This window comes from Diabrotica virgifera, chromosome 8, assembly GCF_917563875.1.
Source record: "Diabrotica virgifera virgifera chromosome 8, PGI_DIABVI_V3a".
Taxonomy (NCBI): Eukaryota; Metazoa; Arthropoda; class Insecta; order Coleoptera; family Chrysomelidae; genus Diabrotica; species Diabrotica virgifera.
In genome coordinates this window covers 142,963,601-143,251,958 of record NC_065450.1, presented here as the reverse complement: position 1 = coordinate 143,251,958, position 288,358 = coordinate 142,963,601, and the positions used below count along the sequence as shown (strand labels likewise).

Below are 288,358 nucleotides of genomic sequence, written 5' to 3'. Positions count from 1 at the left end.
TATTATTGGCAGATCTATCAAAATAAACAGGCTGCGCTGGCTTGGCCACTTAGAGAGAATCAATGAGGTGGAACCGTCGAAACACATTTAAGCCGATGCCGCACTGCAGGATGCTAGATGGTGGCTTGGAGGGTGGATTTTAAAGGTGGATGGTGGAGGGTCGCTGCATCCTGGACGCAGTGAATGAGTGAAATGAAGTCAGAAGTCAGTATCCAACTGACTGCTGAGGAATCGTTTGTTTCATTTTTTACGTTTCATTTGGTTTGTTTTTTAGCTTATCGTCATATTAGAGGTAAAACTCACTCACTAAACTTTTCAGAAAGTGAAGAAAAATCGACTTTAAGTCAAAAATTGTTTTTTAAATTCACCTGACTTGAATATTGGATTTTTTTTAATGCAACTGCAAAGAATAAATAAAACAGATATTTTAAGCCATGTTTCGTCACAAAGTGGGTCTGCTGGCTCCCAAATTGCCCTCCTTTTATACACAGCACTTATTACGCTTTCATCCATAGCGAGGCTACCCGGATGGATTATCAAACACGACTGATATGGGTGGATAGACGCCTGGCGGACCACCGGGTGGATAGATGGTAGTGGGAGGCCACTGCGGCTACCGTCGTTGTATTATTCGTGGTATAAGTAGCTGGATGGTCGCCAGGTGGGTATCTACCATCCACCATCCTAGCAAACTTCCTGCACTGCGGCATCGGCCTTATAGCCAGAAACCGGATGAAATGAGGAGAAGACGCAGGCCCAGAGCACGATTTAAGGACCAGGTGGAAGACAACTTGCGAGTGTTAGGGGTGCGAAATTGGAAAACCAATGCGAAGGATAGGAAGGAATGGAAGCTGATCCTGGAACAGGCCAAGAACCACCATGGTTTGTATGGGCCATTCCACGAACATACGCCTGTTTTGGATAACTTCGACAACTAATATTTCACTGTGCAAAATAAGAAGAACGAAAGTAAATGGCAAATTATATTGTTGTTTATTGGAATAATTATTAGCGCCATTTACTTTCGTACTTCTTACGTTGCACAGTAAAATATTCGTTGTCGAAGTAATCCAAAACAGGCGTATGTTCGTGGAATGGCCTATAGAGCCAATGATGATGATGATGATGATGAATGCTTTTCTCTAGTTTTTTCTTTTATGTGACGAGAAAATACGCTCCTTAGCAATTTGCCGCATCCGACTTCATCGAGACTACCCGCTCCATTAGCAAAACGCCGCTAACATTTTACATTGGATATTTTCAGATAAATGTTAAGTATTTTTATAATAATTTATTTATGTGTGTGATATACATCTACATGTTTCTAAACTAAACGAAATATTAAGCATACATACCTAGATATTTTACTGTTAAAATACCCCAGTTAATAGGGAAAAAAACATGAAAAAATGTTAAGCAGGGTTTTGAAGGTGCTCAACGGTAGATGAGAGATAACTGATGATAATTCCGTGAAGACGTACAGCTAATTTTTCTTCTTCTTTTTTTTTTAAACAGGTACAAAGAATGACAAACTCAGTTTTTTGACTATAAAACGTTTCTTGTTAATTTTAGAGAAAAATGTTTTAAATAAGTGTTGTAGATCTTAAAAAGTTCTTTAATTTGATAGTACTCATATTAATATACATAAACAATTGACCTAGATAATTGCAAACAACTCTCATTTTTGCACTAATTTTTAAATATTAATAACTCTACTTTTTACATAATGATATATAACTTAACTACTTTAAATTATGCCATTTAATGGTTTATTTAAGTGCACTAAATTTCAACCAGATTGACCAAATAGTTTATAAGTTATTCAATTTGTTTTTCCCAGAGAGCAATTGTTTATACAACTGTTGATGCTAGTTCAAATCACAATCAATTATCTGAGAGTCTACTTTTAAGATGCATTAAGAAAAAATTAACATTTTATTAAAATTTTATTAAAAAACTCGTTTGAAAAAGACCCTATTTTCTAGGTTATAAACAATTTGAATAACTTTGACAGTTTTTATGTCACACGCTTGCATGTAGGCTCACTGAAAAGCTGGTAAAAAAATACATATTAAAACAGAAAAAATAATTTTATATGACAAATAGGTATCAAGTTAGTATTTTTTTATAAATCAAATTTTGCATTGTTTATAAATATTAAGAGCTGAAAATTTAACATATTGTATATATGGAAATCTATATTTTACGATCCAGTTTATAGATTGCATATGCAGTGAAATAATAAAAACTTATGACCTGTTAAACTGATGGTACTCGTGAAACACCACCAACGAAAGTGAAGGTGGGAATTGTTCAAGCTTCGCTTCCTTTTTTGGGAAAAAACTGCAATATATTATCACCTTCCATAGCATGCACAACCTTCTTTTTTAACTGGAGTAGCTCAAAAAAATACTAAAAATTGTGCAAATTTCACCTTGCACAATTGGAAAATTGGAAAATCCCGTTAAAATCAATTGATTCAATTTTATTATAAAAGTTATTGAATTTTACAAGTATTCCTTAAAAATTCTTTAAATTATTAATTAAAGTATATTTTTTATATAAATTTAAAATAATTATAAATTAGTAAAATACATTATTTTTTTTTTATTTGAAATAATTAAAAAGTATTTAAAAGTGCTTAATAGTTTTTAAAAAACTAATTTTTGTTTTATTTTGTTTTTGTATTGTTATGAAATGCTATTTAATTTAATGAAGCTATTAATAGTTGTTTAGGTAGGCATCTAATAAGTATAAATATGTAATATGTTTGCACTATTATTTAATGATGTATGTTTAAGTTCAATAATTGGAATAAAATTCATATATTTGTTTTGATAGTAATATATATGTTTTAATAAATTCATATAATTAATTATAAAAATAAAAAAGTAAACATTGTTTATGAATTTTAATTTGATTATTCTAGTGAACGTCTATAACTTCTAAATCGCTTCTCGGCAAGATACAATTTATCCTCTACAAAGTCTGACTCGATATCGTCAAGAACCACTGCAGCGCGATTAAAACATTTTTTCTCCTCTTCTTCCACTGCACAGTTTGTACAAAGATCCGTACAGTTTATACCATATTTTTTACAGCCACATCTTGTACTTTTGCAACCCGTTGAACATTTACATGTAATTTGTTTTAATATCTCTTCAGGAATCAAACAATCTAAGGTGTAAATAGGTTCAAAACCCGTATCAGTTTCTTCCATCCATATTGGGTAGCATCCAGTTTTTTACCTAACCAGTGTTAAACGCGAAGTACATGCTGATAACCTGCACCGTCTGTTGGGGGCAAATTTTCCAATTTAAAAGATTTTTTCCCTGTATTTCTTATAAATTTTAAAAAACGTAACTAATTTAATGCCAATATGTTATTATTTTTTTTTTATATGTAACATCAATTGCAGCAGAATACAAAGCAACAATGATATCACATCCGTTTTCATGATGTCCTCCTTGTTAGCATTCTCGTCATAAAAAATATTTATCAGATCTACAATTTCTGACGATGCAGTTAATAATTTGAATTTTCCTTGATTAAAAAAAGAGGAAGTTGTATCACACTCAGTAAAAATATATAAGAACCCAACGTATTTTCTTAGATGAGAATGTTTAAAACTTTTACAACTATAATAGATAGATTTTCCTTTTGCGCCTTTTTTTTTCAAAATATATGTTATTGTCCGGATCAGAGAGTTGCGTCAATATTATGAGTATATCAGTATCATTACCAATTATTACAATGGTCTTGTTAGTTTCATATGTATGTTCGTGAAGAGCTGTCTGCACTATTAATACGTCTGCATCTTCATCTGCTACTTTAGTTCGGTACCCAGATTTGTTGAGCTCTGCACATAAAAGTTGAATCAATTGCTTCTTATTTTTACTAACTGCTAAAAATATTTTTTGTTTTATAGATAAGATCGTGTTTTCAACCAATTTAATTTCTGGGCCTGAGCTAATTATTATTGTATATTTATATACATAATATTTTTTAATTAGTAAAATATAAGTAATTCTTACGAGAAATTATTGTAAAATTAAAGCAAGTAATAGCAATTAAACTGCAAATTTTTTCAACATGTTTCAAATTGGGATTCCATTCTAAAAAATAAAACGAAGCTATTCTCACCTTCACATTTGTTGGCGGTGTTTCACGAATACCATCAGTTTAACGAGTCATGACATTTTATTTTTTTTACTGCATATGCAATCTATAAACTTTATCGTAAAATATAGACTTTCTTAAATAACTTATTCAATTTTAAGCTCTTAATGTTTATAAAAAATGGATATATAATTTATTGAAAAAAAATTCTAACTTGATTTCTAACAGTCATATAAAATCCATTTTATTATTTTAATGTGTATCTTTTCACCAGATTTTCAGTGAGCCTAGATACGAGCGTGTAACGTAAAAACTGTCAAAGTTATTCTAATTATTTATAACCTAAAAGGTAGGGTCTTCTTCAGGCGGTTTTTTTAACAATTTTGATAAAATCTTAAAACATTTTCAATACATCTTAAAATTAAAGTCTCAAATAATCGATTGCGATTTGTAAAATATCTCTAGAGTCACTGTTAGAGCAAGAACAGTTGTTTAAACAATTGCTGTCTGGGATAAACAGATTGAATAACTTATAAACTATTTGGTCGATCTGGTTGAAATTTAGCTCACTAAAATAACCCATTAATTGGCATAATTTAAAGTAGTTAAATTAAATATCGTTGTGCAAAAAATACAGTTACTAATATTTAAAAATTAGTGCAAAAATGAGAGTTTTTTACAATTATCTCGGTCAATTGTTTATGTATTGCAATATGTGTCACACCAAATTGAAGAACTTTTTAAGGTCTACAATATTTATTTGAAACATTTTTTTCTTAAATGGATAAGAAACGTTTTATAGTCAAAAAACTTAGTTTTTCATTCTTTGTAACTGTTTTAAAAAAAGGAGAAGAAAAATTAGCTGTACGTCTTCACGGAATTATCATCAATTATACCTCATCTATCGCTTAAAACCTTCAAAACCCTGCTTAACATTTTTACGTAAAATCGATGATTTTCCCTATTAACTGGTGTAAAACACAATGCTAACTTACACTACTAAGGCTATAAATATAAATATAATCGAAACAAAGAAATATGAAAAGTATATAGAAAAGTTCTCATGGCATGTAAAAATCGGGAACTAAAGATAATGCATTTTGGTTAAACCATCAAAATATTATAATAACACGTTGCAATGAAAGATCACGAGAAGGTTCAATTGGCGACTGCGAATGTTGATTGACATTCTAATTGGTGATGTTTTGAACCTGCGAAATATCTTCTGCAATACATAATCCCTTCTATCGAGTCGCTATCGAATTATTATCAATGATTTATTATTTTTGCTTCATCAGCATCACTATAATCAGATAAAGATAAACCGTCACCTATCTTGTCTAAAGTACAGTCCTAAACAGATAGTACGTTCTTTAACGGTAAAATATTGCAAAATCTCTAAATTATAAAGAACTTGAATTAACATGAAATTTGGCATACACACAACTAATAAGTCAAAGAAAAAAGTGATATTGTGATGATGTGTGCTTTTTCCCTGGGGGTGAGTCCCACCCCTTATTGGGGGTGAAAAATATATGTCCAATATAAGTTCGGAATTCGATAAACTGACTAATTCTAAGCAACTTTTATTTTATATAGTTTTTTCACCAAGTCAATACTTTTCGAGTTATTTGCGAGTGAATTTGTTCATTTTTAAACAAAATATCCACGTTTTTAGACGGTTTTTCGCAAATAACTTAAAAAGTATGTTGTCGAAAAAAAAAAACATTCTTAATAAAAATATAGCTTATAAAAAAATGAAAAAATTTTGCATGTATTAAGTCTGTAGACCCAGTACAAGCAAAGTTGTAGCTAATGAAACTAGGTTCTTATTCGTCAAATTTCAAATCGAATATTTCATCGAGAAATAACCAAAAAAAGGTTTAAAAGGTTTATTTTTGTTTTTTAAAAAAAGTTCTAACCTTAAAAGTAAGCGAGTTATGCTCAAAATATTAATGGTACCTTTTATTTTTTGGTAAAAAGAATCGCGAAAAGCACCCCCTAATAAGCATATCAAATAAAATTAGTCGTTACCGCGTCACAAGTTACTTTGCTTATTTATTCTTTATACGATCTGTAAGTCTCAGCGGTTCAAAGTGTTTATTTTTGACAAGGCTGTAGTTAAACTGGCTTGAACGAGTCACTAATCCCGAGTGTATGCAAACTTTAACAGCCATAGCATAACCGATTTTTGTCTAACAGGAAAACAAAATGTCCAAAATATTCAGAAATGCAAAACGTACATTTCATTACTTCTTGAGATTTTTGCTAATACTAATAGTTTTTAAGTTATTTTGAAAAAGAGCATTTTTTTCAAAATTACCATTTTTAAAAATTTTATTTTAAAACCACTTTCTTTCCAAAAATAAATACGTTGAATCGATAAAACTTACAAATCATATAGACACAATATATATAAAGCAACATGTGAAGCGCTAACGATTAATTATATTTAAATTGTTAATTTGGGTTTTTTATGCCAAATGAAAACGGACCAACTGTATTTTGAGCGTAACTTGCTCACATTTGATGCTAGAATATTTTTTTTATAAAAATAGACATAAAGCATTTTAAAATCTTTAAAAAAGTTGTAATGAGTTTTTTCCAAAAAGTGCTTCATTTTGTGGTTATTTCACGTTGAAATATATTTATTTGAAGTTAAGCAAATATGAACCTATTTTTCTTTAGCTATAACTCTGCTTCTACTAAGTCTAGAGACTTCATGTATACACCATTTTTTCACTTTTTTACAAGCTATACTTTTGCTAATAATGTTTTTTTCGATAAAATACGTACTTTTTGAATTATTTGCGAAAAATTGTCTAAAAACCTGTTTGTTTTGTTGAAAAATGAACATATTCACTCGCAAATAACTCGAGAAGTATCGACTTAGTGAAAGAACTGTACAGAATAAAAGTTGCTTAGAATTAGTCATTTTATCGAATTTCGGACTTATATTGAACTTATGTTTTTCAACCACGAGAAGGGGTGAAACTCACCCCCAGGGCAAAAACACACATCGGCACAATATCACTTTTTATCTTTAACATGTTGGCTATGCGTATGCCAAATTTTATGTCAATCCAAACGGTTCTCGAAAATTTACAGCAAAAACCGTCATATAATGTACTAAGAATCATATAGATTTCTCAATCGGTGTGTTCTTTCTCATATGGATCCTATGACTCCATTTTAAAATAAACACTAAGATAAAGTGAAATTAAATAAATTAACTAGTAAAAATATAATTAAGGGAACTATGTAGTTTTAAAAAGGAAGGTTACGGATCGGACTTAACAACAATACAGCAATCGATCCAAAATAAGTCTATAAGAGAACTACCCGGTGCCTCTTGCAACATAACAGACGATGCTCTGGCCACCAAGTATGAGTGGGATAACCATACAACAGTCACAGGGAATCAAGGAAATGTGAGCCCTACAACTCACCAACCCGTCTGGCAAGAGTTGTGGTTTAAGGCTATTTTTCCCAAACTAACAATGTCGAAATTTTAACAAAGAGGAAATGTAAACCAGGTGGGTAAGAGAAATTCGGAATCACACATCGGGAAACCGATCAGCCTCAAGGATTCTGGGGGAGATAAAAGCTCGGCAAGAACAAATCAGATAAAACGAAAACAAAAGGAAAGCAAACAGAATACACATAGCGACATAACATCAGATCCATGGATCAAGATGAAAAGCTGTATGAACTCGAAGTGAAATTAACTCAAATTAAATGGGACATTGTAGAGTTGTTAGAGGTAAAAAAAAGGAGCAATATGTATAGAACTATAAACAGGAAATCGCCGCTATTACAAGGGAAAGTGGCGTTTTACTAACGGGGCGTGTAGTCTCGATAAGTCGGATCCGGAAAATTGCTAAGGAGGTGAGTTTTCCCGTCACATAAAAGAAAAACAAGAGAACAACAATACCAATTGTAATCCGGAATACTAAAAGACTTTTGAACCAGAAACTACACACTTTAATAATAACTTGGCTAATTTTTAAGCCGCTTTGGTGTGTACCTACTTATGTAAAAAACATGGTCTGTGTGTAATGACATGGTAATAACAGGATGACGGGAAATCGCAGCTAGGAAATTATTTGAACACAAACAATAATCACTTCATCGAACACAATCATTTTTTTTAATTGAGAACTCTAATATAAGTGTGAGTTTAATATGTTTTATATAATATAAAGATCGTTTTAAAATATACTTTCTCTACTCTATCTCTTATTATTATGTATAAGTTTTTATTTTGTGAAAACTGTCATCATAGATAGCAGTATAGTCCTGTCGCCAGGGGGGGTACAACGGCCTCGTTAATTCAGATGGACTTACTCAAGTTTTTTTTATGTATTTTGACCCGTAGAACACGAATTTTTTGGGTAACAGTTGATCCGAATGTCGATAAGATTGTTATAGACCAAGAACTTGAGGAATCAAATAACAGCGATTTTTGGCAAAACAAAACAATATTTTGTATTTTTTGGGCCATTTTAAGTAAAAAATATTTCTACAAGTTTTTTCGTAGGATGCACAGTTTTCGAGATAAACGCGGTTGAACTTTAAAAAAATCGAAAAATTGCAATTTTTGAACCCGAATAACTTTTGATTAAAAAATAAAATAGCAAGTCTGCTTACCGCATTTGAAAGTTTAAGTCAAATTATATCGGTTTTGATTATTTGCATTGGTAAAAATTTATTTTTTTATTGTTTAACAAAGCTATAAACACGTAAGGTTTCCCGTGCTTTTACATGCGTTTTAACGCATGTAACGTAGAAATAGTCTTGATTGCACTAGTACCTATTTTACCTACTCGTTCGATTTTAAATGAGAAATCATAGAAACATCACTCACGCACTAGTTGTTTGTAGCTTTGTTTAACAATAACACAATAAATTTTTAGCAATGCAAATAATCAAAACCGACATAATTTGACTTGAACTTTCAAAGGCGCTAAGCAGAATTGCTATTTTATTTTTTAATCAAAAGTTATTCGGGTTTAAAAATTGCAGTTTTTCGATTTTTTCAAAGTTCAACCGCGTTTATCTCGAAAACTGTGCATCCTACTAAAAAACTTGTAGAAATATTTTTTGCTTAAAATGACCCAAAAAATACAAAATATTGTTTTGTTTTGCCAAAAATCGCTGTTATTTGATTCCTCAAGTTCTTGGTCTATAACAATCTTATCGACATCCGGATCAACTGTTACCCAAAAAATTCGTGTTCTACGGGTCAAAATACATAAAAAAAACTTGGGTAAGTCCATCTGAATTAACGAGGCCGTTGTACCCCCCCTGGCGACAGGACTAGTACGTGAAGGGTTTAAAGTGTGCGTGAAGTAACAATGTATTTTAAATGGGATTTTCTTTTTCGCACTGTTTTTTTTTTGGCACACTTTCATATAATAAAATATCCTTAACTGACCCCCTCTGTGGCTCAGTAGTAAGAGCGCCTACCTTTTGATCGAAAGGTCCGAATGGTCGTGAGTTCGAATCTCACTAGGATCAGAAATTTTTCGTTTATTATAAATTAATAAATGAAAATAGTTTCTGTCCTTGTGGGATCGGTACTCACCGGAGGGACCGTAGACGTACGGATACAATTAGCGTCTCTTTGCAAAGACAATGACGTCGACTTTGCAAAGTAACAAGACACTTACTCAACACACACACTAGACATGACACTAGGTACCTAAGTGCAAAAATTCACCGTACCTACAATGCCAATGGCCATTAGTTGTCGAGGCATTAGCTAAATAAAAAAAATATCCTTAACTTTTGCATTGTCATGGTGATGACATGTGAGCAATAAATTATAACAAAAGTTTTGACAGTTTTGTGGTTTAAAAGAAGTTTGAATTTTTACATGTCAAAGTTCTAAAAATCGTAGAATAGAAATATATTTCAGTGACGGAGAGTTGCAGTTTTTGTATTTGTTTATCGTATTGTTGTTCTGAAGCTATTTTCTAGTGGCATTTTTGCAATTAACCATAGTCCGGAGAAATAAGGTTTTGTCGGGACACTTGAGCAACCAGGTTGCAAATGGGTTTTTTGGGTACCATATACCTAATACATTATAAATACAAAAATGCCCGTCACAGTTTGGACGAGAAATTTAGTTATTAACAAATAAGGGTCAAAAATGGCAGTTTTTTCGTTTAAATCGCTACAGGTAAAAGTACTGTAGTTATATAAATTATTTAGAGTATTTGTATTTTGGGAGATCAGCCAAGGTTTAAAATGGCACTTCTTAAATTTTGGTCCGATTATTTTTTGCTTCGGAAATTGCAATATAAGACTAAAATTTCAAAAATAAAAAATGTGCTATAACTTTTGCGAAAACGACCTTGAGACTTTCATATTGCACAAAAAGTTGAGTCAAACATTCCGTATAATGCACAAAAATTTTTAACACGATTCGTCAATTAGTTTAAATTTTATTAAATTTGTTTATCGCAAAGAGCTTTTTTTCGCAATGTTATTGTTCAGACAATAATAATGACATAGCGATTCTGTGGAAACCACATACAAGAAGAATAGTTATGTTTTGAAAGTGTTGGAAAAAATCATTAAAAAGTTGTTTTTATCACTCCGAAAAAAGTTTAGTAAAATCGAGTCATTATTGGCTTATAAACAATTTGAATAGCTTTGTTAATATTGACTATAGAGTAAATCTACTTTAGGATTTCAAAAGCTGGTATTTTTACACGAATTTTCAGAAAAACAATTGTTGGCATAGGTTAAGTAGGCTCAAAATTAGCCACTTTTATTATTTAATTCGCAGTTACTTCTATATACATCAAATTCTCCTGTAACAGTGTTAGTTACCATACTACTCCGAAACGGCTTGGCCGATGTTTATGAAATTTTACAAGTGTATCCTATAGGCCGGAGAAAAGGTTTTAAACTATGTTTTATACCCATAAGTTAAAAGGGGGGCTGCCCCCCTGAATTTTTTTTTATTTTTTTTGACAAAAAAACCTTAATTTTATATGATGTAGAATTAAAAAATACATACAACCCTTAATTTTCACTCTTTTATCACCAAGCCCTCTTTGTTAATAGCCATATAAATATTTACATCTATAAAATTCTCCTGTAACAGTGTTAGTTGCCATGCTCCTCCGAGACCACTTGACCGAATTTTATGAAATTATATATGTATATTCGGTAGGTCTTAGAATCGGTCGTAATCTATTTTTCATATCCCTGAGTGATAAGGGGAGTTTTCCCTAACATTTTGTAATGTTAGGTGGGGATGTGTGTACATAGCGTGCTCTATAAGACTACGAGTACATACAAATTAAAAAATTATGATCAAAATCCATCAACAAGCTACGGTGATATTAATCGCAGCATATTTTTGCAGAATCAGTTTCATTTTTTGAGTGCACGGATTTTATTAATTCCCCTCCACCGACCACGAATTAATTCCGTTGGGACTCCACTTTTAAAACTTTATTAACCACTCTGCTTAGGTTCAAAGTTTACTCAAACTTTTACACATAAACTATATATCTTTAACTTCAAAATAGCTCAAAAGTTAGGTTACTTAATTGTTATAAACAAAGTAGCCGTCAATTAAATAAAAAAAGTGGCTAACTTCGACCGTAATTAACCTAGGCGAAAAGTTTTTCTTTGAAAATTCGTATAAAAATACCAGTTTTTCAAATCCTGTTGTAGTTTTAGCCTACAGTCAATAGTAACAAAGTTATTCAAATTGTTTATAAGCCAAAAATGACTCTATTTTAGTAAAATATTTTCTGAGTGATAAAAATGACTTTTCAATGATTTTTTTTAAATGCTTTGAAGATCTGACTTTCTTCTTTTATATTGTTTTCACAAAATTGCTATATCATTATTATTTTCTGAACAATTACATTGCGAAAAAAAGCTCTTTGCGATAAACAAATTGAATAAAAGTTAAACTAATTGACGAATCGTCTTAAAATTTTTTGTGCATTGTGTGGACTATTTGACTCAAGTTTTCATGCAATATGAAAGTCTTAAATTCATTTTCGCAAAAGTTATAACACATTTTTTATTTTCAAAATTTTAGTTTTATTGTGCAATATCCGAAGCAACAAATGATCGGACCAAAATTCAAAAAGTACTATTTTAAACCTTGGCTCATCTACTACAAGAAAAATATTATAAATAAGATACTTAATTACCGTATTTTTACCTGTACCTATTTAAACGAAAAAACTCCCATTTTTGACCCTTTTTTGTTAATAACTAAATTTCTCGTCCAAACTGTGACGGGCATTTTTGTATTTATAATGTATTAGGTATATAGTACCCAAAAAACCCATTTGCAACCTGGCTGCTCAAGTGTCCCGAACATGGTATATTTTTGCCTTATTTCCCTGGTGTACTAGTTTTGATGAGAAATAAGCCACAATTTTACTAAAAAAATTATTTTATTAACCTTTCGACTACCAAATCTAATGTCGTTTTTCAAAATACAAAAAATATTAATGAATTAAACAAAATTGTTGTTGCTTAGCAAAAAAAAATATTTTAAAATTTATTTAATCTGACTCATTTATATCGGCAATTCAGACATATATAAAATATATTTTAAAGTAGAAGACTTTCAAATGATATTGCCAATATTAATGAGTTGCGTTCCTGGGACGACTTTATTGAAAGATTCGCATTCGATTACATGAAATTAACCCAAACTCAAGAATATCCGTCAAAAAAAAATCAAAACATGTGATCTGTCTTTAAAAAGACAACCACATGCAATGGTGACAGTAAAATTCTCGCGCTAGAGATTCCATAGTAAATCACGAGAGAAAACCCGGAAAAAAACTCGTGATGCTATCACGACATCGTAAGTATTAGGTCTTACTTTAGCTTACTCTAAAAACTAATACCAAACTCTGACCTTAATATGTACTTATGTTATATTAAATTATAAATAATATTAATAATACATAGATACATAAATACTAAAATATAAAATATGTACTAACTCGTATGTTATTGACTTACTAATCCTGGTATTTTCTTTATATTGACTTCCTCTTTAAGTATGGATAACCACATCCTACTGCAATCTACCGAGATTGGTTTCATTTAGTATAATAATTAAAGCCACTTCTTTGATTTTTCTCTTTTTACTATCTGTTTCTTTCAGGACTATACTTGAATCTCTCCACTGAACTCTATGTTCATTATCCCATGCGTGTTGATATATTTGAGACCTATCAAATTCTCTATTTTTAATATAAGACTGATGTTCACTTATTCTAACGTTTAATGGTCTTGATGTTTCACCTAAATAAAATTGTTCGCATTCAAAAAGTATTTTATAAATACAATTCTTTGTTCTTTCTGGTTCACTGTTAGGTTTAGTTTTAGATAGAATAGATCTCAACGTGTTGGTTGTTTTGAATGTTGTTGAAATGTTGAATTTATTTCCTATTATTTTAAGTTTCTCGGATAGTCCTTTTATATATGGTATTGATATTTTCCTCGTATTATTTCCTGTGAATGCTATAGGATCCCGTTCTAAGTTGTTCTGTTCCATTCGATCCAATCTTGACTATTCCTTATTTATAAACGATAAAGGATAATTATTTTTTAATAAAACAGATGTTAACAATTGTTTTTCTTCTAAGAATGAATTTTCGTTAGAAAAATACTAAACAACAACAATTTTATTTATTTCACTAATATTTTTTGTATTTTGACAACGACACCCGATTTGGGAATCGAAACGTTAGTAAAATCATTTTTTTAGTAAAATTCTGGCTTATTTCCCATCAAAACTAGTTAATTGTTTATTGTGGATAAAATATTGTATGAAACTGTGAGTGAAATACTTTTTGCGCACTTACGCGATGTATAGCACTCACGCCGCTCGTGATATAAACATCGCGTGCGTTCGCAAAAAGCATACATCACGAACTGTTTCATAAACAACTATTCTATCTTTTCCAATAATAAAAAAACTACAGCAATCACTCATTATAGATATTTATTTTCCCAGTACCTATCCCATACGTAGACCATTTTTAAATAGACAAAATTAATTATCGTTTTTCGTTTATTATAAATTAATAAATGAAAATAGTTTCTGCCCTTGTGGGATCGGTACTCACCGGAGGGGCTGCAGACGTTCGGATACAATTAGCGTCTCTTTGCAAAGACAATGACGTCGACTTTGCAAAGTAAAAAGACGCTTACTCAACACACACACTACACATGACACTAGGTATCTAACTGCAAAAATTCACCGTACCTACCATTCCACTGGCCACTAGTTGTCGAGGCATTAGCTAAATAAAAAAAATATCCTTAACTTTCGCGTTGTCATGGTGATGACATGTGAGCAATAAATTACAACAAAATTTTGACAGTTTTGTGGTTTAAAAGAAGTTTGAATTTTTACATGTCAAAGTTCTAAAAATCGTAGAATAGAGATATATTTCAGTGACGGAGAGTTGCAGTTTTTGTATTTGTTTATCTTAGATAAAATATTGTATGAAACTGTGCGTGAAATACTTTTTGCGCATTTACGCGATGTATAGCACTCGCGCCGCTCGTGATCTAAACATCGCGTGCGTTCTCAAAAAGCACACATTACGAACTATTTCATAAATAACTATTCTATCTTTCCCAATAATAAAAAGACTACAGCAATCACTCATTATATACCCCATTCCACGAATATACGTCTGTTTTGTAAATTGCAAATTACATTGTTGTTTATTGGAGTAATTATTAGAGCAAAATACTTTCGTACTTCTTATGCTGCACACTAAAATATTCGTTGTCGCGATAATCCAAAACAGACGTATATTCGTGGAATACACCATAGATATTTATTTTCCCAGTACCTACCCCTTACGTAGACCATTTTTAAGAGGATGGGTACGTATTTTTGGCTGAAATGCTATTCAAATATGGATTTATTTTTTTCGAATCCTGAGATAATAGTCGAGGAAATGAAGCGGAAAAAATGGCAAAACCTCGCAATTTTTTCGTCCAGCATCGATTTGTACAAAAATTTGAAATTAGGCTCATTACACCCTCTAGTTCATTTTCTATATTGAGCCGTTGTACGCTTTTGGTTTTTTAAGGGTGAAAATTACCCCTAATTGTAAAAAATTATAAAATAACATTTTAAACTTTAATATTGTCAACATTTAGTTCTTATTAGTTACATAATGATTTTTTTATACTTTAAGATATACTATTATCATATTTCAACCCTTAATAACATTACAGTTTTTATAAGTAGATATTTTAATAGATCTATACAGAAAAAAAGTAGAAGTAAAGAATTACAAATACAAATACAAATAGTTTTTTAGTCATCTTCCAGTATACGAACCGGTTCTGTGGTACTATACATACATTGAAAATTATCCATAAGAGGACTATTCGAATTTTTCGAAAAAAAAAAATTGTTTTATAAACATAGCTCTCTCATTTTTGGCGATAAAAAGTTTTTTCAAAAATAACTTTATAGGATTTTAAAATAGTTATAAGACTGTGTAAACTAAACTCCCTAAGATCCCTTAATTTTTAATTAGGGTGGGTTTAAAATGCTTGAATAAGGGGGTGTTTGCTCGTAAATAGAGGTTTTAAATAGCTATATCGTGATAACTGTTCACTGTAATAAAAATCTATGCACAAAGGAATTTTAGTTATTAAAAAAGCTACAATTTAGTTGTATATCATTTTTTCGTATCTCCAGTATTTTCGGATATATTTTTAAGTAAAAGGTGAAAAATGGGAAATTGCGAAAAAATAATTTTACTTTAAACTCCAATTTTTCTAAAATTAGGCCTTTTAAATAGGTCAAACTTCTTGGGTGTATTGATAATACAAATATAAAAGGAATTACGGAAAGGTTAAGACCAATTTTTAATTAGGAGGGTAGTTAGGGGGTTGTTTTCACTGATTTTTTTCATAGAGAAAAGCAGGTACCGACTTTTTTTGATCATAGTCGCTTAATTTTCAGGCTACAAACTTTATATTATTATTTTTTGAAAGGACTAACTGTATAATATATAACTTTAAAATGTATAATATATGTCTGAATTGCCAATATAAATGAGTGAGATTAAATAAATTATTAGAAGAATCTTTTTGCTTACCAACAACTCTTTTGTTTATTTTAGTAATATTTTGTATTTTGACAACGGCACCCGATTTGGGCGTCGAAACGTTAATAAAATTATTTTTTTCATTTTAATTGTGGCTTATTTCCCATATAAATAATTAATCATTTTGACTAACTGTATACTTAAAAAAATATTATTTAAGTTTTCCTCGAAAAATGCAAAGTTTTTCCGTTATTTGGCTTTGAATATTTCAAATTATGCATTTGACTAGTGATGAGCGAGACTGGTCTTGGTCTTGCGGTCTTGGTCTTGGTCTTGCAGCAAAACCAAGACCAAGACCGCCTTTTGGTTGCAAGACCAAGACCAAGCTTGCAAGAACAAGACCAAGACCAAGACCGAACCTTGCAAGACCACGCAAGACCAAGACCAACCTGCAAGACTCTTGCACTTTTTTGAGAAAAATTGGTTTTTATTATTTAACTTTATTTTTTTTGTTTAATAATATATACTGACATTATAAGAAACCTTAAACAATATCGACTTTTTAAAATACATAATATTTTGGTTATATTTTTAAGTCGTTTTGATTAAGTCAAACGGTTTGCATTTTCTCAACTTTCAAAGCGTCCAGAAGGCAAGTTTTCAAACGGCGACAGTTCAAGAACAATTGAAATTACTTGTAAGACAAGAAAATATAATTATAGATAGGGTAATCCATTAAAAAAAATGCAATTAAAAACGGTTTTTATGTAACAGTAGTTTTCGCTTTTTTGTCTAATAAAAATACTGACACGTATTTAAATTCTTTTCGCATAATCGAGGAAAAATGTAGGTCGTTAAATTTAAAATGAATACAAAAAATATCATAATATATTTTGAAAAGGGATTCACAATGCTGTGAAAGCATTGTGGCCTGAATAAAAAATAACTGGTTGTCGATTGTAATGTGTCAAGCTTGGTATCGCAAAATCCAAAGCTTAGGTTCAGTTTCTGAATATAATGACAAAAATTCCGATACTGGCAAATTTTTAAAATTATTTTTTGGATTAATTTTTTACAATCAACGAAAGTTGGAAGTTGAATTATTTGTGAAAATCCCGGATGACAAACGTGTAAAGAATTTTACTGATTTCATAGTTGAAAACTATTTGGAAGAATCTAGGTTTTCCCCAGAAAGGGCCAGTAGTACAAATAGTATGTGCCGCACTTGAAATGCATGCGCATCATTTCAGTGTGTTTTAAATTCTAGTTTTTACTACCCACATCCGAATATTTTCAACTTTTTAAATGTCATAATGGGTATTCAATCCAAAAATATGTGAAAATAAAAAGTGCGAATAACTCGTGTTACGAGAGCAATGTAGTTTAAATAAAATTAAAGAACTGCAAGATAACAAATTACAGAATTAAGCGTTTATAACTCCCCATTAGGTTTAGTTATTATGTTATGGTATTAGGTCTATAAATAGGTATGGTAAATATGTACGTATTTACTAAAAAGTATGTTTTAGTTAGTTTATAAAAAAGTTAATTTTGTTAAATAATGATTAAATAGAGTAAAAAATATTTGATTTTTGTGTTCTCTTAAAAAAATTTAATTTATGTTCTTAAATTTGACCCTCGTAGGATAAATACTGCAGTGTTCGAGTGAAAGGAGCAGATCATTATCTGTTAACAACTATAAACCGTTTATCCCTTTTCGTAAAATCCGTGAATTGAAGGTCCCCGACCATTTGTGGCACCTTTAATAAGCTCTTTTTCTTTAACATTTTATTAAAATACAGGGGCAATAAACAATAATCCAGACTCAAGACGTGGTCTGAAGGCAGGCGGCAGGTATCGACAGCATGCAAAACACAACGTGACACAACCGAAGGCCGGCAATTGCAACAAAGGTTGTAAATGCAGGTTTTTCCTACTGATAAACATTACCATTATAAAAATATACTCTAATCTCTTTATATAGAGAGAAGTAATTAGGTCATTAGGTGAATGTATAATGTTAAAATTGGTATCCGTTTGAAACTACATTCTACATTCTGTTAAAATTTTAAAGCAAAAAATATAGTTTCATTCTTCACATCTTTATTTATTTCAATGTACATTTTATTCGAAATTGTTTGGTTCAAATTATTACTACCAAAAAAGCAAGACCAGCAAGACTCTTGCAGCAAGACCAAGACCAAGAACAAGACCGGCTAGTGCAAGACCAAGACCAAGACCAAGACTGCCTTTTAGTTGCAAGACCAAGACCAAGACCAGGCTTGCAAGAACAAGACCAAGACCAAGACTAGCCTGGTCTTGGTCTTGTTCTTGTTTTGCTCATCACTACATTTAACGAAAAAAGCTAACTTTTAACATGTTGTATCTAGATTTGTATTGGTCTTAAAGATATTACAGAAAAAGAATTTGGTTTGTGTTACTAAAATATACAATTTACGTATCTATAGTTTTTTTGAGTAAATGCAGATAGTTCGAGGTATTCTCAAAAAACCCTCTAAAAAAGTCGATTTTTTCGTCGAAGAACTGTTACTTTCAAGCGCGAATAACTCGAAAAATATTAGTTTTATGAAGAAAATGTAAAAAATGTTTTTTTCTTAGAATTAATTTATACATCGATTTACATGGTTAAAATGTAATCAAAAATTCCCGCCCCCGAGATGGGGTGGCAACCACCCCCAAGGTTTTAGCGTACAGCGGCATGATATAGAAAATGATCCTTGGAATATTCTCTACCTCCTGTGAAAATTTCAAGTAAATCCATGCTGGACGAAAAAATTGCGAGCCTAAATGCTTCATTTCCTTGACTAAGTATTTTTGAAAATTTTAAACGCATAATGAAAGATTACGTTATTGGCGAGGGCCGAAAGTCCCTGAGAACTTCTATAATGTCTATTTTAATAAGTTACAGGGGTAAAAAACTAAGAGAAAATTTAGTGTGATATTTAATTTAAAATACCTAATTTAAAATAAACTTTTTATTTATTCTAAGGGACTTTCAGCCCTCGGTAATAATATAGTCTTTCATTCTGCAGTTAAATTTTTCAAAAATATTTATTGGTTTTTTCAGTATTCGAAAAAAATGAACCCAATGTCCGTGGTAATATCCCCAAATCTGTCTTTGTCATACAAAACACTCATTCGAATAGAATATTGTCAGCGTACTGTCAGTCAGACAGTGACAATCAGTGACAATTTTAAATATTTGACATGGCATCGGGAATATTTTGAGTTGTTGATTAAATAATATTGATATATGGTATATTTGATAAATAATTGATTTAAGACGTGAACTAAATAAAAAGTTATTTATTGTGTATTATTTGTGGAAGATCCAAGCAAACAATACATCAGGATAATATATTCTGTGATCCAAGTATTTTGTTGTTAAAGATGATAAAAATTGTAAATGTTCCATAGTAACAATATATTATTAAAAAACACTTTAACACTTTTCCTCTTTTCTCGATTGAGTATTCGTTTTTGTTGTACATATAAATTATTACAATCACTGAATACATAGTTAGTGAAAAAATTATCAGTAGTAATTGCACAAGAGTTCTAAAATTCTATATTAATTTTAGAGATCGAGTGCAATTTGTTGCGATTATTTCATGAATAAAGCTGATCAAAACCAAAATTTTATTGTAATTTATTAATGTAAGTACGAATTAGTACAATTAAACCCACAGTTGTTATAAATATTTGACGGTAGAAAGTCATCACTTTTATAATTTTTAAAACATTAATTGCCATTAATGTCACTGAATATATTTTTTCATAGCAACGAAGGGCATCTGACGTAATATACTTGACGACGGGAAATTATCAAAATTATCGATTTAATTTTGATCTATGAATGAAATAATCACATTTATTAACTGAAATAATAATTTGCAATTATAAAAATAAAAGTTATCCAAGAACATTCAAAAGCCATCTCTTTAAATTAATGATGACATTTTCAAGTTGAATGACATTCTATAATAATATAGTAATGTTTACATAATATTCATACTAGTGTGAATTTTACTACACGTAATTTGCCGTGTAAAGACCGCAAAAGTAGGGATGCCCGTAAAATATTTGCGAATTATATACCGATAGCCTTAAATAGACAAAATTAATGATCCAAAAAAATTGTCCCCCTTCATTTCGGTTAACCGAAACGCTACTCTATCACCTATAATTTACAAGTATATAAATATGAAAAATATTATTCTGTAATTTATTTTAGACATCATATAGCGTTCCGTTATTTTACAGATACTACCTTCAAGGAATCGTAAGCATAGCACCAAATTTAAATACGTTTCAGTGTAATTACCAAACGAACGCTTTATATACTAGTGTCCCATTCTACTACTCCTTTATAAAGAGAGAAATGACTAAGAATCACTTAGAGGACTGCATACTTCCAGCATATCCAAAAAATGGGAAATGGTTCCTCGAAGATGGCGTAGAAAAAAGGCCTGGTGATGTTGTATTGTCCAGCACTATCTTACGATTTTCATGTAATGTGCGGTTTATATTGTCCACGGTCTCACCATATTATGACTGTGAAAGTTATTACAATCATCCCACCTGTCTCAGTAAGTACCAAAGGTTGAAAAACAGATTTCATTCAAGATGTAAAATTATAGTGTTATGTTTATACACACACCCAAACTTATATCTGATATCATCTTATATCTGATATATCTGGGATCATCTGATATTTCTTACTATTTCGGGAGAACTTAAAAAAATAAACACACGAAGTCAAACAATATTTATTTTAAAGCAAATTAATAACAAATACATAACAATTAAAACAATAAAGTATTTAACAAACAAATTGAAAGTAGTTGTTTTAAAGTCAATAGCATAAAAAATTTCAATATAAAACGAATAATGTTTAAATTGTTTTTATTTTTTTTTTTTGTATTTTGTGGTAGTCAGTGTTATCACCTCTAGTCCGTAATTATGCAAGCTTTAGTTTGTGTGGGCATGCTCCTAATCAAATTATCAACATTTTCATGTGATATGTTGCTTCATCCTTTAAGAGCAGCTTGCACTAGCCGTGCGGTGTTTTGTGGATTATCCCGGCGAGCTCTAATTTTTCTTTTAATTATATCCCACAAATACTCTATTGGGACCGTGCAAGTTCGGCAAAGCGACCCCTATTTCTACGCTCTATACTAAAATTCGCACTTTTAATTATATTGGCCAATTATATTAGTCCTGGTTACTGGATAATTGTCAAGGCCATAGTCCAAAAAAATAATAAGAAGAAAAAATAAGATTCAGGTTATGTTATGAAAACGTCAACAATTGTATGTAGTAAATAAAATTAGTTATTAAAATTCAGTACTGCAAGCAAAATAAAATTAATTAAATTTACCTTTATATAATAATTGCATATCATATCAATATTGTGGAGCAATATATAATTTTTCTGCTTCATTGACAGAAGGTATGAAATATACGTCAATTTGACAATTTCAATTGACAATATGAATTATTTAAGATAGTTGCAATATTTCTCCGCGACTCGCACAGGGTCGTTTCTCGTTTCCCCTTCCAAGTACTTGCACACCGCGAATAGGACTAAGCTCGGGTGAGCAAGCAGGCCACTCCAAACAAGAGATACCTTCTGCCACAGAATAACTAGCACACAGAAGCGAATCTTACTGTCGTTTCCATTGATTTTGTGGGGACCGAAATATTTGACCTTGTGCACCAGTTACAGAATAGAACTTGATGTTCTAAGGAATAGACCATTCCAAATAATGTGATATTTTTGACAAGTGCTTAATAATTAAATATGAAATATAAAATTTTACTATAAAATATAAATGAACTATGAAATAAAACATATATAAATATAAAATTTAACTAAAAACAACTGTCATTGTCAGTCGCAAAGGTGAGGTTGCACCAGTTACGTGACGCATGAGCATGAAATTTATGTTACCGTTTTCGGCCTGAGTTTCGCTCCTGTATGGTTAGTTATTCTGTGCTTCTGCTTTAATGATGCCTGTAGTCACTCTAATGGTATGTAGAGTAGAGTCCATCGAAAAAGGCGAAAATTTTTTTTTTGCGATGGAAAAGTAATACCTCACAAAAGTTGCCCAATCAACTGTTAAGTATTTTGGTAAAATTTTTTCGAAATTGGAAAATATCTTCTACCCCCCCCCCCCCAGACAGTTAAAAATTGTGAAAAAATGTTAACAGACGAAACAAATTTTTATTTCGAAACGAAAATGTAATAGCTCACAAAAGTTACCTAACACACTATTTAGTATTTTAGTAAAATTGCGTTGAAATAAAAAAATATTTTCTGCCCCCCACGGCAACTGAAAATTAGAAAAAATACATTAATATGCGAATTTCTTTTGTAAGGGAAATGTAATACCTTATAGAACTTAAATAAATAAATTCGGTTTAAATTGGAAAATATTTTCTGGTTTCACCAAAATTCACCAAAGGCAATTAAAAATTTTACTTAAAGGAAAGTATACTAAAACATTCTTTTTATAACAAAATAGCCTAACTTATCCGTCTCCATGACGTCACCCAAGTTTTTAATACTAAAATAAATATAAAGCAAAGTACAAAATTAGGTATATAAATATTACAAAAAAATATGGTAAAAGCATTCTATTCGAAGATGTTTTCCGATTTAGCATTAAAGTGAGGCATAGTTTTTCTGGAATCAATTCGAATTTTTATAAATCTATCCCTCGAATACGCTCCACAAACTGATAGAGAAGCTTGTGTCACAAGCTTGACACATCGTTCTATTGTTTGTGGCAGTGATACTTCTCAATCTCAATGTTAAAAGGTCCTAAGTTAGGATTCTTAATAAAATCTCGCAGATTTTCACTCGAAAATCTAGAGAATATGAATATAGGTGGTTCTGTAAGGTGATATTCTTGTTAGTTAATTAACTCAAAGTAGTCGTTTGAATCAAAATTTTTATAGGAGAAAGTTTGAAGACCCTCACGTTTTTTGATTTGGTCACTGGCAAACTTCTTTTGATGTCCAAGGGGTAGATCATTTGAATGTCGCAGACATACAAACCACTGAAGCGGTTTTTAAAGATGTTCTCCTAACAGCCGTATTACATCACCCTTAACGTCAGTATTTACGACTGTTTCGTCACATGCAATAGCTGGATTTGATACTTTCTGATATAGCAGACAGCGGATACACATATCCGAAATATTTGCACCCTGGCTCATGCACAAATGTTATGTGTTCTTCCACGATCGGTTGACCATAAAACTTGGTACTGTTTTTTACTTGAGCTAAAGTTTTGTCTTTGCGTCGGTAATTTTCTTCTTTTACCGTTGTTCTCTCTGATTATATTTGTTTTTGTTTTCCCTATTAATCGAGCTTATCACCATTTTTCTGGGACCTCTTTGATTTAATAGAAATTCGCACTCATCCAGAGGCACTTTTTGAGATTTGCTACAAAGACAATTAATCAGAGTGTCACATTTGCATGGTGCAAGATCGAAAGGTGTAGTTTTACTTTTGTTCTTAAAGCATTGAATTTTATTTTTGTAAAATTCACTGTTTTGCTTGTTCTTAAATGGTTTCATAAGTTTCATATTTATATTTGTAATGATAGGCTTTTAAAAGCTGAATAATTCTTGTATGTGAAATTATTGGAATTAGAGCCTTTTTCCATACTTACTCCAATTTAATTGCAACCTGTTCGGCAATACCAGAAAATTCTGGCTCTTTCTTGCTGAGTTTTTTATCCTCTTGCAACCACAAAACTTCATCGCTTGTTTGTATTTCGGTAAAACTTTTTCAGGTATATTTGGTGGTTGCCCAAAAATGGGGCGGTCCACAGCACATCTTGATTTTATTCCCCATGATCCTGGTTTATCTATTTTAAAAATCTTTAATTTACAAACAACAATAATAACAAAGTAACGCACCGCACCAAACATAAGCCAAAATTACACGCACGGACTCACGAAGCGGGACATTTCAAAGGGGCTGGGGAGACTGAAAAACAAATAAAACTTTAAATATCGTTTAAATTTGTAATTGACAACATTTTTAGTTTTCTTTAATTGATCTTAGATCGACTTAGCTCATATTTTATTCCAAATAATATAAATTGAAATTTCCATAAAAATCAGATATTTAATAAAATTCAAGGTCGTTGGGGGGGGGGGGGCAGAAAATTCGCTCAGAAAAAAAAAATAAAAATACTAATAGGCTGAAAAATAACACTAGCAACTTTTTCACGCTATTAGATATAACATTTCCAACTTTTATTTTTTCGATCTATTATCATGCAATAAAATTAAATTTTCTCCTGTTGCACCTCTCCAGAGCCTGATTACTGTGAGCAGTTAAAGTTGATTGGATGAAAATTAATCTGACAGTTTTCGTTCTTGCTTTTGTCTGCCTCAACCTCTAAGAACACGATTTCGTGGGTCATCTGATTTTACACAAATCCTGACTTTTTTGAAAATAGCACATTTTGTCAATTCCCAATGTTCCAGTTTTGGTGGTGAAGACACCATTAGGCAATCAATCTTGTGCTGCCTGGAAAACTCGGGAACCCATAACTGTCTCCTGCTGTATACTTCTTGGTACGAACTCTTCTTCTTAGCGTTTCAACTGAAATAGTTACACCTGTAGCTTCCAAAAGCTGCCTTTGGAGCTGCAGGTGAGAAATGGTTGGGTGTCTTCCAGCTGCTTGGACAATTAAACGATCTTGGAGAGCCGTTATTACTTTTGGCGACTTTCCCTTGCTGTATTTTTGAGCTTTCCTAATCCCTGTTACCTAGCATAGGTTTTGGACAGAACGCCCTGTATTACGCCTAGCTCTACAGCTATGTCCCTCTGAGAACATTACTTTCTCCACAAGACCAATAATCTTTCCTCGTTGTAAGTTCTATAACCCCACATTAGGCATATTTTCGTTTTTGGACGCAAAAGTTAGTTTATTTATTTTCGTTCAATTTGCAACTCAAGCAAATAATCTATACCGTACCGAGCTTTACTATCAGATTGTCTTACATATTTGTTTATTTTCAATAAAAACCTTTATTGTTCGCAACAATAACAAGTTTTTTCAACAAAAATAAAAATTATTTTGAAATACATGGTGATTCCATATAAGTTTGGGTGTGTGTATTACGGGATTGAGCCACAATCGTTGGTGTAATGAAAATTACACTTCTTAATTAATTACTGTTTGAAGTCTCGATTTCCTTTGCGGAAATCGTTCTCAAAATGAAAAGAAAATAAGTTTGAGATTTCCGGTAATATTTCATCACCTGATCTTTTAAGGTTATGTGCACTTTTTCCAAACAATTGAAATTATTATCTGGATCTTATGGAATCTAGCAAGCTGTGATTGAAATAGATTGTTTAAAATGATGTTACTGCGCTAGGGGTATCAAATTCTGACCGTCTTCGGGTTATAATTTTTGTTGTTTTTTTTTTTGTATAGGTAATCTGTGTCATAGATGAGACTGATAAAAAATTGAATTTAAAATTAAATTTCATTATCGAAGTTTTAAATTTAACAATAATCCTTAAATTAATATAATTTATTTAATTTAATTTTTGTTCATGTTGCGTTGTGTGTTGCATAAATATTGGGTATGAGATTCTTGATGCTCCGTTCTTCATTCGGCTACTATTAGTATGTTCTTGTTCTTGTTATTGACTTCTGCTATAGTATTGGTAACCAAATCCTGCTAAATTCTTCTAATAGGTTTGCTATCCATTTTTATTCGTTAAGAAGGATGAGCGCTGCTTCTTTGACTGTTCCCTTTTTCATGTCTTTTTCTTTCATAATTATTGGTGCATCTTTTCATTGTACTCTGTGCTCCTTGTCCCAGACATGTTTGCATATTCTGGGATATCTCTGATATTTTCTATTAGGTATTTAAAAAAAGGAAATATTAAATCTGAGATGATATCAAAACTGCATCGGCTACAAAAACGGAACGGCTATTATTTAAAATATAAGGAAACGAAGATTATAGAGCTTGAGATAAACCAGCACAAAACAAACTAAATGACGATAGAGTAGTGATGTTGAAAAGTAACTATTCGTTATAAAGTACTCGTTACTTACGAATACCGAAAGTAACGATTACTATACAGAGAGGCAAATCGTTACTTTTATTACTCTGATTACTTCGTTCCTTCGTACCCATCGTATTAGAGCGAGTAACGATTATTGTATCTACTTTGATTACTCTGATTACTTCGTACCAATCGTATCAGAGCGAGTAACGACTATTGTATCTACAACCAGTACACTTGATTACTTTCTATATAAAAAAAATACCAATCGTATCCCAACGAGTAACGGACGGGACCGGTATTTTACGAGTTTACGGGTGTGACGGAATACCTATACAAAATACCCACCTACTGAGAAATACGGTTCTTGATATGATCCTTCTTCTTCTTTAGGTGGCGTGTCTGTATTCAAACGTTGGCCGTCATCATGTTTACAATTTCTTGAAATCTCTCTCTATCGGCTGCTGCCCAAAATAATTCTTCTACTGTGCAGCCACACCATTGTCTAATATTACGCAGCCATGAAAGTTTCTTTCGACCAATCCATCTCTTTCCCTCCACTTTTCCTTGTATTATAAGGCGAAGCAGATGGTATTTAGGTCCTCTAATTATATGGCCGAAATATTCTGTTTTTCTCCTCTTTATGATGCTTATGAGCAGACGTTCTGAATTCAGCATTTGAAGAACATCTTCATTGAAAGTGTGCGAAACCCACGATATCTTTAGAATTCGTCGATAGCACCACAATTCGAATGCTTCTATTTTGTTTAGCATTGTGGTTTTTAACGTCCATGTCTCACAACCATACAATAGGATAGACCACACATAACATTTCAGCACCTTCTTTCGAATATTCATCGACAGGTTTCTGTTACACAAAACTGGTTTCCAGGTCATAAAAGCCTTCGATTGGTGATATTTCGATCCTAGTTATTATCTCTTCATCAGAGTCACAATTTACATTTAACCAGCTGCCAAGGTACTTGAAATAATTTACCCATTCTAACTCCTCTCCATCAAGAGAAAGCTGACTTTGATCTATATTAATCTTTCCAACTGCCATCCACTTTGTCTTTGAAATGTTGATTTTAAGGCCTGTCCGATAACTTGCTTCACTGACGAGATTTAGTAGTGTCTGAAGATCTTGTAAATTTTCAGCAAGAATGGCTGTATCGTCAGCGTATCTAATATTGTTGATTACTTCTCCGCCTAGCATTACTCCCTCTTGTCTGTCATTTAAAGCCTCCCTAAAGATTTCTTCAGAATTACCGATCGATATGATTACCGGTATTCAAATACAAAAGTAACAAAAGTAATCATAGTAATCAAAGTAACGAATATTGTGTGTAAATGATTACTTTATATAAAAGTAACGATTTATCCCTTAAACAGATCGGTGAAGGTCGTTGTTATATCGGAATACCTATACAAATTACCTACCTACTGAGAAATACGATTCTCGATATGATTACGGGTAATCAAATACAAAAGTAACAAAAGTAATCGTAGTAATCAAAGTAACGAATGCTGTAAATGATTACTTTATACAAAAGTAACGATTTGTAACGAATACTCGAAAGTAACTGTAATCAACATCACTACGATAGGGAAGGATGACACAACAACTCAGTAATATCTAATAACACAGAACTAACCATAAGTTAATTTTAAACAGTATCCACTCCAGTCAATGTGAGCAAGAACAGGTTATTACCTCCGAATTCTATTCTACTGCATGGATTTTAATGAAATTTTGGGAATAGCCTCTGCTAATCCCCTAATTCAAAGTCTACCCTATATACTATGGCGCTTATTATTTTGGAAGGCGCTTACCACCCCTTCAAAGGGGTGGAAAATTTTTTGGCAAAATCACCACGGAAGTTGCTAGAGAGAATTCTAATTCTAAGCAAAAACTGTTCTATAATTTTTTTGACAACTCAATACTTTTTTAGTTATTCGTGGTTGAAAATTGGTAATTTTCATGAAAAATTACACCTTTTCGGACGGTTTTTTGCATACGTTAAAAACTATGCATCTAACTAAAAAAACTGTATAAAACAATTTTGTAGCTGATATATAAACAAAGAGATTCGCTCCTTCATGAATCTTCTAGTTATAATGCAAAAAGAGATATGGTAGGTGAAAGGAGTTTGTTTTTTTGTGCATGCTCAAATCGGTGTACTTAACTTGAAATAACAGAGAAACGGTCGATTTTAGGTGTATAATGCCACCAATACCTTTTGTAATGGTTGAAAAACTCTTTAAAATGTTCAATATTAAATGTCGATAACATTACAACTAAGCGAGATATGCTGCAGAAAATAATTAATGACTAATCTATTTGAAGAAAAAATGAGAATTTTATTTAACCCCTCATCCACCAGAATTAAAATGCATATAGTTTTTCTTCTACAATACGTTTCATATAGTGATATCTCCACGTTAAAAGAATTAGACGGATTTAGAATGAAGGGTTTTTAAAAAAAAATAAGATCAAATTATAGAGCGCATTTTTAAATTTTCTTAAAAATCTTCCTTTTCTCCATGTAACTTGAAAATCATAAAAGAAACAGTAATGAAAAATAAAAACAAAATTTTTGTTTAAAAACCCTACATTTCTGTATGGTATGTTGTTTCGTATCTCTTATCATTTTCGAGTTACATGGAGAAAAAGAAGCTTTTTAAGAAAATTTAAAAATATAATTCGATCTTTTTTTTTTTAAAACCGTTCATTTTCAACCCGTCCAACTTTTTGAACATAAAAATAACACTATAATAAAAGGTATTGTAGAAGAAAAACGATGCATTTAAATTCTGATGGATGAGGGGTTAAATAGATTTAAATTTAAATAGGTTAAAATTTCTTAAAATTCATCAGTCACCCATTTTTTTCCAACCTATTTCGCTTAGTTTAAATGTAATTGACATCTAGTATTGCTCATTTTAAAGGTGTTTTCAAGCACTTCACAAGGTATCGGTAGCATTAGACACCTAAAGTCGACGGCTTCTCTATTATTTCAAGTTGAATACACCGATTTGAGCATCGAACAAAAAAAAACAAACTCTTTTCACCTACTATATCCCTTTTTGTGTTATAGCTAGAAGATTTTTGAAGGAACGAATATCTTTGTTGTTTTTACCTAATTTTGAAAAAATGTGAAAATTTTGAATTATCCACGTCCGTCTGTCCGTCCGTCTGTCTGTCTGTCGTCTGTGAACACAACTCCTCCATCATTACACTAGGTAGAATGACAAATGAGGTGTCAAATGAAAGCTTATAATCCAAGGATGGTACAAAGGTGGTTAATTTGACCTAGGCTATCTGTCCTTCTGTCCATACGACAGCAAATATAACTCTTCCGTCATTATACCAGGTAGAATGACAAATGAAGTGTGAAATGAAAGCTTATAATTCAAGGATGGTATTTAAGGTGATAAATTTGACCTAGGCAGTCTGTCCGTCTGTCCATCCTACCGCGAATATAACTCCTACGTCACTATACAAGGTACAATGACAAATGAGGTGTCAAATGAAAGCTCATAGTCCAAGGATGGTATTAAAGGTGAGAAATTTGACCTAGGCTGTCTGTCCGTCTGTCCGTTCGACCGCGAATATAACTCATCCGTCACTGTACCAGGTAGAATTACAAATGAGTTGTCAAATGAAAGCTTATAATACCAGGATGCTACCAAAAGTACGAAATTTGACCTAGGACTCCCGGATTTAGAAATACGACCAGAAGTACTGTTTTAAAGTGACTGGAATAGTACAACCGATATATTATTTGACGCACCTACGCAAGACTTCCGGTTTCATGACTGCCTGTCCGTCTGTCTGTGCGTCCGCTAATACAACTCCTCCGTTATTAATGCACATCGAATGACAAATGAGTTGTCGAATGAAAGCTTATAACCCAAGGATGGTATTATGGTATTAAAGACGAGAAATTTGACATTGGACTTCCGGTTTTAGAGTTGCAACAATGACTCAAAATTAGTAAAATCGTGTATCAATCGACGCAAAGTTAAACGAAGCGTTCAAATATCGACTTCCAGTTCTACTTTCAACTACTTTGGGTGAAAACCTAGGACATACGATGTCCAATTACTTGTTTTTTATAGGCTACAAAAATGTTTTATATAACCACGAATAACTCAAAAAGTATTGAGTTCTTAAAAAAATTATAGAATAGTTTTTACTTAGAATTAGGTTCTCTAGCGACTTCCGTGGTTAATTGACAAAAAAAAATTTCCACCCCCTTAAAAGGGTGGGAACCGCCCCCAAGATAAAGCGCCATAGTATATAGGGTAGACTTTATTTCTTGAGCTATTCCCGGAGCCAAATACCCTCATTGACTGCCCTAGTAGCTACTTGGGGTTAACGATAGGGAAAATCGGAAAAGAGAGAACGTAGGAAATAGTTCTAAAAGGCAAAAAACAGATGGAATGAATAGAAATCTGCTAAGAAGCAAGATACTCTAAGTAAGGGAACAAAGATCAACCTATAAAGACGTTAATAAGACCTGTTGTTACATATTGGACGGAAACAACTAAAAACAATATTGATAAACTTTCTCGATAAACAAGAAAGAAGAAGATAGCCTTCTGAAATTTAAAAGAAAAATAATACGAACAATACTGGGCCACAATGTAATAAGAGTGGGAGAAATAAGAATGAAAACAATATCCGAAATTGAAGAAGAATTATTAAAGAGAGAAAATATAGTGTTAATTTATACGTTTATAACGATTATTTCCATCTCCACTAGTTTCATCTCTTTTTGTTTCGCAATGTATTTTGTTTTCCATATTTTGTGCTATTTTTCCGGTTATTAGCACGCTCATCACTGTATATACACCTATTTAATGTAAATAAATTGAATCCTTGTGTACGTTACTCCACTAATAACTCTACGTGTTTGACGCTTTTTAAAAAAAAAATAAATTATTAAAAATAACACCATACTATTTTATTTTAATTTTAGGATTATGCCCTAAACCATCTTTACCGACTGGAACACAGATACTCTGTAAAAACTCCAAAGATCAATTTATAGACTGTACAGTTATTGCTGATGGTAGCAGCATAACGTTTACATGTCCAAACGGTTTTGTATCAGACAGAGGAACACCCACCAGTACAAGGTAAATATACTGCTGTCCAAAAAAAAATTTCTTTGAAGGCCAAAACACCTAGAAGGACAAATATTTTTTTAAATATTTATTTATGAAAGTATACATTTTACATCACAAACAAATTTGCAACGTTATTTTCATCAAAAGTTAATAATGAGTGGCTCCTTGATTTTCTATACACTAAATTACTCTATGGGGTATTAATCAAATTAAGTGGTATATATCACATTATGGAATGTAATCTTCTGTATCCAGATTCTTTTTATGGCTAACTATTCTAAATGGGAAATAAGCCACAATTTAACAAAAAAAAAATGATTTTATTATCGTTTCTTCTTTTGGCATAACATAGGTCATCTAAGTTTGCTGGAGGACGTGGCAATAGATTTATGTTTCGACCTACCATATCCAACATATATGTACCCAAACCTTTGAAGAATGTAGTATCGCCCAAATATTTTAATATGTTTGTCCTTTGTCGAGTGTGTGTTAAATTTTTTAATTTTAATGAAATATCTACGACCTTCTGGAATATCTTCCCCATTTTTTGACGAAATGCTCTGAGAGCAAAAGGACCTGGACAAGATTTAATAAACAACAAAAACACATGCACTTAGAAAATTGGAATATGCTACATATTGGAATTGTGCATATGTAGTTAATTGTTCTCACATTTAGATGTTCTTCTAAATAAAATCACGTTTTAGGTACTGCCGAAATGGAGTCTATGGGAATTCCGCACCTTCTTGTACAGACGTTAAACAAAATCCTGTGTACATTTCTACTATATTATACAAATCCAAAACAAAAATACAACAGACACCTACGACAGCAACTAGTAGTAGGATTGCCACACCAAAATCTGTAATTACATCCAGATTTCAGATTCCAGAGCCAATTCCTAGTCAAATTGATAACGATGGAAAAAAACTGATATGTGATTACACCAGAGGGATGGCATACAATGGCTCATATACAGAAGATGTTGAGCCTGGATTGTGCTCTCATTTAATTTACGACATGATTGACGTTAGTGAAAACGGAGAGTTGGATCTCAAGAAAAAAGGATCAAGTAAGTTATTACAATATGAAACTTTATCATAATAGCCAGAACAAAAATTACCTACATTGTCCTAAATTATCTCACATTGCCAATGATATCAAAACAAAATACAACATAATCGCGTTTCTTTCTATCTGTTTTGACAACTATGTGAAAACAACATTTACTGATGAAGAGATTATCATTCTCAAGCTACTAACAACAATATTGTTTATTGCAACACAACAGTATTGTTTAGCAGATGAACAACAGGGTTTTCTTATTGAAAAATCGTGTACAAATGCAATATTTGTCATGAAACAAATTACTGAAAAAATCACTAGAGTATGAGACTAGACTTTCTATGTCTGATTGACTCGAATGAAGAATTTGTCAGAGTAAGACTCAAAGATCTTCCGTATAACAGAGAAGTCCCCCTACATATCATAAAAAATATTAAAAACATCTACCAAAATAACAAAATGGAAGTCCGAATACAGAAACTATAGATATTGTCAGCGGAATAAGACAGGGGGACTCATTGAGTCCTATGCTATTTAATTCAATCATAGATGAAATAATCAAAAGCGTCAACAAAGGAAGAGAATAAAAAGTGGGAAACAAACAAGTAAAAATATTCTGTTACGCAGACGACGCAATATTAATACCTCAAGATGAAGTTAGTCTGCAGAGTTTAGTCCACAGATTTAACATAAAAGCAAAAGAATTCAATATGACAATGTCATCTCAGAAAACTAAAACAATAGTAATCAGTAATGAACCAATCAGATATAACTCAAAAGTATCAAAATAGTGCTTTTCAATGCAAAAAATTTTAGGAAACCATTCTCGTTAGAACTTTACCGCGCTGAGCAGATGGGACGTGAATTATAAATTGTAAAATTCCCTCATCTTCTTTAGTCTCAATATCCGTTATGGCTTGCAAATTTTAGAAATCTCGGAGGTGTAACCAGAGAAGGTTCCCATTGTTTTTATTCTGGTGGGATGTAGAGTAATATTTTAAGTATTATCTTATGTGCTATTGCATTGAAAACTTAGTCTTTTGCTAGCAGTTGTCGCTATGGCATCCCTGCCATTTCGTTCGTTGCAATTCGTAACTGCACGCCGGGTTTGTCCGAAACCGGTAGAGGTGCTTGCTGCACTCTCTGATTAAACTAGAATATAATGCGGCCGTAGTTTCGTGTTGTAACGAAATTGAAAATGGTTATTCAGTTTTGATTTACATGTTTACTCTGATTGGAGTATGAAGGGAACCATTCTCGTTGGAACTTTACCGCGCTGAGCAGATGGGACGTGAATTATAAATTGTAAAATTCCCTCATCTTCTTTTGTCTCAGCATCCGTTATGGCTTGCAAATTTTAGAAACCTCGGAGGTGTAATCGGAGAAGGTTCCCATTGTTTTCAGTCTGGTGGGATGTAGAGTAATATTTTAGTATTATTTTATATGCTATCACATTGAAAACTTAGTATTTTGCTAGCAGTTGCCGACACGGTATCCCTGCCATTTCGTTCGTTGCAATCCGTAACTGAACGCCGGGGTTTGTCCTTGTTGAGTCAGATAGAGCATCATATTATTTGCCTCCTGATGAGAGATTAATAAGTTTCGAAACCGGTAGGGGTGCTTGCTGCATTCTCTGATTGAACTAGAATATAATGCGGCTGTAGATTCGTGTTGTAACGAAATTGAAAATGATTATTCATTTTTGATATTTCAAAAACTTTTCAACCTCTAGTACTCTAATATCTATGTTTAATATCTGATCACCTTTCACAATTTTGGTTAGTTGTGTTACATGTCATTATCAAAAAAACAAAGTTATTAACATTAGTAAATTACTCCGAAAATACGGGTTTTTTGTAATTACCTCGGTGTAATTTTTTACGTAGTTTAATTTGGAAACTCCCAAAAATAAAAGAACCTGTTATAATCTACAACTTTATTTAAAACCATTTTTTCTCTAACATATAAGCAACATTTTATAGGCAAATATACTGTTTTCAATCTTCATGATTGTTAAAATAAACACAAAGCAAAATTAGCTGTACGACGTACGTCTTCACGGAATTTTGTATCAGCTTCCCCCAAATATCTTGTAAAATCTTCAATTAACTGCATTTTTTCAGTTTTTTTTCTCTGTTGACTGGCATATAGTTGTTATCCCACTCTGTAGCATGTACGCAGTAGGTCAGTGAGCGATAATACATTGTCGATATTTATTTGTAAATTGATAACTGGATTAATGATTTATGATATAATAATAATATGTAGTCTAATTTAAAATGAATTTGCTTCTTTCCAAAGAGAGTGTATACCTAGATGATTTCCTATGTTTTTGAAGTTATACTTCTTTACGATCGAGAGTGAAATTTTATAATGCCGGCGCATGCGCACACAGACAGTATGTAGTTCGTTGCTAATCTTTCAAGATATGTATGTATCAGCGCAGAGAGCCCAAATAAGTCATTATAAGGATATATTAGTGTTTTTAGTAAATGTAATATTTATTATAATTTTTGTGTCTTTGGATTTGTCCTCCTCGGGAATAAGATATTTTATAATAATAGTAAGTATATTTAAAGTATTTTTGTATAAGACTAAGTTTTTACTCTTGTCACATAAAACAACGTAATGTTACTCTACATCCCACCAGACTGAAAGCAATGGGAACCTTCTCTGGTTACTCCTCCGAGGCTTCTACAATTTGCAAGCCATACGGATGCTGAGACTAAGGAAGATGAGGGAATTTTACAATTTATAATTCACGTCCCATCTGCTTAGCGCGGTAAAGTTCCAACCAGAATGGTTCTCTTCGTACTCCAATCAGAGTAAACATGTAGGTAAATCAAAACATGTTTACTCTGATGGGAGTACGAAGGGAACCATTCTCGTTGGAACTTTACCGCGCTAAGCAGATGGGACGTGAATTATAAATTGTAAAATTCCCTCATCTTCCTTAGTCTCAGCATCCGTATGGCTTGCAAATTGTAGAAGCCTCGGAGGAGTAACCAGAGAAGGTTCCCATTGCTTTCAGTCTGGTGGGATGTAGAGTAACATTACGTTGTTTTATATGCCATTAGAGTGAAAACTTAGTCTTTTGCTAGCAGTTGCTGCTAGGGCATCTATGCCATTTCGTTCGTTGCAATCCGTGACTGCACGCCTTGGTTTGTTTTGGTTGGATCAGAGAGAGCAGAATATGTGCCTCCTGATGAGAGTCTAATAAGTTTCGAAACCGGTAGAGGTGCTTGCTGCACTCTCTGATTGGACTAGAATATGGTGCGGCTGTATTTTCGTTTTGCAACGAAATTAAAATGGTTATTCATTTTGGATTTTCCTACATGTTTACTCTGATTGGCGTACGAAGGGAACCATTCTCGTTGGAACTTTACCGCGCTGAGCAGACGGGACGTGAATTATAAATTGTGAAATTCCCTCATCTTCCTTAGTCTCAGCATCCGTATGGCTTGCAAATTGTAGAAGCCTCGCAGGTGTAACTAGAGAAGGTTCCCATTGCTTTCAGTCTGGTGGGATGTAGAGTAACATTACGTTGTTTTATATGCCAAGAGTGAAAACTTAGTCTTTTGCTAGAAGTTGCCGCTAGGGCATCTATGGCATTTCGTTCGTTGTAATCCGTGACTGCACGCCGGGGTTTGTTTTAGTTGGATTAGAGAGAGCAGCATATATGCCTCCTGATGAGAGACTAATAAGTTTTGAAACCGGTAGAGGTGCTTGCTGCACTCTCTGATTGGACTAGAATATGATGCAGCTGTATTTTCGTTTTGCAACTAAATTGAAAATGGTGAATCATTTTTGATTTATTTTTGTATACTTCACTTGTTCTATAAAATTTGTCAGTATGTATGAGAAATCTTGTAACCTGCGTGTGATCGGAGATCGAGAGGACCCGGGTTCAAATCCCGGACGATTCATATTCTCTTTTTTTTTAATTTTTGGTATCTTTTTAATAAAAAATTTTTAATAGTGGTAGCTAAGAAAGTTAGTTTAATATTTAAATAAAATACAAATAACCTGTTGAGTATATTAATTTCGTTGAAATCATAATAATAGAAGTATAACTTCTTACGTGCGTACAAAGTACACACACATTCTTTTTATGAACTCTTCCTATTTTTCTGGCACCTTCCAATATCTTGACACTCTCCAATTTTTGCTTGGGTCTTTACTAGACCCAAGGAAAGAAATCAAATGCAGAATTGAAGCAACTCTCAGAAAGTTTGTAAAAATAAAATAATTCTTCTGTAAGCACAATCTTAAAATTACGCGAAAGAATCAATGGCTTAAAGCATACTTATTGTATGTCCATTTTTTTCTATTATTGAGTTATGTACTGTACCCTGATGACCTCCTAAGAGTCTATCATCATGCAGAGACATTGCATTATCCTATTATATTATTTGGTGTGGTATAAATGACATTTCAAAACTGTTCGCTGTAATATGCTGCGCTACAAGAGCTTAAACATTCAAAATCGATATTCTCAAAAACTACATACACGGACATACAATAAGTTAGCGTGCTTTAAGACATTGGAATGATCAAATGCTATATTTGGTCAATGTTGTTACATAGCGCTCAGACCTGGACTCTAAAGGATGATCTAAATCATTCATTTAGAGGCGTTTGCAATATAGTTTTGCATATAAGAATGGTCCGAATACCCTGTAGAGTGATGAAGACAATCAACGAAGCTGTGTTAAATAGAGTAAAAGTGCCGTTCGTTAGTTACTGAAAATTATTAAAATAAGAACATTGTCATACCTAGGGCATGTTTTTAGAGTAGACCGATACAGAATCCTTAACTTTATCATGAGAGGTACAATGGGGGGTCAGATAGAAATTCGAAGGAAGCAGATGTCATGACTCATGGCTCACGAATATTTTCGATTGGACAAAGATATCGAATTATTCCGATTAGGTCAAGATTCGACAATGAGAAGATAGATGAATAAGAAAGAAGCAGATAAGTGAACGTGCCGTTAGGGAAGTATATTTTTTTCTTCTTCTTTTTGTGTGGACATGACTCTGTCTGTTTTTTCAATGTGCCTCCAGTAAGTAGTCATTCCATCGTTTTCGTGGTTTTCACACTGATCGTCCTCCTATTAGTAAACCGTATGTCGCATACACTACCTTGGCTGCATCCAGTAGTAGATCCTTTTAGTTGTTCCATATTTTTGAATTTTGTTCTAAAGCATTATAATAATTAAAATGTAAAATGCAACAAAAGAATAGCTTTAAAATCATATTTAATTTTTACTCATTAAAGATATAATAATTATATAAAAGAAAGTAGAAAGTAGATCTAGAAAATTAGTCTCTATTGAGTAACTCACATCTTTTTAAAACCGGATTATATCCATATCAAAGATAATAAGCAGTACATATCCACATCCACAATATAAAACAGTAATATATTATATGAGCACAAGTAAATACAATTATATAGCTCATGTTATTAGCAATTACCGAGAAATAAGCAATCTAGTAAAAGGTATTATTTATGTATAAACATAATAATATACAGAGAGAGTCTGTAATTTGGAATAAATTCAATATCTCAAATACTAATTGTTTTTTTGAAAAATGCTCAGACCAGTCGATTAGTATTTCAAACTGTCCTTTTTGACATGCAATTATAATATATACAGGGTGTCTCAATTTAGAGATATGACGTCATCGTTGATTTTCTTAAATGGCAACACTGTCATTTTGGTAGCTATTTTGATAGGGTGTGTAAAGTTATACACAACTGCAAAATATCAAATGTTGTTCCCTATCATTTACAAGAAAATAAAAAAAAAACAAAGTTATGAAAAACAAGTAATCAAATGATAATTTAATTTAATTATTCCAATTAAGCAAATACTCATAATGTTGGCCCTCAATTATTGTCAAATTGTCAATGGGCAACGTTATGAGCATTTGCTTATTTGAAATAATTAAATTCAATTATTATTTGATTACTTGTTTTTCATAAGTTTGTTATTTTTTATTATATTGTAAATGATAGGAAACAAAAATTTGAAATTTTGCAGTTGTGTATAACTTTACACACCCTATCAAAATAACTATCAAAATGACAGTGTTGTCATTTAATAAACTCAACAATGACGTCATATCTCTAAATTGGGACACCCTGTGTACATTATTATTGTATGCCAAAAATGACAATTTGAAATACTAATAGACGGGTCTGAGCATTTTTCAAAAAAACCATTAGTATTTTAATTATCGAAATTATTTCAAATTACAGACATAACTTGGTTCTTTTCTATTATCTTGTAAATGGTAGGGAATAAAAATTTGATATTTTGCAGTTGTGTACAACTTTACACACCCTATCAAAATAGCTATCAAAATGATAGTGTTGCCATTTAAGAAAATCAACGATGACGTCATATCTCCAAATTGGGACACCCTGTGTACATTATTATTGTATGTCAAAAAGGACAATTTGAAATACTAATCGACGGGTCCGAGCATTTTTCAAAAAAACAATTGGTATTTGAGATATTGAATTTATTCCCAATTACAGACTCTCTCTGTATATTATATAGTTTATGTTGTGACGCAGCTCACGTACGCATTTTTACACATGCTCCTATACGACGACACCACTCATTGATTTAGGTACCGATTAAATTATAAGACTTCCATTAAATGAAGGTGCCTAAATTTTTATTGCAATTAATATTGTTGTAAATATTTTATATTTCAATTTATTGCTTGAAAAACAGGAAGAGAAATGTCGAAATTGCAATAAACAATGAATAAAAAACAAATAAATAATTTTAATTTTTATTTATAATCTATATTTTTTTGATGAGAATAAGGGTGGTGTGATAGCTAATTTAAAAATCAATTCAAATCTCTATTCAGTAATATAAACATTAACATAATTATTATTTATACAAGATGTCCAAAAAAATAAATTGACACAAAAAGAAGAATGTGCTTAGTTTATTTATTTCAGAATACATTTTAGTGCCAACAGAAAACAGAAATAAAATGTTTAGTTCAAAAATAAACATTACTTTTTGCTTAAATTAAATATTTACGCTGTCACCCACCTGCCTCTTGACAGTTTGAACATTTAATTAAAGCGAAAAGAAATGTTTATGTTTCAAAATAAACATTTTATTTCTGTTTTATAAGAGCAGTAAAATGTATTTTGCATTAAATAAATTACGCACATTCGTTTTTTGTGTCAATTAACTTAATTTAAAAAAAATTGAACAGCCTATATATAAATAATTACCTATATTATTGTTTATATTACTAAAAAGAAATTGAATTACCTGTCAAATAAACTAGCACAGGACCCCCATTCTTATTTAAAAAATCATCGATTACGTCATCACCTCCAGACGGATGACGTTACTAGTGTCATATAATATAATATATGCCAAAAATTCATAAATTAAAATCAAAAATCGACCTGTTTCGGTAATTTCTAATAATGTCGTTTATTTAGTTAATAATGAATTTATGCGTTACTTTATGGACGTACTGTATACGAGTAATTATATCTGTAATTATAAATAAATGAAAATTAAAAATATTTAGTTTTTTTTTATTCATTGGCGTTTTTTTTTATTTTTGTTTTATTTGTTCCTTGGATTAGGGTCAAAAAACCTAATCTTAAGTATGCTCGGTTTATTGCCGTTTGGACATTTCTATTCCTGTTTTTCAAGCAATAAATTAAAATAATATACGACACTTGCAATCAAACCTTACGCACAATAATTTAATAGATGTTTTATAATTTATAGGTGCCTAAATCAATGAGGATTTTTAGCGAAATAGTGTACATCAAATAAAGACCTGTCCGGAAAAACGTTGCAAACGCCAAACTGAAATTTGTTAGATCATAACAAAAAAAAGTTTTAATTATATTACTCGCCAAATTTTGTGAATTAGGTGTTGCTTATTTATATTACTTGATTATTAATGAATCGAAATTAATGCTAATAAATAGCGTCACTAGTTTACTTAACGCATAAAGAATGTTTTTCCACTAAGATATAACTTTATAAAAATTTGTCGCTTACAACGTTTTTTCGGGCAGGTCAATGCTAACCGATTTCAGCACTCTGGTGCCGTCGGTCTTATAGGATCATCTGTAAATATTCTTCCCGTATGAAAAAATTTCTGATTCGGTATAAAATATGAAAAATGCAAATATACGCATTTTCTGAACTTGAAAATGCATATGTAAATTATTATTTTTGAGGTTATCAACTATCTAGATTGAAGTTTAAACTTCCAGTTTCATGATTATGAGAGGCTTATTTTAATTTAGACTTAGACCGTTGCTTTTTAGTTTTTTAACTTTTTAACTGGAAATGACGTCAAAACCGGAGCTCTATTTTTCAATACGCAATGATTAATAATATTACATGTAGTATTTCTGCGACTATAATGTAATACTTCCGATTACATCTTTTTAACCGGAAATGATATAAAACCGGAAGTATGTATTTATTCAATCTTTAAAATTTAAACAAATAAATTAACAACAAACCAGTAATTGGACTTCATAAATCCTAGGCTTTCACCTAAAGTGACCGAAAAAGAACTGGAAGTCGATATTTACACTATTCGTGTAAGTTTTGGTCGATTGATTTACTTTTTCACTATTTCCGCGAGTTTAAAACAGTACTTCCGGGTGCAACTCTAAAATCGGAAGTCCAACGTGAAATTTCTCACCATTAATACCATTCTTGGGTCATAATTTTTTCTTCAACACCTCATTTGTCATTTTATCTGTTTTAATAACTGAGAAGTTATATTACCTGACAGACGGAGAGACCGGCATGCAACCAAAAGTATGTATTTGTTCTCTCTTTCTAAGGCGCGTCGAAAAATATATCGCTTTTACTAATTCGGCCACTTTAAAACAGTACATCCGGTTGCAACTCTAAAACCGGAAGTCAAAGGTCAAATTTCTCACCTTTAGTACCATCCTTGAGTTAGTTATAAGGCTTTCATTCGACACCTCAGTTGTCATTTTATCTAGTATAATGACGGATGGTTTAGGTAGTCCCTGGTACAGACGGACATGGATAATTCAACGTTTTTATATTTTTTCCAAAATGGATGAACACAAAAATCTATGTTAATGATCAATTAAAAAATTTTAATTTTGTAATTTATTAGAGCCCTTTTTCGTTTAAAACAACCCAATAAATCTAAAAATATACTTTCTTGAGAAAAAAAGTGCTATTTTAAATTAATATTGTTCTGAAATTATTTCTATTTTTGAAATAGTTTTAAAAAATTGCTTAAACAATTTCTGTCCGCAAATTTCGTCCGAAACCCTTCTGATTTGTTTATAAGCGATATTTTTGTACCATTTTATCAAAAGTTGATATCAGATCATAATCATTCATTTAATAATAATAAACATTTAATAATCATTTAATAATTTAATCATAATCATTTAATAATTTAAAGGGCCTCTCAAACAAACAAAGATGGACATATGTCCATCTAGCCAAATTTTTCAGTAGAGCATTTTGAAAGGCCCTTTGAATTATTAAAATTTTCAAAACGAGTGGCCAATATGATTTTCAACTTACCACATTACCGGTGTAACGAAATTTGTTAACTGGTATGAGATAATTGTTTAATGAATACCTTTTTTTATTTTCTTCAGATTACACATAAATATAGGATACAACATAAATATTATGTTTTGCCAATTTAAAAACGAAAAGTAAATGGGCACATCAATCATTGTCGATATAAGAAATCAACTTGCATATTAAGGTCTACCCTACCTAATAAATAGGGGAGACCGGGGCTAGTTGTTACATGGGTAAGTTGTCACAATGCCGATTTTTACCTTACCTTATAATTTGTGAAGTTAACACGCTGTGCTATCTACACTCGAAAAGTCTTACTCATCACCAATTCCACTCAAAATATTGCAGAGATCGGCCAGTAAATATTTCTCTTATTTGTGTAAATGTGTTTTGAGGCTTGTCATGTAAAATGTTTAATATTCAATGATCTCGTTCTGTGAGTGAATTTGTGAAACCAAGGTAAGAAAAATGTATTCTAAAGGATACTGTCAATCTTGTAGACTACATATGTAGGCATATTTTAATATATTTATTTATTTGAATATTTTTGATTTGACATTAATGCCTGGTTGCACCAACAGATCTTAGGCTTAAGCCGAGAATATCATAAGAATTAATGTAATATATTTACAATAAAATATAATAGGAATATCATAATATAATAATAGATAATATACTTGATAATAAGGTAAGATTCCAAAATTATGGTGCAACGTGATACTTCCGGTGGCCCTATCTATAAGCAGAGCTTAGCTAAGCTGGAGCTTAAGATCTGTTGGTGCAACCAGGCATAAGTTACGGAAGCTTATGTGGGGCTAGTTGTCACAAATTACACGGGGCAAGATGTCACTCTGACAACTTGTCACGCAGCATTTAAATCTGTTGAAATGATTTTAGAACGTATTAAAATCAAGTAAGATTGGTGCAGAATACAGGGTAGATATCATTTATGGATTTTTCAAAAGTAAACGTGGATATTTGTGAAAAAGCGATTTATTACATACAGGATTAAAATTATTGTTTTACAGGTACCTTCTTGCTTACATAACGATAGTGTTGCCGTTCTGAGACTATAAACCGTGTTGCAAATAACATAATTATTGCCCAGACTCTGCTTTTGCTAGCGGCTCGGTAAAACTTAATATTACACAAATAATGTAATAAACAATTTTTACTGCTTTCGATACCTAATTTCTTCAGATGGTTAGAATATACAAGCGAAAAACACAACGAGGTATTCCACCTTTGGACATTTTCTTGAGAGCAGCAGAAGCTGTAAGAAATGAGGAATATGTTATAATATCTATAGACAAGGCAAAAACGGCGTGTTCTTTGGAGAAAATACTCCCATGAGATTTTTTGCATAATCACATTTGTGAGACTCCCCAGAATAAGATTCAAGAAGTCGCCCACGCGAAAAGTGGTCCAAATTTTTTTGAAGTTATTCTTCTTTAGGCGCGATTGAGAGTAAAATTTTTCACAATTCTGCGCGCATGCGCACACAGACAGTATGTAGTTCGTTTCTAATCTTTCAAGATAGTATCTGTATCAGCGCAAATACGTCATTAAAAGAATATATTAGTGTTTTTAGTAAATGTATTATTTATTATAATTTTTGTGTCTTTAAATTTCTCTTCTTTTGTAGTAAGATAATAAAATATGTAGGTATAACATTTTTATCACGATACCACTCAATCTATTTGTCACTGTGTTATGTAATTATATCCGAAACTTACGTGTCAATTACAGGAGACTCGGTGGTCTAGTTGTTGAGCGTTCAGTCAGAGATCGAAAGGTCCCGGGTTCTAATCCTGGACGATTCATTTTTTTTTATTTTTGGTTGTTTTAATAAAAAATTTTTGAAAGTGATAGATAAGAAAGTTAGTTTAATATTTAACTAGAATACAAATATCCTGTTAAGTGTATTTACTTCGTTGAAATTACCTATATAATAGAAGAATAACTTCTTACGTGCGTACAAAGTACACACACATTCTTTTTTAACAATTTTTTTAGGCAAATTGCAAAAATCAATATTTTTGGCCCGGACAAATTTTTTTAGATCTTTTGGAATATTCTGGATAAAAAAAGGTCTTTTATAATTTTTCTCTAAAGTTGATAGTTTTCGAGGTAAAAGTATTTTAAAATTGAAAATAACGAAAAACGGCGATTTTCAAGGCTTAATAACTCGGTTAAAAGTTATTACTATGAAAGTCAGAAAATTACTAAATCAAAAGTTTAAAGCCCCCCTACAAGATCCTGAAGAAATTTTTGTCATTATTTGATTACTAAGCTTTTATAGCTCTATATACAGTAGGAAAAATGAAAGAATACCCATGAACGAACATATAAAACACGCTGTATTTTCCTGTCACCGTGTCACACAAAAAATTGGCCATTGCAAGTACATGTAATAATTATTGTTACATGTACTTGCACTGGACAATTTTCTTTGTGACACGGTGACAGAAAAATACAGCGTGTTTTATATGTTCGTTCATGGGTATTCTTTCATTTTTCCGACTGTATAAATAATGAGCGCTATGCACGTATTAGGTGGCCGTCCATGATGAGTACGAAAGAGATGCCATTCAGGCAGTCCAATGGCGCATCTCACTCGCACTCACATTTACAGCCGCGTCAATACGATCTTACCGCTCATTATTAATAAATAAAAATAACAGCTTAGTAATAAATTAATGACACAAATTCCTTCAGAATCCTGAAGGGGGGGCTATAAATTTGATTAAGTCATTTCCTGACTTTTATAATAATAATCTTTAACCGAGTTATTATTTCTTAAAAATGGCCATTTTCGCGTTTTTCAAATTTTAAATTGCTTATAACTCGAACACGATCAGCTTTAGAGAAAAATTACAAGAGAGCTTTTCTGTCCAGAATGGTCCGAAAAATCTAAAAAAAATTGTCCGGGCCGAAAATATTGATTTTTGCAACTTGATTAAAAAAATGTTTAAAAAAAAATGGACCACAACCTTATTCTGGGGTGTCTCATGAATGTGATTATGCAAAAAATCTCATGGGAATATTTCATCCAACGAACCCGCCGTTTTGACCTTGTCTATTTAGCAAGATTTATAAAAAGAAAGCCAGAGACCATTAGGACTGTCTAAATGGGATACAAAAAATCTCGACTCACTTTCGGTGAGAGAGAAGAAATCAAACTAGAAAAATATTTGAAAAAAGCTTCTGATACGTACTTTGGTTTAACATCTATTGAAGTAAGAAATTATTCTTACTTCTTAAGTTTATAGTGCTTGTATTGAAAGTTAGATTCAATGTACAGCATGAAAACAATGCGCACATACAGACTGCACCAATGGAAACCAATTTTATGTGTGCCATAATTGTGACTCGGAGGACGATATGTAGTTCTTTCTACGTTTGTGAGTTCTTCTTTGAACAAAAACGTTTTATTTCTTATTTGATTTATTTTTGTAATACTGTGACAACATGCCCCATCTAGGGGCATGTTGTCACACAAATCCTGTCGAAGGTTAAACCATCTTAACATTTTAACTGCTTGTTCCTACAATTTTAAAAAAATATGAATGGAAAGCATACATACCAATTCATTGTTTGAAGAGAGTTTGGTTTAAAAAAAAAAATAAAGTGTGTCTGAGTTAGACAGCCAGAACCAAAAACTGTGACAACTAGCCCCGGTCTCCCCTACCTGTCATTTTCCTTTTTAAGGGTTTTACCTTCATCGTAGACACACCAAACTCTACCAACTTGAAGAAATGTTACTAAATAGCATGTCAACCAAATAATCTCATTTTTGCAAAAATCGGGCATCTCAAGTTTTGCCATACCTCTAAAGATTTTTCAACAAGAACTCGCAAAGAAAGCGAATCAGAAAATTTGTAATATTCTGGAGCTGTCTCACAACATAGACTATAATATTATTTATTTGCATTTCTGGGTTTCACAATGTTAAATGTTTGTCGTTAAAAGTTACTTTGTTGTTTGTGATTGTCGTGTTCAGAACTATTTAGTTGTAAATTGTACAGCTCATTTTAAAAATGCAGAATGATTTAAAATTTGACGATCAAAAACAGAAACCTGTTTTTACAATTGAACTATCGTACTCAAGTAAAAATAAAGGTAAGTCTCTATTTTCAGCATATTTTGTTAAGCTAGAATGTAAGGGAGACCTGTTTAAAAAAGGGGATGCCAAAGGTATTATATTGATGTTATAATGTATAATTATTTGTTTTTATATTTGTTAACAAAAGGATCTTTCAACCATGTCGTGAGTTATTATATTCCGCGTTTCTGGTAAAGGTTCCTCATTTTCTCTTTTAAATATATTTAAAAGGACGATCACTAGACTTAGGCAAATTTGCAAATAAAAAGTATAAAATATGCGCATAAATATGCAGCATGTTACACAAAAATATGCATGTTTATATAGACAATATGCATGTAATAAAAACAGAATTTACAAATTTTTTTTATATGAAAAATGTTTAAAATGTCTTCACATGTTTTATTAATTAACATGTATCTATGTACTTTACAAACCAAGCTTAGGTAATTAAATATTAAAGTAATATTTAACTATTTTAACAAACAAATGATATTACATATTTCGAATTGTGGTAACAATAAATTATCAAATGTTGTTCAAAATTTTCAATCTTTTTTTTTTCAAATTTACGATAATAGGTGGTTGTAAATTAAGTCGTTCGGAAAATATCCTAGCAAGTACTTGAACCTTTTCAGAAAAAACCTGGTAACCACTGTTTATTTCCATGGTTGCTTTAAATTTTTGGAAAATTTCGTTCCCAATATGTATTACTTTTAATGTTTTAACACAATGATTCACATCCTTTTATTCAAAATGTACTGTCTAACAATGATAATTTTGAAGATTCTAACTGGGTAATAGTATTCTGAACCAAACTATAGTTTGATTTTATAAATTGCACTGAACTGTATATTTTAGGCATTTTCAAAGCACAACTATTCACGGTTACAAAGACACGGCTTATTTTACAACAAAAGTGAAATAAAAATATAAACTGACAGATTTTGGAACTCTTGTATCAAGGAGAAAACTTGACAAAATGTATAAGCCGGTATCTTTTATTAGTTAGTACATTGCAATACCAAAAAAATTGGAATCCCTAGATATTATAAAACAAAATAAAATATTGAAATTTCCAAGCTATTTGTTACCTGAATATAAAGAGATATGTAGGTATAGTTACAACCAAAATTTCAAGTTATATGCATTTTATGCACACTTATAATATAAAAATATGCAAAATTGGAAATTTTTGCATTTTTTATGCATAATATGCAAAATATGCAATTTGCATATCTGCCTAAGTCTAACGATCACTCTATTACTCTATACTCTAATTTCTCTTTCTCCTCATTATTTTCGTGTAGACATGACTCTCTGTTTTTTCAATGTACCTCTAGTAAGTTATCGTTCCATCGTTTTCGTGGTTTTCCAATTGATTCCCTTCCTATTATTGGTGAACCGTCTCTCGCCGTCCTTAATATTTATTGTTAATCGGCTTATGTGGTAATTGCATTCTACTCTTCTATTTCTTACCTAGTTATTAATGCATCACGCATCTGCGTCGTCTATCTGTACTTCTAGCTCTGTCCCATAGTGTCTTACAATCGATTTTTCGAAAAGTTTTTATCCGTGCTATTTCTAGCATTTTTTTATTATGTCTGTGTCAAGTCGTGTTTCTGCCGCGTATGTTATTATTGGTCTGATGATTGTTTTGTAAATTCTGCCTTTTATTCCTGTTCCGATATTTTTATTTCTTCCAGAATCTTCGGTTCTCTTTGCTCTATTCACTTGGTTTTCCACTTCTGCTTTGAGCTTTCCGTAGCTAGATAGTGCGAGGCCTAGATATTTGGACTGCATCACTTAAATATATTAGCTGATCCTCCAGCTCTAATTTACATCGTATTGGATTTGCTATCATAACAGTGCATTTGGTCTTCTTTGGGGAAATTAACAAGTTACATTTTTTGACGGGTATGCTAATTGGTATAGCATACGTTGCAAATCATCTTTACTTTGGGAGATTTGAGAGATATGATTTCTCTTGAACATGCCTCATTATAAATATAGGCGTCGGTGCATGATCTTCCCGACCTAAATCCTTGTTGTTCTTCTGCTAATATTATAATTTCATTCAGTTTGTTTGTTATCTCTTCGGTTATTAATTTTAATGTTGTGTTTAATAGATTAATTTCTCTGTAATTCTATTCCGTTATTAATCTCCCTTTTTAAAGACATGTATTAGGATGCTTGATTTCCATTCTTGTGGTACTCTGTTTTGTTATATTATTTTTTGGATTAGTTTTAGTAATTGTTTCGTCAGATCTTGTTTTCCGTACTTTAGAAGGTAATTCAATATTCTGTCGTTCCCTGGTGATTTTATATTTTTTAGTTTCCTTAATGCTTTCTTCGTCGCTTCAGGCGGTGATGCTTCATTATCACCACCTTAGCAAATAGAGATGGGAAGTAGTCTTCCCATGTTTCCTTGTGAATATGGTTGGTTTTTACAATCACCTCTTTTATTTGTCCTCTAATCATTCTCCATACTTCTTTTTGTGTTCCGTAGAAGTGGTGTTCCATCTGATTTCAGAAGCTCTGCCAGTGTTTCCTTTTTATTTGTCGGACTAAATTATTCGTTTTGTTTTTGATAAGTTTATGGTGGTTGTACGCTACTTATGTTTGTTTGATTCTGTATTGTAAAAAGGTTTAGGTACTTCTTTTCTTCCTCTCTAAACCATGGGGTTTTTTTCATATGTTCGTTTTGTTGTTTCGCTACTTTCCTTTCTGCAAGTGGTGTTCCTGTTTCTGCGTTAATTATGTTATCTTTGAGATTTTGCCAGCTTCAGAATATTTTTGATTTTCGCAAACTTTTTTACATTCTTTTTTACATTGCTGGGGTATGAATAAAATAGTATAAATTTCAATTTTTGTTTTAGATATCCATTGTAGCAACAAGTGTGACTTCAAATGTTTAAAAGTGCTAATGGTATCTAGTTTTTTAACAATATTTTTTTCGCTTACGACATGGGGTATTATTAGAATATCAAACAATTATTATTACAAAGGTTTTTATAATGAGAGCAACGAATCTAAGAATGATTCGTCAGTAGGTTTGTATTTATTTTTTTACACTTTTTCAAAGCTAGGAGCTAAAATCGTTACATTTTTAATCAACTAAATATTTGACATTTTGATTTTCACTCCGGAAATCAAGGATTTTTTTAAAAACTTCTCGGAAGTTTTGAATAACCTAGATAGTTATTAACTTAAGATTTGATGTATGCCTTTTCCAAACTTGACATATTGCGACGGTCAGTTCTTTCAGGACAACAGACCCAGTACAACACAGGTTGAAATAAAATAAATATATTAACCTAAAAGGGTAGTTCCCGTGGTTGGCTGTATACCATATAGTTAAAAAACTCTAATATGAAGTAAAAACCACTTCTATGTAATTGGTATATTTATTAAAAATTCTAAAAATCCCAATAGATTGATTAAAATGTGTCCAATTCAGAACGTTTTCGGACCTATCAGTCCATCATCAGTTAATCTAAAATAGAATAAGTAATCCCACTGTTAAAATTGAAAGATGGTTGGAATTTTAAAACTTAAAAAAATGTGGTTATGATTACTTGCTAAATAGCCCCAGAACCAAACAATGGTTGAAATTATAATTCAATCTACATTATGTTGTAATCATATTGAACAGGCTAAACGCCGATGTTAAAAGATATAACCTCCGGGAACATGGTGAAACTTTGCCAAGAAACTTAATCAACCACCTTAGGTCAACGTTGACATCATCGTTGACTACCTTTGAAAATCGACTACCTTCTTGTCTACTGTCAATGTCACTCCAAACAGTTCCTTACAAACTTTTGACACTTGGTAGTCAACGTTGGTTGGCCTAAGATGGTTGATTAACTTTCTTGGTAGAGTTTCGCCATATTCTTGGAGGTTATATCTTTTAACATCGGCGTTTAGCCTGTTCAATATTACTACAACATAATGTATATTAAATTATAATTTTAACCATTGTTTGGTTCTGGGGCTATTTAGGAAGTATTTGAATAAGTAATCATAACCACATTTTTTTAGCTTTCAAAATTTCAACCATCTTTCAATTTTAATAGTGGGACTACTTATTCTACTTTAGATTCACTGATGATGGACTGATAGGTCCGAAAACGTTCTGAATTGGACACATTTTATTCAATTAGTTGGGATTTTTAAAATTTTTAATAAATATACCAATAACATAGAAATGGTTTTTACTTCATGTTAGAGTTAAATATATTAACCTTCCGCGACTAACCTTGGGTCTGTGAGACGGACCACTTAAAATTTTTACGATTATATCCAAATTGTTCGTTATGTATCTTCGCCGCCATCAGTAGCTGCCTGATTCAGGTGCCTGTTTTTGGTATTGAAGTGTCAAGTGATTATGCAATTATCGACAATTTTATATAAAATGTTTTCTCAGAGACCGATGTTGGACGTGACATATTCGATGAACAAAATATTTATATTCACGAAACAACATGCGAACAAGTGCTGATAATTTAGTAACCCAATTGCCAGAAGTAAAAGTTGAAGCTAGGTACAAAAAAACGACAGTGGAAAATTGAGCTTGTTTTTCACAAATGAGATGTTGCATAATTGTTTTTATTTTCTTTCTTCTTCTTGCAGTACCGTCTCCTATCGGAGGTTGGCTACCATCACAGCAATCTTAACTTTGTTGGCTGCAGCTCTGAACAACTGTATTGAACTGCACCTATACCACTCCCTTAAATTTCTCAACCAGGAAATCCTCCTACGTCCCACATTTCTCTTTCCCGAGATGTTTCCTTGGATTATGAGTCTTAGCAGAGAGTACTTTCCTCCTCTTATTATGTGGCCCAGATACTCCAGTTTTTTCGTTTGTATGGTTTTTATGACTTCGCATTCATTCCCCATCTTCAGCAAAATATCTTGATTTGTTACTCTTTCTGTCCATGGTATTTTCCACATTCTCCTGTAACACCACATCTCGAATGCCTCGATGTTTTTGATGTTTATCTTTATCAGTGTCCAAGCTTCCATGCCGTACAGCAGAACGGAGAAAACATAGCACCTTAACATTCTCGTTCTTAAGTTTATATTTATGTCCCGGCTGCATAGGAACTTTTTCATTTTGACAATTTTTCATTTTTGACGCTTTCTCAATTCGCCTCTTGATTTCTCTTGCCTGGTCATTAGTATCAGTGAAACAAACCCCTAATTATTTGTAGGACGTAACTCTTTCAACTGGCTGATTATTTATGGTTAAATTCACATTGGTGTATAGCTTCTTTGTTACAATCATGAATTTAGTTTTTTTGATGTTCAGTTTTAGACCACACTTATTGGTATGAGTGTTTATGTTTTCCATCAAATACTGTAAATTTGCTAGGTTATCTGTTACTATTAGCGTGTCATCAGCGTATCGTATATTGTTAATTAACTCTCCGTTAATGTTCATACCAATGTTTTGCTCTAGGAGCGCTTCCTCTTCCTCTTATTTTCTTTGGTATTTTGCTAATGTTTAAGAGGCTTAATAAATTAAAAATACGTATCAGTCTTGTTTAATTTCACTCCTTCAAGGAGTAAACACAACCCTACACTTGAAAGTGTGTCAATGGAAACATTTTCTTATGTCGGACTCTGAGACGGATGTTAGCTTTAATGTTCAGAAGACCTATGTTAGTTAGTGTAGGTTAAGGATATATTTTATATACAGTTCAAAATTAAAAATAACAAAATAAAATATGTATAATCCGATCTTCGCCCCGTTCGCATCTAAACATTCCGTATATGTATTTTTAACCTAGGAGTTTTCTATTGGTTCTTTGCAGCACGCGGTCATAGTTCAACCAATAGGCGGGAGGTTCCAAACGCATACACGGAATGCTATTCGGTGCCAAATTCATATACGGAATGTTAAATATTCGTACAGCGAAAAAGGTAAGATTTTATTAGAGTATGTTAAAAGGAGACTGATTTTAAAATACTTGTTACTGTATTATTAAATAAAAATAAAACAATTAGAGTATTTGGAATATTATTCGGTGCGAAATTCATATACGGAATGTTAAATATTCGTACACCGAAAAAGATAACTTTATTAGAGTCTGTTAAAAGGATATTGATGAGATACTTGTTATTGTATTATTAAATAAAAATAAAACAATTATAGTATGGAATGATATTTGGTGCGAAATTCATATACGGTATGTTAAATATTCGAAGAACAAAAAAAAACGGTTTTTAATAGTATATTATGCAACGAGCAGTTAATGATGGTCATTAGTCATTATGAAGTGACTATAAGGGATCGCCGCTAGGCGGCTCGTTTCGTATGGAGTACGAGCTTCAAAATGATAATTAAATGCAAGTTGTATACACGATTTTTTCTATGATCAATAACAAAAAATTATATTCAAATTTATTAATTTTATAACGCAAACAAAGTAGTTTGGCAGTCTGACAGTTGGTTTACATATTGAGAACTGTCAAAGCGTATGTATTTGACTCGCCATTGGTTACTGCGCGTGAGCCACCTTTATCGCTTATGTCATATCGCGATTCTATTGGTTAAAAATCCGTATCTTAATGATTCTCCTTTCTAATGAAGTTCATTATTATACAGATAGTGACATCATAATTGATTATTAAGTTTGTAAACGTTTACTGGAAATTTGGAAATTTGGAAATTTTTTACATAAATGTCAAAGTGATTAATTTAAAATTAAAATTAAAAACATTAATTATAAAAAATATTAGTTGGTCAAAGCTGTGGTATATACAGGGTGTTCAGTGTTCAGATATGCTCGCTAAGAGCGGTTCCAGACCCGTCGGCTGGAGAAAGAGGAGGTGGGTTTAGTCGGTAGGCGGCTCGTAATACAGAGAGGGCGGGCCGAATCCGACACACCTGGGATACCTTCCCAGACAGTCTTAAGAACATTCCCACCTCAAAAAAATATATATACAGGGTGTAACAAAAATACAGGTCATAAATTAAATCACACATTCTGGGAACAAAAATAGTTCGATTGAACCTAACTTGCCTAAGTACAAATATGCACACAAAAAAAGTTACAGCCCCTTGAAGTTACAAAATGAAAATCGATTTTTTCCGATATATCGAAAACTATTAGAGATTGTTTAATTAAAATGGACATATGGCATTCTTATGGCATTAACATCCTAAAAAGAAATTATATTGAAATTTGTGCAGCCCATAAAATTTTTATGGGGGTTTTGTTCCCTTAAACCCCCCCAAACTTTTATGTGCGTCCCAAATGAATTATTTTTGTAGTACCATTAGTTAAACACAACGTTTTTAAAACTTTTTTGCCTCTTAGTACTTTTTCGAAAAACATCATGAAAGATAGAGCCATCAAAGAAGACGAATGGATGGACAGAAAACGATGGCGGTCGAAGTGCGAGAAGCGGCAGAGGCTGTAGGAACCTCGCTTTATAGATAGAGTAATTTTTCAGTAAACCAGTTTTAATCGAGATGCTGCTTCTTTTTTAATATGTTTACATAAAAATTTTATGGGGGTTTTGTGCCTTTAAACCTTCCAAATGTTTGTGTACCTTCCAATTAAACTATTATTGCTGTACAAAACAAATTGCTGTAAAAAACACAGTGTTTTTAAAACTTTTTTTGCCTCTTTTTTAATATAAATTTCCATATTATTACCAAGTCTCTAAAATCGTATAGGTCTGGATCCCGCGTGTGAAAAAAAAGTTGATTAATAGTAAGCTGGAAATTTGGTAATAGCTTAAGGGTGTCTAGTCGGATAAACTTTGATATATGGGAACACTGGAACAGGGGCAGTTTTAATTGTGGAATAGGTTAAAAATTGGAACGGCCAGACAACGAAAACGGCATATTTATTTTGTGCGACAGAACAGACATAAACTCTCCGAACAGAGATTAAACTCTCTAGCAAAAATCAGACTGCTATTTATCACCTGTCATAATTCCTGTCATTTGACATATTCTACATGTTCCACTCATTAAAACGACCATTTGGTGATAAATAGGAGTCTGATTTTTGCATCAGAGTTTAATCTCTGTTCGGAGAGTTTAAGTCTGTTCTGTCGGACAAAATACATGTGCCGTTTTCGCGGTCTTACCGTTCCAAATTTTTAACCTGTTCCACAATTGAAACTACCCCTGTTCCAGTGTTCCGATATATCAAAGTTTGTCCGACTAGACACCCTTAAGCTATTAACAAATTTTCAGCTTGCTATTAATCAACTTTTTTTTCATACGCGGGATCCAGACCTAGTACTTAACAGTACACAAATATGTGGTGGATTTGATCAAATATTTAAAATATCTCAAAAAACTAACTTTTCGAAAAACTACTAAGAGGCAAAAAAGTTTTAAAAACATTATGTTTAACTAATTGTGCCACAATGATAATTTAATTGGAACGTACACAAAAGTTTGGGGGGGTTTAACGGAACAAAACCCCTATAAAATTTTTATGGGGTACACAAATTTCACTATAATTTTTTTTCCAAATGTTCCTATCATAAGAATGTCACATGTCCATTTTCAATAAGAAACCTCAAACAGTGTTCGATCTATTGAAAAAAAATAGATTTTTATTTTGTAACTTCAAAGGGCTGTAACTTTTTTTAGGTCCACATTTGTACTAAGATAAGTTAGGTTCAATCGAACTATTTTTGGTCCCAGAATATGTGGTTTAATTTATGACCTGTATTTTTGTTACACCCTGTATTTTTACCTTAAATATACTTACGTTATACTGAATTTAAGTTTTTTAATGTTCCGTAATATGTAATTATAAATTAATCTATTAATCTTAACGCCATCTACACGATAATTGTGAAAGTATTCGAAGTAAGAAATTAATATTTCATCAATAGAACGTGAAAATGATTGGCAAAATCTTAAAAAAATCGATTACAATTGAATTATTTTTTTGCGTTGTAAGTATTAAGCGATAACAATTAAATAATAAATTTTAAAAATGACCGGTGAAAGTTGCATTAGTAATCCGCTAGGAGCGACGCCACCGAAGCTCAGAGCGTATAGTATGAGAATAAAAAAATATTGTTAATGTATTCTATTATCTTATATCTTGTAGATCTTATTAAATATCCACAAGAAAAAAGGTTTCGCTGTAGTTGGCTGTATACCATATAATACAAAAAAACGTTATAAAAGGTATATATTTAAAATCCATAAAAAGGGCTACATCACAGAGCTAGTTTTCGATTGGTTGACCAATCATCGTCAGTGCTTTCCTAAAATGAACATAACCTGATAAAATGATGCAAAGGTTTTAAAATTTTGACTACGGTTAAAAAAAGTTTTAGGTTGTACTGATGTGACATACCATGCTAACCACGGTGCGGAACGCCTCTTCACTACAGAGCGCGTCCACCTCGGCAGAGTTCCAATTCACTCCATTGAATCTCTGCCGTTTGAGTTCTTCCCGGTTCAGTATACCAACAGGAACTAATTTGATGATTCTCCTTTCTCGTCATAAATACACTCTCGGTAGCCATCACTCCTTGGTTTTACGGAGAGGTGGTATGAAGTGGGGATACGCTGGTTTGGAAACACATTCGGTCCTCTGCTGACTAGCTGGTCAAGAACGCTGGGTGGCCAGTACATCGTTACAATATTTGGCTTACACATATATTATAGCCCCAGCAAATTGTGTGGTTAAAAAAATTGTTTGAAGGTGATGTTATTACCCTAGGGGTCTAAAATTCTGACTTTTTTTGTGGAATTTTGGGTTAATTTGTGAAATCAGTATCGTAGACATGGTTGTATAAATTAAGTTTTTGAATTTCGGTAAAATGTACAAAGAACTAGGCAATAAAATGGGCAAAGAATGTGAAATAATAAACATTTTTTATACATAGAAAATTTTTTTCGACAAAATGTCATTTTGATTACAACAAATTGTGGCTTAATCTCATAAAAAAAATAATATTTGGTTAATTAATTTATTATTTCTTTTAGGTAACAACTCATCATCCTTTGACAATCTTTATGTGTCAAGAATATATTGGTTGGCTCAGTCTCCTGCAACACAACTGGATAGGCTAGACACTCCTGTCCCCCTAATAATAATCCATCACACCGCCACAGAATCGTGTCTATCTTCAGCAGAGTGCAAGCTTCAGACTCGTCTTATTCAATCGTTCCACATAGAAAACCGTTATTGGAGTGACATCGCTTACAATTTTTTAATTGGTGGTGATGGTAAAATTTACGAAGGACGAGGATGGATTTCTGAAGGAGCGCATACGTATAATTATAATAAAAAGAGTTTGGGTATAGCCTTTATTGGAACATTTACCAATTCTGTTCCTCGCAAAGAACAGATTAATGCTTTAGGGGTTTTAATAGAGAAAGGTGTTCAGCTTGGATATGTAGCCACAGACTATAAGATTTTTGGGGCACGTCAGCTTTCTCCTACTGAGAGTCCTGGGAAATCGTTTTATGAACTTATAAAGACATGGAGTCATTGGTCGGAGAAAGTAGTGTAACGATTTACCAGTTGAAAGTTTTTATAACTATGGATTTAATGTAGTTTGTTTTTCATAAGAATGTCCCACATTGGGAAATAGACTTTTTATTTTATATATACTTATGCTTCTCTGTTTATCTTTAGTGTAAGGGGTTGTAATACCATCAAAAGTAATGATTTCTATGCATTTATATGTTATACAAATAAAAAGTTACAAAATTACCTAATTTTAGTCGAACCTGCTTATTAGAATACCGGTTATAGGAATATCCCGGTTTAAGGAATAGAGATTTGAGGTCCCGAAACGTTTTTACTAGCTACCAATGATCGGTTATTAGAATATCCCAGTTACAGGAAAACTTTTGTTTGGCATGAAGGTCATTTCAATAAGCGGGTTAGATAGTATTGCTTATAAATAGAGCTCGGATTTATAGGCAACAGAAATTAAAGAAAAAAGAAAAAGAAAAGATTTTAAAAAAGGCAGCAATCTTAACATACAAATAGATAACGTAATACACGTAAATAATTTATTATTTGGAAGAAAAAGATATAGAGGAAAAGGAAGAATTTTGTGACTTACTGGCTAAACTTCACAATATTATGAAAGCATCGTATGATCTCAAAATAGTTCTTGGAGATGCCAATGCGAAAATAGATAGAGCTTGTAGTAAGGGAGGAAAGTATGCTAAATTTGCAGTTACTAGAGCGTTATGGGGACATATATTAGGTTGTGAAGATTAGGCCCTAAAACAAAAAAAAAATAAGTTAAATTTTCCATAAAGTGGGAGACTTTCCATTTTTTAAATTAATTTTTCACCTCCAACAATCGTTTTTTCCGATTATAGCGCCATCTATGCATAATTCGAAAAAATGCAATAAAAAAGGGGCTCCTATTTAAGATTTTAAGGTAACCCCCCACCACACCTCCGTGGGAGGTCGTGTTTGGTGCCATTTGAGAGGTTTTTCAAAAATATTAAATAAGTGTATTTCTCAGTTTTTAGATCTGATGTTCATTTCGCGAAATATCGCGGGTTCGTATTTAAAATTTGAAATTTACCCCCACCACTATCCGGGGGCGGTCGTGTGTGGTATCATTCGAAAAATTTTTGAGAAATATTGAAAACGTATTTTTCAGTTTTTTGATCTGACGTTCATTTCGCGAAATATTCGCATTCTTTTGTGAAACTTTGTGACTCACCCATTTCCTTACGCCCCGCTGAAATTGTCAGATTTTTGAAATACACTCTATTTTGAATATACTTAACTTACCTAATCTTAATCTGACAATTTCGAGTTTTTCTAAGGATAGATTTTTTTCGAACCCTCCTTAACGAACTCCCCTGTATTAAGAGCCAATATATGGTAGAGGTACATTTACAAGGTACAAGGTTTCTTTCCATGTGATAATCTGACTCGCTCGAGTAACTGTAAAAATCCCCGCTTGGACTCCCCTACCAATGCATTCAACAACGGATGAAAATGGTCGCATGCTAATTTATTTTGCATAAGAAAAAACCTTTTTAATAAAAAGTATCTACTTCTAGAGAAAGAAGATACATAAGGGCTCTTGAAAATCGCCAGATGGTCAAACGGCAAAACAAATAGAAAATGTTTTATTGATGTTAAAAAAGCATAATGCAAATATTGTACGTTCATAAAAAACAGATAATACCTATAGGTAAATACACACAACGCAAAAGTCTAGTGATATTTTTATAAATAGACGTATTTTGTTTATCTGTAATCAACTTAAAAAAAGTAATACAAAATGTGTAGTTTAAATTGTTGTTTAATATGTCAAAAACCATGAATTGCAAAAGAAAACAGAAAATTGGAGCAAAAAAAAATATATTGCAAATCACCCATGTTTCACATACCACCATAAAATGTCAAAAATACGAAATATAAACTTAAAATAAAGTATGGCCACCACGTTGGTTTGTGACAGCGCTCTACATTTACTGTTCATGCTCCGAATCACATTGTTCATGTCTGCTTGAGGTAGTTGTGTCAATTGTTCTCTCAGAAGCTCTTTTAATTGAAACTCATTGTAGATATTGCCCATATGTGGAGTAATTCTTCGTTGGAGCATGTCCCATACATTCTCAATGGGATTCAAGTCCGGTGATTGTGCTGGCCACGGCAATACATCAATACCCTCGTTATCCAACCAGTTTGTTACAATATGCGCAATATGTGGACGAGCGTTATCATGCATAAAGTAAAAATTTTCTCCAACAGGAGCAGCAAACGGGCGCACAACAGGTTCAAGAATAGTGTCCAAATATTGCTGACTTCAGAGAAAGCCACGTGGGAAAATGAGGTCAGTCCTTTCGTCAATCATGATTCCGCTCATACCATTAATGTACCACCTCTGTATGCATACACTTCTTGAAGATGTCTTAATCGTTCTCCATTTCCGGGTCGTCTTCAAACTCTTGTCCGACGAGAATCTGGATGAAATCCATATCTAGACTCGTCACTAAACAAAACTGTGGCCCAGTCATTGTCAGTCCAATTCTGAAACTCTTGACACCAGGTTAATCTTGGAGCGCGATTGCCTCTAAATAGAGGTGGACATCTCAGTGGTCGCCGACTACGAAGATTGGCTTCATGGAGACGATTCCTCACAGTACTGCGGCTAATTGTTACATTATGTGCAAGCTGTAATTCATTAACCAGCTCGGGTGCAGCTATTGTTAGCTGCCTTCTGGCATTTAAAATTAAATATCGGTCTTGAGCGACGGTTGTAGAGAGACCACGTCCTATATGCTGCTCGGCTGGACTCCCAGTGTCTCTAAACCGACGCCACAAACGACTTACGACGCTTTGTGAGACACCCAGCTGGTCAGCAACTTGAGTTTGTCGCATACCAGCTTGAAGAAGGCCCACGGCTCTATTCATCTCGTCCAACGTTAAATGTTGTCGTTGCATGGTAAAAAGACAATATGTTTAACTCACCTATTAAGCAAGAATGGTATAAAGTAACTAAAATTAAAAATTAACAAAGCATAAAAATGTCGATTTTTTTGTCCCTTATAAAAAACATTCTAAAACACGTATTGCTATCAGTTTTACAATTTTTTTTTATTAAGAAGTGAGTGTCTGTATCAACAATTATAGTACAAGCAAATTTATATGGTCATGAAATTTCTGTCATTGGTATTGTCAAATTATTAAAATATCCTTAGACTTTTGCGTTGTGTGTATAAACAGAAACAGAGAAATATCTACAATAAACAAGCTGATAAGGTTACAAAGGGAAGAAGAAAAAAATGAATAAAAGTCTATCAAGCAACAATAAAAGCCATGGTTCGGCTATGGACGTGAATTAGAAATAGAGAAACGCAGTAAGCTACGAATGGAAAGTTTAAAAGTTAAAACAAAAATAGCAGAAACGCTTTACATAGAGCAAAGAAGAAAAACCAGTGCAACATTACGAAACAAAATTTTATGAAGATAAGTTGAAAGATATAGAAGAAAACTATAAAAATAATCTTATTAAAAATTTATATATCAATTCATTAAAAATAAAAAAGGGAATATAAACAGCAGCCTACTTATTACAAACATAAAGAAGGAAAAATGATATTTTTGATGATCAGCCAATATTAAGGCGATGGAAACAACATGTTGATGAATTGTTAAATGGGGAATATACAAATAATGATAATGAAGAAAGCACAGAAAATGTAAACGAAGAAAATATGGGTCACGATAATGAAGGTCTACAAACTTAACAATGAATACGCAAAGCTACAATACGGAAGAGCTAGCGACATCCCTAAATGAAGTCATCTAGGTAAAAGAAGAGATAAAACGGAAGGTCAGAATTATAGGCATGTGGCACTATTAAATGTAGTATACAGTGCGTCCATAAAGTAACGCATAAATTCATTATTTCATAAACCGTCTACTTTGGAGAAAAATACCGAAACAGATCGATTTTTATTTTTAAATTACGATTTTTTTGGCTATATATCATACTAGTGACGTCATCAATCTGGGCGCGATAAAGTAATCGATGATTTTTTTTTAATGAGAATATGGGTCATGTCATGTGATAGCTCATTTGAAAGAGTATTCAATTCTCAATTTACTTATATAAACATTAACATAAATTTTTTTTATACAAGGTGTCCAAAAACAAATTTAATTATTTAAATTTATTGACACAAAAGATGAATGTATGCAATCTATTTAATTCTAAATACATTTTACTGCTGTCAGAAAACTGCAAAAATTTTATTTGAAAAATAAACGTTGATTTTAGCTTAAACGAACTGTTCAAACTTCCAAGAGGCAGGTGGGTAGCAGCTTTAATATTGAATTTAAGCGAGGAACAATATTTATTTGTCAAATAAACATTTTTTCGTGTTTTCTGACAACAGTAAAACGTATTTTGAATTAAATAAATTACGTACATTCTTCCTTTTGTCTCAATTAATTTAATTCAAAAAAATTGCACACCCTGTATAAACATTTATGTTAATGTTTCTATAATATTAAATTGGGAATTGAATACCCTTGTAAATGAGCTATCAGATGGCCCATATTCTCATTTAAAAAAAATCATCGATTACGACATCACGCCCAGATGGATGACTTCACTAGTATGATATATATGCCAGAAAATCGAAATTTAAAAGTAAAATCGACCTATTTCCGTAGAAGACAAAAATGGATGGGTGACAAAACGGAAACAGGAGTGGAACGAACACATTAGTAGAATGGCAGAGCATACGATAGTACGAATAGCACGAGATAAGTCACCAAATGGACGAAGAAGTATTGGAAGACCAATAAAAACATGGTGCGATAACTTAAACAATTTAGGAGACTAATATTGAAGAAGAAACAGGCTTTAAAGCCTACATACAAGAATGAAGAAGAAGAAGAAGACCTATTTCTGAATTTTTCCGGTTTACGAAAGAATGAATTTATACGTTGCTTTATGAACGCACTTTATAAGATGTTAGTAACTCACATCAAAAACAGTTTAGCAAATAGCCTTAAAGACAGCATAAGAGAATAGCAGTGTAGTTTTAGAAAAGGGAGAAGTACAATAGATATATTTATTTTACGATAAATACAAGCTGAGAGTCATGAATATAATAAACCAACAATGGCACTCTTGAACAACGGATGAAGGAAACATGTATAAATTTGAACAGGTTGGTTATGGTTATGGTACATCGGGGTGGGGCCCATTTGTGAGCCCTTCAGACACTTAGACCTCCTACGGCGGGTCCATTGTATTAACCTATCTTACGGACCAGGTCCATAAGAACCTGGTCTTTGGCATTTCTGGAGCCAAGGTTGCACCGGGCTATCATGTCGGCCAGAATAAGCAGGGTTTGCAAATCTGAGCTTCTCCTGCCGATGCTACCCCGAACGTCTAATCTCACAGAAATCTTATGGCCTCACAGAAAGCCACAAGTCTCTTAAAAGGCAGCTCCCTCACCTAGCTTGGCTGCATAGATGCCGATCCCAGGATCTGCCATTTCTAATAGGCCAATGGCGGACAATCCCAGACATGTGAGGAGATTTTCTCTTCCTCATTATAAAGACGGCACAGTCCAAGCATATGAAGGTGCCGTCGGAGTCCACAGTGGCCGTTGAGCATACTGACCACAGTGACGACCAGGGAATATCTTCTACGATCTAGAAGAAGCAGTTAGGCTATGATACTTTTGGATAGCCCCACTGTATGGAGCCTTGCCTGTATAAATCTTCCACAACTTGCCCAGGAGTCCTGGAACCTACGCAAAAGAAGCTCCCTGTGTACAGTAAGGGAAAAGACCCTTACTTTATAATATAATATGTTTCCTAAAATGTATATAATTTAAACATAAGTAGGTCGTTGAAGAGGTGTTGTTTCTGTAATAACAAACAAAGCGAAGGTTGATAATGTAGCAAATTAATGTAGTTTGTTTGGGTAACCGAATAAGAATCGTTATTCACGTATAGTCTAATTTCAAAGTCCAAGATAAAGAAAGATATAAAAAGCCCTAGGAGGGGTTAAGTAGAGACTTACTATTATAGTTAGCATTGCTCGAAATGGGTGTCTGAACGACTACCCCGTGAAACAACATCTCCTTAAGCCCTAAGCTTATAGATGTTGTATCTTTAAATAAAAGTATAGTGTAGATTCAGTGTTTTTCCTAAGTTCAAGAGTTGGCCCTTTTTAGCGTCCCTTAAGTACCAACACGACACCTGAGACTACCTCGACCAGTACTGAATGGTACCCCAATCGCAGGTTCGGGTCACACAGGCAGAGTGGATGAGCCTCGTCTTGCCAGGATGTCAGCCCTTTCGTTGCCTTCCACACATGTTTTTCCCGGTACCCATACCAACCCAAACAGGTTAGTCAGTGCAATATCATCCAGTGCTTTCTTGTGCTCAAGAACAAGCTTAGAGCTGATCTTAGGCGCTTCTAAAGCCCTTACCGCTGCCTGGCTACCAGAGTAGATAGAGATGATCCTGCCTGAGCAAGCCCTGTCTGTAATCTCTTGAGCACATACCATGATCGCAAATATTTTGGAATGAACGACTGATGTATGAGAGCCGAGAGTCTGGCTAGACTCAAATCAGACTGCACCACCATACACTCTAGCACCTGTCCGCTCGTCCATTCTAGAGCCATCTGTTAACGAGATGATCCCATTTAGTCCTGTCGCCAGGGGGGGGGGGGTACAACGGCCTCCTTTATTCAGATGGACTTACCCAAGTTTTTTATGTATTTTGACCCGTAGAACAGGAATTTTTGATAAGACTGTTATAAACAAAGAACTTGAGGAATTACATAACACCAATTTTTCGCAAAACAAAACATTTTTGTGTATTTTTCGGGTCATTCTAAGCAAAACATGTTCTTACACTTTCGTAAAACGCACAGTTTTCGAGATAAACGCGTTGAACTTTCAAAAAATCGAAAAATTGCAATTTTTGAACCTGAATAACTTTTGATTAAAAAATAAAAAATCAATTCTGCTTACCGCATTTGAAAGTTCAAGTCAAATTCTATGGGTTTTGATTATTCGCATTGATAAAATTTAATTTTTTTATTGTTAAACAAAGCTATAAACACATAGTGCTTGAGTCATGTTTTCAATGCATTTCTCATTTAAAATCAAACGAGTAGGCGCGCGTATAAACAGGCAATTTCATTAAAACGCATGCATTTAGCACGGAAAACACTATTTGCTTATAGCTTTGTTTGACAATAAAAAAAATAATTTTTAGCAATGCAAATAATCAAAAACCATAGAATTTTACTTGAACTTTGCGGTAAGCAGAATTGCTATATTATATTTTAATCAAAAGTTATTCGGGCTCAAAAATTGCAATTTTTCCAATTTTTGATAGTTCAACTGCGTTTATTTCAAAAACTATGCATCCTACGAAAAAACATGTAAGAACATTTTTTGCTTAGAATAACCCAAAATTACCCAAAAAATTCGTATTCTACGGGTCAAAGTACATAAAAACACTTGGGTAAGTCTATCTGAATAAAGGAGGCCGTTGTACCCCCGCTGGCGACAGGACTAATTCCGACAGATTGAATGAAACCTGAAAACTACTGTTTTGGCTAATAATAATAACTTCACAATCAAAGTAATCAACGGCCCCCCCTCCGACACACAAGAATCTCTCAAATGTTCCTGTTCATCTTCCGGCCACGTACTCTGCCGAACGCCCAAACACAAAAAGATTCATTTACCGTCTGCTCTAATGCAAACATGCATTGACGAACTCCCGGCAGAGTACGAAAACATCCTTGAGGCTACTCCGTTAGCCTTCCGTACCCACCTATAACATATCCTCTTCCCTACCCCGAACAGGGAGAAGTTGGTTTTTTGCGGTTTTCCAACTTCATTGCACAATTATACCTGTTCGTCCCAAGAAAATAGCCGCAACTATTTTCTCCACTCGAACGCTCACTGTCCACGCTACGCTCAAAAGCCACCTCCTGACCGCCCACGAGGGACGCAGGTTCGCCTGTCGATGTACAATGGTTTCTAGGGAGACTGGTCGAGAGCAAAGCACGGACAGTACACGTAAATATCTATGGAACCAACAACAATCCATCAAAACTTTCTTCTCTGTTGACTTTTAGCCTTCTGGACACCACCGTCCGGCATAACCAAGGAAAAACACCAGGATACGACACTTGCCCCAGTGTGTTTTTCGGACTGTTTGCTTTTACTGCCACACAATACATTCACGACAAACCCTGAAGAGGACAAAATCCTAAACGGGGACGCACATTGAACGCATTTCTTCTTAGCAATTATCTAGACAAGTCAAACAATGTTGGACTGGACTAATAATAATAAATATGATTTTGTACTTAATAAGTTTGTACTGTTTACTATTTTTATAATCTCCTTTTTTTCTTGGACAACAAAATCACAATTCCAATGAATATTAATTGAGACAAGGGTGATTGTTACTTGTTATTTGTTCACATTTGTGTTTGATTTTAAGAGGTCTCTTTGTCTCTCAAAGAAAAGAAAAAATGCAGTGGCGTAACTAACGCCAATGCAACCAATGCGGTGCATTGGGGCGCAGGCCTTAGGGGGGCGCAAAAAACTGATATTCTGGAAAAATTTTAGCAAAAAAATATGTTGAAGCAAAACTACAGAGATCCGATGTTAATCTAGATGATGCAAAGAATCTCCTTCAGAAGTGTTTAAAGACTGTGAGCGAACTGCGATGAGAATTCGACGATGTCCTGGATCAAGCCAGAAAGTTAGCTGCGAAGTGGAATATTGATTCTTCAATGACCTCCAAACGTAAAAGAAAAGACTTTTTTTGACGAACTTTCTAGTGACTATGAGTCTAGTGATCCTGTGCATTGCTTTAAAGTTAAGGTATTTTTGAGAGCTGTTGATATTCTTATTTCACAGCTAGACGAAAGGTTTAAATCTATGATATGTATAACTGACACGTTCAGTTTTTTAAACCCAGATAATTTATTACATTTTTCTGACGAACAACTTATAAAGTCAGCCTCGGAGTTTTGTAAAAAATATGAATCTGATGTGACTCATGCTTTGAGCAATGAAGAAATTTGCTTTAGAAATGTAGTCAAAGACGATATCAAAAGTAATAAAATAAGCAAAATCAGCCACTTGGCTGATTATCTATTGATTAGGAATAAATTTATTGCATCAAGTGTCCCAAACGTAAGTACAGCATTAATAATGTTTCTTACATTACCAGTAACTGTTGCAAGTAGTGAAAGACCTTTTTCTAAACTAAAAATAATAAAGAACTCCTTAAGGAACTGTATGTCCAATACTAGACTGTGTGATCTTAGTGTAATTAATATTGAACATGAAAGAGCTCGGTCTTTGTAGAAAAGTTAGCAAGACTGTTCCTAGAAACAAAGAGCCGCAGGGGCTTTGTCAGGTAATAGGAATTAACGTACAGTATTGTTCCTATGAGCTGTAGCTAGGTTTGACTGTAAGAATGCATCATCCAGTAAAATTAATCAAAGTTTGAGAAACGGAACATAAACATTATAATATTGTTGCTTGCGATATCATTTATACGATATTGTATAGGGCACTGAATAAATAAAAAATGTTGAGTAAAGTAAGTAGTGTATATTTTATCGTCCTAAAAAGTACATTAATTAATTGCAAGTATATAATGTGATCCTTACTTCAGTTATATTATTGGTATTTGGAAATGTTCAGTAACTTAAGGGGCTATCCTAGTGTAAAAGTACGAAATTCATATAACATACTTCATTTTGGTTCAGTTGGTAATTCATATTGGTACAGTTCTTTTTATTATAGAAATTAAAAAAAAGTATGTGAATTTCGTACTTTTACACTAGGTTAGCCCCTTAATTTTACTTTCAATTAAATTTTTAAATAATAACTTTTTAATAATTAACTTTAAAATTACTGTTATATTTCTTTGTACAATCTTTCTCTGGAGAAATGTCGTTGTTAGTTTCGTTGGAGGTTGGGGGAGGGGGGGTGGAGAATAAGTCTGGGAAAAGGGGCGCACGAGGAATACTTGCATTGGGGCGCAGGTCAGACTAGTTACGCCACTGAAAAAATGGCGGCGTTTTTGGCAAATTCTTTTCTAATTTAAATAAAAATGAATAACTATTTTCATCTCGTTGTAATACGAACCCAAAGTCGTCTTATATTTCAGTTAGTTTAGAGAGCGCAACAAGCACTCTGACCGAACGGTTTCAAAACTCGTTAGTTTTTCATCAGAGAATGAATACGTTGCTATCTCTAAACCAAACTAAAATAATCCCGACGACCAGCCTCGAATTGAAACTACCGAATTAATTGCCTGGGTGTCATAGCGACATGTGTTAGATACAACTAAAAGTTTTCAACTTAATAAAATATAAAAAAATATTAAATTAAAAACTTTATTGGGACCATTTCCTGGTTACACCTCCGTGGCTCCTAAAAATGCAAGCAAATGGGATGATGGATTAGAAGAAGATGAGGGAATTTTATAATTTGCAATTCATATCCCATCTGTCCTGCGCAAAAAAATTTTAACGAAAATAGAACTCTACATCTGAGTATGTATCAGTTGTTTATGAATTCATTTGGTATTCCGTCGGGGCCTTCTGCTTTTTTGTTCTTTACAGTTTTGTTAGAGTACGAAGCTGGTTTGCGCCTCAATGGTACACATTTTGAATATGTAACTTAAGTAAATAAAAAAATAAAATGTTCGTTATTGGTACTGTTTATTTTGGCAAATACTATATTTCATTAAAAAATGCATAATAAAAAACCACAAATAGCATCTTTACAATAGGATATGTTAAGTACATAAAATGGAAGTAATTGTCATTTACTGCGACATTAATAGGCCTGGATCCCGCATAAGAAAAAAAAGTTGATTAAAAGCAAGCTGAAAATTTGTTAATAGCTTACCGGTGTCTAGTCGGACAAGCTTTGGTATATGGGAATACTGGAACAGGGGAAGTTTTAATGGTGAAACAGGTTAAAAATTTAGAAAGTCAGACTACGAAAACGTCAGATGTATTTTGTCGGAAAGAACTTCCAATTGATTTGTTGCCCTTTCATTATAATGTCATGCAAAAATCAGACTGGTGTTTATCACCAACTGGGCATTTTAATGAGTAGAACATGAAGAACATGTCAAATGACGGGAATCATGTTGGTTAGTAATAGCAGTCTGATTTTTGCATGAAGGTTTAATAAAGGGGTAACAAATCGGTTGGAAGTTCTGTAGGACAAAATACATCTGACGTTTTCATAGTCTGACGTTCCAAATTTTTAACCTGTTTTACAATTAAAACTTCCCTGTTCCAGTGATCCAATATATCAAAGTTTGTCCGACTAGACACCCTTAAGCTATTATCAAACTTTCCGCTTGCTATTAATTGATTTTTTTTTGGTACGGGCATCCAGACCTATAATGAAAATATTTCTTATTTCAAAGTGTAAATACAGAAAAAACATATGACATAAATTCTATATTGAACTATATATATTGTTATAAGAGATAAGGTAGGTATTTGATAACAATAATTAAGGTCAATGTTTCAAAACACTTTTTATGATGTTTATTATTATTACTAACTATACCTGCGACGGTACCGTACCGTTGAATTGGTGACACTAATGAATAACAGAACACACTGAGATATTATTTTGTTTTTTTAGTGAAAATTAAAAAGAATATTAACTAAGGATCAGGTTCATATCGACTACAGGTTTACCAACTTAAAAATATATATATTTTTAATTCAAGGATATTTGGTTTCTGGTTGGTGCAAAATTTTGATGGGTTGCTTACCAAAGTTTAAAGTTACTGTAATAATTATTGACTTCTGAGCCCTTCCCGAAGAAAGTCTTCTTCTAGTTCCATAACCGTTGTCGATCATTGGATACCATATTCGCTATTACTATTAATATTTATTGCCAGCACCTTTAAATAATGACGTAGTTTATTTTCTGCACTATTGTCATAGATTTTTATGCCATGAAGTGTTTCGTCTAATAGAACAACGTGTATATTGGATGTTTCCTTGAATAATAATATGCAAAAGTGATTTCACAACGAGACGTTGAACGAGTAGGTTGTTCTGTAGTTTATCGTGCATTTAAAAACGAAGTACAAAAACAATGCCATTAGTGAAACTTTTCTACAAATTGATGTATGTAAAATTCATTCATTATTAGTTGAGGGTTATTTCTTGTTTTTACTGTTAAAAACATAAAAGAAAAATTTAAATAGGATTGCCTTATAAGCTGCAATCTATTTTTATTTTAAAATGGATGAGTAACGGAAGTTTTAGGGTAACACATAGATGCTAAATTATAATTTCAAGCTAAAAACGCAACTGCTTTGACTACATGATTAGTGGCGTAGCAAATGCACCAACAGAAAATATGTCCCAGTTTCAAACATCAAATCAATCCTATTCAACAGTTGCGAAAGCTATTCCGCGGCCAATACTCCCTAGAAAATATGGTGCCATTGTGATGCATGCCGAAGAAAACCTGAAATTGCATGATTAGGTTAAAGTTATAGGTGATATTATAGGCCCTAAGCACGTCTCCTTTGCATCTAGGATATCAAACAATCGTATTTGTATCTATCTTTCTAGATCTAACCTTGTCGACCAGCTTATAAATTCACATCCCTTAGTACAGATGCGAAATGTTTCTTTAAATATCCGAAGACTAATTTCCCCGGATAAAAGAATAATTATATCTAACGTTCCTCCGTTCATAACACATGACTTAGTTGAAAATAGCCTTAAAAATCTTGGACTTCGCATAGCATCTCCTTTATCCTATTTTAGAGCAGGCATTCCTGGGGACGAGTATATACATGTATTAAGTTTCAGACGCCAAGTCTATGTTTACCCTACCTCCGAAAATTTTGAATTACAAACATCAGTACTTATTTCCTTCGAAGATTATGAAAACAGAATCTTCCTTTCTACAGATAAAGTACATTGTTTTATCTGTAAACAAACAGGACACATAGCCTCCAACTGCCCAAATCCTTCAACTGACAATACAATTTCAACCGAATATATTCCAGCAAGCCCTAAGTCATCTTTAGAAATTTCATGTCCCTCTACACATAATGACAAAGATCCACAAACCGAGAATATGGACTCCAACACTGACACTAGACAATCAGACCAAATCTCTATAACACAAGTTTCTCAAAAACCAAGCCACTCTGAAATAGAAACTCATAGTGAACAAGCAAGCCCTGAAATTTCTGAGAAAGAAGCTCAACCATCGTTAGACATGCCTCCCCCTGTATCAGCTTCCTCTGAAAAAGTTCACAAAGCAAAGAAAAAAAAAAGCACAAAGCTGATATTCAAACAGAATCAGTATTAACCGAAACCACCAAGAGAACAATCCAAGAAGCATACAAACAAAATCCACAATCTTTTAAGATACCCATAGACAATTTCGTTTTCTTCCTTGAAAATACTTTCGGACATCCTGATCCTTATTCGGAAGCGAATGATGTAAAAAGTCTACTTTTAAACCTACATGCTATATACCCAACCCTTTCAGATAGAACCGTGAAAAACCGATTTACCCGTTTAAGTAAAAAGATCAAAAAGCAACTAAAACTAGAAAGCTCTGAAGCCGCAAATTTAGCAGACTTAAGTTCATCATGTGAACAATCTGACGATAAGTACCTTTCCGATCGATCTCAAAGGTCGCAGCACTCACAAGTCTCCCATATTAATACATCGGATTTAGTTTAATTCAATGGAATTGTGGGTTTTACCCTCATCTAGAAAATCTTCAACTGCTTGTTTCTGATACTTCTCCAGATATCATTTGTTTGCAAGAAACCAATTTTACTAGTAACCATAACCCATACCTTAAAAATTATGCTTCCTATCACTTTATACGAACATCACATGCACGAGCTAGTGGTGGTAACTCTATATTTATTTCTACAGATATATTCCATCAAGAATTCCACTTAACAACAACTCTAGAAGCCGTCGCCGTAACTGCCTGGTGTCCAAATAAAATTGTAATTTGTAACGTATATATTCCTCCACATCACACCCTAACTGCTCTGGAAATTACAAGCCTAAGTAACCAACTTCCTGAACCTTTTATTTTAGTTGGAGATTTTAATGCACATAGAACTATGTGGGGCTCCAGTAATACTTTCGGTAGAGGTAAAATGATCGAAAATATCATAATCAATTCCAACCTTAATTTTATAAACACTGGAAGCAGAACATGCTTTCATATCCAAACGGGTACACTCTCTTCCATTGATTTGAGTGATTATCTACACATCTTACATGGAAAACACTGGAAAATCTCTATGGCAGCAACCATTTTCTCATTTTAATTTCTAACAATGATAACTTACAAAAACAAAGCAAAATTAAGTGAAAAATTTCTCACGCTAGTTGGGATCTATTTAGTTTAACTGTCAAAAAACAGACAGATCAAATGTCTTTTATGAACTCTGCTGATGAAGATCTTGATATGCTGATTGATTGCATTATAACTTCTGCTGAAAAATGTATCAGTATATATACCGATGTGGTAATACCACATCGCGGTAAGACCAAAAAATGATCTGTGTCCATCTAACTGGCAAGTACCACACGTTACCATCGAGCAGTGAATCATGTTGCACTTTCAGCACTCTTAAATTTTATCGCTTAACGTAGAGTCGCCACTAACATCATCTTTAAAAATGTATATCATATTTCTCGATGTCACCTATTCTACAAGGTTGCTAGTTTCCTGTACTAAGCAGAACGCACTGAAGATGATCTGATCTAGATCGAAAACGTTTTGCGAATCCTTTTGGATGACTTTTTAATAGTTTTTCAATAAACTTTTTATACCATTATACAAACGAAGTTTTTACTTGTTCTGTATGAAGAATATATTAGGTTTGTTCTAGCAAACAGTCAAACTAGTCAGAAATCGTAAGAAAACAGTTGAGCATATGAGAGAACATAATACAGTCACCAGTGCTATCCCTCTACTCGCGCTGGTCCGTTATTCGCTGATGGTTTCAAACCGCTTGAAACTGATGCTAAAACAAACCTAATATGTCAAATAGTTTTAAAGAACTGCCTACAAATAACTTTTAAATAAAACACCCTGTAACTCAGTAAGGAGCCATAAGGAGTGATTTGGGTTAAATATCAATATTTTGAGCGCAGAAATCTACAGTTAAAATATTTCCAATTATTAATTAAGCACCTTTTATGATATATATAACGTCGCGTCGTAAAACGTATACTTTTGTGTCATTATCATAAATGAAAACTAGTTCCCATTTGGCTTAATGATTAAATAATGGCTTTTTCCTATTAATTCATCTACAGTTAAGTAACTATTTACTTTAGGTCTATCATGAATACTATAATAGTAAACCTATATAAAATATCTAAATTATTTTAATGCGTCATAAAAATTATGAGAATACCAACAAATTAATTTGTTTATTAGTACCTAGTACATCCGAGATTGTTGTGGTAAAAATTATAGGAGGATATAATTACATAACCAAGCAGCACTATAGAATGCATAAAAAAATATTATATACTTCTTTTTTATGATCATCACGAAGAAAAAATTTCATGTATGAAATATTTGGTGGTCTGATAAGTAACCTCCTCTACCGATTAGGTCATTTTCCGTTCTAGAAAGGACTAATCAAATTCCTCTGCAGAATACAGTGGGATCTGGTCATCCATAATAAAATAGAAAATCATTAGAGACAAAATACCACCATGAACATATCAGGGATACATCATTTCTGTTTTAAAGTAACACTGTGGGCCGAAATAAAGGAGTACATATTTTAGTTGAAAATAACTTTTTTGTTTTCTGGGCGAATTAATTTTTTTTCCAGGGCTAATGGCCAAACATGTCCTCAACATGCTTGCAGATTTGGAAGAAGAAATAACGTACAGGGTGGGAGTTATAAAAAAAATTATGTAAAGGTGCATTTGAGCTCGTTGCAAATAAAAACTGTCGTAGCTAAAATTGAACTGATACGCTCTGTTGGTAGGTTAACTATTTAGAACATTTCAGTAAAAAGGAAATTTTTTCAAAATTACAGGATTCCTAAAATATAATTTTTTTTATTAAATAATGTTCAGAACACTGAACTATTAAATAATGTTGTAAAATTTTAAAAAACACCGAATTTGTAAAATATTTTTTAAAAATCCACGAGGAAGAATTTCCTATAGTTGGCTGTACACCATTACAAAAACATAAAATTCTTTATAAAAGGTATATTTTTTAAAATCCCTATACAGGGATACATCAAAGACATAACTAGTTTTCGATCGGTTGACCGATCATCATCAGTGTAATCCTAAAATGTGTACAACCAGATAAAATGATGCAAAGTATTTAAAATATTGACTAAGGTTATAAAAAGTTATAGGTTATACTCACTTAGAATCTACATGCTAACCACCAAAGTAAAAATATTTGGGTAAAAACCCTTTATAATTGATCCGTCATAGGAACATATGAAGAAGATGTGATTTATAACATGGATGCATAAAATATCCAATGTTTTACGCCCGAGGTACCAATGAGCTCAATCTGACAAATTCACATCATGGATGTATGGAAGCAAGTGATTTTGATAACGGAAATTCTGAATGGTGACATGACAGGAATGATATTTCCACAGAAAGTTATAATTTCCCTGTTGTTTTGTGATATTTATTGTAAAATTTGTTAAATTAATAACAATAAAAACAGTCGTTCCCACTGTGGTAAATAGTCTATTAAAATGGAAATAGACTTAACGTAAATGTTAGAATATTGTAATGAAAGAAGTAGGCAAACCACATTACACATAATACGGAAAACTTAATAAACGTTATCAAACCCTTTATATGTGATATCTAGGGCTTAGAAAAGCAGTTGTATGTTTATTTAAAGTTATCAGTTATATTAGAATAATTGGAACAACAACAATAATATCAACAACGGATACGATCCACACATCATAAGCAAGCTCATACATAAAAGACAGCTCAAGGTCTTACGACAGGCCGCTTTCCCTAGGGATTTGAAAACCAAACCTACTTATGCTTCCATACTTTTCCACGAAGATAAACTGTCTGGGGATATTTCAAATATTATAAAAAATCAGTAGATAACGTTCAAATTTCTTTTAAGGTATCCAACAACATAGGACAGTCTCTATCTAACACCAAAGATATTATCAACTATATGAATCGTAGTGGTGATTACAAACTACAATGTTCTGACTATGATGCCACCTACATAGGAAGAACTTGTAGATCACTTGCTTCTCGCTCTCTTGAACACATCAGAAGCGAGAATACCTCTACCTTCTCACAACATCTCAAAGAGAAAAATCATACTCTGAACATCCCAGATGATGTTTCTCTTCTACACAATATCCCACAGAGAGACTTCCTGAAGTTGGACTTATACGAGGACCTAGAAATAGTCAAAGAAAAACAAAAAATCCCAAATTGTGTCAACCGCCATGTTTCGTTCAACCGGGACTTCCATCCACTTCATCGACAACTTTTTCTTAACTTATTTTTTTAATTACAATACTACTTTTCACCCCTTTATTATTTCTATCGCTTTCATACAGTCACATTTAAAGTTGATTTGACACAATCCATAATGATTTTCTTTCCTTATTCATCTCTATCTATCAACCACTATCATCTATCCAATTATACACACACAAACCAACATCTGTTATCATCACCCACATACATACCTTTTCATCTCTAAATTTTCATCAATAATTTTTCTATGACTATCTCCACCCCATATATTCATACTGTACTAAATTTAATAGTCTCACTACTCTTTCTAGGTCCCGTTCATGTTACATTTTAATTATAATCTCATAAATTTATAACACCAACCCTCTCCCCTATGTTTAACTATATCATATACTGGTCTGTTTTGTCGAAACCTTAGAGTTCCAGGCGGTATACAGGGATCTTGAGAAATGGTCGCATGTATCTTAGCTTGTATTATATATTAGGGTGGGCCGATTTTTCGAAATTACTAAAATGGTAAAATGCAATTGAAAAAAAGTTGAAGTGTATAAAAACAAAATTTTTGATATTAAATATTAATAAAAAAAAATTATTTTGAACTGCCATATAAATGTCAAAAATGTAAATTTTTGTATTAAAAATATTAAATTTTTTGATTTTACCACATTGTTAAATAATTAAAACTAAAAGTTTTTTTACAATAAAGTTTTTGTATATTTTTAATATTTCAACTGCCACAAGGACATTATGTTAAAACTAAATTAGGCGATCATTACGTGAAGCGACGCCACTGACTTGGCTGTCCGATGTTTTCGGACCGACCGTAATGTTTTATCGATTTGAGACAAAGAGATATTCTTTCATTTGGGAATGAATCAGTTTTCGACTAACAACCACGAAATACAGTCAAATTAGTCGTCGTATCTCTTGATCTTTTACGTCGTAATATAAGTTTGTTTATTATGTTTATGTTTACCGATAAAATGGCGCGTAACACCAGAAGTGAGTTAAAGTGTCCTATATTTGGAGCGTCCAATAATATAAACGAAACAGTTTTACCAACATTTGAAGATATGAACACTTACTTCAACTATGTTGAACATGAATTAAAACCGGTTGCAACAAATCCAGAACAAACCGCAACTGAGACAAGTCAAATTGTAGCAAATAAAATTCAGGAAATTTGGAGTCGTGCTTCAATTCCAACAGTCCAGCAGTGCAGTATTATAGAGCGAATAACAAGTTATCGTCTTAAAATTAGAAATTTACTAAAATCTTATAAACAACGCAGTGGTGTTGCAAGTTATAAAAAAGAGTTAAATGATTTCAGAACACAATCCAAAGTACTATTTGATGTGGCTGCTTGTAAATGTCTAGATTTAAATAATTTTTCTTGCGATAAAGTGTTTAAAGTGCCAGCAGCCGAACGACCATTTTTAGAAGACCAAAGAACTCAAAGACGAATGGTAATTGGTGCCATAGATATAACAATGTCCAAAAAGTTACAGAACCGAGAGGAGAGAAATTTATTGCAAATTCAGAAACAATTAAATGAGAATGTTGTTCACTTACCGAAAAATCGATCTCGGCAGAAAAGAATAGCGACGGAAACACTTGCACATGAATCGATCAGTTCTGCAGAAACTTCTACTGTGCAGCAAAAATCATTAGCTTCCTATAATGTGTTACAATTACCTGTATTTGCAAGAACACTCGATCGTTTTGGTATTTCTGATCGAGCTGGTGCTGCAGTCGCTTCAGCAACACTACAAGACGTCGGTATTATAAATATGGAAGATAGTAGCAACATTATAGTTAAGAACAAAATTCGTCGTGCTAGAACAAAAAAACGTGCCCTTCTGGAAATGGACGATTCTTCACAGGTACGTGGCTTTTTTTTCGATGGTCGCAAGGATAATACGTTAAAAATGGAAGATAATCGTCGAAAGTTAATTCGAGAAGAACATATTACAATCTTAAAAATGCCTGAGTCGACTTATCTGGCGCATGTTACTCCTGATTCTGGTACTGCTGTGAATATTTTAAAAAGCATTTTAAAATATTTTGATGACTCTGACGTATCCACAGATGTCTTAAGAGTAATAGGGTGTGATGGGACGAATGTTAATGTTGGAAAGTTTAATGGTGTTATTGTGCAATTAGAAAAACATTTAAATCGCCCGTTGCAGTGGCTTATTTGCCAGCTGCACTGTAATTAATTACCTTTGGGACACCTTATGAATTTCCTTGGTGGTAGTACAACTGGACCTCGTCACTTCAACGGACCTATAGGACAAGCACTCATTGGATGTGAAAATCTACGTGTTGTTAAGTTCAGTGTAATTGAATCATATGTACAGGAGAATGTGGATGGGTCTGATTTAAGTACAGATCAAATATCTTTTTGACATGTGTGTTGCAATCTAAGAGGGAAGTATTGACAACAAACTTTCTAAACGGTGCCCAGGTAAAATAGTGCATTCCCGCTGGTTAACATTGGCTAACCGTATACTACGTTTATATGTTTCCACTGTGGTTCCATCAGATAATTTGATTACCTTAGCAACCTTTATTTTAAAAGTGTATGCTCCAGTATGGTTCCTTATAAAAACCAGACCGTCCTGAATACATGGAGCCTTTAATTTTTGGAAAATGATTCAGTTATCTAGGTATTTACCACAACCCCTAAAGGATGTAATGGATCCAGTTCTATTGCGAAATAGTTTTTTTGCACATCCAGAAAATATACTACTTGGAATGTTAGGAGATCCAAGAAAACATATTAGAGAGCTTGCTGTGCGCCGTATTTTTAAACCTCGAACAAGTAACATAAACCAGCGACTACGAACATTTGAGGTACCACCTGTGCTTAATATGAACGTTATGGATTATATCGACATCATAAATTGGAGTACAATACCCTTAACTGAACCACCATTAACAATTGGAAGTTCGAATGAAACTTTACAGGAAATTGTGGTTAATTCGGAGACATCAGCACTGTTATCGGAGCTTAAGTTATATCCGTCTCACACGCAAGCCGTTGAACGCATGATTAAACTTGTGACAGAAGCTTCAGCAAAAGTTTGTGGTGCTGATAGCAGAGATGGTTTGATCAGAACCAAACTGGAATCACACCGAATTATGCATTCTCTTAGGTAAAAAAAAAAGATTATAAATTGTAAGAACAGTTGTTTGTTTGTTTAATTTAAGCGTAAAATTTATTTGTAATGATTTAATAATTTTTTTAAATATTAATGTAAATTACGTTGTGGCAGTTAAAATATTAAAAATAAAAACATGAATAATTAACAACATTTGTTTCATTCTAACATTTTCGGATATGCAATTTGTAAAACTAGTAAAATTTTAAATTCAAAATTTTAGTGACCTTGTGGCAGTTCAAAACAGCAAAATATGAAAAAATTTATTTTTACAAAAAAAATTGTTTTCCTACTCCACATGTTTTTTGAATTGCAAAATCTGAAATTAAAATATTTTTGATTTCAAAATTTTACTGACCTTGTGGCAATTCAAAACAGCAAAATATGAAAAAATTTATTTTTACAAAAAAAATTGTTTTCCTACTCCACATGTTTATTTGGATTGCAAAATCTGAAATTAAAATATTTTTGAATTTCGTATAGAAATCGGCCTACCCTATTATATATCCCTCCCAAACAGTTCTACACCTCTGTCACCCACACAGTGATTCTTTATGGTACTTCCACATACTATAACAACTTCCAATTATTCTAATATAACTGATAACTTTAAATAAACATACAACTGCTTTTCTAAGCCCTAGATATCACATATAAAGGGTTTGATAACGTTTATTAAGTTTTCCGTATTATGTGTAATGTGGTTTGCCTACTTCTTTCATTACAATATTCTAACATTTACATCAAGTCTATTTCCATTTTAATAGACTATTTACCACAGTGGGAACGACTGTTTTTATTGTTATTAATTTAACAAATTTTACAATAAATATCACAAAACAACAGGGAAATTATAACTTCCTGTGGAAATGTCATTCCTGTCATGTCACCATTCAGAATTTCCGTTATCAAAATCACTTGCTTCCATACAGCCATGATGTGAACTTGTCAGATTGAGCTCATTGGTACCTCGGGCGTAAAACATTGGATATTTTATGCATCCATGTTATAAATCACATCTTCATATGTTCCTATGACGGATTAATTATAAAGGGTTTTTACCCAAATATTTTTACTTTGGTGGTTAGCATGTAAATTCTAAGTGAGTATAACCTATAACTTTTTATAACCTTAGTCAACATTTTAAATACTTTGCATCATTTTATCTGGTTGTACACATTTTAGGATTACACTGATGATGATCGGTCAACCGATCGAAAACTAGTTATGTCTTTGATGTAGCCCTGTGTATGGAGTTTAACAAATATACCTTTTATAAAGGATTTTATGGTATTATTTTTTACTTATTAAATTAGGAAATCTTATTCGAGTACTTTTCTAATATGATCACCAGAACGAAACCTTCTTAACACTAAATTACATTATTTCCATCGCATTTGTCTCATATTACATAGCAGTAATTTTTGTTAAATGTCTTAAGAATTTCTCAAACGCTCAAATATGTCAATTTTACTTAGTAAGTCATGACTGCTTATGTTGCCATGGAATTTGTTTGACATTTATAGTTAAATAAGTAAATTGGCCAGTTCATAATGCCACTTTTAAGCAAAGAGGACAGAACATTAATTAAATATTACCGTGAAAAATATAATTATGGTGCAAGAAAAATTGTAAATGCATTTCCTGAGAAAAATTGGCATATTAGAACGACAGGAAAGTTCTAAGAACATTTAAGGGAAACCCATGTGTCTATTGAACATAAAAGTGGAAGAGGAAGGAAGCGAACCTCAAGAACTGAAGAAAATATTTCCAGAGTAAGGGTTGTTTTAGGAAATGTGCAACCTGGCCAATCTGTTGGAACAAGGAAAATCGCAAAAGAATCTAGGATTTCCCGCACATCAATTCTAAGAATGATTAAAGAATATTACCATCTTAAACTATTTAAAAAAGTTTACTGTCAAAGACTTACTGCCAATGTACGAGAAAAACGACTGGAAATATGTAATTCGCTACTAAGAGTCTTCTCTCGTGAAGACGTTAGAAAAATATGGTTTTCAGATGAAAAAATGTTTTATTTACGGCCTCCTAAAAATACACAAAATAATAGGGTATATTCTGACGTAAAATTTAAGAGAGAAATTCCACTAGAGTATCTTTTAATTGAAAAAAGTCATTTCTCAAAAGGTGTAATGGTCTCTGTTCCAGTATCTCTGTTCCGTATATTACCTGAAATTGAAGAAGTATGTGATGATTACTCTTTCCAACAGGATGGTGCTCCTTCGCACACTTCCCCCAATACAAGGATATTGTTGAATGAGATTGAGCCAGAGATGTGACCACCTAACAGCCCAGAATTAAATCCGGTTGACTATTCAATTTGGGGAATTTTCGAACAAAATTTGTATGACGGACAACAATTTGAAACCATCGAACAGCTCAACGAAAGAATGTAGTTTGTTTGGAACAATTTTGAACATAAATGGGCCTATTAATTTATGGCGCAGACGACTTTAAGAAGTGGTAAACAATAATGGTGGACACATTTATAATATTTTAGTCTAAGTTTTAAAATTATTAAACTGTTTTCATAAATGTGTTATTTGTTAAAATGTTATATATTTCTAATTTAATAAAAAAATGATAATTTGCAAATTCGATAATTTTGAAAAATTTACTTTTTACTGAAGTGTTCTGGATAGACAACCTACCAAAAGAGTACATCAGTTCAATTTTAGATAAGACAGTTTTCATTTGCAACGAGCCCGAATGCGCCGTTACATATTTTATTTATAAGTCCGACCCTGTACATTATTTTTGCTTCCAAATTTGCAGTCATGTTGAGGACATATTGGGCTAATAGCCCTGCAAAAAGAAATTATATCGCCCATAAAGCAAAAAATTTATTTTCAACTAAAAATGTACTCCTTTATTTCGGCCCACAGTGCGTGTAGGTACATATTATAAAATCCGAGGTTGGTGTTTATTGAAAGTAAACTACTATGTAGACATATAGACCAGGGCGCATCTGTAAAAATATTAGTACATTTGGACGTTGAGAGGTGACTCAAATTTTTTTGCAGAAATTGCTTGAAAATAAATCAAATAATAATATTTGAGTTATCCTCCCTCTCAAAAAGGTCCGGAACATTGTTTAAATAATCAAAATGTCAAAAAATTAAGGAAAAATTCGATTTTCTTCTTGGATTTTTGATTATAACTTTAAAAGTATTAATTTTCGAGAAAAGTTGTACTGACATAAAAGTTGCGTAATTAAATTTCCTACAATATAGAATTGGTTAAAAATTTAAAAAATACCCTTGTTGCAAAATAACAATAATTATGAAAAAACATACAAAAACAAGTATTCGCATTATACGTTTTTCAACCATTTATGCTACACTTTGGACCTTCATATTTCACCCTGAAAAACTATATGATACAGTAAAACAATACTGTATATTTCATTAAGATCGGTTCAATAGATTTTGCAAAATAAATTTTGCAATCCAGCTTTCGTAAAAAAAATCATTTTTTCAAAATGTTACAGGACTGAAAATAAAGCAGATAGCAAGTTGAAAATATTTTTGCCTATAGAAGTGTACTGTACCTTTCATTTGCAATTTTGCAAAATTAAAATCGATTAACACCACGGCGTCAGGAATTTTTAAAATAAACATTAATTATTGGTGCAACGCGCAGGACAGCGGATAGTTTGTTTTGATTGGGCATTCCAATGACCTTTATTAATGATTGATACATTTTAATTTTTATTATATTTCGATATAAATAAATAAATTGTTTATTGCAAAATAAAATCACATACTCTATCCTTTGAAATAACACTTTTATTAGCAAAAACTTTCTTTGTTAATATATTTTAACTTAAATAATAAAAGTTTATTATTTTTAAACATATGCAATTGTTTAAACAATATTTCACAAACAATAATAAAATTAGTTTGATTTTTGTGGAATTAAAATATTAAATACAACAAAATATAGAGTAAGAACATAATATATTAGATAAAGATTGGAAGAAATTTTGGTGGGAATCAACTTGTGTGAATCGAACACCGCTGTCCTGCGCGTAGCACCAAAAATTATTGTTTATTTCAAAAATTTTCTGACGCCGTGGTAATTAATCGATTTCAATTTTGAAAATTGCAAATGAAAGGTACAGTACACTTCTATAAGCAAAAAAAATTCAACTTGCTATCTGCTTTATTTTCAGTCCTGTAACATTTTGAAAAAATGAATTTTTTTGCGAAAGCTGGATTGCAAAATTTATTTTGCAAAATCTATTAAACCGATCTTAATGAAATTTACAGTATTGTTTTACTGTATTATAAAGATTTTCTGGGTGAAATATGAAGGTCCTAAGTGTAGCATAAATGGTTGAAAAACGTAATATTTGTTTTTGAAATTTTTAACCAATTCTATGTTAGAGGAAATTTAATTACGCAACTTTTATGTCAGTACAACTTTTCTCGAAAATGAATACTTTTAAAGTTATAATGAAAAAACGAAGAAAAATATAGAATTTTTCCTTCAATTTTTGACATTTTGATTATTTAAACAATGTTCCGGACCTTTTTGAGAGGGAGGATAACTCAAATATTATTATTTGATTTATTTTCAAGCAATTTCTGCAAAAAAATTTGAGTCACCTCTCAACGTCCGTCTCAAAACAGATGCGCCCTGGACTAATAGGACAAAATTCTTACCATATCCGGATAGTATCATGCTTTACTATGGAATCAGAAGAATTTTCTGTAATCGTTGCACATTATTGTCTTTTTAAAGGCAAATCACGTACTACCTATGGCATAGCCCAATAAATGAACGGGAAATACGGCGATTCCGTGTAATTTTCAGGGTCAACTCCAAATTGCATGAAAATTTGGAGTTAGGTTTTACTTACCCTCCACTTCAAAATCAAACATGTACCGTTGGTTGTTTTTCTCAATGGTTGGTCTCAATCGTTTTGTTCTTTCGCATATGAATTAGGCGACTTCATTTTAAATTAAACACTAAAATAAAGAGAAATTAAATGAATTATATAACGAGCAAAAATAAATTATTGTTTCAATAACTACATAATAAGAACACGCCATGAGCAAATTGTTCACTTTACTCACTACGATATAACACGCCTGTTAGCAAAATGCTCAAACAACACGATATATTTTAACAACGGCTAACGACAGACTAGTTTGAGCTACGAGCGTACTTTTATACGAACAATAAAATTATTTTAAAAATTTCTGGACTTCGGTAAGTTACCGCGCGTGCTTATAATGACATGTTAACCGGTTTTAACCCCCCAAATCACCCCGGAACATTCAGCTAATTTATTCTTAATTTGTGTATTATACCCCCGCTTAAAACTTTCCATCATAAAACTTGAGATAACATTTTTTTCACCTTTTTGCTTATTGGCTGGTGTATTACATAATTCTAAAAAACGTTTATCAAGCTACCATTAGCCAAGGTCTTGTCGCTACTGTACACAAATGCGTCAAAAAATGTACAATTTATTATACCCTATTCTATACAATAATTACTATTTAGTTTAAAAGGTATTCGAATTATTTATGTTATGCAATCGAGATAAATTATACATTGTAAAACAAAATTATGTGCATTTAAAAGGAGGAATTTTATAACAAAATTTAACGAAGTACCATTTTTTAATTTTTTCATTTTTCTTTGTGCACGAAATTTTCGAATATTTGGAATTTACCACAAATTCTATCGAAAAAGACAAAAACAATAGTTGTTATTACATCTCAGGAAGTTGTTGTGTTAGCTAAGGTTCGGTTTTTCCGTTAATTGCGGAATAGTAATTGGGTATTTATTATAGGTAGTTTGTTAAGTATTAAGTAGTAGCAGCGCTTGTGTATTAAAATGTTAAAATATTTTATAAAAGTGGAAGAGACTGATAGATTTTTGAAGACGAGGACATTTAGCACAAAATAAATAAATTTATAGATACAGTACATAGAGACTTGCAGTTTTTTTGTATTATGTTCAGGATGACGTCAGGAAAAAAGTCTACTATTCAAAAATGGGTGGAAATCCATAATTGCACTGTAAAGTGCATAAAATGCATCCAAAATTGCATAAATATAAAAATAAAGTCAAAATCAGTATACTAAGGAAAAAAAATTATTATTTGGGGGGTTTTGGGGGTAACTGATGAATACGATTACGCAATCAAAACTAACCCCCGGATCACCTGGTGCCCAAGATCAGCGCAAGAGACGTCATCTTCTGGAGTTTCGATGGTTTTCGGCATTAAATCGATGAAAACGGATAGCTTACGTGTTTTAGGGGTCACTAAGTACTAATATGTCACCAGAATTGACCTACGGAGTACCTGGTGCCCAGGGTCACTACTAAGGCACGTCATCTTCTGGAGTTTCGAGGGATTACGGCACTAAATTGATGCAACTGGACTATTCGGGGAGTTTTTAAGGTGGTTAAACACGAATATGCTATCAGAACAGATCTCTGGATCACCTGGTGCCCAAGGTCACTGCAAGGGACGTCATGTTCTGGAGTTTCGAGGGCTTTCGGTATTAAATTGGTGCAAGCGGATTACTCGGGGGTTTTTGAGGTCGCCAAACACGAATATGCCATCAGAATAGACCACCGGACTACCTGGTGCCCAAGGTCACAGCAAGGCATGTCATCTTCTGGAGTTTCGAGTGATTTCGGTATTAAATTGATGCAAAAGGATTACTTACGAGTTTCTGGGGCCGCTAAACACGAATATGCCATCAGAATTTAATTTTGGAGCACCTGGTGCCCAGCATCGCTACTAAATCACGTAATCTTCTGGAGTTTCGAGTATTTTCGGCATTAAATTGATGTAACCGGATTGTTCACGGGTTTTTTGGGGTCGTTAAATACGAATATGATATCAAAACTGAACTCCGAAGTACCTGGTGCCCAGGGTCGCTACTAGGGCAAGTCATCTTCTGGAGTTTCGAGGGTTTTCGGCATTTAATTGATGCAAATGGATTACTGGATGGTTTCTGAGATCGATAATTACGAATATGCCATCAGAACCAACCCACTGTGCACCTGGAGCGCAAGGTCTTTGCAAGGGACGTCCTCTTCTGGAATTTTGAGGGATTTTGGCATTATATTGATAAAAATGGATTACTCGGGGGTTTTTGTGGTGTTAGACACGAATATGCCTTCAGAACAGACCACCGGACCAACTGGTGTTCAAGGTCACTGCAAGTGACGTCACCTTCTGAAATTTCGAGGGATTTCAGTATTAAATTGATACAAACGGATTACTACAGGTTTTTGGGGTCGTTAAACACGAATATGCCATCGCAAACAACCCCTGTGTACCTGGTGATCAAGGTGACTAAAAGGGACGTCATCTTCTGAGGTTTTAACGAATTTTGGCATTAAATTGATGAAAATAAATTACTCGGTGGTTTTTGAGGTCGGTAAACACTAACATGCCATCAAAACAGACCACCGTAGAACCTGGTGCGCAGGGTCACTGCAAGGAGCGGCGTTCTCTAGGCGAGGTTTTCGATACTATATTGATGCAAACATATTACTTATAGGTTTTTGGGGATGCTGAACACGAATACCCCATCAGAACAAACACCGGAGGACTTGGTGCCTAAGGCACGTCATCTTCTAGAGTTTCGAAAGTTTTAGATACTTAATTGATGCAAACAGATGACTCACGGGATTTTGGGGTTGCTAAACACAAATACGCAATCAGAAGAGACACCGGAGCATCTAGGCCTAAGACACGTTATCTTCTGGAGTTTCGAGGGTTTTCGGCATTAAATACATTTAAACGGATTACTCATGGGTTTTTGGGGTTGCTGAAGACAAATACGCCGTCAGGACAAACACAAAAACACTCAAAACTCCAGAAGATGACCTGCCTAAAGCACCAGGTGCTGCGTGGGTTGGGCCTGATTTCATATTCATATTCGGCAACCCCAAAAACTCAAGAGTAATCCGTTTGCACTAATTTAGTATCGAAAACTATCGAAACTACAGTAGATAACGTGACTTAGGCACCAGGTGCTCCGGTGTATGTTATGATGGCATATTTATGTTCAGAAATCCCAAAAACCCATTAATAATCCGTTTGTATCAATTAAGTAGATCCAGTAGTAGCGGATAGATACACTTATACGACCCCGGTGTAAGTCAGATCTATTTCAGGGACGCGACCCTGCTCACGCAAGCCATGGCTATCCCCCAAACCCAAATAGGGGAGGTCATATCCCGATCCAAGTTTCCTACCAAATATCCAAAAATCCTTTCCGATTATCCAACCCACAGGAGTAAACCTAATGCACCAGAAAAATCATTGGGGAAGGCAACGGGAAACCACTCCAATTATTTCTCCCGAGTAAAGTTAACATGGCGCAATCCAAACATAATCAGAGTATTACTGATCATGGATCCCGGAAACCAAGATCCGGCAGGGAAAGGTGCGCACCAGACTGTAGGGCCTTCCCGGTCGTCACCACACGAAACCCCTACAATTTAAAAAGTACGACAACTTTAAAAATGTCTAGCAGTACAATCAGATTAGGCATATGGAATGTTAAAAGCCTCTATGCAGCAGGCAAGCTCAGTAACTTAGTTCAAGAGGTTAAACGCTTGAAAATTGATATAATGGGCATCAGTGAGCTCCGCTGGCCTGGAGCGGGAACATGTGAACAAAATGAAGGCACACTATACTATTCTGGAAGTGTAGAAGATGACGTACATCATAGGAATGGAGTTGGCATATTTATAACATCTAAATTCAAGAAATATGTAAAAAATTTTGTACCTGTAAATGACAGACTAGCGATACTCCAATTAAATAGTAAACCATTTAATGTCAATGTTATCCAGATATATGCCCCTACTTCAGAAAAGAAATATGACAATGATGTTGAATCATTCTATAGTCAATTAAAACAGACACTTAACAATCTAAAAAGGAACGAAATCACATATATTATTGGAGATTTTAACGCGAAAATTGGTCAAGGACGAAGATCTGACCTGATAGGTGGATATGGACTAGGGGAGAGCAATGAAAGAGGCGATAGATTATACCAGTTCTGTCAAGAACATGACATGATAATCGCAAATACATGGTTCAAATTACACAAAAGAAGATTATATACATGGAAGGGACCAGGAGATAACTCGCTTCATATAATTAGAAATCAGATAGATTATATTCTAGTAAACAAGAGATTTAAGAATGGTGTCAAGAGATCAACGACATATCCTGGTGCAGATATCGGTTCAGACCATAACCCTCTAAGAGCTGACATCCAAGTGAAGCTCAAAAAAGTCGAAGAAAACCCCAAAACACCAAAGTTACATATATCAGCATCCAACAAAACGCTAATAGAAAATGACCTGAATAATCAGCTAAAGAATTCAACAAATGAAAACAATACAGAAATATGGAACACGTTTAAAGATCTTACCTGGAAAGTAATGGAAAAATATACGACAACGATGCAGAGGCACAAAAAACAACAATGGATGACTGATGAAATCCTGGAACTGATGGAGCAGAGAAGAAAACTGAAAGATAACAAAACAGAATACAAAGAAAAGCAAAAACTAATTAAACAAAAAATAAAGGTAGCTAAAGAAAAATGGATCGAGGATAAATGCAAGGAATTAGAAAAGTTGAATGAAAAACATGATACGTTTAATATGTTTAAAAAAGTTAGAGAAGTAGCTGGTCTTTATTATAAGAAAACTCCACATACTATAACCGATTCGTCGGGAAAAATGATAATAGACGAACACGAAATCCGAACTACCTGGTATAATTATATAAATGAACGGTATAATGATGATAGACCCGAAGAACTGGACACTTTAGATGAAGGTGAAGGACCAGAAATACTAAAATCAGAAATACAACATGCTATAAAATTGGCAAAAAACAAGAAAGCCGTTGGTCCCGACAACATACCTACAGAAATGTTGAAGCTCATAAATGAGTAAAATATTGGAATACTAGTTAAACTTTTTAATGATGTTTATTCGACTGGTGATATCCCTGAAGATTGGTTAAAGTCCGAATTCATAACCCTACCAAAAAAACAACGTCCGAAAAACTGTAGCGACTATAGAATGATAAGCATTATGAGCCACACCTTGAAAATCTTTCTACGTATCATCCACAGTAGAATCAGAGATAAATGTGAAGAAGACCAGGATGAAACACAATTTGGCTTCAGAAATGGACTGGGAACCCGGGACGCACTCTTTGCACTAAATGTGTTATTGCAGAAATGCTGAGATCAAAGGAAAGACGTCTTTGCTGTATTTATTGACTATGAGAAGGCCTTTGATCGAGTACAACATCACAAATTAATTAAAATACTAAAGGATAAAGGAGTTGATAGTCAAAATGTACGAATCATAGAAAAAGTATACTGGCGTCAACAGAAATATGCAAAATACAAAGAGGCGTCAGACAGGGTTGTATACTGTCCCCACTGTTGTTCAATTTGTATTCAGATAGAATATTTAAGGAAGCGCTGCATAATTTGGAATGGGGTGTGAAGGTTAATGGAATTCTGATAAATACAATCAGATATGCAGACGATACAGTTATTTTAAGTGATGATATGAATGGATTACAACACCTTTTAAATGCCATTGACAGAGTGGGAAGAGAGTTTGGCCTAAATATAAACTATTCAAAAACGAAGTACATGGTATTTAGCCGTTTGGCCCATCAAGATTCACGGTTATATGTTGATGGTCATATGATTCAAAGAGTACCCAGTTTTAAATATCTTGGTTGCCATATTACTGAACAACTAGATCCAGATAAAGAGATAAAATGTAGAATCGAGATAGCCCGCACGACATTTTTAAAAATGAGGTCATTCTTCTGTAATGATACCTTGCAACTTCAACTTCGAAAGCGCATGATTAAATGCTACATTTGGTCAGTCCTCTTGTATGGTGTCGAAGCATGGACATTAAAAATATCCACCATTAACCGTTTGGAGGCCTTTGAAATGTGGCTGCACAGACGTATTCTAAAAATACCATGGACGGCTATGCTGACAAATGTGGCAGTCCTTAAGAGAGCAAATGCTACCCGCGAGCTGCTTGATAACATCAAATATAGAAAGGTGGCCTATTTTGGACACGTAGTAAGGGGAGACCGGTATAATATTCTTCAACTTATTATGATGGGTAAAATCGAAGGACGCAGAGGAATTGGTAGAAAGCAGGCCTCTTGGTTGAAGAATATCCGGGAGTGGACAGGAATAAAGAAAGCAGAACACCTATTTAGAATAGCTCGAGACAGAGACAGTTTCGCCATGTTAATCGCCAATGTCAAGGGGACTTGATAGGGCACGTTAAGAAGAAGATCAGTTAAGTACCGAAAACCATCGAAACTCCAGAAGATGACCTGCTCTAGCTACCAGGTGCTCTGGTGTCTATTCTGATGACGAAATCGTGTTCAACAACGCCAAAATCGGATAAGTAAGTAATCCGTTTGCATCAATTTTAATGCCAAAAAATGAAGATGACGTCCCTTGCAGTGAGTGACCCAGGGCACCAGGTGCTCCGTTGGTCTATTCTAATGGCATATTCGTGTTTAGTGACCTCAAAAACTCCCCGTCTAATCCATTTGCATCCATTTTACGCCGAAAACCCTCGAAACTTCAACAGATGACGTGCCCTAGTAGCGATCCTGGTCACTAGATACTCCGGAGTTCAATTTTTATATCATATTCGTATTTAGCAACCCCAAAAACACGTAAGTAATCCATTTGCATCAATTGAATACCGAAAGCGTCGAAACTCTAGAAGATGACGTCCCTTGCAGTGACCTTAGGCACCAGGTGATGTCTGTTTTGATGGCAGAGTAGCACCGAGATGTCTGTTTTGATGGCATATTCGTATTTAACGACTCAAAAACCCCCGAGTAATCCATTTTTATCAATTTAATGCCGAAATCTCTCAAACTCCAGAAGAGGACGCCCCTTGCAGTGAGCTTGGGCTCCAGGTGCACAGGGAGTCGGTGTTGATGGCATATTCGTGTTTAGCGACATCCAAAACCCGTAAGTAATCCGTTTGCATCAATTTGATACCGAAAGCCCTCGAAACTCCAGAAGATGACGTCCCTTACAGTGGCCTTGGGCACCAGGTGATCCTAAGGTATATCCTGATGACATCTTCGTGTTTAACCACCTCAAAACCCCCCGAGTAGTCCAGTTACATCAATTTAGTGCCGAAATCCCTCAAATCTCCAGAAGATGACGTGCCTTATTAGCGACCCTGGGTACCAGGTACTCTGGAGGTCAATTCTGATATCATATTCGTATTTAGCCACCCCTAAAACTCATGAGTAATCCGTTTGCATCAATTTAATGCCGAAAACCATTGAAACTCCAGAAGATGACGTCTCCTGCCGTGACCTTGGGCACCAGGTGATCCGGGAATCAGTTCTGATGGCGTAATCGTATTCAGTGACCCCAAAAACCCCCCAAATAATAAATTTTGTTACTTAGTATACTGATTTTCACTTTATATTATTTATATTTATGCAATTTTGGATATACTTTATGCAGTTTACAGTGCAATTATGCATTTCCACCCATTTTTGAATAGAAGACTTTTTTCCTGACGTCATCCTGAACATAATGCAAAAAACTGCAAGTCTTTAGGTGCTGTATTTAAAAATTTGTTTATTCGGGTGTTTTTAGTGCTAAATGCCCTGGTCTATTAATATACATACTTTTGGCAACTGATTGAATGGGAAAAGAAAAGTACCTATTTTTGAAGTGTGTAAAGTTTATAAATTTCATAGCGCTTTCGGCGTACAAAGCCATTTTCAGAGCTATGGTCAAAGGTTTAAGGGCGTAGGTGTAAAATTTCGTGCCAATATGTTTTAAATACTTAATTTTTTTTGATCCTGAGAAAACTAACAAGTATTTTTGAACGGTATAAACGCAGAATTAAAAATTATAGTATTACCGAGGGCCGAAAGTCCCTTAGAATAGCCAAAAATTTCCTTTTGTTGAGATATTTGAAATTAAAAATCACAAAAATTGAAATTAAATTTTCTCTTTTTTTTTTCACTCCTGCAACTTATTAAAATAAACATTATAGTTTCCAGTCACTTTCGGCCTTCGGTAACAATGCAATCTTTTATCTTGTGTTAAAAATTTTCGAAAATACTTATTAGTTTTCTCTAGATTCGAAAAAAATTATTGCATTTAAAACACATTGGCGCGAAATTTTGCGCCTACTTCCTTAAGTACCACTATAAAGGGAGGAAAAATTATAAAAAAGTTTAAAAAACAAGAATTCAAACTCCGACCAAGTTTTCAGAAACTACATAAGGAATTCTTTTAAATAAAAAAGGGGATCTCTCTCTCTTTGTAGTGTAGTTAAATTTTTGACCATAGCTCTGAAGACGGCTTTGTAAGCCGAAAGCTCTAAAAAATTATTAAATTCTGCTATTAAATTCTTTTTGTTATTTTCACGCGCATTACCGATCGTTTTTAGTATTATAATATGTTAGGAGCCTCTTGAAGATATGAAGATTTGTATGATAGACCAAGGCGCATCTGTAAAAATATTAGTACATTTGGACGTTGAGAGGTGACTCAAATTTTTTTGCAGAATTTGCTTGAAAATAAATCAATTAATAATATTTGAGTTATTCTCCCTCTCAAAAAGGTCCGGAACATTATTTAAATAATCAAAATATCAAATAATGAAGGAAAAATTCGATTTTTTCCTTCGTTTTTTGATTATAACTTTAAAAGCGTTCATTTTTGAGAAAAGTTGTACTGACATAAAAGTTGCACGATTAAATTTCCTACAATATAGAATAGGTTAAGAATTTAAAAAATAGTCACCTTTGTTGCAAAATAGCAATAATTGCGAAAAAAACACATACAAAAACAAGTATTGGCATTTTACCTTTTTCTACCATTTATGCTACACTTAGGACCTTCATATTTCACTCAGGAAAACTTTTTGATACAATAAAACAATACTGTAAATTTAATTAACATCAGTTCAACAGATTTTGCAAAATAAATTTTGCAATCCAGCTTTCGCAAAAAAAATTCATTTTTTCAAAATGTTACAGGACAGAAAATAAAGCAGATACCACGTTGAAATTGTTTCTGCTTATAGAAATTTACTGTACCTTTCATTTACAATTTTTCAAAATTAAAATCAAATAACTACCACGGCGTCAGGACTTTTTTTAAATAAACATTAATTATTGGTGCTACGCGCAGGACAGCGGGTAGTTTGCACTTATTGGGCATTCCAATGACCTTTGATAATAATTGATACATTTTAATTTTTATTACATTTCGCTATAAATAAATAAATTTGTTTATTGCAAAATAAAAACACACTCTATCTTTTGAAATAACACTTTTATTAGCAAAAACTTTATTGTTCATATATTTTAAGTTAGAGAATATAAGTTTATTATTTTTAAACATATGCAATTGTTTAAACAATATTTTACAAACAATAATAAAATTAGTTTGATTTTTGTGGAATTAAAATATTAAAATACAACAAAATATAGAGTAAGAAAATAATATATTAGATAAAGATTGGAAGAAATTTTGGTGGAAATAAACTTGTGTGAATCGAACACCGCTGTCCTGCGCGTAGCACCAAAAATTAATGTTTATTTAAAAAATTTCCTGACGCCGTGGTAATTAATCGATTTAAATTTTTCAAATGACAAATGAAAGGCACAGTACACTTCTATAAGCAAAAAAAATTCAACTTGCTATCTGCTTTATTTTCAGTCCTGTAACATTTTGAAAAAATGAATTTTTTTTGCGAAAGCTGGATTACAAAATTTATTTTGCAAAATCTATTAAACTGATCTTAATGAAATTTACAGTATTGTTTTATTGTATCATAAAGTTTTTCTGATTGAATTATGAAGGTCCTAGGTGTAGCATAAATGGTTGAAAAAGGTAAAATGCCAATACTTGTTTTTGTATGTTTTTTTCGCAATGATTTCTATTTTGCAACAAGGGTGACTATTTTTTAAATTTTTTACCAATTCTATATTGTAGGAAATTTAATTACGCAACTTTTATGTCAGGAAAACTTTTCTCGGAAATGAATACTTTTAAAGTTATAATCAAAAAACCAAGAGAAAAATCGAATTTTTCCTTCATTTTTTGACATTTTGATTATTTAAACAATGTTCCGTTCCTTTTTAAGAGGGAGGATAACTCAAATATTATTATTTGATTTATTTTCAAGCAATTTCTGCAAAAAAATCTGCGTCACCTCTCAACGTCCATCTCAAAACAGATGCGCCATGGACTATGAAGAAAGTGGACCGAAATAAAAAGGTAATGGTTCGTAGATCGTAAATTATCCTATTTTTATAATTTCGTCGCAAATGCCGGTCAACTTTGGGCAGATTTATTCCAGCCCTACTCGCAATTCAACTTTTTTTTCTTGAGAAAAGAAGCGACCTGTCACGACCTATCGCGTCCTTGCTAATAACGTTTTTAAATTTAATTTAATGTAATATATGCTGAGATATTCTATTTGTTTATAGCTTTCAAACATTCCTGAGGCCACTCAAAGAGTCCAATTTCAATTCTGTTAAGTACGTTAGATATGTAGTGCCTTATTATACGAATTCTGGTACATCATAAGTATTCTGTTTATTATTGCGACCGTAAATTTTTACTTAACAATTTAATTGTTGCTAAATTGTTTGTTAGATTGTCGCATCCGGAAAAATCTACTACAAAAAGCTTTTATGTCACCAAGCTATAAATTATTCATACATAATTGCTTCCATAAAATTTTAGTAGATTATTTCATTCAAAGAGATTCTGACATAATTTATGATTAGGGATTGCAATCCAGCAGCATTTTCAATCCAGCTGGATTTTTGCAAGATTGGCCTGAATCCAGCTGGATCCAGCGCAGATCCAGCAAAATGTGGAATCAAAATAAAAACACAATTTTAATGTTTGTTTGTCTGTTGGCTGAATTTCTAAACAACAGAAACATTAATTATTTAGTTTTTTAAAAGTGGTACCTTAAAAACATAGGCCTTACCTACTTCGCAGAGAACTGCACATATAGCCAGTAGCGGAGAAAGTTCTTCCGGACTCTGAGCTGGTCGGTTTTAAGGTCATTAAAAATAGTCATAGACCATTGACAAACGATCGCCTTTCACTCCTTACTCCTTCGGTCTCATAAACCGCCATTTCCTTTTCCAAAATCTTTTCGTAATCTTTTTGAGAACCAGTTTTTTTTGGCTATAAATGTTTTCTCTTTCTCGTTTCAATTCAATCTCAAGTTTTTGTTCCAAAGTAAAATTCACGGGCTCCGGATTCGTTAGCCCATCTTCTTCCATTATCTCTTGCACTGGTTCCACAGTTACTTGTTTATTTATACGAATCAACAAATTTTTCATCTCTTGTCGTATTGCATTCTTTTTCGACATGGGGAAGTAACCAGGATTGTTTAGACCTTCGTCATACTTTTTTGATTTTGTAAATACACTAATGTACCTGTAATCTCATAGAGGCGCCGTTCCGTGATTCTGTTGCGTAGTGCTTCCGATAGATCGGCATTAAGGCTAGAGTCCTGGCTATTTAGTTTGTCTAAGACAAATTTTATGATTGTGTCGGCCGTTATCAAACTGGACTCTATTTTGCAAAGAGCTTCTACAGCCGGTTAAAAGTGGCGATTAACTCATTGATTATTGACCACTCGCCAGCAGAGAATTTTATCGCAGAATCAATGTATATCAACGCTTTATCGATGCAAACTTTAAGCTCCGTATTCATAGTCGAGACTCAAGTCTGAGTCGATGCTTAAGGTCGACCTTGAAAAAATTTGTATACAAATTTGTATAAGAATTTGTTCAAGGTCGGACTTGAGCATCGACGCTGACTTGAGTACCGACTATGAATACGGGCCTTAAGCTATATAAACTTTCCAGCATATTGAGCTACTGCCAGTGTGATAGAATGGCAAGTTACCGACTCACGGCTTTGAATAAAGAGGATAATGAAGACCTTAAGTAACTTATTTCGAATTTGACACGTTTGCGGATCCGCGCTGCTGAATCCAACACGGTTTGCTGTAAAAAAAAAGCAATGCAAGCATGTAAAAAAAGCGCTGGATCCAGCTGGATTGCTGGATGCTGGATCCAGCAATTGCAATCTGTATTTACGATAATTTCCCGTCGTCAAATGTTTTACGTCAGGTGTCCTTCGTTGCTACGCAAAAATACATTCAGTGACAATAATGATAATTAATGTTTTACAACTTGTCACAGAGAACACCAAGAAACAGGTTTAGCAAATATTCAGGCAAAGATATCAATATAATATCACCTAAAATGATTTAAAAAGATAGTTTCATTCACGAAATAATCTTACCGAATTACTCTCGAGCACAATTATCGATTTGTTTTGCCCTCGTGACACTGTGACATAATTTTCGGGATACAAATCGATAATTTTAGAGCTCTCGTATAATTACTACTGAAAATTAAAGATTTTGTTGGGAAATCCAGGATTGTCTATGGAAATTTTCATCGATTGAAATCGAAAAAAAAATCTCTGTGTAGAAATAAATTTTGGTGAATTTTAATGAAGGTGTTTTAGGTGTAAAAATAAAATCCTCGGAGTTATAAAGCAATAATTGAAAAAAAATATATTTCAGAGCGCTAATTTGTTTATAAACAAAATAGGACACTTTCTGCGGACTTTGCATATCTATATAGCTAATATATATAATTTCTCTTTTATTCTCTTGAATAATCTGCCAGTATATTTTTGTTTTGTTAAAATTTATTGCCTTACCACTGTCCTGAGTTTGAGAGTTTATCTCATACCCTATTGTGTTCAATAATAAATTTTCGATAACTTTGCTAAAATAACTAAAAAATACAACATTAAAAATTAAAACAATTCACTTTTACAGACTCTAAAAAATAACATTTCCACAAGGGTGATCTGGAATCTACCTACACTTAAGAGCAAAATAATCGACTCACTTGCTGAATTGTACACGTTAGAAGTCTCGAATTAACTAAACCTGTTTTCCGATTTGAGTGATTTTTTTAGTATATTATAGCCTTATTATTTAAGAAAATCGATGTAATATTATTGTTGCTATACAGGTAAAGGTTATACCAGGTGTAACAATCATACTGTGTTTTATTCCTCAAAGTTCGGAACACCCTGTGGAATATTTTAGCATATAAAAAATACTTAAATTAAAATTCAATTGTAGCTTTCAGCTTTATTAACATTTTCTTTTTTGATTCATTTGCTTATGTTGGATAATAAAAAAGTTAGGTACGTTAACAATTAGCGATGTTTTTCATCAATGAATCCTTATTTTCTGCTTAGTTTAATAAACAACCCTAAAGTAGGCTAAGAAAAATTAACAATTTAATGGATGTCAAATTGTTAAGAGTCAAAAAGTGTCTGGTTTTTGTGAAAATTAGTAGATTTATTATTTAAAGTTTCAATTAAGTCCGTAGTTTTTTTTTTGGTGGAAATAGAACGCGCTACAAGGAATTTGACCCGTGATGAGTGTGTTAAAGTACTGATCTTACATAGCGAAGGACTTAGCTACCATGCTATCGGCTCCTTATATTGGTAACAATTTTTTGCTAATGCACGATAATGCAAGACCTCGTTCACGAACTGTAACCGAATATTTACAACAGGTAAATCTTCGGACTTTGCATTGGGCATCGCATAGTCCAGATCTTAACCTGATCGAAAATTTGTGGGACATAATTGGTAGAAGAAAACGATAGCGTTTGCTACCTCCTAAAACCTTACAAGAGGTAGAAACAGTAGCTCTCGAGAATTGGAATGATATTGATCAAGACCAAATAGCATACCTCATTTGTAATATAAAAGTACATATCTCTTTTATTATCGAACATAAGCGAATGAATCAAAAAACAAGACGTTAAGAAAGCCTAAGGCTACAATTGAGTTTTAATTTAAACATTTTATATATGCTAGAATAGTACACAGGGTGTTCCGAACTTTAAGAAAAAAACACCGTATGACTGTTACACACGGTATAAAATGACCTTTACCTGTCTAGCAACAATAATATTACATCGACTTTTTTAAATAATAAGGCTATAACATACTAAAAAAATTACTCAAATCGGACAACAGGTTTAGGAAATTCGAGACTTCTAACGTGTACAATTCAGCAAGTGAGCCGATTATTTTGCCACACATATGGCAGCCTGGCCGCCATATGTGTGCGGCACAGAAACCGAGTCCCAAAAAAAAATAAGGAGGTGTGAAGTTATATTATATCCAGTAGTACTTGATGTAGTGGCGAAGAGCGACTAAATTTAAATTTATTTTAATTATGAAAACGAAGATTCCAGCTTTATCTTTAATAAAATTATAATTGAAACAATTCTGAGAAAAAAATTAGTCCATTGACACATAAATAAATTTTATTAAGTATTCTATAAATAACGCGGCTTTATACATATATATGTAATCTAGCCAGAGGCTCACAATATTATATTCTTATCTATACACATAATATTTTAGGTATATGTAGGTACACGTATTTTAAGATATCTTAAAAATACTAGGTATTGGATATCTATTATTTAGTAATAATAACCATTTACCAATAATTGGAAGACTCAAAGAGTATATGCTAAACATATCCTTGGGATAAGGGTATATTCCAAGAATAAACTTTTACGAATCTTCCGAGATTACTACGTATTCATTTTGTAATATCGTCAAACCATAAGATCTCCCGATAATAGAACTGAACAACCGTTAAGCTGTTGATTTAATAGATATACATATTATATGCAGGATTAAGATATATAGGATATAGAATTTGACAGACAGCTTGTGGAGTTAACGGAGGCATTAACAGCAATAGTCACGAAAATAGCAAACAAGGAAGTGGCTCAAGCTCTTCAAAAAACTATAAAAGGAAAAGCAGTCGGACCAGATGATATTTCTGGGGAAGTATGGAGAGCATTGGGAGAGAAAGGAACAAGTTGGCCAGCAGGTCTATTTAATAGAATTGTGGAAGTTGGACAAATGCCAGACGGATGGATAAGCTATATATTAGTACCTCTCTACAAGAAAAATGGAGATAAACAACAATGTACAAACTACAGGGGGCTATAAATCTCCTTAGCCACACCATAAAAATATGGGAGAGAGTAATTATTGCTAGACGGATACGTGAAGAAACCGAAATATCCGATAATCAATTTGGCTTTATGCAGAGCAGATCAACAACAGATACAATTTTAATTATAATGCAATTAATGGAAAAAATAAAAGAATAAAAAAGCAAACGCTCATATGGTATTCATTGATATTAATAAAGCATATGATAGAGTTCCGCGAGAGATTCTGTGGTGGAAAGTCAATAAGAAAGTAGTTCCTGGTGAGAATGCAAATAATGTGACAGATATGTATGAGGGAGTAACGACTAGTGTTAGGACAGGTGTGACAGAGACTGATAAATTTCATATGAAAGTAGGATTGCACCAAGGCTCGGTGCTTAGTCCTTATTTATTCTTATGAGTTTTGGACCGGATTACAGCGAAACTACAGGGTAAAATTCCATGCTGCTTATTGTATGCTGATAATGTAGTGTTAATAGGAAATAGGGAAAGAGACAGAACAAAACTGGTGCAGTAGAGACAAGCTCTGGAGGAAAAAGGTTAAAAATTTAGTAGGACAAAAACACAGTATTTGGAATGTTCTTTTAAAGATGGAGTTACTTCAAATAAAATGGCATCCTTGGATGGTGAAATGATTGTGAAAAGCAATAGTTTTAAGTAAGTAGGATCGTTATTACAGGGAAATGGAGAAATATATGAAAATGCATGCAGTAGAATTAGGGCTGGATGGATGAAGTCGAAGAAAGCGAGTGGTGTATTGTGTGACAGAAAAATTCCAATGAAGCTGAAGGGAAAATTCTATAAAACAGCTATAAGACCGGCTATGATGTACGGAACTGAATGTTGGGCAGTGAAAAAGAAGGAGGAACAACGAATGCCTGTGGCGAAAACAAGAAGGCTTTGATGGATGAGTGAAGTGAAAAAAAGGATAAAATTAAAAATGAGTACCTATATCAGGGAAAGTTTAGGTGTGGCACCAATTGATGCCAAAATGAGAGAGCTTAAGTTAAGATGGTTTGGTCACGTTCAACGTCGAGACGCTAATCACCCCATACGAAGAATTGCTAAAGTCCAGATTTCTGAATGGAGTATGAGAGGAAGACCAAAGAAGACCTGGGGAGAGACGATTAGGCAGGACATATTGGTAAACGGGATTGATATTGATATGACCCAAGATAGAATTGTGTGGAGAAATGCAATTAGGGAAGCCGACCCCGCATGGCAAAGAGAATGATAATGATGATGATGATTAAGATATTTATAGGATACCTCCCGTTAAACAAACAAAATGCCCTCACTCCCAGATTTCAATCCTTTTCATTTTTTACGTTCTATGTGATTAAAAAATATGACTCAGCGCAATTTTAGCATTCCACTACTTCCCATTTCTTCACCAACAAAAACGTAATTTTTTCGTTTTTATCCTTCTATAGGTGCAATCAATTCAAAAATTTCAAAAAATGTAGACGCATTACTGAGATTTTTACAAAACACGTCTCTTTTTAATAGACACGTAGTAATAGGGAAGGAAAGTATGATACATTTACAGTTACTCCTCGAGTGTTATGGGGACCTATTGGGTTTGAAAGAGTAGGCCCTAAAACCAAGAAATGTTAAGTTTAGTTTTTCATAAAGTGGGGTATTTTCCATTTTTTAATATAATTTTCCATTTCCAACAATGGTTTTTTTTAATTATAGCACCATCTATCCATAATTCGAAAAAACGTCTCAAATAAAAGTTACTTATTTTTACGTAATTAATACTAATCTGCAATAAAAAATGGTAGCTCCTATTTAAGATTTTAAAGTAACCCTTCTCCCCACCTCCGTAGGGGGTCGTGTTTGGTGTCATTCGATAGATTTTTCAAAAATATTGAATAAGTGTTTTTTTCAGTTTTTCGATCTTATGTTCATTTCGCGAAATATCGCGGAGTTCGTATTTAAAATTTTAAATTTAAGCCCCCCTCTACGTGAGGGGTTCTGTTTAGTATTATTCGATAGATTTTTGAAAAATATTGAACACGTATTTTTAGTTTTCGATCTGCTGTTCATTTCGTGAAAAATTCGCTTTTTGTGAAACTTTGTACCTACCTCATCCATTTCCTTATGCCCCACTCAAATCGTCAGATTTTTGAAATATCCATTGTTTTGCATGCACTTAACTTGCCTTATCTTAATCTGAAAATTTAGAGTTTTTCTAAGGATAGAATTTGTTTCGGACCCCCCACGAACTCCCCTGTATTAAGAGCCAATACATGGTAGAGGTTAATTTACAGAGTACAAGGCTGCTCCCCATGTGATAACCTGACGCGCTCGAGTATTTTCAAAAATCCCCGCTTGGACTCATCTACCATAGGTTTAAGTGCACATAACCACAAAATGCATTTTTGTAAAGAGCTTAACTTTTTTTGGAGAAGGCTGCATGTTTAATTTTTATGTATTTTATCAAAAACTACATTTCTTATATTTTCAGATTTTTTTTAAGATGCGTCAAGTTAATAAAATGTCTTTTGTTAAACAAAATGTTAAAAAAAATGTTGAAAACGTGTTTTCTTTTTAATTTTTTCGATCTTATATTCATTTCGCGAAATATCGCGGGATTCGTATTTAAAATTTTAAATTTACACCCCAACCCTCTACGTGGGGGGTCGCGTTTGGTATCATTCGATAGATTTTTGAAAAATATTGAACACGAGTTTTTTAATTTTTCGATCTGTCATTCATTTAGCGAAATATTCACTTTTTTCTTGTGAAACTTTGTGACTCCCCCATTTCGTTAATCTGATTTAGAGTTTATCTAAGGATATATTTTTTTTTCGGACCCCCACGAACTCCCCTGTATTAAGAGCCAATATATGGTAGAGGTACATTTACAGGCACAGGGTACAAGGTTTCCCCATGTGATAATCTGACGCGCTCGATTAACTGCAAAAATCACCGCTTGGGCTACTCTACCATAGTTGAGTACACATAAACACAAAATGCATTTTTTTAAAGCGCATAACTTTTTTTTTGAGATGGCTGCAGGTTTAATTTTTATGTATTTTATCAAAAAACTACATTTCTCATTTTTTCAGATTTTTCAGGTTTCAGGTTATATATAATTCGAAATAATTGAGTCATTTGGGATATTCAAAAATGGGAGAGACACGTTCAAATCCTCCAAAAACATGTTTTTTGGATCTTGTTTGGGAGTTTAAACGTGTTTCGTGCAATTCTTGGATGTGCTGAACCACTCATTAATTTTAAATTATATAATCTACAAAAAGGCCTTAATTTGTTGATATGTTTTAAACTTTATAAACTAGGGATAACCCCCAAAAACCCTTAAAACATCAGTTTTTCGGGTTTATGAAGGTAGAACACCTTACAGATAATCTGTCGAAAATTAAAAATACATTTTTTTATAATATACAAATTAATAAAAAAAAAATAAATAAAATAAAATAAAAATAATAAAAAAAAAAATCTGTAGCCATCATCAAAAAAAAATTGTACTCGTTTTGCGAAAAAGAAATGCATTTTGACGTTATTTACTCTACGGCTCTATAAAAAATAGTCGTGTTTTATAAAAGCTTCAAACATGCATGTGAATTTTTTGAAATGTTTAAATTGATTGCATGCCATCTTAAAAATACAAAAACTGAAAAATTTAATTACTTTTTGGGAAGGCGGAGGGTGTAGCGGGGTAAAAATTTGCTGTCTTATTTTAAATCACATAAAACTCATAAAGAAATGAACGATTACCGAAGGGGAAATCGAAAGGTCAAATAAACTTAATTTGAAACTATAATAATTGTGACTAAACAACTAAAACCCAACTAAAATAATAAAATCTCCAAATAAGTAATACACTTAAAAAAACTACATTTTAGGTTATGTAAATAGACATGCTATCAAGATAGGACGCAGATGCCCTTCCTATCTAGATGGGGACATGTTTTATAAAAGCCTCAACCACAATATAAGATTAAAGAATCAGTAGGGCCACTCCTCGAAAATCCTTTGTCCTCTTTGTTCCATTTTGGTGACGGCGCATCAAAAATTTTAATCCTTTGCGCATCCTACGTTTGCCGTTATTTGTCATAATCGTCATCATCTGATTTTCATAAATTTTTTGAGGTTATGTGTGAATGGTAAATTAATTTGCATCCCACCTAAAACAAATAAAAATGAAAAAATTACATTTTTGTTGGTGAGGGGAGGTGAAGGGAGGTTTGAGGGTTAAGATTGCCCTTAGAATTTTTATATCGCATAGATTTTTAAGCACATAGAACTTAAAAATATAAAACAATTGAATTCTGAAAGTGAGGACAGTTTGCCTATTATAATGGGGGATACCTTTGGAGTGTATTACTTTTATTCACAAAAAATAAAAATTCTACGTAGCAAGTTTTTGTTTGTACATAAATACATAAATTAACAGAGAACGGCAGTTGTCCCCAGTGGGGCACAATACGTGCGAGACTATATTATATACACGAAATTTTCGATTTTCTAAATCTGACTGAATTAAAAACTGGGCCAAATCCCATCTTAAAGTTTAGGTAAAGGACTCGCCAATCCTTATGTCAACTCTCCATTTTGGTCCAAGGGTGTGGATTTTACGGCCCTTACTATTTAGGGTCTGTTTTTCTTTCTGGTCCCTAAAACTCCCAAAAATTTCAAAAATTTAAGTCAGACTTTGCGACTTTTGATAGCACTGAACGTTACCTTTCCAACACATGTCTAATTTTGAAAATTTCGAAAGTTACCGAGCCTAGAAGTATGACTAAATTTTTATTTAAAAAGGGGGAAATATTTGGATATGATGTACACACACCCAAACTTATATGGATTCATTTAATATTTCTTATTATTTCTTCCGAATTTAAAAAAATGAACACAAGAATTCAAACAATATTTATTTTAAAGCAATTTAATAACAAATACATAACAATTAAATAAAACAATAAATTATTTAAAAAACAAATTGAAACTAATTGTTTTAAAGTAAATAGCATAAAAAATTTCAATGTGTCACCTATATTCCTTATGCAAGCTATAGTTTGCGTGGGCACGCTCCTAATCACATTATCAACATTTTGTTGTGGTAGGTTACTCCATCCTTCAAAAGCAGCTTGTACTAGCCGTACAGTGTTTTGTGGATTATCCCGGCGAGCACAATTTTTTTGAGGATATCCCAGAAATACTCTATAGGGTTAAGCTCGGGTGAGCAAGCAGGCCACTGCAAATAAGGGATACCTTCTGCTTCAATGATGTCTCTATTCATTCTAATGGTATGTGGAGATCAATTATCATGCAAGAAAATTAAATTTTCGCCTGTTACACATCTCCAGAGCCTAACTACAGGCTACTAATTTTACCTGTGAGCAGTTAAAGTTGATTGGATGAAAATTAAACTAGTTTTTTTACGTATCACAGTTCCTCCCCAGAACATTACACTTCCCCTTGTATATTTGTGAACAGATCTGACAGTTTTCGTTCTTGCTTGTCTTCTTCAACCTCTAAGTACACGAGTTCGTGGGTCATCTGATTTTATACAAATCGTGACTTTTCTGAAAATAGCACATTTTTTCCATTCCCAATGTTCCACCAATGTTCCACCACCAATAAATACACCAATTTAGGCAATCAATCTTGTGCTGCCTGGATAACTTAAGGACCCATAACTGTCTCCTACTGTATACTTCTTGGCACGAACTCTTCTTCTTATCTTTTCAACTGAAACAGTTACACCTGTAGCTTCCAAAAGCTGTCTTTGGAGCTGCAGGTGAGAAATGGTTGGGTGTATTCCAGCTGATTGGACAATTAAACGATCGTGGCGACCCGTTATTACTTTTTGGCGACTTTCCCTTACTTTTTTGAGCTTTCCTAGTTCCTGTTACCTAGCATAAGTTTTGGACAGAAGACCCTGTGTTACGCCTAGCTCTATAGCTATGTCCCTCTGAGAACATCACTTGCTCCACAAGACCAATAATCTTTCCCCGTTGTAAGTTCTATAACCCCACATGAGGCATATTTTCGTTTTTGGACGTAAAAGTTAGTTTATTTGTTTTCGTTCAATTTGCAACTCAAGAAAATAACCTTTACCGTACCAATCTGTACTATCTGATTGTCTTATAGATTTGTTTATTTTCAATAAAAACCTTTATTCTTCGCAACAATAACAAGTTTTTTTTAAGAAATAAATACTACTCTGAAATACATGGTGATTACATAAACTTTGGGTGTGTGTACGTGTGTGGAAAAGTTATACCGATTTGATTTTTTTTTCTGTGTTCAAAGAGGGGGTCAGAGCCGATTCAGAACCGGTGTAGTTTGTGACTTTTGACTACCCATCAGCCAGCTATAGGGCTAGGAGGATACAAAATGGTATATTTTTTGGGCGTATATATCTTAGGTTCAAGGAGAGATATGAAAACCGCCAAATACACCAAATCAACAGCGTTGAGTTAAACTTTCAAATGGTGCCTAAGCGGCCAAGATCATACCTACACACGGTTCAGTATAGCCGAAAAACTGAAAATTTAAACTTTTAAAATTTTGGGTTTTCGACAATTATTACTTAAAATTTCAACCTACGAATAACCTTTGTTATTTGCGCCAATGACTGAGCGTTTGTAGGAGGACTCTAGACGCATCTAACGGTGTATACCTCATATCTGGAAACATTCGAATTTTTAGGTTATAGGCTTCATAATTATGATCAAATCTATTTATTATGGGAAAAACGGTTTCTCAAGCTCAATAATTCCTGTAATACCTTCAGTTATCACACTTGACCTTGAATGCATCTGATACTACTTGTAAATAAGTTTCAAACTCATGTTTAATGATCAAAATCGATTAAGCCATTCAGAAGTCATCGAGCTCCAAAAGTATAATACATTTAACCATTATCGCCCAAATGGTTTATGTAGTTGTAGTGGTTACGACGTTAAGTGTGATCAGGCAATCCGAGTTCATTTGCCGGCCATAACTATTAGGGTGGCTGCGATATGAACTCGGGTTGTGTTATCACAAGTCTAGATCGGGTGTCGTAACTACTAGATTATTTGGGAGAGAATGCGACAAAGGCGACCATTTATAACGCTTAACGTGTAATCGAGAAACATTACATTCACCTTCATACATTTAATATTTAAAAAAACTTTGAAAAACTCCTAATACAAGAATAAAAAACCGCTAAACGCCGTAAAAATGAGTGGCGCAAACAATATTCCAGCTACAAAAGAGCACAGCTGATGTGAATGTGACGTGGCGCAAAATGCATTTTCATTTTGATGAAAAATAAAATTCTAGTTTTATTTTGAAATATTTTTTCCATAATATTTGCTAAATTTGAAATAAAACGCGCCACAAAAGAGCCTAAAAATGCAAACTGTATCAAAGTTACTCTTTTGTGGCGCGTTTTACTTCAAATTTAGCAAATGTTATGGAAAAAATCTTTCAAAATAAAACTAGAATTTCATTTTCCATCAAAATGAAAATACATTTTCGCGCCACGTAATATTCATATCAGCTCTTTTGTAGCTGGAATATTGTATGCGCCACTCATTTTTACGGCGTTTAGCGGTTTTTTATCCTTGTTTATTAACCTACACGTCAGTCAAACTTATCTAAAAAATGTTCATTTAAAAAAATTAATTAATTGAATTATCATAGCAATCCTCCTCACTAAAACTCACCTTAGCATGGAATGCTCAGTAATCTGATTTGAATTTCAATTCAGTCACCGACGAGTATTCGTCGCGATAGTGTCGCAAAGAACGGTGTTTAATACCATGTGATGATAAGAGATTAAACGACAGTGAGTGCATTTCTAATTAATTTGAACGCGAAGGTATGCCGCAGGCCATTTTGCCAAGGCCGCTTGAGAATCCTTGCTTTGAAGATGACAACAAGAGGCAGTTGAAGAGTTACCACGAAAATGAGGTATGATCTTATCTATTTTAATAAATCAAGGAAGTGAATAGGTAGTAGGAGTATTGTTTGTTATTTCAAATTCAAATATTGTGGTACAAATTAGTTTTAAAATACACATAGTTTCAAATTCTACACCTAAAAATTATGGTCATTTTCATAGTTGATTTTTTTGTGAACAGATAAACGCATTCCTCTTAATTTTTTTATTATTTTAGATTTTTCTTTGGTATTTACACAGTTGGGCAAAGGTTGACTCAAACTCCTTTTTTGAACTTATACCGGGTGGAAGAAAAGAAATGTTTTCTTATGTTAAGTTTGAAACATCCTGCAGGGAGGACGAGGTATAAGTATGGGTATACACTGAAATCGTATTATGGTCTTATGTTTTGTGAATATTTTGTTTTTTAAATGTCCCTGATATCTTTAGAAACAAAGAAAATATACGATTTTATTCTTTAACATGACATGTTTTAACTGAAACCAAACTAAATTAACAATTAAAAAAACACAGTTAACAATTCTTTAAAATCGGAAAGGCACATAACGTTAACAATTCTGGTCGATACCTTAGGAGTTATTTGTTGACCAAGTGAGTGGTATGTTGACCAAGTGAGTGGTATATATAAATATGAGTAGCACAGCCCAACATAATAGAGACGAAATTGTTTAACGGATGCTCTGCGATGTTACGGGGTGGAATTTCCTTGAGGGTAAGTACGGATCTGGTGTCTTGGGTGCTCTTTAAATAGCGAAAGGTACATTGCATAGATTTTCTTTCTTTGAACACTTTGTTCCTTTCGCACTATATTATATGAAATAATTTAATATTGATGTATGATAAGTCATGGCCTCCTCAGTCCTCACGTATCGCATGTCGTCAGTTAAAACAAATAAAAGGGTAAAACCGTCTAATTTCTTTGTTATTAAATATATCAGAGAAAATAAAAAAATAAAATGTTCACAAAATATGAGACTACAACATTATTGCGATAATTATCCACCTTTATACCATTTCCTCCCTACAGGGTGTCTCAAACTTTTGTTTCAGTTAAAACAGATGTTAAAGAATAAAGCCGTCTATTTTCTTTGTTTCTAAAGATATCAGGGACATTCAAAAAACAAAACGTTTACAAAACATAAGACTACAATACGATTTTGATGTTTACTCACACTTGGACCTTGTCCTCCCTACAGGCAGTGCCGTTTTATCCATTGGGCGCTTGGGGCGGGCGCCCAGGGGCCCGCAGGGACCTTTAATAACAAATTAAAGTCCGCTAAATAATCGATGACCTTATTTTTTTAAATAAAGAAAAAGACTACGAAATTCCTGAGATTTCGATATGGTCTGATTTTAAGACTGATAAAAATAAGAACTGTGACAACTTTTAAACCAAAGAGCGATACCTTAGAAAATTGTAAAAAAATGTATGAAGCTGGAGACAAAGCTTATTATAGAAGATTAAGTGAAAACAACTCTTATAGAGTAAAACCCAATGAAGGCAAAGAGAAGTTTTAAAGCTGTTTATTGGGACACGCGCCAACTCGTAACTTTTAATGACAACAATTTTCAAATCAAAATGTACACCGGCCAATTCGTAACTTTTTTTTACCTGACCTGCCAACCCGAAACTTTCTTCAAGTGAATTCGAAACCATTGATTAAATCTAATACCTTAAATCTAAACCGAATGTTTCTTGGTTTGCTTAAAAACATTATATTTGTACTATATGTACCTATAAAAAATAGCACAAATTGAAATATCTTATAATTGAAATAAAATAATTGAAACAATATTATAGTGTTTCATTAACACGTGTTAAAATATTATTTCCATCAAGTATAGCTCTACACGAGCTTGGTTTTTATCAAGTAATTGTAAATTTAATATTTTTTAGATGTTTAGCAATGATAAATTATTTAAATCCATCTGATAATTTAAAAGCAAAGAGATTCTCCATATGTTTATTTCAAGTCTAAAAGATTATACCTTAAGTGCACTTTATATCAACAATAAATTGAACAATAAATTGACCAAGTTATTCAAGGCCAAATTTGACGTGTTCTCAAAGCACAATTTGACATCCATGTTTGTTCGTTATTAACTTGACGCCAATAAATTCGTGAATTTCTTGAAAGCAAAATTTTCTTGTCCTCAAAAAAATTGAAGGAACTTGGAATAAATGTTGTGAAAATGTCAATATTTTCAGTAGTACCAATGCAATGATTTTTTTATTAGAAGCTTTTGAATGTCGTTTGTTTCTTTGTTTGAGTAAAGTGTTTGATTTGAAACAGAATAGAATAGAACAGATTAATAAAATAAATAAAATAGAGAGATAGATTAGAATAGATATATAGTATAAAATAAACTGAAATAGAATAGAGTAGAATATAATAGAATAGATGTAATATATTATGTAGATACTTACTAATAAAGTATTTGATTTAAAACAGAATAGAGTAGAATGTAACAGATTAAATGAAATATATAGATAGATTAGAATAGATATATAGTATAGAATAAAGTAAAATATAATATAATAGGTGAAATGATTGTGAAAAGCAATAGTTTTAAGTACCTAGGATCGGTATTACAGAGTAATGGAGAAATAGATGGAGATGCATGCAGTAGAATTAGGGCTGGATGGATGAAGTGGAAAGAAGCGAGTGGTGTGTTGTGACAGAAAAATTCCAATGAAGCTGAAGGGAAAATTCTATAAAACAGCCACAAGACCGGCTATGATGCGCGGAACTGAATGTTGGGCAGTGAAAAAGAAAGCGGAACAACGAATGCATGTGGTGGAAATGAGAATGCTTAGATGGATGAGTGGAGTGACAAAGAAGGATAAAATTAGATATGAGTATATTAGGGGAAGTCTAGGTGTGGCACCAATTGATGCCAAAATGAGAGCATAGGTTAAGATGGTTTGGTCATGTTCAACATCGAGACGTTAATCACCCAATACGAAGAATAGCTGAAGTGCAGATTCCTGGAAGGAGTAGGAGAGGAAGACCAAAGAAGACGATAAGGCAGGACATGTTGGTAAAGGGGATTAACATTGATATGACTCAAGATAGAATTGTGTGGAGAAATGCAATTAGGGAAGCCGACACTGCATAGGGATAAGGCAAAGAGAATGATGATGATGATAATAGGTGTAATGTGTAGATACTTATATAGAATAGGTTTGAAATAGAGTAGAATATAATAGAATAAAGATACTATATACCTACATAGATACATCCCTAATAGCACAAGGATGTCCTTCACAGACTTTAGGGAGGTCCGTTTTCGTCCAAGGAACGTCCTATTTTGGTCCAAATGTCGCGCTACCGAATGTCTGTTGGACGTCCACTTAATGTCCGAAGGGACGTACATTGGACCTTAATCGGACATCTTAGGGGACGTAAATTGGACCTTAACAGGACGTCCTATTTTGGTCCAAATGCCACGTTGCCAAACGTCCAATGGACGCCCACCTAACGTCCGAGGGGACGTTCAGTGAATGTCAATTGGACCTTCATAGGATGTCCCAGTTTGGTCCAATGTCTTGCTGCCGAACGTCCATCTAACGTCCTGAGAGGACCTCCAGTGGACGTCTAGCATCGATATTTAGACCTGTGGAGAATGTATGGTGGGAAATAAAAAATATATTTTTAAGGAACTTATATTACATCTTATATTAAATTACAATTATTGGATATTACATTATTTATATTAAATTACAATACACTTCTCCAAGAAATTAACGCACCACCTTAAAAATAGGGCATTTTTGATGTCTCGAATTTTCTAAACCTGTTGTCTCATCTGAGTGATTTTTTTATAATATAGCCTAGGCTATAGGTTACATCCTTAAGCTTGACATGCACTGGTAGCTATACTGTAATATATGTATATTATATCATATCGCTCTCTATAGTAATGAGTGAGCCTGCAGACAGGGAACTAATGGTTCCGTATGTGCAGGCTCACTCATTACTATAGAGAGCGACGTGATATAATATATATTACAGTATAGCTCCCCGTGCATGACAAGCATAAGGCAGTAACCTATAGCCTCAGGCTATATTATTATAAAAAAATCACTTAGATGGGACAACAGGTTTAGGAAATTCGAGACATCAAAAATGCCCAATTTTTAAGGTGGTGCATAATGCACTGTATATATAGGTAAACTTATATACAGGCTGTAACAAAAATAAAATTTTTGTGTTTATTTAGTTGGCTATCTATTATAGTGTACAATCATCTAGAATATTTTGAACAAACTAAAAACATGAATATATCATCGAAAAAGTAATAAAAAGGTCTTAAAATGCTTGGTTAGATATTAAGATCTAGTTAAAAAGAAACCAAAAACTGTATATTTTCTACAGAACGTAGATTATGAATTTTTAAGCCAGCTAATCCCATTTATTATACAGGGTGTCCCGAAAAGATTGGTCGTAAATTAAATCACATATTCTGGGACCACAAATAATTTGAATGAACCTAACTTACCTTAGTACAAATATGCACACAAAAAAAGTTACAGCCCTTTGAAGATACAAAATGAAAATTCGATTTTTTCGAATATATCGAAAACTATTAAAGATTTTTTATTGAAAATGGACATGAAGCAATATTATTGGAGTAACATCTTAAAGAAAAATTATAGTGAAATTTGTGCACCCCATAAAAATTTTATGGGGGTTTTGTTCCCTTTAACCCCCCCAAACTTTTGGGTACGTTCCAATTAAATTATTTCTGCGGTACCATTAGTTAAACACTGTGTTTTTAAAACTTTTTTACCTCTTTCTATTTTTTCGATAAAGCTCTTTTTATCAAGATATGGCTTCTTTTTAAAATGGTTCAAAATATACCTAAAAATGTAAATCATAAATAAATTTTCATATTATTAGTCTCTACAATCGTACTTAACCATATACAAATATGTGGTGGATTTGACAAATATTCAAAATATCACGATAAAAACTGACTTCAAAAAAGTACTAAGAGGCAAAAAAGTTTTAAAAACATTGTGTTTAATAGTACCACAATAATAATTCAATTGTAACTTACACAAAAGTTTGGGGGGGGGGTTTAAACGAACAAAACCCCCATAAAATTTGTATGGGGTGTCGGGTGTCCAAATTTCACTATACAGTGGAACCTTGATTATCTGTCTCTCTATTAACTGTTAACCATTTTGTAAGAGAGACTAAAAACTTTTTTTACAGTCACCTCCTGTTTTCATATGATATTTTTTGACATGTTTTGTAGTAAATTCAATTATCTATTTACTACAAAACATGTCAAAATTTACATGTGAAAACAGATGACCCTAAAAATGGTTTTTCGTCTCCTACAAAATTCATGAAAAAGCAGATAGGAGGTATTGTCACATCACCGACGATATACCAGAAGTATATGTGGCCATACCAAATAATACATCCTTGATAAATATAAACATTTTTATTGCACAAAATATATATATATTTCTATATATATATATTTTTTTCCATAATCATCACTACGATGATGATTCATTTGTATTGAATTGTACATTGCAATTCTCTGATGTTTGGGAAAAAGGGCTTAAGTCAGAATTGCACATCGATAATGTTTTGATGATTTCTGGACCAGAAAAATCGGCTCTTTTTATTGGTACATACAGTTTAAGTCTGCAACACTTTTTTTATGGTCCAGAAATCATCAAAACATTATTGATGTGCAATTCTGACTTCAGCCCTTTTTGCCAAACATCAGAGAATTTCAATCTGGTCATAACTGACCAATGAGCAATTTTAATTTAACCTAAATTACTACTGTTCCTTAAAATGAAGAGCTTACCCTATAGCGTCTCTTATCTAATCTAACAAGATCGTGCACTATTCTAACATACACAGGCACACAAGCACTACGCTCTGCTTTTCACTATCACCTATCACTCAAACTAGTTCAAAAGGCTTTGTCCTCTTCAATCTTCTAGTTTGTCCAGTAGTAGATATCGAGGAGCTGGATTTCCTCAATATTCTCATACTTATGAAGTTGTTGTTGCTCATGACCTCCTGCTATCTTCTTGATGACTATATTATCCAGGTTCCATTCCTAGGTCTTGATATTTGTTTATAAAGTAATATCTTATTATGCATCGACAATGTGGAGTTTCTTCCAACTAGTCAATACACTTTTTATAGGTATCTTTCTTTTGCCTTTCATAGCCACAACAAGGCTATAATACGTTTCCTTCCTGGTTTTTTTGTAGACCACTTTCAGCTGATTCTAAAAAATTAAAATGAATGGTAATTTTTCTATTCTTTACAATTAAAAATCAAAAGAAATAGGAAATAGGTACTACTATTTACAGGTAATAATATGCATAAATAATTCGTTTCCTAAAGAATACAGAAAATTGAAAACGTTTTTATAATACTTACATAATTGTTTAAACAAAAGAGACCCAGCCAGAGCAAAACTAACAGACAGAACTGCAAAAAAGCCACTAATTTCCATTTTCCCACCCCCTTATATGCATTTTCCAATCAAAATTTTTAGGTTGTCATGAACATGAAAGACTCAACCTCAACAAATAATAATAAACAAAAAGCTCTACAGCTCTACTTCCACTTCCCGCCAAATGGACACAGGTTGGTGACACTGAATTCACGCCAAATAAATGAAAAAATAGAACAATTTTCTTTTTCGTCAATTTCTTCACGTGAAGTTTATAACGAACAAACTTAGATGTCAAAGTGTGCTTTTACACGTCAAATTTGGCCTTGAATAACTTGGTCAATTTCTTGTCCAATTTATTGTTGATGTAAAGTGGACTTTATATTTAGTTACGAATTCACCGGTAGTTGATCGGTTACCGAAAAATTACCTGAGAGGGTCAGAGTTACCAATTGGCCTGTAATTAGGATGGGGGATTAAAATAGTTACGAATTCACCGGGACCCGTCTATTGTTACCCGTGCAAATTATTTTCAATTGAAAAAAATAGTTTAACTGATTTTGGATATATTTTACCCACTGGAAATATTTGAACAGTTTACTCAAATCTCACGAAGAAAGTAAATTTTATCTGAACTCTATGGTTAGGAACTCTATGTTATTAATAACAAGATGTTTAAAGATTAGTTAGATGGATCATCAGTTAAATTGGAGTTATAGACGCTGGCTTGAAAGAGTAAGTAGAACGCGAAGCTGACTATTGAGTAAAGGTCCTAAGAAGAGTTGTTGTCACCATTAAATTACTTGCTTCTCAAGGACTAGCTTTTCGTTGATCCCATGAGAATTTAACGAGTCGTCATAAGGGAAATTACTTAAGTTGTCTTGTATACTTTGCTTTTGACAACTTCTTAGCTCAGCATTTACAGCGGAATGGGAATAAAGAAAAAGGTTCAGTTAGCTATCTGTCTGACCAAACTTGAAATAAATTCCTGGAAGCGATGAACACAAAACATGTAGAAACTTTTGACGCTGTAAATGCTTTACTTAAAAACTACGGATCCATCAAACATATTTTTCCAGTTAAGCAATAATAGAGACAAAAAATCAGCAGTTAGAAGTGAAACCAAGGCACTGCATAATAAAATAGATACCTTTGAGACAGGTTAACTTGGATACGCTATTGGCTATGATTTGGGCAAGGATTTTAAAACAAGTGAATGCAACAAGCAAAACGTTAGAAACTGTGGACTTACAACGTAGAACTTACAACGTTAGAAACTGTGAACGTGTCAATCGGAGTAGAATTAATGACATTTGAGCTTTGTTGGAGACGTAAGAAATAAATTATAAAAAATTGAACTAGAAGCCATAAATATTTTTTTGCGAAGGCAATAATCTCAGATATATTCTATAGAATTGGCCTCTAAAAAACAAAGAAAAAACATTTTTCGATGAAGCAGTTGAAAGTGAAACAATTTTAAAGGGGCAAGAGATATTCAGAATTGAAGTACCTATTTAATGTTAGGTATATGCCACAATATTTCTCAAGATCTTTTAAAGAGATGCTTCAAAGGTGTTCAGATCAGCTGTTAAAATGTTTTTTACGCTAAATGAAGAGGAAGTCAAAAAGTGAGTTAATATTTTATGCGAGGGATATAAAAAAGATGTTGATGAAACCAAAGAAAACTTGCATAATGAAAGTATTCATTTTATAACGTTATGGCAAAATTTGAATAAACTATAAACATTTGAAAATTTGGGGCTAATGCGTCAGGCGAGCGGTCTGTTTTGGCTTTAAAAAGAATAAAAATACATATATTGAAGGTCAAAGGGTCAAGAAAACCTAGACGCATTATCACTATCGTATTATAAAAAATGAAGAAGTGGTGCAACTGAATTTTGATAGTATTAATATGGCAGTTTGCTAATGCCTAGTCAAGAAAAAAAGTAAGCTAATTTTTGTCTTATATATTTTTTAGAATATGTTTTTTGTTTGTCATGTGTTGTTCTGTAGAACTTTCTGTTTTTTTTTTATAATTTTAAATGTATTTTTTGGAATATTTTTTACGTTTGCTATTTTTATCGTGTGTTTTAAAAATCATTTTTAAAATTTTTAAAAATTGATGGGTTTTACAATAAACGTTAAGAGGATCGGTACGTTCTTTCGGCTGCAATGCTAATCAAATGGGGATTCATTTTTTTCAAATCCTGAGAAAATTAATAAGTATTTTTTAAAAATTTAAACCCAGAATGAAAGATTACGTTATTAGCGAGGGCCGAAAGTCCCTGAGAACTTCTATATTGTTTATTTTAATAAGTTACAGGGGTGAAAAACTAAGGGAAAATTTAGTGTTATTTTTAATTTTAAATATCTCATTCTAAATAAACTTTTTATTTATTCTAAGGGACTTTCGACCCTCGGTAATAATTTAGTCTTTCATTCTGCGTTTAGATTTTTCAAAAATATTTATTGGTTTTTTCAGGATTCGAAAAGAATTTGCACAATGTCCGTGGTAATATTTTCCAAATCTATCTTTGTCATATAACGCACTTAGTCGAATAGAATATAGTCAGTCAGACACTGACAATCAGTGAGTTTTAAATAATTATTTGACATGAATCGGGAATATTTTTAGTTGCTGATTAAATAATATTGATATATAGTGTATTTGATAAATAATTGATTTAAGAGGTGAACTTTATAAAAAGTTATTTATTGTGTATTATGTATGGAAGATAGAAGCAGAAAATACATTAAGATATTATTCTGTGATCCAAGTATTTTGTTTTTAAAGATGTTCAAAATTGTAAGCGTTCCATAGTAACAATATATTATTAAAAAATCACTTTAACACTTTTGCTCTTTTCACGATTGAGTATTAGTTTTTGTTGTAGGTACATATTATTACAATCACTGAATACATAGCTAGTGAAAAAATTATCACATTTATTAACTGAATTAATAATTTGCAATTATACAAAAAATAACAGTTATCCAAGAACATTCAAAAGCCATCTCTTTAAGCTAGTCATGACATTGTCAAGTAGAATGACATTCTAGTAATATGTACATATCCATACCAGTGTGAATTTTACTACACGTAATTTGCCATGTAAAGACAGAAAAGGTAGGGATAGCCGTAAAATATTTGCGAATTATGTACCCATAGCCTTAATAGTTAATGCAGCTTAATGCATGTGTTTTTTTTTGTTAAAAAAATTGACAACGAATAGCAATGAAGGGGGCCCCTAAATCTCTAGTGCCCAGGGCCCGAAGTTAGGTTAAACCGGCACTGCCTACAGGGTGCCTCAAACTTAACATAAGAAAAACATTCCTTTTATTTCACCCGGTATAAGAAAAAAAAAGAAGTTTGAGTAAACATTTGCCCAATCGTGTAAATCCAAAAAAAAATCTAAAATAATAAAAAAATAGCAGAATCCGTTCATCTGTTCATGAAAAAATCGACTATGAAAACGAGCATAATTTTAGGTGATGCATAACTTTTGAAACTATGTTTAGTTTTGTAATATTTCTTTGGAATAATACCTTTGTCATTGATCACAATTAAATTGTTATTTTACTACTCCCTCAACATGGATGAAAAATAATACTGTCAAATAATTTTATCTTATCTAAGGTGCGTCATAATATCAATATTATTGAGTTATGAAAATAACTAATTTTAAAATTAAGTACAATATAATGATCACCTTTAATACGGTTTGACATAAGGGTAATAGTAATAAATTAATGTAATGTAATGATTGTTTACATTTTTTTACAATTCACCTTATAACCTGATTATATAAAAATGTATTTTCAATCTTATTCTTAAAAGTAGTTAGTGAAAAATTTAAAAAATAATTCTTCTTGTTACTGTGCCTTATCCTTAAGAATGTTGGCCATTATATTTACCCATTTAATCTTATTTGCAGCCGCCCTGAATAGTTCTATGGAGGTCATATTCGTCCATTGTCGTAGGTTTTTAAGCCAAGAGTTGCGTCTTCTTCCTGGTCCCCTTTTTTTACTAATTTTGCCTTTGATTATAAGTTGAGGTAGCTCATAATCTAGATTTCTTACGATGTGACCAAAATATAGTATTTTGCGTTCTTTTATTACAAGCATAAGCTCTCTTTCACTCTTTCCTTGTTCATTCTGCGCATATCACGGTAGCACCAGAGTTCAAATGCTTGGATTCTTTTTGTGTTGCTTCTGTCATTGTCCAGGATTCAACACCATAGAGCAAGGTGGAGAAAACATAGCACTTAAGTAAGTTTTCTAGTTCTCAATGAGATATCCACTATCCAGCTGGCGATGGCGGTTGCATAGAACTTTGTGTATTTTCTGGGCTCTGTACGTAAAGAGAGTTACGTCCTAAAACACTCTTTTGAGATAAACGCGTTTAAAATGTGCAATAATATATTTGAGTTATACTTTTTTAGTTTTTACAAGAATTTATCCTTCAAAATTCGTTTAAGTACTTTTGATCAATTAAATATATATTTATCTCAACAACATAATCAATAAATAATATAAACAAACCATATAAGTATTATAAAAAAAAATTAACTTTTTTTTTACGTGGACTTAACACAATTTGCACAAATATCATGAACTTAACACGCTTAACGCATAACACAAACTATTACAAAAAGCATAAATAATATTATTTAATAATAATAATGGGGATTATTAAGCTTCCAAAAAAGGGCAACCTCACACTGTGCAAAAATTGGAGAGGAATAACCTTGCTTACCGTCATAAATAAAATTTTTACGATCATCATACACAAAAGATTAACAAACAAGGTTGAATTTCGACCGAATCAAGCAGGTTTTAGACCAGAATCTTCCTGCATAGATCACATTAATACAGTGAGGGTAATAATGGAACAATCGGTTGAATGGAACACACCTCTATACATGGTCTTTGTCGATTTCGAACGTGCCTTTGACAGCCTGTCTCATGCTGCTATATGGAAAATTTTAGAGCTAAGAAACATTCCTCATAAAATAATTTCCATTATAAAGTTACTGTACACTGAGGCGACGTGCAGCGTGACACACAATGGGGTCAACAGTGACGAATTTGACGTACTTACTGGAGTCAGACAGGGATGTGTGCTTTCTCCGTTTCTGTTTAACATAGCTCTGGACTATGTTCTCTCCAAACTAAACTTCGACACAAAAGGGATACAATGGACGTTAACCACACGCCTAAGTGATCTGGAATACCCCGACGATATCTGCCTGTTAGGACAAAGGTTCCAGGATGTGGCCGACCAATTGGAAACACTATCTACTGAGGCCAATAAAATAGGTTTAAAAATCAATATTGGTAAAACCAAGTCGATGAGAATAAATGCAAGGAACAACACGCTATTTAATATCGACAACAAGCAGATTGAAAATGTGGAGAACTTCACGTACCTTGGAAGTGTCATAACAGAAAGCGGAGGTACAGAAGACGATATTCGTATGAGGATACGAAAAGCTCAACAAGCTTTCAGCATGCTTAACCCTGTTTGGAGGTCTGGAGAATATACTACAAGGAAAAAGATCCGAATATTCCAGTCAAATGTTATGTCTGTTCTACTCTATGGATGTGAAACCTGGAAAGTGACAAAATACCTTACAGACAAATTGCAGGTCTTTGTTAACAAATGTCTACGAAGAATTGTTCGTATTTTCTGGCCAAACACCATCAGAAACGAAGATCTGCTACACCTGACCCAACAAAAGAGGGTAGAAAATGAAATAAAATACAGAAAGTGGGGGTGGATAGGTCACACACTCCGAAAAGATAGTTCCAGTATTGCAAAAAATGCCCTAGAGTGGAATCCCCAAGGAAAGAGAAATAGAGGTCGCCCAGCACAAACTTGGAGAAGATCCATCATGGACGAGATAAGAAGTCAAGGAAAGTCTTGGAATGAGGTGAAGGCCCTAGCGCAAAATAGAACCCGATGGCGCGTTTTCACTGAAGCTCTATGCTCCACTTAGGAGTTCAAGAACATTATATATATATTTACATTTTTCCCTTCTTCTTGACAGTTTGTCTCGTTGATTTATTTTCTTGGCAACTCTCATTTTTTTCGTGGTTTTCACATTTACTTTCTTTTTTATTGTCAATTATTTGCACTATTTCTTCATTTCCTTCATCAACAATATATTTAAGGAATTCTTATAGTAAATTATTCCAGGCTCGTTTTTGACAAAATTCAGCCACTCTACATCTCTCCAGCTAAAATTGTTTCCAACAACATGATCTTCTCGCTGCTGAACAGTTTTTAGCAGCTTAGCAAAGTCAAAAGCTATCTTGATTCATCTCCTTCGCCACGAAAGGGCGTTTCTTACCAGGGCTTTGTATAAGTTCGGCCCAATCATGAGGATGGTGGAACATCAAGCAAAAGCTGTTTTATTTTTTTCAATGAGGGCGTGTGATGTATTACACTCCATGTGCGTGTGGCCAGGTACTAAAAAAATTATGATTAATCTCTTCCAAGTTAGGAGAATTTTGCAGGGCTACCGTACACATAGCTGCTACGTGAGTATACCACCACATGTATCTAAGTACATGGTCAAAATTTTCACAACAGGCTTTAAAGCTTTGGAAATAAATTTGTATACACATGAGCCACCTTCATTACCTTCAAAGGTAACAGTAAGTTGTGCCATCACTGCAGTCCTAGACTGTTGCACTAAAAGTCCAAAGCTGGCGTTTGTAACAGAACTATGCACGAGTAGAGTGGGAAGGCATTGCTGCATGTCAAATGTCACAGTTTTGGTTGAATTGTTAACTTTTGAATTGTCTTTGTCTAACTTTATATACTCATATGCGTACTCCGCATTATCAAAGTGGTGATTTATTTCTTTTAAAAACTCCTGGTTTTCATTCTCAATACATATTTTAAAAAGCATGTCTAGCCTATCACATTTTAAACAGATATCTACTTTGGGCTTTTTATTTTTAATTTAAGTTGTGGAACTCCTCACAAAACTTGGTATAGCTTACCGGTTTTGAACTGGTTTTAGATAGGGAACGCTTGTATTCTTCATATTATAGTATCACTATCGACTATCGTCAAATGTGGAGAAACAAATTTTTTCCCAAAATCTCATATTGAGTAGTGACTTTCATAAGCTGGAATTCCAATTAAAAATTGATTTACTTTATTCCTTTCTCCTTCAGTGTTATAAAGGTTTTTCTAAAATTTCCTTTTTTATCCGGTTAGAGTATGCCCGAAGAAGATGATCTTTTCTTTTGAATAATAATTTGTAAATATCTCCGGCTTTCTCCAAATACTTTTAGTAAAATAGACAAATCAGCTTTAAAGGCGTGGTGTGGAGAGAGTCAACGTAATAACATATTAGTGTACAGTGGGTTAAGTCGCAAAATTGTGGGACTTAACACACTAAGTCTTCCTGTTTTTAAATAATGTTTAGTGTAAAGAGTGGTATGTCCACGTTCATGACTTAACACGCTTTACACAGTTGGTATTGATTGTATGCATATCTTAGTTTAGGAATAAAATTGGACTTGACAAATTATACACACATGTAGATATTAAATTCTAATATACAGATAGTGCATTGGCTAATTTCGACCATTTTTGGATTTAACTCACTTTACGCACAGAGCACAGTTTTGTAAAATAATGTACGTGCTCTCAAGATTCACTAAGGTTACTTCCAACGTAGGTTATTCTTGTTACTCTTTCCAGATCTGTTCCGTCGACATTGACCTTCAGCTGTCTGTTTTGGTGCTTGCTGATGACCATCGTTTTTGTCTTCTTTGTACTCAATTTAGTTCGAAGTTCTCTACAGGCTGTCGTTACTCGGTCCAATAGGCGTTGCAGTGCTGCAGTATTATCTGCCAGAATGACCATGTAATCAGCGTATCGCAGGTTATTTATACACTGCCCGTTTATAATTATACTATCCGAGGTACCCTCCAAAGCTTTCTTAAATATCTAATAAAGATCGCCTCCTCTTTGATATCTTAATGATTACACCCTCGCTCCATTCCTTTGGCAGCTCCCCGTCGGCCCATATATCTTGTTACAGAGTTTATACAACATTTCTTCTGATTTGTTTTCGTCGGCCTTAATTACGTCTATCGGTAGGTATATAGCGACTTTGTCATTTTTTAGTTGTTTCAGTGTGTTTTGTATTTCTTCTGTGCTAATGTTTTTCACCTGTATTATATCTTGTTCTTCTATGTCTTGTGTTGCCTCGAGTTTGGGGTACATTGTTTCTTCGAAGTGATTTTTCTATCTTAGTGTTATTTCATGTTCTGCTTTAATTATATTTCCTTGTTTATCTTTGATTTTTTTATTACCTTTTAATGTTTTCCCTATAAAATTTCGTATGATGTTGTACTGTATTTTCAGGATATTTTAGTGAGTTGCTTTTTTTACGTATCATTTACGTAATTCCTTTTATCTTTTCTGGCTTGCTGTAAAACTGCTATATTTTCTTTCTAAAGTTTTTCGGTCTTCGATTGCTTCCTTTTGTAACATTTCTTCTTTGAGTATCTTTCTTCCTTTTATTAGTAGTAACGTGTCTCGGTTTATCCATTTCTTGTTTTTTCTCTTTTTTTTTTCATCACAATCATTTGATTTGCAGGTTTTGACATTATGTCCTTAAAATTCTTCCATATTTTCTCTACTGTTGTCTCGTTTTGAGACGCTGGTGTTTGGTTTATTTTGAGTCTTTCAGTGAATTCGATTCTTATTTTTCTTGTTGAAGAGCTTTGACATTAAATCTTCTTCTTTTGTTTATTTTCCTGTTTTTGTTTTTGGCTAATTAATCTTTACTTTGGCCCTTACTAGCATGTGGTTTGATTCCACGTCTTATGCTCATAGGCTCCTAACATATTGTAGCCAGCTTTTCCATTTTGAGTGGGTCAGTATACATAGTGAATTTGATTTCTTCCTCCTGGAGATCTCCACTTTTATTTGAGTATCTTTTTGTGTTTAGATACTTTCACCTATTATAAACTCGTTTTGTTCACAAAACTGGTTCAGTCGACTTTCATCCATCCTTCATCCATGGTGAATCCATTATTACATTAAAATGTACCCCGCACAAACATTATGGAAATTAGGTCCCAGTAGATTTCGTTCATACTTTGGGAAAATACTCTTTGAATCATCCTGATCAAAAGTTCCCATGGGCACAACTCAATCGTATGAAGGATTTTCAAGATATAAAGGCACAAACACGTAAAATTATAAGATTTACTGGGTATTCCAATTCCCTGAGTTACTGGTTATCTGGCAACATGTACAAGTTTGGATCAAGGAAAACTACTAGTAGTCTAGGATTTTTTCATGGCTATCCAGTGGCAACCTTTACTTTGACCTTGACCTCCAACGGAAGTCATCTTCTAGAGTTTCGAAGGTTTTCAGCATTAAGTTGATATAAACAGATTACTTATGGGTTTTTGGGATCGCTAAACACGAATATTCCATCAGAATTAACCTCCGGAGGACGTGGTGGCCAGGGCCACTGCAAAGGTCATCATCTTTTAGAGTTTCGATGGTTTTCGGCATTTAATTGATGCAAATGAATTACTGGAGGATTTTTTGAGGTCGCTGAACACGAATATGCCACAAGAACCGATTCCCGGAGCACCTGATTTCCAAGGTCAATCAAAGGGGCTCCTAGGCCTGGATTCCGTGCACTGTAGATATCTACACGTCGCTTTCTATCGATGTCAATTTTCGTAAAAATATTTGAATTTTTAGCTTTAATTGAATTATTTTCTAGTTTTGCTAGTTTATACTCTAATTGATGCTGAAGTGACACTTAGTAAAACAAGAAAATATTTTAATTAAAACTAAAAATTAAAATATATTGACATCGCGCCGATCGCTTTCTATCAATGTCAATATATTTGAATTTTTAGTTTTAATTCAAATATTTTCTTGTTTTACTAAGTGTCACTTCAGCATCAATTAACCTACCAAAACTAGAAAATAATTAAATTAAAGCTAAAAATTCAAATATTTTTACGAAAATTGACATCGATAGAAAGCGACGTGTAGATATCTACAGTGCACGGAATCCAGGCCCTGGAGTTTCGAGGGTCTTTAGTGCAAACGGATTAGTTATAGGTTTTTGGGGTTGCTGAATACGAATACGTGATCAGCACAGACACAGGAGCACTTGGTGTCTAAGACAGGTTATCTTCTGGAGTTTCGGAGGAATCAAATGGAGGAATCAAATGGATTACTCTTAGGTTTTTAACTTCAGAAAATAACCTGTTTTAGGCACCAGGTGCTCCTGTGTCTGTGCTGATTAGGCATTCGTGTTCAGCAACCCCAAAAACCTATAAATAATCCGTTTGCATTAATGTAGTACAAAGACCCTCGAAACTCCAGGAGCACCGTTCATTGACCTTGGGAACCAGGTGCTCCGGGAGTCAGAAACCCTACAGTAATTTATTTTCATAAACTAAATGCCGAAAACCATCGAAACTCTGAAAAATGACGTCCCTTGCAGTGGCCCTGGCCACCACGTCCTCCGGATGTCAATTCTGATGGCATATTCGTGTTTAGCGATCCCAAAAACCCATGAGTAATCTGTTTCTACCAATTTAATGCCGAAAACCCTCGAAACTCTAGAAGATGACGTCCGTTAAAGATCAAGGTCAAAGTAAAGGTCGCTATTGGATAGTCAGAAAAAAGCCTAGACTACTAGAACTTTTCCTTGATCCAAACTTGTACATGTTGCCAGATAATGTTGTCATATAATTTTGAGTTTAAATCAATTTGAGTAAAATCCTTCATACGATTGAGTTGTGCCCATGAGAACTTTCTACCAGGATGATTCAAAGAGTATTTTCCCAAAGTATGAACAAAATCCACTGGGACCTAATTTTCATAAGGTTTGTGAGGGGTACTTTGATTAAGTTTCCCTGCAAATTTATGATTGTGTATTATCTTACTAGACCAGCTCATTTAGCTCTAAAAACAACGGAATAAATCGAATTTAACTACAGCACATAGAGACTTACAACTTTTTGCATTGTGTTCAGGATCATGTCAGGAAAAAATGTTAGAATGGAATAGAATAGAAATATGCTTTATTGTCATGAAAAATTGTACAATTTTATCGACAAAGCTTATAAAAAGTCAAGAAAACAAAACAATAACAATCCAATTTACTAAAATTACATAATTCGTCAATATATTTACAATAATAATAATAATGAAGTTAAACAGAAGTAATCAATTGCAAAATTTAAGTAAATTGCAAATGCATAGTCTACCTAGTAATTAATAAGTTTAAAAGTTAAGCTGCTGCATATGACACCAAAATACAGACAAAAACATGATAATAAAAATACTACTTGTGCAAAGGGTACTGTAATTTCTTAGTTATTGATTAAGAAAATCTCCTACTGAATAATATTGTCTTTCAGATAGTTAGGCTTTTGTCAGTTTACGGAATTTGGGGAAAGATGCTGCAGATTTAAGTTGTAGAGGGAGATGGTTGTAAAGTTTTTTTGCGGAATATAATATAGATTTCTTTACTAACTCAGAGGACGGGGTCGGCATATAGACGTCAAACGTAGAATTTCTCGTGAAGTAGTCATGATTAGGTCTTGGTGGAAAGACATGTAGTTGTTTACGAATTAAGCAAACAGTTTCTAAAATATACAAAGATGGAAGGGTTAAAATTCTGTGATCTTTGAAATAACTTCTGTAATGTGTTGTTCTTCTGAGGCCAAACAGATATCTAATTGCTCTTTTTTGTAATTTGAAAATAACATCGAATTGGGCAGCTGTACCAGAACCCCAAAAAGGAAGACCATAACGAAGATGTGACTCGAATAAAGAAAAATATGTTATTTTGGAAGATGCTAAATTGAGTTCATTCGAAACAGATCTTATAGCATAGCAAGCTGAGGATAGTTTCTTCCTTAACAAATCGATATGGTGGGACCATTTAAGGTTGCTGTCTAAAAAAATACCAAGAAATTTTACAGAATCAACGGTACTGATCTGACTGTTATTAAGAGGTAAGGGTTGAAGGACTCCTTTATAAGACAATGCTACTGTTTTATCTACGTTAAACGAGAGTAAATTAGAGTCAGACCAGGTTTTTATTGTAAGTAGATCAGAAGTTATAGTAGCATGAAAAGTTGCAATATTTGAGTTGCTCCAAGTGATACTGGTATCATCAGCAAGAAGAAAGACTTTTCCATCGATTTTTAAACTAGTGATGTCATTAATAAAGATAAGGAAAAGTAGAGGACCCAATACTGAACCTTGAGGTACCCCACATACAATGTTTTTGAGACTAAAGTCTGTATCATTTGCTCTAACCAGTTGCTTCCTATCATCCAAGTAAGATTGGAACCAATCTAAAGAAATACCTCGAATTCCGTAGACATTTAGTTTTCTTATCAAAATGTTATGATTTACACAATCAAAAGCTTTGGCGTAGTCACAAAAAACGGTGGCAGTGTGAAGATTATTGTTCAGTGCTTGATAAACCTCATGTAGTACAGAAAAGGTGGCATACATAGAAGTTACTATAGAAAAGTGGGCAGAAATGCATAATGGCAGTTTAAAGTGCATAAAATGCATCCAAATATACATAAACATGTCAAACCGGGCATATTAACTGCCAGATTTTATTACTCGGGGAATTTTGGGGTCGCTGAATACGACTATGCCATCAGAACCGATCTCCGGAGTAACTGAACCCAGGGTCACTGCTACGACACGTCGCCTGGAAGTTCGAGGGTTCTCTGCACTAAATTGATGCATACATATTTCTCGGGGGGATTTTGGGGTTGCTAAAAACGAATATGTTACGTCGATTTATGGAGTTTAGAGTGATTTTGACACTAAATTGATGCAAATAGACTACAGGGAGGGCTTTTTGGAGTTTCTGAACACGAAAACGCCATCAAAATCGTCTCCTGGAGCACCTGGTGCCCACGATCACTACTGAGGACGTCATCTTCTGAAGCTTCGACGGTTTTCGGCACTCAATGCATACAAATAGATTACTAGGCGCTTTTTGGGATCGCTGAAAACGAATACGCCATCAGAACTGACACCCGGATCACCAGGTGCCCAAGGACACTTCTAAGGCATGCTATATTCTAGAGATTGGAGGGTTCTTGGGCACCAGGTGCACCGAGGGTCGGTTTTGATAGCGTATTCTTATTCAGCAACACCAAAAACACCCGAGTAATCTGTTTTCATCATTTTAGTGCCAACAACCCTCGAAACTCTAGATGACGCGCGTTAGCAGTGAACCTGGGCACCAGATGCTCAGAAGATCAGTTCTGATAGCGTAATCATCTTCAGCGACCCCAAAAACCTCCCGAGTAACAAAATCTGGCCATTAATACGTCTCTTTTAAGATGTTTAAGCACTATGCTCTTTCATTTCATGGACTTTAAAATGTAACTTGCAACAAAGAGTACACTATTTTCTTAACATTATCCTAAACATAATGCAAAAAGTTGTAAGTTTCTAGGCGCTGTATTTAAACATCGATTTATTTTGTGTTAAACACCCTGGTCTATTGTCTATTTGTTGAAGCGAAACCAAAAGCTTATTCTTGAAAATGTTATTACCATAAACAAATATATTGTCGACATAAACTTTAATCTCGCTAATACTAGGCTTATTAGCATAATAACCACAAACAACAATAAAAATAAGCTGTTGTAAAAATAATTATTTAAAATAAGAATAGATGATTTTTTTTTAATTACCTACACTATATTTATCTATAGAGGAACTAAACAATATTACACCGCAAATTAATTATATTGTTGCCGGTTTTTAATATGTTTTTCTACAACCGTGTTAGAAATGCAATTTTTAGCACTCCATAGGAGCGTTAAAAATGCTACTTTAAAGCTCTAGTGTTTTAAAATTTTTAAGGCACTGCACTTAAAAGTGAATTGTCAAATTGTGAAACGTCCAAATATTTATATTTCATTTATCAACATTAATATTATTAGTACAACTTGCGCAATTTGAAAAAGGTGATTTAAAAGGTATTTTAAAATTTAATTTAAACTGTATTATTGCATTTTTAACACGTTTGTAGAAAAAAACTATTAACATTTGTTAGAACATACAACAATAAAAGAAAGATGTTATTCTATAGTTGTTATGATTTACGTATTGACAGTATAGACAGTTTTGATGTAATGTCAAGAAAAATATAAAAATGGAATGTCAGTTCAATTCAAGTAAAAGTTTTTGTAGATATTGTCCTGTAATTGAGAATGAATAAATTATAATTATTGTTGATATATAAGACGTTTGTAGAAAAAATATTGTATGATATACGTGTTAAAAAGTACATTTTTAAGGCACTCATGTGAATTGCAGAATTCGCTTCGCTCATTCTGCAAACTTTCACATGCTTGCCTTAAACGTGTACTTTTAACACTTATATCATAAATAACTATTAAAGTAATTAGCCCAATAAATGACCGTTTTGGAGTGTAATTTCCAGGGGCAACTCCGAATTGCATAAAAATTTGGATTTTGGTTCTACTTACCCTCCACTTCAAGGTTGAATTTGTGCCGTTGGTTGCTTTTACTTGGCGGGTGACATTTACCCCTTCTCGGGGGGTGAAAAAAGCGTGTTTAAAATATGACCGGAAATGGATAAATTGACTTATTTTAAGCACCTTTTGTTCGATAAAGTTTTCTACGTAAGTCAATACTTTTCGAGTTATTCGCGATTTAAAATGTTGATTTTTCGACAAAAACACTACGTTTTCAGACGGGTTTTCCCAAATAATTCAAAAAGTAAATATTTTATCGAAAAAATATTTTTAGCAAAAATGTAGAATATAAAGAAACGAAAAAAAGAAAAATTGAGTAGAAGCAAAGTTGTAGCTCATGAAAAATACGTTCTTATTCGTCTAATTCCAAATCGAATAATTCAACGCGAAATCACCGAAGAAAGAAGCGTTTTTCGGGAAAACCTTATTAACATTTTTAAATTATCGAAAAAAAGCTTATTACTTGTTTTTTACAAAAGTTTACAGCATCAAAAATAAACGAGTTACACTGAAAAAAAGTTGGCCCCTTTTTTTTGGTAAAAAAATCGTGAAAACCTCCCTCTATTTAGCACCCTAAATGAAATTAATCGTTTGGCTTTACCATCTATTTTAACTGTATTTGTACTGTTTATATGATGTGTAAGTTTAATTGGTTTGAAGTGCTTATTTTTAAAAACATTTGGTTTTATAGTAAAAAATATTTTCTAAACATTTTTTCAAAATAACTTAAGAAAGTATTAGTGATAGAAAAATCTTAAATAGTAAAAAAATGTAGGTTTTGCTATTATAAATATGCTAGTTTCATTTTGTTTCTCCGTAAGACAAAAGTTGGTTAAGATATGGCTGATCAAAATTTGCATACACTCGTGATTAATGACCCATTCAAGCTTTCTCAATTATAACCCTTTCAAAAATAAACACTTTAAACCGGTGAGACTGACAGATCATAAAAAAAATACACTCACACGATAAAAATTGTTGTCAATTAGTCGAATTCGACAAAATTGAACGACGCCGCAGTTTCGTGAGTGGCCGACTTTAGACCCTCAACCTATACGTTTTGTGGAATCTCTCTCGGTAGTTTTTCACGTATTTAATGTCGTTTTTTATCGAATAGCGTCAATTCCTAAATCTGTCTCTGACATACCATCATATTTATGATGATTATGTTGAACTTAGCCCTCTTGTAAATAATGTCATTGCATCCGATCTCGAGCACCTGGAACCTAGTTGTGCTAGATGCACTTGATGTCGATCGACCATCTTGTTGAAGGACGTTCTCGATTACAATAAGCATCGTATCGAGGTCTCCATTCTAAAATTTTCTTCGTCTATCTTCTATCTCTGTCTCTGTCCATTATCTGTCATGTCATGACGTTCTCGATTACAATAAGCATCGTATCGAGTTTTTCATTCTAAAATTGTCGTTGTCTATCTTCTATCTCTCTCTCGCTATGACCTGTCTAATTCTACACTCAGCGGCACAAAATTCCGCCACCCAAAATTTTTGATTAAGTTTGACAATCTATAACGTTCTTATTTGTTCTCCGATTTTCAAGATTTTTGCATTAGTTTGTAGGTATAGGTACTGATGTCGTTTGTAATTATTCCGCTAACAAAAAATTTTTGCTTAGATGGCATTATACGGGGGTGAATCGAAGCGTTGTATTTTCTTCTAACTTTAAAAAATTCTGTGGAAAAATTGAAGGGGGTTAATTTTGTTTCATACTCCTTTTGTATTATTCGGGAGGTATCACTAAGGTTTTGTTGTTTGAATTATCCGATTACCTCTTCTTGTAAAAGCTGTAAATAAAAACACTGCTTTGACGATTTTTTTAATTAAAAGAGTCAAACGCACTAAAATTAACAAAACAAAACAAAATTAACAACAAAACAAAATATTTCAATAGTGGGTATGTCCACCTTTTCCACCAACGACTGCTCGCAATCTGTTTGGCATCGAATAAAGATGTGTTATCCTTGCCTGGGGAATAGCCCGATATTCCTCTACCAGGGCCATAACTGTACCAAATTTTGTGGAGGCCTAAGATGACGGTGAATAGCTTTTTTAATTCATCCCATAAATGCTCGATAGGATTGAGATCTGAGCTGCATGCGGGTCATTCTAATCTTATCTATCCAACCTCTATTTTATGAGTCCATCAATCTTTTTATTTACAAAAAATGGTACAGATCTTACAAGAAAAGAGATATTCGGATAATTCAAAAAACAAAATTTAAGCGATGCCTCCGGGATAATATGACATGATTATGAAACAAAATCAGTTTTTCCATTTTTCCACAGAATTTTTTAAATTCAGGAGAAAATAAAATGCTTCCATTCACCCCTGTATAATGCCATGCAAGCAAGATTTTTGTTTTACCGGAATAATACCAAACGATGTCAATACATGTACCTACAAACTGGTGCAAGAATCTTGGCACAGAAATCTGAGCACAAATAATAAAGTTATAAATTGTCAAACTTAATCAAAAATTTTGGGTGGCGGAATTTTGGCCGGTGAGTGTATTTTAGCCTTGTAATTGTTTTAACTACGCACGTCTGCAGCACCTCTTTCTCTGAGCGATAAATTCAACATACACCTCTCTGTTGCTTTCTGTGCAGTTTTATGTTATTTATTGAAGATACTCCTTTAGGAGCGATTGGCAAAAATGTTGAAAGTGCATTTTATAAAAACGACAGTATGAACTACTCGCACAAACAGTATGAAGTTAGTTGTTAAATCTTTCAAGTTACGTATGTATCAGTGCAAATAAAGTGTGAAAAAAATATATTGGTGTTTTCAGTAAATATATTTATTATAATTTTTGTGTCCTTGGATTTGTCTTCGTCGGGAATATTATTTATTCAGGTATTAAAATATGATGAAAAGAAGATTAAAATGCAATCTTAATATTATTTGTATATTCTGTCAAAATAATTTATTTTGACATTAATTTTACGGCCATAGCACACTCACATACACGGTTGTCGCCCGATAACCGTAGTCAAGCAGTGTTTACTTCGGTTACGTTTTGGATGGGTGACCGCTTAGAAACACCTTATTTTGTTGCATTGCCTTACTTGTTTTTAATTTTTGGTATTGTTTTATTAAAAATTTTTTGTAACGTAATAAGTAATAAAATTAGCTTAATATTTCAATAAAATAAATAAATATAAACTGTTTAATGCATATTTATTTCGTTGAAATCATATAAGCAAAGGATAACTTCTGACGTGCGTACAAAGTCCACGTATTTTTTTAAAAATTTTTTTGTAGGGGTCAACGTTTTTTTCCGGACTTTACACTGATAAAATAAATATGTTCCTTTTCAAGCACATGGGGATTCCTCGCAGTTTCCCGTAAGCTGTAGTACATGTTGGTACTATTCTCCTGTTCAACTATGTTATTCGACTGTCTCTTCCTTATTTAATCTTGTGGCCTAAATATTTATAGGTATATATACTTGTTCAATTTGCGTGCCATTAGTTGATATTTTTTTTTGGCAAGTACATGTACAAGTTTGGTGGTGTATTGTGATTTGGAAAATGTTGGCTCATGTACAAGAGCCCTGAGGGTCTTAAGAAATTGGTAGGTATGATCTACCCAGTTTGCAATAACAACTATGCCGTCTGCAAGTCGCAAGTTGTTCAGAAACTCCTCATTTCTGCGGAGTCCAGTATTTTCTCAATTATTCCGTCCTCCCTCCTGTGTTAACCGATGGACAGTTTAGGAGAGATGGTTCCCTTATGAAAATCCCCTTCTCCAAGAGAAATGTGTTTGTATGTCCATAGTCTATTCTCACTGAAACTTTTGTATCCAACGTATCAAAAACTTTACATTTAATGTACATTTACTAACAGCCATTTGTTTATATTTGAAAATATTTAACTTAGAATTAATTTGTAAGTATGTTATGTTGAACTATTATATTTAACATTGTTTTATTATACAGTGCGTCCATAAAGTAACGCATAAATTCGTTATTTCGTAAACCGGTTACTTTAAGGAAAATTTCCGAAACAGGTCGATTTTTATTTTTAAATTACGTTTTTTTGGCATATATATCATACTAGTGACGTCATCCATCTGGGCGTGATGACGTAATCGATGATTTTTGAAATGGGAATAGGGGTCATATGATAGCTTATTTGAAAGGGTGGTCAATTCTCTATCCAATAATATAAACATTAACATAATTATTTATACAGTGTGTTCAAAAAACATTTTTTTAATTAAAATAAGTGAGACAAAAAGAAGAATATAATGTAATTATTTAATTCAAAATACATTTTACTACTGTCAGTAAACAGAAAAAATTTTTATTTGACAAATAAACATTGATTTTCGCTTAAACGAAATGCCAAGCGACAGGTGGGTGGCAGCTTTAACATTGAATTTAAGCAGAAAACAATATTTACTTCTCAAATAAACATTTTCTTCCTGTTTTCTGACAACAGTAAAACGTATTTTGAATTAAATGAATTACGTACATTCTTCTTTTTGTCTCAATTATTTTAATTAAAAAAATGTTTTTTTGAACACCTTGTATAAATAATTAGGTTAATGTTTATGTTAGTGAATAGAGAATTGAATACCCTTTCAAACGAGCTATCACATGACCCCTATTCTCATTTAAAAAAATCATCGATTACGTCATCGCGCCCAGATGGATGACGTCACTACTATGATATATATGCCAAAAAATCTGAATCTAAAATAAAAATCGACTCGTTTCAGGATTTTTCATTAATGTCGCTGGTTTACGAAATAATGAATTTATGCGTTACTTTAGGGACGCACTGTATATTGTATAGTGAGAAGTAAATGAACATATAGATTTAGCCACACGGTTCACACTCCCTCTCAGGGGAAAATTGACCAATCCCAGATACCTACGGTATCAAAAGGATTGAGCTCTGGTGGGACTCTTTCCGTGTTATCGAGCCCTAGGTGACTTGGTATGCAGGCGTATCTCCCAAGAATTTTCGTACACATCTGGCCGTTGCGAGTAGTACAGCTTTCTGCATGATCTTGTAAAGATATTCATTCAGACCCAGCGTTTTTATGCTTTCTTTCCCAGCCTCCCTTGAGGAGGTTCTTCGGAATGACTCCAGTAGTAGACATAAAAATAGGTATTGTCTGGATACTTTGCATTCTCCATTGGCTTCGTATTTGAATTTCCAGATCTCTGTACTTGGCGATCCTTTCAGTAAATTTAGTACGTAGATTATTGTTGTTAGGTATCGCCACCTCAATTAGTGTTGTTTGTCTTTTTAATTTATTAACTAGTACGAGATCTGGTCTATTATGCGCCTGTTTGATCTGTAAGTACAGTGCGGTCCCACTATAGCTTGTAGTTGTCATTTCAAGCATACTTTCAGGGACGTATTGATAATATGGGAGATGGTCCGTTTGGAGAAGTCCCAGCTTGATAGATATCTCTTGATGAAGGATCTTTCTCACTGAGTCACGCCGTTCCTTATATTTAGTTGCAGCAAATGCCTGGCAGCCCCCTGTAAGGTTTCTTGGGCTTGACATCCATACCGGCATTTGTTGTTTTGGACCTGAAGGGTCTTTGACGATATATTTCAGGTAATTTTTGGTTCCTGATCCTGAATGGACAGTAATGAACCTTCCGTTTCAGGGAACATATTTCCTGAGGTCAACCAATAGTTCGACGCAGTATTGTCAACATATCCTTGGATGGCCTTAGTGAGGTGGTTTATGCGCATTTCTGTTTCCCTCAGTTTGATCGGTGTTGTGTCATCTACCGTGCAGATAGCGCGATGTAGAGTAGATGTTTCAGCTTGCATATGAAAATAAGTTCATAAATTAGCAATACGTTTTTCTAATTGCTCACCTATATCCATAAGACCTCTTCCTCCTAGATTGCGTGTGAATGTCGTTAATTCTACTGCACTTCGAGGATGATGCTTCTGTGCCTTTGTGAGTTGTGTTTTTAAAAATATGAATAAATTATTATTATTAATATTAACGTATAAATGAATCTAAAGCTCAACGACCCACTACTTTATTCCTCGATAACGTTTTAACGTGATAACTTTTTTAGTTCCATTTTTTAACTAAGTAGTTATTTTTTACTTTTAAAGTACAGTACGATTTTTTATTTTTTATTATACAATTTTTACCATAATTTTAAGGTGCAGAGATATCCTTTTAAGTGTGGCAGTTTATTTTACATAAGTTTATTCCGATGTTTACACTTTGTTTTTTAAATTCTCTGGTTATTTCCTCTTTTATAATCAACGCATTTTATAATCGTCTACTTAACATACTATATATATGATATACTATAATATAGTGATGAGCGCGATAATAACCGGAAAAATATTGTGAAATAAGAATAGGTGAGACTAGTAGAAGAAATTATAATTATAAACGTATAAATTAACCTTACATTACATAGTTTCCCACCTTTACACGTGTGTGACCAGAGTATTTTATAAAGTTCAACTGTCACAGTGACAGTTATCATACTCCTCCGACGTTTTCCATTCTTTTGCGTTATTCTGTCGGTTATTAGCGCGCCCATCATTGTATACGTATATGTATAATCCTCCATACACTGACCATCTATTCTATTGTATATTATACGTGGCTAGTTGAATTCAGTCATAATTATACGTATGACGTCGAAAAACGTTTTATTTTAATTTCCCATGCCATTTTGACAAGGGTCATAATGTCAGTATGCGATGTGTCGAATCATAGTAGAAATTATTCTTGATCAATAATTTAATTTTGAATTTAAAAATTATTATTAATTAAACTGTTTTTATTTACCTTTGCTTTATTGTCTTTAATCAGTTTTTTCTTTGTGCGAAATTAAAAAAATGGTAATACTCGACGCTATAAGTATCTACTATAATTATGTCCGAAGTCCATAACCAGCCCTTACCAGCTCTTAAGCTAACGTCTGATGTTGGGAAACTACGAATAGTGGTGGTAATGTAATGTAATGTAAATTTATAGGTTTCTATTGATAATTTCTCTCCTCACTAGTTTTATCACTTTTTATTTACCAACGTACTATGTTTCCATCTTTTGCGTTATTTTGCCGGTTCTAGCTCCCTCATCATTGTATAGTATTTTATCATATATTATATTGACAGATTGGATATCCTTCTCAATAGCGAATAAATTCTTTAATATAACATTTTAATAAACATTTTTTTGCTTGGACAGTTGTTGTCTTTATAAAAGTCTCCATCAGCTTCAGCTTTATTAAAGAATTTAAATATATATGTACTCAGTGACATTAGAAGTGTTACACACCCAGAAGGAATCATTTCTTGAACTTAATTTTTTGGCAGCACAATGACTATATTTAAAGCATGCTATGATAACAATATAGGTCTGGATCCCGCGTATGAAAAAAAAGTTGATTAATAGCAAGCTGCAAATTTGTTAATAGCTTAAGGGTGTCTAGTTTAATAAAATTTGATATATGGGAACACTGTAACAGGGCCAGTTTTAACTGTGGAACAGGTTAAAAATTTGAAACGGTCAGACCACGAAAACGGCACATCTATTTTGTCCGACAGAACAGACTTAAACTCTCCGAACAGAGATTAAACTCTCATGCAAAAATCAGACTGCTATTTATCACCTGTCATAATTCCTGTCATTTGACATATTCTACATGTACCACTCATTAAAACGCCCATTTGGTGATAAATAGCAGTCTGATTTTTGCATGAGAGCTTAATCTCTGTTCGGAGAGTTTAAGTCTCTTCTGTCGGACAAAATACATGTGCCGTTTTCGTGGTCTGACCGTTCCAAATTTTTAACCTGTTCCACAATTAAAACTTCCCCTGTTCCAGTGTTCCCATATGTCAAAGTTTGTCCGACTAGACACCCTTAAGCTATTAACAAATTTTCAGCTTGCTATTAATCAACTTTTTTTTCATACGCGGGATCCAGACCTAATATCAATGTTTTATCTTTTATAGTTTCTGTAAAAATAAAGTTTTATCTTTAAATTTTTTGTGAAAAGACCAATTTATGAAGACCGATTGGTACAGAAATTTTTTATTATTCTTCAGTCTAACTGTATTATTACTTACTTACTTATTCCTCTTCACTCCATGCGGAGCATAGGGCAAGGCTAATTGTATTCAGTGCAAGAATATGCCCCGAGTTCGAAGACATTAATATTATCGCCATTTTAGCGATTTTGACAGGGGTAGAATTATAACCTATAGGGATATGGGTTTGTCGTATCGCGAAATTGGTCGTCGTGTTAATTGTACGGCAATGACAGTTATGCGAGTGTGTCGTGTGTGGACAAACGAAGTTAGAGGAACACGAAGAAGACCAACTGGTCAACCGAGGCGTACCACAAGGCGTTAAGATAGGCGCTTTAGACTCCTGGCTCCGCGACACCGTTTTGCTACTTCTCGTCAAATCGCTGACCAATGGTTTGAAGTAGAAGGTAGACTTGTTACTATACGTACCCTAGACCGTAGCATTCAAGCCTTTGGACTGGTTTCATTCCGCCCACGACGAGTTCTTCTTTTGACTGCGGACCACTGTCATCAACGTTTAAATTGGTGCAGAGAACGGCAGCATTGGGTGGCAGAATGGCATAATGCAGCATTCAGGAATGAATCGCGATTTTGTTTAGGTATGCATGATAATCGTAAGATGATAAGACGCCGCCGTGGAGAGCGACGAGGTATCGGGTTTGCTGTAGAGAGGCATCTACACAGGACAGTTGGAGTAATGGTTTGGGGGGCGATTGCCTATGGTAGCCGATCACTACATTTATTTATTCGACGCAGTATGGCAGATGCGCGTTATGTTGATGACATCTTACAAACCACTTTACTGCCTTATCTAGACGGCCGTCGAAACGCCCTTTTCATTAATGCTGGTTTTCATATTGCTCGTCGAACTATGGATTTTCTCCAGGAAGCTGGCGTTAATTTTTTATCGTGGCTACCTCCTTCACTGGGTTTAAATCTTATCGAACATGTATGGGATATAATGGGAAAGCGACTGTTCACTTTTTCACCATCTTATTCATTTTTCATTATTCATTTTTTTTTATTACATGTCAATAAAAAGTCTTGCCAATGTTATCGTTTCATTTTTGATGAAAATGTACCATGCTGCCAAAAAAATTAGTTCCAGAAATGATTCCTTCTGGGTGTAACACTTCTAATTTCACTGAGTATATGTACTAAAATTTTGATCGATTCGACCGTTACTTGATGGAAGTTCATTTTGTCTCACAATAAAACATTGAAAAGTTTTGTTTTCTATACTTCCACAAAATTTATTATTTACAACTATGTGACTACAGCTGTTTCGGCAGAGTGCCTTTCTCAAGTGATATAATTTACAATGCGTGTTGCCTTTTTAAGTCTCTAACTGAAAAGGTTGAGGAGTGGGGAGCTATTTATCTCGAGTTGGTCATTCAGAATTATATCTGTATTTTTCAGTTTATTAATTTCCATAGATTCTAAAAAAGATAGCTTAAGGCCTTTATTTTGGATATGCAGAATTTGAAACTCTTCATTGAAAGAATGATTATGATCTAGAAGGTGAAGTGCGTATGTAGAAGTGTCTGTTTTTCTATTGTTGAAAGTCCTTTTCTGTTCTGCTATTGTTGTCAAAAGTTCTGCCAGTTTGACCGATGTACGTTTTCGGACAGTCACCACAAGTTAGTTTGTACACACCACTCTTTAGTTGCTTTCTCTTTCGGCTTTTATTGTTCTTAATATATTTGCTTAAGTTGTTGTTAGTTCTGAAAGCTGGTATTATTCCTTTCTTTTTTATGTATCTGGCTATTTTTGTTGTTATCTTGCCAGTATATGTGAGAGAGCAGAAGGTACTGGGTTCTTTCTGTGGTGGTGGATACACTAATTTCAGGGCTTTCTTATGGAGTTTTTAATTTAAAATTTTGTTAACTGTTTGTTCGTTATTGCCGTTGTTTACTGCTATTTGTTTAATGATGTTTAGTTCTACCTCGAAGTTATTTTTTGTCATGGGAATTTCTGTCAGTCTATGTACCATGCTATGGTAGGCTGCTAATTTGTGTTGTGTAGGATGGGATGATGAATTGTGTATAGTTGTGTCAGTGTGGGTAGGTTTATGATATACGGAGAACTCATGTTTGTTGTGTGGTCTGGTAATCGTTACATCTAGAAAGTTTATGGAATTATTCTGTTCTGTTTCTATTGTAAACTCAATATTACTATGAAGTGAATTAATGTATGATAGAAATTGGTCAAGTTGTCTGTTAGTTCCGGTAAAGCATACTTACTCTGGGCTAATTAGCAAAATTCATGGAAAAGTTATTTACCAGCAATTTTATTGCTGGAATCGAATTATAAGATCCTATATATTAGTAATATAGGTATGCAAAGTCCTCAGATAGTGTGCCACTTTTTATATAAACAAAATGGCGCACGAAAATCGTGTTTTTTTTCAATTATTGCTCTATAACTCCGAAGATTTTAACTTTACAACCAAAACACCTTAATAAAAATTCACCGCAATTAAATTCTGCATAGAGATATGTTTCTCACGATTTGCTCCGACGAAAATTTTCCTCGGAAAATGCGGGTTTTCCTAACAAAAACTCTAATTTTCAAATAAAGTTTTAGGTAAGTAATTATTAATCAATAATTAAATAACTTAGTGACATCAAAGCTTTCTTGGTATAGATTGTAATTCCAGAAGCCGGTGAAAATTAAACGAATATTTTAGCAACAATTCAATTGTTAATTAACAAATTACGATCGCAATAATACCCAAAATAATCATGATACATTGATCAAACTTATAAAGATTAAAAAGATGAGATGTTTATTTAATATTTTATCGACAAAATATAAATTTTTCTTTTTTTTGCATAATCTTTAAATTTTGAAAAAAAAAATAGTTATAATACGCTGGTCTAATTAGTAAAGTACAAAGAAAGGTTATTTACCTGCAATTTTATTGCTGGAATCGAATTATAAGATCCTATATATCATTAATATAGGTATGCAAAGTCCGTATATAGTGTGCTACTTTTTTTATAAACAAAATGGCGTCGACAAATCGTATTTTTTTCAATTATTGTTCTATAACTCCGAAGATTTTAACTTTACACCAAAAACACTCAAATAAAAATTCACCCCAATTTAATTCTGCATAGAGGCATGTTTTTCCTGATTTGCTCCGACGAAAATTTTCCTCGGAAAATGTGGGTTTTCCCAACAAAATCTCGAATTTTCAAATAAATTTTTTGGGCCAGTAATTATTTATCAATAATTATATAGCTTGTTGAAATAAAAACTTTCTTGTTATAGATTATAAATTCAGAAGCCGGTGAAAATGAAACGAATATTTTAGCAACAATTCAATTGTTAATTAACAATTTACAGTCGCAATAACAACCAAAATAATCATGAGACATTGATCAAACTTAGAAAGATTATAAAGGTGTGATGCCTATTTAATATTTTGTCGACAAAATATAAATTTTTCATTTTTTTGCATAATCTTTAAATGTTTAAAAAAAATTGTTATAAACAAATTAACATTTCTCAGAAATTGTTTATTATATTCTAATTTAAAAAAATACTTAAAATGCGTATTTCATGGGTCTTGAAAATGAATGCTTTAAAAAAATTTTCCAACCATTTGCAAAAAAGTTATGAAGCAGCAAAGTAAATGTACGAAATCTCCGTTGTTTATAATTTGTTTTAGTTGAGTCTATGGTACAACCTAATTACTCACAAAGAATGTCAAAAATTAGTGCAATGGTTATATTTTAATCAAAGATTAAAAATACTTTTTTTTTGTAATTTTTAGCGCAAACGTAGGCCTGATGCAGAGTCGGAGCTAAAATGTTCACTCGAAGCGACTGACACGCAGCATGCATTATTTATTAAAAGTGTACATCACGCGGCCGGTCGTCGCTCCGAGTGAAAATTTTAGCTACATTACTGTGTTACTCTACTTTCGCGCGTGTAAATTACAAAAAAATATATTTATAACCTTTAATTAAAATATAACTATTAAACTGATAATCGATATTTTTTTATAAATAATTAGCTTGTACTTTAAACTCACTTCTACGCTTTGAAAGAATTAAAAAAATATAAACCCAGTAGTAATCGTATGTTTACTTTGCTGTTTCATAACCTTTTTACAAATGGTTGCAAAAAAGTTTTAAAGCATTCATTTTAAAGATATTTAAAATGCGCATTTTAGCTATTTTTTAAATTATAATATAATAGAAACTTTCTGAGAAACGTTAATCTATTTATAACTATTTTTTTTAAAACATTTAAAGATTATGCAAAAAAATAAAAAATTCATATTTTGTCGACAAAATATTAAACAGGCATCTCATCTTTATAAGATTTCAAAGCTTGATCAGTGTATCATAGTTATTTTGGTTATTATTGCGACTGTAAATTATTAATTAACAATTGAATTGTTGCTAAAATATTCATTTAATTTTCATCAGCTTCTGGAACTATAATCTAAACCAAAAAGGCTTTTAAGTCACCAAATTATTTAATTATTGGTAGATAATTACTTATCTAAAACTTTATTTGAAAATTAAAGATTTTGTTGGGAAAACCCGCATTTTCCGAGGAAAATTTTCATCGGAGCAGATCGCGAAAAACGCAAATTTAATCACGGTGAATTTTTATTTGGGTGTTTTTGTTGTAATGTTAAAATCTTCGGAGTTATAGAGCAATAATTGGAAAAAACACGATTTTCGCGCGCCATTTTGTTTATAAAAAAAGTAGCACACTATCTGAGGACTTTGCATACCTATATTACTAATATATAGGATCTTATAATTCGATTCCAGCAATAAAATTGCTGGTAAATAACTTTTCCCAAAAATGGCCTATTCTCCGATAATCAGGCAAGACTAACTAGTATAATATATCATCCACGTATCTCCACCAATATAAGAACTGTTTAAATACGGGATGTTTAGAAATTGTTGTTTCAAGTTGGTTCATAAATATATCTGATAGTAATGGGCTTAGAGGATTACCCATAATAAGTCCCGCACTCTTATTTGTGTATATTTGATTATTGAATTCAAGATAGTATTGATTTATGCAAATTTCAGGGAGGTGTAAAATTTCAGATGCAATGATCGAATTTGTACTATTATGGTCTAAAAGATTTTTAACTAAAACAAAAGTTTCTGTAGGAGGAACACTAGGAAACAGATTTTTTACGTCAAATGAAATTAGTCTGGAGTTGTTGGGCAATTGAAAATGTTGTATTTTATTAACTAGTTCTAGTGTATTTTTTACGGTGAGTTTAGCTGAAAATTTAGTGTATTCTGTAATAATATCTGACAGTTTTTTTGAAAGTTTATATGACGGAGCTGTATAAAAAGAAACTACAGGCCTTATTGGGTGGTCAGGTTTGTGTAGTTTAATAAAATATAATTTAGGAGGTTGTGGGTTCATAATATTAAAGTATTTCTGTTCTGTTGGATTTATTATTGATTTTGATACTAAATCAATAAATAAATTCACCGTAAAAAGTACACTAGAACTAGTTAATAAAATAAACATTTTCAATTGCCCAACAACTCCAGACTAATTTCATTTGACGTAAAAAATCTTTTTCCTAGTGTTCCTCCTACAGAAACTTTTGTTTTAGTTAAAAATCTTTTAGACCATAATAGTACAAATCCAATCATTGCATCTGAAATTTTACACCTCATTGAAATTTGCATAAATCAAGACTATTTTGAATTCAATAATCAAATATATACAAACAACAGTGCAGGACTTATTATGGGTAATCCTCTAAGCCCATTACTATCAGATATATTTATATTTATATATTTATGAACTGACTTGAAACAACAATTTCTAAACATCCAGTATTTAAACAGTTCTTATATTGGTGGAGATACGTGGATGATATACTAGTATGCTTTACAGGAACTAACAGAAAACTTGACCAATTTCTATCATACATTAATTCACTTCATAATAATATTGAGTTTACAATAAAAACAGAACAGAATAATTCCATAAACTTTCTAGATGTAACGATTACCAGACTACACAACAAACATGAGTTCTCCGTATATCATAAACCTACCCATACTGACACAACTATACACAATTCATCATCCCATCCTACACAACACAAATTAGCAGCCTACCATAGCATGATACATAGACTGACAGAAATTCCCATGACAAAAAATACCTTCGAGATAGAACTAAACATCATTAAACAAATAGCAGTAAACAACGGCTATAACGAACAAACAGTTAACAAAATTTTAAATCAAAAACTCCATAAGAAAGCCCTGAAATTAGTGTATCCACCACCATAGAAAGAACCCAGTACCTTCTGCTCTCTCACATATACTGGCAAGATAACAACAAAAATAGCCAGACACATAAAAAAGTAAGGAATAATACCAGCTTTCAGAACTAACAACAACTTTAGCAAATATATTAAGAACAATAAAAGCCGAAAGAGAAAGCAACTAAAGAGTGGTGTGTACAAACTAACTTGTAGTGACTGCCCGAAAACGTACATCGGTCAAAGTACCAGAACTTTTGACAAGCGGATAGCAGAGCACAAAAGGGCTTTCAACAATAGAAAAACAGACACTTCTATATACGCACTTCACCTTCTAGATCATAATCATTCTTTCAATGAAGAGTTAATTTCAATGAAGGGTTTCAAATTAATAAACTGAAAAATACAGATATAATTCTGAATGACCAACTCGAGACAAACAGCTCCCCACTCCTCAACCTCTTCAGTTAGAGACTTAAATAGGCAAACACATTGTAAATTGTATCACTTGAGAAAGGCACTCTGCCGAAACAGCTGTAGTCACATGGTTGTAAATAATAAATTTTGTGGAAGTATAGAAAACAAAAGTTTTCAGTGTTTTATTGTGAGATACTAAAATTTTCTAGTGATAAAGAATCTCTATTATTGCAGGTGGACACTATCGACATTTCTGCAGTCAACCCAGACGATGATGAAACGGAAGAAGAGGAAGAAGAAATAGTTGACTACGACAATGCAATCGTAGTTAACGACCAACCTCATCTACCACACTTTGGCAGTGTTTCCGTAGTCAACTCAAATGATGTTCATTTTGGTAACAAAACAGTGTACAAAGGTCCTGTGACTATAAAACAATTTGTGTATCCCAAAAGTGATGTAACTAGTGAGGTATTTAGTAATTTAAGTGAAGTGACCGGATTAAACGAACTCAACTCAATAACTGGCGGTAATAAGGTGCTACATAGTGAAGGAGTAGATAATGCGAGTTTTGTCAAAGAAGACCTCGAAATTGGTCGTGACAAAGCAGAGGAGAGGGAACAAGAGACTGATTCTGTAACTGATAGAATAAGAAAAAGTAATTATTATTTTTATTTTTCGTTTATGGTTGAAATTTTGCGTATGTATTTTAACTATTATCAATTAGATAGAGATGCATACCCTGTTTACAAACACTTTTCTCTGTCGCACTGTGGAAACTGGTTTAGATTGCAGCGCTTAGGGTCGTTTTTTCAGTGCTGGGTTAACCTATTTATTTTTTGGTCACCGAAATGTTCATGTTTAATCAGTTTTTCAGTACTTGGTTAGAGCTTACTCGTTTAAGTTAATCACGATTTTAACCCATCCTTGTTCGATGGTTTAACTCCGAATTTTGCGGTTACGCAAGTTTCACTTGCTGTCTCACTTCCAACATGTGAACAAGTCATATCTAGATCTCAGATGTTACCTAGGGCACATTAGATAATATTTTAAACATCCAGGCTTAAGGTAGCATTTTATACCTATGTTTCCTTGACCGACTACTTTTACTGGGCTTTGACCCACATATTTTTGTATAATACTATCTTAGTGGTTAGCATGTACATTGCACGTAAGCACTGATGATGACTGGTAAACCAGTCGAAAACTAGTTATGTGAATTTGATGTGGCCCTTTTGAGGGTTTTTAAATATACCTTTTATACAGGATTTACTGTTTTTTTTTTAATTCTTATAAGGTATTAACCTTCCGTTACTCGCGCCAATTACTCCAATACTAGCGCACGGTGCAGATAGACAAGGCGAAAATGGCGGGTTCTTTACAGAAAATATTCCCATGAATTTTTTTTGAATAATCACATTCGTGAGATATTCCAGAATAAGATTCAAGAAGTCGCCCACGCGAAAAGTGGTCCTAGTTTTTTTAACAATTTTTTTAATCAAATTGCAAAAATCAATATTTTCGTCTTGGAAAATTTTTTTTACGTTTTTTGCACCATTCTGGATAAAAAAGGTCTCTTATAATTTTTCTCTAAAGTTGTTCGTTTTCGAGGTAAAAGCATTTTAAAATTGAAAAAAACGAAAAGTGGCGATTTTCAAGGCTTAATAACTCGGTTAAAATTTATTACTATGAAAGTCAGAAAGTGACTAAATCAAATTTTAAAGCCCCTCCTAGAGGATCCTGATGAAACTTTTGTCATTATTTGATTACTAAGTTGTAATTTTTAAGTAATAATAATGAGCGCCATGCACGTTTTAGGCGGCGTTCATGATTAGTGGGAAAGAGATGCCATTCAGGCAGTCCAATGGCGAATCTCACTCGCACTCACATTTGCAGCCGCGTCAATACGATCTTACCGCTCATTATTAATAAATAAAAATAACAACTTAGTAATAAATTAATGAGACAAATTTCTTCAGGATCATGTAGGGGAGGCTTTATATTTGATTTAATCACTTTCTGACTTTCATAATAATAATTTTTAACCGAGTTATCAAGCCTTAAAAATGGCCATTTTCGCGTTTTTCAAATTTTAAATTACTTATAATTCGAACACGATCGATTTTAGAGAAAAATTACAAGAGACCTTTTTTGCCCGGAAGGGTCCGAAGAATCTGAAAAAAATTTGTCCGGGCCGAAAATTTTGATTTTTTACAATTTGATTAAAAAGATTGTTAGAAAAGATTGTTAAAAAAAATTGGACCACTTTTCGCGTGGGCGACTTCTTGTATCTTATTCCGGGGAGTCTCACGAATGTGATTATGCAAAAAAATTTCATGGGAGTAGTTTTTCCAAGGAACCCGCCTTTTTCGCCTTATCTAAGAAGACAGAGTCCAAAAATATGGGTCAGCAATTAAAAAAAAAAAATTTTGCAAAATTGTGTACAATTATATTATTTAGTGAATATATGATCATATAATTTTGTAGGTATGCGTTTGTGTCAACATTATATTACTTTAATAAAAAGTAACTTTGTTCATCATCATCTTCATACGTTTCCTCGTCAGTCGATACTTCCTCAAAAAATTTTAATAATCTTTGCTTCTCCTTCTCGTAATCCATATCTAAATATAAATAAACAAATATATAAACATTGAAAATGAGGAAAATATCTTAAATTACTTTACTAATTAAAATTATCGATGTCTTATTTAAACACAAAAATTTGTGCACAAATACTCACACCCGGTGTACCGCACCGTGTTGCCTAATAATAAAAGTACAATACTCTTTTTTACACTGCACGTGGACTTCACCCATAGTTCACTGATGACTGAAGAGGTATATGCAGCAGCAATTCAAAATCTCCACTACAATCAGAGTTATAGAAAGTTATTTAGAGGGCCGGTCTCATACACCGTGTGCGAGTAACGTAGGGTTAATTAATAGTAAAATTTTAATATTGAAAATTAATGGTACAACTTTAAATAATCCCATAGTGAGGTATTTCTAAACAGACCCACCTACACAAAACACTACACATATTATACACGCGAAGTTTTCGATTCTGTCAACCTGACTGAATTGAAAAATGGACCAAATCCCATCTTAAAGTTTAGGAAACTACCAGGCAATCTATATGTCAACCATCAATTTTGTTGCAAGAATGTAGGTCTTACCCTACCCACTTGGGGTCTATTTTTCTTTCTCGTTCCCAATACTCCCAAAAATTTCGAAAATTTTAGTACGACCTCTGCGGCTTCTGATGGTATTGGATACGCATATCTAATTTTGAAAATCAGTTATACCTTTCAAAAGTTGCCGAGCTCAGAAAGTTTACTCAATTTCTATAAAAAGCAGAAACTGTTTCCTGTGAGCAAGAACTGAAAATATGATTTTTTTTTTCTATTCCAAGAGAGGGTTAGGACCAATTCGGAACCGGTGTAGTTTGTGACTTTTGACTACCCATAAGCCAGCTATAGGACTGGGTAGGTACAATACGGCATATTTTTTGGAGTATGTATCTTAGATTCAAAGAGAGATAAGAAAACCGCGATTAAATCAAGTCAATAGAACTAGAGTTAAGCTTTCAAATGCTGCCTAAGCGATCAAGATTAGACATACACACAGCTCAGTATAGCCGAAAAACTGAAAAATTTAACTTTGAAAATTTTGGTTTTTCGACAATTACTCAAAATTTCAATCTAAGAATTGCGCAAAAATCTACGCTTTTGTAGGGAGGCTCTAGACGCGTCTAACATTGTATACCTTAAATCTGTAAAAATTCGAATTTTAAATTATAGGCGTCCTATATATGATCAAATTCGTTTCCTATTGGAAAAAATAGTTTTTCAAGCTCAATGAGTCCTGTAATACCTTCAGTTATATTTAACCTTGGATGCGTCAGACACTACTTGTTAATACCTTTCAAACTCATGTTTAGTGATCAAAATCGGTTAAGCCGTTTAGAAGTTATGGAACTCCAAACCTATAATTCATTTAGCCATTATTGTCGAAATGGTCTAGTTGTAGTTGTTACGACGCTAAATTTGATAGGTCAATGCGAGTTCATTTGCCGGCCATCCCAATATTTTTTTCCATCTATTCCGAATAGAAAAAATATCTAGTGTACATTTGATACACACAAATAATTATATAATTTTATTGAAAAAAAAAGTGTTGGGATGGCTGGAATTTGAACCGGATTGCTCTATCACAAGTTTAGTGTCGTAACCACTAAATCATTTGGGTGATAATGCAACAAAGGCGACCATTTATAATGCTTAACGTGTAGTCGAGAAACAGTATATTATTTAAGTGCATATATTTAATTTAGAAAAAAATTTGAGAAACTGCTGATACAGGAATAAAAAGCCGGTAAACTTCGGCGTCGTAAAAATGAGTGTCGCACATAATATTCCAGCTATAAAAGAGCTGACATGAATATTAGGTGGCGCAAAAATTAATTTTCATTTTGATGAATAAAATTCTAGTTCTCTTATGCCCGGTTGCACCAACAGATCTTAAGCTTAAGTCGAGAATATTATAATAAGTATTGTAATATAATTATAATATATTACAATAAGAATACCATAATATAATAATAGATATAATTGATAATACGGTAAGAATCTAAAATTATGGTGCAACGTAAGTGATACTCAAGGAGGCCCTATCTATAAGTAGAGCTTAGCTAAGCTGGAGCTTAAAATCTGTTGGTGCAACCAGGCATTAGTATTTTAAAATTTTTCTTAAGATTTTTTCGTAATATTTGCTTGAAGCAAAACGATCTATAAAAGAGCTTCAAAATGCAAACTGTATAAAAGTTACTCTTTTGTGGCGCGTGTTACTTCAAATTTAGCAAATAAAACTATAATTCATAATTCAAATCATTCAAAATAAAACTATAATTTTATTTTCCATCAAAATGAAAATACATTTTTGCGTCACGTACTGTTCATGTTGGCTCCTTTTTAATAATTGATGGCTCTTTTTTAGCTGGGATATTGTGTGCGCCACTCATTTTTACGGCGTTTAGCGGTTTTTTATTCTTGTATCTTGTTTTTGTAAATAACATAAAATGTTTAAAAATGTAGAAGTACCAAAATTACGGGCACTCAAATTTATCTGTTCGTCCTTCGTGTAGTGTACGTAGTATTTGTTAGTTATATGTGTAATAATAATACTCAGGTATTTATCAAATATTATATTTAATAAAAGTAAGATTTACAATCTCTACGTTACATGTTATATGTTCTCATCTTCTAACCTATATCTAACTTCATTGTGCCAAGTCACGCCTCTTCTTCTTTATCATGGCCTATTACTACAATATGTTAATTTAAGTAGCCACCACTCGGACAATTATTAATGACATTCGAGGATACCCTCCTTTTTTGACAAAATGCCCCTAAGATGCTCTAGGAGCGAAAGTATACTTGGGCAAGATTAAATATAACTCACTGCTCGATATCTGCCTTTTATTTCGTAAAATTCATATATTAGAGTATTCAACCACTTCCTATTTTAATCCCCATTTGGTACATACTTTATTACTAGCTTTGATATTATCTGAAACACTTGAACTTTAAATAAACAAATGAGAAGTACGTGTATTGAATTTCTTAGAATTATGTGCAATATACTCGTACTTAGATAATATAAATCTTTACAAAACACACAGGTTGTTTAGTATAATAATAGTTATTTATATTTAAGGTGCAAAAAAGCAGATTTTAGTGCGGTAGGTACGTGAAAGTTACGTCCCAACGCGTAGCGGATGGATATATAATAGAAACACTAGAATTTTCAGTAATTTTGACGTAAAAATAAAAATAAATATAGTGCAGTCAATGAAAGTTTTCACCTCCAATCCCGGAGAAACTCTATCGATTTTCATTAAAATTGGTGATTTTGTAGAAGAAACCTTAAGAAACAAATGTGTCAACTTGCGCTTTTACCCTGGGGGTAGATGCCCCCATTATTTCATTAAAAATATCCCCATAAGTCGACAGAGGGACAAATTATAAGCAAAATTTGTTATATCAAGTTATCAAACTTGATCAATAATTTTTTTGAGTTATTAACCCTTATCCGGGCGACACATTACTTACATAACCGGGTAACTCGGGTACGTTGGGCCCACCACTGTTCTTGAATGTATTTTAATACTATTCATATTTACCCGTATATTTCTAATATTCTTTTTTGATTTTTTATTAAATTTAAATTGTCTAGATTAAAAAAAATGTGCTACTATAGTATGCGGTCTACCTCGAGGGTGCGATCTACCTGAAGGATTTGCACAAAATAATGAAATGCAAGATACTTTTTGTAGAAAAAATATTTATTCACAAGTTATAAACATTTGCAGCCAAATAAAGACTTAATTAATCAATAAATAAAAACTTTTGTAAATCTACCAGGCCATTTTATTTGAAAAGAGGGGTTGATGTTTACGCATACCCTGCCTGGAAAAAGATTACGGTGTTGTTGCATTTCATTATTGTGTGAAAACCCTTCTGAGAAAAGATTATGGTAATTAGCAGCTCATGTATAACGTATCAACACAAACAGTCTTTACAAAATGAATAAACCGCATAAGTCAGAAGAATATTATTATTTTACTTTTACAAATTAATACTTTGTCATATCAGTTTGCTATTTTAGGTGGGACTAAGCCACATGATTAGCTTATTCCCAATTAGAATAGCAAATTGATATGACTATTTAAATTACTATTAAGTATTAGGTTAAAAAACAATAAAAATAAAAACAACCATAGACGAGTCATTTATTTTTCTTTATTGCAATACTATCTACTTTCACTGTAATTCAATATAATTTTAGGAGCTTAATTGTCGACACGAACATCGATATAGTTGTTCCATTTTATCTTTACCCATGCGTAATGATTAATTTTCAAACAAATTAAATCAAAACATAAAATGAAACGTACGTCGATATGTATAGTATGTAGTATATAGTATACACAATGTATATACGCATCGACGTACGTTTCACTTAATGTTTTGACTTAGTATGTTTGAAAATGAATCGTGACGCATGGGAAAAGATAAAATGGAACAACTATATTAAACGACTGATAGCAGATGCATTATTTATTTAAAAATATGTATAGGTACCTACCTAACAATATTATTGCATTCCCAACAGCAATATTATTGCATTCCATCAGTTTTTAAGATTAATTTAGAATATATATAACACCTATTGTAAGCATGTCTTTGATTTTCACATCAAAGAGATGTTTACATTGTTTGTTACAGGTTTAGACTTTATTATTGGATTTCCGAAATCATAAAAGTCGTTTAGATAATCCACAAAAACATTAGCTGACTGCCAGATTAACTTCTGTAACAAAGATTTATACTTTAGGTACCTATAAATACAAATAGAGTCCGACAAACCCGTTTTGCCTCTATACGTGACAACATTTTTTCGACGCAATAATTTCAAAAATGATAATGAATATTTTGAATAGCTCATGAGTATGTTGAAGGAAACACACTGCTAAACAAATTCAGTGTTAAATAAAATTCAATAAAATATTTTTATCAGTTTATGATTAGAGAATTGACGTCTCGGGCCCGTTGTACCCACCTTACCCGGATAAGGGTTAAAGATCAAAAATCTTAATTTTTGTGCAAAAATGCGTGCTTTAAAGTGGTTTTTTTAAATAACTCAAAAATTAGATTTTATAAAAAAGTTATCAGCAACAAAATTGAAGATAATAAAACATAAGAACAAATTCCTTAATTGACAAACCTTTTCATATTATTTCAAACAATAATAATTGTAATAACAGTGCATAATTAACCGGAGGGACCGCAGGTGTTCAGATACAATTAGCGTCTCTTTGCAAAGAAAATGACGTCGACTTTGCAAAGTAACAAGACAGTTACTCAACACACGCTACACATGACACTAGGTGTATAATATTATAAATAATGCCAGAGACAGTTATTATAGTTCTTTATTAATAGTTGAACAACCATGATCCCGCACAAGAAATGAGTAAACAAACGAGTGATATAAGGAAGTGACTAATCATCCGCCGGACGGTATACGGTATCGGATATGTTCCGAATACCAACATTATAATACATCTCCCCTTTTAAATGACAAAGGTCTTTAACATTAGGAGTAAAATAAAACTGGTTTTAATTCAAAAATTAAACCTACTAGGTTTCTTAACCTGTCTACCAGACCTAGTTATGACCACAGCTGAAAGGCTGAGGCGCTTGATTTAGTGCTACTTCCTTGTTTACATTATCTTTTAAAGGTTGAGCAAACGGTGTGGGAGACAGGATGTTTTGCTCTGCGGATCTATTTATTATAGGTAACGTCGTGGATGGATTGTTATCAGAAGAAATATCATCTCTTTCAAATTCTTCATTCAAAATGGGCTTCTCCACCCTGAATGTATTGGGTGATGGTCGAAGATCTACACGATTTCTTCTAACAGCATTCCCCTCTTTATTTTCTACCAAGAATGACCTAGGTGAATCATGCTTTGCTACAAGCCTGCCTGGTTCCCAACATTTCTTTACATGGTTATAAACCGTAATATTATTATCAATATCTAACTCTTTTAAGTCTCTCACATGTTGATTATAATAATCTAAATTCTTTCTTTGCTTAGCGATTAATTTCTCTTTAATATTTTCACATAAACTTGGACGTAGCAACACATTGAAAACCGGCAATTTTGTTTTGCAAACACGGCTCATAAGGAGCTGCGATGGAGAGTAGTCCATATACTTAAGTGGCTATACTGAAGTAACGCAATATGTATGTCAGTGCCATCATTAAGGCACTTTTTTATCATATTCTTTGCAATTGATACCGCTTTTTTCGCTAATCCATTGGCACGTGGATAATTTGGACTTCTTGTCACAATGATAAAATTCCATTCCTGACCAAAGCTTCGAAAACAAGAGCTATTAAATGGGATGTTATCAGCGACAAGAGTATCAGGAACTCCAAATTTGGAAAACAATGATTTTAGTTTTGATATTATGGTTGGACCAGACTTATCTTTAATATGAATTATCTCTAACCAGTTTGAATATGCGTCCATTACTACTAGATACGATTTATTTGAATAAGAAAAAATAAAATATCAACTCCTAGCCTTTGCCACGGACGTTCTGGAATATCAAAAGGATGTAAACTTTCTTTACAATTTTTTCTACTAATGTTTTCACATGTTTTGCATTTTTTTATAAACAATTCTACATCATTACTTAAATTTGGCCAGTAAAAAATTTTTCTTGCACGAGCTTTACATTCTTCGATTCCCAAGTGCCCCTCGTGAATTAATTTAAGCATCTCTAAATGTAAAGAACTAGGTACTATTAATTTATAATCTAAAAACAATAAACCTGACGACATGTTAATTTGTTCTTTAAGTTTAAAATAATGACGCAGGTTTTCAGGGATATCAGTTTTAATCAAGGGCCACCCATTTTTAACATAATATAAAAGACTCGAACAAGAAGTAAAACCACTTCTATGTAAATTGGTATATTTATTAAAACTTAAAAATCCCAATGGATTGAATAAAATATGTCCAATTCAGAACGTTTCAGACCTATCGGTCCATCATCAGTGAATGTGCATACTTGCTAAATAGCCCCAGAACCAAACAATGGTTGAATTTAAAATTCGATTTACATTATTTAAAAATAATATTCAACAGGCTAAACGCCGATGTTACAGGATATTGCCTATGGGAACATGGTGAAACCCTACCAAAACCTCAATCAACCATCTTAGGCCAACTTTGACTATAAAGTCTCTTAGGCCACTTTATAGTCAAAGTTGGCCTAAGATGGTTGATTGAGGTTTTGGTAGGGTTTCACCATGTTCCCATAGGCAATATCCTGTAACATCGGCGTTTAGCCTGTTGAATATTATTTTTAAATAATGTAAATCGAATTTTAAATTCAACCATTGTTTGGTTCTGGGGCTATTTAGCAAGTATGCACATTCACTGATGATGGACCGATAGGTCTGAAAACGTTCTGAATTGGACATATTTTATTCAATCCATTGGGATTTTTAAGTTTTAATAAATATACCAATTTACATAGAAGTGGTTTTACTTCTTGTTCGAGTTTTTTAACTATATGGTATACAGCCAACCTAGGGAACTTCCCTTTTAGATAATATAAAAGCTTGTTTAATTGTGAATCATTTTCTGTCTCAATTTTAAACTTATCCTTTTTTTGATCAGACATTGGTAATTCTGTTACTAAAGAATGAATAGCAAAATCAAATTCCTGATCTGATTTTTGGCCGCTGCAATTTAAAAAGGCCCTAGATAAAGTATCTGCAATGTATAAATATTTACCAGCTTTAAATTTCACATTCAAATCATAGTTAAGTAACCTGATTAGCATTCTTTGCAAGCGTGGTGTAACAGAATGTAGATTTTTACGAAAAACTGACTCTAAGGGCTTATGATCACTAGAAACTTTAATATTTTTCATGCCATAGAGCCAAAAATTAAATTTTTGTATGGTAAACACGATAGCCAGAGTTTCCTTTTCTATCTGCGCATAATTTTGCTCAGTTTTATTTAGACTTCTAGACACGAAGGACACTGGGTGTCCATTTTGTAACAGGCAAGCGCCCAACCCCTACTAGCATCAGTCTCTATCTCAACAGGTAGATTGGGATTAAAAAAAATAACACCGGAGCGCTTGTTAGTAGGTGTTTAAGTCTATTTAAAGAATGCTCGTGTTCTGTTGACCAATGCCACGGGACCTTTAAACTTGTTAATTCTCTCAACGGCGCAGTGATTTTGGACATGTTGGGTACAAACTTACTCAAATATTTAGCCATACCTAGTATTCTGAGAAGATCAGCCTTTGATGTTGGCACAGGCATATCTAGAATTGCTTTTACATTATTATCATTAGGCTCAATTTCCTTACCTGAAAAAATTTGACCCATGTACCTAATACTCTGCTGCTTAAATTGCACTTTTGAAATGTTAAATTTAACATTAAACTTATTAGCCCTTTCAAGTACTATCTTAAGGTTTTGGTCATGATCAGCCTCAGATGAACCTGCAATAATGAGGTCATCAAAATATACTCCCACTCCGTCCAAATCACCAAATAGTTCATAGTTGTACTTCTGAAAAACTTCCGGGGCGCTACATATTCCAAAAGGCAACCTATCAAATTTAAACCTACCAAAAGGTGTTCCAAAAGTGCAATATTCTGAACTTTGTTCATCCAATTGCACATGAAAATACCCATCTTTCATATCAACAACTGTAAAAAAGTTTTTACCACCTAGCTTATGTGCAATTTCATCGACTGTGGGGATCAAAAAATGCTCACGCTCTATAGCTTTATTCAAAAAGTCGGGTCCAAGCATAACCTCAAATCTCTATTTACATTACTCTTTTCAACTATGACAAGAGGGTTTAACCATTTAGTGGGCTTATCAACTTTCGAAATGACACCTTGATCTTCTAATTCTATTAATTTTGATCTAACTCTAGCATATAAAACTCTAGGAGTCCTCCTTACACGTTGAACCACTGGTACAACATTTTCTTTTAAAGTTATATGATGTTGACCTGGAAACTTGCCTAACTTTCCATCAAAAACAGTTGGATAAGCCTTAATAACATCATTAAACGTTTTAAAATTAGCACCCTTATTTTCATATACCTGTGTACTATTAATTCTTTTAATTAAATTCAAGGTTACACAAGCTTCCAGGCCTAACAGAGGTATCTGATCATTGGCTTTTACAACTTCAAATGTCAAAACATGACCTACATTATTTTTATTATAACAGTTTAATGCAACTTTACCAAGAGATCTAGTTTTAAAATCAATACTACCATATGAAACTAGAGTCACTTTTGACTTAAGCAAACAAGCATGTGGGCACACCAGATTCAGTACATTTAATGGCATTACGCTTACCTCAGCACCAGTGTCTAGTTTGAACTTGATTTTCCGCTCATTTACCTGGAGCTCCTCTGTCCATATGCGGTTGCTGCCCTCATGAACCGCCCCAACATGCCTGCCTAATGAGCTTACATAAAACTCTTCACCTTCGCTGTCAGTCTGTTCATGTTCTTCGACATGATGTACCCTTCGTTTGGACCCACTTGCCTCGTCCGATCCAAGTTTTCCCTTACTTTTGCAAACATTAGCAAAATGATGTCTCCCTTGGCACTTGGCACACGTTTTGTTATACGCCGGACAATTTCTTGGAGGGTGAGAGTACCCACAAAACCTGCATGATTCTCTGTTACCTGAGCTGTTACTCTTACCACTACCACTATCTGCTTGCTTAGATGGTTTGCGGTCAATTTTCTTAACCACATTCAACTGTACTACCTCCTGCATCCCTTTTGATAAATTTTTGCTGGTTTCTTAAGCACGACAAACGTTTATTGTTTTTTGTAGAGTTAGAGACGTTTCTCTAAGCAATCGTTCTTGGGTGCCCTTTTCAAAAATGCCCATGACTATCCTGTCTCTTAACATGTTATCTTGATCCGGGTACTCTGTGGTTTTTATGGCTTTACGAAGTTCCGTCACGAATGAGTCAAAAGACTGACCCACTTTCTGCACAACACTATTGAACAAGAATCTTTCAAATATTACATTTTTTTTGGGTGCACAATATGCCTCAAACTTGTCCTTTAATTTTTCAAGAGTCAAATCACCTTCAATGGTAAATGTATTGTACAACTGCAATCCATCATCTCCTACAAGACTTAAATAACAAGCAACTTTCTTTTTCTCGGTTTTCTCGGCTAATCCAGAGGCCTCCGAATAAATTTCAAATTTCTGTCAGAACTTTCTCCAGTTGGCCGAAACATTGCCATCCAAACTTAGAGGCTCAGGTGGTCTAAAAACAAGATTTTCCATTTTCTTCTTAATTGGTCACTTTACCTTTAATCACATGAACACCTGACACCATGTATAATATTATAAATAATGCCAGAGACAGTTATTATAGTTCTTTATTAATAGTTGAACAACCATGATCCCCCACAAGAAATGAGTAAACAAACGAGTGACATAAGGCAGTGACTAATCATCCGCCGGACGGTATACGGTATCGGATATGTTCCGAATACCAACATTATAATACACTAGGTACCTAACTGCAAAAATTCACCGTACCTACCATGCCAATGGCCATTCGTTGTCGAGGCATTAGCTAAATAAAAAAAACAGTGCATCATTACATTGTTATATTCAAATTTACCTTATGTATGTGCATCTAACCTCGGTAACTTATTTTTTCAGGAATTAATGGTACATAGTATGTCCTGCAAATAATAAATTTTTATTACCATTTTAACCTTCAAATCCAGTTCGTGACAACCCATAAAAACAAACGTTGGAACAATTCATATAGTACCATACAGTATGATACAAATGAATGGAATAAATTCATTATTTTATTTTTAACACTAACGATATTGTTTATGTAGGGATAGTTGGTCAACCCAATAGAAAAATTTGTTTGATTCAAATTGAGAGAGTCACCAGATGTCCCCACAATTTCTTTCAGGGTCGCAACGTCAAAATGCATAGACACCAAGTTGTTTTAGTTAGATGCATAGCTTTTAAAGTATTCGCAAAAAATCTTTCGAAAAGGTATTATGTTTCAATGAAAATGGCCAATTTTCAACCACGAATACCTAAAAAAGTATTGAGTTTTCAAAAAAAATTATAGAACAGTTTTTGCTTAGAATTAGGTTCTCTAGCGAATTCCGTGGTAATTTTAACCAAAAAATTTTCCACTTTAAAAAGGGGTTGGAACCACCCCTAAGATAAAAGCACACGTTAGTATAGGGTGGACTTTGAATTAAGAGATAAGTAGAGGCTAGGCCCAAAATTTCATTAAAATCCATGCAGTAGGATAGAATTCGGAGGTTCTTGTTCCCATTGACTGGCGTAAAATAGGAGAATCTAAATATAAAATAAAAAATAGGGGAAGTAATTAAAAAAAACTAAGAGATAATACGGGGGGTGGAAGGATGTCTTTTCCGGCAAGCTTCAATATGGCATTATGTCTCCCCCTTTATGTACTATCTGACGTGTTTTGCGTTTTTTTCTAAAAATCAGTGATTTAAAAGTTATTTAAGGTGGATAGTTTTATCTGAAGAGCACTATATAATGTAGAATATGTTGTAGGCTTAAAGTATACAGAGAAAGCTTTGAAAATGAAAACTACATTTTAATTGCATTATTTTATGGATTTTGCTATTTTTTTATTTATATAATATGTGAGGACATAAAATAATGGGCCGGATATGAATACTATATATTTATTTTTCGTAATACATAATACAACTATTTATAATCGTAAGCGTCGTAGTTTAATTCTTAACCTTAATTCCTCTCTAAAACCCGCCAAGTCAGCTGCCATGTCAATGTTATTGACAGCTGACAGTTATTCTTTTAAAATAGTCTTCTACTCATTGTACCACTGTATAAAGGCCTGATTCCTACATATTTTATAAAGCATGAATGAATAAATATTTGTTGTCTGTTTTGATATTAATTACAGTTCATTATTAGAACTTTTTTTGGCAATTGCCCTGATAGATTAGTGGATAAATTTGGCAATAGAGTCAGAACGTGTAAATTGAAAATGCGTTTGCTACATAGCACAAAAAATGTTCTGTAGATATCAATTTTATGGCCATTTTTTCAACTTTTTTTACTGTTTAACTTTATAATTGATACTGATATTTTGGTATTTCGACATAATTAGAGAACATTAAAATTTTTTCTTGTTATTTTATCGAGTATCTATATATTTTTCATGTTAATAAATTAATGAATAAATGTATCACATGTACTCTCCTACTATAGTATAGGTGCTGTATGCTGTATTTAAAAATCGATTTATTCCGGTGCTTTTTGTTTTAAATTCCTGGTATATAAAGCGAGTATAAAGCGATTAAGTTTAGTAATATGTAAATTTAAATTCTTTAAAAAAAATCGTATCTAATGGAATATTTTAGTTCCACGTAAAAATTCTCGTAAAAATTGACTCATATTTTTTATTTGCTGTTTTCTTTTATGTATTATGCAAACAACGTAGTAGCTCCAGACCGGATATTCTTACTAGTCTAAAAAAAGACGATATTCATTTATTTATTTCAGAATATTTTAAGCAATTTGATTGGTTATTGAATTTTGGGTTTTTGATAACGTTGTTTTAATATACGTAAAACCAGATAGGTACTTTGAATAAAGCTGTAGTAATTTTTGTAGAAAGTGACAAACAACTATATTGGTTGTCGATTCCAAATTTATACTATAGTATGTATAAATTATAAGTTATGAAAATCGTACAGTGATGATAAATTTGGCCGAAATCAACGCTTTAAACGTGATGTGGGTACATATCGCCGGTCCGGAACACGAATGACGTAACTCCAAATTTTGCCAATTCCTGTTTATTGCGTAATTAATTTCTAAAATACTGTATACAGATGATAAAAAGTGACAGAACGGTAACTATGTGTTGAGCCACTACAGGGTAGTTTCGTCGTTATTGAAAGACGCACCATTTTAGACCTTGTGTCAGTTAAATGATGGCGCAACTGTAAATAGGGTTGAAAATGGGGAGACTAAATTAAGATAATGAAAAAAGTTTTTTTACTCTAGCATAAGCGTTTCAGATGGTATAAAAGGGTTTTTTTTAAATGTAACACCCTGTAATTAAAAAATGGACCATTGCCCTTAAATGAGACCTATACCAAAAAATCAGCCACTTATTTGTGATTAATTGCCGAAGGGCTTCTTCTTGATTCCCCTTACAGTTAGGGAAAAATAATTTTTTTAAAAACATCTTTTGGAAAAACTTGTCATCTGGTCATTTAACTAACACCAAAGACTTAATCCATTATAATATGAAGCCTAGTGGAGTATATAGACTTTCTTGTTTAGACTGTGATGCTACCTACATTGGTAGAATTTACAGATCCCTTTCCACCCGTTCTGCAGAACGCAGTAAGAGAGATAGACCACTTCGGCATTTGCACACCATTTAAAAGTCAATAAACATGAGCTTAAGATTCCCGAAGGTGTCCAGTTGATATACAATATTCAACAAAAAAATACACTACGTTTAGAATTATACGAGGATTTGGAAATTGTTAAAGACCTAAAGAAAAGTCCCAACTGTGTCAATAGACAAACATCCCTCAACCGCAATTTTGTCCCCATTCACCGTCAATTATTCTCATAATTCTATCATTTTGTTTTTAACTTTTCTCTTCTTTATCCTATTAGTTCTCCTCCTTAACCTATTCACCCTTTTCAACTACTTTTTCGCTCCCTCAGTGCTTCCAAACACCTTTACACACACTAATCATTACTAACCACACGAACCCCTATTAATCAAAAACCCTATTAACTCACCCTACCATTTTCTCACTTTTCTTTCATTCCATTACTTCATTCAGTTCAACCCTCACTTTTCTCTCAATCCATCTCTTTCCCTTATTCCACCTGCCCTTTGACCATACATTACAGCCTTTTACCTTTTATCTTTGACTATTTCCGAATGTATTTTACCTCTTTACTTAACATTTTATCACTCAATTACAGTTCTCACATTTAAACTCAGTCATTAGTACATTTAAATTATATCAATATAAAAAGACTAAGTTTTCACTCTAATGGCATATAACATATCCCACCAGAATGAAAACAATGGGAACCTTCTCTGGTTACACCTCCGAGGCTTCTACAATTTGCAAGCCATACGGATGCTGAGACTAAGGAAGATGAGGGAATTCTACAATTTACAATTCACGTCACATCTGCTCAGCGCGGTAAAGTTCCAACGAGACTGGTTCCCTTCATACTCCACACAGAGTAAATGTAAATCAAAAATGAATAACCATTTTCAATTTCGTTGCAAAACGAAAATACAGCCGAACCATATTCCAGTCCAATCAGAGAGTGCTGCAAGCACCTCTACCGGTTTCGAAACTTATTAGTCTCTCATCAGGAGGCACATATGCTGCTCTCCCTGATCCAACCAAAACATACCCCAGCGTGCAGTCCCGAATTGCAACGAACGAAATGGCATAGATGCCCTAGCGGCAACTGCTAGCAAAAGACTAAGTTTTCACTCTAATGGCATATAACATATCCCACCAGAATGAAAACAATGGGAACCTTCTCTGGTTACACCTCCGAGGCTTCTACAATTTGCAAGCCATACGGATGCTGAGACTAAGGAAGATGAGGGAATTCTACAATTTACAATTCACGTCACATCTGCTCAGCGCGGTAAAGTTCCAACGAGACTGGTTCCCTTCATACTCCACACAGAGTAAATGTAAATCAAAAATGAATAACCATTTTCAATTTCGTTGCAAAACGAAAATACAGCCGAACCATATTCCAGTCCAATCAGAGAGTGCTGCAAGCACCTCTACCGGTTTCGAAACTTATTAGTCTCTCATCAGGAGGCACATATGCTGCTCTCCCTGATCCAACCAAAACATACCCCAGCGTGCAGTCCCGAATTGCAACGAACGAAATGGCATAGATGCCCTAGCGGCAACTGCTAGCAAAAGACTAAGTTTTCACTCTAATGGCATATAACATATCCCACCAGAATGAAAACAATGGGAACCTTCTCTGGTTACACCTCCGAGGCTTCTACAATTTGCAAGCCATACGGATGCTGAGACTAAGGAAGATGAGGGAATTCTACAATTTACAATTCACGTCACATCTGCTCAGCGCGGTAAAGTTCCAACGAGACTGGTTCCCTTCATACTCCACACAGAGTAAATGTAAATCAAAAATGAATAACCATTTTCAATTTCGTTGCAAAACGAAAATACAGCCGAACCATATTCCAGTCCAATCAGAGAGTGCTGCAAGCACCTCTACCGGTTTCGAAACTTATTAGTCTCTCATCAGGAGGCACATATGCTGCTCTCCCTGATCCAACCAAAACATACCCCAGCGTGCAGTCCCGAATTGCAACGAACGAAATGGCATAGATGCCCTAGCGGCAACTGCTAGCAAAAGACTAAGTTTTCACTCTAATGGCATATAACATATCCCACCAGAATGAAAACAATGGGAACCTTCTCTGGTTACACCTCCGAGGCTTCTACAATTTGCAAGCCATACGGATGCTGAGACTAAGGAAGATGAGGGAATTCTACAATTTACAATTCACGTCACATCTGCTCAGCGCGGTAAAGTTCCAACGAGACTGGTTCCCTTCATACTCCACACAGAGTAAATGTAAATCAAAAATGAATAACCATTTTCAATTTCGTTGCAAAACGAAAATACAGCCGAACCATATTCCAGTCCAATCAGAGAGTGCTGCAAGCACCTCTACCGGTTTCGAAACTTATTAGTCTCTCATCAGGAGGCACATATGCTGCTCTCCCTGATCCAACCAAAACATACCCCAGCGTGCAGTCCCGAATTGCAACGAACGAAATGGCATAGATGCCCTAGCGGCAACTGCTAGCAAAAGACTAAGTTTTCACTCTAATGGCATATAACATATCCCACCAGAATGAAAACAATGGGAACCTTCTCTGGTTACACCTCCGAGGCTTCTACAATTTGCAAGCCATACGGATGCTGAGACTAAGGAAGATGAGGGAATTCTACAATTTACAATTCACGTCACATCTGCTCAGCGCGGTAAAGTTCCAACGAGACTGGTTCCCTTCATACTCCACACAGAGTAAATGTAAATCAAAAATGAATAACCATTTTCAATTTCGTTGCAAAACGAAAATACAGCCGAACCATATTCCAGTCCAATCATTGGCTAGCAGTTGCCGCTAGGGCATCTATGCCATTTCGTTCGTTGCAATTCGGGACTGCACGCTGGGGTATGTTTTGGTTGGATCAGGGAGAGCAGCATATGTGCCTCCTGATGAGAGACTAATAAGTTTCGAAACCGGTAGAGGTGCTTGCAGCACTCTCTGATTGGACTGGAATATGGTTCGGCTGTATTTTCGTTTTGCAACGAAATTGAAAATGGTTATTCATTTTTGATTTACATTTACTCTGTGTGGAGTATGAAGGGAACCAGTCTCGTTGGAACTTTACCGCGCTGAGCAGATGTGACGTGAATTGTAAATTGTAGAATTCCCTCATCTTCCTTAGTCTCAGCATCCGTATGGCTTGCAAATTGTAGAAGCCTCGGAGGTGTAACCAGAGAAGGTTCCCATTGTTTTCATTCTGGTGGGATATGTTATATGCCATTAGAGTGAAAACTTAGTCTTTTGCTAGCAGTTGCCGCTAGGGCATCTATGCCATTTCGTTCGTTGCAATTCGGGACTGCACGCTGGGGTATGTTTTGGTTGGATCAGGGAGAGCAGCATATGTGCCTCCTGATGAGAGACTAATAAGTTTCGAAACCGGTAGAGGTGCTTGCAGCACTCTCTGATTGGACTGGAATATGGTTCGGCTGTATTTTCGTTTTGCAACGAAATTGAAAATGGTTATTCATTTTTGATTTACATTTACTCTGTGTGGAGTATGAAGGGAACCAGTCTCGTTGGAACTTTACCGCGCTGAGCAGATGTGACGTGAATTGTAAATTGTAGAATTCCCTCATCTTCCTTAGTCTCAGCATCCGTATGGCTTGCAAATTGTAGAAGCCTCGGAGGTGTAACCAGAGAAGGTTCCCATTGTTTTCATTCTGGTGGGATATGTTATATGCCATTAGAGTGAAAACTTAGTCTTTTGCTAGCAGTTGCCGCTAGGGCATCTATGCCATTTCGTTCGTTGCAATTCGGGACTGCACGCTGGGGTATGTTTTGGTTGGATCAGGGAGAGCAGCATATGTGCCTCCTGATGAGAGACTAATAAGTTTCGAAACCGGTAGAGGTGCTTGCAGCACTCTCTGATTGGACTGGAATATGGTTCGGCTGTATTTTCGTTTTGCAACGAAATTGAAAATGGTTATTCATTTTTTTTTTATATCAATATACTTTCTCTTAATTTTGTTTTTTTACTAATTTTATTTTATTCATCACACCTTTTTTCAATATTAATTTAATTATTTTAGTCTTATAATTTTGTCAAACCGGCAAACAGGTGTATGTTCTCAAAGAAATTGAAAGTGTGTAAAAATTTTTTTTACAAAATGGCTGCAAAAAATTACAACATGTTGTAATTTTAAACTAAAAAAGAATTTAGATGTGATAAACTTTTAATTTTAAGGGTTTTATACCCTATATCTGTGGCTTTTGCCCAGTATCCATTATTTATAAGAGGACTATAGGCTCCTATGAAGGATTTATAAGAGGACGAAGCTCTGATGATGGCACGTTATGTGTTGAAAGTACTTAGCTGATTATTAAAAAAAATTTTTTTACACACTTTCAATTTCTTTGAGAACATACACCTGTTTGCCGGTTTGACCTATTTAGAAGTGTGTACAAGTCATACAGTCTGTTTCAATTTATAATTTTGTATCAACTGGGCTCACCTAGAATCTTACAATTCTTTATCTTTAATTTTCATACCCACCCCTTATCACAAGAATCATTCTTAACTTTTAAAAATGATTCATAATAAATTCATCTTTTAATTATACTCATCTCCTACTATTAGATTGACTAGGTATATCTAACTCCAATTTATTATTTGAACAATTTCATTCGCATTTAAATAAAAATATTTCCCTTCCAAACCACCAATACAAAGTCCAAATAAAAATTTTGCCTAGATCTTAATTTTTGCATATATTTATTTCTGTATACCAATTCAAAATTTAATTTTCTTCTCTTTCACTACCACCTGTTTTATCTTCATCATTATTACCAATCAGATCACATTCTTCTTTTCAATTAATTTGATCAGTATAATTTTATAGTCGATTTTTAATAATACATAGTTAAATTCAAATAATTTTAAATTCTAAATTCTGTAAAACACATTAATTTGTCTTTTTCTCTTTTAAAAACAATAGATTTAAATAGCAGACATTTCAGATATTAAAATCTCAATCATATCATTGTTTTGGTTCATGATCTTATGTTGAAACTTTCGAAAATCGGCTACCTTTTCCTTAACTGTCACTTTCATCACAAGTAGTCCCTTACAAACTTTTGACACTTGGCACACCTCGTTGGCCCAAGATGGTCGTTAGGGTTCTCGTTTAGAGTCTCACCATGTTCCCGGAGGTTTTCTTATAACATCGGCGTTTAGCCTATCCAATTTCACAATACTGTAATGTAGATTCAATTTTAAGTACAACCATTGTTTGGCTCTGGGGCTAGTTAGCAAGTATTCACGAGTGAGTAATCATAACCACATTTTTAACGTTCATAATTTCAACCATCTTTTCAATTTTAATAGTGGGATTACTTATTCTATTTTATATTCACTGATGATGGACTGATAGGTCCGAAGACGTTCTGAATAAACCTATTTTATTTAATCCATTGGGATTTTTAAAATTTTATTAAATATATCTTTTACATAGAATTGGTTTTACTTCATGTTACGAGCTTTTTTATAAATTTATAAGTTTTTATCGCTAAATTTTCTACCTCCACAACTTTCATTACTTTTCAATCTCAAAACTTAATAGGGTTCTGTCCATATGGTTCTGTCCATCTTTTGCGTTACTCTGCTGGTTATTTTATTAGCGCGATTATCAATGTAGAATTAAATTTGACTGTACCAGTAGTTTTTTTTTTAATTTTTACTACTTGCTATTGACTATACTTGTCAATGATTTTTATGATATAGTACTTCCACTCTAACTTTTCCCAAGCATAAAATTTTTCACGAATAACTTTCTATACTACGTATCTTTTTTACTCACAAAAACTAAAATCTGTTTTTAAACCAGGATGAGTAATTCAAATTTACCGCGACGTAATGCTTGTTTCTAATTGGTCCAACCTCAGGCAAGTTTACCCCGCTGTTATGAAATTTTTACACTAATGACATTTATGAAATTTTGACACCATTGGCATTTCATAGTTTAATCAAGTTATATCAGCGTTTTTTGTATTTTCTGTGTTATTCCTTTAATTTTTCGATTTTTAGTCTGCTTTGACATAAAAAGCAACAATTGTTTTTAAATCTCTTTAGCGACCTATTGGTATATAAACATAGTTCCAAAAGTTATGCACCACCTAAAACTATACTCATTTTCATAGTTGATTTTTTCACGAACAGATTAACGGGTTCCTCTAATACCCCTTCCCCCTGCCCCCACCATCAAAAACTTCATTTTTCGTTTTTATTTTTTTTTGGTGGGATGCAATAAATTTTAAAATTTCAAAAAATTCACACGCATAGTTGAGGCTTTTATAAAACATGCCTATTTTTTATAGACCCATAGGTACATAACCTCAAAAAATTAAAATAATTTTTTTTTTTCAAAAAAGCGTATAACTTGTTTTGAGGAATAGCTGCAGGTCTAATTTTTTCTTAATCTTGTGTGTTTTATCAAACACTATATTTTTAATTTTTTTCAGATTTTTCCGTAAGTCTCCAAAAATCCGAAAAACTGTTTTTTGGGGGGGTTTTGGGGGATTTTCCCTATTTTATGGACTTCATAATATATCAAATCAATTTTGTTTTTATAGGTTATATGTAACTTGAAGTAACTGAGTTCTTTAGAATATTTAAAAATCAGAAAAACACGTTCAAACCCCCCAAAACCCCCTTAAAAAACAGTTTTTTTTGGATTTTTAAAGGTGACTAACCTTACAGAAAAATCTGAAAAAAATTAGAAATATAGTGTTTGATAAAATACACAAGACTAAGAAAAAATTAGATCTGCAGCTATTCCCAAAAAAAAGTTATATACTTTTTCTCAAAAAAAAAAAAAAAATTAAATTTTTTTGAGGTTATGTACTCTCAACCTACAGGTCTATAAAAAATAGACGTGTTTTATAAAAGCCTTAGCTATGCGTGTAAATTCTTTGCAATTTTAAAATTGATTGCATCCCAAAAAAAAATAAAAACGAAAAATAAAGTTTTTGATGGTGTGGGCAGGGAGAAGGGGGTGGTGGGTTAAAATTACGATGAATCTTATGTCTTAATCACACAAAACTTAAAAAATGAAAAAAATTAAATTCTGGTAATGAGGGAGGGTATTTTTTAATTTATGTTTCCCGTCCATAAGTGGAAAGTTTGATGCGCCACTGTATAGACGCATGTGCCACTGAAAAGTGACGGCACAGTGCTCAAACATTTTCTTTTAGGTTCTACTATTTAAGTTATAGGGTCCCGTCGTGCCTAAAATGATTAAGAATTTTCACCTATAGCGGCTCTTAGTCTATAATTTTCCGCTGGTACGCTAATCAAAAATGGAATCAACTGATCATTATCAAATATTTAATTACTGTCACGAACTGTCAGTGTCAACTTTGTTTGGGTTGCTGAAAACATAATTGATTACAATTATGAGATTAATTGATTAGTTAATCAATTATTAATTATGTTAATTATTAATTAATAATTAATTAATTAATCAATTATGTTAATTATCATAATGACAATTAACATAATTGATTACAATCAACTGATTGGCGTACGAATAACAGATTTTGTTATTTGATGGTTATTAAGGGGACTTGATTATAATCAACTTCTTGATTAGCGTTCGAACAATAGGCCCTTAGTCTTACTGTAATTTTTATTTTCAAACATAATTATTTTGAGAACAACTAACAACATTCCTCTCTTAATTTAATTACTTCCGGTAAGTACCTATGTATTCTTTAAGGAAAAGTTACAAGTAATATTTATGAGTGCAGCTATAGTTCAGTTGAATGGAAACTTAGCTGTTTATTTTCGAAATTACTGTTTACCTTTTGTTTTTTGTTTAATTTATTTATTATCATTCTGTATTTATCTAAACTAGTAATACTCGGTCTGATGTTCAAGCTGTTTAATGTTGAATCAATCGATCTCCTCAATAGTAAAAAAATATTAAACACTTCAATAAAATAGGTACCTTTATAAAATACATCCACGGGATAATAGCCATTTGCTAATTATTACCAGACAGTGCTTATTCAATGATACTACACATCGACATGCGTTCCAAGTTTTTCCATTCTTTTCGATTTTTCGCCACATTGGTTGCTTCTCTCCATGTTATTTTTTTCTTCTCTAGTATTCTTCTTACTACCCCATCCCATGTTGTTCTTGATGGTCCTCTTTTATTCCCTTTCTGTATTTTTGCTTCCCAAACCTTCCGCACTGGTCTCATCTTGTCTATTATTTGCAAGTGTCCCCACCAACTAAGTTGTCTTTTTTCAATGCATTCCAAAGTAGCTCCTATGTTTAGATCTTCTCGTATATCAGTATTTCTTAATCTATCATGTCTGGTCCCACCCTGACCCATTAGATATTTCATCTCGACTGCTCGAATTCTGCTTTTTTGTCTTTCATTCAACACCCATGTTTCAAATTCATAGGTTACTACTTATAGGCATTATCCTAACCTAACTTAACTGTTCTTAGATATATCATCGGACTGCTTGAATTCTGCTTTTTGTTTTAATGCAACACCCATGTTTCACACCCATAGGTTATTATGGGTCTGGATACCGTCTTGTACACGTTAATTTTTGTTTTTTGTGATATTTCGCTTTTGTTAATAAATTTCTGGTTCATTGCATACTAAAGCTTCATTGCTTTGTCTATTCTATTATTAATTTTTAACTCAGTTCTTCCTGTTGCATCTATTTCCACTCCTAGATATTGAAACGGTCTTACTTATTGCTCTATGTTAACATCGTGAATTACTTTATTTTAATCTCTCTGTGTTTTCATCATTAACCATTACTTTTGTTTTTTGTTTGTTTATTTTCATATCATATTCTTCTAGAAATTCGTTCTAGAAAATTAGATTGTACTGTAGGTTGTTTTCACTGTCCGCTATTATTACTACATCATCAGCAAAAGCTCCTTCATATTTCTATTTTTTGTAAATTTCTATGCCCTACATATAATTTTTTAGCCTTTGCTCTATATTTCTTTATGATCTCTTCTAAGTATATTTTAAATAATAACGGACTCAGTCCCTCCTTGCCTTTTTCCCTTACTCGTTGTAAATGGTTCTGATAATATCATGTTATTTCTTATTGTGTAGTTCTTGTTTTTATTTTAAATATTATATTGAATTATTCTTATTATTTTATTGACGTCACTATCCTTCAGAACGTTCCACAGTTTATTCCTTGTAACTCCGTCAAAAACTTTTTCAATATCTACGAATGCGTAATATATTTTCTTTTGTTGTTGTAGGGACTTTTCCATCAACTGCTGGATTGTAAATATGTTTCTTGTACACTGTATTCTTTTCTAAAACCACCTTGTGATTTTTCCATGTTACATTCAACTATTACTGTTAACCTTTTATTAATTGTTTGCTCAAATACTTCCATGGCAGTGCTTATTATTGTTATACCTCTGTTATTACAGTCCTTACAGTCTCCCTTTTTATGTATTGATTTAATTTATGCCATTTGCTCATCTTCTGGGGTTTGTCCATGCTTTTTATATATTTCCATTAGTATTTCTTCTCCTATTTGCCCAATGTTTCTTAGCATTTCTCCAGTGATTTTATCTTTACCAGGAGCTTTCCCATATATGAATTGCCTCTCTTACTTCTTATATAGTAATTTATTCTTCGTCATCGTTTTCATTCATGTTACTGGATTTATCTACAACTGTTTCAATTTCTTTATTGGCTTCCAGTAGTTTCTCAAAATATTATTTCCATCGCTCCATTATTTCTTGTTCTTAGGTTGTTTTGATTTAACTTGTTTGAAAATGAATCGTGACGCATGGGAAAAGATAAAATGGAACAACTATTTCAAAACAAACACATGAATAGACAGTAATTGGGTTTAGTATATGGTTTTTTGATTTACGCTAAGTAAACTATGTTTAATATTCTAATGAAAAGTCTCTGCATTAATGGTAGTAAAGTATATATACATATGTAGTTAACTAAAATAATATAGCAGTTAAATTATACCTAATAAATTCTTTATAAAAAGATAAGGTCGTCGTCCTACAGCAAATATATGTATATTTCAGGACTATTTATAAAGGACTATTTCACGTGAATTATTTTAATTTGATTTTAATTTTTTGATGTCGTTAGTTTAATTGTAAGTAATGTAAGTTTAACTTGTGTTCAATGTTTAATTTTGACTTTTAATTTTAATTGTAAAATGGAGTTTTCCGTCAATAAATATTAATTTAATTTAGTCTCCCCACTTAAGTATTTAGGAATATTTTTATCAAAAACATATTTTGTTCTGATCAGACTAGATTTCCAAAAATCGTTGAAATGTGGTTTCGAATGATTTATCAAAGATTCCCAGTACTACTACTGAAATTATTATTGGTAACGTTTATAATTTTCCACTTGGAATAAATAAATAATTAATAGATTAAAATCCAAATACTCGTATTTTATATTATGTGTCTGGTTATTTCTGGTTTTTTTAATAATCCTAGCTATTAAGGAACAATTGAAAAATAATTTATTTATTTTTAGACGTTTTAATATGCCATAATTACCTACACAGTGATAGTCGTTAGAGATATATACAAAATATGGTTGGTCCATCTTCTTCCTTGATTTTTTTAAAGCGTATAGTGATACTATTTGTCATACAACGGCCTACATACGTTCCGCCTAAACCACCCAACTGTCGTGTCCGACAACGTTGGGCCCGCCGGTTGGTGTGTAGGCTGTCGGCTTGTTGACAAGACAAAAAAGATGTACCCGACAGACAGTTAGGTCGACCGATGTGGTTGTGCAACCGTGATATTTCGACATAGCCCAATAAATGACCGTTTTGGAGTGTAATTTTCAGGGACAACTCCGAATTGCATGAAAATTTGGATTTAAGTTCTACTTACCCTCCACTTCAAAGTTGAATTTGTCCCATTGGTTGCTTTTACTTGGGGGGTGTCAGTCACCCCTTCTTAGGGGGTGAAAAACGCGTATTTATAATAAGCCCGGAAATGGATAAATTGACCGATTATAAGCAACATTAGTCCTATAAAGTTTTTTACCTAAGTCAATACTTTTCGCGTTATTCGCAATTGAAAATGTTGATTTTTCGACTACGTCGAAAAAAAAACTACGTTTTCGGATGGTTTTTCGCAAATAACTCAAAAAGTAAATATTTTATCGAAAAAAATATTCCTAGCAAAAGTGTAGCCTATAAAAAAACAAAAAAGAATGGTGTATCAGTAAAGTATATAAATTGAGAAAAACAAAGTTGTAGCTCATGAAAAATACGTTCTTGTTCGTCTAATTCCAAATCGAATAAGTCAACGCGAAATCACCGAAAAATTAAGCACTTTTCGGGAAAAGCTTACTAACATTTTTAAAGTTCCTAAAAAAAAATTTATATTTGATTTTTACAAAAGTTTCTAGCACCAAAAATAAACGAGTTACACTGAAAAAATGTTGGTCCCTTTTTTTGGTAAAAAAAATTGTGAAAGCCTCCCTCTATTTAGCACCCTAAATAAAATTAATCGTTACCGCTTTACCATTTATTTTAACTGTATGTATATTGTTTATATGAGCTGTAAGTTTGCTTGGCTTGAAGTTCTTATTTTTGAAAAAATTTGGTTTTATAGTAAAACAAAATTTCCTAAAATTTTTTGAAAAATTTCCTTTTCTCAAAATAACTTAAAAAATATTAGTGATAAGAAAAATCTTAAAGAGTAAAAAAATATAGGTTTTGTTATTATAAATATGTTAGTTTCATTTTGTTTTTCCGCAAGACAAAAATTTGGTTAAGATGTGGCTGTTCAAAATTTGCATACACTCGTGATTAGTGACCCGTTCAAGCTTTTTTAACTATAACCCTTTCAAAATAAGCACTTTAAACCGGTGAGACTAACAGATCATATAGAAATTAAATAAGTAAGTAAATTGTTTGTAAAGCGTTAGCGATTAATTTCATTTGAGGAGCTAAACACGGGGAGACTTGCATAATTTTTTTACAAAAAAAAGAGGGCCAACTTTATTTTGAGCATAACTCGCTTATTTTTAATGCTAGAATCTCTTATGAACAATTCTAATAAAGCTTTTTATAAACACTTTAAAAAAGTCTCAACAGGTTTTTCCCGAAAACTGCTTAATTTTTGGTGATTTCACCTTGAAATATTCGATTTGGAATTAGACGCACAAGAACGTATTTTCCATGAGCTACAACTTTGTTTTTACTCGATTGATAGACTTTACTGATACACATTTTTTTCAGTTTTTTATAAGCTACACTTTTGCTAAGGATATTTTTTTCGATTAAGTATTGACTTTTTGAGTTATTTGCAAAAAACCGTCCGAAAACGTAGTTTTTTGTCGAAAAATAAACATTTTCAATCGAAAATAACTCGAAAAGTATTGACTTACATAAAAAACTCTATAGAAAAAAGTTGCTTAAAATCAGTAAATTTATCCATTTCTGGTCTTATCTTGAATATATGTTTTTCACCCCCGAGAAGGGGTAACTGTCACCCCCCAAGTAAAAGCAACCAACGGCACAATTTCAACTTTGAAGTGGAGGGTAAGTAGAACCTATATCCAAATTTTCATGCAATTCGGAGTTGCCCCTGAAACTTACACGGTATCGCCGTATTTCCCGTTCATTTACTGGGCTAACAGCCCGACAGACGAATTGTAGTAATGATCAGCACGTATGTAGCAACAAGGATGGTCGAGAAGTTCAGTCTTGTCGGATGACAAGGTCATGCTGTGTGAAGACCAGAAGTATTTTTATTTAAACTAACGTTCTCGTCAACTATGGCAACATTATCAATTTGGTTGTTGGTTAAAGAACATTGTTGTTCTGAAGCTATTTTCTTGTGGCATTTTTACAATTTTAACTATTTAGAATGGGAAATAAGCCACAATATTATTAAAAAAATATTTTATATATATTTTATAAAAAATATTTTATCAATAGTATTTTGTATTTTGACAACGGCACCCGATTTGGGCGTCGAAACGTTAATAAAAATCATTTTTTAATAATATTGTGGCTTATTTCCCATTCTAAATAGTTAAAATTAAAGAACATTGCTTGAGTGGAGACCACTGGCAGATAAGTATGTTTGAAACGAGTAAGCGATGGACTACCCCAGCTAATTGAAATTCGAAAATATTACTTCAATCATCCAAGATCGCCATCGCTACACCCCTAGCTTAGCTCAGTCACTCAAGGTGTGTGTTCGTCTTGTCCTAATCTTAGAAATGAACTATGAAAATCCAGAATGGAAGCAAACAAAACATTATTTTTACCTAATCATGTTTATTGTTCATAAAAATGTAATAAAAATATGACTTAGTAAATTATTGTATTAACAAATATATTCAAATTCTTGCCAAAAACTAACAGTTCTTGATTATACTTATGGCTTTTGGTATCTGATGGTAACTTCTTGATGTTGAATGGTACTGCTGCTGGTTCTGCAACAGGTTCTGGAGTTGTAGTTTTTGTATTCCATCAGGCCTACGGATGTTGGTCGTTGCAGTTTTGGTGATCTGGGTGCAGCATGGATGACATGTCCTCGCTGTTCTATCGCCGGCGATTTGAGGGTTGTTGAAATTCCCGGAGGGAGAACAGTGATCTTATCCCAAAAACTATATGATAAAAACACATATCATACATCAAGAAGAAAACCAAATTGTACCTTTGCCAAATAATCGTAAAAAGTAGTTATTGGCAAAGGAATAATTAAATGGAATTAAGATTGATACCACTAGTTAAATTACTAAAAGCATATCAATAGATAAAATGAAATATAGAAACCAAACACATGGTTGAACATTTGAAGGTTAAGTATAAAAAATATTAGAAGAAATTGCTAGATGTAGAAATGTAATTCCAAAAAAAATAATTAGAATACACAACTAACCCCAAGAGAATGAAAGTCTGGAAATAGTTAGGGTCTTATGAGCCCATCTCTTTAAACATATTTATTTTTCCCTTCCATTTTGATTTTGTATCAGCGAGTAGGGATGAAGTGTCACTTTCATGACAGTGCGACGTAGGCAGTGGTGGGCATGTTCCGTATTGAAAAACAGATACTTACAGAGTAAGAATATCCAGGGTACGTTCAGTATGATGATTTAGATTTTAGATGAAAAGAGATATAGTAAATAAAAGATAATAAAAGAGGATAATAAAAGAGGATAAAAAAGAGGTATCCCGAATGAAGTACGTGCCTCCTAGTGGCGGGATACGGGCAACAATACATTGGCTTATAGGGCAGTCCTTACAGTAGGGATCCTGGCCTATACAGAAAAATGCAGGCGGGTGTGGGGTAATACTGCACTTTGGTTGCATTGGTGGTGTATTGGCTAAACGTGCAGGACAGGGCAGGGTATGGTGCTGATAGAAAAGGCATTCAGGCATCAAATATCCAAAAATCTTTTCAGGCCATAATAATGAAAAGACCTTCTCCAAACGAAATAAAAACTTATACTGAAATGATGGCATCTCCTGAGGTAAAATGTTCCGGAAGTAAAATGAGCCTCCATTCGGATCTCCGGGTGAGGACTATCTCAGGGGGAACACCATTGCAGGTTAGAAAAATCAGGATAGGGTCTTGGAATCTTGGTAGTCTTACAGGTAAGAGTCTGGAGTTAGTGGATGCGCTCAAACGAAGAAGAGTTCAAATTGCTTGTATTCAAGAAACTAGGTGGAAAGGACAAAGGGCGAAAGAACTAGGTGATGGATATAAATTGTGGTATGTAGGGAGTAGTAACACTAGAAATGGAGTTGGTATAATTGCTGATAGTGAAATGAAAGATAACGTAGTAGATGTTGTAAGAACGAGTGATAGAATGATGTCAGTGAAATTTGTAATTGATAAAGAGGTATTGAATGTTGTGTGTGTGTATGCTCCTCAAACAGGTCTGGGTGAGAATGAAAGAAGAGCTTTCTATGATCAATTGGGAGACATACTGAGTGATATTCCAGCGGAGGAGAAAGTTATAATAGGAGGTGATTTCAATGCACATGTGGGCCAAGCCAAGACAGGATATGAAACAATACATGGGGGATTAGGCTTTGGAACTAGAAATGAAGCTGGAGATGACATGCTAGAATTAGCAACAGCATTGGATATGGCGATTGTTAACACATTCTTTAAAAAGAGAGAAACTCAACTTATTACCTACAAAAGTGGACAACATCAATCCCAAATAGACTACTTCATGATAAGGAAAGAAGACATACGTGAATGCAAGGACTGCAAGGTAATAGTTAGTGAGACAGTAAGCCAACAACATAAGCTGCTTGTTCTGGACATCGAAGTAAAAAGCGAAACTAAACAAAAATATCGGAGAGGACCACAAAAAATCAAGTGGTGGATGCTAAAAGATGAGAAGGAAGGTCTATTCAGGGAAAGAATAGTAGAAAAAATATGTTGGAACATGAAAGGAAGCCCTAACACAATTTGGAGAAAAATGGCCAATATTATTAGAGAGACGGCTATTGAAATACTTGGGAAAACGTCAGGAAAGAAGTTTGAAGATAAAGAGACTTGGTGGTGGTCAAATGAAGTACAAGGAAACATAAAAGAGAAGAGAAAATTATATAAAAAGTGGCAAGAAACCAGATCGGACATAGATCTTCAAAACTATATGGTCGCCAAAAAGAAAGCGAAAGTAGCAGTAGCAAAAGCTAAAGCAGAAGCGTATTCAAACCTATACGATCAACTTGATACCAGGGAAGGCGAGACGAAGATATATAAAATAGCCAAACAGAGAGCAAAGAAAGCAAAAGATTTTAATCAGATTAGATGTATCCGAGATGAAAATAATAAAATACTAGTTCACGAAAGGGATGTCAAAAAGAGATGGAGAAAGTACTTTGACAGCTTATTAAATGAAGAATTTGACAGACAGCCTGTAGAGTCAACGGAGACAGTAGCAGCAATGGTCACCAAAATAACCAACGAGGAAGTGGCTCAAGCGCTTCAAAAAATAAAGAAAGGAAAAGCGGTAGGACCAGATGATATTCCTGGGGAAGTATGGAGAGCATTGGGAGAGACAGGAACAAGGTGGCTAGCAGGTCTATTTAATAGAATTATGGAAGTTGGACAAATGCCAGACGAATGGAGAAGCAGTATACTGGTACCTGTTTACAAAAACAAGGGAGATATACAACAATGTACAAACTACAGGGCTATAAAACTGCTTAGCCACACCATGAAAATATGGGAAAGAGTAATTGATAGACGGATACGTGAAGAAACCGAAATATCCGAGAATCAATTTGGCTTTATGCAGGGTAGATCAACAACAGATGCAATTTTCATTATAAGGCAGTTGATGGAAAAATACAGGAGTAAAGAAACAAACGCTCATATGGTATTCATTGATCTTGAGAAAGCATATGATAGAGTTCCTCGAGAGATTCTGTGGTGGGCACTCAATAAGAAAGGAGTCCCTGGTGAATATGTAAAGATTGTGAGGGATATGTATGAGGGAGTAACGACTAGTGTTAGGACAGGTGTGGGAGAGACTGATAAATTTCATGTGAAAGTAGGATTGCATCAAGGTTCTGTGCTTAGTCCGTATTTATTCTCATTAGTTTTGGACCAGATAACAGCGAAAATACAGGGTAACATTCCATGGTGCTTAATGTATGCTGATGATGTCGTGTTAGTAGGAAATAGTGAAAGAGACTTAGAACAAAAACTGGAACAGTGGACACAAGCTCTGGAGGAAAAAGGTTTAAAACTTAGTAGGACAAAAACAGAGTATTTGGAATGTTCATTTAAAGATGGAGCTACTACAAATAAAATGGTATCTTTGGATGGTGAAATGATTGTAAAAAGCAATAGTTTTAAGTACCTAGGATCGGTATTACAGAGTAATGGAGAAATAGATGGAGATGCATGCAGTAGAATTAGGGCTGGATGGATGAAGTGGAAAGAAGCGAGTGGTGTGTTGTGTGACAGAAAAATTCCAATGAAGCTGAAGGGAAAATTCTATAAAACAGCCATAAGACCAGCTATGATGTACGGAACTGAATGTTGGGCAGTGAAAAAGAAAGAGGAACAGCGAATGCATGTGGCGGAAATGAGAATGCTTAGATGGATGAGTGGAGTGACAAAGAAGGATAAAATTAGAAATGAGTATATTAGGGGAAGTCTAGGTGTGGCACCAATTGATGCCAAAATGAGAGAGCATAGGTTAAGATGGTTTGGTCATGTTCAACGTCGAGACGTTAACCACCCAATACGAAGAATAGCTGAAGTGCAGATTCCTGGAAGGAGTAGGAGAGGAAGACCAAAGAAGAGCTGGGGGGAGACGATAAGGCAGGACATGTTGGTAAAGGGGATTAACATTGATATGGCCCAAGATAGAATTGTGTGGAGAAATGCAATTAGGGAAGCCGACCCCGCATAGGGATAAGGCAAAGAGAATGATGATGATGAAAAGAGGATAAAAAAAGAGGGTAATAAAAGAGGGCGCCAAACAAGTTTTTAACGAAAAAGCAAGTTAAAACGAATAGAAGATAATTATTAATGAAATATTAAAGAAAATAAAATAAAATAATTATTTAAAAGTAAAATTTCAAAGATGTGACGTTTGTAACGTTACACACTCCTCTTACCCATCAGAAAAATTTTGAACACAAGTGAGAAATTTTTCTCAAAGAAAACAGGAATGTTACACACTCCCTCTACTTATCAGAAAAACTTCGAACACAGGTGAGAAATTTTTCTTAAATAAAACAAGAACACGAAGTTCTAACCAGAAATAAATACATGCAGTAGTAATCGTTCAGAAAAAATCAAAAATAAATACTCATAATAAAGTAATTATTAAGTCAATGTATATAGTTAATTCAAATTATTAATCATAATAGTTATTTATGATATAAATGTTAAAAGTACACGTTTAAGGCACGCATGTGAAAGTTTGCAGAATGAGCGATAGCGAGTTCTGCAATTCACATGAGTGCCTTAAAAATGTACTTTTTAACAAGCATATCATAAAATATTTTTTCTACAAACGTAGAAATTACAGGACCATATCTACAAAAACTTTTACTTGAACTTGACTGACATTCCATTTTATATTTTTTTGACGTAACATCAAAATTGCCTATACGGTCAATACGAACTGCAGTGCCTTAAAAATTTTAAAGCACTAGTGCCTTAAAGTAGCATTTTTAACGCTCGTATGGACTGCTAAAAGTTGCATTTTTAACAGGGCTGTAGAAAATAGTTATTTATGATATAAGTGTTAAAAGTACACGTTTAAGGCACGCATGTGAAAGTTTGCAGAATGAGCGATAGCGAGTTCTGCAATTCACATGAGTGCCTTAAAAATGTATTTTTTAACACGCATATCATACAATAGTTTTTCTACAAACGTAATTACAGGACAATATCTACAAAAACATTTACTTGAACTTGACTGACATTCCATTTTTATATTTTTTTGACATTTCATCAAAATTGCTATACGGTAAATATGAGCTGCAGTGCCTTAAAAATTTTTAAAGCACTAGTGCCTTAAAGTAGCATTTTTAACGCTCGTATGGAGTGCTAAAAATTGCATTTTTAACACGGTTGTAGAAAAAAAATTTTAAAGTATGTACCAAAATAATTTTCAGATGTTACTGTGGGGAAAATTAAAATATTACCCAATGAATTGTAGTATTCATCACACTAAAATTATCCAATTATTATAAATAAATTACTACAGAGAGTATCTCTGGTAAAAAAATAAATATACTTTAAAAAACATATGTAATCAATTTAAAATTATTAAGACTTATAGTATAAAGTCTAAGAAGTAATAAAATTTAACTAATAATCTAAAAGTAGGTAGTAACTAAAGGTAAATAAGTTGATCAAAGCCAAATAATGTTGGTATTTATAAAAATCAATTGCAAATATTCAGGTATCTATATAATATAGAAGGCATACAACCAAATTTAAGTAATTATATAATGAATATTAAATCCCAAAAAAAATAAATAAATAGCTAGTGGAGCTACTATGAAGTGACTCTCATAACAAAACACCAGTACCCTGGATAACTCGAGTAGGTACGAAAAGTAAGGTAATAAAAATAATAATCAATATGACAGAGTAAGTAAAAGCATAAGTAGATAAAGATAATATAAGTGTAATATAATAAAAAGACATGCAAATGCAACTATAGATAAACTATTCAAAAATAAGTACCAACTATTTGGAAAGACTAATAAGACAAAGTTCTACACCAGAGTGTTTGAAAAAACTGCATAAAACTAGTCCTAAAAGACTTAACCAATAAGCTAATAAAGAAATAGAGACAATGATACATAATACAAATGTTACTTCCATCAAATTCATACCAGGGATCTACACTAGAGAACAAAATATATGATTTGCAAATGATGAAAAATAACAAATGCTAGTAGCTAAACTACAGTCATACTTCAAAGCGCCATAATTCTACACCAGATTTCTAAAAGTAAATATGCATAGAATTATTTTAACTCCAAAAGAAAAAATTGATAAAAGAGATCATCCTAAAAATAATATACAGCATTAAACTGTATATCAACAGTCATTAAGACAAAAAAAAAACGGAACTCAGACACTTATGATCTGGCCCAACCCTATGGATAACTTATGTACCCTAGGAAAAAAACACTAGGTGTCTATGCAGCAATATATGCCATACACAACTTACAAGTGCCGGATGAGGCTTTTGTTCTAAATCGTACCAAAATCAATACAAGTACCTACCAAAAAAAAATAATTAGAATACACAACTCACTCCAAGAGAATGAAAGTCTGGAAATAGATAGGGCCTTATGGGCCCATCTCTTTAAATAGATTAATTTTTCGCTTCCATTTTGATTTTGTGTCAGAGAGTAGGGATGAAGTGTCACTTTCATGACAGTGCGACGTAGGCAGTGGCGGGCATGTTCCGTATTGAAAAACAGATACTTACAGAGTAAGAATATACAGGGTACGTTCAGTATGATGATTTAAATTTTAGATAAAAAGAGATATAGTAAATACAAGATAATAAAAAAAGATAATAAAAGAGGGCGCCAAACAAGTTTTTAACGAAAAATCAAGTTAAAACGAATAGAAGATAATTATTAATGAAATATTAAAGAAAATAAAATAAAATAATTATTTAAAAATAAAATATCAAAGATGTGACGTTTGTAACGTTACATGCTGTTAAGTATGTGTTAGTTTGAGGTAGCAGATAAGCGAAGGCCGGGAAGACCCTCAACGCTATGGAACGACGACCTCAAAAGAATTATGACCAATTGGATAACAGATGCACAGAACAGAAGTAGATAAAAATATCTAAAGAGGCCTATGTTCAATAATGGACAAATCAGGGATGATTGGGAATGAAGATGATGACCTATTTGGTTAGAGCAGAGAACAATAACCACAATTGTTCTCTGGTTAGAGTAGGTAACTGAGAATGTCTGAATTTCACAAAGCTGCGATTGGAGTTTTAGCTCTCTTCCTATATCACTATATTGATGGCGTTCAGTAAGGCTGTGTTTCACTGTTAGTTGGCAGGTACAACAGAGCTGATTTCATCCGAAAACTGATATGGTTTAGTGTATGTATGGAGCTATACCGATTCCTGGTATATTTTAAGCTCTTGTCTAAAGAGTTCCGTGTAGTCATTGTAAAGTGACGTATACAATTGGGGCTGGATTTCTCAAAGATATAATATATTTATAGAGCTTCAATGGGTTGGATCTGATAACCCCGTGATTTTGTTCACTTCTACTTTAATGGTTAGCTTAGTATTTAAGGTGAAGAGGTGGTGACAAGTTTGTTAGATTTATTGGACAAGGGTGTAATCAGTAAATAATTTCTGAATGGATAAATGGAAGCTAGAGAGTCTGTATAAATCACAACCTTTTTATTGAGAATATTTTGCTTAATAGCCCGTCAGATACTGGACAATGTTCCAGTGTAAACGATGCGCATACACGCGGAATGAGCAAGTGCAAATCAAATTATTTTTTGGTGATTGAACAGTCAACACTCGAATAACTTTTGGAATTAGCAAAGTATAATACTTGGTCGTGCTAGATTGATTATCGTGCTGTGAATCATTTTCAAAAATCCTGTATTAATCATGTTTTTTTAGAGATTTCTTATTTTTGAAATTTGTTAAGTATGCGTTAGTTTGAGGTGGCTGCGTATTCCAAGGAGGAATTAGTGGGAATAGGATGGGGTTTGTGAATATAAAGTTTATGTTTCTTGTTGTGGTGGCTAATCTAAAAGCTATAGATTTTATTACTGGAGAAGCGGCGTTAGGAGTGGTGAATAAATAGCCCGATCAAGGAACAAAAAACTTTAAGAAAACCTCAAAAAAAATAAAGGACGGATCAAAATTTGGGAATATGTAGTTGAAATTGGTTATTATTATATAAGAAAAAGTTTACAATTCTGCATCCCCTCCATTTTACAAAAATGGAGGAGAATACTTCCTTCTCGGTGGTGAAAATATACATTCAAAATATGTCCGGAATATAATAAAATTACTAATTCTAAGCAACTTCTGCTTTATAGAGTTTTTTCACTAAGTCAATACTTTTTGAGTTATTTGCGAGTGATTATCTTCATTTTTAACAAAAAAAAAACATGTTTTTGGACTGTTTTCGCAACTCAAAAATTACTTTATCGAAAAAAATATTCTTAGCGAAAATATAAGATAAAAAATTAAAACAAATGGTGTATGCATGAAGTCTGTTGACCCAGTAGAAGCAGAGTAGTTGTAGCTAATGAGATGTAGGTTCTTCTTCGTCAAATTTCAAATCGAATAATTCAACGTGATATAACCAAAAAACGGAGCACTTTTCAGGGAAAACTCATTACAACTTTTTTAAATTGTTTAAAAAAGGTTTATTTCTGTTTTCTAAAAAAACTTCTAACATTAAAAGTAAGTGAGTTACGTTCAAAATATTGTTGGTCGCTTTTATTTTTTGGTAAAAAAATCGCGAAAATAGCCCGCTAATTAGCATCCCAAATAAAATGTTACCGCCTCGCAAGTTACTTTGCATAGGTATTCTTTATATAATCTGTAAGTTTCATTGGTTCAAAGTGCTTGTTTTTGAAAAGGATGTAGTTAAAATGGCTTAAACGAGTCACTAATCACGAGTGTATGCAAATTTTGAACAGTGATAGCATAACCAATTTTTGTCTACCAGGAAAAAAAATCCAAAATATTCAGAGAAGCAAACGTACATTATAGACTAAGAGCCGCTATAGGTGAAATTTCTTAATCATTTTAGGCACGATGGGCCCCTATAACTTAAATAGTAGCACCTAAAAGAAAACGTTTGAACACTGTGCCGTCACTTTTCAGTGGCACATGCGTCGACAGTGGCGCATCAAACTTTCCACTTATGGACGGGATAAATAAATTAAAAGTTAACAGAACTTACCAACAGAATTAAATTTTTTTATTTTTTTAAGTTCTATGTGATTAACACATAGGATTCATCGTGATTTTAACCCACCACCCCCTTCTCCCTGCCCCCACCATCAAAAACTTCATTTTTCGTTTTTATTTTTTTTTTGGTGGGTTGCAATCAATTTTAAAATTTCAAAAAATTCACACGCGTAGATGAGGTTTTTATAAAACATGTTTATTTTTTATAGACCCATAGGTAGAGTGTACATAACCTCAAAAAATTAAAAGAATTTTTATTTCCAAAAAGCGTATAACTTTTTTTGAGGAATAGCTGCGGCTCTAATTTTTTCTTAATCTTGTGTGTTTTATCATACACTATATTTCTAATTTTTTTCAGATTTTTCAGTAAGTCTCCCCACTTCCAAAAATCCGAAAAACTGTTTTTTGTGGGGTTTTGGGGGATTTTCCCTATTTTATAGACTTCATAATATATCAAATCAATTTTGTTATTATAGGTTATATGTAAGTTCAAGTAACTGAGTTCTTTAGAATATTTAAAAATCAGAAAAACACGTTCAAACCCCCCAAAACCCCCTTAAAAACAGTTTTTTGGATTTTTGAAGGTGACTAACGTTACAGAAAAATCTGAAAAAAATTAGAAATATAGTGTTTGATAAAATACACAATAATAAGAAAAAATTAGATCTGCAGCTATCCTCAAAAAAAAATTATATACATTTTTTCAAAAAAAAAATTTTTAAATTTTTTTGAGGTTATGTACACTCAACCTGACCTACAGGTCTATAAAAAATAGACGTGTTTTATAAAAGCCTTAACTATGCGTGTAAATTTTTTGAAATTTTAAAATTGATTGCATCTCACCAAAAAAAATAAAATTGAAAATACGAAAAATAAAATTACGATGAATCTTATGTCTAAATCACACAAAACTTAAAAAAATGAAAAAAATTAAATTCTGGTAATGAGAGAGGGTATTTTTTAATTTATGTATCCCGTCCATAAGTGGAAAGTTTGATGCGCCACTGTAGACGCATGTGCCACTGAAAAGTGACGGCACAGTGCTCAAACGTTTTCTTTTGGGTTCTACTATTTAAGTTATAGGGTCCCGTCGTGCCTAAAATGATTAAGAATTTTCACCTATAGCGGCTCTTAGTCTATTACTGTTTGAGATTTTTGGTAGTACTAATAAAGTTTTTTGAAAAAAAAAATGGAATTTTTTTCAAAATTAGAAATTTTTTCTGAATTAAAACCAATTTTTTTCAAAAATGAACAGTTTGAACCAATGAAACTTGTAAATCATTATAAATAATACATACGCAAAGTAACTTGTAAAGCGGTAACGATTAATTTTATTTGAGATGTTAATTAGGGGGTGATTTTCGCGATTCCTTTTACCAAAATATAAAAGGGAGCAACAATATTTTGAGCGTAACTCACTTAGTTTTAATGTTAGAAGTTTTTTTTTTAAACACAAAAATAAACCATTTTTTAAACTTTTAAAAAAGTTTTAACGAGTTTTTCCCGGAAAGTGCTCCGTTTTTGGGTTATTTAACTTTGAAATATTCGATCTGGAATTGGACGAATAAGAACCTACTTTTCATTAGCTACAACTCCGCTTCTACTGGGAATATAGACTTCTTGCGTAGACCATTCTTTTCACTTTTCTATAGGCTATAATTTTACTAAGAATATTTTTTTTGATAAAATACTTACTATTTGAGTTATTTGCGAAAAACCGTCCAAAAACATGTTTTTTGTTGTTAAAAATGAACATATTCGCTCGCAAATAACTCGAAAATTATTGACTTAGTGAAAAAACTCTATAGAACAAAAGTTGTTTAGAATTAATCATTTTATCTATTTCAGGGCTTATTTTGAATGTATATTTTTTCAACCCCGAGAACGGGTATTCCCCTCCATTTTTGTTAAATGGAGGGGATATAGAATTGTAAAAATTTTCTTATATAATAATAGACAATTCCAACTACCTATTCCCAAATTTTCATCCTTCCTTTATTTTTTTTTGGGTCAGATTATTCTTTGATCGGGCTAAAAGGGTAGACTGGGTTAAGAAGAGACATATGCAGAAGAGGAAGGAGTAGGTATTGACGTCTAAAAGAGGGGTTCATCGGATATATAATGAAGACTCTCAGATAGACTAAAATTGAAGAGTTGAATGTAATTTCCCAAATAAAATAGTAAATTGCTTAAGGATTCTAGACCCATTTTGGATGCTAACATGTAATCAGTGCTGCTGTAATCTAATTTAGAGCGGATTAGAGCTTTACGTACTTTAAAAAGAACTTTTAATCTGCATCCCAATGAGAAAGATACCTACAGTGTCTTAAGAATATTTAATCTTTTGTGGCAGATATTTTTTAACTCAAGATTGACGTAAAAATTATATCTCTGACGTAAAAACTGAAGTGAAAATTCTGTAAAACAGCAGTAAAATGATTATTTGTATCCATGTTTTTTAAATTTAAAAATTATAAAAACATGAATGGAAATTGTCCCATTTTATACATTGTTAGTTTAGTTATCCTTAATTGTTTAAAAAATTTAAATATAAGTAGCTATTAGTTTTAGTGCAAACTGAAAACTAGTAATTAAATGCTCATGACTGAGACAATTTAAATAAAATTATTTAGCATAATTGATAATCTGGTAGAATTTGTAATAAACCTTGAGATTTTTCTTTTATGTATTCACCACATCAATATCCATAGCCACAAAGATAAATAGAAATTGCATGAATATTATGCAAATTTTTCGAAAAATATGCAAATCCTCAAATGTTAAGTACACAATATATACAATTCGAAGATATATAGTCCGTCCGCTATAACTTTTCCCATGCGGTACGATTATTTTCAATCAAATTAAGTCAAAACAGAAAGTGAAACGTACGCCGATGTGTGTAGTATATAGAAAACAGTATACAGAATGTATATACACATCGACGTTCGTTTCAATTTATGTTTTGACTTAATTTGATTGAAAATGTATCGTACCGCATGGGAAAAGTTATAGCGGACGGACTATTATACTTGTATGTGAGGATATTTTCAACGCACCAAGAACCTAAGATTCTGCTTTTTGCTGCCAAACCTAAGGTCTAAAGGCCGCGCCCTATGAGCACATTTGCTTGAGTAATTGTATGTATAACAATAAATTGTAATTAATAGACTGCTTTGAAATTATTTCCAGGTATCCAATTAAATTTTTTGTATTATGATTTAAGTTTCCCGCGTTTTCTCTTTATATGAACTCTAAGGAACACTGCCATTATAATGCATACTCAAAATCAAGTATATTTATTTTAAAGTATTTGTAATAGGACTCTGGGAGTCATTTATTTTAATTGGTAAATGTTCCTCTCTATTAATATTGCCGCATCTTGTTGTCTTATGCTCGCATTTTACATATTATGTACACATAATCACATAATACGCAGAACTGTTGCACAAATATACAAAATAATCAGAGTTTGATGTATCACAGAGCATAAAAACATCCACGCTCATACTTTCCAGCCATAGTTAGCTGCTGTCTACAAGGTGTGGTTATTTATTCTGTGCTACAACTATCATAGGCAAAAAAACAATCTTTTGTTGACAGTAGTGTGACAAAACCTCAACAAAAACAACAATTTGGCGGTCGTGGTTTTACCCACCGACCCGAACTGCTCCGCGTTACGCTATTTTTCAAAACTGGCCTCATCTACTTGTTGTTATATCTATGATTTACACACACCTTATTAATGAATTATTGTGTTTAATAACTAGTAAGAGTTAAAAATATTAAGAAGAATAACGGGAAAAACTTTATCTGCGAGGAAAAGACCTCAAATCTCAAATCATCGAAAGACAGTGCAAAATATATACCAAATAAATCGATACCAAAAAAGAAAAATAGAACGACACAAAAGAAAACAGTAAAAATATCTCCAGACAAATCTCCAATATAACGAAAAAAATTGGAGAAACTTAAATTGAATGGAAGATTAAACAGGTATTTTACTATCTTAGAATAATGAAGAAGAAGAAAGCAGCAATTAAAAATTTACAATACAATCTTTTTCGTAACTTAGTTATCCATTGATATATTAATTTACCACAAGAAAAGACATTAATAATATTTGATGGCACTAACTAGCCACAAAGATGAATTAGGTATATCATAAAATTAATAAGTTACTATTTATAGTTAGGTACATATTTCTGATAAGATAAAAACTGAGAATTTATTGCTTCTAGAAAATTGGACATAAATTATATAAATGTAAATAAAGTGTACCTATGTTATTTCAAGGATTTTACACATAAATAAAGTGAACAACAGCTAACGCTTTATCTGGTCCCTGATTCTAATTCAAATTTCCACTGAAAACAAGTCGCAATAATTAATATGGCGACGTTGAAATGCGACTGAGCGAGCATTGTGGATTTTATTTGAACTAACGAAATAATGTCATAAAATAGCGACTATCGAAATTAATAGCGACTCCAAAAAAGTGATTGATATTATAATTTCGAGTCGAAATTATTGTGACACGGACATGAATGAATGGCCGAAAGCGAGGTTAGGTTTAGTTTAGGAGATGTGTTTTGTTTGTTTCTTGCAAGGAAAACTAAATCAAAAGGTATTAATATGGCTGGGTTTTATGGAAATTTGCTGGTTTTGGAGGAATTAGACAGAATAGTATTAAATTAGAAATATAAAAAATATAATAATTGAGAATTTCCACAATGTGAATTATCAACTCAATGAAAGATGTAAGGTAATAATCTGGGAAAATTATTATAAAACAAGGAAAATTATGTACCAGCTATTTTATTCCTGGGCATACTGGAATCAAATCTTAAGATTTCATATATTAAAGTCCGCAGAAAGTGTGCTATTTGGTTTATAAACAATTGGACCAAATAAACCAAATAGCACTCCGAAATCATTTTTTCAATTATTGTTCTGTAACTCAGAAGATTTTAACATTAAACCAAAAACACTCACATAAGAATTCACTGTAATTTAATTCTGCACATAGATATTTTTTTCCGATTTCAGTCGGCGGAAATTTTCCTAGGAAAATTCGGGGTTTCCAAACAAAATCTTTAATTTTCAACTAAAGTTTTAGGTCGGTAATTATTTATCAATAATTAAATAACTTGGTGACATAAATCTATTTTGTTATGAGTGTCTTGAAGATATGAAAATTTGTATGTACAAAGAGGACCGGAATAAAAAGGTAATGGTTCAAAGATTGAAATCCTGTTGTTTATAACTCTGTCGCAAATGCCGGTCAAATTTGATCGGTTATACCTGGAACCACTCCTCGCAAATCAATTTTTTTCTTCGAAAAGGGCACAGAAGCCGTGCCCCTTTCAATAGCATTAACTTAATTTAATTTAATCAAATATTTTCTGGGGAGTATTGAAAATTCAAATATTTCTTTATTTGTTTATATGCCAAAAAATTTTTTCTTATAACATTCCCGAGACCACTCAAATAGTCCAATTTCAATTCTGTAAAGTACAGCGGAACCCCGATAAGTCGGCCCCCGATAACCCGGAAGTCCGGCTAACCCGGACCGACTTTCATCAGACAAAACAAACATTTTTTCACTTTGACTGAATTTTTTACCAAGAAATAAACAATACTGTATACAACTGTACGTAATTTAGATGTACTGTGCATGTGTATTTCATGTTTTTTGCAATTATAATGTGTATTTGTTTATTATTTGTATGTATTTTACTAATTTTTACCATATTGGCCGGCTAATCCGGATTTTCGATAACCCGGATCGGCCGCGGTCCCGATTAATCCGAGTTATCGAGGTTCCACTGTACGTTAAATAGGTATAATGCTTTTTTATACGAAAATCATGGTTGTTCTCGTGTATCATAATCTTTCTCGTTATTATTTCGACCGAAATTTTTTAATTAACATTTTAGTTATTGCTAAACTATTGGTTAGATTGTCGCCGGTCTCCTGATATACAGAGAGGGGCTAAATTATGGAATAAATTCATTTTCTCTAAAATGGACGATTTTAGAGAAAAATCCCGAAACAGGTCGATTTTTATTTTTAGATTAAATTTTTTTGGCATATATTTCAAACTAGTGACGTCATCCATCCGAGCGTGATGACGTAATCGATTATTTTTTTAAATAGGAATAGGGGTCGTGTGGTAGCTCATTTAAAAAGGCGTTCAATTCTATATTCAGTATTATAAACAATAATATCATTATTTATACAGGGCGGCCAAAAAAATTTTTTTAATTAAATTAATTGACGCAAAAAGAAGAATATACCTATTGTGTAATTTATTTAACTCAAAATACATTCTATTGCTGTGAGAAAATAGAAAAAAATGTTTATTTGGTAAATAGACATTGCTTTTAGCTTAAATTAAATCTTCAAATTGCCAATAGGTAGGAGGGAGGCTGTTTGTGATTTAATTTAAGCGAAAAGAAATATTTGAATAATAAACCTTCTTTTCTATTTTCTGACAGCAGTACAATGTATTTTCATGTAATTACATGCATTCTTCTTTTTGCGCTAATTAATTGAATTCAAAAATTATTTTGGCAACCCTGTATAAATAATGATATTAATGTTTATATTACTGAATAAAGAATGGAACGCCCTTTCAAATGACCTACCTTCTTCTTCTTAAGGTGCCGAGACCGCTTGTCGATCGTTGGCTCTCATGTTGTGCAGCATATTAACAATCATTGTCTTATTTACAGCCGCACGAAATAGTTCAGTGCTAGTTTTGCCAAACCATTGGCGTAGGTTTTTAAGCCAAGAAGTTGTACGGCGGCCCACACTTCTTTTTCCCATTATTTTACCTTGCATGACAAGGTGAAGTATGTCATATTTTTCTGGGTGACGCATTATATGACCAAAGTATTCCAATTTGCGCCTTTTAACCGTGTTCACTACTTCGCAACTTTTATTCAAACGTTGCAAAACCCTTTCGTTTGTGACTCTTTCTACCCAACTGATCTTCAGAATACGGCGGTAGACCCACATTTCAAATGCTTCTAGGTTTTTTAAAAGCAATTCTGTCAGTGTCCATGCTTCAACCCCGTAAAGTAGTACTGGGAATATATAACATCGGACCATTCTTATGCGAAGTTCCAAATTTAGATCATGACTGCACAGGATTTTCTTAAATTTCATAAAACTTGTTCTTGCTTTGGCAATTCTACTTTTTATTTCTGTACTAGGGTTCCAGCTTTCATTAATATGAGTACCCAGATATACAAGATTACTTACTCGTTCAATTGAGTCATTACCGATTGTTACGTTATAGTTATTATTATTTACGGCTGCCTGTTTATAATAACCATAAACTTTGTTTTTCTTGCGTTGAGTTTGAGTCCATATATCGCGCAGAATGCCACCATTCGATTCAATAACGCTTGAAGATGTTCAATTGATCCAGTCAGCAACAAGGTGTCATCTGCGTATCTGATATTGTTCATAAGCATACCATTAATGAGTATTCCCTCTTTTGCGTTTTCCAAGACTTCATTTAAGATTGTTTCAGCGTAAAGATTAAACAACATTGGTGACAATATACAGCCTTGTCGAACTCCGCGCTTGATTTTTACTTCTTCAGAGCACTGATTCGCAACCCTAATACATGCAGCCTGGCCCCAATACAAATTTGCGATTATTCTAATGTCCCTACCGTCCAGACCGGTAGTTTTGAGAATATGTAGCATTTTTTCATGGCGAACTTTATCAAAGGCCTTTTCAAAATCAATCGCGCACATGAAAACATCATGATTTACATCTCTGCATCTCTGAATTAAAACTTGGGTTGCGAATAGTGCATCACGCGTTCCAAGGCCACAGCGAAAACCGAATTGAGTACTTGAGATTCTTTCCTCAATTTTTCTATATGTTCTTTGATGAATGATTCTAAGAAACGTTTTCAATACATGACTCTATGTAATGTGTAATGACCTACCACGCGACCCCTATTCCCAAAAAAAAAATTATCGATTACGTCATCACGCTCAGATGGATGACGTCACTAGTATGAAATATATGCCAAAAAATTGTGATTTTAAAAATAAAAATCGACCTGTTTCGGGATTTTGCTCCAAAAGCCTCCATTTAGAGAAAATGAATTTATTCTATAATTTAGCCCCTCTCTGTATAATCTACTATTAAAAATCTTTATTGTCATCAATTTATTTAATTATTGATAAATAATTATTTCTCTATGATTTTAATTAAAAATTGCAGATTTTTTTGGAAAAACTCGGAATTTCTGAGTAAAATTTTTGTTGAAGGAAATCGGAAAAAAAATAACTTTGTGCAGAACTAAATTACGGTGAATTTTTATTCGAGTGTTTTTGGCTTAAAGGAAAAGTTTCACGAGTTACAGAGCATTAATTGAAAAAAAGAAGATTTAGGAGTGCTAATTTGTTTATAAATAAAATAACACACTTCTTGCGGACTTGTCATACCACATATTACTAATTATGCAATCTTAAGATTCGATTTTAGCAATAAAATAGCTGCTAAACAACTTTTCCCAAAAATGGCATTTCTTCGAAAATTTTCCCAGACTATCGACAAATGTTGCGATGGTTACGTAGCCAATAAATCCAATAAACCGGAGCGCCAACCCAAATTCTGAGTAGTGTCAACATGATAATGTTAATATCCCCAGTTGGGACTAATATCGAAATGAATAAGGATCGCCATAAATTGCAACCATCATGGCGGTGTCGAAATTAAATTGCGACGTCGAAATGAATTAGAATCAGGCCCCTGGTTTGAATTTCAGAATAAACTTTGTAAAATTAAAAAGTTTTCTCTTTTTATATTTCTCAAAAATTGGTTAATACTACAATGACGAAATTAGATACTCCTAGAATGACTGATGGAATAATAAAACTATGATATTAGATAATTGATGAATACGACCGTTATCTACTTGATAGAAATGAATTAAACGCTTTTCTTTAGTTCAATAGTTTGCGTCAAATATTTAGACGTTAATTTGACTGCCTATTCTCCAATGCAAATGAATGAAAATTTGCAGACATATGCATTCGCGGGAACAATACACGAATAATAGTCAATAAAAAATTTATGTTTATTAATTGTTTAAATAAAAAAAAAACGATTTTAATGGAAAATGCTTAAATTCTCTTGTTTTTTACAATGTAAAAACTTAAAACTTTTACGGACTGTAGCTAATGATAGGAACTATATATAATTTCATTTTTTACGTTAATTCTTTACGTTATGCTTCATAAATAAACAATAAAGTTTCAAATTTTGAACGCTCATATATTATTTGTTTATATAAAAATCGGCGCTTATTCGTGTCAAATTTCAATACGGTACGAAATAAAAATTCGACCAAAACTCGAATTAAAAAAAATCGTGTTTTTATCGTAGTCTTAGAAAAACCACCGGTAGAGACGTTTTGTACTACAGTTAACATTAGAATTCGTTTTGGCGTATCGACTAATTAAACGTTTTTCTTTAGCTCAATCGTTTTGGTCAAATCTTTCGACGTTAATTTGACTGCCTTTTCTTCAATGCAAGTGACTGAAACGCAAATGAATTCCCGCATTCGCGGGAACAATACACGAATAGTCAATAACAAAGTTTCTTATGTTTATTAATAATATAATTGTTTAAATAAAAAAAAACGATTTTAACGGAAAATGCTTAAATTCTCTTGTTCTTACAATGAAGAAACTTGAAACTTTTACAGATTGTAGCTCATTATATAAGCTACACATAATTTCACTTTTTACGTTAATTGTTTACGTTATGCTTCAGAAATAAACAATAAAGTTTAAATTTTTTTGCCGATTAATGAAACAAAAGCTTTAGTTGTTTTTTGTTAGATTATATTATTCGATATTTTCTGTGTATAAGGTAATAACAACAAAAAATATTATCAAGATTCTATAAACACGCCTTATTTACTTCAAGAATTATTACACGCATTGTATTTCTGTAAACATTCAGCTGCAGTCCAGATATCATACCCTTTATCTTTCAATTCAAATTGATGAAGATGAAAATCAATGAAAGCCTCATGTAGTGGAGATATCGACAGCCTAGCAATACTACAAATATATGAGGGTGTTAACATCAAAGTGGTGTAAGTCATATTTTTGAAATGATGTAAGTCTTGCTTTATAGCCTTGATGTATAGACCTTTTAAAAGAAAAAATAGTGGAAGTTTTTACTGTATTACTCTAAAGACTTACACCACTTTTCCTGAATTTTCCTGAGGACAAAAGGTCTATCAAGATTATAAAGCAAGACTTACATCATTTCAAAAATATGACTTACACCACTTTGGATTTAACACCCTTATACAGGGTGTCCACAAACTCTACCAACAAACGAAACAGGAGATTCCTCAGATAATTTTAAGACAATTTAAACAAATTCACATAGTCCGAAAATGCTTCCTAAAGGAGCTAGAACTATTTGAAGATGGCGTCTGGTAATTAGTTGTTCTTAAATATCTCCAGAAAGCTTCTAGTTAGAAAAACGAAAATTGGTACACGTATTTTTTATCTTCTATAGATAAATCGATTCCATCCATTGCGAGTTTCTAGAACCGGTCATAGGCGTCCGTCTTGGGTAGGGCAACGCCATAACTTTTTTGTTTTTAAAATTTAAGCATTTTTGATAATGGATTATTAAATTGTGAGGTATTCCAGTACTAAAAGATATTCTTGCTTTAAGTCGGTAGGACATACCATTTTCTAAAAAATCAATTTGAAAATTTTTCGTTTCCTAAATTTGAAAAGAAAATTGAAAAGATTTTTCAAAATAAAAACGGCGTATTTTACCATCATAAAGCAAGAGTAACTTTTAATACTAGAATACCTCCAAATTTAATAATTTTGTGTAAAAAATTCTTAAACATTAAAGAAAAAAATATGCGATAAGATATTCGTTAACCTATCTAAAACGGACGCATATGACCGGTACTAGAAATTCGCAATTAATGAAATCGATTCATCTCTGGAATATAAACAAACGTACCAGTTTTCGTTTTTCTAAATAGTTTTTTTTTTTAATTTTTTTTTTTGATATTCAAAAAACGAAAAATTTTCAAATCGATTTTTCTCGAAAACATTGTATCCTATCGAGTTAAAGTAGGGGTACCTTTTAGTACTATAATACCTTACATTTTAATAAGCCAGACTCAAAAAAACTGTTGCACTACCCAAAACGGACTTATGACCGGTACTAGAAATTTACAATGAATGAGATCGATTTATCTCTGGAAGATAAATATGTGTACCAATTTTCGTTTTTCTAAATAGAAGCTTTCTGGAGATATTTAAAAACAACTAATTACCAGACGCTATCTTCAAATAGTCCTAGCTCCTTTATGAAGCATTTTCGGACTATGTGAATTAAGTTACATTGTCTCAAAATTTTCTGAGGAATCTCCTGTCTTCGTTTGTCGGTAGAGTTTCTGGACACACTGTATATTATTAACACCTTCCAAGTGTAAACATACGTCACACTGGTTGCATCTGATATCGAAAAAGCTTTTCAAATCTTATATACATACCTCTTATTATAGCTAAACATAAGCAAGGTGTTCATATATCCGGAACGCGTATATTCATTTATCAATTAATTCGTAACAAATATAATCTTTAAAGCAGAGGATTCACCAAGGGTCAGTTTTGATCCCTTCACTTTTTGTACTTTCTGTGACCAAATCTGTAAAAAAATATTTTCCAGTCAAGTTTGCACTCTATACAGATTATTTATTAATCGTCTACTGAGGCAAAAACACTGTTGTCACTTGCAAGCTGATCCAAATATGTGCTGATCAATTGCGTGAATAGTCTTCTGTGAGTGGCTTTATCTTTTCTGTTTAAAAGACAAAAGTAATTAATTTCTTTGGCAGGACAGCCAGTATTATAAACCTTAAAATAACTACAAATGGTACCTGTCTAATACCTGCTTGCACCAACATATCTTTAGCTCCAGCTTAGCCCAGCTCAGCTTATAAATAGAGCCTCTTTAAGTCTCCAATTTTCGATCCTGATCCAAGCACTTCTTAACTGAGACGAAGTGTAAGATGTAATCCACGTGACAATCCATTGTGGCAATATGAAAATTGATCTACGGCTCGATGTAACATGCTCGAAAAACATTTGCGTGTTTTCAAGTTTCGTTCACCCTGAGAGCAAGCTACGTACGATCGCTGGCGGCTCAGCAGTACATGATTTGAATTTATTCACTGCACACTTGAGTTGAGCTGAGGCGTACAAGTTGCTTGCAAGCGACTTGCAAGCGGCGTGGACCGAGAACACACAAGTTTCTGCTACACTGCCACGTGCACGCCGCTTGAAAACAAGTCAGGCGGTTTGGCTGTCTGTGATGGGCAATCATTCAGTACACGTTGATCGCGCCATCGATTTCAACGTAGATGTAGAACTGTTTATTTCTGGCTTGTATTGACTTCGAGAAACCGCTCAAATTTGTTGACGGGAAGCTTGGCTTGAAAACAAGCAGCTTGCTCGCAGCGTACACGCAACTTGAAAACACGCAAATATGCATCGAGCATAAGACTCAATGGCGCAACGATTATGTTTCGTAAGCTGAGATTAAGGCATATCTTAAGCTTACGATCTGTTGGTGCAACTGGGCATTACTGCCGTAACGAGTACCTATACATTTTTTAGGACTAATATTTTTGACAATCAACTTACTTGGAAATTGGAAATTCCATTTGAAAGACCTCAAAATTAAGTGCATGCCCAAACTTAATAAATTAAAGACTATGACAAATCTTCATTGAAGTGCAGATGAAGATTTTCTTCTATGTTCCGCTCCCTAGGAAGAAAGGAAATCGGCGTAATTGTAGATACTTATCACATAACACTCCTGATTTTATGCGTAAATACGTCACAAATAAAATTGAAGGGAACACTTACGCGATCCGATGTATTTACATTAATTAAAAAGAGTAAGGTCTCGTTTTATGCGGTGGATACGTTCTTCAGAAAACCGCATATAAAAAAATCGCATAAAAAAGGCTTTACTTGCATTGAAAAACTAGGGATACGTTCCGTGATTTTATAAAATCACATAAAATGGTGGACGTTTGTCCACCAAAAATTGTGTCTGATGTTTTGTTTTCTTCATTGGGCCAAATAAAATCTTAAAGAAATTAAAAACGCAGACTAACGATATTGAGATTGCAAAAACCTCTTCTATATGGAACATAAAACTTTACGACACTTAATTAAATGTTTCAATCCAGAAATCAAAATGTCGACGCTGTCAAGCCAAAACGGCATAAACGACATTAACTTGATTTTTCAGGAAACACAAAAAACTGATTATTTTTATTTTTACCAATTCTGCTTATCTGCACAGTGATTCAAAAAAATTGGTATTTTTTTTTCAAATTTTAATATATTGTGAACACTAATGTGGCTGAAAATACTGTCTGAAATAAATTAAAAACTATAAAATGGCGCTTATGTCCAATCAAGATATAACATTGGTGTAATGTTAGTCGTTGCATCGTTGTAAGGTTAGTCAATATGGCGCTTAAAAGGGATATATGCCATTAATGAAAACAGAAACGAAAATCAAAAATTGTCGTTTATGCCAACAAGAAAAATGATGAAATTACGAAGATTTTTGATAGGGTTTATTTTTTATTAATCAAAAATACATTCTAAGTTAAAAACAAAACCTTAAATTCTTTAAACATGTTTTGGTGCTAGGATGAAATACTTAAAAGTAAATATGAAATACTTAAAAGTGGATATCTAATAGTAAGTAGTGGATTCTAATTCATAATCACTGTCAATATTTGGTTCAACATCCGTATTGATTTGATTGCTTGTATTTTCCTTATTTTGATCACTACTTATACCGGCATCCAAACCATTATCTGCTGCTAAGTTGAAACATGATGTGAGATCGTGACTAAATATTTCTTCTTCTACTGCAACGTCTGGTGGTTCCTCAAAGATGATAATGTCATTGCTAAAAGCTTCTGCAATGTTGGCATTAAAAATGCCATAAACCTCTAAGGGAAATATAGGGGGATTATTGTCAGTCAGTATATCATTTTGTACTGATTCGGTATATGTTTTATTTTCATTTAGTAAGGCCATTATTTTTTTACTTCTGCTATTCATGTGCAACAAAAAAATGGCATAAACGCCAAAAATCGATCGCCATTTTTAGCTATATAAAATTGATTTGAACTCTATGCTGTAATACAAAATGAATTGTTCATCACACTAGTACAAAGTTACAATAGAATATTTTAAAATAAACTTTTTATTTGCGCAATGTTTAAATAAGAAACCTGCATAAGAATACCATTGAGGAATGGCACTTGTGTCAACCACGATGTAAATATGTGGTTTTGGCATAAACGCTTCATAGTTTTTAAAGAAATTCAGTGTGTTTACGCTTCAAAAATCAATACAAATTGAAAATATTGCAAAGGTAGATAATACCATGTTACTTATCCATAAAAATTGTAAAAATACATACCTTTACTATTATTACTGGACCGAAATGTACACAATGATAATCTTACGGGCACTGGCGATTATGTCAATCGGTGTTCACGTCGGTGTTCACGTGCGTGACTAGACTGGCGTTTATAAAAATTTTAAACCTATATTACACCTACTTCACTTTTTCTGCGGTTATTCCGCGTTGACTGTCTGGTGCGGAAATTAAAATCCTATTTTTTAGTGCAGCTAACTAAAAAGTGGTCATTTTGGCGTTTATGCCGTTTTGGCTTGGCAGCGTCGATGTGCTGTTTATTATATTGCAACTTGAAATCAGCAACATTTAAATTTAATTTCAAAACAATTATTACAGGTTATATAGGTCTGGATCCCGCGTATAATAAAAAGTTGATTAATAGCAAGCTGAAAATTTGTTAATAGCTTAAGGGTGTCTAGTCAGACAAACTTTGATATATGGGAACACTGAAACAGGGAAAGTTTCAATTGTGGAATAGGTTAAAAATTTGGAACGGTCAGACCACGAAAACGTCACAGGTATTTTGTCCGACAGAACGTCCAATTGATTTGTTACCTTTCATTAAACTCTCATTCAAAAATCAGACTGCTATTTATCACCTGTCATAATTCCTGTCACTTGACATATTCTACATGTTCCACTCATTATAATTCCCATTTGGTGATAAAAAGCAGCCTAATTTTTGCATGAGAGTTTAATGAAAGGCTAACAAATCAATTGGAAGTTCTGTCGGACAAAATACATGTGACGTTTTCGTGGTGTGACCGTTCCAAATTTTTAACCTGTTCCACAATTGAAACTTTCCCTGTTTCAGTGTTCCCATATATCAAAGTTTGTCTGACTAGACACCCTTAAGCTATTAACAAATTTTCAGCTTGCTATTAATCAACTTTTTATTATACGCGAGATCCAGACCTAATACCTTTCAATGCGAAATTCAGATTGATATAATAGCTGCATGGTACATCATGTAACAAGGGGAATACTCGAATTGCAAACTCTCAGACTACTGGATGGGAATAGTTAATATTAATTATACTAATTGTTAATAATAGACATTTTTGAATGAAATACCAACGGCATAACTTCAAAATCGCATAAAAATAATCCACATAAAAAGAGACCTTACTTACTGTTATAAAACAATGCCATAAAAAATAGTATTTAAAATTCTAATAAATATACTTAGTACTGACGCCAGGGAGGGGGGGGGTACAATGGCCTCATTTATTCAAATGGACTTACCCAAGTATTTTTTATGTATTTTGACCCGTAGAACACGAATTTTTTGGGTAACAGTTGATCCGGATGTCGATAAGATTGTTATAAACAAAGAACTTTAGAAATTACATAACAACGATTTTTCGCAAAACAAAACATTTTTTTGTATATTTTGGGTCATTCTAAGTAAAAAATGTTCTTACAAATTTTTTCGTAGGATGCACAGTTTACGAGATAATAGCAGTTGAACTTTCAAAAAATCGAAAAATTGCAATTTTTGAACCCGAACAACTTTTGATTAAAAAAATAAAATAGCAAATCTGCTTACAGCATTTGAAAGTTCAAGTCAAATTCTATCGGTTTTCATTATTCGCATTGCTAAAAATAATTTTTTTTTTGTTAAACAAAGCTATAAACACATAGTGCTTGAGTGATGTTTTCAATGCATCTCTTATTATTGAACGAGTAGACGCGCCTACAAACAGGCAATTTCTACGTAGCATGCTTTAAACGTATGCATTTGGCACGGGAAACACGATTTGTTTATAGCTTTGTTTGACAATAGAAAAATTAATTTTTAGCAATGCAAATAATCGAAACCGGTATAATTTGACTTGAACTTTCAAATGCGGTAAGCAGACTTGCTATTTAATTTTTTTAAAAAGTTATTCGGGTTTAAAAATTGCAATTTTTCGATTTTTTGAAAGTTCAACCGCGTTTATCTCGAAAGCTGTGGATCCTACGAAAAATCTTTTAAGAACATTTTTTGCTTAGAATGACCCAAAAAATACAAAATAATGTTTTGTTTTGCGAAAAATTGCTGTTATGTAATTCCTTAAGTTCTTTGTTTATAACAATCTTATCGACACCCGGATCAACTGTTACCCAAAAAGTTCGTGTTCCACGGGTCAAAATACATAAAAAAGTTTGGGTAAGTCCATCTGAACAAAGGAGGCCGTTGTACCCCCTGGCGACAGGACTAACTTGTCAATATTTAAAATTATTTAAAAATGTTTTTTCCAGGTATTACGTATGTCAAGGCGTTTCCATGTAAAAAACCTAAGCAAACTTTATTGTTAGTATTTCTGCTAATATTGTCTCTTACTACAATTTCTGCTATCCTGATATGGAGGAATCCTACTAGAGTTATACAGATCGATCAAAATAAAGACAACGAAGAAGAAGATAAAAATGAGCCCATAGACTACACAGCTGGTAAGTTTTAATTATTATCATGTCCACAGTCCAGGGCATTTAGGAAAAAATAAATCGATTTCTAAATACCTCTTACTTGCAAATTTTGCATTGTGTTCGGGATGACGTCAGGAAAAAATCTACAAGAGAAAAATGAATAGAAATTCATAATTGCATTTGCGGTGCCTCATATGCATCCAAAAATGCATAAATATGTCAAAATCAGTATAGGCCTATTACGGCCCAGATTTTAATACTCTGGGGTCTTTGGACTAACATGAATACGCCATCAGAACTGACCCTTGGAGCACCTAGTGACCAGGCTTACTTCTAAGGCACGTCATCTGGAGTTTCAAGGATTATCTGCACTAAATTGATATAGATTACTCGGTGGTATTTGAGGTAGCTGAACATGAATACGTCATCAGATCTGACCCACGGAACACCTAGTGCCCAGATTCACTGCTGAAGTACGTCATCTTCTGGAGTTTCGATGGTTTTCGGCACTAAATTGATGCAAACAGCTTACTCGGAGGTTTTTGTGGTTACTGAACACAAATATGAAATCATAATCGACCATCGGAGTACCTAATGCCCAGGGTGAATGCTATAAGTACGTCCCGGACACCAGATGCTCCGGGGATTGGTTCTAATGGCGTATTCGTTTTCAACTTCAAAAATCTCCAAGTAATCTGTTTTCATAAATTTAGTGCCGATAACCCTTGAAACTCCAGATGACGTGCCTTAGAAGTAACCCTGTTCACCAGGTGCTCCGGGGGTCCGTTATGATGGCGTATTCCAAAAGCGAACAAAATGTTCAGCGAGCCAAAAAAATCTCGAGTAACAAAATCTGGCCCTAATATACTGATTTTGACACGTTTATGTAGTTTTGGATGCATTTTAGGCACTATAAACTTGCAATTATGCATATCCACACATTTTTCCATTGTAGACTTTTTTCCTGATGGCATCCCGAATATAATGCAAAAAGATGCAAGTCGATAGGTGCTGTATTTAAAAATCCATTTATTCCGATGAATTTTCGTCTAAATGCCCTGGTCTAGTAAGCATTCATTTTGCACGTTAATTGATTATTATGTATGGCGTCAAGGTCTCCTCTATAATCTGAAATTAACCTAACAGACCAACTGTATTTTACTCTAAAATCGTATCTTACTGACCGATAATTCCAATTCAAAATTAAAGACAACTACTCAAATTACCACACCATACAATCTGGCATACCTCAGGGCAGCGTTTTCGGACAATTTCTGTATCTTATATTTACAACCGACGTTCCAACCAGAACTGATATCTTCTTAGCTAATTTTGCCGATGAAAAATATTACCTCAATCATCCAAGATAGCCATCGTTACACCCTCAGCTTAGCTCAGTCAATCAGGTGTGTGTTCGTCTTGTCCTAACCTTAGATATGAACTCTGAAAATTTAGAATGGAAGCAAACAAAACAGCATTTTTAACTAATCATGTTTATTGTTCAATAAAGATATAATAAAAATATGACTTAGTAAATTGCATTAACAAATGTATTCAAATTCTTGCCAAAAACTAACAATTCTGGATTATACTTATGGCTTTTGGTAGGTGAGGGTAACTTATTGATGTTTAATGGTACGGCTGTGGACTTCTCTTGACCTGGGCAGATGTTGTGGTCCTAGGTCAGTGCAGCTACGGTCTTGGTTGTTGCAGCGTAGATTTCATGGTCCCCACTGTGTCAGCCTTAGTTCCATCACCTGTGTGGATGGCTTGAAGCTCCCGAAGGGAGAAAGGTGCTTTCTATCCAAAAACTATAAAATAGAGACACATATCAATAATCAAGGAGAAAAACCCACGTGTGCCATCTGCCGTTCTAATCGTCAGAAAGAGTAGCAGATGACAAGAATAAATTAAATGAAATTTAGATGAGGAGAATAGTTAAAATTTTGATTACTCAACGTACATATATGTAAATTAAAAAGAAATATTTAATAGATGAGAATATAAAATATAGAAACTAAACACATGATTTAACATTTGAAGATTAGAGGAAAAATCTTAGAAAAACTGTTATAAGATGCTAGGTATGGATGGAATATAATGACTGTAAGAAATTATTACAAAAAACTTTATGTAAAACTCACCACAAGATGAAGATTTGATTTGGAATAAAAATGATCTATTTTTCGAATTACATGCCTTTTTAAGAAATAATTTTTCCCTTCCAGTTTATGTCAGGGAGTAGGGATGAAGTCGATGAAGTGACACTGTCATTGAAAACGACATTTAAAATGACGAACAAGTACTATCAAGTAGCGGCATGTTCCGTATTGAAATACAGATATTTAGAGAGTAAAGGTATACGGGGTACGTTCAGTATGTTCAATTGATGATTTAGATTTTAGATTTAGATGAAAAGAGGTATAGTAAATAGAAGATAATAAAAGAGGGTAATAAAAGAGGATAATAAAAGAGAATAGTCAAAGAGGATAATAAAAGAGGGCGCCAACGAGCTTTTAACGAAGAAAACAGGTAAACCAAATAGAAGAAAATTATTGTTAATAAAATATTAAAGAAAATAAAATAAAATAATTATTTAAAAATAAAATATCAAAGATGTGACGTTTGTAACGTTACAACGGTGGCAAATGTGGGATTAACAGTGGATGTCGACTCTATTAGCATCACAAAAAGTACAAAATCATTTAGACCAATTATTAAATTACAAAACTGGCTTAAGTGACGAAAGACAAATGTTAATGCCAGCAAATCAGTACAAATTACTTTTACAACAAGAAAATCTGCATTTCCTCAAGTTTGTATAAATAATACCCCAATTTCCATAAAACCAGTTGTCTAATACTTGGGATTGCATCTGGATGAAAAACTCAAATGGAAAATACACATACAACTAAACGGTAACAATGAGATCTTAAACTAAAAAATCTGAACTAACTATATTTAACAAATGGTCCCAGTTATCTCTTGAAAATAAACTGCTTCTATACAAAGCTATACTCATACCAGTTTGGGCATACGGAATAGAACTATTGGGATGCAATAAACCTTCAAATACGAAGATACTCCAAACATTCCAATCCAAAATACCCCGTATGATAAGTAACGCTCTATGGTACGTATGTAACCAGACACTTCACAGGGATCTGGACATCCCACTAATCAAGGACATAATAAAGAATCGTTCAGTAAAATATAAAAATCACACCACTGACCACAACCACGAAGTGATAAATAATTTATTCACCCAACCACTTGCTGAAATAAGACTTAAGAGGATATGGCCAGACGACCTACCTCAGTAGTACTTAACCCTTAAGTACTAACATCTTAAATCAATGACGTAAACACTAAACACTAACTAACCGCCTGACAGACGGGTTTAACATTTTAGTGGTAATTTTTATTTTTGTTAAAAATTTTGATGCAAAAAATATCTCGATGGTTTACTGAAAGTGCTGGTTATCTAAAAAACACAGTAATTAATTTAGTTTTTCTGTATTTATTAAATTAAAAACATTATAACAAGAATGGAAGGATTGTTTGTGTACCTCTTTACTCCTGAAAAAAAGTGTGATAAAAATTAAGCAGTGTGATAAGTGTGATAAAAATTTATAATCGAGTTAAACAAAGAGTAAGAAAAATGAAGATAAAAATGTTTTTAAAAAATGTTAAAACAAAAAAAAACTGACAGGTACTATAGTTAGTACAGTGTAGCAATGGTAGTCAGTGGCAATATTTTCATCACAAACTCATCCCACTTCGCTTATGTCGTCTTCTGCCTCATCAAACCATTTCAAAAGAGTTTCCTCAGGGTCTTAATTCCCTTATTTTATGTTTATTGACGAACTGGGGCACACACACTAACACCCCGTCGATTAGACGGAAATCACACTTTGAGCCTAAATATCTTTCGAATAACAACCTGGCACAACTTTCCGAATTGAATACTACTAAATAACAACCCAACTTGAAAAGTCATAAACGGGTGACCTTCAAAATTTTTTAGGAAGTTAAATATCCCACTTTCGACAAGCGATGCCGTCTGAGAGACTTAAGGTTTAAAAACATAGTACTTAAGAGAACTGTCACTGGACGCCCTGGGCGGTACCTAACTCACCTTAATAAATATGGCATACAGACTCTTTACTTAGTAGTTTATATAAAGAGCAGATTGTAAAAATGCAGTCTATCAATAAAAAAAATTTATTATTAAAGATGCAAGGTATCAAACAGGCAAAAGTGAAAGCAAAAGCTCAATATTAAAATGAAAATTAAAATCGAATACAGACGTTTGTCTACAACATTTATTAGAACATCGCATAACTATTATAAGAAACATGATCAATGATCATAATGGTATCATTATTAGATTTTTATCACACACAGAAACTTTCCTCAACTTAAGACTTTTTACTAAACAACTTATCTGGCAAAACAAAAATATATTTTTTGGTTTAGTCATACATTTCTTTTTTAATCATATAATTTCTTCACTTTACATTGCTTTTACTAAACGACTTTGTAAAGAATTAGTGAAAATTACTTTGTGAATGTTTTAATTTAACACCCATAAGGAAAAAATTTCCTGTGGCTGGCTGTATACCATTAATTACAAAAATTGAAGAAAAAAAAATCTTCTGTGTAAATGGTATATTTATTTGAAAACCCCAAATGAAGGGCTACATTAAAAAACAGAACGTTTTCGCTCTAAAGAGGGTATCATCAGTGTTATTTGCAACCTCTACATGCTAAGCCACCAAGAATACATGGGTAAAACCCTTAAAATGTCGACTAAAAGTCTTACATTGACATGTTGTATACTAAATACTGGCGATAGATGAAATTTAGGGAGATACCTCTCTAAATGCTTTACCTCTCTTTATAATGCTTTGAGGCATCTCTCTCAATTTCATCCATCGCCAGGATTTAGTATACAACATGTCAATGTAAGACTTTTAGTCGACGTTTTAAGGGTTTTAACCCATGTATTTTTGTTGAATTAGCATGTAGAGCTTGCAAAAAACACTGATAATGCTCTCTTTATAGCGAAAACGTTCTGTTTTTTAATGTAGCCCGTTATTGGGGTGTTCAAATAAATATACCTTTTACACAGAAGATTTTTTTCTTCAATTTTTATTTTAACACGTTCGGTGCCCATCTTGAACAATCGCCACTTGGCTGGTACCACGTACTTCAATCGTTTATTTAGTAACACAGTACTACTGATGACACTCGTGCGTCGTGACGACAGTCGTGATTTATGGGCACCGAAGATGATACAATAACCCAAGATACGACAGGCGGCGTTCCTAATGTTCAGGTCGCGCATGACGTCACGTTGTGAGTAGATCCTTTACATTTCGAATGTATTGCCGTTATGATTTGGGGATTTTAGCTTTTAATATCAGTTGTGAAATTTTCGAGAAGTGCTGTTTTGTTTATTATGATTAAATATAATTATTGAAAACATAATCTAATAATAGAAATCAATTACAAATATGATTTTTTATTATTAGACAAGATACGTCTCATTAGGTATATATTATACTGTATAATACACAGCATTGCGCTCTACGGTTGTTCTGAAGCTATTTTCTTGTGGCATTTTTGTAATTAACTATTTTTAATGGGAAATAAGCCACAATTTTACCAAAAAAACGATTTTATTAACGTTTCGACGTACCAATCGGATGCCGTTCTGAAAATACAAAAAATATTAATGAATTAAACAAAAATGTTGTTGCTTAGTAAAAAATTCTCCTAATAATTTATTTAATCTGACTCATTTATATCGGCAATTCAGACATAATATATTATACATTTTAAAGTAGAAGACTTTAAAATGATATTGCCAATTGTTCATTCGATTACATGAAATCAACCCCAACCCAAGAATATCCGTCACATAGCTTGTGATCTGTCTTTAAAAATACAGCCACATGACCATATGCAACGGTGACAGTAAAGTTCTCGCATTAGAGATTCCATAGTAAATCACGAGTGAAAACCAGGAAAAAACCTCGTGATACTATCATGACATCGTAAGTATTAAGTCTTACTATTATTATCGTAAGTATTATATTAGATTTTGGTATTAGTTTTGAGAGTAAACTAAAGTAAGACCTAATACTGACGATGTCGGGATGGTATCACGAGGTTTTTTCCTGGTTTTCCTTCGTGGTATACTATGGAATCTCTAACGCGAGAATTTAACTGTCACCGTTGCATGTGGTTGTATTTTTAAAGACAGATCACATGTTATGATTTTTATTGTGACGGATATTCTTGAGTTGGGGTTGATTTCATGTAATCAAATGAACAATTGGCAATATCATTTTAAAGTCTTCTACTTTAAAATGTATAATATATATGTCTGAATTGCCGATATAAATGAGTCAGATTAAATAAATTATTAGACGAATTGTTTACTAAGCAACAACATTTTTGTTTAATTCATTAATATTTTTTATATTTTGACAACGGCATGCGATTTGGACGTCGAAACGTTAATAAAATAATTTTTTGGTAAAATTGTGGCTTATTTCCGATTAAAAATAGTTAGTTGCTCTCTACCAGAATCCACTTTGCCTTTTCCCGCTTTGGCTAAATTTTGAGATGGAATAGTTTTTTTTAAGGCATTGAAAATTTTTAGGAGAATATCCAAGCAGCTCGTGTTTCAGATTGCGTTCATAATCGTCGCTGTTACAATGTGTTGAAGAGATACGAGCGTTGTTAAAGTTAAAATTGTCTGCACGTTTACGTCTACATAATTGTTTTCACACACATCGCACTTTTTTGTCTTTTGGGAAACTAAAAACTTGATATTCGTATCGAAACCTTGTGATTGATTGTCCACATTACAACCAAACACGGCACACCTCATTTTTAATAAAAGTTTAACAAATCATAAGTAAAATTCACCTTAAACAAAAAAAATAAACACCGTTTACTATACGACCACACTGAATTTAATGCTGTTCTACTCACAGAGTGACGTAACTACGTAGGCCCCGCCCACCGACTCCATGTCATATCTTCAGTTATTGTATCATGGGCACCGAAAGTGTTAAGGAAAGACACCAGCCAACTGACTGCTATCTTTCCTAGAATATGTAGGTCTTGTTTCGAGTAAGGTTCGGCTTAAAGTTAAATATTTTAATACCGGCTAGATGTCGCTTTAATTTTAATTTTTAAAATATTTAGTATTTAATCGTCTGAAAACGAAGAACAAGGAGGGATTAGAGCAGGTCACTCATGTACAGATAACATCGTTTGTCTTAAATTATAAAGAAAAAAGTTGTGAAAAATAGAAACTTACATAATGACTTTTGTAGATCTTTAGAAGGCATATGACACAGTACCCCTAAATAAACTATGGGTAGTCATGGGCACATCAAACATACATCAAACATTGGTTAACGCTCTCAAAGATCTATATTATTATGGTTCAAACTCCCAAATTAAATTCGAAAACCTCTTAGCTGAAAAATTTGCAAATACTAAGGGTCTTACACAGGGATGTTGTATCTCTCCTACCCTGTTTAATATTTATATAAAATTTATTTAAAGGAATGGGTATGCAATTAAACGATCAGGATTGCATAATATATACTTTACAGTTTGAGGATGATTAAGTGGTGATCTCAAATGAAAAAGACGACATGGAATATATGCTTAGAAAACTAATTGAAGAATGCCAGAAATGGGGATTAAATATCAATTTAGAAAAGACAAAATACCTCTCAATTGGCGCTGAAGCAGGACAACTCGATATCGGCGACAGTCAAAAAATATCTTTTAGTAAAGTCGTCCCAGGATCGCAACTCATAATATTGGCGATATCATTTTAAAATCTGCTACTTTAAAATGTATAATATACGTCTGAATTGCCAATATAAATGAGTCAGATTAAATAAATTATTAGAAGAATTTTTTTACTTAGCAACAACCTTTTTATTTATTTTAGAAATATTTTGTATTTTGACAACGAAACCCGATTTGGGCTTCGAAACGTTAATAAATTTATTTTTTTCGTAAAATTGGGGCTTATTTCCCATAGAAAATAGTTAGTCAAAAAATAAATCCATGTGATGAATATAAATATCTGGGCGTCATCTTCGACCGTAGGTAGTGGAAAAGACGAACGAGAAATAGAACATCGAATCATACAAGCACGAAGAGCTATAGCATGCCTAAACGGAGTTCTATGGAGTAAAGAAATATCAAAGAAAAGAAAATGGAATATATATATGAGAAAGTGGTTAAAACTAATCTACTCTATGGAGCCGAGGCATGAATAATAACTGAGAAATATAAGAAAAAGGTCGAAGCCACGGAAATGGATGCCGTTAGAAAATCGATGAGAATATCAAAAACCGAAAGAATAAGGAATGAATAGGCACTATAGTTGAGGATATTGAGTAAAAACATCTCATATAATATGGGCATGTGAGCCGAATGATTGACGAAAGATTGTCTAAAACAACTATGATGTAGCAACCCCGAGAAGAAAAAACGAAGAAAACCACCACAGAGCTGAAATCTGGAAATTAGGAAAGCGATTAACGCTCGAAATCTAAATGAAGAACTAACTCAGGACAGAATACAGTGGCGTTTGGGAGTCAGACAACGTCGTAAGGCGTTATGAATCCGAATATAAAAAAAAAGAATGTGTGTATACTTTATACGCACGTAAGAAGTTATACTTCTATTATATGATTTCAACGAAATTAATATACTGTAAACAGTTTATTTATATTTTATTTAAATATTAAACTAGGTAATTTTAATACTTACTACTTTCCAAAATTTTTTATTAAAATAATACCAAAAATAAAAAATTACCCCACGGACAGGAGTAGGGGGTAAATTTAAAATTTTAAATACAAATCCCGCGATATTTCGCGAAATGAACATCAGATCGAAAAATTGAAAAATACACTTATTCAATACTTTTGAAAAATATATCAAATGGCACCAAACACGACCACCCACGGAGGTGGGGTAGGGGGTTACTTTAAAATCTTAAATATAAGCCGCAATTTTTTTATTGCAGATTTGGATTCCTTACGTAAAAATAAGTAACTTTTATTCGAGATTTTTTTGAATCATGGATAGATGGCGCTATAATTGGAAAAAACGATTGTTGGAAATGGAAAATTAAATTAAAAAATGGAAAGTCCCCACTAAAATGGAAAACTTTACTTAAATTGTTTTGGTTTTAGTACCTAATCTTTACAACCTAATAGGTCCCCATAACGCTCGAATGATTGCATATTCAGCATACTTTGCTCCCCTACTATTATTATTCAGCTTGCTGAATTATTTTATTTATTTGCAGTGCAGTCTATTTTTTCTTCTGCAGTTATATTGACATAATAGACTTTGAGATATTATACAGAAGTTCAGCCACGATTTTCTAAGTCCTGCCTTTTGCAATACTGGAAGGGTAGACGATGTACTTACAATCTGTGGAAACATTCACAAATTTCCTGTGGCATTTTCCTGTAAAAATTAGATTTTCCCAAAAAATAAAAATAGGGTTTTGCGATGAATTTCTAAGTCCTGCCATATCCGTAGATAGACAGGATACTATCGATTTTATGAAGAAAATTTTTTAGGCAGGACGGTTGCAAACGGGGTAACGGAGTATATATGTACACAAACATGTAAGGAAAATAATGAAATTTTCATGATTTTCTAGGTCCTGCCAACTAAATAAACTAAACATATATATTTCAAAATGACCAAAAAAAATATTGGCATGACGTCTCCTAATGTTTAAGTATACTTGTCCCTTGGAAAATTCTGCGGAAAATTTTCACCTTGATTCCGTGATTTTCTTAGTCCTGCCTTTAAAAAGTTATAATACTCAAATACAATCAATACATTTTCGGTACTTGGCAGGAAGGTTAAACGGTTCTTTTAAGACGGCAGGAGTCCTAGATTTGTAAGAAAATTCGTGAAAAAGTCAACGAGTTTCTGAGTCATGCCATTTTGCACAAGTTTCAAGAATCTTAATATAAGTCTATTTACAAAGAGGCAGGATGGTTTTATGGTTATTTTGTATACAGGGTGGGGCATTAGTGTGACAAAGTCCAATTACTCGTTTGTCGTAAGATATACGAAAAAAGTTATTTAGGTAAAACATGGGCCACAGATAGGACTATGATTTAACATTATTTTCTAATATACAGGGCTACCCGTTTTCACAGGGTGACACAAATTTATGTTTTTTTAAAAGGAATACCCTGTATATTTTTACATTTTTGGATTCTACTAGATGTTCTCTTTAATAAAATATAGTGTTTTGAAATATTATACGAGGTAGTTTAAAATATAATTACGTTTTTTTGTTAATTTTGTAGGAACATTCACACCCTATACATATTGTTAGTGATTTGATATCCAAACTTCAATTAATTTATGTTTAAACGATTTTTAATATAGTCTACTATTGTCAGTTATTAATAGTATACCAAAATGTTTAATTTTAGTATACGGGGTTGGTTAAAACTCGGAATGAGTATTTTCTGAGTTTTCTTAAATGGGACACCCTGTATTTTAGTATTATAATAAAATGGTATTTTATGGTACCTTTTTATTTGTTAAGCATTTTCTGTACCATATTTATATATTAATTTCGGCAGTAAATTGATACAGACAGATTACTCAGGTGGTTTTTGGGGTTTCTGAACAAGAATGTCACATTAGAACAGATCTTTACCTAGTGCTCGGGGTGACTAATATACACGCCATATTCTTAAATTTCGAGGCTTTCAGACACTAAAGTGATGCAAGTAGATTACTCGAGGAGTTTTGTGGTTGCTGAACATGAATACGCCATCAGAATCGACCTCCAAAAACTCTCTAAATTCGAAATCAGTCACCCTGGGCACCAGTTGCTCAGAGGGTCGGTTGTAATGTCATATTCGTGTTCGGCCATCCCAAAAACCCTCGAATAATCTGTTTTCTTTAATTTATTGCCGATATCCCACGAAACTCCAGATGACGTGCCTTAGCAGCAACTCTGGGCACTAAGTGATTCGGAGGTCGGTTCTGCTTGCGTATTCGTAACTCCATAAACCTCCCAAATAACAAAATTTTGCCCTTAATACACTGATTTTGACAGGTTTATGCACTTTTGGATGCATGTTATGCACTAAAATGCAATTTCCACCCATTTTTATATTGTACACCTTTTATTTGAATTTGAAAAAAAAATTTAAAAAAAATAAAAAAAAAACGGTGTATTTGCCGACTTAAAGCAAGAGTAACTTTTAGTACTAGAATACCTCATAATTTAATACTCTACTCTCAAAAATGTCTAAAAATTTAAAGACCAATAAGTTATGAGATAAAATATCCGTTGATCTACCCAAGACGGATACCTATGACCAGTACTAGAAATTCACAATTGATAAAATCGATTCATCTCTGGAAGAGAAATAAACGTAGCAATTTTCGTTTTCCTAAATAGAATTTTTCTAAATTCTTTTAAACTCAAAATACCAAAAAACGAAAAATTTTTCAAATCAATTTTTCTAGAACACTGCGTATTTTTCTGAGTTAAAGCAAAAGTACCTTTTAGTACAAAACTATCCCAGCATTTAATAATCCAGTGTCAGAAATGCTTAAAAGTTAGGCAGAAAAGATATTCGATAAAATATCCGTTTCCGTAACCAAAACGGACCCCTATGACCGGTACTAAAAATTGACAATTGAAAATTGACATTTGACAATTGACCTCTGGAAGATAAATAAGTGTACCAGTTTTCGTTTTTCCAAATAAAAGCGTTCTGCAGCTATTTTAAAGAAACTAATTACAAGACTTCGATATCCTTCTTCTAGACGAAGCATATCGAAGTAGTGGTCGTCCGCCAACCAGATGGTCTGATGACATCAAACAGATCGACAGAAACTTGATGCAGACAGCACAGGACAGAAATGCATGGAGAAGACTGAGGGAGACCTATATCCAGCATTGGATAGATCCGGGTTGAATTATGACGATGATGAATTACAAGACGCCATCTTTAAAGAGCTTTAGCTTTCCACGGAAGCATTTTTGAACTAGGTGAATTGAGTTAAATTTTCTTAAAATTATCTGAGGAATCTCCGGTTTTCGTTTGTTATGAGATCTTCTGGACACCCTGTATAATATAATGGGTAGGTAAATTCCCTACTATAACCAATAAATTGTAAAAATTGTTTATTTACTTTTATTGCGTTTACTTAGATAAAAATATGATCTAATCACTTAAAATAAAGATGTTACAGTGTGCTATTAGATCTGAAAAGTGTGTAAAAATTCCGAGACATTATTCAGGAAAATAATATTTAATGGGATACGATTGTTTTAATGATATACTAATTAATTTTTTGTATTATCCATCTTTGCGGTTATCCTGCCAAATTGTAAACGGTTTTAGATTAATGTTTTTTAAGCATACTCGACATGGTATGACTCAGAAAATTGTGGTGATATGAATATGTTTGTATAACACCCTGAAATAATTTTACAGACACACAATTTAATTTTTTTATACGAAATAACTATACAACCATCCTGCCTCTTTGAAAATAGATTTATATTAACCTTCTTGAGATATGTGCGAAATGGCATGACTTAGAAAATCGTGTAATTTTCCACGAATTTTCTTACAAATTTTTTAACTATATATAGTAAAAAAGGTGTAACTAAACATCCTGCCATTTTGAATAATGTCTACTGAAATTATTTATTTTATAACAAAATTTATTTTATGACTTAGAAAATCACGGAACCAGAGTGAAAATTTTATACAGAATTTTCCAAGAAACAAGTGCAGTTAAACATTAGGTGACGTCATGCCAACATTTTTTTTGGTCATTTTGAAATAAATGTGATTAATTTATTAAGTTGGCAGGACTTTGAAAATTATGAAAATTTCATTATTTTCATTGCATGTTTGTATATCTGTATACTCCCTTAGTCCTTTTGCAACCGTCCTGCTCAAAAAATTTTCTTTATAAAATAGATAGTGTCCTGTTACTCTATGGATATGGCAGGACTTAAAAATTCATCGCAAGTCCCAATTTTTTTTTCATGGAAAATCTAATTTTCACAGGAAAATGTCACAGGAAACCCGTGGATTTTTCCACAAATTGTAAGTACCTTCTCTAACCTTCCAGTATTGCAAAGGGCAGGACTTAGAAAATCGTGGTTGAACTTCTGTTAATATCTCCCGCTTTATAATTATTTCAGAAGTATTCAAAACTACAAAGCATATATTCTTCTTCTTGATGTGCCTATCCGTGACTATTGTTGGTGACCGAAAGCTGCACAGATGTGTAAAACAAGGTTTTGTGGTTGTTTAATCAGGATATTTTTCTTCTTCCTGGAGCTCGCTTTCCAAATATTTTTCCTTGCAGTATAGCTTATAAAAGGACATACATGTCTGGATTTTTTTCGCATAATGTATTGTTATATTCCTATTTGACATAAGAAATAAAAGTCTATAGTTATATTTAAAATTCAAATAAAAATAAAGGTTTTCGTTTTTCTCGACCGCGGGCATGTAAATTTGGAACACCCTGTATAAAACAAATTATGTATAGGTAGTTTTTAAGATAGTGTTTCGGAGAAGTGTTTACGAACCCCAGGAAAATACGACTCAAGTAAACAATTAGAGTGATGTTTAAAAAGAAAGTGTTCGTGGAAAGGTGTGAATAACCGCCGATAACTCATATTCTAGTAAATAAGATAATAGGTTATTAAATTTGTAAAGAGGATTAATGTGGAAAAATAAAATTGAAATGGGGAATATTATTTTTTCTTGAAATCCATTAAGATATTTAGAAAAAGGAAAGTTTGTGTTGGTAAATACGGATAATTGAAAGTTGCTTGGGATTGGTTGATTTTTGAATGCTGGAAGGGGTATTTGGAAGGAGGAGAAGGAATGAGCAATGAGAGAGGGTCAGTGTGTTTTGAGCGATCGAGAGGCGAAGTCCAGTCTTCGAGAAGAGTGTACAAAAAAGTGAAACGCCGGGTTGGTTAGTTTTGTCTTTAAAAAAATAAAAAGTAAGATATCGTGGAACGAGTGATAGACCGAGTCGAGATAGTATATAACTCCTTGAGTCTAGAGTATCCCGGTTTTGTTGAAGTGTTTGAAAAAGGTAGAACACGGCATCAGGAGAAGGCAGGAACGAGGGCTGTACGAGGCGTAGTTTTCAAAGGAGCTGAGGCATTACTGGAAGACTCGGACGAGTCGTTGGATCGCAACCCAAGCCAAGAGGAAACGTGTTTTGGGTGAAGACATTGTCAAATCATCAGTAAAGGTCAGTCTATTTGTTATGACATGAATGTATGGTTTGTGTATTAAATACCACATTGAAAATTGAGCCACACAATCACTATTAAAAAAATTTCATCAAACCTAAATCAATTTGTTACTGATAAATCATAATAGTTCATTATAAATAAAATAAATTTGAAGACAAAAAAGAAAAAAGATTCCCTTTTTTGTAACTGTTGTATTAAATAAAGATAGAAAGATAAGATATAAGAAATATTAAGCAGTTATTGCCATTTAGATAAAATAAACGATTTTTATAATTTCTAATTGAAATCCTTATGTGTGTATTATTATACTCTCTTTTATCTATCCCGATTAGGAATCCACTGAGAAATACTTTGAAGCCACGAAAGTAAGTAATTGATATTATAATTTAGCCCTGAGATTGACACTATATTGGTATTTGATCTGTTTGATTGATGAGATAATTATTGATTAATTAATTAAGATAAATTACATCTGAGAACATAATTAGATTTCAAAAGTAAGATCACAACAGTATAAAAGTAAAGTTCGCTAAAGTATTATTTATAATATTAGATATGAATTGCAAGTCAATACTCGCAATCTTTGAGTTTGTATTTAATTGATGTTATAAATAATGAAAAAATGTGGGGCAACCGGTTTTTCGAGGCTTACATTATTTGCCTCATCATCAGTGCCAGTACATAGTCTTCCATAAATTACAAACTACAAGATATCAGTATAAAGACTGTTCTACGGCCAAAGATATTGATAAGTGTCACTAGCTCCATCAAAAAGCAGGCTAGTTTAGTAGCTCTTAGTTTGTATTTATATGTGAATTTTAATACATATTAGAAACATTTTCTAAAAAAAATTATATTTAATATAAATTGGTTTTTTATATGTGTCCTCAAATTTTCTTTTGTGTGTTCTATTGGTTACAGTAGTTGTTTTTTGTCCAGGATGTTGTTTACAGTTGTTTTAATTTGTTTAATAAATAATGTAAAAAGGACAACACACACATAAATTACGAACACAATTTTAAAAATTAGTGGTTGCCAGGGAAGACTTTTTTAAACCATTTTTTCATTTTGGAGGATGTGCTGAATATCTTTAGCTGTAGAACAGTCTTGTTACTGATATCTGGTAGGTTGTAATTGATGGAAGACTATGTACTAGTCCTGATGATGAGGCAAATAATGTAAGCCTCGAAACCGGTTGCCTCACATTTTATATAATATGAATTAAATACAAACTCAAGGATTGCGAGTATTGACTTAATTCATATCTAATAGTATAATGGACTCGCATTGGCGACCCTTTCATAATTATTCTTTACGGCTTTTGAGATTTGATAGTAGTCAGTTCCTCCAAGCCCGGACTGGGCCGTCGGCCCACCGGCCCGCGGCCGGTGCGCCTTTTGCTTTCGTTCATATTCCATTGAAAAATTAAACGCTGAAAATTGTTTTAAAATTTTTCACAAAGATTCTTTGAAGCAAAGATCAATTGAGCATAATATGGTTGTAATCTACAACTCATATCAGGTATCAAATAACCGAAGTCTAGTATACATAGCTCGAAAATGGCATCCAGGCTTTTGTGTGAGGCCCGGCGCAAATTGAACCTAAGCTAGACACAACCTGCACCGGCTAACTGCGTAGACAATTCTGCGCATCCTACTATCAGTGTATTCGTTCGCAGGTCTCGCTTGGGAACGTTTGTCATTGGCGTACAGTTTTTTGGGCAGTGTGACGCGTGTCTCACCGCCAGATGTTTATTTTTACTTGTTTTTGTTTGCGAGATGGACTTATCTGAAATGAATACGGATGGTATTACCTAAGTACAATTTATTATGATAAATAAAAATATTAGCATAATCAACACCCCGAGTTAAAACTGCGTTGTCTTTGTCATTAAATTCTGATAACTTTTGGTAGACTAAATAAGCGGCGATACGAAATTAATAATCAAAGTCATGCCTTTGCAAAAACACATTATTAGAAAAATAAGGTGAAAAATTATTTATGTTACTTAAAACCATGATCAATAAATATATCGTATTACCCTCAAATTCAACTTGTCGGCATATTACATTTTTGTTTATTACATATTACATTTTTATGCTTAAAAATTAAAAACGAAATATGCAGATAGTGTTATTTTTTATGACCGATCTTGCAGTCATTGTAAATTATTGTGATCCGAGCAGTAAATTGAGGAATATGACCGTAGTTTTGACCGAGCAGTAGGGGAGAGATTATTTTAAATGTGTAAGTATTATGTGCAGAAATAAAATACTCAGTGTAAGATATCTTTTTATGCACCCGCTTATGATCAAATTCGATGTTTTCGAAAGTTATACCGCTACGACTAGTAAGGACGTGTAAGACATTTTTAAAACGTTACTAGTTACAAGTACGGAAATACCGATTTTACGTTGCCAATTCAATTCAGTACAAGGATTAGATACATCAGTATTTTGTAATCAGTATTTGTACTCAGTACCACTGAGAACCGGTATCAAAAGTAACCGTTACATGCCCGCACTGATTTTGTCCGTCTCTATTCGCGCCACGTCGCTAGCCAACGGTTGGGTTAGGTTGTGTTCAATATGCGGCGCAGGTTGTGTCTGGCTTAGGTTCAATTTGCGCCGGGCCTAAAGCTTAGATGCGACGCACGGCGCCCTCGAAGATCTTCGGGCGCCTTTCTTCTGACTACATTAGACATACAGGATTGTTGCGCTTCAGAATCATACATAACGATGCCAGTAGATACAATAAAATACAACTCGTTTAAGGGATCAGATAATCAAAGGCCAGCACACATAGCTCGAAAATAGCACCCTGGACATTAAGTTAATAGCTTAGATACGACGCAGGGCGCCCTCAAAGACCTTCGGGCGCCTTTTGTTGGTATCATTATCCGCCGTTTCTGTTATAATATAAGAGTGTTACATCCCACAATGGACTTTAAATATACAGGTACAGTTTTCTGCATGCATAGCTCGAAAATAGCATCCAGGGTTTTGTGTTAATAGCTTAGATGCGACGCGCGGCGCCCTCGAAGACGTTCGGGCGCCTTTCGCCTGACTACATTATACATACAGGATTGCTGTGTCCCAGAATCATACATAACGAAGCCAGTGGTTACAACAAAATACAACTTGTATACAACTTTCAAAGGTATCAATATCCACCGTTTCTGTTATGTGCAGTTTTCTGCGCTCCCTAACTATATTATATATATACAGAATAGTTGCGCCCCAGAATCCTACCTGACGAATCCAGTGGATGCAATAAAATACAACTCGTATCAGGTATCAGATAATCAAAGACCAGCATATATTGCTCGAAAATGTCACCAGAGTTTTGTGTTAATAGCTTAGATCTGACGCGCGGCGCCCTCGAAGATCTTCGGGCGCCTTTTGTAGGTATCAATATTTGCTGTTTATGTTGGAATATAGACAAATTTTTGTCTTACAGAAAAACAAAAGATCCAAAATATTTAGAAAAGCATAACCTACATTTTTTACTGTTTGAGGTTTTTGGTATCACTAATAATTTTTTAATTATTTTGAAGAAAAAGTATTTTTTTTCAAAATTAGTAATTAAAAAAAATTACTTTAAAACCAAATAAATAATACCAAATAAGAGAAAACGAGAAGTGATGGGAGTCAAACATATGTAGAGTAGTTGATGACATAAAAACAAAACAAGTAATATGGTACGGCCGCATGTACAGAAAATGCCATATGACAGGATCCCTAAACAGATTTTGGCGTGGACTCTACAAGGGAGAAGGAAAAGAGGAAGGCAGAGAAGAAGCTGGAGAAAGGGAATTGAAAGAGAACTAGAGGAAAGAGAAATCCCTCCAGGTCTATGACTAAACAGAGAAGAATGGCGGTTAGAAGTTGGAAGGCGTCGGAGAACTTTGTAAACCGATAGTAGTAGTAGTAGCATTAGGATTTCAAAAAAAGGTTGATATAAAAAGTTTAGAAGTGGTGGGGGTGTCTGGCGCCTTTGTTCTGAGATTAGGTTGGCGCCGTTTTTAGAATTTGGGTAGGCGCCTTTTTGATGAGCCAGTCCGGCCCTGAGTACCTCCCGGTTCTTCTTCTTTCTTCTTGGGACCTCTTCATTTGTGGCTCGGTCAGTCCACGTGATTTTAAGTATTCTCCGATATAGTCACATCTCAAATGCTTCCAATTTTCTGCACATAGAACGGAGCGGACCTAGAACGAAGATCTTCGTTCTAGGTCCACGATTCAACACCATAAAAAAGGACAGAGAAGACGTAGCATCACAGCATTATTACTTTTATGCTAAAAGAGAAATTATTGTAGTTCTTTAAGAAGCATACATATTTTGGTTTAAAAATTACTTGTGTTCTGTATTGTGTGGAATATGTTCTTTTGTATAAAACGTGCCCATTTTAACGTGCGTATTCGTTTTCCGAGTTATTCGTTTCCTTTTTGTATTAGAATAAATTCTTAATTATTATAATACCTAATATAAAATATCCACAAATCCACTTTCTACAAGTTTACTTAAAAATATCTTCGCGTATTACCAACCGGTACCACAAGCATGTCACCTTGTCAATAACCTTATCGGTAAACAAGTTAGGTGTAATGAAAATTTCATGGTCTTCTACCGTTTGTTTAGTTAATATCGTGGTAGTACCTAGCACAAAAATGCAAGGACTGAGATGTTGATTTTTAATTATTAGGTAATAAATAATTACATTAAACCCGATTTCTATACGCATAACAACACAATTTTTACGAGAGGACTGTTCAACACAAAAAACTTGGCCCACATTTTATGAAAGATACGGTAAAAACCACATTTGAGAGAAACAAATCAGTAAAATTTTTGAAAAAAAAAAGTCGTTTATTAATATGTATAAGGGATGCTTAGTAAAAATCCAGCGAATCACTCGTGACGAGGAAATTACACTCCGAAACGGTCGTTTTATTTATTAGCCTACTTAGACCAAGGCACCAAGGCATTTAGCACTAAAAACACCTGAACAAATCGATTTTTAAATATAGGACCTAGAGACTTGCAACTTTTTGCATTGTGTTCAGGATGATGTCATCAAAAAAGTCTACTATAGAAAAATAGATGAAAATGCATAATTGCACTTTAAAGTGCACAATACGCATCCAAAATCCATAAACCTCTCAAAATAAGCATAGGCCATATTTTGTTACTCGGGGGTTTTTTTGATCGCTGAATACGACTACGCCATTAAAACCGACGCAGTGCCAGTATCACTGCGAAGGCATGTCATCTTCTGAAGTTTCGATTGATTACAGCACTAAATTGAGGCAGAGAGATGTTACAAGGAGTTTTTGGAATTGCCGAATACGAATAAGAAATCGGCACAGACTTTCAGAGCACCACAGACTCTCAGTGTACCTAGTGCCCAGGGTCACTGCTAAGGAACGTCATTTTCTGGAGTTTCGAAGGTTTCCGGTACTAAATGCCTGCAAATAGATAAAGAGGCGGTTTTTGGGGTCGCTGAATACGAATATGTCATTAGAAATGACCCCTGGCCAATTGGTGCTTAAGGTCACTGCTAAGTCATGTTATCTTCTGGAGTTTTAGGGGTTTTTGAGCACCAGGTGCACCGGGCATAGGTGCTGATGGCGTACTCTTTTTGAGCAACTTCAAAAAAACCCCCTAGTAATCTTTTTGCATCAAGTCATTGCCGAAAACCCTCGAAACTTTAGATGACGTGCCATAGCAGTGAACCTGGACAGCAGGTGCTTCGGTGGTCGGTTTTGATGGCGTATTCGTCTTTAGCGACCTCAAAATCCCCGAGTAATAAAATATGGCCCTTATTACACTTATTTTGACAGATTTGTGCAATTTTGGTTACAGTTTATGCACTTATGCAACTAAAATGCAATTATGCAATTCCGCCCACTTTTGTATCGTAGATTTTTTCCTGACGTCATCCTGAACACAATTCAAACAGCTACAAGTCTCTAGTGTTGTATTTAAAAATCGATTTATTTTGTGATAAATGCTCTTAGTCCAGAAAGCCCCTGCGCATCCGATATGAAAAATATTCTGATTCTGATTTTTTGCACAATCTTACTCAAAAAGGAAACAAAGGACATCGCACACATCTTATGGAAAATATAATGTCACTCAAATTCAATAAAATTTATACCAATAGATTCGTTTTAAATTAACGATCAAATCTTATCATTGCGCCAAAAATAAGAGCAGAAATTGATGTAAATAAATCTGAAATCAAATGGGTAGGTACATAAGTTAGAGAGAGAAAAAATATTTTAAAATACCCAGATTTTCGGTACTCCATAAATCAGCGGATTAGTTTCACTAATCCGCTTAGGCCCAGCGGGATTTAATCTGTTATGAATAGCACTCAGCGCAATAATGATTGTATACTAACATTTTATGGACTCCAAAAATGTGATTTCGATAAACTTTAATTGCAATTGGCGCCGTAATTAATCATAATTAAGAGTTGGCGCAATGCTAAGAATTGATCGTTATATTAAAACGAATCTAATCGTATAAATTTTATTGAATTTGAGTGACATTATATTTTCCATAAGATGTGTGCGATGTCCTTTGCATGTTGCCAGGTAGAAAAGTGTTTCAAAAATTGTTTAAAGGTTTTCTTTGTTTTTTCCTAAAATTACTTTTTTTTTACATCGAACAAAGTTTTTTTAGGTTTTCTGGATCATTCCGAACAGAAAAGGTCTATAGGGACTTTTCTCTAAAGTTGGCAGTTTTTGACATATAAGCGATTAAAAATTTAAAAATTGCGAGATCGGCCATTTTTAACCCTCAAAAACTATGTGAAAAACTGAAAATTTTAATGTTGCCAAAGTAGCTAGATATTTAAACATCGATTGATGACATCCCGAAGAGTTTTTGCAATACAATATCGAAAAGCACTTTGTTTTTTAATTGATAATTAAGCGACCACTACACTATTTTCAACCGTTGCATGTATACAACTTTGTATGTAATATACCTAAATATATCTGCGGAAAAATATTGTGATTCAATTTTTTTTTCACTATCATGCTTGAAAAGGTTCCCTGTTAACAAATTTGCATGTTGCCGATGCAAAAATGGGTCAAAAAATGTTTTAAATAATTTTTTTATACCTACATGCAAGATCAATAAACAAAAAACAAAAATTATGATAGTAGATTATTCAAATTCACTTCAGACAACAGGAGCCTTAGACCAGTTTGAAGTGGTTAACGAGTTCAATTATCTAGGATCCTACATTAGTAATACAGGATCTTGTGAAACAGAACTACGTAGGAGAATAGGCATGGCCACAGACGCTATGAGTCGATTATCAAAAATCTGGAAAGATCGCTCCTTGTCGAAGAACACCAAAATAAGATTAGTACATGCCTTAATTTTTCCCATATTTAATTACGGATCTGAAACATGGACAATGAAATCGGACGACAGAAAAAGGATTGACGCCTTTGAAATATGGTGCTGGAGAAGAATGCTTTTGATCTCATGGACGGAACACAGAACAAATTACTCAATCCTCCAAGAGCTTAATATTCAGACTCGACTTTCCTCTATTTGCCTCTCCACCGTCTTCAAATTTTTCGGCCATATTGCAAGAAGAAGTGATGATAATCTTGAGAGACTTATAATTTCGGGAAACGTTGAAGGGCGCAGAAGTAGAGGTCGCTCACCTACTCGATGGACGGATCAAGTACAAAAAGCCAGTGGAAAAACATTCTCTGAATCCATGAGGAAAGCTCAGGACAGAAGCCGATGGAAAGAGATAGTTGCTCGTATTATAGGTTATCACGACACTGAGCAATGAGGAAACGACTGAGGAGGACATGCAACGGTTGAAAATAGTGTCGCGTCCTGTTGATTCTCAATTTAAAGACAAAGGGGTTTTCGATATTCCATTGAAATTTACGTACCTTGGTAACATTGAAATTTTCGGATTTCCACATAGTTTTTGAGGGTTAAAAATGGTCGGTTTTGCAATTTTTAAAATTTCAATCGCTTATATCTCGAAAACTATCATATTTAGAGAAAAGTCACTTGAGATCTTTTGTATTTGGAATAATCGAAAAAACCTAAAAAACATGTGTCCGATGCAAAAAAATAATTTACGGAAAAAACACAAAAAAAAACGTTAAAAATATTTTTTTACTGCTTTTTGATCCTGGCAACATGTAAATTTGTTAAAACAGGACCTTGTCAAGCAAGATGGTGAAAGAAAAATTTAATCAGAATATTTTTCCGCGCAGATATTTTCGCATATTACATATTGCACCCTCAGTAATATAGAGGCACAATTCAAAAAAATAGGTTTTTGGGAAATCGCGTTTAAAGATTCTGGTTTTCAACATTACAGCTATTTTTTCAAATAACATGCTTATTATTTAAGTTAAGAATGTGAAATTTGGCAGATTTGTTACTTGATAATTGCACTATAAATAGCAATAAAAAAAATATTAATATAAATAGATTCCATTAATTACAATATGTAATTTAAAAAAATACTTTCAAGTTAGTCTCATATAGTACAAAAAAACATAACAGAAATAAGGAACTGTTTAAATTTGATCCCTTATATTATTAATGCCGTGTCATTGTTTAAGCAAAATAGCGATCTATTATGAATTGGACCCAATTTATTTATTATATTTTGCATAATATAACGGCTCACCAAAAAGCTGTTCTATATAATACAAAATATGAAAACACAAACTCACCAGGATTTTCGTCATAGAAAGACATGTTATTGATTGCTCCGTTGTAGCAGTAAAAACCAGAGGTGACCGGGGAGAGTGAGAGAGAGGCAAAAATATATTTACCGAACCATTCATGTTTTTTTCTCTTTCTGTCAACGCTAACCGGTAGCGAATTTCATTTTGTGCCCATATCATTTAAAATCACAGTTAACACAAATTTTGAGTTGAGCCCTTATATTACTGAGGGTGCGATCAGGGCCCCCGTAAGGGGTACTGACGCCTGTGTGCAAAAAAGGATTTTGGCGCCCCTTAAGGCATTTTGGATCATGTTTTTTATTTATTATTTGAAAGTAGGTAGGTGCTTGAAATAAACCAGAAAACTGAACTTTAGAATGTGAGTTTCACCCCTTCTCGGGGGTGAAAAAACATACGTTCAAAAATGTCCGGAATTGGATAAAATTACCAATTTTAAATAACTTTTCTTCTATAAAGATTTTTCTCTGTCAACACTTTTCAATAGTTTTCAAGCTATATGCGAGTAAATTAATGTTCATTTTTCAACAACAAAATAAAAACAAGTTTTTAGACGAATAACCTATATATGAAGTCTGTAGGCCCAGTAGAAGCAGAGTGGTAGCTGATAAAAAGAAGGTTCTTATTCGTCAAATTACAAATCAAATTTTTCAACGTAAAATAACCAAAAAATCAAGCACTTATCAGGGAAAGCTCATTACAACTTTTTTAAAGTGTTTAAAAGGCGTTATATTTTTTTAACATTAAAAGTAATTTAAAAATAATTTTGGTCACTTATTTTGGTAAAAAAATCATGAAAACCACCCCCTAATTAGGATCCCAAATGAAATTAATCGTTACCGCTTCACCACAAGTTACTTTACTTATGTACATATTGTTTATATGATTTGAAGTTTCATCGGTTCAAAGTGTTTATTTTTGAAAAAGCTGTAGCTAAAAGGGCGAAAGGGCTGAACGAGTCACTGATCATTAGTGTATGCAAAATTTGAACAACCTTATCTTCCAATTTCTGTCTTACAGGAAAACAAAACATCCAAAATATTCAGAAAAGCAAAATCTACATTTTTTTACTGCTTGAGATTTTTGATATCACTAATTAATTTTAAAGTTATTTGGAAAAAGAAATTTTTTCAAGATTGAAAATAAATTACTTTAAAACAAAATTTTTTCAAAAATGAGCACTTTTAACCCATGAAACTTACAGATCATATAAATAAAGCTTTTCTTAAACATTTTAAAGAAGTTGTAATGAGTTTTCCCCGAAAAGTGCTTAATTTTTTGATTATTTCAGTTGAAATATTCGATTTGGAATTTGACGAATAATAACCTACTTTTCATTAGCTACATCTCTGCTTTCTACTGGGTTCTGCAGACTTCATATATAAATTATTTGTTTCACTTTCTTGTAAGCTATATTTTTGCTAAGAGTATTTTCTCGATAACATAATTAGTTTTTAATTGCGAAAAACCGGTACTGAGAATACCCCCAGGTATTCTCAGTACTAATAAAATTTCGTGTGTGTTTAAACTAAATCCTATTTAATTTCTTAACTTTTATTTTAAAATTAATTTTTGTTTTTTTGTTTCTTTGCTTTTTTTGCAATTTATGACCCCGGCTTTTGGCGCTCCTAAAGGAGGGCGCCCGTGTGCATTTCACACTTTGCACATATGGTAACGGGGGCCCTGGGTGCGATATATGTATACATACAACGCAAACCGTTGAAAATAGTGTCGCTCCCGCTTGATTAGCAATTAAAAAACTAAAGGGGTTATTGATATTGCACTGCAAAAAACTCTTCGGGATTTTATAAACCGATGTTTATAGAATATCTACCTATCTTGGCAACATTGAAATTTTCAGTTTTTCACATAGTTTTTAAGAACTAAAGATGGCCGATTTCGCAATTTTTAAATTTTTAATCGGTCATATACCAAAAACTATCAAATTTTGAGAAAAGTCACTAAAGACCTTTTCTGTTTGGAAGGATCCAAAAACCTTAAAAAAACTTTGTTCGATGCAAAAAGAAATTTACGAAAAAACCAAAAAAAAAAAACGTTTCAAAAATTTTTGACCCACTTTTGGACCTGGCAACATGCAAATTTGTCAAAAGGGGCCCTTTTTGAGTAAGATTGTGCAAAAAATCCAAATCAGAATATTTTTTCTAGCGGATGCGCAGTGGCTTTCTGGACTATCTGGTCTAAAGCTAAGAACACATCTTTAACACGTGTCGTGTTAACACATGTCAACAGGCCACGTCAGAATTCGACATATCAGACATATCTATATATCTATTCGACATAGGTATCATATGCCGGACACTTATCTGTGTTGTAAAACGTGTGTTATGCTGACAATTTTTGATGTTCTTAAACTAGTAAAATAGTACTTATAACATAACATAATGGAGCACCTACAAGAAGAGATGGATTGGTTAGATGAAGAAGGGGAGATGGTAACTGTTACTCTGGCACTTTTTGTGCTGCGGTATGAATCCAGCGAGTAGGTATTGGGTTCATCTAATAAACGAACGTAGTCACGAATTTTTTTAAAATCATATTCTGTGGCACGAAATCAGCAAAACATATTAAAGTAAATATAATCTCGTCCTGATGTTTTAGCACTCTGTAACCTTAGACAAGAAAATAGAGCTCTCTTTCCTTGTCTAAGCCTGTAAAACTCTGACGAAAATCTAACCAATATTGAAAACACGCGTTAAGACATGTTAAAGCGTTTTGTCGGTCTCTGACAGAAACATCACAATAATATGTGCAGATCTATTTGAAATTGCGTAAAAGATAGGTATTTGGTATTTCTATGACACGACGTGTTAATGTGTATTAACACGGCGCGTGTTAAAAATGTGTAGAGATGGCGGTTGTTGACAAAACACCGGTTTTTGTTTAAACCGGTTTTTAACTAACTGTTTAAACTGGCGGTTATAACCGGCCAAAAAAACGGTTATTCCAAAAACGAGTTTTAGGTTTTTTGAATCAACATTCGGACGGGGTCGAGTTCGCTCCCAATGGTAAGAATTTTACCTGAACTAAAAAAGGTAGTCCGAATTGGCTCCCATAGACAAAATTTATTTTACCTAAACATGTCGAAAATATCACCCAGCGTTGTCACTTCTTTCAAATTTTCTCTTTTTGTTAGAAACAGGTACCTTCCTAGAAATATCTATGGGAAAGGAGGAAGACCTAACCCTTCGCTCCTAACTTAACTTTCGGGTATTAGAGTGTAGAGCGCAAACCGGCCGATTTCAGGTAAGAGCGCAAAACGGTCGAGCGCATACCGGCCGACACCGATAATTTGTGTTAAAATTGCCACATATGCCAATGTTGAACTAAAACAAACTCTAAAAGTATTTGTCTAAAAGTTTAATTTTCCTATAAAAAGTCTATATCACTATGTAAATTTCCTAAGCAGTATAAATATTACACGATTTGGCAACAATGTCTAATGTTTCTGCGATTATATGAGAGCCTACCCGCATTCATGCGGGAGCCAATTCGTACCCTTCTAAAATATACCTGAACGAAGCGGAGCGAACTCGACTTCACCCAATATTCAATACCCAATAAGTTACAACCTCACATTTACATTGCACTTTAGTTTGTGATAGGTACTCCAAAATGTCTATTTTCTATATAAAATCTCACAGTTTTCGATATATTGAAAAAAATCATTTTTCATTTGGTAACTTTAAAGAGCTGTAACTTTTTTAAGTGCACATTTGTACTAAGGTAGATTAGGTTAAATCCATCTATTTTTGGTCCCAGAACAAGTGATTTAATTTATGATCTATCTTTCTGTTACACCCTTTATAATAATAAACTAACCCAATGAAAGTTTCGGGTCCAAATAATACCAAATAAGTGAAAAATGCAAAAGTAGTGAAATTAGGTACTTGTTTATAAGACTATAAACGTAATAATAAAGTAAATAAGACTATAATGTGTATACATGTTGAATTATAAAAACAAAAATGTAACATCAAAAATAGTAAAACTAGTAAACACAAATAATGAATCATTGTTAAAATTTCGAACTGGATGTAATATTTTCCTAAATGTTTTGCAAATTTGTTGTATATCCCAAAAAAAATCACATTTTATACAAGATACACCAAACTATTTTATTTTTAAAATTTTTTTAAGTGATTCCACAAGCTCGTTTGTGTAGGTATAGCATTTATTATAAATAATACAAATATGACTTCACAGTCAGCAAAAAATACAGTTATGTGACGTCACAAGTGTTTTTGATAATTAGAACTATTCATATAAAAATTGAACTTTTACAAAATGGTTTTATTTTTCATAGTAAACCTTCTTTACTGTCCTTTAAAAACTGAAGAAACTATTAGAATAAACTATAAAAAAAACTAATAATAATAATAATAAAATGGAGGATCACAGGATCATAGGAGGATCATCAATAACACGAAGGATCTCAGTTTTCTACCATTTTAATTTATTAAATTGGTGGATTCTGCATCTGAGATTCTTCAATTTTTTATAAAAAAAACTATTATAATATAAATATTTTTCTTTTATTCCGCGACGATGACCTGGTGAAATACCCAAGTAGATAGATGCCAATTAACTAAAGAAGGAGAAGAAGAATATACCTAAGTATAACCATAAACATAAGCATCTAGTAAAACTATGTGACATCACGGGTCGTTTGAATTATTTTAAATCACAGAATTCATTATTTTTTATTATCCGGTACCTAATTATTAAGATTTTATTATCTAAGGCAGAGGTTCTCAATCTGTGGTACATGTACTACTGGTGGTACATATCATTATTGGCGGTGGTACACAGTAAATAGTAGTACTTAGTCAGTATTGATAATACAATTTAAAAATATAGATGGTACCAAAAATAATAAAAATAACTGTAGGTGGTACATCACTCAAAAAGGTTGAGAACCGCTGATCTAAGGTAACTTATCTGGTGTTTCGCCGGTTATTTCAATAAAAAGAAAAAACCGGTTATAACCATGACGTAAAAAACAACCGGAAAAACCGGTTATTGCGAAGTAAAAAAACCGGTTGTAGGTTATAACCAGTAGGCTTTTCCGGTCCCTAAAAATGTGTCGTTAGCTTAACTGTGTTATACATTATAATATTCAAACGGAATAGAGGTAGTTAATTTTTGTGTCTTAATATTTTGTTTCCATATCCGATTAATTAGAATTTGCTGAAAATTTGTTATCGTTTATTGTTAACAACTATGACATTTTTATAGTATATTGTTATGTAGGAAGCTAATAATTTATATTGATTATCGATAAAGAATTAATATATATTTCGTATCAGACCAATGTAAATCAATCACTTCAGTCTTGTGAAACGGTGAGAGTACAAGGTCATAATAGGTACATGTACAATAGTCTCTTGGATAAGTTAATTCCTCCAGCAAAAACAGAGTATCACTGCGGGATGAATCAGGCTAAGATTACCGTTGTCAGGTTCACATGCTTAGAATTATACAATTTATATACTTTTTGGATTTTATTCAATTGTTTAATAGGTAAAACTTTACAAGGTTCGTTATTTTTTGTTTTTTTATTAGAACGTTGAAGCTGTTATCAATAACTTCTCCACTTTATATCCTTATGTGTTTTAGAGTTTGTACTTTTTGAAGTTATACTTCTTTAGGTGCGATTGAAAGCGAATTTTTATTATTCTGCGCGCATGCGCACACAGACAGTATGGATTTAGTTGCTAAATATTTCAATTAATGTATATAACAGGAAAAAAAGGTGCGAAAAGAATATATTAGTGTTTTTAGTAAATATTTATTATAATTTTTGTGTCTTGGGATTTGTCTTCCTCGGGAGTCAGATAAGTATTATTAAAACACTTTTATATTTTTTATACTTCACTTCTTCTGTTTGTTACCGTGAATTGTCATTATGTCCGAGAAACTACCGTAAAATGGGGTTACTTTGACCGCTGGGGTGAATTTGACCGAAAACATAGAAAAATATCTATTTGATATACTTCAGCCACCCTGTAAAATTTTTAAAATTATTTTTAACGATTCACATTTATAAATATCTAAGAATTCATTTTTAAATAAAAAAAAAGAATTAATATTTCAAAATAATTAATTAATTTTCAAAAAAATGGTTTAAAAACGGTCAAATTAACCCCACCTAAAAGAAAAATAAATTTAACAGGCAAAAAGCATATACGGTCAACTTCCCCCCAGATGGGGGGAACTTGACTAAAGGCATTTTTTATTTTTTTTTCTAAGTCATGATTATTTTCTTGTAATTATAATCTAAGCTACTGAAAGTAGACGCCTAAACCCATAACATATTTGCATATACAAAAATGTAGCAAAATTTAAAATATGATTTTTATTGGATTAAAGTACAAAATCGGTCAAAGTCACCCCATTTTACGGTATATAAACAGAGAGGTCGTAGCGTTATTGGTAGAGCATTAGGCTACCGATCGAGAGGTCTTGGGTTCAAATCCGAACCATTCCCATTATCTTTTTTTATTTTTGGAAAGTGGTAAGCATTGAAATTAGTTTGATATTTAAATAAAATAAAAATAAACTGTTTAAAGTATGTATATTTCGTTGAAACCATAAAATAGGAGTATAACTTCTTACGTGCGTACAAAGTACACACACATTCTTTTTTTATTTAGGCATATAACCGGATTTAGTTCCCTATTGGCTCATTCTGGTAGAATATTATCATCCCATTTCTTTCTATGTTAAATTGTGCTTTTTCTTCCTATTGATTTCTTTTATTGGGATAATGATATCCTGCGAGGCATAAATTAGGGATATAGAAAATTAAGTTCATTTTTCCTACTAGATTTTTTGTGAACATATTAACGGATTTTGCTATTTTTTTATTTCAGATTTTTATTTAGTGTTTACACAGTTGTGCAAACGTTTACACACAAACTTCTTTTTTGTACTTATACCGGACGAAAGAAAATAAGTGTTTTTCTTATGTAAAGTTTGAGACACCCTGTAGACCGGACGAGGTACAAGTGTGAGAATACATCGGAATGGTATTGTAGTCTTATGGCTTTTGAAAATTTTGCTTTTTGAATCTCCCTGATATCTTTAGAAACATAGGAAATAGGTGGTTTTACTCATTAACCTGTGTTTTAACTGAAACCAAACTAAATTAACAATAAAAAAAAAACAGTAAAGAAAACTTAAAAAAACAAAAAGGCACATAACGTAAACAGTCCATTTCGACACCTACGTGTCGAACACGAATGTTGCACATCGCAACATTCGAGAGACGAGATTGTATAATGGAGGCTCTGTAATGTTTTGAGGTGGAATTTCCTTAAAGTGGATGATCGACCTGTGAGCCATAATACCGCAATTTTAAAGAACGACGGTTTTACTCGCGGCTCGTTGGTGCTGATCGACTAGCGAGCAAAAGAGTCGTGTTTACCATTCACAGCCAACATGTCGTAACTTTGTTACTTTCTTTCCTGTAGGAAGCTCGCAATGATTGAATTTTTTCTTGACATCGGCTCTAGTTGAGTTTTGGGTTATTGTTTTTTATGATATTTAAGGGTTTAACATATTGATGGTGAAAGTTCCCCACCTCCCATGTCCATTTTTGGCTATTTTGTTTTGTTACCCTAAATTAAAGAGACATATATGTATTTTTACTGTTTACAAGCTCTTATGTCGTTATTTCATATGGCTATCTACAAACCAATTAATGGACCAGATAACAGCGAATCTACAGGGTAACATTCCATGGTGCTTAATGTATGCTGATGATGTCGTGTTAGTAGGAAATAGTGAAAGAGACTTGGAACAAAAACTGGAACAGTGGAGACAAGCTCTGGAGGAAAAAGGTTTAAAACTTAGTAGGACAAAAACAGAGTATTTGGAATGTTCATTTAAAGATGGAGCTACTACAAATAAAATGGTATCTTTGGATGGTGAAATGATTGTGAAAAGCAACAGTTTTAAGTATCTAGGATCGGTATTACAGAGTAATGGAGAAATAGATAGAGATGCATGCAGTAGAATTAGGGCTGGATGGATGAAGTGGAAAGAAGCGAGTGGTGTGTTGTGTGACAGAAAAATTCCAATGAAGCTGAACGGAAAATTCTTTAAAACATCCATAAGACCGGCTATGATGTACGGAACTGAATGTTGGGTAGTGAAAAAGAAAGAGGAACAACGAATGCATGTGGCGGAAATGAGAATGCTTAGATGGATGAGCGGAGTAACAAAGAAGGATAAATTAGAAATGATTATATTAGGGGAAGTCTAGGTGTGGCACCAATTGATGCCAAAATGAGAGTGCATAGGTTGAGATGGTTTGGTCATGTTCAACGTCGAGACGTTAATCACCCAATACGAAGAATAGCTTAAGTGCAGATTCCTGGAAGGAGTAGGAGAGGAAGACCAAAGAAGACCTGGGGGGAGACGATAAGGAAGGACATGTACGTAAAGGGGATTAACATTGGTATGACTCAAGATAGAATTGTGTGGAGAAATGCAATTAGGGAAGCCTACCCCGCATAGGGATAAAGCAAAGAGAATGATGATGATCTACAAACCAATTAATAAAATAACGACAAAGTAACTTGTAAACGGTAAAAATACATATTTCTTTAATTTAGGGTAACAAAACAAAATATCCAAAAATTGACATAGGAGGTTGAGAACTTTCACCATCTATATGCGGTAAGTCGAATTGCTTTGTTTTTGTACTCTGGCGATTTACATTTCCATAAACAATAACAGTCTCGTAAACAATCTATAAATTCCAATAAAAAGTCGTGGCTGAGAGTTCGCATATCCATGATTAAACTGGTCTTTTCACTTCAACGGTCGCTGAAAACTGCCGGTTTGGCTCGCCAGCCGTGATACACGTGCGGTTTTGAACGACGAGCCTAGTAAAAAATAAAACAAACTGACGAGCCCAAGCCAGGCTCGTCGGTATATAAAACCGCGGTATTGCAATGATACGCTGGCGAGCTTTACCGACGAGCCACAAAACTGCGGTTTTACTCGCCTATCGATCAGGGCTTTAAGAGTAATTACGGATTTGGTGTCTACGTGGAGGCTCTTTAAATAACGAGAGGTACATTACACAGATTTTTGTTTTTTGAACACTCTGTTTCTTTCGCACTCTAAGTATATAGGAAATAATTTCATCTTAATTAGAAAATAACTAAAATAATAAACTGTTTACAAAATATAAGACTACAACATAATACCGATGTATACCCACATTTGTACCTTTTCCTTCCTACAGGGTGTCTCAAATTTATGTTTTGGTTAAAACACATGTTCAAGAAAAAAACCGCCTATTTTCTCTGTTTCTAAAGATATCAGGGACATTCAAAAAACAAAATGTTCACAGAACATGAGACTAGAATATACAAGTCCAATAGATGAGGACTGAGGATATATAAGGTACAAATGTGAGTACATTTGTACCTTGTCCTCCCTACAGGTTGTTTGAAACTTAATATAAGAAAAACACTTCTCTTCTTCCACCCGCTATAAGTACAAAAAAAAGTTTGGGTAAACTTTTGCACAACTGTGTAAACACTAAAGAAAATTTTAAAATAATAAAAAACTGGCGGAATCCGTTAATACGTTCACGAGAAAATTAACTATGAAAATGAGCATAATTTTCTCATATTCCTAATTTATGCCTCGCAGTGTATACTTTTAGTGAAATTTTTACTTACATATTTTATAAAACATCAAATTAGTTTTAAAAGCATAAACATGCTTATTGACTACTCTCCAATCATCATCATCATTCTCTTTGCCTTATCCATATGCGGGGTCGGCTTCCCTAATTGCATTTCTCCACACAAATCTATCTTGAGTCATATCAATGTTAATCCCCTTTACCAACATGTCCTGTCTTATCGTCTCCCCCCAGATCTTCTTTGGTCTTCCTCTCCTACTCTTTCCGGGAATCTGCACTTCAGCTATTCTTCGTATTGGGTGATTAACGTCTCGACGTTGAACATGACCAAACCATCTTAACCTATGCACTCTCATTTTGGCATCAATTGGTGCCACACCTAGACTTCCCCTAATATACTCATTTATAATTGTATTCTTCTTTGTCACTCCACTCATCCATCTAAGCATTCTCATTTCCGCCACATGCATTCGTTGTTCCTCTTTTTTTCACTGCCCAACATTCAGTTCCGTACATCATAGCCTGTCTTATGGCTGTTTTGTAGAATTTTCTCTTCACCTTCATTGGAATTTTTCTGTCACACAACACACCACTCGCTTCTTTCCACTTCATCCATCCAGCCTTAATTCTACTGCATGCATCTCCATCTATTTCTCCATTACTCTGTAATACCGATCCTAGGTACTTAAAACTATTGCTTTTCACAATCATTTCACCATCCAAAGGTACCATTTTATTTGTAGTAGCTCCATCTTTAAATGAACATTCCAAATACTCTGTTTTTGTCCTACTAAGTTTTAAACCTTTTTCCTCCAGAGTTTGTCTCCACTGTTCCAGTTTTTGTTCTAAGTCTCTTTCACTATTTCCTACTAACACGACATCATCAGCATACATTAAGCACCATGGAATGTTACCCTGTAGTTTCGCTGTTATCTGGTCCAAAACTAATGAGAATAAATGCGGACTAAGCACAGAGCCTTGGTGCAATCCTACATTCACATTAAATTTATCAGTCTCTCCCACACCTGTCCTAACACTAGTCGTTACTCCCTCATACGTATCCCTCACAATCTTTACATATTCACCAGGGACTCCTTTCTTATTGAGTGCCCACCACAGAATCTCTCGAGGAACTCTATCATATGCTTCCTCAAGATCAATGAATACCATATGAGCGTTTGTTTCTTTACTCCTGTATTTTTCCATCAACTGCCTTATAATGAAAATTGCATCTGTTGTTGATCTACACTGCGTAAAGCCAAATTGTTTCTCGGATATTTCGGTCTGGCTAAGCAGTTTTATTGCCCTGTAGTTTGTACATTGTTGTATATCTCCCTTGTTTTTGTAAACAGGTACCAGTATACTGCTTCTCCATTCTTCTGGCATTTGTCCAACTTCCATAATTCTATTAAATAGACCTGCTAGCCACCTTGTTCCTGCCTCTCCCAATGCTCTCGATACTTCCCCAGGAATATCATCTGGTCCTACCGCTTTTCCTTTCGTTATTTTTTGAAGCGCTTGAGCCACTTCCTCGTTTGTTATTTTGGTGACCATTGCTGCTACTGTCTCCGTTGACTCTACAGGCTGTCTGTCAAATTCTTCATTTAATAAGCTGTCAAAGTTCTTTCTCCATCTCTTTTTGACATCCCTTTCGTGAACTAGTATTTTATTATTTTCATCTCGGATACATTTAATCTGATTAAAATCTTTTGCTTTCTTTGCTCTCTGTTTGGATATTTTATATATCTTCGTTTCGCCTTCCCTGGTATCAAGTTGATCGTATAGGTTTGAATACGCTTCTGCTTTGGCTTTTGCTACTGCTACTTTCGCTTTCTTTTTCGCCACCATATAGTTTTGAAGATCTGTCTGGATCTGGTTTCTTGCCAATTTTTATATAATTTTCTCTTCTCTTTTATTTTTCCTTGTAATTCGTTTGACCACCACCAAGTCTCTTTATCCTCAAACTTTTTTCCTGACGTTTTCCCAAGTATTTCAATAGCAGTCTCTCTAATGCTACTGGCCATTTTGCTCCAAATAGTATTAGGGCTTCCTTTCATGTTCCAACATATTTTTTCTACTATTCTTCTCCTGAATAGACCTTCTTTCTCATCTTTCAGCAGCCACCAGTTGATTTTCTGTGGTCCTCTCCGATATTTTTGTTTAGTCTCGCTTTTTGCTTCGATGTCCAGAACAAGCAGCTTATGTTGTTGGCTTACTGTCTCACTAACTATTACCTTGCAGTCCTTACATTCACGTATGTTTTCTTTCCTTATCATGAAGTAGTGTATTTGGAATTGGTCTTGTCCACTTTTGTAGGTAATAAGTTGAGTTTCTCTATTTTTAAAGGATGTGTTAACAATCGCCATATCCAATGCTGTTGCTAATTCAAGCATGTCATCTCCAGCTTCATTTCTAGTTCCAAAGCCTAATCCCCCATATATTGTTTCATATTCTGTCTTGGTTTGGCCCACATGTGCATTGAAATCACCTCCTATTATAACTTTCTCCTCTGCTGGAATATCACTCAGTACGTCTCCTAATTGGTCATAGAAAGCTCTTCTTTCATTCTCACCCAGACCTGTTTGGGGAGCATAGACACACACAATATTCAATACCTTTTTATCAATTACAAATTTCACTGACATCATTCTATCACTCGTTCTTACAACTTCTACTACGTTATCTTTCATTTCACTATCAGCAATTATACCAACTCCATTTCTAGTGTTACTACTCCCTACATACCACAATGTGTATTTTTCACCTAGTTCTTTCGCCCTTTGTCCTTTCCACCTAGTTTCTTGAATACAAGCAATTTGAACTCTTCTTCTTTTGAGCGCATCCACTAACTCCAGACTCTTACCTGTAAGACAACCAAGATTCCAAGACCCTATCCTGATTTTTCTAACCTGTAATGGTGTTCCCCCTGAGATAGTCCTCACCCGGAGATCCGAACGGAGGCTCATTTTACTTCCGGAATATTTTACCTCAGGAGATGCCATCATTTCAGTATAAGTTTTTATTGCGTAGGAGAAGGTCTTTTCATTATTATTGACTACTCTCCAATGTTTGTACATATTTAGGTATATCCTACAGTTTTTGCGACAAATAATTTATTTTATTTTTAGAATTTCTAATTAATATCGATTTACCTAATATAATTTAAATTTATTAAATTGTTTTACAAATCCTTTTAAGTAGTAACTAATTTTTTATACAAATAATTTTATAATTATAATTTTTTTAATTTATGAGTAATTGATTGTATTCTTGGAACAAAATACTTAATTGAACGTTTCGTTATTGTTTTTGAAGTATGAAGATGTTAAACATTTAATTTTCTTCCTGTTTTATAATTTTTTTAGTTTATATTTTATTTTTCAATAAAATAAATATTTTTAGTTTCCTCTAAGTAGTACCTTCAAGTAACCTAAATTTCATGAAAAAGTTTTTCTGAGGAATATGTCCTAAAATCCCTTATATAAGATGAGATTTTCCTAGAGACAGGTAAAGCAATTTAAGCTGTACAATATCCAAAAACTCTTCACACACACACACACACACGCGCGTTCAACCCGTCCTCTAGGAACATGCGTGTACCGCCGACCAGTCGACGGAACCTGCATGTCCGAAAATCAGACAGGTCACGCCCCAAAGAGCGAATCATTTGGATCGGTACCCGCCTGACCCCCAGGCTTTTTTCCTCCACCCCTCCCCCATACGTGAATACGAGGGGGAGGCTGAACTTTTACTTCGGGTGATTTGGTAATGATAACACCCTCCGTCTATTCTTGGTTGTGGTTAAGCCACCTATCTCAAGGGGTAGCTAATTAGCTTTTCTCCCTATTTACTTTACTGAATTTACTATTGTTAACATGATTTTGGACTGGAGTCCCTAAGTGTGTGCTCCCAGCGGGGAGACACCAACCTAGATTGGCGTCTCTCCGCTCGGAGCCTCTGTGTGTGTCGGCCACACAGCTGCCAATTTGACAATACTTTCGTATTGTTCTCCTCGCCAGCTGGGCAGCCGCAGGTCTGATCACCAAGCTCGTGCTTGCCGGACACGGTCTCAATGATCAGGATCGCGCTAGGTCTCTCATTGACCTGCCTGATGGGCCTATAGCCTAAGTGGCTTGAATAATGGGCCTGATGGGTCCATTATTTCATTTTATGTTGTTGTCTCCTTGATTTTGCCAGTACTAATATTTTATAGAGCTGAAGGCTAGATAGAAGTTTCGTATGCTATTTTTTTTTTTTTTTTTTTTGGTGAGCTACTTTGCTGTTCCAGGAACAGCCAAGCCGTTCGTGTTTTTTTTTTTTTTTTTTTTTCCCACTTCTATTTTGCATGATCCTACGACTTTGTGACTTTCTATTTTTTCATGAGTTCGTTATTTATTCTTCTTCTGGGACATCCCTATATCCTGTTATTTGATGTTTAGGCCTTCTGTGTGTAGTACGTATATTTTCATCGTATTCTGTCAACTCTCTTAGTATTCTATTTGGATGGTCTCTTATTTCGTTGAATATTGCATATGCTTTTTCATCCATCGTTCTAATGATCTTTTTCTGCTTTGTGTCTTTGTTATAAAGATATTTTATCGGTACATATTTAGGTACATTTAGGGCGTCTCTTATTATCTGGTTTTGTATTGTTTGAATTTTCTTTCTGTTTGATTTGCATGTGTATCCCCATGCTGCAGATGCATATGTTAATGTTGGTATTATTATACTATTAGCCATCCTGATCTTCGTTTTAAATTTTAATTTACTCCTACTCCCTATCAGGTGGCTGAGTTGACTTCTTAAGGCTTTAGCTTTATAGACCGTTTGTTTTACGTGTTCCGTATATGTAAGTTTTTTGTCTAGTGTGACCCCTAGATATTTCACTTGGTTGTTCCATTCTATCAGGGTATTGTTCATTGTTAGTTGTCTTTCTGGTCTGCCTTTTCTATATTGAAATACTACTGCCTGTGTTTTATCGGGGTTTAGTGCTATTTTCCATTTTATGCACCATTTTTGCAGTTGGTTTAGGGCTCTTTGTAGGTGATTCCTGGCTAGGTTTGGGTCGCTACTACTAGCTGCTATTGCTGTGTCGTCTGCATATAGGCTTAGTAGGGTTCGTGGGACTGTTGGTGTGTCTGCTGTGTATATGGCGTACAGATAAGGTGACAGCACCGCCCCCTGGGGCACACCTGCCTCCATGGTTCCGACCCCGGACAGGGTGGACCCTATCCGAACTCTGAACCTACGGTTCGCAAGGTATGACGCAAGGAGGCATGTCATCGCCTCACTGTAACCATTTTCATGCATTTTGTGCAGTAGTCCTTCATGCCAAACTTTGTCAAAGGCCTTACTTACGTCAAGGAAAGCTGCCGCTGTATACATTTTTTCGTTGAATCCTTTTGTTATATATTCAGTTAATCTTAATACTTGTAATTCGCATGAATGCCTTGATCTAAATCCAAACTGCGATTCTGGGATAGTTCCTAATGCTTCTGATTCTTCTTTTAGTCTTTTCAGGATTACTCTTTCCACTATTTTGCTTATCGCTGGTAGTAAGCTTATTGGTCTATAGTTTTGTGGAAAGGTCCCATTTTTCCCCGGTTTTCCTATCATAATAACATTTGCTTCTTTCCATCTATCCGGGAAGTATCTTAATCTTAGTATACTGTTTACAATGTTCGTAATATAGACTATTGTTTTTGTTGGCAGGTTTTTAGCGCTCTGTTTGTTATGTTGTCAGGCCCTGGCGCTTTTTTTGCATTTGTCTTTTTTATTAATTCTTTAATTTCTTCAGGAGACGTGTGTTCTAGGTTTATTCTTCCCATTCTTCTACTTATTCTTTTTGCATTATTTTCTACTTCTATTGTAAAGTCAATATCTTCGTTTTCGTGGAAGTTTTGCTCATTACCCACTTCTAGGGTGTCTTTCATTACTTCTGCCTTTTCTTCTTCTGTGTATACTAAGCCCTGCTGTCCGTGTAGGGCAGGTATTGGTTTCCTTTCATTTCTTAATATTTTTGATACCTTCCAGAACCCGGATTTATTTGGATCTAGTTCTTGGATATATTTGTTCCAGCATTCGTTTCTATGGTTTTCCAGCTGTTTTTTAACTTCTCGGTCCAGTTCATTTGCAATCCTTCTGTCTTCCTGATCCCTTGTTCTGTAGGCTCTTCTTCTTTTTCTATTCTTCTCTTGTATTAGTTCCTTTAGTTCATCTGATATGTCTTTGAACCTACCTCTTTTGATTGTTGTTGTTTCTTCTTTGGTGCTGACTGTTATGGCATTCTGTATTGTTTGTTCTAACTTAATCACGCTGTCTTCTAGTTCCCTTTTGTTCTTGATGTTTGGAATGTCTCCTATGTTTTCGCTAGTGACTCTTTTGAAATTAGACCAGTTTGTCTTTTTCTTCTTGTATGGTTGTGTGTGATTAAGTTCTAATGCACCAAGGGTCAGGATGATTGGGTTGTGACTACTGTCTCCCTCATCTACTGTTTCTATCTCGTATTGTTGTCTTATATTATGTATGATTGCAATGTCCAAGTAAGTTGCTGTTAATCCTTGGAAGTGTGTTGGTTTAACTGGTCCGATTGCAAAGGTGGTTTCTTTTCTTTCTAGATAGCCACAAAGTTGTTTACCATTTCGATTTGTTTTTCTGTCAAACCAGTTGGGAGATCTCGCGTTTAGGTCGCCTATGATGACTGTTGGCTCGTCTGAGTCTAGTATTAGGTTTAGATCTTCTGCGAAGATCGGATCCTGCGGTCTGACGTACACTGAGGCTATTTTCAGCGCTTCGTCAGCCGCAATGATCCGAACTATTGATGCTTCTAGGGTGACCAGACCATCTGGAGTCGGAATGTGTTGGTGTTTTATTCCTTTTTTAACCATAATGGCCGTGCCCCCCGAGAGAGATCTATGGTCTTTTCTATAGATGTCATAGCCCGGGAACTTAGTTTTTACTTTTTCTGTAAGTTTAGTTTCCTGCAGCGCCATGACATCTATATCGAGTCTGTTGATAAACTCGTCAAGTATGTTTAGCTTTCGACGTAAGCCGCCAGAATTCCATGACCCAACTCGTAAATCCACCAACTGTTCCGACATTAAACGTTTTTAGCTAGCCCCAGTGCATGAAACATCTGTGTCATTTGTTCACACATGCTTGTGAACATTTTCATTTGTTCCTGTACCGCTGCTAGTACGTTGTTTTCTGTAAGTGTCGTATCTTTCTTTCCTTGTGTAGCCGCGGCATAGCTAATGTTTGTTTTTGTTTGTACATTATGTGTGGCTATGTCTCTGGGTATTTGTTGTTTTGTGCTACCCTTTTTCTTAGGTGCATTTTTGCAGCCTCTGTAGCTAGCTGTATGTGCCTCACCACAGTTTGCGCATTTTGCTGGTGTGTCGCTTTCTTTGGTACAGTTTCTTGTGGCATGGTTTTCACCACATTTTACACAACGTGAATAACATTTGCATGCCCTGGAGCCGTGGAAGAAGTTCTGGCAGTTGTAACACTGCAAAACTTCGCTTTTATTTTTGTGTTCGTCTTCTAGAACAACTTTCATGTGACATAGGTTGGTGATTTTCCTTAATTTTTCTATATCACTCTCATAGTACGTGAGCATGTACAGAGGGAGCTCTCTGCCGTCTTTTTTCGACGTCATTCTGTTCAGCCTCGCTATTTTAATTCCTAGGTTGATTATTTCGTCTCCTAGGTTGTCTATGTTTGTCCAGATTGTCAGACCTCTTATAACGACTCTTTTTGTCCTGTCGATGTCTTCGTCCAGAGGATATGCTATATACTCTATCTGATTTCCCATGTTTTCTAGAATTTTCAGCATACCGTGGTAGTCCTCTCTATTTTTGGTCTGTATTACAATGCTTCTACCGGACTTTGCAAACTTGTTCTCTGTAATGATGCCTCGTTTTGCACCCTCGTTTAGTATATCTTGGCCAGCCGCTACTGTTTTTAATATTATTGCTGGCGGTTTTCGGGTACTTTTTTGTTGTGTAGTTTCCCCTTGAGTTGAGGCTTCGGCCGTTTGATTTTCTGGACTCTTTTTTTCATTTGTTTTTTCGTTCTTTTTGTCGTTATCTTGTTCTGTCGTGGCTTTTTGCTGTTTAGCTGGGTTTTCTTTATCAGCTTTGTTCTTATTTTTCCTTTTGTTTGTTGTTTTCACTATTGTGAAGCCATCATCTTCGGTATTTTCGTCTGCCTTATGCTTTTCTGCTTTTTTATTGTCTGTGTCTTTTGTTGTCTTTTCGATTGGTTTTTCATCTACTTCTTGTCTTGCCTTTTTGTTAGGCATTATTCTTTCAGTAACTTCCTGTTTTTTCCTTTTTACCAGGACTGCGTTTTCATAAGCTTTATTTTTGTAGGGCGTGTCTTTAGCGTTGGAGGCGTGTCCTACTTCGTGTGTTGAACCATTTTCTGTTGGTTCCCAAGTCATTTCGTTTTCTATACTTGTTATGGTTACTGTCTGTTTATTCGTCAATTCTTGGATTGTTTTAGTCAGTTCCATAATCTGACTCATCATTTGTCTGGCTTCGTTGTCTTTTGTACCTATAATGGCTCTTAATTCAGTTATCAGTTCTCTGAGCGATTGTTGTTCGCGCTTATTTTCTGCTTCTCTTTTTTCGAGTATTTCCTTGAACTCACGTTGTTCTGCTTTTGCCTCTTTGTCCCTTCTATCCAGCTGTACCATTAGTTGCTGGACCGTGTTGGCCAGGTCTGGTTGTCCTCTATCTGAATCTGGACTGCTACAAGGCCTTTTTTGGGTTTCTTCCCGTCACATCTTCTGCTGTCGTATCCAGCGTCTAGAAGTGGTTCTGTTTCATTACTTGTTCCCTGAGGGGGTATTTCCAAACCATTTTGTCTATCCTGAGGGGATGCAGGGTTACTTTCGTCTGTGAAATCATCAGGGTCGTCTAGCTGATAGCCTTCTGGGTTTCTGATATTTTCTTCGATATTTTCTTTGATAGAAGAATCTGAGTTTATATCCTCCATTTCGGAGTCTTCGTTTATGATCGAGAGATTCGGGCTGTGTGTGGGATTTTGGACTGGAGTAGTGGCTATGTCAGTCACTGACTCTGTCCTTGGGATGGGTGAGGGTTGTGAATGGGTGATGTCAATTAAATCGTAAGTATGGAGCTCAGTGGACGAAAGATTGTCCATCGACTTATCAGGATTAACTATTTAGACGAATCTGTTTTTTTCCTTTGGTTGGACCGCTGTCCAACCAAGTTCTGGGTGCCGTCCCAGGGACCTTCACGGTTGTCTCACTACTTAATTTGCGATAAGTAGGGTTCCTCTTGCTGTTCTCAATAACTGACCCAGGTGTCCGTTTCTGCACGAAGTGGTTTCTATAATTCCACTCCTTACAGTGTCATTCCTGCGGAGGCACAGTTATATCCCGAGGGCACTAGGCCCGCTTTCTTCGTCTCTACCTGTATCTAGGAGTGTAACCTCCTTGAAAACTCAATAAATGCAAGTTTCCAGGGCTAGTCACATCCAGGATACAGATTTTTCTTCTATTTCGTTTTCCATTTTGAACTCTTCTTCTTTTGAGCGCATCCACTAACTCCAGACTCTTACCTGTAAGACAACCAAGATTCCAAGACCCTATCCTGATTTTTCTAACCTGTAATGGTGTTCCCCCTGAGATAGTCCTCACCCGGAGATCCGAACGGAGGCTCATTTTACTTCCGGAATATTTTACCTCAGGAGATGCCATCATTTCAGTATAAGTTTTTATTGCGTAGGAGAAGGTCTTTTCATTATTATTGACTACTCTCCAATGTTTGTACATATTTAGGTATATCCTACAGTTTTTGCGACAAATAATTTATTTTATTTTTAGAATTTCTAATTAATATCGATTTATCTAATATAATTTAAATTTATTAAATTGTTTTACAAATCCTTTCAAGTAGTAACTAATTTTTTATACAAATAATTTTATAATTATAATTTTTTTAATTTATGAGTAATTGATTGTATTCTTGGAACAAAATACTTAATTGAACGTTTCGTTATTGTTTTTGAAGTATGAAGATGTTAAACATTTAATTTTCTTCCTGTTTTATAATTTTTTTAGTTTATATTTTATTTTTCAATAAAATAAATATTTTTAGTTTCCTCTAAGTAGTACCTTCAAGTAACCTGAATTTCATGAAAAAGTTTTTCTGAGGAATATGTCCTAAAATCCTTTATATAAGATGAGATTTTCCTAGAGACAGGTAAAGCAATTTAAGCTGTACAATATCCAAAAACTCTTTCAAACAGCGGAATTTTGGTAGCAATTCTTGTATTTTTCTTATGATATTATTTTATTTGCAAATCCCATTTAAAGTACCTGCTATTCAAATCTCCTAAATATTTTATGTAGGTACTCCGATTCCCAAATGAGTTCTTTGTTATTTATTTTAAATAATTTAAAAGTTGACAGAGAATATTTGTATATTGCAAAAGGTAAATCTTTAGTTTTTTCGTAACTTAATATAATTCTGTTTATTTGCAACCATGTTTTTCAATTTTGAAGTCTTGTTTTGCTATAATTTTAAGATCTTCCCAATTATCGGCCTTATAAAAAATTACGGAATCAATATCAAATTGTGCTTCGAATCAAATTTAATTATGCTTGCAATAGTTTTTAGTTTTAGTATGTCATTGACATATATATTATAGTGTAAAATGAAAAGTGGTCTAAAACGGTCGCTTGCGGTACCCCATCCGGTTTTGACCCCATTAATTTCTACAAATTATTGTTTTCTATCAGTTAAATAACTTTTTATTAATTCTATTCTATCTTGTATTTTTCTTGCCACCACTAATTCATGTCTTAGATCCTGCACATTTTCGGTTTCATTAATCTTTCTTCTGTTCATCATTATTTCTCCTGTTATTCTAATTTAACCTTTAACTACCCGCGCATCAAGTTATAACATAACTGCACGCGTGGTGTAATTAAATATACATATACGCCACAAGAGAATACTCTTAAAAACAGCGGATTTGTTTATTTTTTTTTGAAAAAATACACTTATTTGTTTGTTACAAACCTTATTCGGCATCAGCGAGTACTTGTGAGTTCCTTCTCAGTAAGGCAATTCAGATTTATAACTGGAATCTGATTCCATGATAAATAAAATTACTAATAAAAAATTTTTTGAAATGTGATTTTTACATGAGAAAAAGTATTGTTTATAAAGAAAAATATACAGGGTGTAACAAAAATACAGGTCATAAATTAAATCACATATTCTGGGACCAAAAATAGTTCGATTGAACCTAACTTACCTTAGTACAAAAATGTTCACATAAAAAAAGTTACAGCCCTTTGAAGTTACAAAATAAAAATCGATTTTTTTTTAAATATATCGAAAACTATTTGTGGTTATTCTTATGACAGGAGCATCTTAAAATAAAATTATAGTGAAATTTGTGTTCCCTTAAACTCCCCCCCTCCCCCCCCCAAACGTTTCAATTAAATTATCATTGTGGCAACATTAGTGGACAACAATATTTTTAAAACTTTATTACATCTTAGGACTTTTTCGAAAAGCTAGTTTTTATCGAGATATATTAATTGTCAAATCCACCACATATTTACACTGTTACGTACGATTATACAGACCTGGTAATAATATGAAAATTTATTTATAAATCATTACAGTTTGAGGTATATTTTGAACAATATTAGAAAAGAAGCCACATCTCGATAAAAAGTGCCTTATCGGAAAAATATTAAGAGGCAAAAAAGTTTTAAAAGCAATATGTTTAACTAATGTTACCGCAATAATAGATCATTAACAAAGCTCTAATAGTTTTCGATATATCGGAAAAAACCGATTTTCATTTTGTAACTTCAAAGGACTGTAACTTTTTTTGTGTGCATATTTGTACTAAGGTAGGTTAGGTTTAATCGAACTATTTTTGGTCCCAGAATATGTGATTTAATTCATGACCTGTATTTTTGTTACACCCTGTATTTTGTGCCATAATGACTTACAAACAATTGAATATTGTTTTCAACGCAGAACGCCGATTATAACGAAACTAAAACCAATTGTAAAGCACATTCCAGTGATAGGTTAGGTAGATAAACAATGTCAAAAATTAAAATATTTAAATATATTTGCTGTAGAATTTTTATATCTGGCGTACAAAATACGCCAGCGCGTATGGTTAAAGTAATTAGTTTTTAAATATATTTGTATGGTGGTCGTTCAACGTCTTGCCGGTTTGAACATTTATAAATCCGCGTTTTTGTTTCCATTTTTAGGTGTTCGTATGTTGGCTTAAAAATATTCTTCATATTTTCAAATGCAGCTCAAGCTAGGTTAATTCTTCTCTTCAGCTCTATCAGCGATTGATTGGTTGTCTCTCTTATTCTGATCTCATAGCCCAAATACTTATAGGAATCAACTGAATTGATTTTCCTGTGAGATATTTGTTTTTACTGTAGACTAATAGGGGAGTGCAATTAGAACGAAAACATGCATTGTTTCGGAAAAATTCAAACAAGCTTATATTTTTCTAAAACTTTTTTGTTAGTTTATATATATGTTCAAGTAAAAAGTTCTACTCGCAGATTTGGCCGCTAATTGTTTATTAATTGTTTAAACAATAACAATTTTTTGTATAAATAATTTTAAAAATATCATTGAATTCATCATTTTACTTTGATCAAATATGTTTCTATTTTTTTTTTATTATGCTGAATCCGAATATGGCATTAGAATTTAAAAATTCTTATACAGAAGCTTTTATACATACAGTATGTCTGCGTAGCTAGGAACCACATGCAAAACTTTTTTATTATCAATTTTACGAAAAAAAGTTATTCTTCATCAAATGCTAGTCAAAAATTTAAAACTCAACTCATTTAATAATTGTTAGAAATAATAGAATAGAATACAATATGGTAGGGGAGCAAGGTATCCTAAATGTGCAGTCACTCGAGCGCTTTGGAGACCTATTGGGTTGTGAAGAGTAGGTCCTAAAACCAAAAAAAGTTAAGTAAAATTTTCCATTTTAGTGGGCGCTTGCCACTTTTTAATTTAATTTTTCATTTCCAACAATTTTCTTTTTCCGATTATAACCATCTATGCATAATTCGAAAAAAAATTTCGAATAAAAGTTACTTATTTCTTTGTAAGGAATCCAAATCTGCAATAAAAAATGGGGGCTCCTATTTAAGATTTTAAAGTAACCCCCACCCATTTCCGTGGGGGGTCGTGTTTGGTGCCATTCGATAGATTTTTTAAAAATACTAAATAAGTGTATTTTACAGTTTTTCGATCTGATGTTCATTTCGCGAAATATCTCTGGATTCGTATTTAAAATATTAAATTTACCCCCCACCCCTCTCTGTAGGAAGTTGTGTTTGGTATCATTCGATAGATTTTTAAAAAATATTGAGCACATATTTTTTAGTTTTTCGATCTGTCATTCATTTCGTGAAATATTCGCTTTTTTCTTGTGAAACTTTGGGACTCGCCCATTTCCTTACGCCCGGCTCAAATCGTCAGATTTTTGAAATATACACTCTTTTGCATGTACTCAACTTACCTGATCTTAATCTGACAATTTCGAGTTATTTTAAGGATAGATTTTTTTTTCGGGCCCCCCTTAACGAACTCCCCTGTGTTAGGAGCCCATATATGGTAGAGGTACATATGCAGGGTACCAGGTTTCTCCCCATATGATAATCTGACGCGCTCGAGTAACTACAAAAATCCCCGCTTGGGCTCCCCTACTATTACAAGTAAATAAAAATACTATAGACCAGGCAGCATCTGTAAAAATATTAGTACGTTTGGACGTTGAGAGGTGACTCAAATTTTTTTGCAGAAATTGCTCGAAAGTAACTCAAATAATAATATTTGAGTTATCCTCCCTCTCAAAAAGGTCCGGAACATTGTTTAAATAATCAAAATGTCAAAAAATTAAGGAAAAATCGATTTTTTTCTTCGTTTTTTGATTATAACTTTAAAAGTATTCATTTCCGAGAAAAGATATACTAATATAAAAGTTGTGTAATTAAATTTCCTACAATATAGAATTGGTTAAAAATTTAAAAAATAGTCACCCTTGTTGCAAAATAGCAATAATTGCTAAAAAAACATACAAAAACAAGTATTCGCATTTTACGTTTTTCAACCATTTATTCTATACTTAGGACCTTCATATTTCACCCAGAAAAACTTTATGATGCAGTAAAACAATACTGTAAATTTCATTAAGATCGGTTCAATAGATTTTGCAAATATAAATTTGGCAATCCACCTTTCGCAAAAAAAAATCATTTTTTAAAAATGTTACAGGATTGAAAATAAAGTAGATATCAAGTTGAATTTTTTTTTGCTTGTAGAAGTATACTGTACCTTTCATTTCCAATTTGCAAAACTAAAATCGATTAACTACCACGGCGTCAGGAATTTTTTAAAATAAACATTAATTATTGGTGCTACGCGCAGGACAGCAGATAGTTTGCTCTGATTGGCATTCCAATGACCTTTGATAATGATTGATACATAATTTTTTTTTACATTTCGATATAAATAAATAAATTTGTTTATTGCAAAATAAAAACACATACTCTATCCTTTGAAATAACACTTTTTTAGCAAAAACTTTCTTTGTTCATATATTTTAACTTAGTGAATAAAAGTTTATTATTTTTAAACATATTCAATTGTTTAAACCATATTTCACAAACAATAATAAAATTAGTTTGATTTTTGTGGAACTAAAATATTAAAATACAACAAAATATAGAGTAACAAAATAATATATTAGATAAAGATTGGAAGAAATTTTGGTAGAAATCAACTTGTGTGAATCGAACACCGTTGTCCTGCGCGTAGCACCAAAAATTAATGTTTATGTAAAAAATTTCCTGACGCCGCGTGGTAATTAATCGATCTTAATTTTGCAAATTGCACATGAAAGGTACAGTACACTCCTATAATAGGTCTGGATCCCGCGTATGAAAAAAAAGTTGATTAATAGCAAGCTGAAAATTTGTTAATAGCTTAAGGGTGTCTAGTTGGATAAACTTTGATATATGGGAACACTGGAACAGGGGCAGTTTTAATTGTGGAACAGGTTAAAAATTTGGAACGGTCACACCACGATAACGGCACATTTATTTTGTCCGACAGAATAGACTTAAACTCTCCGAACAGAGATTAAACTCTCATGCAAAAATCAGACTGCTATTTATCACCTGTCATAATTCCTGTCATTTGACATATTCTACATGTTCCACTCATTAAAACGCCCATTTGGTGATAAATAGCAGTCTGATTTTTGCATAAGAGTTTAATCTCTGTTCGGAGAGTTTAAGTCTCTTCTGTCGGACAAAATAAATGTGCCGTTTCCGTGGTCTGACCGTTCCAAATTTTTAACCTGTTCCACAATTAAAACTTCCCCTGTTCCAGTGTTCCCATATATCAAAGTTTGTCCGACTAGACACCCTTAAGCTATTACCAAATTTTCAGCTTGCTATTAATAAACTTTTTTTTCATACGCGGGATCCAGACCTATAAGCAAACAAAAATTCAACTTGCTATCTGCTTTATTTTCAGTCCTGCAACATTTTTAAAAAATGATTTTTTTTTGCGAAAGCTGGATTGCAAAATTTATTTTGAAAAATCTATTAAACCGATCTTAATGAAATTTACAGTGTTGTTTTAAGTTTTTCTGGGTAAAATATGAAGGTCCTAATTGTAGCATAAATGGTTGAAAAACGTAAAATGCGAATACTTGTTTTTGTATGGTTTTTTGCGCATTTATTGCTATTTTGCAACAAGGGTGACTATTTTTTTAATGTTTAACTAATTTTATATGATAGGAAATTTAATTACGCAACTTTTATGTTAGTACAACTTTCCTCAGAAATGAATAGTTTTAAAGTTATAATCAAAAAACCAATAAAAAAATCGAATTTTTCCTTCATATTTTGACATTTTGATTATTTAAACAATGTTCCGGACCATTTTGACTGGAAGGATAACTCAAATATTATTAGTTGAGTTATTTTTAAGCCATTTCTGCAAAAAAATTTAAGTCACCTCTCAACGTCCATCTCAAAACAGATGCGCCTTGGACTACTATATAACATAAAGATTTGTTGTAAATTCGCGTTTAAATTTGTATTGTTAGACAAAATCTAACGCGCGACCGGTTACGTGACAAAAAAGAGCGCAACTGTTCCCGGGTTAAAAATATTCCTTGTATCGGCATCATCTAATTTTGCCATACCGGAGATCTGAGTGTGCATAGCAAATAATATGCAAAACCGGTCATCCGTGGTAGAATAAGTAATTGATTTTGAGAAAGTCTTTTTATTTATTTCTCTTTGCCTAAAATAGTCTAGTAAAATCAATTTGTGACTACAAAGATTGAAAAGGGTACTCTCAATTTAAAAAATTTTAATCTGTAGAATGTGTATAGGGGATTAAGCGTCAGGTAGTGCGAAAGTAATTCTAGGGTGTCAATTACGAGTACTCAATAAAGTTATTGATATGTTCATTTTAACATAACAGTTATTAAAGTTTTGTGAGCGTAAAATTAAATGATTCAATAGAGTCTATACCAGGGGTGAGCAAATACTTTTAAGCGTGGGCCAAAATGAAATTTTCAAAATGGCTCCCGGGCCGGAGAACTATATACCCCGTATAGTTACGTACGCTGTGCACACGCGAATGTTTTTGGTGGAGTTTTTTCCCTGTCCAAGAAATTTTTTTTATAAGGAAATTGGTCCAAATTTGGACAAAGAAATTTGACTGTTAATAGATAATAGTAATAATAAATTGGCATACTTGGGTGTACAGGCGAAAAATTTGTGCTCAATTAAATATGTCACGTAATTTTTAAAGAAATATGATCCATTATATCAAGTCATAACAAGGATCCAGATAAAAAATTAAGATATTGAAACAAAATTAAATACTTAGGAGTTTGTATTAGTGAGATCTAAATCAGAAATCAGAAATTCGATCAAGGATAGAGCAATGAAGAGCAGCCTTTTTGAAGATGAACAAATTTCGGAGTATCCAAAGACTCAATCTGGAAATTCAATATCGGATGGTAAAATGTTATATCCAATTTATTCTTCTTTATAGTGTCGAAGCTTAGACTGTTTCTGTTAACTTAATGAGCTTTTGAAGCTTTTAAGGTTTGGAATTTTTAGAAGAATTTTGAAAATACCATGGGCCGATCATATTACAAACTAAATGGTGTGACACGGAATGGGAAGAGACAGAAAATTTTTGACCACCATTAAAAGGAGAAAGGCAACTTATTTGGGGCACAGACATAGAAACGATACCTAAGTAGAAGTTGTTGCAGCTGATTATAACGGGTAAAATCTAAAAAAAAAACTTCTTGGTTGACGACAAAAATATCCTGGTTGAAAAACATTCGCGACTGGACAGGGTTAACACAGAGACGAAGAGAGACGAATCTGCCTCGAAGAGTGAGAGAAGTGCATATTCAATTCTATGTAGTCAGTCGACCTCTGCTTTATGAAAGTATGTTGCACATTTTAAAGTAGAGATAAATATGTTTACGGCTGTTCGAAATTATAACACTCTGTTTATTTCATTATTTATACGAACACCATGCACACTAATACAATGCTAATACTATTGACTTAAACAAAATCGCATAAAAGAAGTTAACAAAATTGCTTGCTTGATTTTTCAACGGGCCGGATCCGGCCCGCGGGCCGGCTTTTGCCCACCCCTGGTCTATACTTTAGAATTTAATTATAGAGGAGCAACACAATTATTAAAACTACCTTTTTTGTTATTTTAGATACTAATGCGGCTCCAAAAGAAAAATTAAGAATTGTTACCAGGATTAATTGGCTCGCGAAACCTCCTTCGGGACCGATAAATAACCTGACCCTTCCTGTTTCTTTAGTAGTAATCAACCATTCAGCAACTGAATCCTGCAATTCTCAAGCTTCTTGTGTCTATCAAGCTCATGCAATCCAAGCCTTTCATATGGAAAGTAGAAACTGGAGTGACGTCGGCTACAGCTTCATGATCGGAGGAGATGGCGCAGTCTATGAAGGCAGAAGTTGGACCAAGGAAGGAGCACATACTTTAGGAGTCAACGACAAAAGTATTGGTATTGCTTTTATCGGAACTTACACGGATCATGTGCCGCCTGCTTTGATGCTCAATGCTTTCCATAATCTAGTCAATAAAGGTGTAAACGACGGTTACATAACAAAAGACTATAAAGTGATGGGTGCTAGGCAATTTTCCGGAACCGAAAGTCCGGGGAAAGCTTTCTATGATGTAATAAAAACGTGGGTGCATTGGTCTGAAAAACTGTAAAATAAAGTGTAAGTGAACAAGTACAAATAAAAAGATATATGCTCAAGTATTTTATATTTAGTACTCTCTACATCTCTCTTATACGAACAGAAGTTTTAAATGTTTATTTCAATTGTTAAATATGTTGCCTCTGTGCGTCCATTTCAATTTAGATAAAGAGAATTAAAATAGACTTACAATCAATTTATTCTACCACGGATGACCTGTTTCGCATACTATAATTTATTGGACATCCCTAGTAGACGAGGACGGATCTGTTTTGAGGTGGATGTGAGAGGTGTCATTCGGATTTTTGCAGATAAAGTTAGGTGACAGCTTCAATAATTATAATTGAGCTATGCTCCTTCTCAAATATGCCCGGAACATTAATTAAAATATTTAAAAATTTCGAAAAAAATCGATTTTTTTCTATTTTTTTTGCTTATAACTTTAAAACGATTCATTTTGTAACAAAGTCGTAGGGAAATAAAATAAAGATAAGAAAGAACGGATTGCTGTGACTATAGCTAACATCCGATAGGAGGAGAAACTACAAGAAAAACTTAAAACGAGCCTATCAAGCTAGGTAATCTAGTTAACTATAATTTATATGCTGGAATTTTAAGGAATGGATAAAAAACTGCATTTCGACAACTCCCATATTTTAGTATAAGTACCCTTTCAGACTAAGACACTGGTGTCTGACATCGGTGTTTGCCACCGGCGGCAAAGCATTGTTTTAAATGAACGACTACAGACGAGCCTTTTTAAGTGTCTGGCTGATTTTAGTGGCTCAACAATGCTTTTGCTGCAATTGAACACCGGTGGCGGATACCGGTGTCGGACACCAGTGTCTTTTAAGTCACGCAGGGGCGTAACAGAGGCCCCCGCAGCATGAAGCTTGAGGGGGGCCCCAATATGTCAGGGGCCCCATTTTGTCGTCTAATATATGTAAAAATATGTTGTTATATTATTTTACCTACATATGCAACGTTTTTTAAGCAGTGTAATATTGAAAATGAAGTTGTCCATCAGATGGATATGTAGGTATTAATAAAATTGTAGATGTATTCGCTGATAGTAATGTAATCGTTTATTAACTTTTGTTCTAATTTATCCTATACCAGTAAAGATGAAAAATGTATATCGTCATAAACAGTGAGTGCATGAATACACTAATGCCCAGTAAATGACTGTTTTGGAGTGTAATTATCAGCGTCACTACGAATTTCCTTGACAATTTGGATTTAGGTTCTACTTACCCTCCACTTAAAGTTGGACTTGTGCCGTGGAAACGGCGTTGGTTGCTTTAACTTGGGGGATGAAAGTCACCCCTTCTCGGGGTGAAAGTCACCCCTTCTCGGGGGTGAAAAACATACGTTTAAAATAAGTCCGGAAATGCATAAATTGACAAATTATAAGCAATTTTTGTTCTATAGAGTTTCTTTATCTAAGTCATTACTTTTCGAAATATTTGCGATAAAAAAATGTTTATTATTCAACAAAAAAAAAAACACGTTTGCAGGCAGTTTTTTTGCAAATTAATCAAAAAATAAGTATTTTATCGCATGGAAAATTATCGAAAAATTATATTTTTAGCAAAAATGTAGCTTATAAACAAATGGTGTATTCATGAAGTCTATGGACACAGTAAAGGCAAAGTTGTAGCTCATGAAAAATTGTTCTTATTCGTCCAATTCCAAATAGAATATTTCAACGTGAAATAACCAAAAAATTTTTAACTTTTCGGGGAAAACTCAATAAAGCTTTTCTTAAATGTTTAAAAAAGCTTTATTTTTATGTTTAAAAATAAAGTTAACCCTTTTTTTGTAAAAAAACCGTGAAAATTTTCCCCTGTTTTTAGCACCCCGAATAAAATTATGCTGGCGCTTTACCATTTACTTTATATTATGTTTTGTTTATATGATCTGTAAGTTAAACCGGTTCAAAGTTCTTATTTTTGAAAAAATTTGGTTTTATAGTAAAAATTTTTTTTATTTCGGAAAAATGCCCTTTTGCAAAATAACTTAAAAAGTATTAATAGTGATGCGCAAAATCTCAAAGAGTAAAAAAATGTAGGTTCTGCTTTTATAAATATTTTGGTTTAATTTTGTTTTTCTGCAAGACAAAAAATTTGCCTACACTCGTAGTTAGTAACTCGTTCAGGCCCTTTTAACTAGAACCCTTTCAAAGATAAACACTTTGAATCGGAAAAACTTACAGGTCATATAAAAAAAGTTAAGTAATTTTTAAAGCAGTAATGATTAGTTTAACTTAAAAAGGGCTTAAATTAGCGCTTAGTTTTAATCGCAGAAACTTCTATAAAAAATAAAAATAAAGCATTTTTTAAACGCTTTAAAATTTTTTTAATGGGTTTTCCCCGAAAAGTGCTTTATTTTTTGATTATTTCACGTTGAAATATTTGATTTGGTATTTGACGAATAAGAACAATTTTATATGAGCTACAGCTTTGTTTTTTGTCTATTTTTTTGCTACATTTTGTTAAGAATTTTATTTCGATCAAATATTTACTTTTTGAGTTATTTGCGAAAAAACTGCCTGCAGACGTGTTTTTAAGTCACCCTTTAACTTGTAACGTAAAATACTACCATAAAGTGAGGCTACTTTGTGACACATGTGGTTACTTTTTGACAGAGGCCTCTAAAGTTAAATTTATCAACTTGGACGAGCCATTAGAAATGCTGGAATAGTAGTTAAAATGTTTTATTTCAATAGTAGACTATGTGCGCTATCTAGGGAACAATAACCAAAGTTCTTAGTGCAACTTCGCTCATCATGCCACAGCTGATTTGATCATCGTCAAAACAGGTGATTTTAGTTTGGCGAGCAAACTTTGACTTTTTTAGAAGAATTTTTAGAAGATATTTCTACCAAAGTAAATTTATATTTTAACACAATATGCTCCTTTCATTTTATATTAAAATGTCTGTACAAAATGTACGGATGTTTCTTTGTGCCACAGTTAGAATTCCATATAAATATCGCAGAAAACTTTACGTATCACAAAGAAACCGCCACCCACGGAGCGACTTTGTGACAATCTTTTTGACATTTTCTTGATTTGTATAACATATATCGCATTATAGTTTTCACTGAACATAGAGGAAAGATTTAGCTTTCAGGTGGTATTTTTAAATTTATAATAAACCGAAAGTGTATCTACTATCATCACAAAAAAAAGTGTCAGAAAGTAGCCTCATTTTACGGTATTTCAATTTATTTGTATGATCTTGTGCGGTGTTGATTTGGGCTGTGTTTTTGTGATTTTGCGTTTTTCGTTAAAATAACGATATGTAACCACCAGTGGTACATGTACCACAGGTTGAGAACCGCTATGATAGAGTGTATATTTTTTTATTTATCACATTTTAACGACTTCTTTTACAACTGTTTTCAGTTCCTGTTTGTAGTAAACGATTCACATGCGCCAATCGTAACATCATTAAATATATTGAAAATAACCACAGAAATCATCTTTCTGGGAATAATACTCGTATTTAAAAATATCTTTACGTATTTGAGTTGGTACCACAATGGATGTCACCTTGTCATTAACCTAATCGGTAAACAAATTGTGTGTAATGTAAATTTCAAGGTCTTTTGATCTTTTGTTTAGTTTGTATCTCGATATAAAATTCTACGTACATATTTTTTTATTTAACAAAATACTTGCATCAACCTCTGAGGTTATTGGCGACATATATACAAATACATGAGATAGTTTACTTACAAATGTTAAATTTTGCTGAATATATTGATATCTTTAAGGAAAATTACCAAATGTTCAATTCTACAATTTTCTCGTAAGATTTCACTTTTTGATCCGATGATATGGTTGGCCTGTCTCTGCAACTGATATCTTGGACACTCTACGAGTACATGTTGTACACTTCGTGGGATATTACAATTGTCACATAAAGTGGGATTAGTGTGACCAATTATATGTCCGTGGGTAAGTCGGGTATGTCCTAGGCGAAGGCGAGTAACAATGACTTGGTGAGTTCTGTTGTGAATTTGAGATTTCCACGGTTTTACAGTCGTTTTCACTACGCGAAGTTTTGAAGTTGAAGTGTCTCACTAGTTTTGCCACAGATTTTCGACTTTCATTACTTAAATGATTTTAAATCGTTAACAACTACATCTCTCACTACACTCGCGGTTTCACTGTTCCTTGCTAGTTGGGCTGTACGATCCGCTTTTTCATGCCCTTGAAGGCGAATGTGTGAAGGAACCCAGAGAAATTGTACAGTATGGTTGTTGTTTTGAGTGGTAGCTAGCTCTTTTTTAGGAGAGCAATTGGATGCTTCGTGTACAGTTGGTTAATGGTATAATTGGAATTGAGCGAATCGGTAATTATAAGAGCATTGGATATATTACTGGAGTTAATATGAACGAGACCTTGGTAGATGGCGGATAGCTCGCCAGTATGTATACAACTTAAGGATGGTAGTTTATACTCAAGTGTAATATTTGGAGTATCGATAGCTGCCCCAACTCCAGGAGATGTTTTAGAAGCGTCTGTGTATATATGATAGGATTTATAAAATTTTGTAAGTTTGTTGATGAAAGTATTTTTTATTAAGGAATGTAGAGTATCGTTGTTCCTAAAGATATTTATGTATCGGATTGAGGAATGCTTAATGTCCAAGGAGGAGGAATTTCTATGAAGTTGGAATAGGTAGTTGGTATCGGAATTTGTAAAGTCCTAAGGGTTTGCCTAACTCTTTCGTAGAATGGCGGTTTCATGTTCCTATTTTCAGTATATAAGTTTTTAAAACGATCAGTGAATATGTTATTTCTAGTTGGGTTGTTTGGATTAGAATTATGGGCAAATTCGTATGTGAGAGTTAAGTGCATCCTTCTATATTTAAATGATGGCTCTCCCGTTTCTGCTCGTAAACTTTCTATTGTGCTGGTCCGAAATGCTCCTGTAGCTATTCTTAATGCCGTATTTTGAATTGCGTCAAGGTGATGTAATAAGGATTCTTTAGCGGATGCATATACTATAGAACCGTAATCTATTTTAGATCTAATTACTGTTTTATAAACATGGATTAAGCAGTTATAGTCAGCTCGATAATTTTTATTAAAGAGAGTTTTCATAAGATTAATTCCATTTTGGCATGCTTTTTTAATTTGTATAATATGTTTTTCCTTGTAAGTTTTGTATCAAAAATCATCCCTGAGAACGTAATGTCATCGCCATAATTCAGGATTTGGTTACATAATTTTAGTTGCGGTTTAACCGGATCACGTTTCTTTGAAAATAACAAACACTTTGATTTGCTGAAAACTGAAATCACGTTTTCTTCGACCAGTTTTGGAGTTCATGAAGTGAGGTTTGTAAGTGACGCTGTACTGATAAGATGTTTTTTATTTTGCTTATTTTATTTGAAGATACTAGACAAGATCATCCGTATATAATTTCAGATTTTAAATCAATAAGATTATCAGTAGTACATCGATTTTTTCAAAATCCACTTTGCTCGTTAACCAGGAGGTGGTTTTCTACTAATATCCATAGCAATCTTTTATTAACTATTTCTTTCATGACTTTGCACATTACATTGGTGAGAGAGAGAGTGGTCTAAATGAGGAAATTTTCGTGCATTGTTAGGTTTGGCAATAGGTATAATTATTTATTAAATCACTTCAGGAAGTTAGAAAGACATTATTTAACCATATTCGATTGAAAATTTTTAGAACGGTTCACTAAGCATTTTCTGGCAGTTTTTCCAAGAATATTAATAGTACATTGTTTACCGGGTAGGAAAAGCTTAACATTCCTGGACGACTGTGAAGATTGCTAAGTCGAGGCGCAAGCCGAGACTTAGCAACACAGAGTCCAGGAATGTGGCTTTTCCTACGAGGTAAACATACTATTTTTCCGCAAATCGTTTAAAATTCGACAGATATTGATTGATTTAAAAAAAACGCGATAATTTTATTCCCAAATAAATGGTGCTTTGAAATTCCTAATAAAATTACTTGGGTTACTATGGAAACGTATTGAGGTTGAATTGTCAAACTTGACGCTTATAAATAGAACACTAACAACTGTACGGAAATATCATTTCCTTACAGTAAGGAAATGACATTTCCTTACAGTAAGGAAGTCCTGACTTTTTCTTCAAGAAATTTTGACAGGAATGTCAAAATTTCCTGACGATTTGCGGAAAAGGTATATTATCGGGTCCAGGAGCAGGTCAACTAGTAGGTCCAGGAGCAGTACCATTAAGGTCAAAGTTAAGTTTATTTAAGGTTAAAGGAATATTGAAGGAACTATTGTCTCTATCTACACAATCGAGCTGTTGTTTTTCTGTGATGCTTTTGTGTTGTATAAACTCTTCGGAATAGTTGCTACCGCTGAAGTTTTTTTCGAGGTATGTAGCAAAAGCTTCAGCTATTTCATTGGGTTTACAATGGGTTTATTTCATTGGGAAAACAATGCAAAATAAAATAAATAAATAAAACTCAAAAAAATCTTACAAAACTGGTAAAAAGTTCTTTGTCTCTTTTCATTCTGTGCAACACCATTTCGTTCGTAATATGATTTGTCCACGGTTTTTTCAATACTCAAAAATAGCCACATCTCAAAAGCTTCCAGCTTTCTCATTAAATCAACATTAACTGTCCAAGCTTCGAGACCATAAAGATGAATAGAGTAGATATAACATTTTACCATGCGAAATAATTATTAACATACCTACTAAATTAAATATCCAATCACTTTTATCCATTAAACAGATCGGTACATATCGACCTTGTATCGTATCTTAGACTATAAATACTTTATTACTTTGTTATCAGCACCAATACGACCCGTCCCCAAAATATCGACAGGTCATAAAAAACTAATTTGTCATTTATCTAAAAATAATTGCTATTACCCGGTTAATCGCCTGTTAAAACATTTTTAGAAAAAGTTAACTTAGAATTAATAGAGTTAATTTAGAAATACCTACGTGTTTGCAAATGAACATGGCATCGTTAAATTCGAATAGAAAGGCTCTTATTTTTGTTATCAAATAAGTACTATCTACCAGTGGCGGCTGGTGACTCAAAAATTTGGTAGTTCTGCAGTATTTTTTGGTTTTTTTTAATTCAATATCTTTTAATCGTTGTATTTTACAACGAGGCTTTTAGTTTGATATTTTACACCATATATTTATTCATTATATATCTATTAAAAAATAATAAAGAACTTACCGATTTTCTTCTTTTCAAATTGAAGATAAATCCAATTATATCAAAAATAGCAATGGTACATTATGGCACACTAGTAATTGTTTTATAGTTTATGTTTTTAGTAGAATTTTATCGATAAATACGCGAAACTAAGGAATGCAAACGAAAAAACACTACAAACAAAATCGCCACAACAATAATTGCATTATAGGGTCTTACGAACTAACTACACACAGAGCCAAATATATTATTTTTTTTATAAATAAGCTCGATTCGTCGATTTTTTTAAAGCAAACTTGTCTATAACTTTTTCATTAAAGTTTGGTATTTCTTTTATAAGTGTTTTTTCTACTGACAACATGGTTAATGCTACAAGTCGGTCTTCAGTCATGGAATTTCTCTACAGTCAAAATTGTAACCTAAGAATTTCTAAACACGGCACAGATGCAACGGTCACGAATAACTGTCGTGAATTGCAGCTCGCAAACACATTTCCGAGGCCGTTAATCAGCCGATTGCCGAAGCACATCGGCTAAGATCGCCGTTTGCCTAATAAATGCATTTTACCGCTGCCAGTGTTTCGGTTGTTACGCGGCTTCACTGGAGCAGCAAATACGTAAAAAGATTGCTTCACTGGAGCACCAAATACGTAAAAAAATTATACGGTTTCACTAGAGGAGTAAATACGTAAAAAAAATAATATTAATCATCGTTGTTGGTGAATTATTATTAACAGTTGATGTTTAATATGATAATATGGCAGATTTGAAATAAAACTATATTAATTATTCTTTAATAATTAAGATTTGCTATGGTTGTTTGGTAGTTCTGCAGCTCAGCAGCACATAAAGAAAAGCCGCCACTGCTATCTACCAAAATAAAATCATAAAATCCGTGCTAAATCACCGTAAAAATTTGACACTACCTCCCAGACTATTACCGTTGATTGATAAATACTAACCTCCTGATAAATACCCGCTCTATATTTATCAATCAACGCTATTACTATTGGAATTAGGATCTTACTCTAAGATCTTAAAGCAACTTACTACGACAAAGGTAATGTAATTGAATACGGAAAACAATCCAAGTGTAGTAAAATCGAAATTGCTAGAAAGTTTTTAATTTCACAAGCTCAGGCTAGCAAACAAAAGCTAACTATCAGCGATTGGCAAACTAACTCAAAATCAAGCCAAAAACGAAAATGCAGTTGAAATAAATCAACAAGAAAAAAAATTTGCTGTAGTCGACTGTATATCATAAATCACAAAAAATTGATTAAAATCCTTTATGAAAGGTATATTTATACAAGAATAAAAAACCGCTAAACGACGCAAAAATGAGAGGCGCATAAAATATTCCAGCTACAAAAGATCTGATATGAATATTACGTGGTGCGACAATGTATTTTCATTTTGATGCAAAACAAAATTTTAGTTTAATTTTAAAAGATTTTTCCATAATATTTTTTGAAGTAAAACGCTCAATTTGAAGTAAAACGCGCCACAAAAGGGTAACTTTGATACAGTTTTAATTTTGAAATCCTTTTGTGGCGCCTCTATTTCAGATTTAGCAAATATTATGAAAATATATGTATTTTAAAATCAAACTAGAATTTTGTTTTGCATCAAAATGAAAACACATTTTTCTACGAGCGTACAAAAATGTCTACTTTCGCGCACGCATTTTAGTTTAGAAAGTTTCACTTTTCCGCACGCGTGTTACTTTTCCGCACGCGGTTTTTACTTTTCCGCACGCGTGTTAATTTAGATATGTTAATATGGCCTTAAAGTAATTATAAATTATAATACATGCAATAAACTAATATTGAGACATTATTTACTAATTTGTTTCAAATATATCTTATTGTGTTCCTGTTTTAATGAAATTAACGCGACAATTCGATGAAATAAAATTATTTTGACATAATATTCGAAAGTCAAATCGGTAGACAATAACAGTCGTGTTGAATCATCGTCATGGAAACCAAGATCGTCGTTATGCTAACTAATTATATTGAAAGTTTGGTTTCGACAACCTTGTCAAAGAATTAATTTGTGTATGCCTTTCCATATTAATTAAATTAATTGATTAAGATTTGGTAATTTTTTAAAGACTTAAAAAAAATATTGTTCCTAACTCTTGCAGAAAGTCTCTTTTCCGCACTCGACTGCTTGCTAAACTCCCGCTATGCGTCGTTCGGCAAACTGCAGTCGCGTGCGGAAAAGAATGACTTTCTGCACTTGTTAGGAAAATAACTATTTCGCGCCACGTAATATTCATATCAGATCTTTTGTAGCTGGAATATTGTATGCGCCACTCATTTTTACAGCGTTTAGCGGTTTTTTATTCCTGTATCAGGAGTTTTTCAAAGTTATTTATAAATTAAATATATGAAGTTGAATGCAATGCTTCTCGATTACACGTTAAACTTTATAAATTGTCGCCTTTGTCGCATTACCTCCCAAATGATCTAGTGTCCATAGAATGTACACTAGATTTTTTTACTATTCGAAATAGATTGAAAAAAAATATAGGGATGGCCGGTAAATAAACTCGGATTGCCCGTTGCCAGAACAAATTTAGCGGTAACCACTGCAACTACATAAACCACTTCGGGAATAATCATTAATTGGATTATACTTTTGTAGCTTAATACCTTCTAAACGGCTTAACCGATTTTGATCACCAAACATGAGTTTGAAACGTATGGACAAGTAGTATCTGATGCATCTAAGGTCAAGTATGATAACTGCGTTTGCTAAGTAACTGCAAGTATGATAACTTGAAAAAGCGTTTTTTTCCATAGATAATAGATTTGATCATATTTATAAAGCCTATAACTTAAACATTAGAAAATTCCCGGATATTAGGTATACACCGTTAGATTCGTCTAGAGTCCTTCTACAAACCCTCAGTTATTGGCGCAATTCGTAGGTTGAAATTTTGTGTAATTGTCGAAAAACCAAAATTTTCAAAGTTTAGTTTTTCAGTTATTCGGTTATACTGAGCTGTGTGTATGTCTGATCGTGACGCCTTACACACCATTTGAAAGCTTAACTCAACACTATTGATTTGGTGTATTTGCAGTTCTCCTGTCCCTTCTTAAACCGAAGATATATACCCCCAAAAAATATGCCGTTTTGTATCAGTCCTTTAGCCGGCTTATGGGTGGTCGAAAGTCATAAACTACACCGGTTCTGAATCGGCCCTGACCTCCTCTTTAAACGCAGAAAAAAAAATTAGATCGGTTTTTTTCCAGTCACATACATACATACATTACGAGAGAACGGCAGTTCTCGCCAGTGGCGCACACACACGCCCCCTACCCGCGACACTATATATACACGAAATTTTCGATTTTCTAAATCTGACTGAATTGAAAATTGAGCTAATTCCCATCTTGAAGTTCAGGAAAAGACTCACCTATTCGTATATCAACCATCCGTTTGGGTCCAAGGGCGTGGATTTTACGCCCCTTCCTATTTAGAGACTGTTTTTCGTTTTCGTCCCCAAAAATCCCAAAAACTTCGAAAACGTAAGTCCGACCTTTGCGGCTTCTAATAGTACTGATCATTACCTTTCCAACGCATGTCTAATCTTGAAAATCTGTTATACCATTCAAAAGTTACCGAGCTCAGAAATATGACTCAATTTCTATTTAAAAAAGGGAAAATGTGTGTGGATATGTATGTGTGTGGAAAAGTTAAACCGATGTGAATTTTTTTCATCTGTGTTTGAAGAGGGAGTCAGGGCCGATTCAGAACCCGTGTAGTTTTTAAATTTTGACCAACCATAAGCCAGCTATAGGACTTGGTAGTTACAAAATGGCATATTTTGGGGGTATATATCTTCGGTTCAAGAAGAGACAGGAGAACCGCAAATAAAACAAATCAATAGTTTTGAGTTAAACTTTCAAACGGTATGTAAGCTGTCAGGATCAGACATACACACAGCTCAGTATAGCGGAAAAACTGAAAAACAAACTTTGAAAATTTTGGTTTTTCGACAATTACTCAAAATTTCAACCTACGAATTGCGCTAATGACTGAGCGTTTGTAGAAGAACTCTAGACGAATCTTCAAGGGTATACCTTATATCAGGGAAAATTCGAATTTTTAAGTTACAGGCTTCATAAGTATGATCAAATCTATTTCCTATGGGAAAACGGTTTTTTAAGCTCAATAATTCCTGTAGTAGCTTTAGTTATCATACTTGACCTTAGATGCATCAGATACTACTTGTCAATACGTTTAAAACTCATGTTTAGTGATCAAAATCGGTTAAGCCGTTTAGAAGTTATAAGCTACAAAAGTATAATCCAATTAACGATTATTCCCGAAGTGGTTTATGTAGTTGTAGTGGTTACGACGCTAAATTTGATCTGGCAACGGGCAATCCGAGTATATTTACCGGCCATCCCAATATTTGTTTCAATCTATTTCGAACAGAAAAAAATTTAGTATACATTCGATGGGCACTAGATCATTTGGGAGATAATGCGAAAAATGCGACCATTTATAAAGATTAACGTGTAATCGAGAAACATTGCATTCAACTTCATACATTTAATTTATAAATAACTTTGAAAAACTCCTGATACAAGAATAAAGCCGCTAAACGCCGTAAAAATGAGTGGCGCATACAATATTTCAGCTACAAAAGATCTGATATTACGTGGCGCGAAAATGTATTTTCATTTTGATGCTAAACAAAATTCTAGTTTTCTTTTAAAATATGTTTCCATAATATTTACTAAAATTGAAATAAACGCGCCACAAAAGAGTTTCGAAATTCAAACTGTATCAAAGTTACTCTTTATGGCGCGTTTTATTTCAAATTAAGCAAATATTATGAAAAAATCTTTTAAAATAAAACTAGAATTTTGTTTTGCATTAAAATGAAAATACATTTTCGCGTGACGTAATATTCATATCACATCTTTTGTAGCTGGAATATTTTATGCACCACTCATTTTTACGGCGTTTAGTGGTTTTTTATTCTTGTACATAGTCCAGAAAGCCACTGCGCATCAGCTAGGAAAAATATTCTAATCCGGATGTTTTGCACAATCTTACTCAAAAAGGACTCCTTTTAACAAATTTGCATGTTGCCAGGACCAAAAGGTGGTCAAAAATTGTTTAAACTTTTTTTTTTGTTTTTTCCTAAAATTATTTTTTTTGCATGGAACAAAGTTTTTTAGGCTTTTTGGATCATTCCAAACAGAAAAGGTCTTTAGTGACTTTTCTCTAAAAATGATTGTTTTTGACATATAACCGATTAAAAATTGAAAAATTGCGAAATCGGCCATTTTTAACCCTCAAAAACTATGTGAAAAACTGAAAATTTGAATGTTAACAAGGTAGGTAGATATTCTTTAAACATCGATTGATGAAATCCCGAAGAGTTTTTTGCAATATAATATTCAAAACTCCTTTGTTTTTAATTTCTAATCACGCGTGCGCTACACTATTTCCACCGGTGCAACAGCATGGTGCAAATGAAAGGAATAAATTCGTTATTTCGTAAACCGGCTACTTTAAGAAAAAAACCCGAAACAAGTCGATTTTTATTTTTAAGTTATGATATTGTGGCATGTATGGTATACTAGTGACGTTATCCGTCTGGGCGTGAGGACGTAATCGATTATTTTTTTAAATGAGAATAGGGGTCGTGTTGTAGCTCATTTGAAAGGTTCTTCAATTCTCTATTCAGTAATATAAACATTTACATAATTATTTATACAGGGTGCCCAAAAAATTTTTATTAAATTAAATTATCTGACAAAAAAGAAGTAGAAGGACACCCTGTATAAATAATTATATAAATGTACATATTACTGAATAGAGAATTGAAGAACCTTTCAAATGAGCTAGCACACGACCCCTATTCTTATTTTAAAAAATCATCGATTACGTCATCACGCCCAGATGGATGACGTCACTAGTATACCATATATGCCATAATATCATAACTTAAAAATACAAATCGACCTGTTTCGGGATTTTTCCTTAAATTCGCCGGTTTACGAAATAACGAATTTATTCCTTTCATTTGCACCATACTGTCGGTGGAAAATAGTGTCGCGCACGCTTGATTATCAATTAAAAAACAAAGGAGTTTTAAATATTATATTGCAAAAAACTCTTCGGGATTTCATGAATCGATGTTTAAAGAATATCTACCTACCTTGGTAACATTCAAATTTTAAGTTTTTCTAAAAAAGTTTTTTCAAAACTATCATTTTTAGAGTAAAGTCACTAAAGACCTTTTCTGTTTGGAATGATCCAAAAAACCAAAAAAACTTTTTTCCGTGCAAAAAAAAATTATTTTAGGAAAAAAACAAAAACAAAACGTTTAAAAAATTTTTGACCACCTTTTGGTCCTGGCAACATGCAAATTTGTTAAAAGGAGTCCTTTTTGAGTAAGATTGTGCAAAAAAACCCGAATTAGAATATTTTTCCTAGCGGATGCGCAGTGGCTTTCTAGACTAACACATTATCCACAAATATTTTCTCTTTTTTAAATACAAATTGAGTCATAATTCTGAGCTCTGTAACTTTTGAATGGTATAACCGATTCTCAATATTGGACATGTGTTGGAAAGGTAATGATCAGTACTATTAGAAGCCGCAAAGGTCGGACTTAAATTTTCGAAGTTTTTGGAAGTTTTGGGGACGAGAACGAAAAACAGACCCTAAATAGGAAGGGCCGTAAAATTAACACCCTTGGACCAAAATGGATGGTTGACATATGAATGGGTGAGTCTTTTCCTGAACTTTAAGATGGGAATTGGAACAATTTTCAATTCCGTCAGATTTAGTAAATCGAAAATTTCGTGTATATATTATAGTGTTGCGTGTAGGGGGGTGTAGGTGTGCGCCACTGGCGAGAACTTCCGTTGTCTGGTAATTAAAAAAGTCCCTTTCGGGCTACATCTCAGAACGTTTTCGGAATACCAATTCCTCCAAGGGAAAATACTTTAATTGGTAAAAGTTTTTATAAAGTTACATTTTTGTATAAAATAATATATGTGATGTTTGAACTTTTCCTTGATTTTATATCACGGCAACGTAGAACTAACTAACTACCCCTCAATGTGGTTTGCTGGGTATAACCACAGTATAATCTAAGGAATCAGTAAGGCCACTCCGCCAAAATCCTTTGTTTTCTATGTTCCATTTTGGTGAGAGAGCAGCAAAAATTTTAGTCCTTTGTGCAGATAAATGACAGTTAACGGTATCCTACGTTTGCCGTGATTGGTCGTTATCGACGCACATTAAACATTTTGTCTCAGGAGTCGATTGCAAAATTGGAACTGTTAAAATTCGAGTGATTTAACTGATTCTTTAACATTAAACTGTGGTAAAACCTCAAAATTTGGACTCTAGATGGCAACTGATCTGAATGTCATTTTTAAACCGATGTTCGAACGAAGTATGTGTATTAATTATGGTTACTCTAATCAACAATGTCAATAATTGGATATATTGAATTTAAGTATAACGGTAACAAACATCAATGTGTTGCGGTTGAAATGTAATCTATCCTGAATGTTAAAGGTGGAAAAAGTATCAAATGATTGTATAAATCAAATACAGTGGAACCTCGATTATCCGTCTCTCCATTAACCGTCACCTCTGTTAACCGTCAGGGTCCGTACATAAGTTGTATTGAGTACATAAGAAAAAATTTGAGTCATCAATTCATTTTTTTAGCATTGCGATAAGCCAAACGAAATTCGCTGAAATGTACAATGCGGTAACAAATGAAGTTATGGCTGAATCAACTGTTTTGTTTTCGTTGCCTAAAGATGACTTAAAGGCATGGTTAATTTGTGATGAGGACGCAAGCGGCTATCAATTGCTGGCAGATGATGGAATCGTTGAAATGGCAAAACAGAGCCTGACGAAACAGCTTCAGAAGCTGACAAAATCTTGGAACTTGACCGTGCGATGTTGATGATGCTTTTGCAACTGACAAAGATTTGCCTAAATAAGCTGGAGAAGCTGCATCGCACATGCAACCATTCATCGAGTGGTATTCTCGATAAGAAGAATCCAATAAAATAGATTATATAATCTTACGCCGATTAAGAAATTCAGCCCTTGCAAAATGTGAAGCATCCGTAAAGCAAACAAAGATTTCAGAATATTTTAAACCAAATTCGACAATATTAACACGAACACAAATTCCTCTTATTGTATTATCAAACAAAACAAAAAAATAAAATTTGAGAGTTGTATTATCAATTTTTAACTTTTTTTAATGTTCTGTTAACCGTCTTTTCGATTATCCGTCATACCCTTGGTCCGGTGCCCTGACGGATAATCGAGGTTCTACTGTATAGTTAAAAAGATATTTGTTTTGGGATGTAAAAATTCATAATAGGGGCTGGGGAGAGGGGGGCTAGACTTCGAAAATAGTATAGAAAATATACATTTTATTACACTGGTTCCGTTACGTAGATGATTGTTTACTCTTCATTTCTGCTGATCATAACTCAGCTCAACAATTACTTCTTAAAATTAATCAAATTCACCCAAACATCAAATTCACAATGGAACTAGAATCATCTCAGTCCATCAATTTTCTTGATTTATCTATCACCAGACTTAACGACCGATTCAGCTTTGGTATCTTTCGTAAACCAACCCAAACTGACCATGTCATTCATTTTTCTTCCAATCACCCTCAATCACACAAATTAGCGGCTTTTAGAAGTTTCATACATAGACTTTATTCCATACCGATGTCAAATGACTCTTTCAATACAGAACTTAACATTATAAAACAAATAGCTGTCAATAATGGTTATGATCCCTATATAATAGATAAACTCATTCGTAAACGAGAATCTAGATTGCCACACAACTCCGCTTATCACCATGCCTCTTCTTCTTCTCCAGTTTATAGGTCACTACCATTTCACAACCCCACCTTATCCGAAAAGATCAAACGCATCATATCCAACTCTTCTGATAACATACATATCTCCTTCAAAGTTAGTAATACTCTCAATCAATTTTTAACTAATACTAAAGATACAGTAGACTACATGAATCGTAGTGGAGTCTACAGGCTGACTTGTTCTGATTGTGATGCTTCGTATATAGGTAGGACTTATAGATCACTTTCAACTAGATCTGCCGAACATTCAAAAAGAGATAATACATCAGCTTTCTCCCACCACCTTAAAGTTAACAAACACCACCTTAACATCCCTGAGGGTGTCAAACTAATTCACAATATTCAGGATAGGAACTCCTTACGGTTGGATTTGTATGAGGACCTGGAGATCTCTAGAGACATGAGGACTAGCCCCAATTGCGTTAACCGCCAGACTACTTTAAATCGACCTTTTACTCCTATTCACCGACAATTATTCCCTTAACAATATTTTGATCTATACCTCCATTCTTTTCTTTATTTTATATAATTTTGTTTTATTTTTTATCTATTTATTTATTTTTATATATTTTTGTTCCATCATTCATCTCCTTACTTTGTTTCCCTCTTTCCTTTCACCCCACTTACATTTAACATTTATTATTTCCTTACTAATCACCCATTAACACTTTCAAATATGCTCTTTTATTCTTTTCTTTCTGTCCCCCCCCTTTTTTATCTATCCCACCCTTACCACAGTTTACCTCCTTTCTCTTCCAATCTTCCCTCACACATTTTCCTTAAATCTAAGTTAGATTACCAACCACAACAAAGTTTACCTTCTTCCATTACCATTCCTCTCTCATACATTTTCCCAATCCACATAGTTACATGGCCATACCTCTTGTTTCTGATGTTTCCGGTTCCCCATGCATTTCTTGATCTGGTTGTTCTTCTTCTTTTTTTTCCATTTGTCAACACTACTCTCTACTTTTTTTTTTCTCTCAACAATATATCAACCTGCTTTCCATTACTGACTATAAAATTTCAAATTCTCAGTTAACCCATCCAATGAATTATTCCATCAAGATCTTTGCCTCATATTGACAATAACCCCAACTCTCAGCCTGTATTATATAAATATCATTCCAATATACACTCACACCCTAACTAATTCCTATGGTTGCCTCTTATGTTATAACTCATTAACTTCATCCATTCAGTTTAATAATAACAATTGTTTGACACATAATTCATTTTGCATTTCTGATATTATCATTCAGGTTATTCCATCTTTGACTGGATTCTTTTAAATCATAATTATAAAATTTAAAAATGTTTTATAAAAAATTTTCGGACATCTTTTAGGTAATTATCATTAAATAACTAATATTTTTCAGTAATTTTAATTAAACAATTTTAATTTCAACCTAGAATATCAGGCAACCAACATCACTCGTTCTCAACTTGATTTTGCTAAACAATCTTCTCGCCTATGTGGGAAGCTTCACAGTAATATACATTACTTTCATATTGGTCTGTTTGCTCCATTATCTTTTCTAGTTTTTAGTTCTCTAATTCAGACAACCAATTAAATTATAATATTTTCAATTTGTCAATAAACATTACAAACATATACATATAGGCAACCAACATCACCTAGCTATTTTTACAACCTTAAGTACACCTTATCTTGGTACCTATCATATAGGTGGCGTACATAGAACTAATTTTCCTTTTCTTTCAAACTAAATAAAACTGTTTGCCTTCTTTCTCAAATTTAATCACCGATGACGTCACTGACTTGCATTTTATCTACCTAACACTAACAACAGTTCTTTCTGTAACAGAGAGTAGAGAGTTGCCTTATATACTTTTACAATAAAATCTAATTATTATAATTTAAATTTCAATTTTATACAGTTACTAATATATAATCCAAAAATTTTTTAAACGACAATAATAATTTGAAATTCATAACCAAAAATTGACTACCTGTCTTGTCATGTCACTTCGGTCTGATAATTGGATTGTCATCTCCTTCACTTTAGTTGGTCTGTGTCCATTGAACTGGCAAGAACCACGAGTTCTTAACGAGCAGGGAACCATGTTGCCCTTTGAGCACTCCTAGTACATTTCATCTTGTAACATCGACTTGGAGTCGCTACAAATATCACTTAATTATTATGTAAACCATTTATATCGATGTAACCTTTTTAAATAAGTTGCTAGTTTCTTTTATGAAGCAGAACGTAAGTATTGCCACATTTTCTTTAACCTAGTCACAATTTTAAACCTTTTGCATTCATTTTAACGTGGAAATACTTCGTTCTAGGCACTGAGGATGATCTGATTCAGATTGAAAACGTTTTGCAAATCCTTTTGGAGGACTTTTATGTTTTTTAATAAAACTTTTTATACCAATATACAAAAGAAGTTTTTACTTCAGTATGGTTTTTTAACTATGGTATACAGCCAGCTACGGGGACTTTCCCATTGATTTTATTATTTTTATTATTCAGATTTAGCTATATGGCTCATGCTCCCTCTAAGGCTCTGACCACAGTGTGGAGAAGTCCCAGTTTATTGGTCAATTCCTGGCGAATAATCTTTCCTATTGAGTCATGGCGCTATTTAAAATCAGTACCGACCAATGCTTGGGAACCCGGGATAGTTGAGTAGTTTCTTTTTGCTTGACATCCATATCGGCGTTTGTCATTTTGGCCTTGAGTGTCTTTGATTATATGTATATCTTATGTAATTTTTAGCTGGAATAACCCGATCTTGGATAACCAGTAGGAAACCCTTTGTTTCGGGAAACATCCTTCCTGATGTCGACCAATCGTTCGACACTATATTGCCGACATATCCTTGGCTGATCTCATAGAGATGTCGCCCATGCAGCGGTCTACTATAGACCAGGGCATTTAGCACTAAAAACACCCGAATAAATAAATTTTTAAATACAGCACTTAGAGACTTGCAGTTTTTTGCGTTATATTCAGGATGACGTCAGGAAAAAAGTCTACTATTTAAAAATGGGTGGAAATGCATACTTGCACTGTAAAGTGCATAAAATGCATCCAAAATTGCATAAATATGAAGTCAAAATCAGTATACTAAAGAACAAAATTTATTATTTGGGGGTTTTTGGGAATACGATTACGCCATCAGAACTAACCCCCGGATCACCTGGTTCCCAAGGTCACGGCAAGAGACGTCATCTTCTGCAGTTTCAATGGTTTACGGCATTAAATCGATGCAAATGGATTTCTCACGGCTTTTAGGGGTCGCTAAATACAAATATGCCATCAGAATGGACCTCCGGAGTACCTGGTGCCCAGGGTCGCTACTAACGCACATCATCTATGGTTTCGAGTGATTTCGGCACTAAATTGATGCAATTGGACTATTCGGGGGGTTTTTGAGGTGGTTAAACACGAATATGCCATCAGAACAGACCTCTGGAACACCTGGTGCCCAAGGTCATTGCAAGGGACGTCATCTTCTGAAGTTTAGGTATCAAATTGATGCAAACGGATTACTTGCGGTTTTTCTGAGGTCGTTAAACACGAATATGCCATCAGAATTGGCCTCCGGGGTACATGGTGCCCAGGGTCGCAACAAAGGCACGTCATCGTCTGGAGTTTCGAGGGATTTTGGCACTCAATTGATGTAACTGGACTAGTGGGGGGTTCTTAAAATGGTTAACACGAAGATGCCATCAGGACATACCTTAGGATCACCTGGTGCCCAAGGCCACTGTAATGGACGTCATCTTCTGGAGTTTCGAGGGCTTTAGTTATCAAATTGATGCAAACGGATCACTTACGGGTTTTTGAGGTCGCTAAACACGAATATGCCATCAAAATTACCTCCCTGTACACCTGGAGCCCAAGCTCACTGCAAGGGGCCTCCTCTTCTGGAGTTTGAGATATTTCGGCATTAAATTGCTAAAAATGGATTACTCGGGGGTTTTTGAGTCGTTAAACACGAATATGCAATCAGAACAGACCACCGGATCACCTGGTGCGTAAAGTCACTACAAGGGACGTCATCTTCTGGAGTTTCGAGGGCTTTCGGTTTTAAATTGATGAAAATGGATTACTTGCGGGGTTTTACGGTCGCTAATCACGAATATGTCATCAGAATTGACCTCAGGAGTTCCTGGTACCCAGGGTCGCTACAAAGACACGTCATCTTCTGGAGTTTCGGGCGATTTTGGCACTAAATTGATGCAACTGGACTACTCGGGGGTTTTTGAGGTTGTTAAACACGAAGATGCCATCAGGACAGACCTTAGGATCACCTGGTGCCCAAGGCCACTGTAAGGGACGTCATCTTCTGGAGTTTCGAGGGATTTCAGTATCAAATTGATGCAAAAGGATTACTTACGGGTTTTTGAGGTCGCTAAACACGAATATGCCATCAAAACCGACTCCCTGTGCACCTGGTGCCCAAGGCGACTGTAAGGGGCGTCATCTTCTAGAGTTTCGAGGGCTTTCGTTATCAAATTGATGCAAACGGATTACTTACGGGTTTTTGAGGTCGCTAAACACGAATATGCCATCAAATTCGACTCCCTGTGCACCTGGAGCCCAAGCTCACTGCAAGGGGCGTCCTCTTCTGGAGTTGGAGAGATTTCGGCATTAAACTGATAAACATGGATTACTCAGGGGTTTTTGAGTAGTTAAACATGAATATGCCATCAATTAATCACTGGCTACTCCAGAATCCTACATCTAAGTCATACTCGTGTTCAACAACCCCAAAAACCCAAAAGTAATTTGCATGAATTTGGTACCGAAAACTCACGCAACTTTAGAAAATAACGTGCTTTCGGCACCAGGTGCTCCATTGTGTGTTCTAACAGCGTATTCGTATTCACCAACCCCAACAAGCCATGAGTAATCCGTTTGAATCAATTTAGTACCGAAAACTTTCGAAACTCAAGAAGATAGCGTGCCCCAGGCACCATCTTGGCCGGTGTCTGTTCTGATGGCATATTTGTGTTCAGCAACGCCAAAAACCTATAGGTAATCGCATTTCGTCAATATAGTACCGAAAAACCTCGCCCAGAGGATGACGCGCCTTGCAGTGACCGCGGGCACCAGATGCTGCGATGGTCTGTTTTGATTGCATGTTCGTATTAAACGACTTTAAAAAAACCCGAGTAATCCATTTTCATTAATTTAATGCCGAAATTCCTCAAAACTTCAGAAGATGACGTCTCTTGCAGTGACCTTGGGCACCAGCTACTCCGGAGTTCAGTTCTGATGGCATATTCGTGTTTAACGACTCCAAAAAACCCGTGAGTAATCCGTTTACATCAATTTAATGCCGAAAACACTCGAAACTCCAGAATATTACGTGCCTTAGTTGCGATCCTGAGCACCAGGTACTCTGGAATTCAATTCTGATGGCATATTCGTGTTTAGCGACCCCAAAAACCCATAAATAATCCGTTTGCATCAATTTAATACCAAAAGCACTCGAAACTCCAGAACATGGCATCCGTTGCAGTGATCTTGGGCACCAGGTAATCCGGTGGTCTATACTGATGGCACATTCGTGCTTGGCGACCTCAAAAACCCTCCGAGTAATCCGTTTGCACCAATTTAATACCGAAAGCCCTCGAAACTCCAGGAGATGACGTCTCTTGCACTTACCTTGGGCACCAGGTGATCCGGGGGTCAGATCTGATGGCGTATTCGTATTCAGTGACCCCAAATCTCCCCAAATAATAAATGTTGTTCCTTTGTATACTGATTTTTACTTTATTTTTATATTTATGCAATTTTGGATGCATTTTATGCACTTTACAGTGCATTTATGCATTTCCACCTATTTTTGAATAGTAGACTTTTTTCCTAACATCATCGTGAACATAATGCAAAAAACTGCAAGTCTCTAGGTGCTGTATTTAAAAATTTATTTATTTTGTGCTAAATGCCCTCGTCTACTAATCCAGTTTCTCATATTTTTCTTGTTTCGAAAGATGGTTTATTGAATGTTCCATTAGTTTAAGCTGCATTGTTTTATCAACTGCACAATTTGCGCGATTTAAAGATGATTTCTTTTCCTGAGCCTGCGTCTGACATTAGGTTCTTAAATTAGCAACCTGCTTGCCCAGTTGCTCACCTATGCTCATAAGTCATCTTACACCTAAATACCACGCTAATTCTGTTCTCTCTACTGTACTGAGTGAATGATATTTTTGTGCCTTTGCTAGAAGCGTTCTGTTTTTTTTACTAAAGACTTTCTATATCCATTTTTGACCAGTTTATAACTCCAAATGAGTAGCTAAGCGCGGGACAGGCATTATTATTATTATTTCAGATTTAGCCATAAGGCTCTTATTTTCTCTAAGGTGAAAATTTACTCATCTCAGATACTTATGGTATCAAAAGGATTAAGCTCTGTTGGGGCTCTTTCCGTGATAGCGAGCCCTAGGTGACCTTGTATTCTGGAGCATCTCCCAAAAAATGTTGTGTATGTATATATTATCTGGACGTTAAAAGTGGTACAGCTTTCAGCAAGAACTATAAAGGTATTCATTCAGATCCAACTATTTTATGTTTTCTAGAAGGTTCTTCGGACTAACTTCAGTAGTGAAGAGAATAGTAGGTATTGTCTGGGTACTTCCAAATCTCCGCAGTTACTGATATTTTCGTTATATTTTGCACGTAGGTTATTTTTGTTAATTTGTGTCACATTAATTATAGGCGAGTGGCAGGCACCCCAAAATGTCCATGTATTGACCACGGATAGGTGAATGCCAATTTTAGTTATACTGTATGTTTTTGTTGGTGCTGAAAACGAAATGAGGTTAATTTTGAATTTTATGTGGGGGAACATTGTTAAAATCGCAATTTTACCTAAAAATAATAAAAAAAATAAATCACGTTTTCTTGCGTTTAATTCATAGGTATCGATATTATAACAAAAAATTTACAAAACTAAATTTGAACCTAAAGAAATAAATTATTAATCACCTAGGCAGATCTTGGCCATAGAAATCAGTTGCTTTAAACTGCAGTTAAATATATCGCAGTAAATACTTAAGGCATTATAATAGCTGCACATGACGAATAGAGGAGAATTTAATATAAGGTTAGTTAAATTCTGATTCTGATTAAATTCTGATGAAGTTTATAAATTTTTTAAAGTAGAAGGTGCAGATTTGTGCATTGCAAAGTTTATTCGCAAAAGTTGAGTGACGAAATTTTAATTTTTTATTAGCAAAACTATTAGCGAGTCAAACGCAAGAAAACGTGATTTAATTTTTTTTTATTTTTAGGGTAAAATTGCGATTTTGACAATGTTTCCCCACATAACATTCAAAATAAGCCTTATTTTCGTTTTCAGCACCATCAAAAATATACAGTATGACTAAAATTGGCTATTCACCACTCCGTGGTCAGTATTTCGAGAAATATGCGTTTTTTGGGGTTGTGCTGCTCGTCTATTAGTGTTGTTTGTTTCATGACTATATTAACTACTAATACTAGATCTGTTCTATTATGTGCAACTGTTTTTTCTGCAGTCCCAGTTTAACTTCTAATTGTCATTCTCAAGCATACTCTTGGGGACGTATTGATAATATGGGAGATGGTTGTTGGCTTAGAGAAGTCCCACTTTGGTAGCTATCTCTTAATGAAAGATCTTTCTTACTGAGTCATGCGGTTCCTTATATTTATTGCAGCAAACGCCGGCAGCACCCGGTAAGATATTGGATAGTTTCTTGGGATTGACATCCTTATCGGAATTTGGCAATTTGGATCTAATTGTCTTTGAATACCGCTAGTTTTGCTACACCCAAACCGAAGATTCAATACAGTGAATAAACTGTATTAAATTGTTTTAATGTTGCCGTATAGGCTCGGCGGTTTTGTGAATGCATTCTGACATATTGCTCATTGTTTAATGTGGGAAACATATTTTTGCATCAATTAATCAATCAAATCAAGCGTTCTGCGTAAAATAGTTAAAAAAAATGATTATTTATCTACTCTATGTCATATTATGTATAAGTTTTTAGTTTGTGGAAACTGTCATTATAGATAGCAGTGTGTGAAGAGTTTAAAGTATGCGTGACGTAACAATGTATTTTAAATGGGATTTACTTTTTCGCACTGTTTTTTTGGCAAACTTCCATATAATCAAATGTCCTTAACTTTAGTGTTGTTATCGTTATGACATAATGAGCAATAAATTACAATAAAAATTTTGACAGTTTTGTGGTTTGAAAGAAGTTAGAATTTTTTAATGTCAAAGTTCTAAAAATTGTAGAATAGAACTAAATTCCAGTGACGAAGAGTTACAGATTTTTTATTTGTTTATAGTAGATAAAATATTGTATGAAACTGTGCGTGAAGTACTTTTTGGGAACTTACGCGATGTATAGCACTCGCTGCGCTGTCGCTTGTGCTCCAAACATAGCATGCGTTCGCAAAAAGCATACTTCACGAACTGTTTCTGTGTGTGTGTGTTTAGATTTATGACCTTGGTTTGAACCAATTGGCCAGCTCAAATTTTTATTTTTTTTTTATTTTCATAGACACAATTTCCTAATTTTAACTGATATACATTATATTTTAATAATCAAAAACATATATTACATACATTACATTAAAAATACATACTAATAAAACTATTACTAAATACTTATACTAAACCACTAATTGATATTAATTTTTTTTTCTTTTTTTTTTCTTTCGCGCTAAGACCTGAACCCGATTCATCCTCGCGGAGGTTTAGGCCTTCTTTGTGATTTTTTTTGTTTTTTTTTTTGTTTTTTTTTGTTTTTTTTTTTTTGTTTTTTTTTTATTTTGTTTTTTTATTGTTTTTTAATATTTATTTATTTTTTTTTTATTTTTTTTTTCTTTTTTTTTATATATATATATTTTTTTTTTAATTTTTTTTATATATATATTTTTTTAAATATCAATTTTCTCATTTTTTAAGTGGTTATAAACAATTTTATACAAATTTATATTTCGTGTACATAAAATGGAATTTAAATTGGTGGGGAGAGTAACTCCTACTGTTTGTAGATTCTTATATAACTGTTGATTCAGCATCTGGAAGTTTGCGCAATCGAAAATCACATGCTCTAAAGTACCCAACTCCCCGCATGTGCAGTTTTGAGAAGTGGCCAACCCTAGTTTATTTTTGTGAACTGGATATAAACCATGTTTGTTCCTTGCTCTATTTAAGGTTTTAATGAAGTGCCGATTTGTAATGTCGTTAAACCACGGTTTTCTATAAATTTTTGGTTGGATATCATGAAATCGTACACCTTTAAGAGATATATCATATTCCAGTTGCCATTGCTCCATTTGTTTTTTCTTAAACCATTGTCGTAGATCAGTGACTGGCATTAATGGTTCTTCTATCGTTTCCCCTGTTGTAGTAGCATCCTTGGCAAGTCTATCCACTATTTCATTTCCGTTAATTCCATAATGAGCCTTAATCCAAACCAAAGAAATTTGTTTACCTGTATTCGTAAGTAACTGGATTGTTTCTAAAATTTTTATAATTACTACTGATGAAGTGCTTGATAATTTAGTTTGTACTATTGTGTCTACCGAACTTTTGCTATCTGTTAATATAACAAACTTATTCTTGTGATGGATATTAATATACCTCAAAGCTTGAAGAATTGCGATGAGCTCAGCAGTATAACTAGACATTTGATTTGAAAGTTTAAATTTTTTGGATATATTTTCATTTGAATGGTAAAAGGCGCATCCAGTTGACTCAGCGAATTTGGATCCATCTGTATAAATACAATCGGACTCCGGCCATCTTTTCAGAATTGTTTTCTCAACAAACGTATTTATGTTAAATTGATTAACGTGTGGTTCAATATTAAGATAATAATAAGGAATTTGTAGTTCTAATAGGTTATAATCACAATTATAAAAGGGAAGGATGTCATTTCTGTAAACCTCGCTATTAAATTGGATTAATAGCTGATAACTGCTTATTACTTTGGGATGAATTTTACGTCGCCAGAAGGGACTATCTATTTTTGAATTGAGGTTTTGTATTTTCTCAGATCTTTTCTGTGCTAGGAGTTTTGACATAAAAACATCACACAAAAATTGCCGTCTAAGATGCAAAGGAGGCTCTGCTGCTTCAATTTCTAAAATATGTGTTGGTGTGCTTTGTATACATCCAAGACAAAGTCGTAAACACTTATTTTTTATTTTTTCCAATATCTCCAATTGAGTTAAATTTGCATTTCCATATAAAATACAACCATAGTCAATCACTGAACGTATTAGTGCTCTATAGAAGATTAGTGATATATTTGGATCGGCTCCCCACTTTGTGTGGCTAAAAGCTCTTAGTATATTTATTGCGTTTTCACATTTTTTTGACAAATGATGATTACGTTCTTTCCAAGAGAGCTTTTGATTTAAAATTATGCCAAGGTATTTAACAGATGTTTTATATGGGAATGTGAAAGGTCCTATATTAATTTGGTTTGGTGGTTGATAACGTCTTCTCGTAAATGAACACATGACTGATTTATCTTGAGAGATGCTGAATCCATTTCTTTGTGACCATTCGGCAATTCTTTCTGTGGCGTTTTCTAATGCATTGATTGAAGCTTCGATCGACTTCTTTTCCGTATAAATGCAAAAGTCGTCTGCGTACTGAAGTATTCTAGTTTCTTCGGTAATAGAACTAGTAATATCAGCAGTGTACAGAATAAACAATAATGGACTTAAAATACTTCCTTGAGGCAATCCAATTGATGTTGATTTGGGCGTACCTATCACTCCATTTATATTTAAATACACTTTTCTATCACGGTATAACTTCATTAAGTTCGCAATAACCCCTTCTGGAATTCCTATGGCGTATAATTTATCTGTCAATATGTCTAGATTAACTACATCATATGCTCCCTTAATGTCTAAAAATAGGCAGGATATTGAGTTGTTACGAGTAAATGCTAATTGTACATCAGTAACAAATGATGTTGTAACTTCTTGAGTTGAACGTCCTCTTCTGAATGCATATTGGACTGCTGATAATAATTGATTTTTCTCCAGCCAGTGTTCTAACCTGTTTTTAATAAGTCGTTCGTACGTTTTCATTATACAAGACCCCAATGCAATAGGTCTGTAGGAGTCTGCAGAATCTCTAGGTTTATTAAGTTTAAGAATAGGTACTATTAAATATTTTTTCCAATCGTCTGGTATGTTCGACTTGTTTGTATATATACTGTTATAAATGCCTAATAAGCTCTGCTTAGTTATAAATGGAATCTCAGCAATCATTGGGTAATGGATGTTGTCTATTCCGGGAGACGTATTATTTCTTTTCTTACAAGCTTGTTGTAATTCGTTCATTGTGAAAGGTTTATTTAGCATGTGATCATTTGTATAATTATTTTTGAACTCTCTTGGTTTTTCGTTAACCCAATTCGGACAGATTTTACTATGAAAATATTCTGTCCAGTCTCCCCACTCTATTTGATGTCTATTTGCTTGTTTCCTGTTTTTGAATCTGTTTAATTTAGCCCAAACATCTTTCATTGGAGTATTTTTGTTCAAACTTTCACAATACGATTTCCAACTAGCTCTTTTTGCTTCATTTGTAATTCTTTTAACGATCGCATCTTGATTTTGATACTTATTAAGATTATCCAAATTTGGATTCTCTTTATATTTACTAAATAACTGCTTGCGTTTCGTTACTGCATCTTGGCAGTCATTATTCCACCATGGTTTGCATTTTTCCCAAGTATTTCGTTTATTTGTACTCTTTTTTGGTATAGCTACGGTAGCTGCTTCGTTCATATCTTCTAATAATTTGTCATAACTATCGTCAATAACATTCAATGATTTTTCATATAACAAAGTGCTAAATTTTCTCCAGTCTGCCTTGTTAATTTTCCATATTTTATGACTTTTTGTTAGTGGTGGCGTTCCTCTAAGTTGACATTTCATGAGTATTGGCAAATGGTTAGAGCCATGGGGATCTTGAAGTACCTCCCACTGGAATAATTGACTGATATTTTGAGAGCATATAGTAATATCAATAGCACTTTTTCTTTGGCCTGGTCTAGTAACAAGGGTTGGTTCCCCTGTATTTAAAAATACTAGATTTAATGAGTTTATTGCTTCTAACAGGTTTCTTCCTTCAAAATCTTCTAGATCTGATCCAAAAGCCGAATGATGCGAATTAAAATCCCCACCAATTATACATGGTTTTGGTATGCTATTAAAAAAATTAAGAAATTGTGTCAGTGTAACTCTACTTAAAGGTTTTATGTAAACTGAAACAAGATAAACTTCCTTAAATTGACCAATCCGAACACACACACACCTAGCCATAATCTTTTCCATTTGAGGTAAATCTATCTCAGAAAAACTAATTTCATCCTTAATTAAAATTGCTACACCAGCTTTTCCATCTTCTCTATCTAAACGTGAACAATTATAACCTACGAAATTATAATAAATATTTGGTTTAAACCAAGTCTCCGAAAGAAGACCTATATTGATTTTATATTCATGAAGTAAATACTCCAAATTACATTTATTCGAAACTGCCGATCGGCAGTTCCATTGTGTAATAGAAAAGGTTTTGTTCATGTCTGCGAGCTTAATCCCTGTTTATTGAGTCTGTCCTTAATAATATTAACCACTTCAAACTGTTGAACATTCAAAATATTATCCCTATTTAAAGACTTTAATATATCCATAACTAATTCAAATACTAATGTTATCGTTTCTGTTTCTGACATTCCATTCGTTTTAATAATATTCTCTCGGTAAGATTCTTGACTCAAAATACCCCCTTGTAACCTAGCGATTTCAATTGGTTTAGTTATTTTGATTGCTTCATTAATACAAGGATCAGGTGTTTGAGGCCTGGCCCTTTTCGTTGGATTTCTATAGATAGTGTATTTATGGGAATCTATGGGGCTAGACTGCGAAAAACCTGAAGAATATGGAAGAGCAGCTTGACTTGGAAGGAGTGGAAAAGCTTTTTGAGACGCTAATTCTATGGGAAATTGAGGATTTAATGTTTTATTTTCACTAGTAGTTGCATTTGCATATGTTCTATTGGGGATTAATTTAATTGCGTCATTGTATGTTAAATTTTTTTGAGACATAATATCTTTAATAGTTTTTTGCCTCAGATATTCAGGACACAGCTGAAAATTTGTAGTTAAATGATCTCCGTTGCACTGAAGACATTTATTGTTTGGGTTTTCCGTGCATTTGGAGGATAAATGTTCACCGTGACATTTGAAACATCTAGACTTACCACGACACTGTCCACCCACGTGCCCGTAACGATGGCAATTGAAACACACAATTACTTTCTGTACAAATAGTTCGACCGGAATTAATACCTTATTAATAACTACATACTTAGGTAAACTTTGTGCCCTAAAAGTCACAATAATACTTTTAGTTGGAACATATACCGTAGTATTATTCTCAACAATTTTCCTTTTTAATCTTTTGACTTCTACTACTGTAAATTTACAGTGGTAGTCATAGGCTTTAATTTTATTTTTTAACTCCTCATCTGAAATGTCTCTATCAATATCCCTTAAAATACCCTGACGATGAATCATAAATTTAGGTACATAAGCCTCAAGTTTATTTTCAGTAAACCTTTTTGATTTATTTTGATCTACTAAAAAATTGGCCCATTTTGACTCTCCAAAAACTACTTTTACTCGATGTTTTCCTGCCAAATCAATTCTTTTTATTTTATTATCCAGTTCCGGCCAATTTTTTAGTATTATATCACCAACCCTAATCGCATTTAGACGTAAATCACTTTTATTTTCAATTATTACTTCAAAAGGACCTGTGTCAGTTTGTAAATATTTATAGGTAGTTCTAATGTCATTTGTATTTATTTGGGACGAGTTTGACGAAATATGAAGTTGATTTTTACTTACGTTTGAGCTGCTATTGACATTTTTATTAATATTATCGATACCTGAAACCGCTGTTATTTCCATATTATTATTCTGTTCTTCTCTAAACTTGTAAAATTCGTCCTCTCCGGGATCGGGAGGGTCACCGTCACCGTGTCCGCTCATCAAGATTTAATCGCTTCGAACGCTAAAACTGACTTATATTTATATAAAACTTAAACTATAACTAAATTAACGAAACTAAAAAAGAAAATTTAACGGATTTAACTAATAAAAACTGCTAATAAATTTAAATTTTCGAGAGGAACTTTGAAATGCGTCTTTACACTTTGACAGTAGTTTGACGTTGTACCACGAACTGTTTCATAAATAACTATTATAGCAGTGATATTGCTTTGCTAAAGTCGAGACAATTAAAAAACTGTAAAAAAGAATATTTGGAGACTAAACATTTTATAATAGGTGGGTCTAAAGCCCCGCTGACCCCCCTCTGTATCCACGGCTGCCTGGCAGTAATGAAATGTTCAACAATGTAAGTTATGGTAAATTAATAAACTTACAAGATATTAAGACCCTATTAGCCCGATCAAAGAACAATCTGACCCCCAAAAAATAAAGGAAGGATGAAAATTTGGGAATAGGCAGTTGAAATTATCTATTATTATATAAGAAAAAGTTTACAATTCTACAATTTTACAAAATTGGAGGGGAATACCCCTTTCTCGGGGGTGAAAAATATACATTCAAAATAAGTGCGGAATTGGATAAAATGACTAATTCTAAGCAACATTTTTATAGAGTTTTTTCAGTAAGTCAATACTTTTCGAGTTATTTGAGAGGGAATATGTTCATTTTTAAGAAAAAAAAAACATATTTTTGGACGGTTTTTCGAAAATACCTTAAAAAGTAAGTATTTTATCAAAAAAAATATTATTAGGAAAAATATAATTTAAAAAAAGTGAAAAAAATTGTGTATGCATAATAGTCCTGTCGCCAGGGGGGGTACAACGGCCTCCTTAATTCAGATGGACTTACCCAAGTTTTTTTTATATATTTTGACCCGTAGAATACGAATTTTTTGGGTAACAGTTGATCCGGATGTCGATAAGATTGTTACAGACAAAGAACTTGAGGAACTACATAACAGCGATTTCTCGCAAAACAAAACATCTTCTTGTATTTTTTGGGTCATTTTAAGCAAAAAATATTCCTACAAGTTTTTTCGTAGAATGCATAGTTTTCGAGACAACCGCGGTTGAACTTTCAAAAAATCGAAAAATTGCAATTTTTGAACCCGAATAACTTTTGATTAAAAAATAAAGTAGCAATTCTGTTTACCGCATTTAAAAGGTTAAGTCAAATTATATCGGTTTTGATTATTTGCATTGCTAGAAATTTATTTTTTTATTGTTAAAAAAGCTATAAACACATAGTGTTTCCCGTGCCTAATACATGCGTTTTAACGCATGCTACGTAGAAATTGCCTCGCTTGCACTTGTTGCTACTCTACCTACTCGTTCGATTTTAAATGAGAAATCATTGAAAACATCACTCACGCACTAGGTGTTTATAGCTTTGTTTACCAATAAAATAATCAATTTTTAGCAATGCAAATAATCAAAACCAATATAATTTGACTTAAACTTTCAAATGCGGTAAGCAGAATTGCCACTTTATTTTTTAATCAAAAGTTATTCGGGTTCAAAAATTGCAATTTTTCGATTTTTTGAAAGTTCAACCGCGGTTATCTCGAAAACTATACATCCTACGAAAAAACTTGTCAGACATTTTTTGTCTAGAATGACCCAAAAAATACAAAAAGATGTTTTGTTTTGCGAGAAATCACTGTTATGTAATTCCTCAAGTTCTTTGTCTATAACAATTTTATCGACATCTGGATCAACTGTTACATTCTGCATATAACGATAACTGTTATATTCTGCGGGTCAAAATATATAAAAAAAACTTGGGTAAGTCCATCTGAATTAAGGAGGCCGTTGTACCCCCCCTGGCGACAGGACTATAAAGTCTGTTGACCCAGTAGAAGTAGAGTTGTAGCTAGTGAGAAATAGGTTCTTCTTCGTCAAATTTTAAATCGAATATTTTAAAGTGAAATAACCAAAAACGGAGTAATTTTCGTGGAAAACGCATTACAACTGTTTTAAAGTGTTTAAAAAATGTTTATTTTTGTTTAAAAAAACATCTAACATTAAAGGTAAGTGAGTTACGCTCAAAATATTGTTGATACCTGTTATTTTTTGGTAAAAAATCGCGAAAGTTACCCCCTAATTAGCATCCCAAATAAAATTAATCGTTACCTCTTCACAAATTACTTTGAATTTTATTCTTTATATTATTATGATCTATAAGTTTCATTGGTTCAAAGTGCTCTTTTCGAAAAAAATTTGGTTGTAAAATAAAGTTTTTTTTATTAACATAAAAATTATTAGTACTACCAGAAATCTCAAAGAGTAATAAAATGTAAGTTTTGCTTTTCTAAATATTTTGGATTTTTTCTTTTCCTGGTAGACAAAAATTGGTTATGCTATGGCGGTTCAAAATTTTAATAAACTCGTGATTAGTGACTCGTTGAAGCCATTTTAACTACAGCCTTTTCAAAAATAATCACTTTGAACCGATGAAACTTACAGATCATATAAAGAATACAAAAGCAAAGTAATTTGTGAAGCGGTAACGATTAATTTTATTTGGGATGTTAATTAAGGGGTGATTTTCGCGATTTTTTTACCAAAAAATAACAGGGACCAACAATATTTTGAGCGTAACTCACTTACTTTTAATGTTAGAAGTTTTTTTTAAAAACAAACACACAAAACACTTTAAAAATTTGTAATGAATTTTGCCCGAAAAGTACTCCGTTTTTTGGCTATTTCACTTTGAAATATTCGCCTTGAAATTTGACGAAGAAGAACCTATTTATCACTAGCTACAACTCTGGGTCAACTTTTACTGGGTCAACAGACTTTAGGCGTACACCATTTTTTTCACTTTTTATAAGCTATATTTTTGCTAAGAATATTTTTTTCGATGAAATACTTACTTTTTAAGTTATTTGGGAAAAATCGTCCAAAAACATGATTTTTTTTTGTTAAAAATGAACATATTCACTCGCAAATAACTCGAAAAGTATTAACTTAGTGAAAAAACTCTATAGAACAAAAGATACCTTAGAATTAGTCACTTTATCCAATTTAATTGTATGTATATATGTATATGTTAAAAACATTTAGAAACTGAGAAATTTTAATGTCTACATTTTTTACATAAAAAATATTAAGGTCATATACATAATATGTTTATGTTGAAAACATTTGGTACCTGGGAAATTTTGGTATGTGTACGTTTCTAAGGGCCGGTTTTTCAGTGCTGGGTTAACCTATTTATTTTTCGGTCACCGAAATATTCATGGTTAATCAGTTTTTCAGTACTAGGTTAGAGTTGAAACTCGTTTAAGTTAACCAATATTTTAACCGATCCTCATTAGATGGTTTAACTCAGAATTTTGCGGTTACGCTTGCGCATGGGTGCAGTGAATGCATCAGATGTTTATTTTGAGTAGTGCCTACTGCCTACCAGAAAAGATTAGTTGGGTTATGGAATTTTGTTTTTATCGCGGAAAGTATTCTACCTCCTTATTATTATAAGGAAATTATTTTATACATTATTATCGAAATTATAAATTATTATCGTTATTCTATAGGAAGAAATTATAAGGACATATATTCAAATATATTATACCTCTAACAGGTAACTATGTAACAGGATTTAATGCATGATTTTTATTTAGTAGTAATTTGAAAAGATAATTTTATATTTGTCTATTACCAAACAGTTTGACTCCTTATTTCTTGGTCAATCTGTTCAAGTTCAAATAGTGATAACACCGTGGCATTTGACAAACGAAATCGGCAAAAAAGTCTAAATCGTCCCAGTAATTGTACCTAATGCTCTTCTGTTATGAAACCGAGGTAGACGTTATGAATGAACTAAATAAAGATTCCGAACTGGACACAGCATTAATAATTTTGTTAATTTGGTTATGAAATGGTTTTTATTTATTTTTCTGTCATTATCTATTAATTGATCATTATTTCTCGAATTCCACATGCGCAAGTACAGTTACTGCTGCCAACAGAAGAAAAAAAGTGGTTAGCCAACCGAGATTTTCTTAACTTGGTTTAAAGCACTGAGAAACGCTATGAGGGTTAAAATATTGGTTAAAATTTAAACTAGGTTAGCTAACCAAAATTTTAACCGGTCACTGAAAAACTGGGCCTAAGTTGTTAATTTGGTGAAAGAAGTAGGTATACTGAATTCGCTCAACCGAGATTCACTTTGACACATTCGGAATGGGAAACATACAGCACAAAAATTCCTACCTCACACTATTTACTGTTTAAATCAACTTAATCTTTCACTAAAAAAAAAAGAATTATTGGAAATAGTGGGAGTGTATACTAAACCTCTTTAGTTATTTTAAAATATGTCACGTTAATATTTTTGGGAGTAGAGAGATATATTTATTCTTTAAACATTTAAAATGAAAATTGATGGCGGAAAATGGATATAATAATTATTGTTTATTGCTAATAAAACATTCCAAACTATGTTATATCTGGGTATACTATAAGGTAATTTTCAGATTTGTATCAATAAATGAATTATTAATTATGATATTTTTTTAAACTTACATTTTAATACGGATCATAAACAAATAACTATTTTTCTTATTTTAGATGTCAATGGAACTACCGGAGATCTGCGAATTATAAAGAGAATCTTCTGGGTAGCACAACCTCCTTCGGGTCCGCGGAATAATCTAACTCTTCCTGTACACGCAGTAATAATTCATCACACTGATACTGAGTCCTGTGATACAAAAGGTGCCTGTATTCTCCAGACTCGTACAATTCAAACTTACGACATCGAGAGTAGATCATTGAATGATATTGCATATAACTTTCTCATCGGTGGTGATGGTGCTGTTTACGAAGGTAGAGGTTGGAAGGTAGAAGGAGCGCATACTTTGGGAGCTAACGACAAAAGTTTTGGAGTTGCGTTTATTGGTACTTTCAGTAAAGAGCTACCACCTAAAATTATGGTTACCGTTTTCTACAAGCTAGTTGATATAGCTATACAAAAGGGTTATCTAACGAAAAATTATAAAATAATGGCTGCTAGACAGTTTTCCGGCATAGAAAGTCCAGGAAAAGCTTTCTATGAATTAATAAAATCGTGGCCTCAGTGGTCTGAAAAACTGTAAAACAAAATTTAGATGAATAAGATACTAAACACTTGGTCGTAAAGGGACTTTTCCTTTCTAGATTAAAAAAAATAATTTTTTACCTAAAAAATTCCTCAGTATCCTAGAAACACTGCCCTAAAGTTTTATTCTTCTTCTTCAAGTGCCATCTTCGTTCCGAAGGTTGGCGATTATCAGGGCTATACGTATTTTCGAAACTGCTGACCGAAACAATTACTAATTCGAAATTGCTACAGCTATACCATTCCCGTAGATTCTTTAGCCAGGAGTTTTGTCTTCTCCTATGGACCTTTTTCTTGCTATCTTCCCCTGCATAATTGTTCGAAGCAACTCATATCTTTGGCCTCTTATAATGTGGCCCAGGTATTGCAGTTTTCGTTTTTTTGATCGTAAATATGACTTCCTTTCCTTTATTCATTCTTCTCAAGACCTCGACGATTGTGACTCTCTCCGTCTCTTTCAGCGTCCATGACTCCATTCCGTAGAACAGCACAGAAAGTACGTAACATCTCATCAGGCGAAGTTTCATTTCAAGGCTCAAATCTCTTCCACAGAACACTCTCTTCATTTTAGTGAATATGGATCTGGCTTTTTCTATTCTTATTTAATTTCTGCTGAGCTATCGTTGTCTTCATTTATTAAAGTGCCTAAATATTTGTATTTGCTAACTCGATCGATAATTTCATTGTGTAAATATAAATTTTGGACATTTCGTGTTGATTTCGATATTACCATAAATTTAGTTTTGTTTATGTTCAAAAATAGTCCATATTCTTCGCTGCAGTCTGCTATTTTATTCACCAATGTCTGTATCTCTTCAAGTGTTTCTGCGATCAGAACGGTGTCGTCGGCAAATCTCAGATTGTTTACTCTAACACCATTTATTTTAATACCTATGGATTCCTCTATTTTAATACCTATGGATACCTATGGATTGCTTTATTAAGAAATTCCAAATACAAACCAAGTTATTGCTGTATCTATGACGATAATTGAGCTAAAACTCATTTGTATACAACAACGCGGGCGATGCCTGACCTGTGCAGCTGCAACTAGACAGTTGGGTTCTAAAACTTACAAATTAAGCACGTGTTATATTATTGAAATTTATCGAAAATTATTGTTTCGAAAATAAAAAAAAATGCCTGGGTCTGGTGGCCATTTAAAAGACAGTCAAAGTAAGGTGGCGCATTAAAATAAGCATTATAATAAAAAGCATTGTAAAGATAATCAGTGTATTGCATTAAACCGTTCTGAATTATCCAGTAACTGGGAATAACAATTGGAGAGACAAGTTGGTTGGAAAATATCTACGAATCACATATTGCTCAAGTCAATAGAAGAGCAGCGAGATATCAAAAGAGGGCAGAATTATAAAAAAAAGCTTTAACTGAAAACTTACAGCTTTTACTGGACAGTGAGGACATCCAATATGCACCAGGAATCGCTGATTAGAGGGAACAAAATATGACCATTTTATTCGATAAAATTGCAGTAAAAATACTTAAACACGTTTTTTTCGAAATCACATTTTTCAAATCTGTGAGACAAGTTTTTACAAAAAAGTTATTATCACCAAAATTAAAGCTAATAAAAATTTAAATAAACTCCTTAAAAGAAAGACCTTTTAGTGTTAACTAAAAGTGAGTTATAGGTAATTAAACGTATATTTTTTTCAGTGAGTACCGAAATCAAAGTATTCAAGCTTAAATAACAGGGAAATGATGCATTTTATAACATAACCTTATTAAATGTTTATCAAAGTACTTAGAAATATCTATCAAATGAGCCCCGAACAAGTTTTGTTATGGTCTTGGCATAGCCAATTAGCCAGGACCCGAACAAGTTGATAGCATTAAAATTATGCTCCAAAAATTTTTCAAAATTTATCTGTTAAAAATCTTTCCAACAAATGTTGTTTTTTTTTTAGATCACTTCGTTAATTTTTACGTTATCAGGATCACCTTAAAACTATTTGAAACTTAATTCCAAGGGCTATTAAAACACGTTGAAATTAATCTTATAAACCCCTTACTTTTTTAAAAATAAAAGGATAAATGGCCCCGTTACATGTTTCTCGCAGCAAAATTTAAGCTTTAAACGTTTCTACCTCGGTTATTTTTCACCCTATAGAAATAGTAAGGAAGATAAAATATTTGATATAGAAAAAACTAAAATTTAGTCAATTATCATTTTTTACGTATATTTAAGTATTTTTGGAGTTATTATCAAAAGAAAACAAAAATAACGATAATTTTAAAAATTCTGATTTTTTAAAATTATACCTTTTTTGCAAAATTATGCATTCTAAACCGGTTAAAATTGTTGAAATCATTACTTACGCTAATATAAAGACAGTCTTATAAGGATTACTATAAATTTTAATTTTTGTGGAAATGGCGTACCTTTTATTTTTCACTTTTTCCTAAAAAATTTTGTTATGTATTGTTTCAACAAATCAAATAATCAAGTAGGTAGAAACAGAAATTACAACGGGTAAAAAGTGTGTTATATTGGTCATTAAATATGCTAATATTTAGTAAATATGGTTAATTTGTTAATAAACATTTGTAAATATATACATATTATATTAAATATATAGTTTTCACAAAACAAACTCTTTAATTGTTTTTTTTATTGATAACTTGTTTTATCTTAAAAATAGCATCTGGTTTTTGTTTACAATATTTTTCTATAAATAATAGGTACTATAAAATATTTGCAAACATACATAATAATATGGTGTTTAATAAGGTGTGTACGTCAACACTCACCACAACAATGTTGAATTTGATAAAAATCTCTAGGCAATAACACGAGTTATTTATTCATGGCTACTCAACAGAATCGATGTGTATTTGTATAATAATTATATTAAAATGTTTGAAAGGTTTCAAATTTAAAAACAACAATAAATATCGTATTTATTTGATAGTATTAAATATTAAACTACCTGAATCGTTATTATGTATATTTTAAAGTCATTACTTTAAAATAAATCATAACCCCAGTTTCACACGCTAAGAATTTGAACCAATGGTTGCTCGAGCATTCCCATGGTAACATTCACATTACACGGCGATTGGAACGTTTGGTGAAGTCGCCGTATAATGTAAAATTCCCATGGGATTGCTTGAGCCACCAATTGGAATGTCATCGTGCGTTCTAGCGATCGCACGTTCAAAATTCTTAGTGTGTGAAAGGAGCGTAACGATACAACATACCGAATCTGTCAATCATAAGATGGTAGGATATTAGCCCAATAAATCACCGTTTTGGAGTGTAATTTCCAGAAGCAACTCGGTATTGCATGAAAATTTGGATTTAGGTTCTACTTACCCTCGACTTAAAAGTTGAATTTGTGCCGTTGGTTGCTTTTACTTGGGGGGTGACATTTACCCCTTCTCGGGGGGTGAAAAACGCGTGTTTAAAATAAGGCCGGAAATGGATAAATTGACTTATTTTAAGCGCCTTTTGTTCTATAAAGTTTTTTACGTAACTCAATACTTTTCGAGTTGTTCGCGATTTAAAATGTTGATTTTTCGACAAAAAAACTAGGTTTCAGACCGTTTCTCCCAAATAACTCAAGAAGTAAATATTTTATCGAAAAAAATATATTTAGTAAAAGTGTAGCCTATAAAAAAACGAAAAAAAATCTACAGTGTACCAGTAAAATCTACAAATTGAGTAGAAGCAAAGTTGTAGCTCATGAAAAATACGTTCTTATTCGTCTAATTCCAAATCAAATAATTCAACGCGAAATCACCCAAGAAAGAAGCGTTTTTCGGGAAAACCTTATTAACATTTTTAAAGGAAAAAAATCTTATTATTTGTTTTTTACGAAAGTTTACAGCATCAAAAATAAACGGGTTACACTGAAAAAAAAAAGTTGGCCCTTTTTTTTGGTAAAAAAATCGTGAAAACCTCCCTCTACTTAGCACCCTAAATGAAATTAATCGTTTGGCTTTACCATCTATTTTAACTGCATGTGTATTGTTTATATGATCTGTAAGTTTGATTGGTTTGAAGTGCATATTTTTAAAAACATTTGGTTTTATAGTAAAAAAAATTTTTCTAAAAATTTTTGAAAAATGTCCTATTTTCAAAATAACTTTTAAAGTATTAGTGATAAGAAAAATCTTAAAGAGTAAAAAATGTAGACAACGTAGAATGAAGTAAACACTTCTGTTGTATGTAGGTATATAATTTATTAAAAATTCTTTAAATTTATCCACAAGGGAGTGGAAGTACAACAAAACGTTTTCGGTCAAACTGACCATCCTCAGTGTAAACGTCCAGTGTACAAGTAATTGAAACTAGCCACTTGAATAGGTGTAAAACCTCAAAATAACATTACTGCTACATTATGAGCTGTGTAGTAATCGACAATAAGTCGATGTCTTAAGATTAAAAATATATCACATTTGACAATATTGTCGATTACTACACAGCTCATAATGTAGCAATAATGTTATTTTGAGGTTTTACACCTATTCAAGTGGCTAGTTTCAATTACTTGTACACTGGACGTTTACACTGAGGATGGTCAGTTTGACCGAAAACGTTTTGTTGTACTTCCACTCCCTTGTGGATAAATTTTAAGAATTTTTAATAAATTATATACCTACATACAACAGAAGTGTTTACTTCATTCTACGTTGTCTTAACAAAGGTATACAGCCAACTACAGGGTTTACCCTTTTAAAGTTTTAAAAAATGTAGGTTTTACTATTATAAATATGCTTCATTTTGTTTCTCCGTAAGACAAAAATTGGTTAAGAGGAAACAGCAGCGATCAACAGGTAGCGAAAACGCGTTCCAAGGTTGTGGCTGTAATTTTGAATATTTTTTCGAGATATTTGGCACACGTATTCGTAATATAATAAAGAATGGCGGTACAGAGCCCAATTTGAAAAATATATTAATATGTGGAAATTACTCTGTAATTAAATACTTACAATATTAAAAAACGAGCTTGTACCGTCATTAAGAAGAACAAAAAAATACACTTTCTTCAAATAAACTTTTTTATCCGATGCCTAGATTTTGTGTCATTTTGGAACTACTAAATTTTTTTATTTCATTAGTAGTTCCAAAATGACACAAAATCTAGACATCGGATAAAAAAGTTTATTTGAAGAAAGTGTATTTTTTTGTTCTTCTTAATGGCGGTACAGGCTCGTTTTTTTAATATAGTATTTAATAACAGAGTAATTTCCACATATTAATATATTTTTAAAATTGGGCTCTGTACCACCATTCTTTATTATATTACGAATACGTGTGCCA

The 288,358-nt window shown here is 33.3% G+C and overlaps 2 protein-coding genes across 3 annotated transcripts in view; both read left to right on the top strand.

The window, feature by feature from the left end:
* Positions 1-56,887, top strand: part of LOC114334142 (uncharacterized) — a 148,176-nt gene extending 91,289 nt beyond the window's left edge. The window contains exons 9-13 of one of the 2 annotated variants that reach the window (XM_050659941.1): positions 20,484-20,809; positions 31,253-31,412; positions 32,111-32,475; positions 49,055-49,228; positions 56,155-56,887. In XM_050659941.1, the coding sequence (XP_050515898.1) occupies positions 20,484-20,809; positions 31,253-31,412; positions 32,111-32,475; positions 49,055-49,228; positions 56,155-56,684 (1,555 nt within the window). In that variant the 3' untranslated portion in view covers positions 56,685-56,887. The remainder of the gene's footprint in view (positions 1-20,483; positions 20,810-31,252; positions 31,413-32,110; positions 32,476-49,054; positions 49,229-56,154) is intronic. The other variant, XM_050659942.1, reaches the window with a different exon arrangement.
* Positions 56,888-105,280: 48,393 nt separating this feature from the next.
* Positions 105,281-285,686, top strand: LOC114334144 (peptidoglycan-recognition protein LF). The gene is made up of 6 exons (XM_050659136.1): positions 105,281-105,500; positions 141,459-141,882; positions 196,497-196,688; positions 247,255-247,780; positions 251,182-251,186; positions 282,543-285,686. Exons 1-6 carry the CDS (start codon positions 105,411-105,413, stop codon positions 283,067-283,069), a joined length of 1,764 nt encoding a protein of 587 aa, XP_050515093.1. The 5' UTR covers positions 105,281-105,410; the 3' UTR covers positions 283,070-285,686.
* Positions 285,687-288,358: the final 2,672 nt, after the last annotated feature.

Excerpts from the sequence above, each read along its gene's own strand:
- LOC114334144 (XM_050659136.1), top strand. The coding sequence starts at position 105,411 with ATGCCGCAGGCCATTTTGCCAAGGCCGCTTGAGAATCCTTGCTTTGAA. Across the intron at positions 105,501-141,458 it reads AGAGTTACCACGAAAATGAG|GTGGACACTATCGACATTTC; the intron begins GTATGATCTTAT and ends CTATTATTGCAG. Across the intron at positions 141,883-196,496 it reads AACTGATAGAATAAGAAAAA|GTATTACGTATGTCAAGGCG; the intron begins GTAATTATTATT and ends TGTTTTTTCCAG.